The sequence below is a fragment of the Odocoileus virginianus genome, chromosome 14 (genome assembly GCF_023699985.2).
Source record: "Odocoileus virginianus isolate 20LAN1187 ecotype Illinois chromosome 14, Ovbor_1.2, whole genome shotgun sequence".
NCBI lineage: Eukaryota > Metazoa > Chordata > Mammalia > Artiodactyla > Cervidae > Odocoileus > Odocoileus virginianus.
In genome coordinates, this window is record NC_069687.1 from 30,435,029 (window position 1) to 30,723,386 (window position 288,358).

General features: G+C 41.7%; 2 protein-coding genes and 2 long non-coding RNA genes across 12 annotated transcripts; 2 read left to right on the forward strand and 2 right to left on the reverse strand.

Annotated features, from left to right (window-relative positions):
* Nucleotides 1-334: 334 nt before the first annotated feature.
* AGXT2 (alanine--glyoxylate aminotransferase 2) lies at nucleotides 335-41,415 on the reverse strand. 4 transcript variants are annotated; one of them, XM_020891522.2, is made up of 14 exons: nucleotides 41,239-41,413; nucleotides 34,651-34,739; nucleotides 33,473-33,657; nucleotides 30,137-30,260; nucleotides 28,289-28,383; nucleotides 24,448-24,541; nucleotides 23,685-23,778; nucleotides 19,090-19,190; nucleotides 18,429-18,521; nucleotides 15,339-15,471; nucleotides 13,810-13,901; nucleotides 11,904-12,053; nucleotides 6,640-6,738; nucleotides 335-679 (listed from the first exon to the last, which is right to left on the reverse strand). In XM_020891522.2, exons 1-14 carry the CDS (start codon nucleotides 41,324-41,326, stop codon nucleotides 572-574), a joined length of 1,545 nt encoding a protein of 514 aa, XP_020747181.2. In that variant the 5' UTR covers nucleotides 41,327-41,413; the 3' UTR covers nucleotides 335-571. The 4 variants fall into 4 exon arrangements, with proteins under 4 accessions (XP_020747181.2, XP_020747183.2, XP_070332665.1 ...); XM_020891524.2 differs by lacking the exon at nucleotides 18,429-18,521 and having other exon boundaries at nucleotides 41,239-41,415; XM_070476564.1 differs by lacking the exon at nucleotides 11,904-12,053 and having other exon boundaries at nucleotides 41,239-41,414.
* A 10,077-nt stretch (nucleotides 41,416-51,492) lies between these two features.
* On the reverse strand, nucleotides 51,493-197,352 carry PRLR (prolactin receptor). 6 transcript variants are annotated; one of them, XM_070476568.1, is made up of 11 exons: nucleotides 197,219-197,352; nucleotides 110,267-110,327; nucleotides 94,046-94,149; nucleotides 83,485-83,597; nucleotides 80,634-80,766; nucleotides 78,857-79,026; nucleotides 68,893-69,062; nucleotides 67,111-67,252; nucleotides 65,596-65,695; nucleotides 64,834-64,903; nucleotides 51,493-64,037 (listed from the first exon to the last, which is right to left on the reverse strand). In XM_070476568.1, the coding sequence occupies exons 4-11, from the start codon at nucleotides 83,552-83,554 to the stop codon at nucleotides 63,147-63,149; spliced, it is 1,746 nt and encodes a 581-aa protein (XP_070332669.1). In that variant the 5' UTR covers nucleotides 83,555-83,597; nucleotides 94,046-94,149; nucleotides 110,267-110,327; nucleotides 197,219-197,352; the 3' UTR covers nucleotides 51,493-63,146. The 6 variants fall into 6 exon arrangements, with proteins under 6 accessions (XP_070332669.1, XP_070332667.1, XP_070332666.1 ...); XM_070476566.1 differs by lacking the exon at nucleotides 94,046-94,149 and adding an exon at nucleotides 126,992-127,234; XM_070476565.1 differs by lacking the exon at nucleotides 94,046-94,149.
* On the forward strand, nucleotides 190,882-193,402 carry LOC139038246 (uncharacterized). The gene is made up of 3 exons (XR_011491187.1): nucleotides 190,882-190,991; nucleotides 191,509-191,575; nucleotides 193,285-193,402. It is a non-coding gene; the product is annotated as an uncharacterized lncRNA (long non-coding RNA).
* Nucleotides 197,353-212,165: 14,813 nt separating the features above from the next.
* Nucleotides 212,166-217,560, forward strand: LOC139038245 (uncharacterized). Its single transcript, XR_011491186.1, has 2 exons — nucleotides 212,166-212,356; nucleotides 214,630-217,560. It is a non-coding gene; the product is annotated as an uncharacterized lncRNA (long non-coding RNA).
* Nucleotides 217,561-288,358: the final 70,798 nt, after the last annotated feature.

Below are 288,358 nucleotides of genomic sequence, written 5' to 3' on the forward strand. Positions count from 1 at the left end.
TATTGGATTTATTTTCTCGTATAATAAGGAGCCCGAAGGTAAGGTGGCTCCAGGACAGGGTAAGTCAGTGGCCTGTTGACATCACTAAGAATTCAGCTTCTCTCTACCTTCCAACCTCAGCAAATAATCTTTGTTCTCAAGGCTACAAAGTGACTGTTGTGGTTGGAGCCATCCTACCCTGATATCTGATGCTTTGGTGCAAGAAGAAGACATCTCTTACGAAGATGAAGAGCAGAGGATGAAGAAACATTTCCCCAAAGGCGCCTCCACCAGAAGATTTTCCTGGAGGAATCATGTCACATATCAGGTATAAACACCACAGAGGGGAGTCAAGTTACCATAACTAACCCAGATTAATTAGGATTTATTTTCTGAGCTAGGGAGTCAGATCCTTTCCAGCAGGATGGCTTTCTCAAGGTAATAGGGGATAATAGGGACTCTGCTAACAAACATGATTGGTAGGCAGTCAACCACTAACAACCAAGACCAGTGGTTTTAGAATTTCTCAAATTAACTCCTGAAATTAAGTGGGGAGTTCTTTAGGCTTGTGGTGTTTTTATTCTTAAAATTTTTATTTAGCTCTTCTCTTCATGTGTTGAATTAAGGCAGAGCGAAACACTTCCACTGCAAAATCAGCTTCTGGTTTAGTGATGCACATTGAGGGCGCAATGCGGAAAGTCTGAGGAGACAAAGGAAAAATAGAGCAAAGGGTCATCATAGAATGAACTATGATTTCAAGGAAATGCACTAGACTGAGAATCCAACATCTTGCTTTCATAACAGTCCTTATATTTCCCTCAAGGGTTGGTCTCCTCCTGACCCAGTGCTGTATCCAGGCCATCCATCCTCTAGTCTCAACAATTCTGGTACCATCTTCTCTGCCTCTTTTCATTTTTGTCATCTGCTGACCTCCTGGCCCTTGCACAACCTCCACTGAGGTCTTAGGCCTCTATCCACCCTCCAATTCTGCCACCACCGAGGTTGACTTCTGTGTCCCTGTGTACAATCCAACAAACTAGCATCTCCATTTCTTTCTTTTTCTTTTTTTAAAAATTTTACTTATTTAGCTGTGCTGGGTCTTAGTTGCAGCATGTAGGGTCTAATTCCTTGACCAGGAATTGAACCTGGGCCCCCTGCATTAGGAGCATGGAGTCTTAACCACTGGACCACCAGGGAAGTCCCATTTCTCAGTTTCTTGATGGCCACATCTTCCAGAAACTTCATCTATGATCCTCCTCCACATTCCTGCACATCCCAGGCCAGACCCACAAGCCTCATCTTCACTAGGAATTCTTCAATTTCTGCTTCCCACTGCCTCTGCCTTTCTCACGGAAACTTCAGCAGTCTCCTCATGCCTCCATGATCTGTGGATCTGTCACTCTGCTTAGATCTCTGCCTCCCCTTCTTACCCAGCTCGGAGCACAGGATTAAGGATATAAGCCACTCTCTCACCTGCCCCCTTCTGCCCTTCTGCTGCTGTACCCACACAGCAAAGTCCCAGCCGCGATCAGAGCTATCACAGAACTTTTGCTCCAACAGACGCTGAGAAGCGGTAAAGAAACTCAAACCGCTGGTGGACTGACATACCAAGTAAAGCAGAGTCCTGCTTCTGCGGCTGCCCTAAGTGTTCAAGGCCTCGGTCATCCCTGGCTCAACTCCTACACCCCTTACTCTATTTCACAGACAGTCTTGACTCATGCTTCTCAGAGGCTGTCAGGCAAGAAGGCTCTGTAAATTTCCTCGCTCCCACACACATTCTTATATTCTTGCCTGCAGGTTCAGAGAATGAGCTGTCTCTAGTATTCAACTCCAAATTTTCCACCTGTGCCTTTGGCCCATAAAACACCATTCACCTCCCCTCCAGGAAACATCTCTGCATTCACTTGCATCTTCACCTCCTCCTCAACTTCCCCTCAGCCTATAAATAAGCTGCCTTAAAGCTCTTGTAAATCAAATCCAAGCCACACATGCATGCATGCATGCAAGCCAAGTCTCTTCAGTCATGTCTGACTCTTTGTGACCCTATGGACTGTAGTCTGCCAGGTTCCCCCATCCATGGGATTCTCCAGGCAACAGTTGTTGTTGTTTGGTTGCCCAGTTGTGTCCGACTGTTTCCAACCCCATGGACTGCAGCAAGCCAGGCCTCTACATCTCTCACCATCTCCCAGAGTCTGCCCAAGTTCATATTCATTGCATCAGTGATGCTGTCCAGCCATCTCATCCTCTGATGCCCTTCTCCTTCCCAACAACAGGGATTTTTCCAATGAGTCATCTGTTCGAATCAGATGACCAAAATACTGGAGCTTCAGCTTCAGCATCAGTCCTTCCAATGAATATTCAGGGTTGATCTCCCTTAAGAGTGACTAGTTTGATCTCTTTGCTGTCCAAGGGACTTTCAGGCGTCTTCTCCAGCACCACAGTTTGAAGGCATCAATTCTTTGGCATTCTGCCTTCTTTATGGTCCAGTTCTCACAGTCATATGTGACCACTGGGAAGACCATAGCCTTGAGTATAATGGACCTTTGTTGACAGAGTAATGTCTCTCAACACACTAGGGTTTGTCATCACTTTCCTGCCAAGAAGCAATCGTCTTCTGATTTCATGGCTGCAGTCACTGTTCTCTGTGATTTTGGAGTCAAAGAAGAGGAAATCTGTCACTACTTCCACCTTTTCCCCTTCTATTTGCCATGCAGTAATAAGGCCAAATGCCACTATCTAAAGTTTTAAAAAATATTTAGTCTAAAGCTGGCTCTTTCACGCTCCTCCTTCACCCTCATCAAGATGTTCTTTAGTTCCTCTCCGCCTTCTAACATTAGAGTGGTATCATCTGCATATCTGAGGTTGTTGATATTTCTCCCACCTATTCTGATTTCCAGCTTGTAACTCATCCAGCCCAGCATTTCTCAGGATGTACTCAGCGTATAGATTAAATAAACAGAGTGACAGTTGTGTGGTACCCCTTTCTCAATCTTGAAACAAGCAGTTGTTCCATGTGGGATTTTAACTGTTGCTTCTTGACCTGCATACAGGAGACGGGTAGGATGGTCTGGCATTCCCATCTCTCTAAGAGCTTTCTGCAGTTTGTCACAATCCGCACAGTCAAAGGCTTTAGCGTAGTCAATGAAACAGAGATAGATATTTTTCTGAAATTCCCTTGCTTTCTCTATAATACAGTGAATGTTGACAATTTGATCTCTAGCTCCTCCTCATTTTCTAAACCCAGTTCGGACATCTGGAAGCTCTTGGTTTGCATAACACTGAACCTCTGCTCTTCCCCAGTAGCATATTGGACAACGTCAGACCTGGGGGACTTATCTTTTGGTGTCATATCTTTTTGGCCTTTTATATAGTTCATGAGGTTCTCACAGCAAGTATACTGGGGTGATTTGCCATTCTCTCCTCCAGTGGATCACATTTTGTCAGAACTCTCTGCTATGACCCATCTGTCTTGGGTGGCCTCGCACAGCATGACTCATAGCTTCATTGAGTTCACAGGCCCCTTCACCATGACAAGGCAGTGACCCATGAAGGGGCCAGGCAAGAGTACTGGAGCCACAAATAAAACGTGTTGACCTTCCTGGTTCCTTCTAGCTACCATACAAATACTCTCCTTCCTTTTTTTATACTTAATAAATAAAAAGTCTGGTTGATGCTATTGGCCATTATCTTTCACTCTTCCTTCCCTCTATTCACATCTCAACTCAGTGCAGTCTGGTTTCTGTCCCACCAGCCTTCTGACTCCACTCTGACTAAAACTACTGGTCACTTGCTGAGTGTAGAATCCCAATGAGCACATTCCAGCCCTTATCCTTTCTGGTCTTCTCATCTGCATTTAGCATTCCAATCCCTCCCCCTTCCCAAGCCTCTCTACTCTTGCTTCTATGACTTCTTACTTGCCTCACAGCTCTCTGCCTGCTGTTGTTTTCTAAATATTTATTTCTGTGGTTGTGCCAGGCCTTCATTGTGGCATCTAGTTTCCTGACCAAGGATCGAACTCGGGCCCCCTGCACCAAGTTAGGAGTCTTAGCACTGGACCACCAGGGAAGCCCCTTTCTGCCATCTGGGTACCTCTTATTCCACCTGCCCTTTAAATGCTGACATGACCCCTGTGTCTCTCCTCACCTCTCTGCATTTCACATCCAGACTCCCTTCCGAGGAGATCTCCTCCGCTCCCCACTTCTATGTTGATGACCTCCAAATTGTGATCCTTACCTTGATTTTTTTCCTCTGATCTACAGACTTGTCTAAGAAGGAGAGGGACCAAGTCCGAAGCTGCACTCATCCTCACACTCCCTAATCCAAGTTAGACACGAGGGAGTCATCCTTGACGCTCCCCTTCCTTCATACCCAAGCCCCATGCCTTACTGCTCTCTCAGGGTCTCCTCTATCGCTACTGCTGCTGTTCAAGATCAGACAAAATCATCACTCCCACCTGCACTGCCTGCCTCCAGTGATGCCGCCTCAGCTTTACCTTCCTCAGAGGACAGAGTCAGAAATCAGGCTGCCTGAGTCTGGATCCTGTGTGACTTGGGCAACTTCCTAGCTGTGCAACGTGGGCAACTTACTTAACCTCTCTGTGCCTCCTTTTCTTCATCTGTAAAATAAGGGTAATAATACTTTTTTTTTTTTTTTAAGGATAATAATACTTATTTCATAGGTGTGCTGAAAGGATTAAATGAATCAACGTATGCAAAGTGTTTTCGAACAGTGTCTGAAAAGTAGTAAGGCTTCTCATCTTTACCACCCACAGCCTCCAGACTCCTGCTCCAGCCCCAAGATATGTGTGTGTCTGTGTGTGTAGCTCTTCACACACTGCCATATTTCTGTGTGTGCTTTGAGAGTTTATCACTGTTTAAGGCTCAGCCTAGCCAGAAAAGCTGACCCAGGAGTCTCTTCTCTTTCCTCCTATACTATCCCTTTGTATGGTTATGGCAAGCTTACTATATTGTATTATAATTTTCTGTTTGTGTCTTTCTCCTCCGCCAGCTCCATGGAGGGAAGGCTAGATCTTATTTATCGTTGTAGCTTTTGTATCCAGCCTACCAGTGGCTCCTCAGCACTTACGTGTATGCCAGGTAACTAAGGAATAACTAGGCAAGTAAACAATGAATTGTTTTCTATCTTCATAAGTAACCCATCTTGGGACTTTGAATTGTTAATTTGCTCTGTCTGATTCATATGGAAAAATATCTGGGACCAGGACTAGACAAAACAGCATTTCCCAGCAAAAGTGTTCCTCTGGTTTTGTTTGCTATGGTTTGGTTTGGGCTGGGAGAGCTTTTGGTCTCTTTGTTTACAAGCTGATGGGAAACTGAAGAAAAGCTGCAGAAATAAGAGGACCCAGACCTGTTTCCTTAAGTGGAGGGAGTGAGGGGGTCCAGAGCACAGGTGGCAGATCCAGATCTGAACAGGAGAGACGACTCGGTCTCCCTAATCTTTAGGAAAGGAGGTGGGAAATGGCTCCCAGACAGAGGAGCGTCTGCAGGGACCTTGCCTAATAGCTTCCATTTTCTCTAAGAAGCATCGGTCAAGAGTACTTGCTGAAATAGACTGAGGGGCAGCAACAGAGCAGAGAAACTAGGAAGGATGACCCCTGTTTGAAATGGGAAAGAAAGAGGCCAAAGGCCAAGGACAACTTAGGGGAGGACCAGGCGTGACCCTAAATTCTTAAATCTCTGTCCTGGAGCTAATTCCTGGAGACGGGCCTGGGATGTGAGAGATGGAGCGGGCAGCTCACTTTACAGCAGCAGCAGCCCCTGCCCCCAGCAGGGCCACACCAGGGGCCGGACTGCAGGGCTGCGCTTGGCTTTTGCAGGAGTCTGGGCCAGGGAGAGCTCACTCTGTGCCTTTCCCAGCCCGAGGGTGAAGGCACCAGGAGTGGCTGCTTTTGAGTTCTTCATCAGGGATGCAGCCACGGTGATCCCCCACCTCCTCCGAGGGTCACCTGGGCCTGCCAGCACTGTGACATTGCTTCTGGCCACAGCGGCCACTAAAGCTTGGTAGACGGGATTCACGGGGTTAGAGTCCAGCACTGAGTTCAAAACGACTAGGACTGCTCTTCCAGAGGTTAGAACTAATTCATACATGAGACAAGCTGTTTATGCACTATTGTGACACTATTATGCACCGTTATGACACTATTATAACCCATCCTGTAAGTCTGGTTCGTCAGCGCAGTCCGTTTCTGCCACCTTAGACTGTCCTCTGTGTCCATTCCCTGCAGAACCGCGGGAACCAAACCATTTAGCATGGCGCCCTCTAGTGGCCCAAAGGCATCACTGTCCCTTTCTTTTGAAAATATCTGAGCTGTGAAGGCTGGGCTTCCCTGGTAGCTCAGATGATAAAGAATCTGCCTGCAGTGTAGGAGACCTGGGTTCAATCCCTGGCTTGGGAAGATCCCCTAGAGGAGTGCATGGCAATCTACTCCAGTATTTTTGCCTGGAGAATTCCGTGGACAGAGGAGTCTGGTGGTCACAAAGAGTCAGACACAACCGAGTGACTAAACACAGCACCGAGCAGTGAAGCCTAGACGAAGTGGAACTGGGTTCCCCTCTCACAGGCGCCAAGGAAAGGGACCAGCACTGGGACATTAGGAGATGCCTACCTAAACTGACAGGTAAAGACCAGCCTTTTTCCTACCTGAGAGAAAAGGCCGCCTCTGCCAATCAGAAGCCCCATGCATTTGCAGTCGTGGTGGATTTGATTTACCTCTTCACGGGGAAGAGGCTGGTGGCTTACCTGTAAATACATTTAAAAAATATTTTATGTTTGACCTTTGAACAATTCAACACATTATTTCTAAGAGAAATTAAAAGCAACTCAAGCAATCAATGCTCTACTGTCCCTCTCAATCTCTCTCCCCCTGTAATTGAACAAAGCTGTTAATTTCTGGATCAGAATTATTTTTGGGGGGCAGCATTATTAAAAATATTTGTTTTTTTATCTCAATTCATCCCAGATTCCCAGAGACAAGATGAAGTTAAATGCAGATCGCCAGTGGATCTTAGCGCTGCAGGTGGTTACCCCAGGAGGCTGATTCTGTAATAGCTATATCTGGAGCCTGTTTTATTTGTGTGGAAATTGTCCTCAACTCTTCACTTGGTTTTGTCCCTGTAAAAAATTCATTTCAGAGTCCAGGAAATGGCTCAGAAGTTGCACAAGGGCACGAACAGCCCAAGCTCTCCCTGAGCCACAGAACAGCCTGGGCAGCTACAGTGGGGCCCTGTGTCCTGGTCTTCCCTCCTTGTGGAATTTGCTCTTTTACACCCAAGGCTTAATACTCCAGGGTCAGGAGAGGTAAGCTCTCTGGAGACCCAGAGGTTGTTTCAGGTCACATGGCATCTGAAGGTGGTGACTCCTTGTGGGCCAGGCGTGCCAGCACCAGTCTGATGACATTGGACTGGGGACTTCTGTTGTTAATGAACACCAACGCTCCGTCTATAGTCAAGTCTGGCTGCGCATCTGCATCATCTGGAAGCCATTTTGAACCACAGACATTTAGGCCTTAGGCCAGGCCTATTAGTTATTCGGGGCAGCGCTTTGTTTAGTTGTTAAGTCATGTCCAGCTCTTTTACCACCCCCTGGACTGTAGCCCGCCTGGCTCTACTGTCCATGAGGTTTCCCAGGCAAGAATACTAGAATGGGTTGCCATACCCTCCTCCAGGGGATCTTCCCAACCCAGGGATCAAATCCACATCTCTTAATGTCTTCTGCATTGGGAGGCGGGTTCTTTACCACTAGCGCTTCACCACGATCCCATCTGAACATCATGTGCTGTGTGCTTAGTCGCTTAGTCACGTCCGACTCTTGTGACTCCATGGACTGTAGCCCGCCAGGCTCCTCTGTCCGTGGGGATTCTCCAGGCAAGAATACTGGAGTGGGTTGGTGTTTCCCTCTCCAGGGGATCTTCCTGACTCGGGACTGAACCTGCATTGGCAGGTGGATTCTTTACCACTGAGCCGCCTGGGAAGCCTGTAGAGCTGGGCTTCGGCATCTGCGTTTGTAAATGCTCTTCAGATGCTGGGCTGTGCTCCCTCTGCTGTGAGCGCTGAGCACGGTCACCGCCGCTGGCCTCTCTTCTGTGGCACAGCCCTGAAAGCAGCAGCACTGGGTCTGGCTCTCTGGCTTCAAAGGCACTTGGGCATGATCCTGGCTCATGGGCCAACCCCTGGGATCCCTGTGAGGTGGAGGAGGGCTCCCTCCTGTGCTCCCAGCTTCATTTTTCTGCTCTGGGCTTCCCAACTGTCCTCCTCTAGGCTTGGGTATCCATCCCCTTGCCCCATCCAGCCTGATTCCTTTCCTGGTTAGGTGTCAGTGGCTGAGCATAGGCTCAGACTGTACCTTCCACAGAGGTCTGTATTCTCCATCTGTTGTGAAGCTTTAAGACTAGGAAAATATTATTCAAAATTCAGACAAGAAGATGACGCATGATGGGGTAAAAGACTAGGATCACCTCATTGATCCAAAATGTTATCCTGCTTGTCCCTGAGGCTCTCATGAGGGAAGACAAACACGGCAATATAATTTAAGGCTTCCTGGGTAGCTCAGCTGGTAAAGAATCCACTTGCAGTGTGAGAGACCTGGGTTCAATCCCTGGCATGGGAAGATCCCCTGAGGAGGGCATGGCAACCCACTCCACTACTCTTGCCTGGAGAATCCAGAGGAGCTACAGTCCATGGGATCACCAAGAGTCACACACGACTGAGCAACTAATCACAGAACAGCACAGACTGTGAAAACTAGAAAGAAGTCAAATATGGTTTAGGGGATGAGAGTTCAGAGGTCAGGAAGGATTCCTGAGGGGCAACTGGGTTGCGGGGTCTGGGTGGCCAGCAAGGGTCTGGGAAGGGACTTTAGTCTCACCCTGGTCTGAGCCAGCACCCTCTCTGCTCCTCTGTCCTTTTTTATCACTCCCTAGCCTCAACTGCCAAGACTAATTGACCATCTTGTAGGCATATGCAGAGAAAAGCACAGGTGAAGAAAATCTAACAAGGCAAAGCCACAGGACAGCCTGACCCGGCTCTGTGCTTGAACCTAAGTTCCAACAGCCCCATCATCAAATAGGCATGTTAGTAACTAGCCTCTTCTTGAGGGTATAATGTAGCTTCATGTTTATTTTGTTTTTGTTTTTCAACTTGTTTTGAGAGGGTAGGTTTTCATTTAAACAATTATAAAAGTAGTTCATGGTTATTGGGAAAAACTCCTTAAAGCAGTATGGAAATGCATTTAGTAAAAATTGGCAGTTTCTCTTCCTAAAATCCTACTCCTAGGGACACTGCCTGTTAGTAATTTGGTGTGGACAAGACAATTTTTTTAATGCATACAAATGCTTTTAAATGCACATTTTAAAAATAATTCATACTTTATAATGTTTTGCATTTGTTTTGAACAATCTACCATGTATCCGGAACATCTTTCCATGTCAGTGTATCTGGACCTAGTCTTTTTAAAGACTACCTAGTATTTTGTTGCTTGTTGATAGAGCAATTTGTTTAATCTCCTATTTTGGGACATGTATGTTGTTTTCTATTTTTGTTTATGATCATAAACAATATTGCAAACATCCTTGCTTATTTATATCTATACACATCTGTGAATATTTCTCTAGGACACATCTCTATAAGTGGAATGGCTAGGTCAAAATTTAATATTTTAATAGACACAGATGAATTTCTGTCCAAAGGGCTGTATCCAGTTCACATCCTTACCAATAGCACATGGGAGTTTTAAATCTGAGTTATATTGTACAGCATCAATACATCAATACAGCATCAAAGCCAAGCTCTGAACTGTTTCAATGACAAGAAAGTGGTCTGAAGTGTTGCAGGGGCCTGAAATCAGTCAACAAACACTGGTAAAGCGCTCATCATCTGTGTATTTCTGGGCCCCCAAAAACATAATTTACACAGGAAAAGAAGATATTGATACTTGAAAATCGAGTCAACAAGTACATGATTTGAAAGATCCTTTCAAAGGAGCTCTTTAGACAGTGAGTATGAGAGGGATTCTCTGAAGGCTGGAGCCCCTTTAGATGGGAGAAGCAAAGGCAAGCGTTGAGGAGGAGGAGATCTTGAAAAAGGCTAGGATTTCCAAAGCTAGAGACAGAGAAGAGAGTACCATATTCCATGACTGGGAAAAATTTGAGCGGTATTTGGACGTACTGTCATTGAGGGGACAATAGAGAAGTTCCTTCAGACCCCATGCTTACAACTACTGAAGGGCAGAGAAAAGAGGAAAAGGGCTCATTCTACATATCCTATTTTATAGCCTGCCTTATTTTTTCCATAATACAGTCTGCATGTCTTCCATGTCACATATATTTCTGTGCCACACAGTGTGGATTTACCATCACTTAGCTTGTTCGGTACCAATGGCCATTTGGGGGGATTCTGATGTTTTGCCATGACAACCCGAGCCCTGATGAATGGCTCTGTTCACATGTCTTGAAGGACACGGTAACTGGGGTTGGATTAGTAGGGAAGGCAGGAGTGCCTCCTCTCTCATACGGCTTTCCTCGGGGGAGTCTGGGCTTTAAGGAGCCTAGGTATCCTTGAGGGGGCTCCTGGGTTGGGAGAGGACTGGAATGGACTCGTCTGAACCTTACGACAGCCCTTGACAGGGCCCCAAGCTGAAGATAAGGAGGTCACAGCTTGTGAGCCAGAGGGCCTGCTCTCATATTACAGTACTCTTATTTTCCTATTGTCTTCTTATAGCTTTCAAATCTTATTTAAACATTCCAGCCTTGTACTGTCTCTGCTGTGTGGTGTTAAGGGAAAAGTCTTATATTCATGGTCTGGGCTGAATATTGAAAGAGTTGAGAATCAGTCCTTCTGAACTAGGATGGTATGGTGAGAGCAAACAGCAAGACATCTCCCGAGGATAAGAATCAGGGGGAGGGCATCGGTCTGGCTAATCCTTCCCGTCCCAGAACTCTCCTGCTGTCACTCCCCTCTGAGGATCTAGATTTTACTTTTATGGAGGATTAGGACAATTTCCTACCGACAAGGACCCCAGGGGTAGCAGGAGGGACTGTGGGAAAGATTTGAGAAACAAGGTGAAGAATCAATAGGACTTGACAGAGAGAAGGAGCCACAGATTATTTTGCAGTTTTGAGGCTGGGGAATTGGGAGAAGAGTGGAGATACAAAACAGAAATGGTGACCTTGGGGAGAATCACTGGCTTAAGGGAAAATACTAAATTCAATTATGCTCATATTGAGTTTGAGGTCACAGTGGGGTATGTCATCAGAAAGTCACATTCCACCTGGTTATTGAGAGATTTAAGTCCATTCACAGACAAATACAAAACCCTATAAATCTTTAACATCGTCACCCAAACCATCACCACAACCTTCTCCTGACCCTTTTTCTGCTACTAGCTTTCTGGGCTGCCTGCCCCTCCCCCAGTAATTCTTCCCTTCTTTGTATTTCTAATGCAAAATATTCAGTCATTGCTGATGCTCTTTGCCTACTATCAGCTTCCTTCTCCAGATTCTCTTCCTCACTGCTCTGGAACTCTCCATGACCTGCAATCAGGCTGTTTACACTCAATGCTCTCTCTCATGCTCAGTCGCTTCAGTCGTGTCTGGCTCTTTGCAACCCCATCGGCTGTAGCCAGCCAGGCTCCTCTGTCCATGGGACTCTCCAAGCAAGAATACCATGCTCTTCTCCAGAGTATCTTTCCAACCCAGGGATCAAACCGGTGTCTCCTGCATTGGCCGGCGGATTCTTTACCGCTGAGCCACAGGGGAAGCTCCAACACTCTACTCATTTCTAATGAGCTTCACTGAGTCTTGCAGTCCTTGCCTGCTCTCTCTCTGAATGAATGAGCTTGTAGCCGAGGCTTCCTGCCTTAACTCTTGCTGCTCCAAGAAGCTACAGAGAGACCAGTAGATCACCACCTACCTTATCCTTCACCATTTCTATTCCTATCATGAGACCTTTGCCTCGGACATCTCCTACAATTTCAAATTCATCCCGCAGCTTAGCCAACTTCAGCAACATATAGGTGCCAACTTCTTGGCTATTTTCTTGTAGATTTTCTTCTTTAATCACCTGTTGAGAGAAAGCCCCAAATGACTTTCCATTTAAACAGGTTTAAAAGGGACTGAGAAATAAATGTATATGACCTGTTTACAAAACTTGACCAGACAAATGGAACCCAAAGTCTTATGTGGCCATACCTCATCTCATAGAAGGATCTGCTGTAGGGAGAAAAGAAGGCTTGGTAGAAGGAACACTTCCCTTATGCCCTTCTCATCTTCAGGGATGGGTAAACATTTAGGGAAAAATAAGAGAGACATCTTAATGTTGGGCTCTGTGTGGGCCTAGAGTCAGGGCACCTGAGATATAAAAGGATTTTCACCTACTTTTGCTCACAGCAGAGATCTGTGATTCTTTTCTTTTTTGAACTTTTTATTTTGTACTAGAGCTGATTAACAATGTTATAATCGTTTCAGGAAAACAGCAAAGGGACTCAGACATACATATACATGTATCCATTCTCCCCCAAACTCCCCTCCCATCCAGGCTGCCACATAACATCAGGCAGAGTTCCCTGTGCTATATAGTAAGAGACCTGTGATTCTGGACCACATATGAGCAGTACACTATGTTTATAACCAGCCGACAGTAACTGCATGACTGCAGGCAGACTTGATGTTTTTAAGATCTCCTTGTTCACCTACATCCTACCTGCCAAATTGTTTGAGGTGACTCAGCACTTAAAGAACACTAGTTGGCATTTCTACAGAATGAAATAAATGTCACATTCTACCCACACTTTCTCTTTTTGAGATTTAATCATATTTGAATATACTTTTTAATTAGGGCAGCTTTTACTTATTTTTATTAAAAAATACTTTTAAATTTATTTTTTTGAATAAGTGAAACGTGTGCCTTGTTCAAACATCACAAAGTACAGAAGCAAAGAGCAGAATGAGCCTCACTGATCCCTGTCCTCCAGCCACTAAGTTTCCCTCCCCACAAACAACCACTGTTAATAATTTCTTGTGCAATCTTTCAGAAACTATGCTACACTTATTTAAGCACGCACTATTATGCATATAATACGTGCATGCTAAGCCCCTTCAGTCATGTCCGACTCTTTGTGATGCTATGGACTGCAGCTTGTCAGGCTCCTCTGTCCAAGGGATTTTCCAGGCAAGAGTACTGGAGCGGGTTGCCATGCTTCCTTCAGGGGATCTTCCTGATCCAAGGATTGAACCCACATCTTTTATGTCTCCTGCATTGGCAGGGGGAGTTCTTTACCACTAGCACCAAGTGCTATTATGCATATAATTATGCAAACTTTCTCAAACAGATGAGACCACAGGCAAAAATCAATGGGCTAGTGCTGAACCACAGCTGAATCACCTAGCTGGAATTGCATAGAACTCGTTTGCTCTTTTGTCTTTTCACTTATGACAGTACAACGAAGGTAAGGAAGCATATACAAGATAGGACCAAAATTCAACTGATATCAAAAATTGCCATTGGTCACCATCCATAAAACACCAATCAAATCACAAAAGAAATTTCAGTGCTACCAGCTAGCTAGGGGAATTCTTATGTTTCCCATGTGTGTGAGGTTTACTATATATGATTTCATATCCAATACTTGAAGCACTGATAGATCTCAAAAACTGGGAGAGGGAGCAGAATAATAACTGGAAATCTAAACAAATTCATGGACTAGGAATTAACTCTTCACTTTAATTATGTCATGTGATAGAGTCCTGATAATATGTGTGTAGTTTTGAAGTAGTTGATTGGTGAAATGAATGATGTTGACACAGCTGCTGGAACGTACCTCAAGCACGGCTGAACCAATGGCGCAGGCCACGGGGTTCCCTCCGAAGGTATTGAAGTGAAGCAGGCGCTTGGCTAAGGACTTGGCAATCTCTAGGGGGAGAAAATAAAAGGTGGATAAAGAGTGACACATCTATAATTTCTCATCGTGCCATTTGGATTATGTTTACTTTCATGTTGTAGAAAGGTGTTTATAATATATTTCATGGCATCCAATTCATTTGTCACTCACCAGATAGTGACATTATGGATGGAACTGTCTCTCTCCCCTCAGGCACCCCTAACTCATATGTTGAAGCCCTAACCCCTGGTGCAACTCCCTAGAGACAACTAAGGTAATAAGGGTGGAGCCCTAATCCAATAGGATTGGTGCCCTCATAAGAAGAAAGACCAGAGCCCTTTCTCACTGCAGAAAAGGACACAGCCAGAGGGTCATCTGCAAGAGAGATCTCACCAGAACTCAACTGGTCTCTTACCTTGACCTTGGACTTTAGCCTTTAGAACTGTGGGAAAATAAATGTCTGTTGTTTAAGTCACCCAGCCTGCCTTATCTTGTTATGGTAGACCAAACTGATGAATACAATAGGTAAGGAAAAATCACTTATTTACTCCATGAGAAGCTTACTAATAAAATTTTCAATGTGTTGTATGAAGTGAAAAGTACTTTAAAACTTGATTTATGGGAACTTACATGAATCCTCATTAATTAGCCTTTTTCCTGTATTCCACTCTTGGGACTAAGAAGGAAATAAATTCTCATAGCAAGGATTTCATAACAATCTCCAGATGGTTTAAGGATGAAAATATATATTTGGTTCATTATAGTTCACCTTCAACACCCATATTTTCATATCTTTCCTCATTTGATAAAAGCACTGAAATATTACAAGGCACTTAATTATCCTTTGGAGTTTCTCAAGTGTGCTTGCTATTGGTGGGAAAAATAAATGAAATAATCTTAAGATTTTCAATAATAAGTGGTTTGTAAAAGTATTTTCTGTAAAGTTTCACTAAAATGGGTAATACAATTAATGCTAATGTTCATTTTATAGATTGTTCTAGCTAAGTGAGATTGCATTGTATTTAGTTGTTGATAATCAGCAGAGAAAACTGTCACTCTGAAGGCTAAGTCTATAGCTTATTGGGGTGGCAAGACTAAGTCAGAGTGTTCTTCAAGAATATGATTCCTTGGACACTTTAGGACTGGCTTCAGGTTAGTTAACACAGATCTCTTGTGTTGATTTTGTTTTGGGGGCATATTTGCCTAGACCTTGTCAATGTAGTAGAACCCTACATCTCACTGCGAGCCTGGGAGAATTGGTCTTCCCTACAGCGAAGAGCAAAAAGGGCTGGTTTTCTTCCATCTCTTCCACAATCTGGAAGACAGACTGTTTCCCTTTAATATTGCTTGGGAAATGCATGTGTAGTTCCCATGACGGTCCCTAGCCCACATAAGGTACAATACACACGTTTTCTACAATTGGGATGCAAGGGGCCCAGAAGCAGACACAAACTGCCCGTGGTTCCTACCTGGAGTTGTTACAACTGCTGCCATGGGAAAGCCATTCCCAATCCCTTTAGCCATGGTGACAATATCTGGCAGGACATCATGTGTTTGGAAGCCCCAGAAGTGAGAGCCCAGCCTTCCAAATCCTGTCTGCACCTGATGGAAACAAATCCGAAATCACCAGGAACCTTCTGAGAAATGCTGGTTTTCCTCTCTCTGGTCTCTTTCCTTCTCTTCTGTCTTCTCCTCCTTAACATCATCATCATCATCATCATCCTTGTATTATGATGGAAAAAGCACTGTGCCTGAGCTTTTGGGCACCAAAAGCCATTTGCTAGCATTGTTTCACAACTCTAGACATGTTTCTTAACTCCTCTGGATCTATGTTAGCTCTGTTGAGTGGAAACATGTAATAGCAATACATCACAGGGTTGTGGTGAGGGCTATATAAATAATGCATGTGAAAAAGGTTGTTGTGATTAGCAATCCTTAATAAAGACCCTCTGTGGGAAGGCTGCGTCTGCCCCATGCTGGATGAAGCAGTAATTACAGCATGCAGATTGGCGCTGGTGTGTCTGTCATTTAGCCCAGAGTGTCCTCTTCCCTGTGGCATCCTTTTCTGAGAATCAGTCATGAGGAGGACTCAGTAAAGCCAGCTAACTCAGGATGGAACTAAATTGACCGCAGTTGTTGTGTTCACTGTTTCCTCTTCCTAGAAGACTTTCCCTGCTTCTGTCTCTGGCTAACTCCTCTTGTTCTTCAAAACATGGTTTCCTCACTATCTGGGCTAGGAAGACTTTCCTACAAGGCACCTAGGCTGCCATCAGAACCTCTCACCTTGGACTATTATCACCAGAATACATGTCTAATAGGGTTTCCCAGGTGGCGCTTGTGGTAAAGAACCCGCCTGCCAACGCAGAAGACACAGACATGGTTTAGATCCCTGGGTTGGGAAGAACCCCTGAAGAAGGAAATGGCAACCCACTCCAGTATTCTTGCCTGGATAATCCCATGGACAGAGGAGCCTGGCAGGCTACAGTCCAGAGAGTTGCAAAGAGTCAGACATGACTGAAGTGTTTAGCACGCATACACCCACATGTCTAATAACAGAGACTGTATCTCATTTTTCTCTTTATCCATAATATCTAGCAGAGTGCCTGATAAAAGTGGACACTAAGTGTTTGTAGAAAGAATAAAAATGTGGCAGAAGTGCCTAACTGAATAAAGGCACACAGATATTCCCATGCCAATTTCTGCCAGAGCCTTTTCTGGTGATTGTTCCTTGATTCCCTTCTGGTTCTCAATCTCTTGGACTCTCTCTCTCTCTCTCTCTCTCTCTCCACATACACACTGCACTTCTGGGATAGAGGTGTAGGCACTTGAAGCTGATTCTGAAATGCTCTTGAAAGAGTAAGGGTCCTTCTTGGACTTTTTAAAAAATTATTTTTCTGCTCTCTCCAAGGTGCTGTTGCAAAGGCAGATTTGGGGGTTACAATTAGATGAGAGTGAGCAACACGGGAGAAGAACTTAGATGTGAGAGTCAGACAGACCTGGGCTCAAACCCTGAGTCTCCTTGTTATGAGTCCCTGAACACAAGCTGATGAACTTGCCCAAAAGAGAGAACGTAAGAAGAGCTCATGGCAAATCCATCCAACTTGCCAGTCTATTTTCAATTTTTTATTTCCTCTAAGTACCATAAATAAATGGTAAAAAAAAAAATCAGGTTGCTTGGACAATACATGAAATTATGTAGGGCCATAAACCATGTGAGTTTATGGTTTATAAACCACCTAGGAAGTACCAGTTCTATAGACTCTTTTAGTTGAACAGAGATGACTCATTCTAAGGTTCATAAACTCAAATGTCGTAGGAGATAAGAAGCATATAGCCATGAGAGAAGCAGGCTAGGTCCACCTCTATGAATTGGAATGGGAACTATGTGTGCGGATGCCTTGCCTAAAAGCAGTCAATTTCAAATTTAGGTGCAGCCCACGCCAGACCAGGAGAGACTAATGGCCCAATATGGCCCCATGCTAAGTCGTTTCAGTCGTGTCTGACTCTTTGCAACCCCGTGGACTGTACCCCCTCCGCCCCCCCAGGTACCTCTGTCCATGGAATTCTCCAGGTAAGAATACTGGAGTGGGTTGCCATGCCCTCCTCCAGGGGATCTTCCCAACCCAGGGACTGAACCTGCATCTTTTATGTCTCCTGCATTGGCAGGCAGCTTCTTTACCGCTAGTGGCACCTTGGGAAGCCCTTATTGTAGATTCCAAATTCCTCATTTTATAGAAGGGAAAGCCACGGTTAGCTAATTAAGAAGGCATGTAAGATCCCTGGGTGCTGCACTGGCTCTGCCCTCAGGATCTTCTTCTGTTCCATCCTTTCCTGCCACCCTTCATCTTTCTACACCATTGAAAGGCAGGTTGCCCCGTGGTTAGTGTGGCCTTTGAGTCTGGGTGTGAGTTCTGGCTCTGTCCCTACTAACTACATGATCTTGACAGGCAAATGAACTATCTTGAACTTCAGTTCGCTTTTTTTTTTCCCAATTCAATTTTTTTTTGGCTGTACCACATGGCCCGTGGAATCTTAGCTCCTTGACCAGGGATCAATGCCTGTAATGGAGGTGGGATCCCCAACTTCTGGACTGCCAGGGGAGTCCCTGGAACTACTTTTCAAATATCTGTGATTATGGCCCTCTTCTTAGAGGCTGGACTTCTTTTTTTTTCTAAGTGTGATTTCCAAACAGATTTTATTATTAAGGTAAGATGAATGCTGCCAGACTGCTGATACTATTTTGGCAAAAGTTAAGATGAAAACTTGGTTGTGAGGTTAAACTAAGTTTAAGCTGAATTCAAATAGGAATTTTAAAAGTATGTTGAAGAATGGCAACGTCCTAGGCCTGTTAACTTATTTGATAGACTTCAGTTGGGACGTTGAAGTTCTAATCTAGTAACGAACTAGTCAGTCAATGAGTCAAAGATTCATTAACTTATACCCTCATCTTGGAATCTGCAAATAGATGCTTTCTGCCTGGACTGCAGAGCAGGATTTAGAGGTTTCTCCCTGCGCGTTTCCTGTCCTGGTTCCATCACACCTGCTCTGTAGCCACTCACTTCATCCGCAATGCATACGCCTCCCCGCTCACGCACCAGCTCGAAGGCGTCCTTTAGAAACCCCTTCGGGTACTGAACAAAGCCATTCACCCCCTGCAAAAGACCAAACCAAGAAGACCTAGAATAACAGCACAGGGCCTTGAAAGTATTAAAAAAAAAAAAAAAAAAAACTGAAGACAGATCATGATCAATATCAGCATTAGTGATACTAGCAATTTTTGAAAGTTTCTAGAAATGTTTCAACTATGGGTGAAAAGAAGAGCCATTCCTCTTAATGCCATGCCTTCTGGGAAATGGTTGCAAATGTAGTCTTTCCTGAGAGTAGAGAAAAATAGATTAAGGGGATTTAGTAAGATTACAGAATGGCTCACCCTGACAGTGTGGGTAATAAGCAAGTGAAAACTGCTGGGGTTTTTTATTTTTACAGATTTACGAATTCAATAGTTTCATCTATCTCTCTGTTCAGTCTGAGAGTACAGAAGATGGATTTTTAAAGGTCAGTTGAAAACCAGGGGCCTTCTTTTTTTCAAGGGGATGAAGAGAATGACATAGAGGGATATAACAGTGATTACTTAAATAATTTGGAAGTCACTAGAATGTATGAGTTAAAATTGATAATTTACAATAGAATTCAATCAATGTTTAAGGTTAACACACTTACTTGAATTGGCTCTGCAAAAAATCCAGCAATTGATTTGGCCACAGAAGTGCTCAGAGTATCTTTGAATTGTTCAATATACTGGTCTTTAGCTTGACAGCAGTCTGCAATAAACAAACAAACAAAACAAAACACAGCATTTGAAGATGTGAGAAAGGCATCCAGAAGAATGGGGGGAAAATGTAGAAAAAAAGAAACCAGGATAGCAAACTGACTAGAGTCCCTCAAGATATAGTAAAGCAGGATATGGGGATATAGGTTTCTGAAAGGGAAACATTGTCAGAACAACTTGGGCTTTGTTCTGAGCAGCAAGACTAGCCTAGCCACAAAGGTGTAAACAAACTACTTCAGTCATTTCCATCTGGGGAAGAAACACCCCAGAGCATCACTGAGTCTGGGATAGATGGCTGTTTCACCTAAGGAAGCCAATTCTCTCGACAGGGTAGATTTAATTCAGATGTAATTGCTCTGTGGATCTGATTTATTTGGAAATAACTGTTTACCTTGTATTGCCACTTAATCTGATGTATCATTTTAAAGCTACAAAGTATCTCAGTCTTTATGGTTAGTAAGTATGTTTATATACTAACTCCAATACTTTGGCCGCCTGATGCAAACAGCCAACTCATTGGAAAGGACCCTGATGCTGGGAAAGATTGAAGGCAGGAGGAAAAGGGGACGACAGAGGATGAGATGGTTGGATGGCATCACCAACTCGATGGACAAGAATTTGAGCAAACTCTGGGAGATGGTAAAGGACAGGGGAGCCTGGCATGCTGCTATCCATGGGGTCATAAAGGGTTGGACACGACTTGGTGACTTAACAACACCACCAACAAATATGTTTATAGAATGATGAGAATTCTAAAGAGGAAAGCACTACAGTCATGTAACTTTCATCCACCGTCTCAGGGGAGAAGAAGCATTCCCCTCTGGAATAGCAAATGTCCCAGAACTAGTGTGTCCACATATGAGAACCTTCAGAATTTTTATCCACACCTTTAATTTGGTGGATAGCGCCACATAATCTCTGAATCTAAACCCATATCCATGAATAGCAGAGGCGAGGCAGAGGGAGATATGAGTGTGATGGGAGTGTCTGGTGAAAGCAGTTACGGAGGCAAGTCACCATCTACCATCACGGTGCTTGCTTAGAGGCATGGACGTGGTCCTGTCTCCTGAAGGCTAGACATAAGGAACAGAAACCTTCAGTTATCACCATCAAAAGTGAAGCATAAATATAATTTATACTTCAGCTCTTAAAGAGCGAGAAAAATATGACCTGGCCCCAAACATACTTTGAGGCTATATGCAATGTTTGAAAAATCTTGCTCAACAGAGTTCCCTCATCTTTGGTGAACTGGAATCGAGGGCTCAGGATTTGAAGAAGGAATTAATGAAAGGTATATCAAAACCAGAAAGTACACTTATTAGCATCATTTATGTTGTTTGATGGGCAGGATATAGTAGACAAATGAATCTGTGCCCCTGGAGATTGAAATTTTCTATTTTTATTCAGAAAGGAAAAGAAAACAACCAAGGATGACCTTAGAGGATGAATTATACATATGTTCAAAGGATGAAATTTGGGAATTTAGCAAGACCATTTGTCACTTGAGAAATCGAAGTGTGGAGCAAAATCAATCCTAATGGCTTAAATTTGGACAAAACAAACCATGAAGAGGATTTTGCTTGAACCTGTGCTGCTGCTGCTGCTAAGTCGCTTCAGTCGTGTCCGACTCTGTGCGGCCCCATAGACAGCAGCCCACCAGGCTCTCCCGTCCCTGGGATTCTCCAGGCAAGAACACTGGAGTGGGTTGCCATTTCCTTCTCCAATGCATGAAAGTGAAAAGTGAATGTCAAGTCACTCAGTTGTGTCTGACTCTTCGAGACCCCATGGACTGCGGCCTACCAGGCTCCTCCATCCATGGGCTTTTCCAGGGAACCTGTGCTAGACATTTCATAAATTTTTCCTCCACTGTGTACAAGTTCAGCAATGTGAGTCATCAGTTGTCACTGGGTTTTTCCTTCATTGGCTCATCGCTGTACCTCCAGGTCAGGCCAAATCTGGAGAGAGACCTGGTGTAGTGGTGTCATCATGACAACATCAAGCAGGTGGATAGGGACTGCTCTCCTGGATGTTATCCAGGAAATGGCATAAAGAGGGAACTGTTTTCATTTTATCTGGTGGGATAGAAAGAGTTCGGCTTCCCAGGTGGCACTAGCAGTAAAGAATCTGCCTCCCAGTGCAGGAGACATAAGACATGCAGGACCATCCCTGGGTGGGGAAGATCCCCTGGAGGAGAGCATGGCAACCCACTCCAGTGTTCTTCCCTGGAGAATCCCATGGACAGAGAAGCCTGGAGGGCTACAGTCCATGGGGTCAAAAAGAGTTGGACACGACTGAAGTGACTTAGCATGCATGCACACAAAGAGTTAAGCGAGAGTGAGGAGCCAAGAAAGAACAATTTTTAAGGGAAAGGGAGCTTGTGTTGCAAAAGGAGAAAGAGAAATGATGTGATCAGTATGAGGTTAGGAACATTGTGTGGGCAGTGGGTTGAGATGTGCTTTTCATCGAAAGGTATATCTGACATTCTGGGACTTGAATGAACAGTTGGAAAGAAAACATCCTGAGGAGGCGGTGGAGGAGAGAATGAACTCTACCACACACATATTGGATTCTTGCCCAGGCCTATGAGGGGAGTGGTGACATCCTGCTGAGGTGAAAAAAAATGCCCCCTGTCAAACCTGGGACCTTTATGTGTTCAGTGAGTGAACTCTAAGAGGACCTAAGAACTGGAAACTTCTCTACTCCAAGTAATTTATATGTTGGGATGTATTTACAAAAATATATAAATATGCCTTTTTATAGCAAAGACCCAATGCTTCTCAAGCCTAATAGCACTAGAGGAGGCTGATGTCACTTCTTGTATGAAGATAGGGTATTAGTCTTGTCTCTTGAAGATATGAGTGAAGAAAACAGCTGACTTCAGATGTGCTGAAGACCACAGTTCCGAGAGGCAGAAATGTCTGTCTGTCACTATCACTTAGCCTCCCAAGACCACTAGAGAGATGACCCTGGGGTCCTCGTATTTTCAAGTTGGCCTGACAGAGACGAGAAGGCAGAAAAGAGGGAGGAGGCAGAGGATGAAGAGAGAGGGACACTGAGCCAGGAGGGAAGCAAAGGACTATGTCTGCTGCCTCCAAGGCTCTGCGCTGATGCACTTGCAGTTGGATGGACATCTGTGAGGTTCATCCAACTGATTTTAGTCTTTGATGCCACATGGCGGTGAGGTGCAGGCATAGTAGCCCTTGGCATTGCTACTGTCTGCCTGTCTCTACAAAAGCCCTCTTTCTGGGACCTTCTTGGTGCTCCGGTGGTTAAGACTCCATGCTGCCAATGCAGGGGCTGTGGGTTTGATCCCTGGTCAGGGAACTAAGATCCCACATGCTGTGTGGTACAGCCCAAAGATTTTTTAAAAAGGATCCCCATTAAAAAAAAAAATTCTAAAAGTTCTCTTCCTTGGTTTCATGGAGGCCTGGAATAAGGGGCCAAGGGAGCAGATATTGCTGTCTACATTTCACAGATGAGAAACAGGAGCTTCATCTTTCAGAAGGAGAGTTTGAGTGAAGTTTAAAACTTCCTCACAGTTTTATGTTCTGTGACTATAACATCTTGTTCTAAAGTTCACGCTTTCAGCCTCCCACCTCCAACACGATCCCATCTGAATTTTAAGGTGACGGTGAATTTTCTTACTTTCAAAGCTGATTTTTAAGGCTTCCATTTACCTTCTTCTTCTCAGCCCGGTGACTCACACTGTTTCATTAAAGATCTCTCGGCAGGAGAACTTTGTGCTTTCCTCCAGGGCTATTTGGAAGCAGCCACCCAAATAGGTCGCCTGTGACCTGAGCAGCAGGGCACAGGTCCTGCCCTGTGATGACAAGCATGGCGTGGAGCTTGCTGACAAATCAAGAACTCAGGCTGCTTCCAAGCCTCCTCTCCCTCATGTGAGGAAGAGGTAAAGAATGTAAATAACAATGCAGTTGATGAAGAACAGCTTTCCTGGTAAGGATGTCTTTACAGTTTCTGAGGACATGTCAGCAGCCTTCAGGAACCGCCTTCTGTTTTGACAAATACTCTCCTTGGCTGGTATTCTGAGTCGCTGGGGAACTTCTTGACTGGAGTTTCGAAATTTCTAAAAGTGTTCTTTCCCCTTCCTCCGTTGGGAATTGGTGACCTCCATTGGGAACTGGTGAATAATCCCCCCAACCTTGTTTTCCTATGAAATTGGTAGCAGAACCATTGCTAGGAGGGCTGAGAGGGCGCCTCTAATGAAGCACTGGGTGACAGTGTGTTTCTGGCTTAGGTCTGATAAGAGTGAGACGCTGAGATGTGTTTCCTAACGGGGGATGGATGCTCTGATGCTCTGAAGGTATTGCGGTCATTGGCTATAAGGAGCGTTGGCTCACTGAGGAGTGACTTCCTAGTTGTATCTGCCTTGAATTTTCCCTTTCCCACTTTTTCCAATTTGCCTTTCTCCTCATTCCTTCCCCCTCCGGACCCTCCCCCACATGCCTCTCTCCCCACTCAGCTGGACCTGGTGCACAGCTGCATTTCCTAATTGTTTGCACTGGAGAATCTCGGCAGTGGCTTCCTCCCCAAGGGCCACGGAAAACGTCTGGGCACATTGTCTGCAAATGACAAAAGAGGGGGTTTGGCAAGGCATGAACACAAGACAGTCAATTTGGGGCAACATATGGTACCAATCAAGGCAAGAGGACTTCTTAACTTTATACCAAGATTCCTTCCTTACTCTTCTCCCACTTAGGACAAAAACTTGATATTCTGCTTTGAAGAGATAATTTTTTTCTTGGAAATCAGTTATGAGGGCACTCTACAAAGGAAACTGATTTTTGTGTCTGCCTGGAAACAATTGGCTCAAGAGTCTGGTGGGTAAGGGCAACTGAAAAAATGAGAATAATGAGGTATCTGATTCTGATGCTGAAAAGGTGGGTACAGTGGATGAGAACAGAAGGTGAGAAGGATGAGTATATGGAAATTATATGCATTCAAGGCTCTGGGAACTTATTACAGTGCATTTATTTGTAATTGGCTAGATTTTACTTAAAAACAAAACAAAATGTAAAAACATCTCTAATGTTAAGTATTACTCAGACTCTGAAGGTCCTTCTAAGAAATGTCTCCTTTAAATGATCTTTCATTTGGTTAAGCCAAATTGAGGCCTTGATTAATCACAGGCTTCCTATTAGTTTTTAGTCCTAATGACTGGAAAAATCTGATCAATGATTCCATACACCTAGGAGTCTTTAGAGAAACATGGCAAAAATCTCAAAACTTACTGGTTGGCAGCCCATCCCATGAGGGAGGTCCATCTTATAGATGCCTACATTGGTCAAGCCAAGTGCATAAGGACTGCATCCATGGTAGGCACCTCTGCAGACAGAAAAAGAGTGGGAGGACTGGGTTAAGTGTGCTTTCATTTGATCACTGGCTTGTGGAACACTGGGTGGCACAAAAAACAAAATCCATGAAAGCTATGGAGAGGAAAAAGAACACCATTGACCTACAACCTCAATGATCTCAAAGAAATCATCTAAACCTGTGTCAAATGAATTTACCTCTTTATTTTTTCTACTAGCATCACAGATTTGAATTGTGAAAGGAATTTTGGAGGCCATTTGGCTGAGAGCTCTGATCTTAGACCTGGCCTACTCCATTCCTGTAAGCAATGAGATTCGTCTTTTACCAACATACCAGAAATTATATATTCAACGAGTCTGCAAAGTAGTCTCTTTGAGAATCTGAGTATCTGTTCCTGTGAGGTGGCTGTCACTTGACATTTCTGGGGACTTGTCTTCAAGTGCCCCATAAGCCATCCTAGTCAGCATAGGAGAAACACGGGCTTTATTTCTGGAAACTGAAACAGTCATATTTATTACAAATTATCCTAATCTCTCGGTTTCAAATAAGTTTGGACAACTTCCCAAATCAAAATCACCCTTCAAAAAGGATTTAGGACCATTGAGACTATTCGAAGGAATGGTTGTATATCCTGAAAGTGGAAACACAAACATGTATTGAACCCTAGTAGGACCAAGACTGCTCTGAATAGATCATTATTTATCTGGACATACATATTCTAGATGGTCAAGCTGGTTTTAGAAAAGGCAGAGGAACCAGAGATCAAATTGCCAACATCCTCTGGATCATCAAAAAAGCAAGAGAGTTCCAGAAAAACATCTATTTCTGCTTTATTGATTATGCCAAAGCCTTTGACTGTGTGGATCACAATAAACTGTGGAAAATTCTAAAAAAGATGGGAATACCAGACCACCTGACCTGCCTCTTGAGAAACGTATATGCAGATCAGGAAGCAACAGTTAGAACTGGACATGGGACAACAGACTGGTTCCAAATAGGAAAAGCAGTACATCAATGCTGTATATTGTTACCCTGCTTATTTAACTTATATGCAGTGTACATCATGAGAAATGCTGGGCTGGAGGAAGCACAAGCTGGAATCAACATTGCTGGGAGAAATATCAATAACCTCAGATATGCAGATGATACCACCCTTATGGCAGAAAGTGAAGAAGAACTAAAGAGCCTCTTGATGAAAGTGAAAGAAGAGACGGAAAAAGTTGGCTTAAAGCTCAACATTCAGAAAACTAAGATCATGGCATCCAGTCACATCACTTCATGGCAAATAGATGGAGAAACAGTGGAAACACTGGCTGACTTTATTTTTTGGGGCTCCAGAATCACTGCAGATGGTGACTGCAGCCATGAAATTAAAAGACGCTTACTCCTTGGAAGGAAAGTTATGACCAACCTAGACAGCATATTAAAAAGCAGGCACATTACTTTGCCAACAAAGGTCCATCTAGTCAAGGCTATGGTTTTTCCAGTGGTCATGTATGGATGTGAGAGTTGGACTATAAATAAAGAAAGTTGAGTGCAGAAGAATTGATGCTTTTGAACTGTGGTGTTGGAGAAGACTCTTGAGAGTCCCTTGGACTGCAAGGAGATCCAACCAGTCCATCCTAAAGGAGATCAGTCCTGGGTGTTCACTGGAAGGACTGATGTTGAAGTTGAAACTCCAATACTTTGGCCACCTGATGTGAAGAGCTGACACATTTGAAAAAGACCCTGATGCTGGGAAAGATTGAGAGCAGGAGAAGGGGATGACAGAGGATGAGATGCTTGGATGGCATCACTGACTCAACGGACATGAGTTTGGGTAGGCTCCAGGAGCTGGTAATGGACAGGGAGGCCTGGCGTGCTGAAGTTCATGGGGTCGCAAAGAGTTGGACACAGCTGAGCGACTGAACTGAACAGAGCTGAACATATTCTAGAATGTTTATTTAGGTATAAAAAAATCACAATTCTTTACCACTGTATTTCTTTGATAGCAAATGTTCATGCCTGTAGTCCCTGCATGCACGTTTTATCTGGAATGTGTAATATTAGATGCCCCTTGGTAATCAAATCTTCTAGAAATCAAATCTTCTCTTGGATTTAGACAGAAGTCATGGCCACAATAGTGGGAGAATGGGACTATTTCTTCACTCCACCCACTTTTACTATGTCATGCCTATCTTTTACATAAACATTATTATGAGTCTGTGTAAACATCCTATGTAAAATTATCCAATGGAGGCAAATGCAAACAAAATTGTTAGTTTTTTAATATCATTTTTAATACAAAGAAAGCCACCAAATGTTTCTAATTAATGTTGGGACTTCTCTGGTGGCTCAGTGGTAAAGAATCAGCCTGCCAATGCAGGAGACATGGGTTTAATCCCTAATCCAGGAAGATCCCATATGCTGCGGAGCAACAAAGTTTGTGTGCCTCAACTGTGGAGCCTGTGCTCTAGAGCCCAGGAGCCGCAACTATCAAGAGCCGAGCTTTTCAGCAAAAGAAGCCACTGCATTGAGAAGCCCACATACCACAACTAGAGAGTAGCCCCTGTTAACAACAACTAGGGAAAAGCCTGCACGGCAGCAAAGACGCAGCACCACCAAAGAAATAATTATAATTAACAGATTAAATTATTGATTCTAAAAAGTCATCCAAAGGAGCAGAAAGATACAGCGTTAGCTAGGGTACTGAAGAACTGATGCTTTTGAACTGTGGTGCTCGAGAAGACTCTTGAGAGTCCCTTGAACTGCAAGGAGATCCAACCAGTCCATCCTAAAGGAGATCAGTCCTGGATATTCATTGGAAGGACTGATGTTGAAGCTGAAACTCCAATACTTTGGCCACCTGATGGGAAGATCTGACTCACTGGAAAAGACCTGGATGCTGGGAAAGATTGAAGGCAGGAAAAGCCTAGCATGCTGCAGTCTATGGGGTTGCAAAGAGTCAGACACAACTGAGCAACTGAATTGAACTGAACTCTGAATTTAGAAAAAAAGGTGAAAATTTGTATAACTGGCACTGTGAAATAAGTATATGGCTTCTTATCATAAGCAGAGATGAAAGTGAGTCCAGTGTCACATGGCAAAGCTTCTGGGGGTGCAGACCAGTCTTTCACTATCTGGCATAGGGTGCAGTCAATACCATATGTCTTTTTACTTTTAATCTAGGTTTTTTTCTAATTTGTATTTTGTATTGGAACATACGGGGTGGTGATAGTAGTAAAGAGCACACCTGCCAATGCAAGAGACATAAGAGACATGAGTCCAATCCCTCTGGGTCAGGAAGATCCCCGAGAGGAAGGCATGGCAGCCCACTCCAGTATTCTTGCCTGGGACATCCCATGGACAGAGGAGCCTGGTGGGCTACAGTCCATTGGATTGCAAAAAGCCAGACACAGCAGAAGTGACTTAGCACACAGCACATAGTTGATTAACAATGTTGTGTTACTTTCTATATCATATCTTCAAAGTTAAAAAGCTGTCTTGTAGCCTTCTTTTTAATTCCATACAGAATCTATGACATAACTAGGCTTCCAAACTCTTTATTAGTTACCTCAGTCAGGGACCCCTACTTGGATCAGGCCAATTTTTATGGTGCTATCCAGTCATAAAATTCATTTTATGGATCTTACCCTAAAACCTGAAATTAGAAAAACACCCCTGTGTAAGTCTCTCTCCTGCTCTAGGCTATATTTTAGAGATTAACATTTAATATTGGGGTGAGTTGGTGTTAAAATGAATATTCCAAGATGTGATTACCTGAAAGAAATGATGTCTGTGCTGTTTGAGTGTGCTCTGGCCATCAGCACGGCTAGGTCATTGGCTTCTGAACCACTGTTCACTAAGAAAATGACCTGGAGGAAAAAAATACATGTGGTCATGAGATACAGATTATTCAATTCATTTGAAATTGTGAAAGAGTGTATCCCAGCCTCTGATTATTAAGAAGAGCTCCCTTCATACCAGTCAGTTCAGTCACTCAGTCGTGTCCAACTCTTTGTGACCCCATGGGGTCCCATCATTTAATTATTGATTCTAAAGCTGTTCATTGAGCAGCTGCTGAGCATTAGAGATACAACAATGGCTAAGGGATTGTCCAAATTGTGAAACATTTCAGGCTTCCATTAGAATTACTTGATGCTCTTCGAAGTGCTAAGATGGAGAGGCTTGCTGAGATGTACAGTGGTTAGCAGCCAAGGGAATCTGAGAACTTGGTCTCTTGGCTCTTGAAACTGAATCATCCTGCTTGACTCTGAAGTCTTGGCCCAGAGGCCTCCAGAGGGGCCAGAGGATATCCCGGCCTGTCTGTTCAGTGTTTGTGAATGTTAAAAAAAAAAGTGAGCAAACAAAAAGTGCAGCTCATCCCGATTGAAGGAAAGGGGAGCCCTGAAGGGCACTGGATCCTTCCTAACCCGATTTTAGGTTTTAGAGTAGGATCCATCAAATGAACTTTAAGGCTAGATAGCACCACCTATGAAGAAGGCAATGGCAACCTACTCCAGTATTTTTGCCTGGAGACTCCCCAGGACGGCAGAGCCTGGTGGGCTGCCCTCTACGGGGTCACACAGAATCAGACACAACTGAAGCGACTTGGCGGCAGCAGCACCATCTAAGGGGCTTTTTGGGTGGTGCAGTTGGTAAAGAATCTGCCTGCCAACGCAGGAGATGGAAGAGACACAGTTCGATCCCTGGGTTGGGAAGATCCCCTGGAGTAGGAAATGGCAACCCATTCCAATATTCTTGCCTGGAAAATTCCTTGGACAGAGGAGCCTGGTGGGCTGCAGTCCATGAGGTCGCAAAAAGTCAGACACAACTGAGCACGCACAAGCACACAACACCGTCCAAATTCACTGGATCCAATGTTGGGGTTCCTGACTGAGGTAACCAAGAGTTTGGAGTCCTGCCCTGAACTTAGGTTACAGCTATTTCAGATTTCTTCATCTCTTGTAGATCGTATAGGAAATAGGGTACTTAGATAATATGGTAAAATAATACTCATAGCTGACACCAGGTACAGTGCACTGTTTTATGTAGATATTAACTCACTGAATCCCGAAATGCAAATTTTGGCCAACATTTTAACTTCTCAATCCAGTTAAAAAAATTCAATCTTCAGATGCAGAAAAATATCCCATTTAGCAAAAATATCAAAGTGCATCTCAGACCAAATGAATTTAATGGTATATTAATTTTCTAAAAAAAATGGCTTCACTCTTTGTTAAAGAAGAAATGCCAGTGACTTGGCAGAGGGACTGTGGAGCCAAGAGATGAAAACTTCCTGAGTAACACAGAGGACAATGTCAGGAAGGCTGGGGCACCCCTTAAGTGATGTCTGCAAAAATATGGTAAGGAGAATGGTCAAGGAGAGGCAGCCACTTGGAGCTGATGAAGTGACTGTCAGCTGGTTTTAGCAGCAATTCAGCGATTTCTTTCTTCTCCTTGAGTGCTCAGGCATGGCTACTAGTGCATTCACTTTAATGTTCAGTTAATGTTCACTCACTTTAAATGTTCAGTGCACAGACCAGGTTCCCCGCCCACACTCTCATTTCCCCGTCTGGCTTCCCTGGGATCAGCAGATCCTGTCCCTTTGAGTTATGAGCATCAGACCTTCAGAGGCTCAGGAAGAAGTGCTGAAAGCTTCTCTGCATACTCGTGGATCAGAGGGTGGAAGAAGACGGAACTTGTATGCCACAGGCGGCCCAGCTGCCTTTGCGCAGCTGCGTTTACTTTCCTGGATAAACAGAAGAGCAGAGTTATCCACACTGCCACTGGCATGTCCCTCCCCACACAACACTGACCATCGAATTCACACCTATGGGTATTTATCAAAGAGCTTCAGGAGGCAGATTTCATCCAAACACAAGAAGAGCTTCTTTAGCTGCCAGAGGTATCTGGTAATGGAATGTATTGCCTCAAAAGGTAATGAATTCCTGACCAAGAGAAGTGTTCAAAAGCAGACTAAATGATTGACTGCTGAGGATTTTAAAAGATAAATTCCTAGAGAAGAAGGAATTTTGAAGTTATAATCTCTTCTAACTATATTTTCTTATTAACTACGCTTTAAAGAGTTTGGAAAATAGAGAAGACTACATGTAAGTCTGGGTGTCTTTCCATTTTATTCTAAGGAATTATAGCTCAATCAAACACATGTTTATAAGATCAACAACTTTTCCTTTAAAGAAGATTCCAAGATTTGGGTCTTAGTAGTGGTTGGTGTTGATGAACATTCCGTTATCACATTTTGTGAAGGATCCAGTCTCAGGTTGAGGGATAGTAGGAACTAAAAGTATATAAATATGTGAGCCCTGACTTGGAATGCCTTGAAAAGATAGGCCAAGGTGTTTGAACTTGATCCAAAGAAGAGAAACTGCTGAAGTCTGTTATCAATAATTGATACACACACAAAAAAAAAAAATCAGTTCAGGGATTAAACAATTTTGAGGAATACCAGATCAAATTCTTTACTGCAGGACTTATCGGTACCTTTAATAGGCTAATGTGCCCTGTGTCTCCCCAGGAGGGAGATGGAGTTTAAAGTGTTTCCCAACCTTATTTTCTAATAGAACCATTTAACAATGAACCTCTCCTGTGATCAGTGTCCCACAGAACTCACTTCAGAAAATTGTGGATTACTAATAAACTCTTAAGTGGAAGAGACACTTGACAAAAGCATTATTTAGCAGAATAAATCTGAGAGTCACATGAAGGTAGGAGGGAAGACTGGAACTGGTGAGGCCAGTTACGTGGAAGGCATGGTAGCCTTCCATGTGTGGGGGGAGCAGAACCAGGGCACTGGGAATTCCTGAGAGGGGCCTGTAGGGAAAGGCATTTCAGTGGAGGGAAACTAGATCTTGGTATCAGGTTGGTTATATAGAGTGAAAGGCAGAAAAGAGTCCAAGATGATTTTGGTATTCTTGCCTTTGATACTGGGGGAAACCCCAGGGTTGGTTGAGAAACACAACCAGTCTTAACTACCCAGCTCCTAGCAAGGACTTACCCAGAGGAGGTGGCTCATATGTGCTCCTTGAATAAATGAATATGTGACTAGAAACAGTTTTGTGGGAAGCACAGTGGATTTAGTCTTGGTAATGTCGATTTTCAACTGATGGTGGAGTATCACGGGCAGGGGGTATCCTGGAGGTTGAGGGCATCTTACTGCCCACGTTGGGTGTCTTAGACATGTTATCATAGCTTGGTGAGGAGCTGAGGCTGAACAGTTGGGTGAGGCTGCTGAAATGTAGCAACTAAGTGGGAAGAGGTGGGGAGATGGGGTGAGACCAACTCTATGGGGTAAATAACAAGAGAAGGGAGTATAGAGAGAAGAGGGGAGGGCTCAGGAAAGAGCCTGAAACACCCAGAGTCAGGAGATCAGAGGGACGAGGTGAATGGGCAGGGGGCAACCAGGAGAAGCATCAAGGTCTTGAGAGCCAGTGGGAGGAGTTCATTCACAGACACCATGTTGCATGTAATTGGGAGGATTCAATGTGACTGTTTAAAATGTTCTCTACTTCATTTGTTCTTTACTTCTTTCATGCATGTTTACGTTTTAAACTGTATCCGAAATTTATTTTTCACACTCCTCAGAACGTGGTATGAGACTGTGTGTATGTCCCATGTTGCTTCAGTCATGTCTGACTCTTTGCGACTCTATGGACCACAGCCCACCAGGCTCCTCCATCCATGGGATTCTGCAGGCAAGAAGACTGGAGTGGGTTGTCATTTCCTTCTTCAGGGGATCTTTCTGACCCAGGGATCGAACCTGCGTCTGTTTCATTTCCTGCATTGGCAGACGGGTTCTTTACCACTAGCACCACCTGGGAAGCCCTTCGTTTGGGACTAGTTCCTCCTGAAGATGCAGCAGCTGAGGGAGGAACAGGTGAGGGCTGGACCTGGGAGTATAACTCCCTCCTCATGGCCTGACAGGTGCTCATGGAAAAGACCTTTCACCCTCTCTTGCACAGAAGGGCCCACACCTTGTTTAGACTTGCTGCTTTATTTTTGCCCTATGTACTATGAGTTTTATTGATCAGATTATTAAAGGCAAGCCAGAATAAATCTTAAAATGAGATGGCTGCACTCAAACAAAAAGTCCCACAGAGGGACCTGCCCAGGGCATCCGCGTGTAGGCTGATGATCAAAATCACAGAAAATCTCAAGATTAACGCAGTCATCCATTTCTGGTGTAAATTTTCAGCTCTGGTTACATCGTCTTCTTATCATCCTTTCTTTCCTCCTCCATTGCATAAAGTTGATAAAGAAGAGCTGGATTAGAAGTGATTTCTCATCTCTCATCATCTCTTATCCCCCCCACACCTGCCCTGTGTACTCTGAGAATACGGGGAATTGCCTTCTTCTCTGCCTTCTCCTCTTCTGCCCTCCTTCTCTGGGCTTCCTTGGTGGCTCAGTGGTAAAGAATTTGCCTGTGATGCAGGAGACCCAGGTTCAATCCCTGGGTTGGGAAGATCTCTTGCAGAAGGGAATGGCTACCCACTCCAGTATTCTTGCCTGGAGAATTCGATGGACAGAGAAACCTGGCGGGCTATAGTCCAAGCGGTTGTACAGAGTCCGACACGACTGAGTGACTCACACTTTTACTTTCACTGCCCTTTCCTCAGTGCATGCCCTCTCTTTGAAAAGCTGTAGCTACTATTGAGGAGAAACACACACATAGCCATACCCCAATCACATGGTACACATCCTGTTGCATGTACCATGAGGATGACAAAATCTTGCATTGTTAAGAAAAGGCAAAGCATGGTGCAAAGATTTTTTGTTGTTGTTGTTTTGTTAGCTAGAAAATAGGAAGGAGCACATTAGCCACAAACTGCCATGCCTAAAGAGAGAGAGCTTTTCATCAAGGTTCTGAGTCACTCACATGATCGTCAGCCTGTTTCCCATATATTCTCTCGGAGTGAAAAATCCAGAAATTTTAAGGATACTCACGGGTGGCAGTGACCAACACTGACAGTGACAATCCCAGAAAAGAAATCCAGGTATCTGTTTCCCTCATGATCAAAGAGCCACTCCATGTGTCCCTGGTGGAGCAACAGGGGCTCCGGGAAATAGGCTGTGAGCACAGGAGAGAGATGTTGCTTATGGATCTCCAGGACTCGGCTATAGGCCAGGGACTGTAAGGAGACAAGAGTTAAGTGCTTAGCATCTTCCTTATTCCCACATTGCTTACAGATCAACAGCAGGTCCACACAGCACCTGGTCTCCCCACCAACCTCGCTTACCAGGGCGGTTATTTGCCCAGGGACCTCCTTGCAAGACACACCCAGAGCCTTCCTCTCAAGTGGAGGAAATTATTCATGTGACCCTTTGATCCTTTTCTACATCAAACATGAAGAAGGAGGCTGGAATTTTCTACCTCTCCATAGAAAGCCTTGGCTTTTAGTTGATTTTAGCTGTGAAAAAAGAGACTGAAATAAAAGTCTGAAGTATCATGTTTTTTTCTCTAATTATTTTTTTTTTTTTTGAGAATAGAAAAATGGAGTGCTTGTAGTGTTCAGGACTTTAATTATAAAGCTTCCGCCCTATCGTTCTCTTCTCCGTGACTTTATCAATTCTACAGTTTCTAACTTATGAATGTCATGTAGAATGAAGGGGGGGTTGGAGAGAGAGAGAAAAAAAGTGAGAGAGAAAGAGAGGAAAGGAGAGAGAACGAGTGCAATATTTATTGAGTGACTGCAAAATGAGAACTTGACACTTCCGGGGGCGGACTCAGGAAGGTCAGAGCAGGCATTGACAGATGAGGTGGAATGAAATGTGTGCCATCACTCGTGTGGTCTATGTATTTCTTCATGTGTGTACACGTATACCTGTATCCCTGGGATACCTGTGTGGTCACGCACAGTCGCTTCCTTACACTCTCTGTCTCCCTCTGCTTTGTCTCCCATGTCTGCCCCCACCCCGCCTCTCTCTCTCTCACACACACTTCATACAATACCGCTGAGGGAGTAAGAGAGTTCGGAGGCTCCCACTGACTTGAAGGCTGTGATATCTGAGATGGCTCAGTGGCAGGCAGGGCCGTCTTGTGGGTCTTTCTTGAGGAAACAGTTACCTTAGCCCTCCCTAGAAGAACCCCCTCACCGGAGTTCTCCTAAAACCTCGGTGCTTACCTGGTATCTTTCGGGTGTGAAGTCACATGGCGGCATGCTGGGCTTTGTGTGAAGACCGCGCCTGGTCACAGATGTCCAGAAAGCACCAGCTGAAAGCGGAATGGTTAGTGTCCTCAACTAAGCATCACACAGGCCTGTTCGTAAAAATGACCCATCGTCACCCAAGTCAAAGTCCTGAGGGCAATTTTATTTCTTAGTTTTGAGAAAGTCATTTAAATTTTAGTTTGGGTTTCAAACTGAGGTATCTTTTTTCTTTTTTTATTTTAACAGCTCAGAAAGACTTTATTACAAGGCAGCCAGGCAAAGAGAATTGAGGACCAGTCTCAGAACTGCCTCCCCAAAGGTGAAGGGATTGGGGTACTTATGGGAAAGCAGGGTGATCTTAGATGTGGGGGAAGGTAACTGGAGGTAGGGAAAGAGGTGAGGTGATGGGCGTTCTGCTTGGGTGCATCTCAGTTACAAATGCCTACATGTAATTGATTTACTTCATTGTCCAGCAGAAATTAATGCAACACTGTAAAGTAATTATATTCCAATAAAATAAATAAATAGCAAAAGAAAACAAAAAAACCCCAAAGTGGAGGTGCTGAGCATGATCAGAGGATGGAGTTTTCTGGCCTCCAATGTCACCAGGCCAGTGTCCAGACACCTGAACAGGCCACAGACTGAGGTATCTTAATAATTAATTTTTTCTTTTTTTGGCCATGCATTGAGGTTTGCAGGATCTCTTATTTCCCTGACCAGGAATTGACCCCAGGCCCTTAGCAGTGAAAAGGCAGAGTTCTAACCACTGCCTAGCCAGGGAATTCCCAATAATGAATTTTCTTAAACAACAAGGTCCTACTGTATAGTACAAGGAACTGTATTTAATATCCTATGATAAATCATAGTGGGAAAGAATATGAAAAAGAATGCATATGTATGTATGTATAACTGAATCACTTGCTGTATAGCAGAAATGAACACAAGATTGTAAATCAACTATACCTCAATAAAACTAAAAATAAAAAATAATGAATTTTCTGGAGAAAAAAAGAGTTCCTCTTGAATCTGAGGGAAGGATGGAAGTTACTGGGAAAAGTCATAGTTTCTCCCGCCTTGGTCCCTCACTAACTTGGGAGGCTCCTCCCTCTGCCGCCATGCTGTAAGGACGTCAATTCTCTGTTCAGCTCAAACTTCCCTCAGGGCCCGGGGGTTGCTGGATGGAGTACATCCTTTTTGTTAATGGAGGTGCTTTCTAAGCTGCCTGGTCCCTGAATCCCAGGGCCAATCCCAGTTTCTGGTACTGCGTTGGCTCTCAATAAACAAGGAATGAATGGCTGTTGACTGTTGTTGGGGAGGACGAAAAAGGGGCCATGGACTAATAATATGTACATGCAAGGAGACCTAGAAGACAAAACCTTCTTGTAAAACACAACTCAGAGTCCATGAAAACACAAGACCAGGACAAACACAAGATAAACTGGAGCCAGAGGAATCATTAAATATTTGGAGTGAGAAGGAAGCTTAGGTTTTTTTGTTTGTTTTTTGCTTTTGGTCAAGATGCTCATTTTATAGGTGTAGAAGCCAACTTATAAAGTGGTGAATTAATTTAAGATCACCAAGCCAGTTAACTACAGAGGAAGAACAAAACTTTGTGTTTCTGACTCCCAGCCTGGTACCATTTTGCTCATTCACTGGCCACCTCCACCCTCCTCTTCCATCACAGATTTTGATCCCTCTCTATAGCAGGGGATGGAATAATAGAATCAGAGAACACTGAAGCTGAAAGAGATGTCTAGAAACTTAAGTATTCTTGGAAAAGAATGCTGCTAATTTTGAGGTTCAAGGTCAGTACAGAGGTAATTTTATAGATGGGGAGAGCTTGGCAAATGATTTCTCTTGTTCAGCATGAAACTTTGAAACCATGGATGTAATGTTGGAGTTTTGTGTGGCTATGGAGTCACCATCTTGAGGAACAGAATGAACAATTGTGCTTTTAAATGAGCTGGAAAGTAATGACTCTGAATATGTTTTCTTTCTTTCATGAAAGAGTTCATTCACTTTTCTGCTCTAAATAATCATGAATGTCATTAATTTGCTCTTACTTTATGGCTTTGGCTATCCATACATAGAAATGACCCAAAAATAAAACTAAGTTTTCTGAGAATTTCACCCTTTGAAAAGCTTTTCATTGTGTCTCTCTACATTAGTTACTCTTCTGAGATGGGGAAAAAAAATTCTGAGTGTTTCTAAGAATTCAAATTCTCTTCCCTGCAGTCTCATTTTCCTACCTGTAAAATTGAAGTTACCCATTGAGGAAACTGAAAGGTCTCTTGACTCCAAAGTTAGAGTAAATTATGAAAGTGGTCTGGAGAGGAAATAAGGAGAGTTGGAAAAATTTGATAAAGAAAAACTCGAATTTTAAGTGGTCAAGGTAGGTATATTCAATTTGTTTATTCACCAAATTCATAGCAATATGATGGTGAAATGAGGGCTCAAAATGAAATTCATAAAATTCTGCTCTCAGAAAGGAAGAGGAAAGGAAGAAAGATTAGTTATCAAGTAGGAAAAATAATGTCAACAGTAAAATAAGTCTACTCACATTTATATGTGGAATCCAAAAAATAAAACAAGTGAATAACCATATTAGTAACAAAAAAGAAACCAACTCACAGATATAGAGAACAAACCAATGGTTACCAGTGGTGAGAAGGATGGGGGGAGGGGCAAGACATGGGTAAGAAATTAAAAGGTATAACTACTATGTATAAAATAACGCGTAAGAATATATTGTATAGCACAGGGCATATAGCTGATATGTTATAATTATTTAAATAGAATATAGTTTATAAAAATATTGAATCATTATTTGTATACATGAAACTAATCTGATTGTACTTTAACGAAAAAGAAAGAAATGTAGATAACATCTTAAAACAGCTGAAAATCTCTCTCACTAAACAACCCAAACTCAACAAAAATAGAAAATACAATAATTGATGGACAAAAAGAAGCAAAATGCTTCAGTTTTCATTATTTACTAGAAAAAAACCTAAATACATTGTTAATTGCCTGCATTCTCTATTCAAAATAACCTGTGTTTTGAGGATGCCATAGATTTGAAGTTTAACAAAATTTCTCTGAGACTCCTGGAAATTGTGTGTGTACACATGGGGATTTCCAGGTGAAAATTCTAGGGGAAATTCTCTTTGTAATGATAAAAAGTTTTCTAATATTCTCAACCAGGTTTCAACACAGAGTGGAAATTTATCAAGAGCTTGTGACTCTTTCAAATGAAAAAAAGGTTATAAAACATTTGAAAATATACAGTGCGCATACTTGGTAGAACATTAAAGAAATTTATTAAAGTGCTAATGATACCTTATTTCTGCATAGCATATTAAGACACTTTAAAAAAAGTTGTCGAGAGGGGGAACGGATTGGGAGATTGGGATTGACATATACACACTCTTATGTATAAAGCAGAAAACTAATGAGAACCTACTGTATGGTGCAGGGAATTGTACTCGGTGCTCTGTGGTGACCTAAATGTGAATGAAATCCAAAAAAGAGGGGATATATGTACATGTATCATTGATCCACTTTGCTGTACAGCAGAAACTAACATGATATTGTAAAGCAACTATACTCCAATAAAAAAACATAAACCAAAATAAATATATTTAATTAAAAGTTCAAAACCAAACCAAAACAAAAAAAACTTGTCACTTTGGGTGTCTCATTTGATACTTGGCATAGCCAATGGGTTCAGAAAGGAAGATATTATCACTCACCTTAGAGCTGAGGACATGATTAAAAGTGAGGTGTTTGCAGTTTTGAGCCACCCCTCACCATCCTGTTGATTCTTACAAACACCTCCCACCTTCCCTCCATATCCTTCCAATAAATGTTCTTTTGCTTAAAGTGAACCAGGGCCAGTTGACTTTGTTCACTAGCAAGAGCTCTGCCTGGTTCTGAGGCTGGTGACTCTTGTCCTTCCTTTTGGCACTTCTGGGAGTAAGCCTAGTCTGAGCCTCTCCTAGCCTTCTGTTGGGCTTAGATCAGTCTACAGATGGCAGAGAGGATGGTCTGGTGGTGCAGGTGGAACACCTACTTTTAGGCTTATTTGAATGTTTTTCTTAGGAAAGGCTTTGCAGGAGGCTTGGGAAGTTTCTCAGCTGGAAATGGGTGTTATTTGCAATTAATTTGCTCTTTTATGCACCCCTCCTTGTGGGAGAGAAGGCAGATAGTAGCAAATGGTATGTTTGAGTGTATACCCACCTGCCTGAACATGTTATACATTCAATAATCTTTTGTGTGTGTATGTGTGTGCTCAGTTGTGTTGGACTCTTTGTGACCCCATGGATTGTAGCTCACCAGGCTTCTCTGTTCATGGGATTCTCCAGGCAAGAATGCTGGAGTGGGTTGCCATTTCCTCCTCCAGGGGATCTTCCCGATCCAGGGATTGAACCTGAGTCTCCTGCATCTCCTGCACTGGCAAGTGAATTCTTTACCATGAGTGCCAATTTAGCTAATTAGTGAAAAAAGAAGGCACAGCTAAGATATTTTCTATATTCTTTCATCAAAAAAACAAATTGCTTCTGTAACTTTGTGGATATAGTTAGCCTAATGTGATTGTGCCTGTCAAACAGAGGCAGGGCTGAATATTGTGTGCACACATATATCACACAATATACATGTAGGTGTTACATAAGGATTGTGACACTTCTTTTTTTTGCATATCTGGCAATACTTACACCAGGTGATCTTCCTACCTAACATGGACCCTGTCTCGCCCTCCCCCCATTTTATTTTTCTATCCCCTCACCATAATTTATAGCCCATATCTCTACTGGATATTTTAAAAATATATTTATGCATTTTTCTGTTTATCCTCAGTCTCCCCCATTGAGACACATAAGGGCTAAGGTTTTGTTTTGCTCACTGTGGCTTGGTTTAAGCACAGAGACATGGTAAGTGCTCAATTACTTATTGACTAAATGTCTATTTGTAGAACCCAGCAGGTCCATAAGAAGGGTGTGTTCAATGAGTGTGTGCTTGGATGAACAAACAAGCAGGCAGGTATTTGAGACTAGTAGGTAAGAAAGTGGAAGTCAAGCACCAAACTTTTTTGAAAAGCCAGGTAGAGTAGGACACCCATGTCTACGAGTTGTGGGTTTTTGTAAGATGACTTCTCCCCCGCAGTGCCCTTGGGGGAAGAGTCCCCGGTGAGTTGATCAAGATCTCTAGGCACCGAGCCTCACCTGGTCCCACCCCCAGCCCAGCTCCACAACCCTCAGGGCTGGAGTAGGAAAGCGGAAGGGCCAGCAGAGACACTATGTTCTCTTGCTTTGTCAACAACCGGCACTTTTAGGATAGCGTCCTCTTTACCGAGCATGAGACTCTAGGCATAATTCTAGCTCCTTCTCAGAAAATGTTGGAGTTAAATAATATTCTGGCAAAAGACCGATGACTGAGGGAAAAGAGAAATCCAAACAGGACTGGAAGAAGAGTGGTTTAGAAAGGGCTTGGTGGAATCACTCTGACTTTGGAGTCAGACAGGCCTGGCTTTGAATCTCAAGTTGTCATGTCTACATTTCTGCCTTTGATCAAATTTTTAAATGATCCTTTATCCTTCTGTCTCATCTGTGAAATGGGATAATAGTACTCCCTAAGAAGCTTGGTTGAAGATGAGAGCACAAGATATATATTAAATTTCAAAGAATCACGGCTGTTGAGGGGGAAGAAAGCAGATGGAAGAGGAAGGCAGGAGAGAGGAAAAGGAAAGATGTGCAGAAAATGAAGATAAAATTGATCATCATGGGGCAATGGAAAAGGGTCCCCTTTGTTCAGGGCCTGTGGGGCATGGGGTCTTGCTATGTCTCATCAAAGAGATATATGATGCCTGCTTATGCTCATGTTTCATCAGGGAGATTAGTGAGAAGGTAGTGGGCTCCCATGAAACAAGATATATGTGAAAATCAGGAACACATAGGAAATATATATATATATATAAATATATATATATATATATATATATATATATAAACATGAAGCTGCCACCAGACCTGGCCACCCTAGGTCTGTTCCTGCTGGAGAAAAAGGAGAGTCTGCTTAGAAGAAGAGGCTCAAAGTCTAATCCTGGCTCAGGTGGCTTTGGGTAAATGACTGCACTTATCTGAGGTTCAGTTTCCTTGTTAGTAATTGAGGTCGGGGGTACCACCTCCTAGGGGCATGGCAGAAATTTGTGAGGATGCTTTATGTCTTTAAAGTAGCTATCCTCAAGCATCTGTATACTAGAGTTAACACTTCATTATTTGAATTGCTTTCTTTTATTTCTTCTTTATGTTTCTGCAGATATTTTTAGTTTGAAATTGTGTCTAGTCTGATTTTATTACCCATGAATTTCATTTTGGGATGAAAGTTTGCATTACAAAATATTGGACATGAGAAGGGGGCACGGGGTCTGACAAGGTGATGTCTAGCCCACAGGCCTTAGATGATCGGTCTGGAATTCCAGGATTCCAGGCAACAAGCTCCAGAACTCAGCCCTTCCCCTCTCACTGACCTCTTCCAGTGACCCACATCCCCCTGGTTTCCACTCACCACTCAGGGAAGAGCACGTCTTGGGGGTCCAGCGAGATAAGGTCTTCAGGTGCAAAGCTTTCAGCAAATGTCTCCAGGCTCGAGTCATCTCTCCCAGTCAGGAAGCAAGTCCCCACAGAAGCAGGTCGGAGCAAGGACTCCACGGTGCACTGACCAGCTGGACTTTGAGATCTGGAAGGAAGGGGAGGAGCTCCAGAGGGGAGTCATGGAGGGGTTACTGCCTTCACTTCCGGGGGCCGCCGAGCTTCCGTGGAGAGCAACAGTGCCTCAAAGGGAGAGAAAGGGCAAAGGAAAGAGGGAGAAGAAAGGAGAGAGGGAGGAAGAGAGGAAAGAGAAGGCAGGTAGGCAAAGCGAGAGTCTTCTGGATGTTTTTTAATTGAAGGATAATCTCTTTACAATATCGTATTGGTTTCTGCCATACATCAACGTGAATCAGCCATAGGTACACATATGTCCCCTCCATCTGGAACCTCCCTCCCACCTCCCACAGCATCCTACCCCTCTGGTTCTCCTGGACCATTTTGTTAGTTTTGTGTCCCATGAGGGTCTCATTGGATGAACGTTTCTCTGCCGAAGGGTGATGATGGGTGTGGGAGAAGGGTCAGGATATAGTTGCAAGGGTCAGAGACTGAGAAAGGAAAACTGAAAAGGAGAGAGAAGGAAGATACGCATGAAGTGAACAGGTAAAGACACCGCTGTTGCTGTTGGGGGTCTTAAGGAAGACAGGAGGGACTCATGGAAGAGAGTGGCTCATGGGAAAGGAGAGGGGTACCGAATAGCTAGGGAAGGCCCTGGACTGCTGCCTTAGGTATCAGAAGAGCGCAAGAAGTTGAGAGCTGAGGAGTTGGGGGCTTTATTTTTACTATGCTTTAATTTCTTAAATTCCCATTTGTCACTCCTGTCTCTCCTGCACCCTTATCCTCCACAAGTAACTCTTCCGTGGGTTTAATGTATACCTGTTTCTTGATATGTACTCCCATAAAGGGCTTCCCAGTGACTCAGCAGTAAATAACCCACCAGCAATGTAGGAGACCCTAGTTTGATCCCTGGGTCGGGAAGATCCCCTGGAGAAGGAAACGGCAACCCGTTCCAGAATTCGTGTCTGGAGAATCCTATGGACAGAAGAGCCTGGCGGGCTATAGTCCATGCGGTCACAGAGTCGGACATGATTAAGTGACCAAACAACAAATTCTTGTAAAATGTGTATTGTTCGGGGTGAATGTGTTTTTAATTTATGTAAATATGTGTACTTTTTTTTTTCTACTCAGAGCCATGCTTTTCAAATCCATCCAGGTTGCTGTGAATAGACCTCATCCAGCAGCTCTGGAGTGGGTGCCCATGTGCCTCTGTAGAGCAGTGCCTACGTGGGCAGAGTGACAGAGGCCGCTGGAGCTGGGAGGGTAAGGGGTGTTGGTTTGGAAAGTGAGTCCTGTTGACGGAAGGCAAGAAGAGACAGAAGAAAGAGGCAGGCCACTCCACAGCAGTAGGTGGCAGATTTAATTAGCAAGGGAACTTACTTATGAGGCTTGTCTTTGGAGAGTAGACCTTTGCACCCCACCCACCGGCATCACAAAATGATTTTTAAAAATAAGTTTATTTATTTAATTTCTGTTTGGCTGTGCTGGGTCTTTGTTGCTGCATGGACTTTCCTCTAGTTGCGGCAAGCAGGGGCTACTCTCTAGTTGCGGTGCACAGGCTTCTCATTGCAGTGGCTTTTCTTGTTGGGGAGCACAGGCTCTAGGGTGCTCAGGCTTCAGTAGCTGTAGCAAGTGAGCTCAGTAGTTGTGGTTCTCAGGCTCTAGAGCACAGGCTCAATAGTCATGGTGCACAGGTTTAGTTGCTCTGTGCATGCGGCATCTTCCCAGAACAGGGATTGAACCTGTGTCTCCTGCATTGGCAGGTGGATTCTTTAGCATAGTCACCAGGGAAGCCCCTTAAAATTTTATATAGATGCCTTAAGTGAGGTCAGTCAGGTACACTGCCCAGTAATGTACACGTTACTCTCTCAAGCCTGCATCCTTGGACCAGTTCCCAGTGTGTGAATGATGGGCAGAACGCACATGCCAAGGACAGAGGAGGAGGTGAGGAGCCTCTGAGTGCCTGGATCCAGCTCTTGGCTCAACCAGTGGTCACATCCTCTCCATCTCCTCCTTCAAGAAGGGTGGGGTTGGGGAAATGCCATATAGGGTAGATGTCTTGCGTTGCCTTTCACAGAGGACCAACTAGTTTGACCACGTTCTCCACAAACATCTGGGAAACAACCTTTTTATCCCAAATAAAAAGGAGAGGTGAGGAGAGGTAAGAGAGGTGAGGAGAGGTAAGAGAGGTGAGGAGAGGTGAGGAGAGAGGAGAGGGCACCAGGTAAGCACAGAAAGTGTTTTAAATTCAGTGTAAATTGCCCACTTTTGTGTGGGTTCCCAGCTCTCAGCCCATTCTGCTTTGGGAGCTTGTAGAAGATGATTATCCAGTCTGGCTTGTCAACTACCATGGGACTGACCCATGTCAGTGAGACCAGTGGCAACGCCACCTCTCCCAGGCTGCCTAAGCTGTCACACTGTTGGGCTGGGGTGAGAAAACATTGAGTTCCTGAAATCTAGCGCGTGACCTCAACTCCATTGGGCAGTGATCTATTTTGCTTACTGCAGACTGTAAGCTCCTTTGATCTGAAATTTTTCCTGGACTTTAAGTTTAAAGATTATTAAGGTGAGAGGTACCCATCTGGGGCTGCCTAGGGTGGAGAAGCAGAACATGGCACATGGAATAATTTCACAGTGAGCATTGTACCTTCATTATTTAAAAGGAAAAACATCTATTTTGATTACCACAATACAATATATGCACTCTGTGAAAACAGAAAAAATTTGTTCTCATGTGTGTACCTGTGTATACACAATTTTTTTCATAAACTGCTTATAGCCAACAATATAGCTTTTTGTTAAAAATAAAGATCTGAGTCATCATTCCTAATTCTTTTGAAGTATTCTGTGATATGCTTTGTTTAATTTTGGAAAATTCTTGGCTATTGTTACTTCAGTATTTCTTCCCTGTTCTCTCTTCTTCTGGTGTTTTAACTATCCACATGTTACGGCTTTTGAAATTGTCCCAAAGTTCTTGGAGGTTCTGTTATTTTCTCCCCCACTGTATTTTAATCTGGGAAATTTCCCTTATCCATCTTCAGAGTTCACTGATCATTTCCTCAGCTGTGTTCAGTCTACTGATGAGCCACTCAAAGACATTTTTAATTTTTGTTTGTTGTTGTTATGCATTTTTGATTTCTAGCATTTCCTTTCAATTCTTTCTTGCAGTTTATATCTCTCTGCTTCCTTTACCCATCCGATATTACATAATGTCTTCCTTTCCCATTAGGACATTGAACATATTAATCATAATTATTTTATAATTGTCTGATAACTCCAATATTTGCATCAGAGTTGAGTCTGATTCTGATGTTCAATTTGTCTCTTCAGATTATTTTTTTCCTTTATCATTTTAGCATCCCTGGAAACTTTTAAATGAAAGATGGATGTGATGTATTAGGTCACAGGACCTGAGGTAAATAAGTTTTTACTGTGAGGTTTTATGTTAATCTGGTAGAAGCTGGGATGTGTTTGTTTTCTGTAGCTATAAGTGCCAGAGGATTCAAATTCCTCTAGTGTCCTTGTTTTGTCCCCTGTGATTTGAGGGCTTCCTTAAGAAATTTTCTTTCAACAGAGCCAGGGCAGCTCTTTCAGCTATTATTATTATTATCTTATTATTATTATTATTACTGTTATTACATTTCTTGCTCAGTCGTGTCTGACTCTACCACCACACGGGCTGTAGCCCTCCAAGATCCCCCGGCCATAGAACTCTCCAGGAAAGGATACTAGAATGGGTAGCCATTCACTTCTCCAGCGGATCTTCCTGACCCAGGGATCAAACCCTGGTCTCCTGCATTGCAAGCAGATTCTTTACTATCTGAGCCACTAGGAAACTGGAGCCCTAAAATCTTATGATTGGATTCAGTTTTTTAGTGAACCTACGTCTCTGAACTGGGTGATCGTCACAAGTATTTATCTATGAATTTTCAGTAAGTATAAACTAAAAAAAAAACCAAAAACTGCCCTCTACTCCCTTCCCTGGCTTCAGTTTTCCCAGTCTGTTTCCTTGAAGCCCTTACTCCTTTAGACAATGTTCTTTATTTTCTCCCTTAGGTGAGGTAGGAAGCATAGAGGTGGCTGGAACACTTTGTCGGCTGATACAGGGTTCCGGCAAAGTCTGCCCTGGAGAACAGATCTGTGTTAAGGTGAAGTCTCTGTGCATATCTCGTGATGGTTACTCTTCTCCTTCCCCAGCCAAGGGCTTCCCTGGTGGCTCAGATAGAAAGAATCTGCCTGCACTGTGGGAGACCTGGGTTCAATCCCTGGATCAGGAATATCCCCTAGAGAAGGTCATGGCAATCCACTCCAGTATTCCTGCCTGGAGAATCCCATGGACAGAGGAGCCTGGTGAGATACAGTCCACGAGGTTGCAAAGAGTCAGACACGACTGAGAAACTAACATTTTCACTTTTTCCCCAGCCAAAGGGACTTTCACCCTGATAACCTGGTGGTGCGCCTGTACTGTAGATGATGCCCAGAAAATGAAGCATCCTCCTCAAGCTCTGGCAAACAGGGAATTTCTCATCCTCATGCTAGTCCACACTCAGCTTCTAGCAATTTTTCAACATTACTGTTATGTGTTTCTACCAGTTGTGGCTCCAGATTAAGAAAGTCTTGATTGTGACTTTGAAGACTTGCCTGTATTTCTAGATTTCAGAGTGACATTTCTCTCTGCAATCTCACATCTCCAATGGGTTCAAGAAAAGCCATTGGTTTTCAGTTTCTTCTTGTAAAAATGAAAGTGACATCTTCTAAGCCCTTTACATGTTGGAAGTCTCCAGATATTTGACTTAGTGAGTCCCTATAGATGGCCAGCTATATTTTCTCCAGCATCCTAGGACATAAAACTTTGTGCACTAGAATAACTGTTTTTTTTTTTTTTTTTTTTTTTTTTACTTTGGACAAATTCCTGAAGAGAAATTTCTAGGTCAAAATGTATATATATTTTAAATGCACTCCAGTGAGATGACATCAACTTGTCATTTAACTAAATTAATATGACACAAAACTCTTTTCCAAAATGTTGGGTCTTTCGAGTTTTATAGCTACAGTGATATCACTGAATCTGAAAACTAGGATGAGGAGGAAATATTAGGTTCCCTTCAGATCTAGGAGTGGCTCAGACAGGAAAGACTATGCCTGTAAAGCAGGAGACCCGGGTTGGATCCCTGGGTATTCAATCCTACTCCAGTATTCTTGTCTGGGGAAACCCGTGGGCAGAGGTGCCTGGTGGGCTACAGTCCTTGGGGTCACAAAGAGTTGGACATGACTACGTTTTCAGACGCAGGAGGCATTTAAAATAACACTCTAAGATCTTCTAGGTGCAGAGGTAAAATGAATATTATATAGAAATTATTGTTGAATTATAAAGGATGCTAAGAGACATTTGCTCTGGTTCTTTTCGTTCTCTCTTTAAGCAGATCAGGTGTAATTTTCTTCATTTTATATAAGACCAGAGAAGATGAGGAACTTCCCCATGACTGGTAAACAGGAGTGTCAGGATATCAGTCAAGGGACTTGCCATCTATAGTTCCCACATAGTGAATTACTTTTAAGATACAGAATATATTTCATCAGTTAGGAAAATATTGGAATTTCTTCTTGAAAAGATAATTGAGAAATGAGGAAACATGGAAATTCTGTTGTCATGTTAATAATTATAGAGGTTTTTATTTGCACACAGGTTTACTAATGATTTATCAGTTAAATCTTGAGTGAACGTTGCTCTTTGACCCCAATTCTTCTGCCAGTAACAGCAGGGTCTGTAATATAACAGCTTTTCCAAAGTGATCCTTTCCCTCTCCTCATTTAGGAGTGCCAGATTGAAGGAAAGGGAAACATTTTGGAAGAATTTCGGAAAAAACCCAGTTTACACGAAACCTCTAATGACAGGTATTCCGTTCACAGTGAATGGAGTCTGAATGAGGGTGTATGCAGGTGTTGAGCCGGAGGGGCAGAGTTGGCAGGTGTGTTGGGGAGAAGAACCGCATGGAAATGAGACTCAGACACGGTAACCCTTAGAGTTTCAGGCAGCATGGATTTTCTTGAAAAAAGTGCAAAGTCCTTTAATTTAATTATTAGGATGAACACTTTGAACAAGGCTCATCTGGAATTACTAGAGTTAATATTTTTAAAGTCAGTCTGGTAAGACTAGGGGACACAATACTTACCTCAGCCTCCCGACTAGATTATGATCCCCAGGAGAACAGAGAGCACATTTCTAATGCTTCCTAAATCCTAGCACTGTGCTTGGCACACAGGCTCATCATGTTCAACAATGCATATGGTCGAATGGCTGACAGACCACTTAATTGAGGGAGTGTTAAGACGAGGATGAAAGGTATAATTTGTTAGGAAGACTGAATATCTGAATGTATATATACCTAATAATATGGCCTCCAAATATATAAAGCAAAAAATGACAGAATTACAAGGGGAAAGAAGAATTTTCATAATCCTACAAGATTTTAACTTATTTACTAAATACCTCAGAAAATTATATCTTAAGCAGCACAGAAGATGACTCTCATAAATGCAAAATTCTTAAATAAAATGTTAGCAAACTGAGGCAGCAAAGTTTGCAAAAAAATGCATCATGATCAAGTAGAATTCATTCCAAGAATGTGAGGGTAATTTAACACTGAAGTGTGTTCTCTAAATAAATTCTCTAAAATAATTTGCATATTAGCTAACAGAGAAAAGAAAGTTATATCAATGAAATAACGTGAAGTGAAAGTCGCTCAGTTGTGTCCGACTCTTTGAGACCCCATATAATTAATGGAATTCTCCAGGCCAGAATACTGGAGTGGGTAGCCATTCCCTCCTCCAAGGGATCTTCCCAACCCAGGGATTGAACCCAGGTCTCCTGCATTGCAGGAGGATTCTTTACCAGCTAAAGCTTCCACCACGGAAGCCTTATGTAGAAAAAATTCTGAGAGCCTTAAGCAGCAATTTAAAATAAAAAAATATTATTAGCAAACAAGGAATAGAGAGGAGTTTCCTTAACATAGTCAAGAGTATCTGCAAAAATGGGCAGGAATTGGTGAACTTTTAGTAGCACTTTCTTTAGTGTCTGAATCAAGAAGGAATGTCCACTCTTCTCTTTCTATTCATTTCTGTACTGGGAATCCAACCCCAATAAACAGGTTAGGAAAAAGAAATACAATTTTTAAGGATCAGGAAAGAAGAAAACACAGTTGTTACATTCTGATGATATAGTTATAAACATGGAAAATCCAAGAAAACCTATAAATTGAAAGAATTAATACTTGGAGTTCAATAAGGTTTCAGGATATAGGATCAATATAAAAATTCAGTGGTTTGTATATATAAGCAATAAACACTTAGAATAAGATTAGTTTTAAAAAGATACCATTTACAAAAGCAACAAAAGTATTATGGTGCCTAGGAATGAATATAGTAAAACACATGTAGATGTTAATGAAGAATAGTGTAAAGCTTTATTAAATACAAAAGTAAATGAAGTGATATACTATGATCATGATTAAGAAGACACAGTGTTATAAAGATGTGACTTCTCCAAGAATACATAAATTTTACTAACAATAATTCAATTCCTAATGGAAGTGTTTTGGAAAGTTGATAGGCTTAAAATTCATATGATAAATAAATGTCCCAGAATTGCCAGAATAATTTTGAAGGAGATAGGGAGGTGTAGGAATTAATTTACTGAGTAAAAAGGCTGCATAAAACTAGGTCAACTGGAGCCCATTATACAGAGTGAAGTAAGTCAGAAAGAAAAAGACCATTACAGTATACTAACACATATATATGGAATTTAGAAAGATGGTAACAATAACCCTATATGCAAAACAGAAAAAGAGACACAGATGTACAGAACATACTTTTGGACTCTGTGGGAGAAGGCGAGGGTGGGATATTTCAAGAGAACAGCATCAAAACATGTATATTATCTAGGGTGAAACAGATCACCAGCCCAGGTTGGATGCATGAGACAAGTGCTCGGGCCTGGTGCACTGGGAAGACCCAGAGGGATCGGGTAGAGAGGGAGGTGGGAGGGGGGACCGGGATGGGGAACACATGTAAATCCATGGCTGATTCATGTCAATGTATGGCAAAAACCACTACAATATTGTAAAGTAATTAGCCTCCAACTAATAAAAATAAATGGAAAAAAAAGACAAAAAAAAAAAAAAAAAACTAGGCTATAACAGGGGGACACTAGGGCAGGAATAGATAAGCAGACCACTGGACTGGAAGAAGACACCCAGATGTAGGACTTAAGGCTTATGTAGAGACTCAGAAGATGACAAAGATGGCATACAAGCAAATCAGGGTTGAGTTATTCAGATCCAGAATGGATTCATTAGGACAATGAAAATGAAAACAGCAGTAACGAAGTACTTTATGATCATCAAATTGTCAAGAATTAGGTATCTGACAATACTCGGTAATCGTTAAGGAGGGGACTCCTACACTGCTGACTGGGGTAGACACTGGTAAAACTGCTTCGGAAAGAAATTTATAGATACTGAGAAAATACTAAGATACGTGTCTCATACGATCCAGTAATTTACCTCTGGACATACATCCTGGAGAAAGTCTTGAAAATACTTAAATATGAGACGTGTAAGAATGTTCATTACAAGTCATGTATAGTAGTGGAAATGGAAAGTTGATCAACACAGGGATTTACAAATAAATTTTACATATGTACACAACTGCATGCAGCAGAGAGAACTGAGTGAAGTAAGTCAGACAGAGGAGAGTCTAAAAGAAATGATACAAATGAGCTTACTTACAAAACAGAAAGAGACTCATAGACTTAGAGAACAAATCTACAGTTGCCGGGGGGGAAGAATGAGGGGAGGGGATAATTATGGAGTTTGGGAACATTGTTATACTTAAAACGTGTACACACTGCCATACTTAAAATGGATAACCAACAAGGTCCTACTGTATAGCACAGGAAACTTTGCTCAATGTTATGTGGCAGCCTGGATTGGAGGGGAGATTGGGGGAGAATGCATTCATGTATTTGTATGGCTGAGTCCCTTTGGTGTCTGCCTGAAACTATCATAATATTTTTAATCATCCATACTCTAATATAAAATAAAAAGTAGGAAAAAAGAACCAATCAGTTGAATCTATTTGGATCTCTATAACCCAATGCTGAATGAAAAAAAATCAAGGTGCATGATATATGTTATTATTTGTGTAAAATTAATAAATACCAGAATAACTGTACATGTTGTTTATAGATACATATGTATGAAGTAAAGGCATTTTTAAAATGGCCAGAAAGGATATCCAACTGCAGGATTATGGTTACCACTGAAGAAGGAAGATAGAGAATTTGGTTATTGAGGGATGTCATTTTCTGCATTCATTGTATTTCATTTATTAAAAAGAAAATGTCTGGTAAAGAGGTAATATTTGTGAAATTTGGGTGTTGGTAAGTGGAGATCTTTGTTATATCATCCTCTATAATTTTCATGTGTATGGTATATTTGGTGCAGAAGAGAAAAGATTATAAATGGAAGAGTCAATCGCAGCTGGAGTTTTAAGTGAAGACATGGGATAGAAAGAAGCAAACAAAAGAAAATGTGTATCACTGGCTTTGAGATTTGTGGCTTAAGCCTCACTTGGGAGAGCTGGTTTATTAGATTTGGAACCCTTCCTCTTCATTGGTCTCGGTTGTTCCCAGAAGGCCCAAGGAACTTCTGAGTGCTTCCAAACACGTTTGCATTTTTAAAATAAAGCTTGAGTCTGGCAAATGGCTAAAGACTGGGGGAACTTGAGGGCAGTGGAAAGAGAAGATGTAGAATTTAGCTGGGTTGAAAGCAAGATGTCAGTTTTGATTTAGAATTAATAGGAAAATAAAATCAGGGAGTATGTTGAAAGAGGAGCTCAAGAATGCATGCCTGGAAAAAAAGCCTTGGATGAATGTTCTAAGCCAAATATTTTACCATGTGTCTGCGTTTTTTATTTCCAGAGAGGCTTAGATTGCTGTTACTTTTCCTTCTTTTAAAAAATGTCTTAATAAAGTTTTTTTGAAACAAAGAAAAGACGTCCCAAACTTACATTATTCATTAAATATGTTTCACATACATAGTAAAAGACCCTCCAAAAATCATTGCTTAGGAAGAAATTTATTGATTCAATTTAAATTAAGCATTGCTACCATTGCAAAAGCAGTTGCTCTGAAAAAGTATTGAAAAATGTATCATGAGATTACATAGTTCAGTAACAATATCAATATTGATCACTTGAAGCAAAACTACTGCCAAATGTCATTGAAACTCATTTCATAATTTTTAATAATTTATGGAGCAAATGTGTATCACCTTAAAAATGTACCTGTGACATTTACAAATTCTTTCAAACACATTTATAAATACAGTAATAAAAATTCCTGAGCTCCCTTAGCTTATACCAGTGTTCCCCCAACTGACAACCTAAGTGGTATTTGACTAACATCCTCTAGATATACTTAAAAAATATTTTATCACATTCATAAAAGTACCTGTGTTTCAAGTTCATTGGTAAGTATAAGTTTTAGTGTGAACCTGATCATAAGACAAAATTGCTTAACACTTGTATAGGCAGCAGGAGTAGGTGAGGTTATGGGCAAAAAAATTCCAATTTAAGTGTCAAGACCTCCAAAGTAGACTATGCTTTACAATATCAAGAATGGGTTTAATCTCATCTGTACCCTTCAGAAGGATAGAACTGTGAGAATCTGCTTCCCTAATGGGTAAGGCCCTGTTGGAGGTTTTTCAATAAGCCCATCTCCTATGTGCTGTGCTGTGCTTAGTTGTTCAGTCATGTCCGACTCTCTGCGACCCCATGGACTGTAGCCTGCCGAGCTCCTCTGTCTGTGGGGATTCTCCAGGCCAGAATACTGGAGTGGATTGCCATGCCCTCCTTCAGGGGATCTTTCCAGCCAAGGGGTTGACCCCGGGTCTCCCGTATTGCAGGCGGATTGTTTATTGTCTGAGTTACCAGGGAAGCCCAAGAATACTAGAGTGGGTAGCCTATCCCTTCTCCAGGGGATCTTCCTGACCCAGGAATTGAACTGGGGTTTCCTGCATTGCAGACAAAGATTCTTTACCAGCTGAGCTACCAGGGAAGCCCCCATTTCCTATAGTCCTGCCCTATCTTCCAACTCCAAGACATCAAGATTCCTGCTAAATAGGTATTATATCTCGCAGTCCCTCAAAATAGGGGAGATTTAGAATGTGTGAAAGTTGATTAGTCAGTTGTAGAGTTTGGTGGGGTTAAGGTTTCAGATATGGTTCTGGAAAGATGTGGCAACATATAATTTCTGTTTCCTTTTAGGAAAGCATGTCATTTTGGAAAATTAGCTACACAGTACTTCTCCAACTCATGATTATTATGTGAACGCTATGTCTGGTGACTGACACTCCAATTTTTCCAGCTTCAAAGTAAACGTGTGTCCAATAATTAAAGGCAGATGGCACCAATGTAAGCATGGGGAGTCAGTCTTTGACAGAAGCCAAGTTTTAGGGAATGATACTCATGTAAGAAATATCTTATTCCCTGGTAAGACATGGCATTAGAGAATTTAGGAGTTAGAGAAGAATTTGTAAAGCAAACCCCACACCATCCCATAATTCTGCAACACAAGCATAAGCAGTAGGTAAAGATTTCTAGATCTAGATCCATTAAAAGATTGGCATTTTACACTTAATCCAATGCATTTGGTCAGAAGAGATGTTGTTAGTAATATTGATGAATCATACTGTTCAAAAGCATTCCATTTTTCAAATGGCTTGATTTTTCCTTTATTTTATAATACTTAAATGAGCTTTTCTGATCTATCCCTGGGTTCTTGGTTCCATCTCATTTTTATTTTTAGCAGCTTCTTGTGTGAAGGATGGGGTTAAAGGAGGGAAATTATACTTTGCAATCACACAGAAGGGTAAAGAGAAAGGAGGAAAATTGTTTTGGTCTAATTTATATAAATAGTTTCTGGATTACAGATTCTTTTGCAGCAAAAATCAATCAAGAAAATTGTTTCAGCCAGGCATGTGTTATTTTTTTCATTTACATATCAAATAAAAATAAATAGAGGAAGGGGAAGCAAGGAGAATAAACATTTATTGAGCCAGGCACTGAACTGGGTATTTTCAATAATATGAGTAGAAATATAATGATAATATTATACTGGGATGATTTTGTTTGGCAAGCATCGTTTGTGGAGTGGAGTAAAAAATGAAGATGTTCTGGTAATAGCAGTTAGTAGCATCTCCCATACTCTTGATATGGATTTAGCTATCCATGGTGTCCTCTCAAAATGGAAGGAGACAAATTAATAAATCCATGGGCAACAGAAAGCACAATGTGCAATATCTAAAGATTTACAGAAATAAAGATGCAAGATAAATCAAATGACTACAGTCTTCTATAATTTTTTAAGACTAAAATAAATAGACATTGTAATTAGTTCATGTAGATAAAAAAATCAAAACAAGGTTATTTCTGATATATGCCTGATTTTTCCCATACCACAGTATCTTTGATGGTTAAAACCAAATAAGGAAAAAATTTATTTCTAGGGGCTTTAGGGAAGTTAGATTGTGAGAAATATCCCCCTCATGGCTTTGAGTAACCACGTTGCAGTGACTCCTGGTTAGGGAAAAATCTGCATCTATAATTTTGCTGGCTTTTCACCTGGTGACTTACTATGTATTCTTTCTGGCCCTTATTCATCAGTCAGTTTTTCTAAAATGTAAAAATGGTTATTGAGAAAACCTAGCATAAACTTACAAACTGATGAATTTAGGAGTAGAATTGTACAAAAAAGATCTTCATGACCCAGATAATCACGATGGTGTGATCACTCACCTAGAGCCAGACATCCTGGAATGTGAAGTCAAGTGGGCCTTAGAAAGAATCACTACGAACAAAGCTAGGGAAGGTGATGGAATTCCAGTTGAGCTATTTCAAACCCTGAAAGATGATGCTGTGAAAGTGCTGTACTCAATATGCCAGCAAATTTGGAAAACTCAGCAGTGGCCACAGGACTGGGAAAGATCAGTTTTCATTCCAATCACAAAGAAAGGCAATGCCAAGGAATGCTCAAACTACTGCACAACTGCACTCATCTCACACGCCATTAAAGTAATGCTCAAAATTCCCCAAGCCAGGCTTCAGCAGTATGTGAACCCTGAACTTCCAGATGTTCAAACTAGTTTTAGAAAAGGCAGAGGAACCAGAGATCAAATTGCCAACATCTGATGGATCATTGAAAAAGCAAGAGAGTTCCAGAAAAACATCTATTTCTGCTTTATTGATTATGCCAAAGCCTTTCACTGTGTGGATCACAATAAACTGTGGAAAATTCTTCAAGAGATGGGAATACCAGACCACCTGACCTGCCTCTTGAGAAACCTATTTGCAGGTCAGGAAGCAACAGTTAGATCTGGACATGGAAAAACAGACTAGTTCCAAATAGGAAAAGGAGTACGTCAAGGCTGTATATTGTCACCCTTTTTATTTAACTTCTATTCAGAGTATGTCATGAGAAACGCTGGGCTGGAAGAAGCACAGGCTGGAATCAAGATTGCCGGGAGAAATATCAATCACCTCAGATATGCAGATGACACCACCCTTATGGCAGAAAGTGAAGAGGAACTAAAAAGCCTCTTGATAAAAGTGAAAGAGGAGAATGAAAAAGTTGGCTTAAAGCTCAACATTCAGAAAACTAAGATCATGGCATCTGGTCCCATCACTTCATGGGAAATAGATGGGGAAACTGGAAACAGTTTCAGACTTTATTTTTTGGGCTCCAGAATCACTGCAGATGGTGATTGCAGCCATGAAATTAAAAGATGCTTACTCCCTTGCACTGCAAGGAGATCCAACCAGTCCATCCTAAAGGAGATCAGTCCTGGGTGTTCATTGGAAGGACTGATGCTGAAGCTGAAACTCCAATACTTTGGCCACCTCATGCAAAGAGTTGACTCATTGGAAAAGACCCTGATGCTGGGAGGGATTGGGGGCAGGAGGAGAAGGGGACGACATGAGGATGAGATGGCTGGATGGCATCACCGACTCGATGGACATGAGTTTGGGTAAACTCCAGGAGTTGGTGATGGACAGGGAGGCCTTGTGATTCATGGAGTCGCAAAGAGTCGGAGACGACTGAGTGACTGAACTGAACTGAACTTCATGTAAAAAACAAAACAAGACCCCAGCAACTTGTAACAATCACTTCTAATTTCCTATGCGATGTTGAAGAATTTTGTTTGGCATTTTTTAGGAATAGGGAAAAAGCAGAGGTAGTGGTAGCTTTGAAAATATGGAACCTTTGGCTATCCCGTAGCCTTCACTTCAATATGGCTTTACAGAAGACACAGATCCCTAACAGCCGGTTCTAGGTTGCTTTGGTTTCTGCATGAGACATGAAAATTGTTTGAAATGACTTATCAAGCAGGAAAGCAAGCCTCATTATGCAAAAAACGCCCCAGAAGTATCAAAGGTCACATGTAGCAAAGTCGAGGGGCTGACTTGACTTTTAAACTATTGTTGGATTGTACCTTAAACACTCACCCCAGATCAGCTGTACAATGGCCACTCATGTTACTTCTAAACAAAGATTAAGAAAAAAATTAGCACATTCACGGTTTCAACAGAAAGATATGATTACATATTTTTTTCAGTCTTGTTTTCCAGATATAGAAACAATCACATTGAAATATATATGGGTAGATTCTAATTCATGAAATAATTATTTTTCTTTGTAGTACACAGTGAGTTTCACAATAGGATTATATATCTCAATGTGTCACACAGTTTTTGGACCACATAAAGCAACATAATATAAAATCTTATAACAGTTGAAAGTCAGGATTATCACATGGCAAATGCACAGCTATGCCACTGAAAATAGTCAAAGTGGGAGATGTGACATCATTTCTAAACAATAAGCAGCTTTGAAGGAATGACATTAGGATAAGAAGGGAAGTGGTTACTTTTAAAACTTCAAAATCATTTTATCAGGAATTTCATAAAACAAATTGTTGTTCAAGAGACTCTTTGCCATACAATTTTTCAATTTCCCGTAATATAACAAGATTTCCCCACCTCCTTAGGATACATGAAATTTGCATGGAAAAACTCAGATTAGATTTTGAAATGTATCCAGGTGAAGTGTGATTTGACCATAATATGAAACTACTGGTTTTTATATTACTACTTAAGTAGCTAAAGTTTTTAGAGTTGTTTTTTTCTTTTTATCAGCAGCAGGTAAAAAGTTAAGTACCAGACTGTGGTTAAAGGTCTCTCTTTTCATTGACCACAACCACATAAACAGAGTATGTTTTCCCACTTTACTCATCTCAGTGCTTCCTGACATGAAATTGGAGTGTAAATCAAAGGAATCAATGTGGACAAAACAGTCATGGGCATATGTATATCTCTTAGCCATAAACTCAGAACACTGAATAGAGTCACTATGTCCAAAAAAATCCAAGTTTAGCAGGTTACTTTTGGCATTCTATGTAATCCTGAGATGCCCAGACATTTAGAAACATCTTATTTTTCTTTCTTTTTAAAAAATATTTTATTTTTATTTATTTGGCTATGCCAGGTCTTAGCTGGGGCATGCAGAATTTCCAAGTGGCATACAGCTTAACTGCCCTGTGGCGTGTGGGATCTTAGTTCCCTGACCAGGGGTGGAACCCGGGCCCCCTGCATTGGAAGTGCTGAGTCCCAGCCACTGGACCACCAGGAAAGTCCCCCACACTCTATGTTTCTGTCTGTTTCCTTTTACTGAAATAGGTAACCATGTGAAGGTCTCAGAGCCAAAATCACCTTGAAATACACAAATCTAGGGAGAGAACTATTTGATTTGCAGATGATATGTACACTGGTCATGAAATAAGTCCAGGTCATACCTATAAATAGAATTTCTGGTTAGGTTATAAACTCTCGAGCAATCATTTTGCATTTTTAAGTTTCTGCTTAAGATCTCCAGAACAAAAACACAAAAAATTTAAGAAATATATATGAAGTTTGCTTTAAAAATAAGGTCTTTTTTTTTTTTTTGCAAGGTTATAGTGAAATGAAAATGAAAATTAAGGAGTAATAGAGGACTTTAAAAGAAAATAAAAGAAAAAAAAAGAAAAAAATTTTAATTAAAAAAATAGTAAAAATATATGAGAATGAAAATGAAAATTAAGGAGTAATAGAGGAGCAATAGAGGACTTTATCTGAAAGAGACATGTGTACCCCAATGTTCATCGCAGCACTGTTTATAATAGCCAGGACATGGAAGCAACCTAGATGCCCATCAGCAGACAAATGGATAAGGAAGCTGTAGTACATATACACTATGGAATATTACTCAGCCATTAAAAAGAATTCATTTGAATCAGTTCTAATCAGATGGATGAAACTGGAGTCCATAATACAGAGTGAAGTAAGCCAGAAAGATAAAGACCAATACAGTATACTAACGCATATTTACGGAATTTAAAAAGATGGTAAGGATAACCCTATATGCAAAACAGAAAAAGAGACACAGATATACAGAACAGACTTTTAGACTCTGTGGGAGAAGGCGAGGGTGGGATGATCTGAGAGAATAGCATTGAAACAAGTATACTATCAAGTGTGAAACGGATCACCAGCCCAGGTTGGATGCATGAGACAAGTGCTCGGGGCTGGTGCACTGGGAAGACCCAGAGGGATGGGATGGGGAGGGAGGCGGGAGGGGGGATCGGGATGGGGAACACATGTAGATCCATGGCTGATTCATGTCAATGTATGGCAAAAACCACTACAATATGTACAAAAATTAAAAAAAAAATGGATGAATGGATAAAGAAAATGTGGGGTGTGTGTGTGTGTGAAAATAAAAATAAAAATAAAACAAACAACAAAAAAAGACCTGCACAACAGAGTCTTCATTGTAGCTTGGATTTATTAGTGGCCTTTGAACAAATGAGTGAATGGATGAATTGAGCTAGAATCTCTAAGCCTGTGGCTCTGTAAATAAGGTAAGTTGTGACCTTCAACTTGGGCCTTGATATCCATATGGCCAAATTAATGTTTGAATCAGGCCAAAGTCACTGTTTATGAATAATTTAGTTTCTTGCAAATCCTACGGTTGCTACTGTACATAATGAACTCTCAGGAGAAATGGAGGCCCTAAGTGAGAGCATTAAAAGCCTACAAGGTAGACAGCTAAGAAGAGAAGGAGCAAAGGATGTTAAATGAAATCGATGGGACTTGCAGGAGTAGACCTGTTTTTCTCTTCAGCATTGTTAAAGCCACACTGTCCACTGCTTCAGGTTAAGGGATCATCAGCAGTATTTCCCTGAACTGTCCCTGGGCCATTTACTGAAACCCTGGATTTTACTCAGATCATGTGCATCAAAGACTGTTAGAGCCGGAAGAGGTCTTGGAAACTTAGGCCAAACCACTCATTTAACAGATGAGGGAACTAGTGATTAGCTTTTAAAGGACTTGTTAAGATCACACAGCCTGTTTACTGGCAACCAGAAATTGAGTGCTCAGCCCACTACCCTAGCGACTACATTAACGATGCATGGGCTGAAAAGGCAGAAAAACAAATTGGTTCACTAGAGGCTTTCATCAATGACAAATCTATATCAGCAATCCTGCGGACCATAATCCGGAGGCTTTTATGTCTTTCTGCACGTGTGCCAAGTTCCATGGTACACCCATTACCCTTTTCAGGCCCTGGTATGCAATTCAAAGCCATTTAAAAGTGCATTAGTGTGTTTTTAAATTGAGGGCCTCAAGCAACAGGGTGGCAGACTTATTCCAAAATCTTAGCCAGAATAAATTTCTTATCAAAATAAGTTACACTATTCACATCAGCTGTGTGTTAATTCAATTAAACAATAAATTAAAATCTACTCAATGGCTGCTGATTGGACCTTAGACCATTTAATGATTCCCTTTCTGGCTTTTTCATTCATTTACTTAAAATGTAAAACTTACTGTCTAATCAATACACTTTTCTTGTGAAAAGAAAACTTAAAAAAAAAAGGCACTTTGTAAAATGTGTACAAATCTGATTCTTTCATATCTACTCTAAAGAGATAATAAAATTATGACTGGCTGGATCACGTCTTTCTGCAAGTGATGGGCAGTGGCAGGCAGCCTGGAGAAAGTTGGGGGACAGACCTTCCCCAGCTAAGCTGCACACTGGAGCTCAGGTGCCTCTGCTTGCTCATCAGATTCTCTCTTTCAGTTGGGTCACTACAGGACAGAGTCAAATTCCTTCATCTTGTACAGATGGTAAGGGATTGACCAACTTTGGACCAAACCAGCTGGGATTGGCCTTAGGCACTTAGGAGAACGGAGAGTCAGTTACACAGCAGTGACGTGACTGATTATGACTTGTGCTCATCTGAGGTGACTTGTACCCATTTGCTAGAACTGACTAGAGAAGATTTTGCAGTTTGAGTTATAAGCTTCCATAAATCACCCACTGACTATCCTATTTCCATGTGCTTTGTAGCTTGACGTGTTTGCTTATAAAAAATATGACTTTTTATAAATCAGAGCTTGAGGCTTTTAACACCAACTGCAATGGTGGTTCATAATCCATAAGAAGACGACGACAACAACAACAAAAAAAGCACAAACCAGAATCAGCAACCTAGTATAAAAAAAGCATTTTGTCCCTAAAAGTCAGAGCCTCTTTCAATGCCTTAAAAAAAAAATCTCTGCTTCTCTCTATACACATATTTGCACATCATCTTAGACTATGATTCTATACCTACGTAATTTGTAAAATGCATGTACAGTATGTTAGGATTAGTTGGCATTGATGATTTAAACCTGTGGCTGATTCATGTTGATGTGTGGCAGAGGCCAACACAATATTATAGAGCAACTGTCCTCCAACTGAAAAAAAAAAAAAAAAAGAAAAAAAAGTGAAACAAAATGGGCACATCACTGAAGAGGACATGTGTCTATGATAAAGGGCAATTATTTGTAAGCTTAATTATGATACAAGGCATTGGTTAATCATCTTTGCTGGACACTACTGAGTGAATCATGGAATTAAGGATTCACAGTTTAAAAGGACATTATAGATTATTTGGCCTAGCATTTCATTCAGAGCAAACTGAGATCTAGAGAAGAGAGTTGAGTTAAGCTAACATAATTAGCACTAGAAGCTGGGTCTCCTGACTCTTAATCTGCACACTTCCACTCAACTAGAGGACTCCTTGGTAGAAAATAGGCTAGACCGTGGAAAAAAAACCAAAAAAACCGCAATTCATTAAAGAGTGCTAAGTGACCGAGAATTATAATCTTGGCTTTACTTAATGATTGACATAATCTACTTACTAACTGGTGTTTTTTAAAGAATTTAATTTGAGTCTTCAGCCACGACAGTTTTTTCCATATATGCCAAATTATACATCAGAAGACTATTTTTGAATTCTCATACTATCAGAGTGGTTCATGCGCATCTTGGAGGAGATGGGACTATATTGAGAAAGATTTGGTCTGTGCTGGCTTGAAGGGCCGAGTCTTTGGTCAATGCTTCTCAAGGTGGGATATATTCCCTGACCCTCTTAGAAGTTGTATGTGCTTTTGCAGATCATTCTCTTCCATTATGTGAATTCCAAACCACTAATAGATTTTTTAAAATGATACCTTTTTATGACAGTACTGTTCACTGCAAGTCAAACAGACTCGACCTGTACTTTCCAGGAAAGAACTGCTCCAGGCACTAAAATCAGCTTTAGTGGAAATGATCTGCTAGGGCAACGCTTCTCAAACTTCACTGTGCACTTGAATCATCGGGGGATCTTAGCAAAATGCAGATTCTGGTGGGTGGGGGTGGGGAGGGCAGAGATTCTGCATTTCCAAGCAGCGCCCATAGATGCGGTCCTCATAGGCTGGTCCTCAGACCTTATTTTGAGTAGCAAGGATCTAGGGGGCTAATAAACTTGGACAGTCTTCCCCAACAGCTCCCTGACTCTTAACTGGTTGTGTGTGTATTGGGAGAATAGAGCCTCAGATATGTTACTTTTGCATTTCTGGGAGCTCTGGCAGTGTGTTCACTTTCACACATCAGCCAACCTTGGAGTCCCATTCCTGTCAACATGGACTTATTGGGCTGGAATATCTAACTCACAGATCGAGCTCAGATTCTTTGTGTTCCAGCTTAAGAAGTAAATACACAAACGGATTTGCCCAAGATTGCTCAGAAAAACAAAACCAGAACCCTCTCTCTAAGGCAGTATGTTAGGTGTTCCCACTCTCCTTTTTCATCTTTATAAATTTTCACCCAGAGAAGCGAAAATTTCATCTTTATGAATTTTTACCCAGAGAAGTGAAAATTTCACAGAGAAGTGAAAATTTTCACCCAGAGAAGAGCAGAACCCCCAGAATGGCCCTAAATTATAAGAGAAGTAATTTTCAGTCTGTGGAGAGTCCTAAAACTCTAGTTTCTTGATTGCTGTTTAAAGTATCCTGGAGATAAAAAGAATCAGAAAAACTATACTACACTATGTTGGAAATCGAATTTTGTCATCCACTTCCTATTCCTCAATGGGCTTTGGCTTGGTATGGCATTTTATTCCACAAACAGGGACTGCATATATCACCGTGTACTGAAAATACTCATTATAACCTCATAGCAGAAAATACTGTACCCGCTGAATACGTAAACAGGCTGTACTGGGAAGATAGAAAATAGCCTTTTATTTTACTTAAGTGATAGAAAAATAGTCTTCAAAAATACATTGTTAAATTTATGGGTTTATATTAAAGTAGAATTTGTATATACAGTAAGGCAGCACTTCTGTTAGCATCCTGCTATGATTATATTTTAAATTAAATAGTCTTTTGGGACTTTTTTTTTTGCACTAACAGAAGACTAGGGTGTGTAATAAATTATATATCATGCTGAAATAAAAGAGGAAAACATTTGAGAAGGATTCACCACATGAAACTCATTTGCCTCCTGTGTAAGAAAATTTCACTTTCTAAAACCCTATTCTCTAGAAGTTTCAGAATGAAATACAATTTAGGGGTAAAATCCATGCTTAATGAATTCAAACTATTTTAAGAAAAAACTGGAGGCATCCTGTTTACTTGCGTATTGGCAATGTGTCATTAAGGTAAGAGGAACGGATGTAAACAATTTGTCAGGTGTTCTAGAATGAAACTTTTTAAGTGCACTGTATTTGGTTAATCCTAATAAAATGAAAGAGGAGTGCAAAGGTTAAGCAACCGGTCTTCAAGAGTGGTTATCATGGCATTTCTCTCCTATCTACCATCTTCCCATGGTAAACAATTTTGACTGACTTATACCCCTCTGTCACATACAAAACCATGAAGGCCTTTTCCAGAGAATATACCTGTTGGCACTGTCTCTCAAGAATACTAGGCAATGTGCTTCTATATCATTGAACACATAATCTGATAAGTAATAGTAAAAAGTAAATCTATAAATCACACAAGATGGAACAATTTGTTCTGGAATCAGCTGTTGGAAAAAGAGGCAACTGGTTGAAAATACAGAGAATGAAGAGTGAACTGGGAGTTGGGTAGTGTCATTCTAACCCTGCTCTTGAGCCCTCTCTGCTAGAGTGCATTTCACGTACTCTGTAGTGTTCCCTGAAGGAAAATCACAGTTCAACCCATCCTTCCATAACTCTCACTGCAAGAGTGCATAAAACCTGTGGGACCCAGTCCCCAACCCAACTGGAGTCTGCAGTTGCCTGGGGTTGCGGGGGAGACAGCCAGATCGGCCTCAGCTGGATTCTATGGCAGGGCTGGCGGGGCCTCCTTGGCTGGTTCTTCTAACAGAGTCAGGTTTTGCGCTTGAGGATCTGGCACCAACACCAGGATGTTGCTATCCGTCACCTGGGACACCTTCGAGTACTCCTTGCTGGTTTCAGGGGCGCCGACCTTCTCGTTTTGTTTTGGGAACAGAGCCAGCACTCCATCTTGGCTGACCTTGTGGATCTCCACATATTCCAAGGGTTTAGCAGAGATCAAGGGGGTTTTGTCTTGGGGCAGTGGCCATGCCGTGTCTTGGTCAGGCTTGGAACTGCAGCCTTCTGACTCCCTCTGCTTGGCTGCCTTTCCTTCCCCTCCAGTCTCAATGGTTTTCGAGGGCTTTAAAGCATGTTGGTCTGTTTGGTCCAGCAAAGTGGCTGCGGTGCCTGCCATGCCCAGGGCCAGCTCACACACGTCAGCAATGTTGTGGTAAGAATATCTGGGGTTGTGCAGGCTGGGTGGCTGCGGGAAAGGCCATGTGGAAGATTTGGGTCCGTTGGCATGAAAATAGGGGATTTTGCCTTCCGTGTTCATGCTCTGAGGGGCCTGGAGACATGTAAGGTTTGTTTCGGGATTCTCCAGTTTCTCAGGGCCCTCAGGAGTATGGAACTTGAAGGGATGGGCCTGAGGTTCATCACATTTTTCAGAAAAGAGCGAAGGGCTGTCGCAGCTGCCCCGGCCAGAGTCACTGTCAGGATCCATGTGCATGGGCTTCACGCCTTGCTCCATGTGTTCTTTGGAGGGGTGTGGCATCAGCTGCTGGTCTTCACTGTCATCCACCTCTATGAACTCCATCAGCAAGTCCTCACAGTCGGAAGTGGGAGGGAAGTCTTGGCTTTCCAGAGCTCTCAGGAGTTCCTCGGACTTGCCCTTCTATTAAAACATAGACACAAGGCGAGAAGGCTGTGATATCTGCAATCAAAGTGAACGCCATCAGAACAAATTCCCTGGGGCTGACTTTTCACAGTTTTGTGCTTTTGGCCTCACAGTGGCTGATGTCAAGTGACATAATGAGTAGGTAACTGCTTTTATATACCTCCATGTTAAGCTGAAGGTCAAATAGAAACTATTAATATGTACTTCAACCTGCAGAGAAATGTAAAATGTTCTAACCCCTCTTTTCATTTGAAACACTTACATTTAATTCCCACTTGAATCTGTCTAAATGGGCTCTGGCAAATACCAGCTCCCCTGTACTGAGCCAGTGTTAGCTGAGCACTCAAACTGAGCAAAAATTGCAGTAAGATATTCTGTTACTATGGCCTTATGTAGAGAACACTCAAGTGAAAGCTTACACCAAAGTCTGATGGAGGAGGGGCTGGTGGAAGGTCACTCTTTTGTATTCATCAAATATTCACCCACTTTCTCAACTGAGTATTCGTATAAAATGTTTATGACAGGGCTTATGAACAGATCTGATAAACCTAACAAGCATTCCTATGTGTGCTGATGTTTTCTTGGCTTTCTTCATTGCCCTCTGACACTTCCTGACAGTAACTACCCTCATGCCCCTCACATCTTTCTGTGAACACCCCTGCTGAAGGGAAGGGACAACCAGCCATGGATGGCCAAGCTAGCCAGACTACACTGATGGGGATGGTGTGCACATGCGTAAAGATGACAATTACACAGCAGCAAGTCACAATACAGTCTCCACCTGAGCACTTACCTCCAGCAGATGAATATCAAATCCTTTTATTTTGGGCCCTGGAACTGGTGGGAGGATGCAGGTCATCATGCTATAAAATGATTCGTGAGATAAGACAAATGGTACATATTTTCACTTTGTAATTTTTGAAAGATTAGCCTTATCTCCAAATGGCTGCTACATGGACTATGGTAGGTAGAAGTTAGGAGTTCTGAGGCTACATGAAACTACTAAATCAGCAGTGACAACAATGAATAACTATAGAGTGTTAAGTGTTTGACAAAGAGTTGTGTCTGACTCTTTGCGACCCCATGGACTGTAGCCTGCCAGGCTCTTCTGTTCGTGGAATTCTCCAGGTAAGAACACTGGAGTGGGTGGCCACTCCCTTCTCCAGGGTATCTTCCCAACCGTGGGACTGAACCTGGGTCTCCTGCAGGGCAGGCAGATTCTTTTACCATCTGAGCCATAAAGGCCAACATTAAAATGTACTCTGGCTAGTTAACTCTGACTGATTCTGAAATGATTAGTGGGTTGTTTGCTGCTTTTGCCAGATTTTTACTATTTCACAACTGTCAGCCTCCATTTGATGGAAAGAACATCAGCTGCAAATGAGTCTATTCTACTTTTGCTAGCATTGATAAAAGCTTTTTCATAGTGAACACACTGCCACTAATGGCTAAAATGAGGTGCTTGAATTATCTGTAGGTTTCCATCATTTCTGTATTGTCTTTTTTGGCCATTATCCCTGACAACCATGCCTGAAAGGAGGGTAGACTGAAGTACCTATAGCCCTTCAAAGCCACTGCCCAGACCATAATCAAACAGATGACAGCAGAAAGGACGGCCACAAAGATCCACATGGTTGTATCCTTCACTGGGAAGTCTAAAAACAAACAGCCAGAAAGCTTTGATCACATACAGCATTGTTTAAAACAAACAAAGAAATGAGACTTTTGAACATAAGTCCCCTGACCCTCTATACCCTTTTTGATTTGAACAGCAATCCAAACAGAGTAGCGTTAATGATGGATTTACTTTTTTTCCCAATATTATTAAATTTTAATATGCAGCATATATTTTACAGTACTCTAAAATTTTCAAAGTGCTTTAAAATATTATTTTATGTGATACTAACAGAGGAAATCCATGAGGACATGATCAGTTACAGTAATAATAACAAGCTAACGTTATATTAAGTTCCTAGTAAAAGCCATATGATGATAAGCTCTTTACATACATTGTTGTATGTGAAGATGAGGAACTGACACTCAAGGAGTGGTGGATTCAGAGGCCTGTGTGTCTGTGAAGTTGCTCAGTCGTGTCTGACTCTTTGAGACCCCATGGACTGTAGCCTACCAGGCTCCTCAGTCCATGGAATTTTCCAGGCAAGAGTACTGGAGTGGGTTACCATTTCCTTCTCCAGGGTATTCCGAGGCAGGTAGCCATAAAGTTGCCATCTGTGATTTGAACCCAGGCCTTCCGCTTCTAGACCCTGTGCTTTTATTTAGTAAGAGCTAGGGCTGGACACACAGTCTTATGGCCTGTAGTTCAGTGCTATGTCCACTATGCCAGTGCAAGCCCTGATATTTTGGTCAGGCCAGTAGTCACAAGAGTCAGGCTTTGCCATGTGGTTCTGGGCAAGACTTCTAACTCCACTGAGCTTCAGTTTCCTCTCTTTCCGTTGCTAATGGCAATTCTATTCTCTCTGAATACCTGAGATGGTTGGAAGGACCAAACAAGGTAAAGACTGTGTAAAGTACTTTAGAAATGCAAGATGAACCATTCCCTTGTAGAAAACCAGCCACTACATTTAATGGCACTTGAAGAATTGGGTGCCTTCTACATACTGTTCCTTGAATGAGATCAACATGTAATTGTCATCAAGGACTGAAAATCAGTACATGCCTTTCAGGTGGGATAGCACCTTGCAAATTCTAGGTGATGACCTTGAATGACAGGGATTGGGCAGATGTGGAGGGCAGAATAAGTGACCATCAAGCCCTCGGAGACACTCCAAGCTCATGTCTGCAGATGTATCCTATCCTATTAATAGAAACTGATCCTCACTGCCAGTGGCCCAGGGAAAGATGCTATACTTCCAGATGTCTCTGTATTGAATGGAGAGATGATAAATCCACCTCTACTCATTCTTCTGCTTAAGCTTCAAAATAGTTTCTCTGTTAGTAGTTACAATATAAAAATTTACTAAGCCTATTCTGTTTAAAAATATTTAGTAATAATACAAAGGCAGATTACAGTCAGAATCCCCTCTTCCTTGGGGAATTTCAAGACACTTACCATTAGGTATCTGGATAGAGCTCTCTGGGCTCCACTCACTCCAGTATCCATGGTCTGGCTTGCAGCGAACCTGCACAAGGTATTTCTGTCCTGGATATAAGCTGAAAATCTTAAGCTGAGTCTGCTTCGCAGCAAAATGAATCTAGGGAGGGCCAAGGAAAACAGAAGTCACTCTGACTTGTGTTATGAAGAAACTTTTCTTTAGGTGATAAACTAGCAGAGAAGTCAGGACAGATGATCACACTTTATATCCTGTTCATGCCATTTCATCCTCTCAGCCCACCCCTTCCTCCTGTTAAACACTGTTCACACAAAAACAAGTTTTCTACCTCTCCATTTGGAACACTATTTCAGAAAGACAAATATACCACTCCCTACACCTTACCTTCTGAATTCTACATTATAGAAGGTGACTACTTAACAAAATTGGAAATTTGTTATTTTCTAAACCTAATAAAATTATTGATTCAAGGATTATTCATGGGTGTGAAGCCTCTAGGTGAAAAAGAACTGGGCATTTATGAACACTGAAGCAGTCGTGCACAAATCAAACATGACTTTACAATCAAGGGATCAGGATGTGATCTCCCCAGTCCAGCATCCAGTTTTAGCATCATTTATGGTAGGTTGACCAGAATGGCTTTTTCTCCTGATATGATGCAATGTGAAGCATATAGCATCACCTCTGAAATTTCCTTGCCAAAAATTGTTCAACTGGAATCTAAACAAGTCTTTAGATCTAATGTCTGGTTACAAGAAATGTGGGGACAGAGAAACTGGCTAAATGACCTTATAAAGAACTAGTCAGACAGATGCAGAAGGTGGGACATTCTTTGAGATAAGTGGCTTGGTCTCCTTAGCATGTTGAGATTGAAGGGATACATGAGTCAGCCAGTATGTGATCCTGAAGTGGATTCTGGTTAAGACAAACTAGCTACTGAGATATTTTCGAAGTAGTTTGGGGAATTAAAATATGGACTAATTTAAATGATATTAAAGAATTTAAAAAAGATGATATTAGGGATTTAAATTAATTTTCTACATGTGATCATATTATTGTGGCTATGTTTGGAAATATTCCTTGTTTAAAAGAGACATATAATAAAGTCTTTAGGGCTTCCCTGGTGGTTTAGTGGTAAAGAATATGCCTGCCAATGCAGGAGATGTGGGTTCAATCCCTAGGTTGGGAAGATCTCCTGGAGAAAGAAATGGCAACACACTCCAGTATTCTTGCCTGGAAAATACCATGGACAGAGGAGCCCGGTAGGTTACAGTCCATGGGGTTGCAAAAGAGTCAGACACAACTTAGTGACTAAATAACAACAACAATTAAAATATTTAAGAATAGATTATTATAACGCCTATAATTTATTGTACTATTTATTTACAATGAAGAATTTTAAAGTAAATAAAATGCCATTAACCATGGACTGATTACATTGAGATTTTTTTCCTCCAACTTAGTGCCACTTAAGAACTCTCATAGATATTTTGATCTAAGATATCCTGAGAGAGGTGGGTTGGAAATCTGGCAGAAAAGGCTGTTCAATTACAAGGATCTAGTCCTGGGAGAGCTGTGATGATGAGTCCCCATCCATCCCAGGAGATGCAGAGAGATGGATGGATACAAGGGAGAAGGCCTTTCCACATGTGCAAGGGTCACATCAGTATCAGGAAGAAAACATGGCGGCCTAATAATTAGGAAGCATGACCAGTTCTCGGTTGGGGTCTTCATCTTTGCCAAAGGACACAGTTCCTTCCAAAAGCTTCCAACTGACTCACCTCCCAATCAGTTGCTTTCTCAGGTTTTAATCGAATTTCGTACTGGATCATGAACCAACCAGATTTTATATCAGTCAGGGTGGGTGGAAACCATCTTATCCATAGATACGGTTTTCTATCTTCTGGATGTTTTAATTCTAAAGTCAGGTTTGCAGGAGGCTCTGGTTCAACTGCAGATATGAAAGAAACTCCATCGTTAGTCAAATAGGGATATTTGAATCCAGAACTATAAGACTTAGAGGCAGATCTCTCTACCTTTTCCCTCCATGTTTATGAGCCACTTCATATTTGATGTCAGGTGTTGGTTAGCAGAGTTGGGATTAGGCTGAAGCAAGTGAGTCACATAGGGTGCAACATTTAAGGTGGAATAAATAGCCAACAAGCACCATTGGTGCTCAAAGTCATTAGTCTTTCAGGAAATGCAAATCAAAACCACAATGGCATATCACTTCATACCCACTAGAATGGCTAGGATTGAAAAAATGAAAACTAACAAGTATTGGCAAGAATGTTGGAGACTTTGGAACCTTCATACATTGCTGGTAGAAATGTAAAATGGCGTAGCCACTGTGGAAAAGTCTGACAGGTGCTCAAAAAGTTAAACATGAAATTATCATGTCAACCAGCAATGTCACTCCTAAATATATACCCAGAAAAACTGATAGCAGGTGTTAGAACAAGAACTCATTTATGAATGTTCATAGCAGCACTATTCACAAGAGCCAGTAGGTGAAACAACCCAAATGTCCATCAACTGATGAATGGATAAACAATATCCTTATAATGGAACATTCAGCCAAAAGGAAGAAAGTTGTGATACAGCTACATCATGGATGAACCTTGAGAACATAACGCTTAGTGAAAGAAGCCAGACACAAAGGGCCAAATACTATATGATTCCATGTATATGATATATTCAGAATAGGCAAATTAAGAGAGACATAAAGCAGGTTAGTACTTGCTCTGGGGCTGGGGCCATGGAGGGGAATCCAGAGAAACTGTTGAATGGTAGGAAGCTTTTATTTTGAGTGATGAAAAAGTTCTGGAATTAGATTGAGGTGATTGTTGCATAACGTTGTGAATGAACTAATACCACTGAAGGGTACACTTTAAAATGGTTAAAATACTGAGCTCTATGTTATCGGTATTTTACCACAATAAAATAAAAAACTAAGGAGACACTTACTGTCTGGTTTATTCAAGTACAGGTCTGTGAGTTCCTCCTTAAGAGTGAGGTGCCTAGGCCACACTACCCAAAGCAATCTACAGATTTAACGTAAGCCCTATCAAATTACCCATGAGACTTTTCACATAAGTAGAACAAATAATCCTAAAATTTATATAGAACTATAAAAGACCCAGAATTGCCAAAGCAATTCTGAGGAAAAGGAAAAAAGGTGGAGGCATGACCCTCCCAGACTTCAGACAATACTACAGAGCTACAGCAATCAAACCAGCATTGTCTTGGCACAAAAACAGACATACGTATCAATGGAACAGAAGAGAGAGCCCAGAAATAAATCCACACACCCATGATCAATTAATTTTTGACAAGGGAGGCAAGAATGAACAATGGAGAAAAAACAATTTCTGCAGCAAGTGGTATTGGAAAAGCTGGACAACTGCATGTAAATCAGTGAAGTTAGAACACTCCCTTGCACCATACACAAAACTAAACTCAAAATGGCTTAAAGACTTAAATATAAGATAGACACCATAAAACTCTTAGAAGAGAACATAGGCAAAACATTCTCTGATGTAAATCACATCGATGCTTTCTTAGGTCAGTCTGTATGCATGCATGCTAAGTTGCTTCAGTTGTGTCCGACTCTGTGAGACCCTGTGGACTGCAGCCCTCTAGGCTTCTCTGTCCATTGAATTCTCCTGGTACGAATACTGGAGTGGGTTGCCATGCCCTCATTCAGGGGATTTTCCTGACCCAGTGATTGAAACCGAGTCTCTTACATCTAACCTGCATTGGTAGGTGGGTTCTTTACCACTAGTGTGTGCCAATAAAATAAAAATAAAAGCAAAACTAAACAAATGGGACCTAATTAAACTTACAAGCTTTTGTATAGCAAAGGGAACCATAAACAAAATGAAAATACAACCTACAGAATGGGAGAAAATATTTGTAAATGATGTAACCAACAAGAGCTTAATTTCTATACTATAAAGACAACTAATACAACTTAATAAGAAAAAACAAAAACAAAAACAAAAAAATTGACAAATGGGCAAAAGATCCAAATAGACATTTCTCTGAAGAAGACATACAGATAACCAACAGGCACATGAAAGGATGCTCAACATCACTAACTATTAGAGAAATGCAAATCAAACTACAATGAGGTATCACCTCACACCAGTCAGAATGGCCATGATTTAAAAAATTTATAAGTAACAAATGCTGGAGAGAGTGTGGAAAAAAAGGGAACCCTCCTACACTGTTGGTGGGAACACAAATTGGTGCAAGTCACTATGGAAAACAGCATGGAGGTACCTCAAAAATCTAAAAATAGAACTGTCATATGATTCAGCAATTCCACTCTGGGCATACATCCAGATAAAACTATAATTCAAAAAGAGACATACACTTCTATGTTCATAGCAGCAGTATTCACAATAGCCAAGACATAGAAACAATCTAAATGTCCATTGACAGATAAATGGATAAAGAAGATGTGATTATATACATATAAATTTACATACATATATATATAAAATATAAAGATATAATAATATAAACATAAATTTATATAAAATATAAACACAAAATAAATATGTATAAATTTATATAAATACATTATATGTATATATATATATATATATATATAGAGAGAGAGAGAGAGAGAGAGAAGGAAATGGCAACCCACACCATGGAGAAGCCCATGGACAGAGGAGCTGTCCCAGAGGAGCCCATGGACTCCAGAGGAGCTGGTTGGTACAGTTCATGGGGTTGCAAAGAGTTGGACATGACTGAGCGACTAAGCACAGCATACACACACACACCCCCACACACATATACAACAGAATACTACTCACCCATTAAAAAGAATGAAATAATGCCATTTGTAGCAACATGAATGGACCTAAAGATTATCATACTAACTGAAGTAAGTTAGAAAGAAAAAGACAAACACCATTTAATATCACTTGTATGTGGATTCTAAAATATGACACAAATGAACTTATCTACAAAACAGAATCATAGACATAGAGAATAGACTTGTGGTTGGCAAGGGGAAAGAAGAATGAGGGATGGATGGATTGGGAGTTTGGGATTAGCAGATGCAAACTCATATTGAATGGATAAGCAGCAAGGTCCTAGTGTATAGCACAGGGAGCTATATTTAATATCCTGTGATAAACTATAATGGAAAAGAATATTAAAAAATAGTGTGTGTGTGTATATATATATGTGTATATATATATCTGAATCACTTTGATGTACAGCAGAAATGAACACAAAACTCTAAACCAACTATACTTGACTAATTTAAATTTAAAAGAGTGACGGGCCTAGGGTGCTGGTTTGCCTTACCCTAATTTCAGTCTTGCTGGCCAGTCACATTTTCTCCATTCATTTCTTACCTCCTCAAATCAATCTCAATTTCAGGTGAGAAAAGAGTGAGTATAACTCTACTGGACTTGACATTATAATCTGTCTAAAAAAACGAACTTGAGAAAATTTGCCACTAATCCTAATGCTTGTAGGTTACTAAGTAAATACCTAAGAAAGATGGTTTTATATGGAATTACTAAATAAACATCAATTATTATAAGTTTTAAGTTGAACACAAGACTGAGAAATGCCTCTGATCAAAACATCTTTGTATAAAAGTGCAAGTAAAATGTTCAAGATGAATCCTTGAAAGCAAACTTTCTCAACCTCAGCAGTATGTGTATTTTGGACAAGAAAATTCTCTGTGGTGGGGGCTGTTCTGAACACTGTAGGATGTTAGCATCATCCCTAGGTTCTCCCCCATTAGATGTCTTCCCTCTCTGTTGCAACAATCAAAAATATTTCCTGCTATTGCCAAAAATCCTGTGGGAGGCAAAAGAGCACGTGGTTGAGAATCATTGCTTTCAAGTGTTTTCAGCAGAGTTAAATATTTCTGAGCTATGTACCAATATTCTGTATTGAAGGTAATCACTTGATGAGGTTCAAGCTTATAGACTTCACTGTGGTTAAACATAAGTTGTCAATGAACTTCTGTGGCCCCTCACCAATACTGTAAGCTGCAGGGTTAATGAGAATTCTAAGAACACTTCTTTAATAATTTTGAAAAGATATACTTCTGCTTCACTGACTATGTTAAAGCCTTTGACCATGTGAATCACAACAAACTGTGGAAAATTCTTAAAGAGATGGGAATACCAGACCACTTTATGCCTCCTGAGAAACCTGTATGCAGGTCAAAAAGCAACAGTTAGAACTGGACATGGAACAACAGACTGGTTCCAAATTGGGAAAGGAGTACATCAAGGCTGTATATTGTTACCCTGGTTATTTAACTTAAATGTAGAGTTCAGTTCAGTTTCAGTTAGTCACTCAGTCGTGTCTGACTCTTTGTGACCCCATGAACTGCATGCAGCATGCTAGGCCTCCCTGTCCATCACCAACTCCGGGAGTTTACCCAAACTCATGTCCACTGAGTCAGTGATGCCATCCAGCCATCTCATCCTCTGTCATCCCCTTCTCCTCCTGCCCTCAGTCTTCCCCAGCATCAGGGTCTTTTCAAATGAACACATTATGTGAAATGCTGGGCTGGATGAAGCTTAAGCTGGAATCAAGATTGCTGGGAGAAATATCAATGACCTCAAATATGTAGATGACACTATCCTAATGGCATAAAGAGAAGAGGAACTAAAGAGCCTCTTGATGAAGGTGAAAGAGGAGTGTGAAAAGCTGGCTTAAAACTCAACATTCAAAAAATGAAGATCATGGAATCTGATCCCATCACTTCACAGCAAATAGATGGGGAACAATGGAAACAGTGAGAGACTTCACTTTCTTGGGCTCCAAAATCACTGCAGATGGTGACTTCAGCCAGGAAATTAAAAGATGTTTGCTCCTTGGAAGACAAGCTATGCCAAATTAGACAGCATATTAAAAAGCAGAGACGTCACTTTGCCAACAAAGGTCTTTACAGTCAAAGCTATGGTTTTTCTAGTAGTCATGTCTGGATGTGAGAAGAAGGCTGAGTGCTGAAGAATTGATGCTGTTGAACTGTGGTTCTAAAGAAGACTCTTGAGATTCCCTTGGACAGTACAGAGATCAAATCAGCCAATCCTAAGGGAAATCAACCCTTAATATTCCCATGAACAGTGTGAAAAGTCAAAAAGACATGACACGGAAAGACGAACTCCCCAGGTTGGTAGGTGCCCAATATGCTACCGGAGAAGAGCAGAGAAGTAGCTCCAGAAGGAATGAAGAGGCTGAGCCAAAGTGGAAACGATGACTAGCTGTAGGCGTGTCTGTGGTGAAAGTAACGTTCAATGCTGTGAAGAGCAATATTGCACAGGAACCTGGAATGTTAGGTCCATGAGTCAAAGTAAATTGGAAGGTCAAACAGAAGATGGCAAGCGTGAACATCAACACTTTAAGAGTGGGTTGGAATGGGCGAATTTAATTCAGATGACCATTACATCTGCTACTGCGGGTAAGAATCTCTTAGAAGAAATGGAGTAACCCTCATAGTCAACAAAAGAGTCTGAAATGCAATCTCAAAAATGACGGAATGAGCTCTGTTCATTTCCAAGGCAAACCATTCAATATCACAGTAATCCAAGTCTATGCCCCAAATACTAGTGCTGAAGAAGCTGAAGTTGAATGACTCTATGAAGACCTACAAGAGCTTCCAGAACTAACATCCCCAAAAGATGTCCTTTTCATCATAGGAGACTGGAATGCAAAAGTAGGAAGTCAAGAAATACCTGGAATAACAGGCAAGTTTGGCCTTGGAGTACAAAATGAAGCAGGGCAAAGGCTAACAGTTTTGTCAAGAGAACATACTCGTCAGGGCAAACACCCTCTTCCAACAACACAGGAGAAGACTCTACACATGGACATCACCAGATGGTCAACACCAAAATCAGATTGATTACATTCTTTGAAGCAGAAGATGGAGAAGCTCTATATAGTCAGCAAAAACAAGACCGGGAGCTGACTGTGGCTCAGATTATGAACTCCTATTAGCAAAATTCAGACTTAAATTGAAGAAAGTAGGGAAAACCACTAAGCAATTCAGTTACATCCTAAATAAAATCCTTTACAATTAAACAGTGGAAGTGAGAAATAGATTCAAGGGATTAGCTCTGATAGACCAAGAACCTGAAGAACTATGGACAGTGATTTGTAACACTGTACAGGAGGTGGTGATTAAAACCATCCCCAAGAAAAAGAAGGGTAAAAAGGCAAAGTGGTTGTCTGAGGAGGCCTTACAAATAGTTGAGAAAAGAAGAGAAGTGAAAGGCAAAGGAGAAAAGGAAAGATATACCCATCTGACCCTGATGCTGGGAAAGATTGAAGGCAGGAGGAGAAGGGGATGAGAAAGGATGAGATGGTTGGATGGCGTCATGGACACAACGGACATGAGTTTGAGTAAACTTTGGGAGTTGGTGATGGACAGGGAGGTCTGGCGTGTTGCAGTCCATGGGGTCCTAAAGAGTCAGACACAACAGAGCAACTGAATTGAACTGAACCCATCTCAATGCAGAGTTCCAAAGAATAGCAAGGAGAGATGTGAAAGATCTTAATGACCCAGATAACCATGATGGTGTAAACACTCACCTAGAGCCAGACATCCTGGAATGTGAAGATGGGCCTTAGGCAGCATCATTACAAACAAAGTTAGTGGAGGTGATGGAATTCCAGCTGAGCTATTTCAAATCCTGAAAAACGGTACTGTGAAAGTGCTTCACTCAACATGCCAACAAATTGGGAAAACTCAGCAGTGGCCACAGCACTAGAAAAAGTTTTTCTAGTAGTCATGTGTGGATGTGAGTGTTGGACCATAGAAAGGCTGAGTGGTAAGAATTGATGCTTTGAACTGTGGTGTTGGAGAAGATTCTTGAGAATCCCTTGGACTGCAAGGAAATCAAACCTTTAATTCTAAAGGAAATCAATCTTGGATACTCATTGGGAGGATGATGTTGACACTGAAGCTCTAATTCTTTGACTATGTGATGAGAAGAACTGACTCACTGGAAAAGACCCTGAGGCTGGGAAAGATTGAAGGAGGGAGGAGAAGGGGATGACAGACGATGAGATGGTTAGATGGCATCATGGACTCAATGGAGAAGAGTTTGATCAAGCTCCAGGAGATGGTGAAGGACAGAGCAGCCAGACAGGCTACAGTTCATGGGGTTGCAAAGATTTGGACACTACTGAGCAACTGAGCAACAACAAATTTATTGGAAGACTGATGCTAAGCTGAGTCTCCAATATTGTAGCCACATAATGTGAAGAGGAGACTAATTGGAAGACTTTGACGTTGGGAAAGAATGAGGACAGGAGGAGAAGGGGGCGACAGAGAATGAGATGGCTGGATGGCATCACCTACTCAATGGATATGAGTTTGAGCAAACTCTGGGAGATAATGAAGGGAGATAGTGAAGGAAACCTGGTATACTGCAGTTCACAGAGTCACAAAGAGTCAGACATGACTGAGCATGCATACAAATTTCCTTATAGCAGTTGCCTCAGTACATTACAGAACTTCTCTTGCTCACTGTTTTGACCTCAAATATTAAATATTTTAACACTTGAGGACAGAGTATTTGAGGGCAAGGCAATTTAAAAAAGAGCCTGTGAAAAAAAATTAAAAATAGAGCTAGTGTATGACTGAGCAAATCCACTACCAGGCATATACCCTGAGAAAACCATAATTCAAAAAGGTACATGTACCCCAAGGTTCACGGCAACCAGGACATGGAAGCAACATAAGTGCTCATCAACAGATGAATGGATAAAGATGTTATACATATTTACAATGGAATATTACTCAGCCATGAAAAAGAATGAAATTGTGTCACTTGTAGTGATGTGGGTGAATCTAGAATCTGTAGAGAAAAGAAAAGCAAATACTGAACATTAATGCAAATATATGGAATCTAGAAAAATGGTGCTGGTGAACCTCTTTTCAGGGCAGGAATAGAGATGCAGACATAGAGAACAGACTTGTGAACACAGCGGGGTAAGGAGAGGCTGGGATGAACTGAGAGAGTAGCACTGACATATACACACTACCACGTGTAAAACAGCTAGCGGGAGAGCTCGGCTCGGCGCTCAATGATGATGCAGAGAGGTGGGGTGGGGGTGGGAGGGAGGCTCAGGATGGGGGAGATACATGTATAATTATTGCTGATTCACTGTGTGAATCAGCAGAAACTAGCACACCACTGTAAAGCAATTACACTCCAACAAAAAAAAGAAAGAGCTTACGAAAATGGAAACATTTGGCATTTAGCATTTTAAAGGCTTCATGTATTAAGTCTATTTATATGAATGGAATTAATTTTATTCCTATTTGTAAGTGGTGTTACTTTCTGATTTTCTTAAGCTAAGATTAAATTCTGTTTCCACCCCCACACTCATTGTAATCATTTGCTGGGTGGGGGGAAGAGATAGAATTGAAATGTGTACTAGCTGATGTTGGAAGCTTTTCTAGTTTTTAAGAATCAACCACTGATAACATGCCAATGGGATGATATATAGCCCAATACTTGAGAGCCTTAGCCTGATTTTCTTTGTCAGTTGGTGCTAGGTAAGTCAGGAAGACTTCGGTGACCTTGAACCTAATTAGCTACTTCTTAGGTAACCTAATAGGAAGGATGAATCCAGTCCTGGCCAAGCCATCTCTTGTCCTAAGATTCCCTTCGTCATCGCTACTCAACCAAAAGCTGAAGAACTGATGCTTTTGAATTTTGGTACTAGATAAGACTGTTGAGAGTCCCTTGGAATGCCAAGAGATCAAATCAGTCAATCCTAAAGGAAGTCAACCCTGAATATTCATTGGAAGGACTGATGCTGAAGCTGAAGCTCCAATGCTTTGGCTACCTGATGTGAAGAGCCAACTCATCGGAAAAGATCCTGATGCTGTGAAAGACTGAGGGCAGGAGCAGAAGTGGGCAACAGACGATGAGATGGTTGGATGGTATCACCAACTCAATGGACATGAGTCTGAGCAAACTCCAGGAGGTAGTGAAGGACAGGGAAACCTGGTGTGATACAGTCCACGGGGTCACAAAGAGTCAGACACAATTGAGAGACTCAACAACAACAACCAAACCACAGAGGCCACTGCAGTTATGCCTCATCGCCCTGAAGCTCAGTGTTGATCATGCAAAGCAAGAAACAGCTCTTAGACAGATTTTTGTTTTACTTTACTCATGAGTTCTCCAAACCTCATGATTGTGAACTTGCACTTCAGCCTTCTGTTCAAGTAGCACTATTTACTCCCCAAGTAGTTTATTTTGAGAAGAATAGCTCCAGTTGCTGAGGAACATGTGCATATTGAGAACTGAATTTGGGGCAAAGCAGTTGGAGAAATTCCTGTGGGTGGAGAAGCAGACGAATGTCTTCTAAGAGTTGCTACTCCATGAAGCAGTGTGTTTCAGGGACAGAAATCTCAGAAAGGAAACCCCAGCTTGCCAAGGGGGAAGGGGACATTGGTTGCAGGGGGAGGGCTGGAGAGAAGGACTGACAAGGGAAGCTAAATAGAACATCACTGCTGGGTGCAAGGGAGTGGGAAGAAGGGTCAAGGGAAGGCACAAGGATCTTTACTGTCTGTCAGGAATACAAAGGGGTTTAAAACACTCAGTTGGTGATGATATTGTGAATTTTTTCATCTTTCCGTTTGGGGATCCATTCCTAAGACAAGGAGACTCAAACTGAGTTTAACTCTCAGTAGATTCACATCAGAACAACACATTCCTCACCCGTCATGCTTCCCCTTACCTATGTAAGTCACATCCACATAAAGTGGATCCGAGGAACTGACTCCCATCTGGTTGATGGCGTTTACTGTGATGATGTATATCTTCCATATGGAGGTGTGCTTCTTGCTAAAGTAGCAGGTGTTGGGGCCCCCAGTTTTGTAGTCTGGACATTCATGGATGAGTGTCTCTCTGCAACAAGTATATTAGGAGTCAGTAAGAAAGTGGTATGGAGCTTCCTCGCTGGCTCAGTGGTAAAGAATCTGCCTGCAATGTAGGAGACATGGGTTCGATCCCTGGGTTGGGAAGATCCCCTGGAGAAGGAAATGGCAACCCACTCCAGTATTCTTGCCTGGAGAATCCCATGGACAGAGGAGCCTGGTGGGTTATAGCCTATGGAGTCGCAAGAGTTGGACATGACTTAGCAACTAAACCACCACCACCAAGAAGGTGGTATAAAGAGCCTAGTTTTTTTAAAGTGGTATAGAGAACGTCAATATCACTGAATTTGGAGGGACAAGCAAAAAACAGAGCTGGAGAAGGGTTTCTCAAGCTTCTCGAGCCTGTCCATGTCTGCAAGGGGTGACTCAGGAAAGAAGTGCTGGAGAAGGGGTGGAGGAGTCACGTCAGAGCCCCAGTGACCCCGTTTCTCACCAACCCTTCCTGTCTACAGGTTGGTGTGGACTTCATGCTATACACCCCCTGCCAATAAACGCTTGAGCTTTCCATGGCCAAGGCACAGCCACCCTCAGGAACCTACCGTTGAGTCGTCTCAGGACTTTCTCTTGCATCATACAAACCAGGGTGGGGCAGAGGCGGGCATGCCCAAGGCTGCAGCTACTGCACAAATGTGCTGAATTACATGTCACTAAAAAATCTGAAAGGGGATACAAACTGCAGTATATTTCCAATTACACTCAGGCAGCCACAGAGGAGAGTGATTCTGAAAGGAGGTACTTTAGGTCCCAGAGGCTCCTCAGGCTGCTCACATTTAGACCCGGGGGCTCCACGCAAGGCTCGTCACACAGGTGAGCAGGCTTGTTTCACCGGGATGCCACTTCGAGCTCCTGAGGGCTGTGTGCCTGACAACCCTTTGGGTCTTACAGGGGATATCAACTTTGTGTACCACTAAGCGCAGTCACTGGGAGGCAGGCCAGCTCTCCCTCCAGTAAATGGTTTCTTCACTGGGAAGGATATACAGCCATCCCTGAATTTCCAGGAGGGGCTCACTGTAACTGTGATGAACTCCATGCCCAGAGATGACCCTGTTGAGTTTGCAATTTTTTCGCTCCCAATACCCGCTCCAGGAGATCATGGGTCCATGGATTTCCTAAGGAAAAACCTCATCTTCCTTTCCTTGTAGGGCTGGTTATTTTCTTGCACGTGAAACAAGTTCAAACGGCTAATGTACCACAGTAGTCAAGGATTACATAATAATACTCTTAGGTTGCAAAAGCAATGTTTATAAAAAAACAACGACAAATGGCACAAGGTTGATAGCTAAGCATCTAAGGAAACACACGTGACTTTGGGGTACAACTCGAGCTCACGACAGGTAACGCTACCACGGATGGACTGGTGTCACCTCACTGGTGGTGGAGTTTCTGGACACGAGGGAGCTCGGCTGGGACGTTAGAAGGAGGATGTGGATGTGGCCATTAGAGTCCCTGCCCCCAGTTGTGGGAGGTTATCAGTGTCCATTCAGGGAAGTACGGCAATTAACCCAGGGTCAGTGGTCCTATGGCCTGGAGGGTGAGGACACCCATGTGGGGCTTGCTAGGAGAGAAGAAAACGTTTACCCTTCCTTGTGGTAAGTCAGCGTGTAATTGGTAGGAAGTCCTCCATCTGCCCCCGGCTCCCACCAGCAGGTGAACGTTTCCTTTCCAGGAGAACGACATTTAATGATCTTGGGTTTTCCAGGAGGTGACTGTCCTAGAAAATGTCAGAAAGCACCAAGGTCAATATCAAGGTCCATTCAACTCTGTGACCATTCTGTTGGTGATAGAAGCAGGTAGATGGGGCCAGGCCAGTGATGAGGTCTCAGGGAGAATAGGTCTAGGGGTGGGAGGTGGGACTCAGAAGCCAGAATCCTGCAACTTTCTTCTGCGGGCTGCCCTGAAGGTGGCAGGATTCAGAGAGAGAGAGCTTTGTGGTGGGGTGTGTGTGTGTGTGTGTGTGTGTGTGTGTGTGAATGTGTGCGTGTACTGTGAGATGGAGACACCAGCAACCTAGGATTGAACTGTAGCAGTTCACGAATGGTGAGCAGCAAGGGTGCAAGGGGTACACATGGATTGAGCCGGATCTGGCCCTTCCAGAATCCCACGGTGTCTATGGAGTGGATATGTGCCCACAGTACCAGAGTGATCATTTAAAAAGAATTCGCCTTCAGACACAAGCATCCTGTGATCATTTGCTGATCCGATGCTCTCTAGACCTCTCCCCTCGGCTCAATGACCCCCATCCTTCTGCCACTCCCACATAGTGAACCCAATTCTCTGCTCTTTTCCTCTTTCACTGTGTCACCCAGGCTCCCCCTCTGGCTGCTTCTCCCCCCATCTTCTTCATCCCTTCCTTTCCTGCTTCACTCTTCCTTGATTCCGTTCAGCTTTGACCTATGATTCAGTCTCACAGTGTGGCTCCCATCCTCCCCATCTCCACTTCTGAAGCTGGGTTTTCAGTCCCCTTTTTCTATGTATTTTCCCCTCTCTCCCTGGGCCTTTATGTGGTGAAATGGCAAAAGGCTCTTTTGTAATTCTTGGCTCTTTTTGGGGGTAGGAGGCATGGGAACTCCTAGAGGTGGCTGAGTGGGTAGCTGTTCTCCCAGTTAGGAGCTACCATCATTAGCTCATTCCAGCTGGAAGCTAGCGGGGCTGAAAGAGGTGATGTGGAAAACCCAATGTAGATGGAGTTTTCGAGTTGCCTAGCCCCCGAAGCTTTTGGTGAGCTGGCACCCTCTTCTGTTCCTTATCTGACAGGTCCATGGAGGGAAAGAGTCCCTCTATCCCCAGCCACGTAACCCCAGGTGGCGTTTCATTCAGGAAATCGGGAGCAGAGAGGGGCGCTTCCAGGAGGCGATCCTCGAACCTCGGGGGCTTGTGTGTTTTCTGCCACCCTTGTCCTTCATCCCTCAGGCTGGCTCCTGAGCTAGAACTGCTAGCAAAGCAGCATCAGGGAGAACGAGTTCAGAGGAGGACGCGGGTGGGAAGGAGGGCATTAGGCAAAGCCAGCCAGAGAGAAGAACTGATGGAACGGGATGATGGGAGACAAGGCTGGGCCGAGGTCCCCGGGCTGAGTCATCTGGAGCCCGGCCAGCTCCTAGATTCCCCTGAAAACCGTCCACGCCAGCCAGTCTGGGCTCAGCTCTGCCCATTTTGGAACGTTGCTCGACCTCTAGGGAATATTTCTTGAGGACAATTTCACAGGGTGAAGTGATTTTTTGTTTGTTTTTTCTTGTGGCTAGGGAGGAGTGTGTGAGGTGGAAGGAAAAGCTTATATTTTAAAAACACACAAAGTTTACAGCTCAATAATGAGCATATTTAGAAGCCAATTAAGGCAACTGTTGATTATTTGGGTCTTATTTGAATTCTTAAAGTCTCCATATGGATTGTACCAATCTCCACGTTCCTTTTTCTCTTCCTGAAAGCTTCTCTCTCTCACATTTCACTGGTTATTAACAGTACCTTGAGAAAACTCAAGAGAGGAGGGTAAAGCTGTGAAAACTGTGATTAGTCAAATGTTTCTTTCACCCACTTTAGAAGAGATGGTTACAATGAATGGACGGTCTCACTTTCCCTGTAAAATGCGTACAAACACCACAGGGACAACCACAGAGGTACCCCCTACCCCCAACACACACGCTCAAACAGAAGAGCTCATATCAGAAACACACCCACAGATCACAGAGGAACTATACACACAGCTGCATACCTACAGAAGTAGGTACTGGTCCACACATAGGTACATATGCAGAAATACGCACCCACAAATGGGTATGCATATAGGTACACACAGAGAAGCATTTTCAATCAGGTATGGACAGAGAAGCTAATAGATACAGAGATATACACAAGTATACACACTTACAAATAGACTGGGGTGGATACACTGAAATGTACACACACAGGCTCACATGTGCTAGTCTAGTTGTGAATTTCATTTCCCGCATAACAGAGTTGGGTGTTCCTGTTTTCCACCAGGTAACAGCAATTCCCTTAGATCTCTTAACAGGTTTTCAAAGATTTTTCTCACACAACTGTTCATCTGAGGTGGAGGAAACATCATTATCTTCACATTGAAAGTGTCTAAATTCAGAGAACTTGGTTAACTGGCTTAAGATTGCACAGCCAGTAAGGGACAGAACCTGGACTGAAATTCTGATATGTCCCTGGCAGAGTTGTTTCTCTGCACTCCCAGAATGAGGATGGAAGTCAGAGCATGGTGACTGGATGTGGCATTAACTGCATCCAGTCTTTTGCATTAATTTTTGCCTTCATTTTAATCCCCAGAATATTGTAAATAATTGAAGAGAAGCAAATGGCATGGACATTTTCATTTCCTGTAACTGTGCTGCAAAAGGACTGTGATGGATTCTCCCCTCCTCTGTACAAATACCCCAGGAAGTGAAAGAGAACAGGACAGTCTCTTACTTACCATTCAGAAGGCTGGCGTTGAGAAAAAGTAGCAAAATGTAAACCACTCTAGATGCCGCATTTTCCTTCATGTTGGCTCCTTCCTCTTTCCACAGGAAATATATCAGAGGCTCACTGAAAGAGAAGGCATAGGCAACTGTTTGAAACGGCAAAAGTCTGGTGAGGCACATGCGCCCCTTTATTCTGAGTGTTTGCAACTGATTCTTGCTCCTTGCTGAATGTGAATAACAAAACAGGAGGAAAGGAATGTAGGAAAATGTAACAAGGATAGCTTGGCTCAGAAGCATCGCTGTGCACACGGTGGGAAAAATTCCACCACCAGAGGTCATCCGAAGACAACGTTCAAGGTCAGCCGAACGCAAACGGTTCCTTTGCACACACCCTAAGGAAAAATTGTTCTCTTTGCACCCCACTGTGTTAGTTGCTCAGTCATATCTGACTCTTTGGACTGTAGCTTGCCAGGCTCCTCTGTTCATGAGATTTCCCAGGCAAGAATGCTGGAGTGGGTAGCCATTCCCTTCTCCAGGGGATCTTCCTGACCCAGGGCTGGAACCTGGTCTCCTGCACTGCAGGAGGATTCTTTACTGTCTGAGGCACCTGGTAAGCCACCCAATAATAGATCACCTGTTTTATATGACACAGATTGTATGCCCTAAAATAGAATTGTTCTGGGAGGGCTTTGATCTACTAGCCAAAAATAAGGCAGGCTGAAAAGTTGATGCTTTCAGTTTAACTCCCACCTGGCCCCTTGGATGCCACCAGGAAAGAGGGGGAAGGCTCTCCTGAAGGTTCTGCTTTGGAACACTCTGGAAGTGCCCTGGGTCATGGGCAATGCTGTGAGCCATGCAGTGAACTCTAGTGGACTTCCACATGATGATTCTTACCCCTTTGGAAAAGCCCCATAAACAAGAAATGACAAATCCCAGTAATAATTCAAAGTCCCTTGCATTTGAAGAATTAAGCAAATTTTGAACCTGCAGGGGTTGAGAGTTTTGAGAAATTTATTATTAATATTATTATTTTTACCCTTTGAACAATTTTCAAAGCCTCTAAATGTCCTTCTAAGAAGAAAGGATTTTGAAAGACATTTGGAAAAGACTCATTAGACTTTTTGGACTCCAAACAACTCTAGGAAAACAATAGATTTGATGAAGTAAGTATAAATTCTTGGAAGCCCATGACTTACATTTTCCCTTTAAATTTTACATTTTTTTTTTTTAATTGGGGGAAGGACATGAAGGAGCAAGGCTGCCCATCCAGGGATGTTGGAAAATACTGCATGCTGTTTGATGAGCCTTGAAAAGACTAGGCTTCACCAACTCCTCCTGGTCAGAGGGTGGATCTCCATCTGCCAGCCAGACACCACCTAACTAACAACTTCCTGAAGTTCTTTCCACCTGCTATCATGCCCCTTGAGACATACTGGGAAATAGAATTCTCAGTGACAACACAGGTTCCGGGTTTTACGTTGGGGATTGGAACTGCAAAATGGAACAGGAGAAAGAAAGCAGCAGAAAGGGTAGAAGTTGAGAAATGATGAAGCAGAGAGACAGGAGAGTGGCCATGCCTGCCCCCAAGGATCTTAAACACTGTTGTTCTCCCTAATCCAGCTTCACTGGGTCCACTGAAACCTGAGAAGGTTCTTTTCCCTGCACATCTGGTGATCTCAGCTTGGCCTGGGGATGGGTGTGCTACCCACTGACTGAAAAAGTTCTAAAATAAACTTGAAACTCTCCTAAATAACATTTTCCAATAAAAGTGCTTTCAGGAAGCATTTTATTCCTAAAATATCCTGGAATCTGGTGAGTAGCCATGTGCACCTTCTGCTTCCTTGAAACCCCCATGTCTGGGAACTGGACACTCTCATTGTGGTCCCATTACTGTGTTTCAGTAATGATTCCCATTTTACCCTGAATCTTACTCTCCAACAGGGCAAACGCACTGCTGGGGTAGGTAAACCTTCAGAGAGAAAGATAATCCCAACTGCCCACTTCTAAGGGTGCTATGCTGAAAGTTAACCTGATCACTGTGGTCTCTTCCTGCACTAGGCACATCTCCCATTGTGCATGGACCATTTTTTAATGACTAGTGAACACTAGGCTGGGGTTAAATTTTCTCTCCTACTAAAAACAGAGTTACCATATGATTCAGCAATCTCAGTCCTTGGCATTTATCTAAGATACATATACCTGAATGTCACTGTAACACTATATTCAATTGACAATACGTGCAAGCAATCTAAGTGTCCATGGACAGATGAATAGATAAAGAAGATCTGGTATATATACACAATGGAATATTACTCAGCCATAAAAATGACTGAAATAATGCCATTTGCAATAACATGGATGGACCTAGAGATTATCATACTAAGTGAAATAAGTCAGAGAAAGAAAGACAAATAGCATAATCATATTTACATTTGGAATTTACAAATTTACAAATGTGTAAACCCACATTTACCTGTGGAATCTAAAAAATGATACAAATGAACATATTTATGGAACAGAAATAGGCTCACAGACATAGAAAACAAACTTGCGATTACCGAAGGGGAAAGTGAGTGGGCAAGGGATAAATTAGAAGTTTGGGATAAACAGATATACACTCCTATATATAAAATAAACAACAAGGTCCTACTAGACAGTACAGGGAACTATATTCAATATCTTATAATAACCTGTAATGGAAGAGAACCTCCCCCAAAATATTTGAATGTTTGGATCAGATACTATATTCAGATCTAAAATCTGAATCACTTTGCTGGTTAGTGTCACCAGAAACTAACACATTTGTAAACCAACTATACTTCAATGAAAAAGTGTAAGTAACTTAAATAAAACTTTTTTGTTTGAGTTCACTTCCCCATTGCAAGCAGGACCTTGATCAAGATTATTCATTCCAGCTTGGGCTGGAACATCCAAAGAGTGTCCACAGACTGCTTGCAGTGATGATTACAGTGATAAATGGCTCCAAATGTTGGCGGTCCAACTAGGAAAAAGTGAACCTTACACCGCCACCAGAGGACAATGATCTTGGCTTCATTCCTCAATAGCTCTCTGAGTGTGACTGTGGTTTAAAAATTCAAGAATGAAAACTGAAAGGCAGGTCTGTAGCAAGTCAGCACCCTCATGCCTTGCCCATGACAAACTGCCTTGGCTTCCTTGCTTCCAAATCCTCAAAGAGTCTACTGTCTTTATGTTCCACCCGTTATTTTACTCGAGTCTCCCTTGTCACAGTGCTATGTCCCACTGTGGTAGAACCACACCCTCCCCGGTCTTCCTCATTCTGTGCATCAATGCTGAGCCTGGAAAGCTTCCCTTCTTCACCTTTCCCATTAAGCCAAGTCTCATCTACATACGGCAAAACTTGAGAAAGCAGTCTGGCAGTTTTTTCTTCCTTAATGTTTAATTTATTTGGGTGCATGGGCTGAGTTGCCCTGCAGCACAAGGGATCTTAGTTCCCTAACCAGGGATGGAACCTTTGTCCTCTGCACTAGAAGGCAGATTCTTAACCACTGGACCAACTGGGAAGTCCCCAGTCTGGCAATTTTTGCCCTGGCCACTTGTTCTTCTGAGAAACAAGACCCACTCTCCCTGACGCAAAATCAGAGCCACAGTCCTATAGCCTGGGCAGATTCCACTCTCCACAGCAGGGAGAGAATGTCATAGGAGAGAAGGCTGGGGGAAGAGGGTCTCCTGAGAGTTAAAAATAACAGACCTGAGCTTTCACTGTCTACTCTAGGTAGACTCGATCTTCACATTCTAGCTTATCCAGCCCCTGAACCAACCCAAATGCCAGAAATCTCAGTGCTATACTTTTGTGGGACTTGCTCCTGATGTCAGGTGGTCCTGAAGCAAACACAGTTCTCACCTTGTCTTGCCTCATTTGTCACTGTTACTCTGATGTTCTACTCGGAGTTTTGGCTGAGCTCCCCTGACTCTAGAAATGGGCCTAGCATGGAGGGCAGGGGTTCAGAGGACCGACCTAGCTCTTGCAAGCCTAATTACCATGGACAAGCAGGGCCCCATCCAAGATCTGAATTTCTTGAAGGACAGTCACAAATGTGAAATGCACAAATCATAAGTATTCTTTTTTAAAAAAAAATAAGTATATTTATTTTAATTGGAGGCTAATTACTTTACAATATTGTAGTGGTTTTGCCATACATTGACATGAATCCGCCATGGGTGTACATGTGTTCCCCATCCTGAACCTCCCTCCCACCTCCCTCCCCATCCCATTCCTCTGGGTCATCCCAGTGCACCAGCCCCGAGCACCCTGTCTCATGTATCAAACCTGGACTGGTGATTTGTTTCACATATAATAATATACATGTTTCAATGCCATTCTCCCAAATCATCCCACCCTCGCCCTCTCCCACAGAGTCCAAAATACTATTCTATACATCTGTGTCTCTTTTGCTATCTTGCATGCAGGGTTATCATTACCATCATAAGTATTCTGCTCAATGAATTATCACAAGATGGACATGTCTATGTTACAACCAGGTCAAGAAACAGAACACTAATAGCATCCTAGAAATTCCCCCGCCTCCTCCCAGTCTCTACCCAACCCTTTCTAACAGGAACCAGTTTTCTGACTTCTAACACTGAAGATGAGTTCTGCTTACTTTTGGACTTTAGGGAAACAGAATCATACAATATGCATATTTTGACTGTGTGTGTCTGGCGTCTTTCATTTCACATTATTGTATGATTCATCCTTGTTGTTACATGGAGTTTTACAAAATTCATTTTTAGTTCACGTCATTCATCTTCATATTACACTGAAAGAAAGACCATAATTTATTTCCTCATTCTACTCTTGATGGACATTTGAGGTTTCCAGTTTTTGATAAACTTTGAATTTTGCTAAGACTTATCAAGACTCTGATGGCAGACGAGACCCACATACCTTATACCTGCTTTGTGCTCCTTCCCAGCTTTCTGTTCTCTACCATTAATGGTTAGGATACTGCCTGCCACACATCTTGATTATAAATACAAATTAAGTTTCAAATTCCTGTCTTGTCCTAAAAACGCAAACCATCTCATTTCTTGCAACAAATTTTTAAATACATCCATTCATGGTCTGAAATGTTAGGAACTGTGTTTGCTGCTTCCTTTGGGGTCTGCTGAGTCAGGTCATCTACACTCTGGGTCTCCTTACCTGCCTGCAGCTCTACCTGTTTGATGGCCTGAGGCTAACAGAACATGGTGAGAACCCCACAGTACTTTTTGATTTCTAGGAATCTGGCTTTTGTTTCTAATACGGAATGCTAACATTTAGTTTGGAAAACAGAGGAGATAATCTGCTCAGGGTGGGGGGAGCAAGCAGCAGGAGGGATTAGCTATTGCATACCAGGCTCAAGATTAGGGCCATTATACAAGCTCTGTTGTTGCTGCTGTTGTTGCTAAGTTGTACCTGACTCTTTGCAACCCCATGGGTTGACGGCAGCACACCAGGCTTCCCTGTCCTTCACTATCTCCCAGAGTTTGTTCAAATTCACATCCATTGAGTCAGTGATGCTATCTAACTATCTCATCCTCTGTTGCCCCCTTCTCCTGCCTTCAATCTTTCCCAGCATCAGGGTCTTTTCCAATGAGTCATCTCTTTGCATCAGGCAGCCAAAATATTGGAGCTTCAGCTTCAAAAACAGTCCTTCTAATGAATATACAGGGTTGATTTTCTTTAGGATTGACAGGTTTGATCTCCTTGTTGTCCAAGGGACTCTCAAGAGTCTTCTTCAGCCCTACAACTTGAAAGCATCAATTTATTGGCACTAAGCCTTCTTTATGGTCCTACTCTCACATCCATACATGACTACTGGAAAAACCATAGCTTTGGCTATATGGACATTCACCAGCAAAGTGATATCTTTGCTTTTTAATATGTCATCTAAGTTCCTCATGGCTTCCCTTGCAAGGAGCAAGCACTTTTAATTTCATGGGTGCAGTCACTGTCAGCAGTAATTTTGGAACTGAAGAAAGTAAAATGTGAACACATCAACAGTCAATGTCTGTAGAATAAGTGAATCACTGAAGTCTTAAAGTTGGAAAAGTAGAACAAGAATCTAAGATAGAGAAGGAAATTCTGCATACAGATGAACTGGTCCTGTGGTAGTATTAACAAACTTTGGACTTGGAGAGAGTTTAGTATCCTCTCTTTGACAGGGGAACCTGAAGAGGTTTCCAGAACCACATGGCAGCTGCTCTTGAATGCAGACACTGAGTGCTGGGGATGCAGTGCTAGGAGAACCCTGGCCCAAGGGTGTGAGGATATGAAGGTTCCAGCTCTCCCTGGGTTGCATGCAAACATGTGCTCACAACAACGAAGGGTTCATCAGTCCATAGTCCAGAAATCAGTTACACATTGGTCTGTGAACTTTCCAAGCTGGACTCTTGCTCATATGTCACCCATTATTGTTATTATTTTTTAATCTCTGCAATGATCAAGTTTCCATTTTATTGCTTCTCAAACAGGTGGCCATCTCATCCCTTGTCCTGAGATACCTTTGGTGGGGAACATCTGGCACCTTCCATAAGGGAATCACTTCTATATAAAATGACCATCCCAGTTGAACTCAGCAGTTTAGTCAGAATATCATGGTGGTGTAGACATTACTAGAAACAGTAGAGAGACTAGTCAAAAATGTCCACCTCTGATTCCAGCCACTCCCTCCCTCCTCTCTTGTGAATCTCAGAACATTTTGAAGACTGTCTGTAAAGAGGCATCTAAGCAGACGGGGTGTGTGGGGCATGGCCATGCCCATGTGCTGAAAGAGGTGCAAACTGGAGCTGAGTTAAGGGTCCCCACACCTGGGGACTCACATAGAAAGACCTGCTGACCCTTAACCTAATCGGGTAAGTGGCCACATGGTGATGCATATGCATTTGTACAGGAGTCACTTTAATAAAACAGAATACTGAATGCTTCCCATGGCTGGAGGCACGGCTTCCAAATCCAATTAAACCAACACCACTCACTGGCCCCAACATCCCAGCAGGATCTTTGATCTGAGAGAGGCTTGTTTTCGTTTAGCCTCCTTGGCTTGAAGGCAAGAACATGAACCGGGTGAGTTTCAATTCTCCCCAGTCAGAGCAGACTTCAGACAGATGGTGGAAAATGCCCTTTGGCCTGACTTTCAGAGGAACTAGTTCCTCACAAGATCTTCAACTAACAACAATAAAAAAAAAATCCACAAATTGTACATTATGTTTTGCAGTTTACAGAGTTGTTCCACAGATTTCAGTAGTTTTCAATCCAGGACTCATATTACAACCATGTAGGGAGCCATTAGATTCACATTAGAACCATGAAGCCATTTATGGATGTGAGAGTTGGACCTTAAAGAAGACTGAGCCCCGAAGAATTGATGCTTTTTAACTGTGGTGCTGGAGAAGACTCTTGAGAGTCCCTTGGACTGCGAGGTCGTCAAATCAGTCAATCCTAAAGGAAATCAACCTTAAATATTCATTGGAGGGACTGATGCTGAAGCTGAAGCTCTGATACTTTGGCTACCTGATGTGAAGAGCTGACTCATTGGAAAAGACGCTGATGCTGGGAGAGACCAAGGGCAGAAGAAGGGGACAACAGAGGATGAGATGGTTGGATGGCATCATTGACTCAATGGATGTGAGTTTGAGCAAACTCCAGCAGGTGGTGAAGGACAGGGAAGCCTGGTGTGCTGCAGTCAATGAAGTCACAGAGTCGGACATGACTTAGCAACTGAACAACGAAGGGAGCTTATTAAAAGGACCGACTTCTACGTCTTATCCCAAGAAATTCTGATTGATTCAGAACTGGATGCACAAGCATGTGGACATTTTAACAAAGCCCGCCAGAGGATTCTAATATAAAGTCAGGGCCAGGAACCACTGATGCCACCTAACATATATTATGCCTCTGCTGGGAGGCTCCCCTGGACGGGAGAGGAAACCAATGCTCAGAGAGGCTCTGCCACCATCACATAGTGCAGGCAGCACAGCAGAAGTGGGAACTCAGTCTGTAGATTAGGAGTCCTGCCTCAAATTAACAACCTCAAAGACAAAAATGACAAAACATTTACATGGTGATCTATAGATCTTAAAGCACTTTCACCTCACAGTCTTAGCTTATCCTTAGAATAATCCTGTGCCATGGGCAGGAAAGCTATTATTGTTCCCACCACTACATCACTGCTCTCAAGTTAAAGGTGAGGAAACAGAAGCTCATGGGGGTAAGTGGTTTAAACCACCAACCTTATCTTAAAAGCCCCCAGTGTGCTCAGAACTGCGTGGTGATAAAATTGACAAACCCTCATGTAGGATGCACTACATGCCAGACACTGAGGTATAAGTACTATGAATACATCCAGTTCACAGATGAGGACCTGGGGCCCAGAGAGGCTCCACGAGTTCCGAGGTCACGCAGCCAGCAAGCAGCGTATGGAGGGAAAGGAATTCTGTAGTTGGGCTCCACGATCTGGGGTTGTTAAGCTTTTCACTTCTCATGGCTACAAAGGAGCAGTGGACCCTACCATCAAGAGGCTCCAGTGCACAGAACCCAACCGGCAATGGCTTGGTGGATAGGTCAGAGGACTTTGGGACCACGGGTTCTGAGCCATCTAAGGCATTTCTCTTTCTAGTAAAGGGTGCTCTCAGCAACTCCCCCTTCCCAAACCCTGCTCTGATTCAGGGTGCTGCTGGAATCTAGGGCTGGTCCCTCAAGAGCAGTAGATGTTCTTGGGTACTGCTTCCAGAGTCTCTCCTGGGCACCACTGCCCATCCCAGGTATAATGGGTTGACATTTTTTGGAGGGTGAGACCTAGGAAGGGGTACTTTCGTAAATTAAAAAATTGTATTGGAATATAATTGTGTAGCAGGCTTCCTAGGTGGCACTAGTGGTAAAGAACCTGCCTGCCAAGGCAGAAGAAGTAAGGACGCGGGTTCGATTCCTGGGTTGGGAAGAGTCCGTAGAGGAGGGCACAGCAACCCACTCCAGTACTCTTGCCTGGAGAATCCCAAGGTCAGAGGAGCCTGGCAGGTTGCAGCCCATGGGGTCACAGAGTTGGAAATGACTGAAGAGACTTAGTAGGGCATGGGATAATCGTGCAGCCTTAGCTAAAACCTCTATCAAGTCACATACCAATCATTTCTTTGCTGTTATGGGAACAATTACAATCTAGTCTCTTAGGAACTCTGAACTTTATAATACATGGTTGTCTATAATCACTACTCTGTGCATGAGATCTCCAGGGATTATTTATCTGATTGCCAGTTGGTACCAGAACTGGCATTTAAATAAACATTTAGATGATTCTTACGAAGCCTCAGTTCTAGCAAAAAGGACTAGGGAAGGCAGATACTGGTTAGGAGATAGGATTGCATCTTCCTCCATCCTTTGGGCCCGGAAAGGGCACTTTCCTAAAAGGACTGCATTGAGCTGAGTGTTTCTTATGAGAAGGGCTGTGAGGTCTAAGGGACTCTCCCTCAGGTGTGGAGGTTCACACCAGGGAGCAACTGTTACATTTTCAGGAATGCTGTGAGCCAGTGGGCTTCAGGTTGGTAGCTTGAAATCAGTCAGAGCACCCACCATACCCACACTTATATGAAGGGAACTGGCAAAATCAGAATTTTGTTCCTTCTTGTTTTCTTCTCTTGGGAGAGCAGTTAAGCATTGAAGCAGCACACCCCTAACTCCACCTCCCCAGGCTCGGAATCCCCACAAGTAAGAGGAGGGCTTAGGATTCATCAAAACTTTCAGGCCAACTTAATGCAGGTTTGCAGAGAGCTTTTTGACTGGGGGAGACGTCATGGATCCCAGCTCCCTTCCTTTTTCCCTTTCCTCTCATCTGCCTTCCTGTCTGTGCTGACTGAACCCTGCTCTCCTCAGAGCCCTGGTCAGACTCCCCTCATTGCTGCCCCTGACGGTTGAGGCTGTGGGATTATTATTTTCCTGCTTCCTGTTGACGTTTGCAATCAGCGGTTAGCGAGCCCTCCAACTGCTTAACAGATTAGCTTTCCTACTATGGTACAGAAACCAAAATCAAATCAAAGAAAGAAACAAAAAAAAACCCTGGAACCATAGCCTAAGAACTTAGCTCACCTTGACCCTTGTATGTGTACCTCTTAGGGTTGCCTGGGGTTCTCTGCTAGAACCTTTTCAGCCTGTGTCTATTCACTCAGCCTGGAGCATGCCCTGACCTGCCCGGGCACCCTGCCCATGGCTCTCCACAGCAGGGGCCACTTGAGCTCTACCAGGAAGTTCTGGGATGAAAGTCCATCTGTAAGAGAAGCCCAGGGAAGGCTTGCATTGTGTCCTGGTCCATTCCTGGTGCTGGGATCCTGCCTGGTCAATGGTCAAGACCCTAGTTCTCCCATAACCAGGCCCTTCAGACTGATTCTCTGCCCAATGCCCAGATCAGTGGGCACAGAGAGTCACAGATAATGGACCAGTGACTCCTAGGGCTGGCCTGCATCCTACATTCTGCTGGCCCCAGTATCCACAGTGTGTAGCCAGACCATCTTTCTGGCAGAATTCCCACATACTGCCTCCTGGCAGCTCAGCTGGTCACCTACCTGCCTTCTGGCTGTCCTTTTCACTGTCCGCCCACTCTCCTGTTCTTCTTGGAGGGCTGATTAGTTTCAAGGTCCAGGTTTCTCTTGTCTGATCGCTCTCATTCCTAGAGAGCAGGAAAACACCCCTCTGCATTCTTGATATCAGTTAGAATTAATCTCTGCACACTTCCAAAAGTTTCACACTTTCCCATTTCCTCCATTCTCTCATTTCTCATTAAATCTATTAGCTGTTTTCACATCTGGCTCACTTTCCTGTCAAAATACGCTCAGTCCTGTGTAAAGTGCATGTGCAAGCACATAGACTAGTGCGCGCGTGTGTGCTCAGTCAGTCGTGTCTGCAGAGTCGTGTCTGACTCTTTGTGACTTTATGGATTGTAACCCAAAACGCTCCTCTGTCCTTGGGATCCCCCAGACAAGAATACTGGAGTGGGTTACCATGCCTTGTCCAGGGGATCTTCCTGACTCAGGGATTGAACTGGTGTCTCCTGCATGGCAGGCAGATTCATTACCCACTGAGCCACCCTGGGAAGGCCCACACAGATTAGTAATAACAGCCCAAATCAGCCCTCTTCCTCCCACTCCCAGCCCAGAATAGGTGAGCATTTACTACCACATGACCCCTGCATATTCCCAGAAAAAAACCCCTAAACCCTTCAGTCATTTAAAGAGAAAATCGTGCATGTATCCTCTCCGACCCTGAAGCAGATTCATTGGCGGAGCCGGAAGTAGCAGCAACCACCTGATAGGAAGAGGTGTGGGATTCAACCGGAAGATCAGTTTGAATTATGTCAGGGAGCCGGCAGCCTGGCTAAGGCCGAGTAATAAGATAACATGTTTGATGTCTCACTGGGAAGACTAAATATGCTTGAATATTCATTCATTCATTCATCAAATATTTATCTTCCTCACCTCCTTCAGGCTATTGCTTGCTGACACCTTATCAGCAAGACATTTGCTGACTAGTCTTCAAGTCATCTTCATAACTGCTCCACTTTGCTCATTCCCTGGCTTGCTTCACTGTTCTCTAAGGCATATACCATCATCTGACCTATGATATTTTTCCTTATTATTATTATTTCTTGTTGCTCTTTTGATGGTGTGTGTCTCTCCACTAGGCTGTAAGATCTGCGAGAGAAGAGATTACGCAGGATAGTGCTTAGGACAGTGGCTTAAATCCCAGTGATCTCAGAATGTTCAGTTCTGTGTTCAGTTCTGTGTAGGTGTATATTTTTATATATAATTATAAAAATTATATTATATATTTATATATATATCTTATATATATATATAAATAAAGAAATGTAATAACCTCAGGTATGCAGATGACACCACCCTTATGAAAGAAAGCTAAGAGAAACTAAAGAGCCTCTTGATGAAAGTGAAAGAGGAGAGTGAAAAAGCTGGCTTAAAACTCAACATTCAAAAAATGAAGATCATGGCATCCAGTCCCATCACGTCATGGAAAATAGCTGGGGAAACAGTAGAAACAGTGACAACCTAGACAGCACATTGGAAAGTAGAGACATTACTGTGCCAACAAAGGTCCATCTAGTCAAAGCTATGGTTTTTCCAGTAGTCATATATGGATGTGAGAGTTGGACTATAAAGAAAGCTGAGCACCAAAGAATCTATGCTTTTGAACTGTGGTGTTGGAGGAGACTCTTCAGAGTCCCTTGGACTGCAAGGAGATCAAACCAATCAATCCAAAAGGAAATCAGTCCTGAATATTCATTGGAAGGACTGATGCTGAAGCTGAAACTCAAATACTCTGGCCACCTGATTCGAAGAGCTAACTCACTAGGAAAGACCCTGATGCTGGGAAAGATCGAAGGCAAGAGGAGAAGGGGACGGCAGAGGATGAGATGGTTGGATGGCATCACCGACTCAATGGACATGAGTTTGAACAAGCTCCAAGAGACAGTGAAGGACAGGGAAGCCTGGTGTGCTGCAGTCCACGGGGTCACAAAGAGTTGGACATGACTAAGTGACTGAACAATATATATATTCTTATCTAGATTCTTTTTCATTATAGGTAATTACAAGATGTTGAGTAGAGTTCCCTGTGCTATACTGTAGGTCTTGTTAGTTATCTGTTTTATACATAGCAGTGTGTGTATTTCAGCAGTAATATTTTGCAAGCTGTATGCTGAATTGCATATATTTTTCCCAGCCAAAAATCATATGTAAACTTTCTCCTCCTTTATGTCTTCAGAAGAGCTCTCTCCCTGAGAGGTTGTCTCCTGGGTTATAGTCCTCAGCAAGGTCCTTGAAGAAAATCTAAACTCACAATTCTTCCATTGTGAGTCATTCTTTAAGGCATGACCTGCACCCTGTGTGTGTGTGTGGGTGGAGTTGCACTTCTCATCTCTATGACTTTGGACTTGACCACATGAAAAGCTCTGGTCAAGGAGAGGGAAGGGTTGTGATTGTTTTTGTTGTATCCGAACAGAAGCCTTAAATACAACTGCAAGCTATTGTATTTGTTGACGGAGGCCTGCCTGCTCCTGTTCTCAGATTGTCCCACATGGCGCCGCCTCCCTCCATCTGAGTTTCAGAATGATAAAACGGGTGGAGCCCAGATAAGCCAGCTCAGTCCAGCCCATCCCAGCAGAGCCATGGCCAACCTACAGCTAAGCCACAGTCCTTATGTAAAGTGAGCGAAAAAGAAACGTGTTGTAAGCTACTGAGGGAACACCATTTTGTTATCATTGCAGAACTGACTAATCAAGGGCAAGAGCTGTAGGAGGAGAACATATGCTTTGTAAGACTGTTCAAGCAAGATTATTTTTTCACAGAGGGATCTCTGTATGTGTTACATATGTGTCTGTGAATATACTGTTCATCAAAACACGAAACAACATTGCCACAAATATAATCACTCATATTGGTAATAACCTTGTCTACTATGTGTATTTTAATTTCTAGAAAGGTGGCCTTGGGGATTGAGAAGTTAAAATAAAATAAAAAATACACTGTTGATCAACTAGCATTACCTCTCTGGCACCCTGTTTATTTGTCTCAGGAGGAAATGGACAGCAAGGGTTCTAGAAGCACTGCATTTTGGATACAAAAGAGGCCAAAAGACTTGAAAGGATTCTGATCCAATGTCTCGCTTTTACACGCTGGGCAACTAAGTCCTGGAGAGATGAAGTGTTTTGGCCTAGTGCTTGATGGGAGACTCTTTAGGGCACTGACAGCAGGCTGTGTACACATCTGAGGAAGTTGCAGTGCCTAAGAAGAAATTCTTAAGAATGTGGCAAAAGCATTTTTCCTCTCTAATTCCTGCTTTTTTCTGCACCTCAGTTAGTTAGAATGCTGGGAGACTACAGGAGTAGCAAAAGCTTCTAATATTCACCAGAATTTGGTTCTCCTTTTCCTTTGGGCAGAGAGTTAAAGTTTGTTTCATTGACTCCCCTGTAGTTAGAGTCAAGTGAAGGAGTTGGGGCCTCTGAAATGGGCAGATGTACTTCTCATCTAGTCCTGGTCTCTTAAGATATTCACATATTCTCTCTCTCTGATCCATTATTGTCCATAGGAAAATGAAATTGGAGACTTCAGTCTTAAGGGCTTAGTACAGCCCACAGATAGAGGAATCCTGCCTCTTCTGACGCCCATTGGACTGGGACTTGGGTGTGAAACAAACTTCTGGTCATTAAGCTTCTGAGATAAAGAGAGGTTGGGTGTTAAATGACTAGTCTGACATAGCATTACTAATCCAGGCATAATCCAAAGACAATAAGTGCAACTTAGTTTAGATGGTAATTACCATATTTAACTGAGGAGAAGAGCTGTAAATAAGAAAGATGCTTCTGACCTCTGGCCCACAGTCACTGCTGTATCTCGAACATCATCATCAAAGTCTCGGACTAACCTCTGCATTGCTTCCTCTGCATTTTCAACCCCCACCCACTACACTGTCACTTTCATATGTGTCCACAGGTGTTCAGCACCACTTGTTGGAAGGCTGACTACTTTTACAAAGCCATACATAATTTATTATTTTGATTCACAGATCCACTGAAAGAGCACTTGACCTTGAGCTCTGTAACACATTCTTCCCACTAATTAACAGGCTTTCCCTATCATTGAGGGATATGTTCTGACGCCTTATGGATTCCTCCAAAAAAAGTTGTTCAGATTCGTCAATTTGAAATGCAGGAGAGATGAGTGACAAAGTCAGTGGGTGGGGTAGCTGCTGGATAAGTGAGCTTGAATAGTGATACACTTCTGTAGTGCAAACTCAGGCCATTGCACTTAGAAAAAAACAGATAAAATATGCTTAATATCTTAAAAAAGAAAGTGCTATTGTCAATTATAAAAGAATCCCTTCATAGATTTCTTAATAAGTCCACCACCCCATTAGTGTGCACTGACAAACAGTAGACCTAGCTCCCAACTGGTTGCTAGGTTTCTGTGCAATGTATTTGCACATGGAAATAGAGTGGGCTTATATAAATATGACAGAAAGTGAAGAACTAAAAAGCTTCTTGATGGAAGTGAAAGAGGAGAGTGAAAAAGTTGGCTTAAAACGCAACATTCAGAAAACTAAGATCATGGCATCTGGTCCCATCACTTCATAGTAAATAGATGGGGAAATAAAGGAAACAGTGAGAGACTTTATTTTGGGGGGCTCTAAAATCACTGCAGATGGTGACTGCAGCCATGAAATTAAAAGAAACTTGCTCCTTGGAAGAAAAGTTATGATCAACCTAGACAGCATTCTAAAAAGCAGAGATATTACTTTGCCAACAAAGGTTCGTCTAGTCAAAGCTATGGCTTTTCCAGTAGTCATGTATAGATGTGAGAGTTGGACTGTGAAGAAAGCTGAGGGCTGAAGAATTGATGCTTTTGAACTGTGGTGTTGGAGAAGACTCTTGAGAGTCCCATGGACTGCAGGGAGATCAAACCAGTCTATCCTAAAGGAAATTAGTCCTGAATATTCACTGGAAGGACTGATGCTGAAGCTGAAACTCCAATACTTTGGCCACAGGATGTGAAGAATTGACTCATTGGAAAAGACCCTGATGCTGGGAAAGATTGAAGGCAGTAGAAGAAGGGGAAGACAGAGGATGAGATGGTTGGATGGCATCACCAACTCAATGGACATGAGTTTGAGCAAGCTCTGGGAGTTGGTGATGGACAGGTAAGTCTGGCATGCTGCAGTCCACGGGGTCGCAAAGAGTTGGACCTGACTGAGTGACTGAACTGAACTGGTGCAAATATCTGCATATTTGGCTGCCATGACATTGGCCTGGCAGAACCTAGTATATCACTGTTGACTCACTGCTTTATAATAATAACATCGCCTTTTTGTACAACATGTAGTTGGTGTGTCTTCCAGACAACTCTCTCTGAGACTACCAAGGGAAAAAAAAAAAAGATTAGGAAGTCAGCATCTAAAAGCTTAGTTAATTTCTCCTTATCTGTGTAAACACTCTTCTTGGAATATTACCCATAATGATTTTTTTTTTTTTCATCCCTGGTCAGGCAGACGTCCCTTCCTAGGCTTCTCAACTCAGCTTCAGAGACAGAGATTAATTTTAATACTATGACAAGAACAATATCATTTGGAAGGGAACTTTGTTGGTTTGCTAATGCCTCCAGTTTTGTCAATTACCAACTTATTTACAAGTCAAAATATAAGTGGTGAGGGATGCTTTTCATGGGAGTGCCTCAGCAGAGGGTCTGATGTGAGCCTGGATGTCTGGAATGCCTTTCTGAATCTCCTTGATTGCTCAGAAATCCATTATAATCCCCACCTTTGCCTTCAAGCTCTGTGCCGGTGCCAGGCACATGGAGCTCAAGTGGGGCCAGTGAGTCAGTCTGGGAATAGCAGCAGATAATGTTCATTTTAATATCTGGTGGAGTTCAGAAGACAAGTTTCCTGCTTAGGAGCAGTCTTCAGGAGCACTTATATGCTGACCAAATGAAGGATGAGTAAACCAAGGGTCGAAGCCTCCACCATGCCATCTTCCTTCTCCCTCTTTACCCTTCTGGACATCACATTTAGCTCCATGTCACTTCACAGGTTAATGGGAGCAAGGATTCTGTGGGCAGACAGGAATCATATTCCATGGTCCAGACAGTTGGCCAAATCCCTTAGGAAGCATTTCTGTCTTCCTCTCCAGAGTTCCTCTCCCTGTCAGCTGCCTTGACTTGCCCCTTCATCTTCCTTATACTCTGCTTTAAACCCCAAGCCATCTTGTTCTTCCTCAGCTTGTATGTCTCATTGAGTAAAGTACCAGGATGATTTCTAGAGAAATTGTAACTGTCATGTGTTCCTCAAAGTATGCCCCGTGGAAGTAGGGGGTCTCAGCCTTTCCATCACATGGCTTGTTAGAATCTTCCCCCCACTGAAGTGGCTCCCTTTATATGTAGGCATAGGGCTGCGGGGAAAATGTGATTTCTCCATGCTGTTTCAGAAGAAATAAAGATTGATACATGGCCGCCCACTTGAAAGCCCAGCTGCCTTCTCATCTTCAATTTCAGTTTTCCTATCTTGAGGCAGGGACTTCCTTGGATCTCCCCAAAGTGGGAGATGCACAGTCCACAGAGCATCAGGACTGGACTCCATCAAGAATTGATTATGGATCTTGATTTATCATTCTTCCTGAACCCACCCAGACCAGTATTTCATGGGTGTCAAGAACTGTGTTTATTTTTTTTTCCTATATTCCTCATATTTAATACAAAGCTCAATGCATAAAAGGTACTCGATAAATGGGTTTGAATGAAATGAAACGTATTCGGTGTTGGGTGCATTTAGAGGGAATTTGGGAAGGATTTTACTCTCTAATGGGCTACAAGTCATTGGCATATGTCATTGAAAGAGGTTATGCTTTGTCTTTCTTGGGTGGTCTAAAAAATTGATAATTATAACAATGTGTGTTTTAATTGGATTTAAAATTTTCAAAGTATTCTCTTATAAAATATTTTATCATTTTCCCAACCCCATGAGATTTCAAGATGGATCACTAAGTTTGCAAGTGCTTCTGGCTGTTCAACAGTAGAGGCAGAACTGGTGCCTTGCTTTTTGGGAGTAAACTGGTGTAATTTTTCTGGTAATACATGTTAAAAGCCTTAAGAATGTAGATACACTTTGACTTACAAAATATACTTCTAGAAATTCATCACAAATGAACAGAGATATGAAAAAATAATTTTGTATACACACACACAAATCCTCCCGTGCTATTTATAAAAAAGAATATTGGGAAATGTCTAAATATAAAATCATAAAGGCTTATTTAACTAGATCCTGGGTGGTGTTAGTTGCTCAGTCGTGCCAAGTCTTCTGCGACACTGTAGCCTGCCAGGTTCCTTTATCTCTGGGATTTTCCAGGCAAGAATGCTAGAGTGGCTTGCCATTTCCTCCTGCAGGAGATTTTCCTGACCAAGCGATCGAACCCAGGTTCTCCTGCATTGCAGGCAGATTCTTTACCATCTGAGCCACCAGAAAAAATCATGGTATATATACATAGCAAAATATTATTTAATCTTTAAAATAATGTGACAGAACTTTAATCATATGCAAATAAGTGGAAGAAAGAAGATAACTGGGTATAGAAACTGGATGCATTTGACCTTAATTCTAACAATATGTGCTTCCACATGTGCACAGAAGAAAAACTGGGAATATACTTAAATATATGCACCTAATATATCTGCAGGGGTCATCTCTGGGAGGATGATTCTAAAATTGATAAATATTATTTCAGTAATAAAATATTACTAAAATAAAATAAAAAGTTACTACTTTCATAATTGAGGGAGAAAATCTCAATAAAACTGTTAACACACCATAAAAAAAAAAACCTCTTCATGAAAATCTGGCATTTTAGGCTGTAAATACATGGATGAGGTCCCCTCGAGGTTGAGGTACAAAAACTGCTTCTCTGTGCTGTGGCAAAATTTTCAGCTGTTGACAGCCAGCTTCCCAGTGTTAATCAGTGTGTGAGTCTGAGCACATGACCCATCTCTTGGGCAATAAAGATGTGTTTCAATAGTTTTTGAGGTCCTGCTCACATTTTTTTAAAGAACTTGCTCTGTTTCTCAGAACTCCATAACTATGTCCATCTTAGAGTTATTTAAAATCCCCAGGGGCAACCAGCCATTATTTGCCATTAAACTTCTAACAAGTGGATGAGAGGCAGTTTCATGGAAAAGCTCCTTTTGCAGAGCCTCAAAGAAGGGTGGGGTCATCTTATTAAAATAGAGTTCAAGAAGATCATTTGGGTTCTCTGTGGAAAACTGGGTACGTGTTTTACCCTGGCCCTTCAGCTCTTGATCATCCTTGGTATGCAAAGCAAGAGGAATTGGAATGTTGAAGTGTGGAAAAGAGGGAAAGAAGGTGAAAAAAAGGGGGAGAATCTGAAAGTCCAAAGGGTGGTTAGGAAGAAGGGCAGCTGAAGGGCTCCAGGGTTAAGTCTGCAGCCAGACATCTGAGCATCTCAGCCATATCCTGAAACTATTCCCGGTGCCGTCTCTCGCTCCCCTCACCTTGCTCCATCTTGTACCAGCACATCTTGTCCCTACATGATTTAATCACATGTTCTCACTGTACAATACATTCTTTCAAACTTCTTCATTGAAAGCATCAAGGATACTAACCCAGCAGGATAATTACTTGTCTCTCTTACTGCTTGTATTTACTCTGTTTTATTCTTTTCCTTTTACTCATCTTCCCTCAGGAGCCCTCTCTTGACAAAAAAAGCCACCTGTCCAATCAAAGATGTAAGAGCTAGGGACCTGAGCTGGCTGAATCTTCAGGGAAAGCGAAAAGTACTCCCAGAAAAGACTCATTGAGAGAAAAAGGGAGGAGAATGGGAACCAGGATTCATCCTCTTCTAACGCATTTTCAGAAAACTTCAAGGTGAACCTAGTTTAGTGACTGGAACAACAATCCATTCATCCATCGAACTATCAATCCATCCATCCATCCATCCATTCATCTACCCATCCATCCACCTTCAAATGTCCACTGAGCATCTCTGATGCATCAGGCATGGGCAGGGTCCTGAGAATATAACCTGTGCTAAAGCAACCCTCCTAGTGCTCAGGCTGGTAGAGAAGAGAAAAGCTAGTAAAACATTTTAGTGTAAATGACACAAGTATTAAGAAGGACTCCACAGGGGCCACGAGAGCCAACGGTGAGCAGATTTAACCTTCTCAAGAAGGCTGGGGCTTCCCTGGGGCGGCGCCTGGGGGATGAGAAGGAGAAAGCCCCTCTTGCTTATCTATTCATAGCCCTGCGTATAACTGGGCACGGCGGATGCTCTTGGTTGCTTCTCTAGCAACCATTTCCCCTTCATTTTCACACACAGAGCTCAGTTTTGTCAGCTAATAGCTGTCCAGTTCCAGAGAAAGAAGAGGTATCAGTCTACAGTAACCATGGTAATCTCACCTTCCATTTGTCTGTGATTGGTTTAGGAGTGGTTATCCCACCCAGTTCTGGCCACTGAGACATGGCAGAAATCTTCTGGGATCTGCTGGGGAAGATGTTCCTCCCTGGTCCAAAGAGACAGTGGGGAGAAAAAGTGTCTCCAGATGGAAAGAGTCTGGGTCCTTGATGTTACTGTGAGCCGCTGAAGCAAAGCTGGGACTGGTTTTCTCAGGACTTCTTTGGTAAGTGTTATACGCCCATTATTTAGCCCGGTTTTAGCCAGGCATCTGGCCTTCGGGGGAAAATTTCATCAAAGGTTGGCACGGACAGCTCAGTGGTCTAATTGGTGAAATGGCTATGTTTTCAACACTAGTGGCTTACAGGTGGAAAAGGCAGACATTGGCTGAGAACTATCAGGGAAGAGACAAAGTAGCATGTGGCCAGGAGTACTGTGTTATTTGGGCACATCTAAAGGAATCCTTTCTTCACTGTTGCTTTATTTGTTTGATTATCATTTTGATTTTTTCTTTTCAGTTCTCTGGACAATGGCATATTTAGTGCTGGAACTCATTAGAAATAAAAATCCAGTAATTATTCTGTCATCTGGTCTGTCTTTTGAGTGTGTATGCTCTGGCAAAGGAAATACAGAATCTCACTGGTCATTTAGCCAGGTATATGAATGATTCCCACGTCATGAGACATTTCTTCAAATTTGAGAAAAATCATAAATATTTGGTACCAACTATTGTAAGTCCTATAAATAAACCCATCTGGTTCAATTTTCTGGATCCTTCTCTAGTAAACAAAAGCCACTTGCATGTTTCAGGGTCTCCCACCATAGACTCAAAGTTTCAGGATCCAAAAGAACTGTATCTTCCTGTGTCTCAGGCACAGGAAAACAGAGTCAACAGCTCTGGTGCCTGGGCTACCTTGAGCACCATTTCCTCTGATACGGTCTGGGAGGGTCTTCTAGGAAAAGTTCCTTTGGTGTTCTCAGTCTAGCCCTTAGTTTGGCTGTTCTCAAGGATTAGTTGATAAAGAATCTGCCTGCCAATGTAGAAGATGGGGGTTTTATTCCTGGGTCAGGAAAATTCCCCTGTGATAGGAAATGGCAACCCACTCCAGTATTCTTACCTGGAGAATCCCCACAGACAGAGGAGCCTGGCGGGCTACAGACCACAGGGTCACAAAGAGTCAGACATGATGGAGCACACACTCATGCATGGAGAGTTATTTGGTAACAAAGAGTCCATGAGATGGTTGGGGCTTGGGACTAGATGTGAACTGAGGACACAGCATGATCTGGGTGGAGATCATGCCATTTGGAGCTGACACTCTTACAGATCTGGACAGGTACAAAGTGACCCTCATCACCTGAGATGTGACGCAAGTAGCAGAAAGTGGTGTCTAGAGCTGGTTCTGCTCTTTCTCAGTCAGATTGATTTTGGCCCATCTCTTCCTCTTTCTGAGATGAATTTCTTCTAATAGAGAGGGTTCAGAGGCTCCCATCTGTCTGGCTTTCCTCAGTCCATTATTGTGAGGATGAGATGAATGGAGATTATGAAAGTGGTCCACGGGACTTTCAGTGCCATTTATATATAGGCAAAACAACCAATCAGATTCCATATTTCCTTTGCCAGTGCATGCACATGTCCAAAGACAGCTACACAGAGTAATTACTGGATTTTCACTTTTAATAAGGAGTGGATGCTCCCCGGATCCTCCATGTCCCTCAGAGTCTATAAGCAGAGGTCTAAGTCTGGATGGAGAAGGTGCTCCTTTCTTCCTGAATGTCTTGATTTAGGAACCCTCAAACATCCTTGCTTTAGGACTCTTGGATACCGAGGGGTTGCTGTGTGCTACCTGATGATGATCTCCCTTTGGCTGGGAGCCCAGTGACTCCTGCGACCCTCTCAGTTCAGGATTCATGACAGGGTCTCTTGGTTCGCAAGGAACCACAGATTCCAGGGGCCCATACAGTAGAGGAAATAGGGTCCAAAGCCCATGCCAGTCAGTCCATTATTTGCTGGTGTCAACACCAAGAGCTTTGTGGTGGGGTGGATGCATGTGTGCTCAGGGCTGGACCCTTGGCAAAGCAAACACAGTTGGCCTTTGGTGAATTTTTGCTTTATCTTTGACATTCTGTTCTCCCTCTGACTCTTTTTTGTCCTTCCCTACACTGCTGGTGATTAATTCTACACTGGCAGTACTAGCAAATTTGAGAGGAATGTGGCACAAGACTTTCTACAATGATGGAAAAGATACAAGTCTTCTCTTTCCAATATGGCGGCCACAGCCATATGTGATTGTTCCATGTTTGAAAGGTGGCCAGTGTGACTAAGGAACTGAATTTTTAATATTATTTAATTTTAATAAACTTACATTAAAATTGCCACATGAAGCCAGTGGCTAGTGTATTGAACTGTGCAGGTCTGGAGCGCAATACCTCAATCATTTCAGTCCTTCCACTCTCATCACAATTAATATGTTCTGCAGATGACAGATAAACAAGATGGAGTCCAGGACTTCCCTGGTGGTCCAGTAGTAAAGAATCTACCTGCCAAGGCTGGGGATGTGGGCTCATACTCTAGTCCAGGAAGATCCCACAATGCCCGCGGGGTAGCTAATAAGCCTATGTGCCACAACTACCGAGTCTGAGCTCTAGAGCCTGTGTTCCATAGCAAGAGAAGCCACTGCAATGAGAAGCCTGCACACTGCAACAGAGAGTAGCCCCCACTCACCGCACTAGAGAAAGCCTGCATGTAGAAACAAAGACCCGGAACAGCCAAAAATAAGTAAGTAAAGAAATAAATAAAAAGAAAATTTTACATGTGATTCATGTCAATGTATGGCAAAAACCACTACAATATTGTTAAGTAATTAGCCTCCAACTAATAAAAATAAATGAAAAAAAGCTTAATGATAAGAAAACTTAAAAAAAAAGAAAAATTTAAAACCATATAACACAAATATACAATGGACTGCTACTCAGTCACTAAAAAGAATGAAATAACGCCATTTGCAGTAACACGGATGCAACTAGAGATGATCATACTAAGTAAGTCAGAAATGAAGTAAGTCAGAAAGAGATATAATTTATATGTGGAATCTAAAATATGATACAAATGAACCTATCAACCAACCAGAAACAGCCTCCTGGACACAGAAAACAGACTTGTGGTTGCCAGGGGAGAGGGGGTTGGGGGAAGGATGGAGTGGAAGATTGGGGTTAGCGGATGTAAGCTATTATATAGAGAATGGATAAACAACAAGGTTCTACTGTATAGCACATGGCACTATAGTTAACATCCTATGATAAGCCTTAATGAAAAAGGATATAAAAAGAATATATATATATATACGTATATCTAAATCACTTTGCTCAACAGCAGAAATTAACACAACATTTTAAATCAACTACGCTTTAATTAAAAAACAAAGAAAATTAACCTGTCCTGGGTCCCAACTCCAAAGCCCTTTTCTTAAGAGATGTACCAACAAGCTAATCTGACAAATTCCTACCAGTAAATTAAAATCTTACTCCTCTTAGGTAAATGCGTAGGTTTTGCACAATGCCATACTTTAGTCAATGCAGAGGTTCAAATGACAGGCATCTGAAGGACTCTGGCAGGCAAGCACAGTAGGTGAAAAGATCATAGGCTTAGAGCTTTAGACTCACTTCAAAGCATGTGCTATGGATGGGCACATCCTCCCTGGTGCCCTGGGCTGCTCTGCAGTTCCTGCCAGTCTCTTAAAGCCTGGAGAGAGTTAAGGTTAAAGCTGTGTAGATGCGAGCCTGGGAAAGAACTGGAGGTGGGAGGGTTGGAATGGGCAGAGCCCAAAGAATGCCAAGATCTTGCAAAAGAACCTGGCATGCCCTTCAGAGTGGCATTCTGTTCCACCCTGGGTGGGGGAGGTGTCAGGTAAAGGTTGTTAGGGAGAGATCACTGCCATGGGGACAGGATTGAAGGGTTAATAGTTCAAAGAGACCAGAAACCATACTGAAGGCCACAAAACGGACTGCGGCCCTTGCAGTGGGGTCACAGACAGAAATTGGAATTCTTCTCTTAATTCTAATCCCCCCTTTTATTTTCTTATGAATTCTTTTATGAACATTGCTTTTTTGGATGTTCCTTTCACCCTGAACCTGAGCAGCATTTCTGTTTCTCTTGGACAACCATGGGACAGCTCTCAAGTTCTTGCCTGTGTTTTCAGATGCCTACTGGCATCAGAAGCCGACACTTTCACGTCAAATACTAGGTTAGGTAAAGGGTGAGGATAATGAGGGGTGGATGCACTTTATAAGTATATTTATAAACGGGCTTCCCAGGTGGCTCAGTGGTAAAGAATTTCCAACTCAGGAGATTTAAGAGATTTGTGTTTGATCCCTGGGTCAGGAAGATCCCCTGGAGGAGGGCATGGCAACCCTCTCCAGTATTCTTATCTGCAGAATACCGTGGACAAAGGAGCCTGCTGAGCTACAGTCCATACAGTTGCAAAGAGTCAGACGTGACTGAAGTGACTTAGCACGCACGCACATACATATAAACAAAAAAGAGTCACTGATGGCCCCCCCCCCACCCCAGATCACGCTGTACTTTTTTGGACCTCCCGAAGGTAAGGGTTGCTCAAGTGTTCAGTGTTACCCTTCCCTCTCTCGTTTGTCTTTTACTCAACCAAATCTCACGAGGCATTTGGCATCAAGGAGCAGAAGCCTTGGAAGAAGAAACTCTGAGAAGCCTGCAGTCTGGCTGGGTTGACTCACCAGTTGCAATGTTACCAAGTATTCCTGGACTTTCAGCCAGCCACAGGGTCTTGTTGTGCAGAAGCATTTTGACAACTCACGGCATCCCCTTCTCCAAGTCCTTGCTGATATCTACTCTCTGAACACTATTGATTTCAGTATACTTGCATGAAAAATACAAATTCTTGCTGGGCCAAGGTAACTAAGAGCAGGGGTTTTCCACTGGCGGGCGGAGGGGGGTGGGTAGTGTGGATTTTGCTTTCTCCAACCCCGGGGACATTTGGCAATGTCTGGAAATATAATTTTATAGTCATTACTTGAGGGGGGGGATTTGTCCTCTCTGGAACTTTAGTCAACATCTGAAGACATGGTTGATCGTTACAAGTGGGGTGAAGGGAAGAATACTGCCATTTGGTGGGTGGAATCTAGGGGTGCTGCTAAGCACGCTACAATGCACAAAAGAGCTCCCACAACAAATAATTATCTGTTCTAGAACATCAACAGTGTTAAAGGTAAGAAACTCTGACCCAGAGGGAAAGCCCAGGCTGGATTCTTGACACTGAAGCATCAGAAAGTGAAAGTCACTCAGTTGTGTCCGACTCTTTGCCATCTCATGGACTATACAGTCCATGGGATCTCCAGGCCAGAATACTGGAGTGGGTAGCCTTTCCCTTCTCCAGGGCATCTTCCCAACGCAGGGATTAAACCCAGGTATCCCACATTGCAGGCAGATTCTTTACCAGCTGAGCCACAAAGGAAGCCCAAGAATACTGGAGTGGGTAGCCTGTCTCTTCTCCCAGTGGATCTTCCTAACCCAGGAATCAAACCGGGGTCTCTTGCATTGCAGGAAGATTCTTTACCAAATGAGCTGTCAGGGAAGCATCAGATGGTCCTAAAAAGATCATCATTTTCAATGTTGGAAGACTAGTAAGTACCCTGGGGTAAATTTAGGAAACCGTAGGATAGTTTTGACCAGAATTCTCATCTATTCATGACCTAGTCAGTTTCATATTTTCATGAGTCCTTAGCTTCCTCTGAAAGAGAGAGTGTATCCTCAGAGTGACTCATGTCAAGCTGGTCTCCAAGGGTCCAGATCCCATTTTACTATAGTACATACAGACGGAGACTTGGCTCTTCCATCTGTCAAATGGACTCATAATACTTCATAATACTATCAGCTGGGCCTGGTATCCTAGGGAGATGGAACTGGAGCATGCTATGTGAGTTGGTATGAAGAGGGAATGTGTGAGTTAAGTAGTTCTATCTGACTCCAACTCCAGAATGGATATTGTAGGTGGGGAGAGGGAACCAGTAACTTGTGAGATCCAAGTCAGCAGATTGTGCCTGGCACTCAGTGGGTCGTGGGGCCATGAAGTGACTTTCCTTGTTGATAGTAGATGGGGGGGTTGCAGAGCCCAGCATGTATCAATCTTTCCGTAAGGACTGTCAGTGGGTTGGGAGGGAGAGGACATGCAGCTGTGACAATATTCAGGGGCTGAAAGGGGGACAGAAAGCCATGGCAAGAATTTATGCAAAGGGGCTTCCCTGGTGGTCCAGTGGCTAAGACTCTGTGCTCCCAACACAGGATACCTGGGTTTGATCCCTGGACGGGGAACTAGATCCCACATGCCGCAGCTAAGAATTCACATGCTGCAACAAGAACCAGGTGCAGCCAAATAAATAAATATTAAAAAAAAAAAGAATTTATGCAGAGCTTCTTGGGAAAATAAAAGCAAACATGATACTTCTTTTTTCTGATTTTATAAGAATAACACAGTCATTGTTGAAATTCTCTCAAGTGCAGAAAACTATGCAGAGAAAATTAAAATCTCCCATAACTGTACCCCGAGGAGATAACATCTGTTAACAGGTATGGTATTTTCTTTGAGAAAAACAGAGAAGGGTTTTCTGGGCAGGACAGGGTAGGGAGATGAAAAAGGTCTTTTGAGAACAGCAGAATGCAACAACATGGATATTGACAGCTTTGGAATTATTCTGTGAGCCCAGAGAGAAGAGTCCTTGCTTGAGCCTGGATGAAGCGACCTCAGGACAGATGGGCGGTGTGACAGAGGGGCATGTGTCAAGTTCCCCTTACCTCAGGGTTCACGTGGAAAGCATCCTCAGCGTTTGCTTCCATGAACAGAAGCGTTCTTTAGCTGAAAGAGGAAATGACTCATTTTACCTCAAAGATGATGAAACAGGAGATGCCATTTCTGACTCACTTTGCAGCAATAGCAAGACTGAAATTACTGCACTTAAATGATGGCATAAGCCAACTCTGGCTTAGTTTTTTTAAAAAAAATTAGTTTTCTAGCCACCTTAGTGTTAGTCGGTCAGTCGTGTCCAACTCTTTTCAACCCCCTGGACTGTAGTCCACAAGGCTCCTCTATCCATGGAGGATCCTCCAGGCAAGAACACTGGAGTGGGTGGCCATTCCCTTTTCCAGGGGATCTTCCAGACCCAGGGCTCGAACCCAGGTCTCCTGCATTGCAGGCAGATTCTTTACCATCTGAGGCTCTAAGGAAGCCCTCTAGCAACCTTGGTGGTGGTGGTTTAGTCACTGTGTCATGTCCGATTCTTGCGACCCCATGGACTGTGGCTAGCCAGGCTCCTCTGCCCATGGGATTCTCCAGGCAAGAATACTGGAATGGGTTGCCATTTCCTTCTCCTTATTATGAAGTAATTTAGAAACTTACAGATAACTTGCAAAAATACTAAAAAAATTTTATATACCCTTTACCCAGATCCCCTAATTGTTAATATTTTGCCACATTTGATTTGTTCTTTTATGTATACACAAATGATTATTTTTACTGAATCATTTGAGAATAAGTCATGATGTCTCTTTACCCTTCAATATTTCAGTAGGTTTTCCTAAGAGCAGGGGCATTCTCTTACATAACTGTAGTGTAATTAATTAAAATCAGAAAATTAACACTGATATTAACAGTACATGCATGCTTAGTTATGTCTGACTCTTTGTGATCCCATGGACTGTAGTCTGCCAAACTCCTCTGTCCAAGGAATTTTCAAGGCAAGAATATGGGAGTGTGTTGCCATTTCCTCCTCCAGGAGATCTTCCTGACCCAGGGATCAAATCCACATCTCCTGTGTCTCCTGCATTGGCAGGCAGATTCTCAACCAAATAGTAAAAATCACTGATATAGTACCATTACCTAATCTGCAGATCTTTGTCACATGTTGTCAGTTATCCTAATTGGGATTCGATTTTGTAAATCTGGTCCTAGAGATCCTAAATGAAATTTATTGACATATCCTGTCATAGACATGACTGAACTGGGAACCTGGCCACTCCAACTCAGAGCTCAAGTTGGATTCTGTCTTATGGGTTCATATGAGCATTGGCAGAAGCCTGCTTTTCGAAATGTGAATAATTTTTGGTTGTGACCATGTTGTTCCCTGGGCTGTTGGGTGTGGGCTTCTATCAGCTGGGCTGCAACCATCCAGAATTGTGATTCCTATCTCATTCCTTCCAGTATATCTGGCTCTAGATTTTGTCTAAGATGTTTTAAACTCTGGGGACTAATTGGCCGGGCTCCGTGAGGCATAAGGTGACACCTGCTAATTGTGGGGATCTGAGGGAGTTCCCTGGTGGTCCAGTGGCTAAGACTCTGCCTGTGCCTTGGCTCAATCCCTGGTTGTGGAACTAGATCTCACATGCTGCAATTAAGACCGAGTGTGGTCAAACAGATAAATAAAAATAAATAGTAAAAAATAGTATAGATATGATTTAGCAAAAAAAAAAAAAAAAAAAGGATTTCAGGGCTTGAATACAAAATAGGCTCCTAAATGCATATAGCTATCTTTTAAAATTTGCTTTGAAATATAGATAACAATGCCCCTTCCCATATGGCGCGGTGGTAAAGAATCCATCTGCCAATGCAGGAGACTCAAGAGACTCAAGTTCATCCCAGGACTGGGAAGAACCCCCAACTCCAGTATTCTTGCCTGGAGAATTCCATGGACAGGGGAGCCTGGTGGGCTACAGTCCATGGGGTCGCAAAGAGCCAGACATGACTGAGCACATGCATGTGCACACACACACACACAATTCCTAATTTAGTGCTCAATTTTCCCTTGCACACTCCATGCAAAAACAATCTAACCAGAGTAGCAGAATAAATAATACTTAAAAATAATTTCTATGTCTTAAAAATCCAGACTTCTGGGGATTATTGTTTGAGGAATCCAGTGCTGAGTATTCTCCACGTTGACTCAACCCCTGGAGGAGGAAGTGGACAGTCGGCAGCTGTGGATTCCTACCAGCAACTTGATGCATCTTGAATCTCTCTTAGATTCCCTACTCTCTCAACATCACCACTACTGGCATAATGAATGGAGAGACCAGACATCCTTTGTTAAAAACATTTATGTTGAAGTGTAGTTGATTTACAATGTTGTTTCGTTTCAGGTGTATAGCAAAGCGAATCAGTTACACACACATTGTTGTTTAGTCGCTGAGTTGTATCTGACTCTTTAGCAACCCTATGAACTGTAGCCTGCCAGGTTCCTCTGTCCATGGGATTTCCCAGGCAAGAATACTGGAGTGGGTAGCCATTCCCTACTCACAGGATTTTTCTGACCCAGGGATAAACTACATGTCTCCTGCATTGGCAGGCAGGTTCTTTATCATTGAGCCACCAGGGAAGCCCTATACATATATTACATCCACTCTTTTTTAGATTCTTTTTCCATATAGGCCTTTACAGAGTATTGAGTAGTGTTCTGCCTGCTATACAGTAGGCCCCTATTAGTTATCTGTTTTATATATATTAGTGTATATACATCAATCCCAATCTTCCAATTTATCCCTCACTCCTATTTACCCACTGGTAACCGTAAGTTGAAGCACATTACACAAAGACAGATAGAATATGATATCACTTATATGTGGAATATAAATAAAGAGGTACAAATGAACTTATCTATAAAACAGAAATAGAGGAACAGACAGAGAATCCAGACATCTTTGCAATAAAAGCCTATGAAGTGATGAGGCATCTGAGCATAAAATGGCCAGTCCCAAGGCATCTGAAAATGAGTTCTCATCATACAACTGTCTGGGGCAGCTTTCTCAGAAGCCGTCCATTTTTCTTCATTGGATACAGTGATACTGAATTTTTAATTTTAAAATTCTGAACATTCTAGAGTGTATTTTAGGTTCTGGGGATGATTTCAGGACTTAAGGCCCTCTCCTTGATAATGCTGTAACTCTGTTTAGAACAACTGCTGCTCTGCTCTGTTACCTCCCAAATTAAATCCAAACTCTTTGTACCCTTTGGCAGGAAGCCCCGAGGGGTCAGCAGGGGCTGGGGAGGGTGCAGGAGTGGAGCCCAGGAGGGCTGCACTGGGGGTGGAAATTCAGTCAGGATTCCGGGGAAAGAGAATATAAAGGATAGTGTCTTTTCACTCATTTTTGCAGTTCAACAATCACTGATTGAGTACTAGGTCTTGGACTCACTTCATTCATTCATCTACTTATTCACTCAGAATGAAAAAATGCCTGGCACACCATTTCCTGGAGAAGGGCATGGCAACCCACTCCAGTATTCTTGCCTGGAAAATCCCATGGACAGAGGAGTCTAGCCTGCTACAGTCCATGGAGTTGCAGAGAGTCAGACACGACTGAAGCGACTTAGCATGCATGCACGCACACCACTGAGCCCTTGAGTCACTCTTTGCCCTCATGCCCACACCTCCTCCTGCTTCTGCTCTGTGCCCCGTGGGCCGGCTCCTCTCCTGTGACTCTTGTCATTCAGCTCTGTTTGGTGCCCACCCACAGCAGGCAGAGAATGGGAGAAGAACACATCAGGGTACCTATCTCCCAGCACCCCTGCCTTCTTCCTAGCCTGGTTCCAGCAGTGTCTCTGTCTCCGTGGCCACAGTTCTAGGTGGGCATCCCCTCTCCATGGTTCCATCTCTCATTGGGTCCTGGAAAGACCTCTCCCTGCCCGTTCCCCTCGAGGCAGAGGCTGGTGACAAATTCCCTTATTAGTTTTCTCAACTCTGCCCACCAGTATGTAAATTATAACATTCTATTAAAAATCTTAGCACAATATGTCATCTTTTTCCTTTCTGACCCTGACTGCTACAGCCCTTGAATATATGCTGAATTATTTTCTGAATATTTTGGACAGACTGGAAAGATTAAAGTTTTGTTAATAGTGTTCAACGTTAGGCTTCACCAGTGCAGGGTGGGGAGGCATGACTTAACAGAAGCTCCTGGGGCAGAAATCTCAGAGATTTAGTCCTTTATAGACTCCAGTATTGTGTGTCAGTCAAAGACTGACCTGATCTCTGACCACATAATTGGAAGTATGGTGACCAGAAGAAAGGTGATAGCGCCACTTAATTCTGTCTCCATTTATAGTTCTAGGCTCAGTTCTGGGCTTCCCACTTTAAGAGGAGTCATGTTAGTTGTCTCTAGGCACTTGACGTCTGTCATATAGAGCAGAAGTTGAACAATTTTTTCTTTAAGGACCAAATAGTAAATATTTTTGGCCTAGATGGCCATACAATCTCTGTTGTGATCGTATTATTGTTCAAAAGCAGTTGTGGACAATATGTGAGTGAATAGGCTTGACTGTGTTATAATAAAACTTTATTTACAAAAATAATTGGTGGGCTGAATTTGGCCTGTAGGCATTATTCTGCTGACTTCTGATATGAAGAGAAATATTAGATTTATTATGGTTGTTTCCAGAAGTCAGGAATTAGATCAATGTGTAAAAATTGTAGGGGGTGCAAGCTTTCAGACAAAGAGCAGGGTTCCGGGGGAAAGCTCGCTAACTTTTTTCTAGTTGATGTTTAGGTCATTTGGGTCAAAATGACTTGAAGGTTCTGGGTTTTAGTTACACTTCATTTTTTTTTTTTCAGAGTTCCTATGCTAACTGTTGCAAAGCATAATGATTCTCTCATATTTAAAATATTAAGTTTTTCAGGACTGAGTTATTCATAGATTGTTTAGACATGTATTGTGTGTTTTGAATTATTAACCCAGAATAAAATTCATTCTATTAGGGAAAAAAAATTGTAGGGGGGTAGATTTGTGCCATGAAATAAAAAGATGCTTGCTTCTTTGAAGGAAGCTATGACAAACCTAGACAGCATATTAAAAAGCAAAGACGTCATTTTGCCATCAAAGGTCTGTCTAGTCAAAGCTATGGTTTTTCCAGTAGTCATGTACAGGTGTGGGAGCTGGACCATAAAGAAGGCTGATCATCAACGAATTGATGCTTTCAAACTGTGGTGCTTTAAAAGAGTCCCTTGGACTGCAAGGAGATCAAACAAGTCAGTCCTAAAGGAATCAGTCCTGAATATTCACTGGAAGGATTGATGCTGAAGCTTAAGCTCCAATACTTTGGCACCTGATGTGAAGAGCTAAGTCATCGGAAAAGACCTTGATACTGGGAAAAATTGAAAGCAAAGGAGAAGAGGGCAGTGGAGGATGAGATGGTTAGAAAGCATCATGGACATGAGTTTGAGTAAACTCTGGGAGATAGTGAAGGACAGGGAAGCCTAGCATGCTGCAGTCTCTGGGGTTGCAAAGAGTCAGACATGATTGAGTGACTGAATGACAATAGATTTGTGCTAATTTTCAGGAAGCTCTTTCTAAAGATGATGACTGTTCCCAAATAGGATGAACTGGCTCAAGAGGCAGTAGGTTTCTTGTCACTGAAAGTATTCAAAGGAGAAGCTGAGTGTCAAGGAATAATTTCTGCAAAGTACCGAGAGGAACTCAGATGATGTGGGTGGTAGAAATACCTCATATATATGTATACTCAGCATGGTACCACACACCAGTGAGTCTTCTAGATTTTATATTCTTGAGAAGAGAGGCTGTGCCATATATATCTCCACACTCCTCCCACTCCCCAAAGCCTAGGATACTACTTTAAAACACAGTGGGTGTGACCAATACATATTTTGTCAACCTGGCTCTTTAAGTAAAATCTGGCTGACAGATGAATTAAACTAATTTGTCTTTAGTACAGTCATCAGTACTAGTCATGTTAAATTAGTTCAATTACCTCTAATAAGCTTCACCACTCAAGATTTTCACTGAAAAGAGCAGGCATAACAGTTAACATTTATCAAGTTCTGAAAATATGCCAGCTACTGCGCTAAGAGCTTTATATGCATTATCTTGTTTAATTCTCCTCAAACCGATGAGGTAGAGATATCATCATCCCATTTTATTGATGAAGAAACTGAAATTCAGAGAGGTCTCAAAGATGGTAAGTGGCATAACCAAAAATCGAGCTGAGATGATGTCAAAGGCTGTGGTTCAACCACAAGGCTATCCTGCTTCTCATTCATTCTTTCAGTATTCAGCAAACACTGATTGGCTGCCTGCTGTTTGCCAAACACTTTAGATGCTGAAGACAGAGCTGTGATTATAAACAGATCAAATCCAGGTGACGAAGGAACTTACATTCTGGGATATAAAGGGGATGGATGTATCACTGACAAAGGAGAGGATGTTAAATGATAATCCATCACAAGACACAGAGATTAAACAGATAATATTTCTGTCCATATCAGAGCTTCAGGTATAGTCCGAGCCGATGAGTTTATCCAAGTTCTTTTTTTGTACTGACATTGGCTGAAGTTTAGTCTTTTTGTCAAATCCTCAGATGCATTCAGATTTTCAGAAGGAAGTTTCAAGCATTTTGGCAACTTAATAGAGATCACTATGACAATTTGTAGATCTGTGAATGAAGCCCTGAAAGGGAAAATAACCCCATGAAGCACTCAGGAATCACTCTTCCAGGGTAGGTTGAATCTGAGCATCATCAAGCTGGGAGACAAGAGGCAACTGATGAAAAGAGGTAGAAAGAGCCAGTTTGGTTAACATAAAAATAAATTTAAAAAATAACCCTTGGCAACATTTTTTCCCTTTCCTAAAACGCAGAAATGTAAAGAACCTAAAATTCTCTCAGTTCTCAGTATATATAAAAAAAAAAAATCAGTATTAGTAACAAATGCTACAATGTGGAGAGAACCTGATCCCATACAGCAGTCCCCAATGTTTTTGGCATCAGGAGCGGAAGGTAAATTTTTGATGGACAGGGGTGTTGCAGAGGGATGGTTTTGGAATGATTCAAGGACATTACATTTATTGTGCACTTTATTTCTTTTCTTATTACATCAGCTCCACCTCCGAGCATTAGATCATGGAGGCATTAGATCATCGGGCATTAGATCCTGGAGGCTGGGGAGTCCAGCTTATGGAGAGGAAAACACATCAATTTGGGTCAAAGGGACCTTGTTTAGGAGGAGGAGAACTACTGGGGTGCCCAGGAGTGGACCGTACCAAAGGGAAATTCCAAAACCTTGACTTAGGTTGATAATGGAAAGAGACAGAGAGCAAGAATGCAAAGGACCACACAGTGCAAAGCCAAATAAATTGTCAGGTCCAACTGGCAAGTGCTGGCTGGAATGGGAGACAGAGCCCGAAGGCCAGTGGCTGAATAAACACAAGCTCAGAGGTGGAAGTGAAAGAATGCAGCACTTTGTGTCTTTCTGGGTGCTAAACACAAGGGGTGGGCATGGATAGCCAAGTTAAAAGAACAGGATAAGAACTGACCAACAGTAGTAATACTTTTGCAATTCCAAAATTCCTTTTGTTAGTAGATTGCAGTGATTTTCAGATTGGTGAGTCCTTACCAGTGTCAGCATAATCTTACTTAGAAAATGGCTAGAAAGCAGAGGATGATAACAATGACTTAACATTTATTGACTGTCAGAAACAGCTTTTCAGCACTCTAATGCATTGTCTCATTTAACTTTCACAAGCGCATTTTGATAACCAAGCTCCTTAATAGACACCTACTTAAAAACTGATTAAAAACATAAGCACCTTTGGAGGAAATGATAAAATGTCCTCAGAAACAAGTACTAGTCATTTACTCATTCATTCGTTTCCTGGACTATTTCTTCAGCCACCAGCAATCAAGCACCTAATACGTGCTGGGTACTGTTTAGGGTCTGTGCATGGGTGATTTCACGATTTCCCTCACTGTTCAACAGAGGGGCAGTAGAGATAGCAAGAGGCTGTGAGTGACAAAACATGGGTTCTGTTTTAGCCCTGCCCCCCTAAAGGTTCCTGCAGTCCGTGGATAGATCAGTTTTCTTCTCTGTTTAATGTCTTCTAGTGTAAAACGAAGATCTGGGACTACATGATGCTTGAGGTCTTTTTGAATTTAATGTTAAAGTCTTCAGGGCCTTTAATATACATTGCAATTTATAACGAACACTCGTTTATATTCTATCATGATACTCTTCCCATCCCATCAGCTAAATAATAACATTTAGAGCTTTAGGGAAATTTGCCAGGCTCAAAGAAAGTTCCTTTGCTCTTGCCACTAGAAGTCTCTGTCTTCTGCTTTGAGTTCATGATTAGACTCCAGAAGAATCATGAGAGTTGGGTGCAGATATCAGAGGAAAGGAAGAGATACAGGAGACATAGATGAGGAGAAGCTGTGAGTAGGAAAATGTGCCAATACTCAGGGGCTTTGTGTGTTATTTGGGAAACCATTTAGGGCTGCTGTGATCATTGAGCAAGTGTATTCAAAGGCACAAGAAGAGAAATCCTCTAATGGGAGGAAATTACGTAGCAGTAGATTCAAATTCCCAAATCACTGCTCGCTGTGGATGGTGACTGCAGCCATGAAATTAAAAGATGCTTGTTCCTTGGAAGGAAAGTTATGACATATCTAGACAGTGCATTAAAAAGCAAAGACATCACTTTGCTTACAAAGGTCTGTCTAGTCAAAGCTATGGTTTTTCCAGAATTTGGAAATTTCCAGAGTTGGATCATAAAGGTTGAGCAATGAAGAATTGATTATTTTGAACTTTGGTGTTGGAGAAGACTCTTGAGAGTCCCTTGGAAAGCAAGGAGATCAAACCAGCCAATCCTAAAGGAAATCAGTCCTGAATATTCATTGGAAGGACTGATGCTGAAGCTCCAATACTTTGACTACCAGATATGAAGAGCCAATTCATTAGAAAAGACCCTGATGCTGGGAAAGATTGAAGGCAAAAGGAGAAAAGGGTGGCAGAGGATGAGAGGGTTAAATATCACCTCCGACTCAAGGGACATGAGTTTGAGCAAACTCCAAGAGATAGTGAAAGACAGGGGAGCTCGGCATGCTGCAGTCCATGGGCATGCCTATGGGGTCACAAAGTCTGATATGACTTAGCAACTGAACAACAGATTCAAGTTCATTAAATGGATCATATTATAAGGCAGAAGCCCTGGGATAAAAAAATGCATTCTAAATGATGATTATTATGCTCCAAAGATGAAATGAGCCCCTGTGGTAGGAGACCAATTCCTTGTCACTGTGGATGCTTAAGCAGAGACCATATGAAACTCTAGAGAAGTTAATGGCTTGGATTAGACCCAGAAGATGAGTAAAGGAACTTCCAACTATGCTATGGTTCTGGAGACTGAGGTCTTACCATTTAAGCTGTAATCTATCATCCCTGGGCTTCCCTGGTGGCACAGCTGGTAAAGAATCTGCCTGCAATGTGGGAGACCTGGGTTTGACCTCTGGGTTGGGAAGATCCCCAAGAGAAGGGAATGGCTACCCACTCCAGTATCTGGCCTAGAGAATTACATGGACTGTATCTGCAAAGAGTTAGATACAACTGAGCAACTTTCAATTCACTGTCATCCCTACTCTAGACTTTAGATATTACTGCAATCATCTTTTGGGAATATTCAAAGACCTTTCCCAGCTACTCATATTTAGGACAATTTCCTCAATTCATTTCATTCCAAGAAGTTTCCTGTATGGATCCTTGGCAGGATATCCACCCTGACCTCCTTGTCTTGATATTTCCAATCTCCTATTCTTAAAAAATATCCAGGATGAGGGCTTCTCTGGAGGTCAGAGTTAAAACCAAACCTCACTGTGTTGAACCAACACATTGAAACTCTCAGTTAGGGGAATATTTGTACACCTATGGCAGATTCATGTCAATGTATGGCAAAACCACTACAATATTATAAAGTAATTAGCCTCCAATTAAAATAAATTAATAAAAAAAAAAGAAACTCTCAGTTCAGTTCAGTCACTCAGTCATGTCTGACTCTTTGTGACCCCATGGACTGCAGCACGCCAGGCTTCCATGTCCATCACTGACTCTCAGAGCTTACTCAAACTCATGTCCATCAAGTCAGTGATGCCATCCAACCATCTCATCCTCTACCATCCCCTTCTCCTCCTGCCTTCAATCTTTCCCAGCATCAGGGTCTTTTCTAATGAGTCAGTTCTTTGCATCAGGTGATCAAAGTATTAGAGTTTCAGCTTCAGCATCAGTCCTTCCAGTGAATATTCAGGACTGATTCCCTTTAGGATGGACTGGTTGGATCTCCTTGCAGTCCATGGGACTCTCAAGAGTCTTCTCCAACACCACAGTTCAAAAGCATCAATTCTTTTTGTAGTCCAACTCTCACATCCATATATAACTACTGGAAAAACCATAGTTTTAACTAGACAGACATTTGTTGGCAAAGTCGTGTTTCTGCTTTTTAATATGCTGTCTAGGTTGGTCATAGATTTTCTTCCAAGGAGCAAGTGTCTTTTAATTTCATGGCTGTAGTCACCATCTGCAGTGATTTTGGAGCCCAAGAAAATAAAGTCTGCCACTGTTTCCCTATCTATTTGCCATGAAGTGATGGTACTGGATACCAAGATCTTAGTTTTCTGAATGTTGAGTTTTAAGCCAACTTTTTCACTCTCCTCTTTCACTTTTATCAAGAGGCTCTTTAGTTCTTTGTTTTCTGCCATAAGGGGTGTCATCTGCATATTTGAGGTTATTGATATTTCTCCCGGCAATCTTAGTTCCAGCTTGTGCTTCATCCAGCCTGGCATTTTTCATGATCTACTCTGCATTTAAGTTAAATAAGCAGGATGACAATATGCAGCCTTGACATACCCCTGTCCCGATTTGGAACCAGTTTGTTGTTTCATGTCCAATTCTAATTGTTGTTTCTTGACCTGCATACAGATTTCTCAGGATGCAGGTCAGGTGGTCTGGTATTCCCATCTCTTTCAGAATTTTCCACAGTTTGTTGTGATCCACACAGTCAAAGGCTTTGGCATAGTCAATAAAGCAGAAATAGCTGTTTTTCTGGAACTCTCTTGCTTTTTTGATAATCCATTGGATGTTGGCAATTTGACCTCTGGTTCCTCTGCCTTTCCTAAATCCAGCTTGAACATCTGGAAGTTCATGGTTCACATACTGTTGAAGCCTGTCTTGGAGAATTTTGAGTATTACTTTGCTAGCGTGTGAAGTGATTGCAACTGTGCGGTAGTTTGAGCATTCTTTGGTATTGCCTTTCTTTGGGATTGGAATGAAAACTGACCTTTTCCAGTCAAGTGCCCACAGCTGAGCTTTCCAGATTTGCTGGCATATTGATTGCAGCACTTTAACAGAATCGTCTTTTAGGATTTGAAACAGCTCAACTGGAATTCCATCACCTCCACTAGCTTTGTTCATAGGGATGCTTCCTGAGGCCCACTTAACTTCGCATTCCACGATGTCTGGCTTTAGGTGAATGATCACACCATCATGGTTATCTGGTCATGATGATCTTTTTTGTACAGTTCTTCTGTGTATTCTTGCCACCTCTTCTCAATATCTTCTGCTTCTTTTAGGTCCATACTGTTTCTGTCCTTTATTGTGCCCATCTGTGCATGAAATATTCCCTTGGTATCTCTAATTTTCTTGAAAAGATCTCTAGTCTTTCCCATTCTATTGTTTTCCTCTGTTTCTTGGCATTGATCACTGAGGAAGGCTTTCTCATCTCTCCTTGCTGTTCTTTGGAACTATACATTGAAACTCTAGTCCACTGACTAACAGGGTGACCCTTGCATTTGTCCAGTGCCCTTATTTCCCAAGCTATTTTCCATCTTCCAGTTTTACCAGAAGCAGAAAGTCAATTTGTATCTTGAGGGTAATCACTTTCTCAAGAGAAGGTTCATGAAATGCCTGCAACACTGTGAAAGGTGAGAACTTTCATTATTGTTATAACATGCCCCAGGTCACAGGACAGCAGAGCCATATCTAACCAAGATTCTTTTAAATCCTTTTGGGAGTAAGTGTAGAGTAAATAAAGAGACCCTGATGCTGGGAAAGACAGAAGGAAAAAGAAGAGGGCTGCTGCTGCTGAGATGGATAGATGACATCACCGACTTAACGGACATGAACATAAACAAACTGAGAGAGAGTGGAGGACGGGGAAGCCTGGCATGGTGCTGCAGTCCCTGGGGTCACAAAGAGTCGGACACGACTTAGCAACTGAACAACAACAGCAAATAAAGAGAGCTATTGATAGTTTACAAAGAACCAAAGTCCAGATCGCCTTGATAGACTAGCAGGGAAGGGCAGAGTTTACAGCTGGATTTTACAAGCCTGATAGCACCAAATGACAATTGCCGAAAAGTAGGCTGGCTGTTCTAGTCCGATGATTAGCCATGGCCCGAATGTGAATCTGCATAAATCTACCAGTGGTCATCCTGACTGGGGCAACCATGGGTTGAATGAGGTGGACACCAGCAGTGTACCTGAACCAAACGGCCTTCTGCTTTTTTTTTAGCTCAGAGACCACATGTGTAAATCTGCCCTCCCAGAAAAATTTATAGCATCTACAAGCCAGGGTTACATTCCTAATTAAAAGGACAATTAAAAAAAAAACTCCCAATGATGAAAAGGCTTTAGCCAGAATTCTCAAGAAATTGGTTTAGAAAATAATCCCCAATTGATTGCAACATAAGAACATTCTTAAAATGTTACCTTTGCCCTAATGTCTAAACCCTCATGAATTGGTTTACAAAAAGGTTCATTATGCATTTGAAGCCACTAATACTATAAGTGGGGGAAAGAACACACTCTTTTAATTAAAAGAGCAGATTGCTATAATTGTGGTAATCTGAATTGAGAACATCTTTTTACCTAAAAACATGAGAGAATAAATATTTCCAAAGCTTGGGATTATTTAGGATTAGTATCCAAATCTGTTCTTATTTTACACTGTGTAATCAGGAAGGCTGTTTAGAAGGGAATGTTAGAAGGAAAGTCTGTTTTAGGTTTCCTGTTGTCCCAGCTAGTTGTGGACCATCTAAATACCATTTGTGTCTGACCCTTGAACTGTCTTCTCCTGGACTCCTGGGCAACACAGTTAATAACCCTCATGGAGCTGTAAATGTGTCAATGCTGTGTCAATGCTGACACTTCTGCTTTGCAGTCTAGTTGTTTGCTTGACTATCAGATATTGCCTTTTTTAGATAGTTGAACTTGACAGAATGATAAACTGTGCTTCTATTTACTCTTTTGCTCTCAAGGCTAATTTAAAAGTGCTGCTGGTGGGTGAGTGGTGATGTCAATGGAAACACCTTAAACAATTAAGTTGACAACTGGAATATTAACATAGGCACGAGAGACTACTAATTCCCTAGCTAATGGAAATGAGTCAGTTACCTTCTTTAACCCAAATACCACATGCAATGTTCTTTTAATTCCCATAAACCACAGGGTCTAGTTCCCCTGAGTTGAGAGGATATAGCATCTCGCCAGATGCTATGTCTTACTTTGAGGTCCTTTAAGCCCCATGTTTGTTCTAACAGCTTCGTCTTAGTCTTTTACTGCTGTTTTCTCCCCCTGGGTTTTGGTCACATTATTTTCCAAAGTGGCCCAACTGCATTTATTATTTATTTTTATTAAAACAAATGTGTATGTTATTACAGCTATATTCCAGTTAGCAGCATACTGGCTAGCATGATTCATTGCATATAAGCACCCTGGTCTAATGGACACGTAAAGAATCTGAATCAGACCAAAAGGTATATAAAAGTGACTTTTTGCCATTTTTAAACCAACTGACCTTGAGGAAGATATATTTACACTTCCTTAAATCTCAATTTCTTCATCTGCAAGGTGGGAATACCCTTCACTACCTTTTTGGATTGCTGTGAAGATTCCATGCACAGTGTCCAGGAAATAGCAAGTAGTGAATACATGCTAGCAATATTCATGGTTAACAGTTTTCTATGTGCCAGGAATCATGGGAATCCTCAAAGCATCTTGAGAACTAAGAACCATTATTATCTTTACTTTGCTGATGAGAACAAGAAAGACAGATTAAGTACCTGCCCAACATCACAAAGATATGAAATGGCCACGCCTAGATTCCAGAGCCTGCAGTCTGGCCACTACTCCTCATGTAAGAAGAGTTTTGACATCTTGAGAAAGACTGCTTGAATATGAATCCCAGGCAACCTTCCAGATATGTGGAACCTTATTTGCTCCCTCTTGCTCCTCTTTCCCATGCTTCCTCATTCACACCTGAGTCAGAAGCAGAGAAAAGACAAAAACTAGTACAATAGGACAGTACAACCAGTAGATTCCTGGCAGACCAGCTATGGAGCTTGGCTTCAAACTCAGCTGTGCACTTGCTGGCTGAACACAAAGGCAGGTGCTGTGTTTCATGTGGATGTAGCATTCTAAAGTTATTTCATTAGAAGGAAGGAGTGGACACTTCTCTATACAGATCTACTCTGCTGAGATAACTGAAAAACACAAATGCAAATATCATGACCTTATTACGCTAATATCATTCGGTTATCTTGCAAACATCTACTTACCACAAACCTGAATGTAAATCATTTTTTTGCTACTAAAACTAAATCTTAAATCCCTTAGTAATCTTATCTCTTAAATCTAACATATTAAGATCAGGAGTTGTTTTATTAACTCCTACCTTCAGCAAAAAGCTGTTCAACTCAGATTGTTGAGACTCTGGCAATTTGCTGTTTTAAGTAAAACACAAGTGTGTTGTCCATCAGCTGATAAATGGACAAGTAAAATGTGGTATATCTCCAATGGAATTTTATTCAACAGAAAGGAATGAAGTACTGTCATATGCTACAACTTGGACAAACCTCAAAATCACTATCCTGACTGAGAGAAGCCAGTCTCAAAAGGCCACATATAGCATGATTCCATTTATATGAACCGTCCAGAAAAAGCCAATCCACAGCAACTGAAAATAGATTAGTGGTTGCCAGGGGTAGGGCAAAAAGGGAAAATGGGAATAACTGCTAATGTGTACTAAGTTCCTTCTGTGGTTGATGAAACGTTTTAAAACTAGGTTATAATGAGGGTTGCACAACTCTGTAAATATACTGAAAACCACTAAGTTGTAGGCTTTAAAGGGATAAACTTGATGGTATGTAAATTATATAATAAAAATATTTAAAAGAAATGTTAGTGTGTAATTTCCCCTACTTACTTGCAAAACTGCTAATAGATATCCTTTCATGTTCAGCAACCTTCGTTATTAGTGACACTCTGTTTGAGTAAACAGTGACGAACATGAAAGCATTTATCCCCTTCCTCCTCTCCCCACTCCCCACCAAGAGCCTTGATAATTAGTCTTGTCTTTACTTTTAACTTGTCTGTCAAGTGATGGCTAGGAAGTCAGAGTTCTAGATATAACTGGTTCTCTAAGCATAACTTTCAGGCTAAACCTTCAAATGTGGCTCCACCTTTGGTCCCTTCTCCATGCTCTCTTTCTTTCTCTTAAGCTCACTGCCAAGGACCCAGTGTTCCAAATCACAGGTGACCTGGAACAGGGCCTCTAGACTGCAAAGGGAACAGAGCCAATTGTTAATGAATACAAAGCCCTATAGACAGAAACTGGTAGGGTAAAAAAATAGATGATGCCTCATGTTTTTGGATGTTGGTAGTGGAAATGTAGGCAGCTTTTATTTCAATACATGTGTATTATAACAACAGTTAGAAGAGGGTGGGATGCCAATTACGAGAACTCCGAACAATTGTGATTGGCACCTAGGCATCAAGAAAAAAAGTTCTCTCCTTAGTGTTCTTGATTTGCTCCACTGGCCATACAAACTGGCTTCCCAGGTGGTGTCAGTGGTAAAGAACCTGTCTGCCAATGCAGGAGATGTTAAGAGGTGCAGGTTCATACCCTGGGTCAGGAAGATCCCCTGGAGGAGGGCATGGCAACCCACTCCAGTACTCTTGCCTGGAGAATCCCCATGGACAGAGGAACATGGTAGGCTACAGTTCATTGGGCTGCAAAGAATCAGACATGACCGAAGCAACTTAACGCATGCACTGTACAAACCACAAAGGCGATGGCACATTGTATCCTCTGGATAGGAATCCTAGTCCAGTTTCTAAATAGTGAGAGTCCTGTTCTCCACTGAGCTTTCCTGTCAGGAGATGAGCCATGTGGATTCATGCAGCTCTGACAAAGTCCTTCCTTTCTATTTCAGGCCTCTCATCCAATGACGTCAGGGAGGATTTCCACAAAGGTCAAGGGATTAACCATGACAAGTGTGGAGCTGGGGCTCAAGACAGGAGGAGGCCCTGAAATCTGGAAAGATCCTAGTATCTGGGCCAAATCCACTCTCTCTATCATTCAGAGATCATTACATCATAAAATGATGTCTTGGTCATTTTACCCACTGCTAATTTTTTACCCCTTTGAAACATAGTTACCTTTTCTTTTCTTTTTGTTCCCTCACCTTCTGTCCTCTGTCAGTAACAGATATGGTTTAACTCCTTGACCTACCTCAGAAGGCAGGTAGAATGTCAAGTAGTGGGGTGAGCGTGAGGGACAGATTCTGCAAACGCATTTTCACTTTCTCATCACTCCCAGAGAACCTGATCCTCACCGAGAGAGAGAGAGAGAGAGAGAGAGAGAGAGAGAGAGAAGAGAGCCTGTGGCACCAAAAATCCGCCAAGAAGCCCAGTGACTTACTGTAGGCAGGCTACAAGTCAGGTGAAGGTTGGACCTTTGCTTCAGAATGCAGAAGGCAGGGAACTTGTTAGATTCACCGAGAGTTCCTGGGAGGGTTTATTCCGGGCTCTGACCTCCTCAGAGACTAGTCTGTGCAGCTCTGATGAGCACCAACCCGTTTGCTGATTACCCCTTGGCAAGCTGATTCAGGCAAATTAGCATTTGCCTTATGATATATAAGGGCTTTACTGCCTTTTGCCCTCACTGCAAAAAAAAAAAAAAAAAGCAATAATTGGACAACTTGCTTGTGACAATCATTGGATTTGCTTCGTTTCGCTTAATCTGGTTTACAGTTCACTTGCCACCAAATCAAAGTGGCTAGATTCAAAGCAGCTGTTGTTTCCCAGCAAAGCAGGGAGGATGAGCAAGGTGGAGGGGGGAAGAACTGAGAGGGGTAAGCGCCAGGGTGGCCAGGGCAAGCTACAGGAGGTGAGTCATGAATTCTGAGTGACCCTGCCCACTGCAAGCTACAGTCTACCCTTCAATCATTACCTCATTGGCATCCCATCACTTGGGAGCACGTCACACAGGAGGGGACATGTGCTTCTGAAGGGGCAGGCACTGGCCATGGAGTCTGGGCTGTCCTCTCCACCCTTCTTGCCAAACATCACTTTTCAGACAGAAGTGGATTTTTAGCTCTAATATTGTGTAAAGTCAGGAGCCTGGTCACAACGTGCATTGTGCATGCTAAGTTGCTTCAGTCATGTCTAACTCTTTGTCACCCCTTGCTGTACCCCACCAGGCCCCTCGGTCCATGGGGTTCTCCAGGCCAGAACACTGGAGTGGGTTGCCATGCCTTCCTCCAGGGGATCTTTCTGACCCAGGGATTGAACCTGAATCTCTTACGTTTCCTGCATTGGCAGGTGGGTTCTTTACCTCAAGGGCCACATGGGAAGCCCAGTTACAACATTAGATGCAAATGGAACCTTCTCACAGTGTCATTTGTTTGGATGGTATACTGGGTTGAATCATGTCCCCTCAAAAGAGATGTTAAAGTCCCCCAATACCTCAAAATGTGCACTGATTTGAAAACTGGGTCATGGGTGATGTAATTAGTTAATCACTTCTCACACTGGTAAGAAGCAGAGATGTACAAGGGAAATGACCTGTGATTAGCAAGGCAGAGACAGAAGGGATGCAGCTATAAGTCGAGAGACATCAGGACCAGCCAGTCACCATTGGAAGTCGGGAAGAGGCAACATAAGCATCTCCTGAGTCTCAGAGGGAGCAAGACTGCGGGGAAATCTTTGTTCCCAACTTACAGCCTCCCTAACTTGTGAGAAAATACATTTCTGTTCTTTTAAGCCAGCTGGTTGTGATACTTTGTAACAGTAGCCCTGACAAACTAATCCAGGTGGTTTGTATCCACGTGATCTGGTGTGCTCACTTAAACACCTTTTCTGTGACCAATTCATACTTCTTTTCTGCACCCATATAAAGTCTGATTGCATTTTTGATCAGTGAAAATACTTGAAATGGACAGGATTTTGTCCCCTGGACTGATGTGGGCCCAGCACATGTCCTGTTCTAGGTCAGCACCTCTGCCCCTTCCAGTGGGAAAGTTGCAATGTCCCGTAAGAAGCCAGTGATGCTTTTCTGAGTTCACTGCTATGAAGTCTTGTTAATTTTTATTTAAAGGAGAGTTCCAACCACCCAGTTCAATTCAGTTGCTCAGTCGTGTCCAACTCTTTGCTACCCCATGGACAAGCACACCAGGCTTCCCTGTCCAACACCAACTCCCAGAGCTTGCTCAAACTCATGTCCATTGAGTCAGTGATGCCATCCAACCATTTCATCCTCTGTCATCCCCTTCTCCTCCTGCCCTCAATCTTTCCCAGCATCAGGGTCTTTTCCAAGGAGTCAGTTCTCATCAGGTGGCCAAAATACTGGAGTTTCAGTTTCAGCATCAGTCCTTCCAATGAACATTCAGGACTGATTTCCTTTAGGATTGACTGGTTTGATCTCCTTGCAGTCCAAGGGACCCTCAAGAGTCTTCTCCAACACCACAGTTCAAAAGCATCAATTCTTCTGTGCTCAGCTTTCTTTACAGTCCAATTCTCATATCCATACATGACTACTGGACAAACCATTGCTTTGACTAGACAGTACTTTGTTGGTAAAGTAATGTCTCTGCTTCCAATATGCTGTCTAGGTTGGTCATAGCTTTTCTTCCAAGGAGCAAGTGTCTTTAATTTTATGGCTGCAGTTACCATCTGCAGTGATTTTGGAGCCCAAGAAAATAAAGTCTCTGTTTCCCCATCTATATGCCTTGAAGTGATGAGATCAGATGCCATGATCCTAGTTTTTTGAATGTTGAGTTTTAAGCCAGTTTTTTCACTCTCCTCTTTCACTTTCATCAAGAGGCTCTTTAGTTCTTCTTCACTTTCTGCCATAAGGGTGGTAACCACTAGAAGGAGCTTTAAGAACGATTAAGGAGACTTGGATACTGGACAGACTGAAACAAATCCCACAGGACCAAAGGTACCAAAACATCTGTACTTTATGCATTTATACTTTTGGAACTTCCCCAGCAGAAGTGGAAGGAAGTCGGAAGACAGATAGTCATGGAATCTCACCCTTCAATCCTCATTCTGGCTTTGATGCTGCCATTAGTATGTGCTCCTGGCAAAATCACTAAAACCTCTCAGGGATTCTTTATTTCTCAGCGGAAATGGCTTTCTGCTTACCATCCTATCCATATAACATGGAAGGAAAAGGTAATTAATCAACCTTCATCTTCCAGATTTTCAGGAAAAGCTTTGTGCAGCCTCTAAAACATAAAGTCTCTTGGCTCTGTATCTGCAACACTCAAGAGCACCAACATCTGCTTACTCCAGCCTCTTGAATTCTTTTTCTAGAATATAGATTCCATACCCAGAAGAGTTGTCAGCTCAAAAGAGATCTTCATATATTACTGGACATATTACTTTACTATTTTTTTAAAAAAGCAAAACTCAGGCATCATGTTATTTTACCCCTACTTAGTCCAGTATGCATGTCTAACAATTACAACCACATTCTTATTCAACCATAGTGTTATTTTAGTTATCTAACAGGATTAATACTAATTCCTTGATATCACCTAATATAGTCCCGATCATATCTTTGCAATCTAAAATAAGAAACAAAGTGGCCAATCAGTCTGTAAATTCTTGAGTTGGAAGGAATCTGAGATAATCAGCATCTATTAATATCTACTTAGGACAGAAGCCTCCTTGTAATGTTTTCAAGTGTCCCAGAGGGCTAGTGCATTAGGAGGGGCTTAGGGCAATCACCCAGCTCAACTTCTCACTTGACTGATGAGGACACCGAGGCCCTGAAGAGACACGTAGCATGCAGGGTCATATAGCAAGTTAGAAGTCAAGGTTGGACTGTGACCCATTCCTCCAACCCATATTGCACAGCAGACTCAGTTTAGTTCAGTCGCTCAGCTGTGTCCAACTCTTTGCGACCCCATGGACTGCACAGCAGACTATTTAGCAATAAATACTACAAGTTTCTTCCAGTAGTCAGATCTATTATTTAATACAGAAGTTATCATCTCAGGCTCACTAAACTGCCAATTCACTGTGCTTTAAGCTTGTTTCTTCTGTGGAAATAGCCACCGACTAGTCTGAATTTTCTTTCTGTTCATCTGTCATGCTTTTGGACACCATTATCAGGTTGTGTTTTAGGCTCTTCCTACAAGACTGAACAGCCCTAAGTCTGCTCTCATCTTCACTCACTGAGTTTGCTTTCTCTCCTTGAACTAAAGGACACTGTTGCTAGGAGCCTGTAAGAGATCTCACTCGAATGAGGTCACGCTCTCATTTTTGCCAAGTGGTCACGAGACTATGCCATCAAAATAGCATGCACTTAGAAACAGGCCCTGGAGTCTTTTCAGCTATGTTTATTTGAAAACAAACAGGTCAGATGAAATAGGAACCAGGAAGCTAGCTGAGACAGAGTTGGAACCGGGTAAGCTCTTGAAATATTTGCTGTAATGGTCAGGTGTGCTTGAGGGAGTCTGATGGCTGTGTTCTCCTTAGCTTATCACATAAAGATCTGGTGCCCTGGAGACCAGAATGGCTCTCTACTGATTCTGGAGAACAGGGTGGTGAATAAGTTAGAAAATACCCTGGGTCCAAAATTACGTCTGCATAAATTAAAACGCCAAGTTACAAAGCTGAAGAGTAAACAACCCCAGATCTGTGAAATTGACTATTTTGATTACAGGACGCCAAAATGCTAGTCTGCTATTTGGAGTGATGCAAGCAATTTAGCCAGCTGGTTTTCTTCTGGCAATAAACTAGCACACAACCTCAGTTAACTGGGATTTAACTCAATTAGCTGAAAAAAGCTTCTGTTGTAGCTCAGTCAGTAAGGAATCCACCTGCAACGTAGGAGACCAGGGTTTGATTCCCAAGTCAGGAAGATCCCCTGGAGAAGGAAATGGCAACCCACACCAGTATTCTTGCCTGGGAAATCCCATGGAGCAGAAGAGCCTAGCAGGCTACAGTCCATGGGGTTGTAAGAGTCAAACATGAGGCAGCAACTCAACCACCACCACCATGTTTTCTATCATATTCCACTCTTTAGGTAAAAAGTAACAAGATAGCAATCCAGTATCAGTGCTTTATTAAAATATCCTCTATAAAGCGGCTTCCAAAATCTGTTGCACATTGAAATCACCAGGAAACCTTAGAAAATACTGATTCTTGGCTCCCTCACCAACAAACATGTTGATTTAATGGTGTGGGGTGCCACCTGAACCTCAGAATTCTAATGCATGACAAAGTCTGAACTACTGTTTAAAGGTATTTTAGGGGTTTGACATAATGCATCCCTATCACCTAAACCATGTATATAACATTGGATATAACATTTATGTAACATTGGATGGGGCCTTCCCTGGTAGCTCAGACAGTAAAGAATCTACCTGCAATGTGGGAGACCCATATTTGATCCCTGGGTTGGGAAGATTCCCTTGAGAAGGGAATGGCTACCCATTCCAGTATTCTTGACTGGAGAATTTCATGGACAGAAGGGCTTGGTGGGCTATAGTCCATGGAGTTGCAATGGATCAAACACGACTGAGTGACTAACATTTTCACTTCAACACTGGATGGAGTAAGATAATTTTTTCTTCCTTTGGATCTACTGACTCAAAAAACAACAATCCATTCAAGGCTATGTAAATACAAATACAATTTATTTAGGGTTTTGTGTTACTTTTCCTTAGAAAGTTATGTTGCTTTTAAAATTAAAAATTAGGAAATAAATACTTCTTCAGTATTGAGTCACACAGAAACAATTCTGTCCTCCTGAAACCAGTTAAGAGTAAAGTGAGGAGGCAGAGATGGGCCAGAGAGAGAAGGAGCAAGAGGCACAAAGGACCAATCCATTGGCCCCTTGACTTCCTCAGCAAATGTGACTTTTCTGGCTGCCTTGTCTTACAAGCCTCTTGACCGACTTGTTATGGGATGAGTCAAGACACCAAGGTGGGCTTTCCAGGTGGCGCTAGTGGTAAGGAACCCGTCTGCCAATGCAGGAGACCTAAGGGATGCGGGTTTGATCCTTGGGTCAGGAAGATGCCCTGGAGGAGGGCGTGGCAACCCACTCCAGTATTCTTGCTGGAGAATCCCATGCACAGAGGAGCCTGGCGGGCTACAGTCCATAGGGTTGCACAGAGTTGGACACAACCAGAGCAACCGTAGCACACAATGAGATCAGCTTCGTACACACAATAACACCAAGGGAGACATGAGTGCCTTGATTTTGATGTCCATTTGATTTTATTGGTTTGTTTCTGCATTTGAGTTTATTCTCCCTTGATTACTGGACCCACTGAACCCTAAGCCTCCTTGCTTGACCCTGAATTGCCTTCCCCGCCCAACTCCACAAGCCCTCAGCACAGGTTCCTGATCTGCTTATCTTGCTGTGCCCTGTGTACTGTTTAAGATTGGCTCCACACTCTTCCTGCTTCTTTAGACAATCCAGGGGTTTCTCCACAGAGAGCTCAAGCACTGGATTTTCTTCTCATCACCTTAGTTAGACACAATCATCCTGGAGTCCCAACCAGTGCCTGTTCTGAGGGTACGTGCCGAGGGTAGTCACGTATGGACTGGCTGACACTGCTCCCCTCTGGCCTTGCACAGCTCATGAGGGAGCTGGCCAGCTGTTGCACTAGATTGTCAGGGGTCCACTGGGACATTTAGTTTGAAAAGCTCTGCCCAAAAAAGGGAGAGCTGGGACAATCAGACATTTTATGTTGAGAACTGGAGCTGGAAAATGGAACAGGGAAAAAGAAAGCAGCAGTCAGGGTAGCCGTTGAGAAGTTAGGAAGGAGAGAGACAGCAGAGTGGCCATGATTCCAGAAGGAGCTGAAACCACCAGAAAACTGGGATGGAGCAGAACTCTGGGGCAGAGAAAAAACACATGGAATTAACATAGAAAAAGTCTTTTGATAATATGATAAAAGCCATGTACTGCCCCTTTCCCAAACCTTGTTACACACATAAATAAATAAAATGACAATATTTTGGAAGCATTTGTGGGAGTTTATGGACTCTCTGTTTATGGGCTTCCCAGATGGTGCCATTGGTAAAGAACCCACTTGCCATTGTAGGAGACATAAGAGATGTGGGTTCGATCCCTGGGTTGGGAAGATCCCCTGGAGAAGGAAATGGCCACCCACTGCAGTATTCTTGCCTGGAAAGTCCCATGGACAGAGGAGCCTGGTGGGCTACAGTTTATGGGGCTGCAAAGAGTCAGACATGACTGAGCACACACGCACACACACGGACTCTCTGAGGCCCATCCATGGACCCCTGCAGGATTCACAGAAGTCAGTTTAAAAGTCTTAGGGTATAGGATAAAGAAGTTAGTGGTTGGTTTTGGGAAGAGAGGCAAGTGGATCAGGAGGAAGAACTTTAGAGCAGGATTTCTTAACTTGGATTCTACTGACATTTGGGGCTGGACAGTTTTCCATTGTAGGGCTTTCCTGCGCCTTGTGGGATGCTCAGCAGCATCCCTGGATGGTGCTCACTAGATGCGGGTACTAACGCTCCAGTCATGACAGCAAAAATGTCTCCAGATATTGCCAACTACCTTTGGGAAAGCAAAGCTGCCCCCTGTTGAGAATTATCACCCAAGATGTTGACTGGTTCACAGGAAAGTCAGCATCAGGATAAAGACCTATCATCGACAGTTTCTGAGGTCCAGGGAACTGAACTTGGGTCTGGTTTCCAGCCCTTGAATCTGGTTTCCAGCCCAGTCACTATCAGTCTCCTATCACTTCTATGGGCTGGCCAACCCCATGCATTTCCTGCTTCCACTTGAGCCATCCAAGTGAATCAATTGTTTTCAGTGTTTTTCAAACTAACAGTGCAAATCAGAATCTCTTGGAAGGTTTATTGAAATGAAGGTTGCTAAAAATCCACCCCCAGAGTTTATGATTCATAGGTTTGGGCTGAGGCCTAAGATTTTACAATTCTAATAAATTCACAGATCATGCTCAGGGTGCTGGCCCGAAGGCCACACCTTACAGGAAAAATAAAAAAAAAGTGCCTATCTAGAACTCTTTCTGGAGCTCCTACAGTAGAAGCAGATGGGTAGGAGGCAGACTGAAAAAAAAAGTGCCATCACATCAGTGACTGTGAAGCCATGATGTTCAGAACCCTGCAATTTCTGCAGAGTTCCAGATTTCTGCAGGTTCCAGATGCAGATTACCACTGGCAATCATTCACCGAGGACATGAACATCTTCTGAGACATACTTAATGCTCTATTTTATAATCTTAGTGACTTTAGAGATAACAATAGCTAATATTGTACTTAGAAAGAAAATGAGGCTTGGAGGTTAGTGACTGGTCTAAAGACTGCACAGGTTTTAAGAGACTGGGCTATAATTTGAACCTAGATCTGTTTTTGTTAGTATGAAATTTCTCCACTTTTCAAGACTACTCTCTAAAGCAGCACAACCTTCTCTTTCCTTTATGTAAAATCTACATGGGATCTCAGACTGTAAAACCAATAGGAATAGTTGAAAGGGGAAAAGAAACCTGCCCCATCCATCTGGCCTCCTGTCTGTACCCTGTGGCCACTCTGAAGGCACTAGCATAGAGGTCCAGGGCTCCTAGAAACCTAGCAGGAAAACTGCTGTCTTAGCCAATTCGGTGTTTCCATTAATTAATATATTTCACAACAATCTCTTTCAACAAAGATCCAGTTATCTAATTCATTCACCGATTTGAATGCACACACTGAAATGCTATTCTCTGACTCAGAAGTACCATGCTGTCATCAAATAACGTAACACAAGACAAGAGATGTGGTAACAATTACTATAAAATGTCAGCTCTTTGATGGAGGGACATTCCTTTTTGGTGGGAACTAACCAGTAGGAACCATTTTAAAGTATGAAAGTGTTAAAATATGAAAATGTTGAATTTTATTTTATAGACCAAAAGAGCCATTTAAGTGTACACACACATATTTAAAGAGAGTAAAATGTGAAAAAAGAAAGTTTAAAAGTTTAATCCGCAAAAGTCTATAAGCAATAAATGCTGGAGAGGGTGTGGAGAAAAGGGAACCCTCTTACACTGTTGGTGGGAATGCAAACTAGTACAGCTGCTATGGAAAACAGTGTGGAGATATCTTAAAAAACTGGAAATAGAACTGCCATATGACCCAGCAATCCCACTTCTGGGCATACACACTGAGGAAACCAGATCTGAAAGAGACACGTGCACCCCAGTGTTCATTGCAGCACTGTTTATAATAGCCAGGACATGGAAGCAAGCTAGATGCCCATCAGCAGACGAATGGATAAGGAAGCTGTGGTACATATACACCATGGAATATTACTCAGCCATTAAAAAGAATTCATTTGAATCAGTTCTAATGAGATGGATGAAACTGGAGCCCATTATACAGAGTGAAGTAAGCCAGAAAGATAAAGACCACTACAGTATACTAACACATATATATGGAATTTAGAAAGATGGTAACGATAACCCTATATGCAAAACAGAAAAGGAGACACAGATGTGCAGAACAGACTTTTGGACTCTGTGGGAGAAGGCGAGGGTGGGATGTTTCAAGAGAACAGCATTGAAACATGTATATTATCTAGGGTGAAACAGATCACCAGCCCAGGTTGGATGCATGAGACAAGTGCTCAGACCTGGTGCACTGGGAAGACCCAGAGGGATCGGGTGGAGAGGGAGGTGGGAGGCGGGATCGGGATGGGGAATACATGTATATCCATGGCTGATTCATGTCAATGTATGACAAAAACCACTACAATATTGTGAAGTAATTAGCCTCCAACTAAAAAAAAAAAAAAAAGTTTGATCCGGGTTGGGCTAGAGCTAACCCTCTTGGCTTGAGGCTTGGAACTATTTGAAGAGTTCTGCAAGAGATGTGTAGCTAAAAGATTAGAGCACTGCCTTTTAAAGGCTATCTCAGTGGTTCCAGTTTTGCCAGATGAAAAGAGATCTGGAGATTGGTTGAACAACAATGAATGCACTTAACACTGTTGAATTATACTCTTAAAAATAGTTAAGATGGTAAATTTTATGTGTATTTTACCAGAAATTCAAACAGAAGACATCATAATAAATACAACATTCTCACTGAGTAGCGAGGTGGCCAAGAAGTTCCTTATTTAGTGATTTGTTTGCTGTTTTGGTGGAGAGGAGTGGAAGGAAGATTGGAAATTTATAGAAAACAGGGCAGTACTTTAACACAGATGCATACTTTTGTTTTGTGAGTCATTTGCAAGGCATAAGTTGATGAGATCCAAAAACTGTAGTTGCAAAAAGCATCCTATGTAGAGAATCAAAAGGAAGAGTATAAACTAACTCTTATTTCCTATTTTCAAAGACATAAACTGCATTCTAGTTAGGATATAAGATGGCACAAGTCAGGAGCAATTGTGTGGCTCAGAGCAAATTCCTGGATCATTCAGAAATTCTTAAAAGTGCAGTTACTACTAGAGGTCATTTCAATACATGAGAAGTCATCAGTTGTTTTATTTGCTATTGTTATTTTGTTTACTGCCAAGAAAAGAAAACTTCCAGTTAAATCATGATATGCCGAAAGCTTAAAGATGTATGTCAGTTTCAAAGCTAATAAAATATATGTAAAAAGACTCATCTTGGAATTGAAAAATGTATGGTATAAAGAAGAAAACCCACCACACGTTATTGATAAAGTTAGCCTGGCAGAAACATAAAAATAGATTTCCCTACAGGACCAAAAAAATATATAAGTATCAGTCAGTCAGTCATATCTGACTCTGCGACCCCATGGACTGCAGAATGCCAGGCTTCCCTGTCCTTCACCAACTTCCGGAGCTTGCTCAAGCTCATGGCCATTGAGTCAGTGATTCCATCCAGCCATCTCATCCTCTATCATCCCCTTCTCCTCCTGCCCTCAATCTTTCCCAGCATCAGGGTCTTTTCCAAGGAGTCAGCTGTTGGCATCAGATGACCAAAATCCTGAGATTTAAGCTTCAGCATCTTCTAATGAATATTCAGGACTGATTTCCTTTAGGATTGGTTGGTTTGATCTCCTTGCAGTCCAAGGGACTCTCAAGAGTCTTCTCCAACACCACAGTTCAAAAGCATCAATTCTTCTGTGCTCAGCTTTCTTTATAGTCCAATTCTCACATCCATACATGACTATTGGTAAAACCATAGCCTTGACTAGAAGGACCACTGTTGGCAAAGTAATGTCTCTGCTTTCTAATATGCTGTCTAGTTGGTCATAGATTTTCTTCCAAGGAGCAAGTGTCTTTAATTTCATGGCTGTGGTCACCATCTGCAGTGATTTTGGAGCCCAAGAAAATAAACTCTTACTCTTGCCATTGTTTCCCCATCTATATGCCATGAAGTGATGGGGCCGGATGCCATGATCTTAGTTTTCTGAATGTTGAATTTTAAGCCAACTTTTTCATTCTCTTCTTTCACTTTCATCAAGAGGCTCTTTAGTTCTTCACTTTCTGCCATAAGGGTGGTGTCATCTGTTTATATGAGGTTATTGATATTTCTCCTGGAAATCTTGATCCAAGCTTGTGCTTCATCAAGCCTGACATTTTGCCTGATGTACTCTGCATATAAGTTAAATAAGCAGGGTGACAATATACAGCCTTGAGGTACTCCTTTTCCTATCTGGAACCAGTTGGCTGTCCCATCTCCGATTCTAGCTGTTGTTTCTTGACCTGCGTACAGATTTCTCAGGAGGCAGGTCAAGTGGTCTGGTATTCCTATCACTTGAAGAATTTTCCACAGTTTGTTGTGATCCACACAGCCAAAGGCTTTGGTGTAATCAATAAAGCAGAAATAGATGTTTTTCTGGAAGTCTCTGGCTTTTTCCATGATCCAGTGGATGTTAGCAATTTGATCTCTCGTTCCTCTGCCTTTTCTAAATCCAGCTTGAACATCTGGAAGTTCAAGGTTCATGTACTGTTGAAGCCTGGCTTGCAGAATTTAGAGCATTCCTTTGCTAGTGTGTGAGATGAGTGCAATTGTGAGGTAGTTTGAAGATTCTTTGGTATTACCTTTCTTTGGGATTGGATAGAAAACTGACCTTTTCCAGTCCTGTGGCCACTTCTGAGTTTTTCAAATTTCCTGGCATGTTGAGTGCAGTACTTTCACAACATCATCATTTAGGGTTTGAAACAGCTCAACTGGAATTCCATCACCTCCACTAGCTTTGTTCTGAGTGAGCTTCCTAAGGCTCACTTGACTTCTCATTCCAGGATGTCTGGCTCTAGGTGAGTGATCACACCATCGTGATTATCTGGGTCATGAAGATCTTTTTTGTACAGTTCTTCTGTGTATTCTTGCCACCTCTTCTCAATAGCTTCTGCTTCTGTTAGGTTCATACCATTTCTGTCCTTTATTGAGCCCATCTTTGCATGAAATATTCCCTTGGTATCTCTGATTTTCTTGAAGAGATCTCTAGTCTTTCCCATTCTATTGTTTTCCTTTATTTCTTTGCATTGATCACTTAGGAAGACTTTCTTATCTCTCCTTGCTATTCTTTGGAACTCTGCATTCAAATGGGTATATCTTTCCTTTTCTCCTTTGCCTTTTGGTTCTCTTCTTTTCTCAGCTATTTGTAAGGCCTCCTCTAGACAAACATTTTGCTTTTTTGCATTTCTTTTTCTTGGGAATGGTCTTGATCACTGCCTCCTGTACAATGTCATGAACCTCTGTCCATAGTTCTTCAGGTACTCTGTCTATCAGAGCTAATCCTTTGAATCGGTTTCTCACTTCCACTGTATAATCATAAGGGATTTGATTTAGGTCATACCTTAATGGTCTAGTAGTTTTCCATACTTTCTTCAATTTAAGTCTGAATTTTGCAAAAAGGAGAAGCTCTATACAGTCAGCAAAAACAAGACCAGGAGCTGACTGTGGCTTAGATCATGAATTCCTTATTGTAAAATTCAGATATACATACATATCTCAAATATTAAGAAGAGTTGAAGCAACAGACTAATGATAAAGTAATGGAAAAAGGAATCCACTATATTCCAACCTTTATTTCTCTGTGGAATCAATTTTATTTGAGAGATGCTTTAATGGAAATGGTGATTCAAAGATAGGTCTTGCCAAAGGCAATTTGGAACTGGATACAGCATATTAATTCTTCAAACAGGTTTGGATAAACTTGTATTACATTTCAAGAAACACACAAAATGAAGAATAAACTGGAGAAGTAGAGCAAATGAAAAAAGTGTAGTAGAAACTGAAATACTTTAAAATTATTAAAGCAAAGGAAATAAAGGCATTTGAAAAAATTTAATTGACTAAAAAGAACCAAAAATTTAAAAAACATCTTTTTTAAAAAAAAAAAAAACAATAAGGACTGAAACACGATTTTCTGAGTTAATTTTAAGTTTAAGAAATAAGAAAATTAAATTAAGTAAAATGCTCCATTCCAACCTCTAAGCATTATGGTTGCTCAAAATTTTAGTAAAAAGAAACAATACACAAATGGGTTTATTACAGGCTGAACTAGATGCAACTCTTTAAGGAACTGGTTTTTAAAAAATTCTTTATACTAATAGGGTGGGGGTGGCTCCTTATTAATTCTATTCAACCTAATAAATGAAGGGAAAGTTCTCCTGAACCTCTATTTTGCCTGGAATTTTCACTTCAGGCAACACATCTTTATCTTTTTTAAAGCCTATAATAATCCTTCTGAATAGCTGTAAGTGAGCTGAACAACCTTCAAAGCCCATATCTATCTGCCAGTCTTATAATCTACTGTACTGTGGCATTTAGGATATACAGTCACCACTCATAGGAGGTATTCATTCCTGAAAAAACAGAATTCTTCTTTGCTTGGTTGTCTCATCCGTAGATTATAATATGAATAATTCAATTCCTTTCAACAAAAGTGAACGCTTATTCTATGTAAATGTCACTTTCCTGGAGAATGGAAAGCATATACATAAAATATACTCCTGTCCTTGATGGACTTAGGCTTTATTATGTGAGGGGAGGCAGGCAGATAATGGTATTCAATGTCAGTAATGCCAAGCAGAAAAACGTGAGGGCAGCTATTCAGCTAGTATGTACTAACACAAGGTACTGGCCAGCATCTGTTCTGATTGATCAGTGGCAATGCCAGACCTGTTTTAAAATATTTTGAATATTGCATCTGAATAACCTTCATCAACCCCGAATTTTCATTGGAAGGACTGTTGCTGAAGCTGAAGCTCCGAGACTTTGGCCACCTGATGTGAAGAGCTGATTCACTGGAAAAGACCCTGATGCTGGGAAAGATTGAAGGGCAGAGGAGAAGGGGGGTGACAGACTATGAGATGGTTGTACGGCATCACCGACGCGATGGACATGAGTTTGAGCAAACTCTAAGAGATAGTGAAGGACAGAGGATAGAGGAGTCTGGCATGCTGCAGCCATGGGGTTGCAAAGAGTTGGACAATGACCTCATGACTGAATGACAACAACTACCCCCTTCAGCAATGACGCAAGCTGCCTATCTAGTATCTCTTCTCCTTTTCTTCCTTATTAACACAGCCTCATTCTATTTAGTGCATCAGTGTGTCTAACCGAAGGAAAGAGGATTTCCAAGACTCCCTAGCACCTGGGGTGGCCATTTGACACAGTTTTGACTAATGAGATTTTAAGCAACTGCCACTAAGGCAAGTTCTTTCAAAGAAAGCTGCTCCAGTCAGCCCTTGACTTGCCCTTCTTGATAGCTCTTCTTGCCTGGAGCCCAGATTTGAAGCTTAAAGAAGGAGGAGCTTTCTTGGAACCATGGATGTCTAAGAAAAATGTCTGAAGTAGCCTTTGTCCCCGATGCCCTGGTTTGGCTACTTCATCAAGCATAGGCTGCCTACCTCTGGATTCCTTAATAACCGAGAAAAATAAAATCCTTAATTGCTTCAGTTCCTCATGTGATTTGGTATGACACATACTGTAATACAATTCTAATGGATATACTATCCTAGGGTTCAAAACAGGGAAATTTCACACGAAGCCAAGGAGATTAGAAAAGCATTTTGAAAAGGACAGGACTTAAAATAGTAGAGTTTTAGGGGTGGAAGGAACCAAAAAAAATTATTTTGTTCAGTATCTTCAGGAAGGTGAGAAGACCTGAGCCAAGCAAAGTTCAGCTTGGATTTTGTCCAAAACCCCACAGTTGGTTACTAGCAAAGTGAGACTGGATTGATTCTCTTGATATATTGAAACACAATAGCATCTATGAAACATTGCAGAAGGTGTGTGAATCTGAAGGGATGAGTATTGATTTTGGAAGTGTGTAGAAATACATACTGAGAGAAGGCTAATAATTCAACAAAATGCTGGTGATAAAACCAGATGTCATTCATGACTCCTTAATTTCCAGTACTCTCCCTTCCACATTCAGTTCTGACAAATTTTACCCTCTAAATTTTATCTTTTAGGGAGCCTTCCTTGACCATGTATGCCTTCTGCCCTCAACTCCTTGTTGGGTGCCATGACTTTGAACTATGCTATCATCCTATACTTTGTCTACCATAACACTCACTACATTGTCTATTCATTTTCTCTTTGCTGATCCTATCTCCACCATTCCATAAGGATGAACATCATGGCATCTATGTGACAAGGTACTGTTCAGCACTACGTGGTTACTCAGTAACTATTCACAGCCCAGACTCGGACTTGGAGAAAATGTCAATTTGCTAAGTAAGTAAGTAAGTGTTAGTCGCTCAGTTGTGCCCGACTCTTTGCGACCCCACGGACTGCAGCCCACCAGGCTCCTGTCCATGAGATTTTCCAGGCAAGGATACTGGAGTGGGTTGCCATTTCCTTCTCCCACTGAACTATAAAGGAAGCCCCTATCAATTCGCTAAAGTTTAGTGTTTTCATCAGGTGTGTATGTGTTTCAGTTCAAGCGAGTTTTAGAAGCTTATATGAACTTATGGGAAATCTCTTCAGAAGTAAATAGGCTGTCAACAAAATCATACAGAGACACAGACATCTTTCACAGAGATTAGCACATAGAGATTCAGGGGTATGGCTGCTAGCCTAGGTTGAACTGAACATCACAAAATTTGGGCTTTCTGATATAGCTTTCGAGAGGAGTTCACACATGGCTGTACTAAGGATGTGTAGGATTCTAGTGGAAGTCACCCAGAAATCCAGGGAGGGGATGCTCAAGTTACATTGGATTCTTAGGAGATGGGGAGAAAAGGAAAGTGACAATAGCTCTAAGGGTGCCTCTTACAGCCAAATCAAGAGAGAAAGTTGCAGAATTACCTGGTACATTGAGTCATGAGCATAATTGGGTAATTAAAGAAATAGTCTGGATTTCCAGTACAGGCATTCCTAAAAGAATTATTTACTCAATGCTTCTCAATGAAGCTTGAAAGGAAATCACTTAGAAACCTTCTTTACATTCTGAATGGTAAGCAAGGAATAGCTGTAAAACCTGGCTCTAAAGCAAGTTCTGAATTCTTTGGAGCAAGATGTTGGCTTACTTGTGCAAATTAGGGATTGACAGTTTTAAGCCATGGGGTTTGTTATGGTGGTGCAGTTGCAGGATGTTAAGTCACAAACATGGGTTAGGACAGGGTTTACCACCCAGGCTGTCTGGTTTTGAATTTTGATGCCACTGCTTAATTGCTGTGTGATATCAAGTGATTCACTTAACTTCTCTGTGTCTCAGTTGCCTTTCCTATAACCTGGAGTGAATATCATACTCACCACGTAGGGCTGTTGTGAGCGTTAACTGTAATGCAATTCGCACAGAGTACTTAAAACAATGCCTGGGGTGTAATTTCACTCAATAAAGGTCAACTGTCCTTACTAGGTGCATTTTAACAGGGTTTCTGTAAACTGCTGGTCTAATCTCATAGAGTTAAAGACAATAGAATTTTTAAAAGATCAAAAATGTAATGATTATTAAAACTGGTGTATAAGATCAATTAAGTTCTTCTCTAAAGAGGCAGATAAATATTTTTGGCTTTGTGGGCCATGGGGTTTTTCTGCAATGATAAAGTTCCTCTGTTGTACGAAAAGGATCATAGACAATACATAAAAGAGTAGGCACGACCGTGTTCTCAAAACACCTTATTTACAAAAACAAGACTAAATTTTTTTAAAAGAAACAGATGACAGGTGAGATTTGGCAATCCTTGATTTAGATAATTGTATAGATAGAGCCTTTTTTGTAAACAGCGGGTAAATATTCTGTTTTCTGCTTGAAATTCTTTTCCTTCCGTTTACATGACTGGCTTAAACACTTTATGTAAAGTACCCATCTAAACAGGCTTCCCTGGTGGCTCAGAGGGTAAAGTGTCTGCCTGCAATGTAAGAGACCTGGGTTCAGTCCCTGGGTTGGGAAGAATCCCCTGGAGAAGGAAATGGCAACCCACTCCAGTACTCTTGCCTGAAAAATCCCATGGACAGAGAAACCTGGTAGGCTACAGTCCATGGGGTGCTGAGTCAGACACAATTGAGCAATTTCACTTTTACTTTCACCCTTCTAAACACACTCACATTAACATACCATTTGTTTTCTTTATAGCACATGCTGTAAGTTTCTAATATCTGGCATATTTTTAGTCAATTTATTTGTTTTCATTTTTTTTTTTTTTCATCCAATATAAACTTGAGGATGAAAGTGAGTGAAAGACAAAGTGTTAGTCGTGTATGACTCTTTGTGACTCCATGGACTATAGCCCCTCCAGGTTCCTCCATCCATGGAATTCTCTAGGTAAGAATACTGGAGTGGGTTGCCATTCCCTTCTCCAGAGGATCTTCCTGACCGAGGGATCGAACCTGGGTCTCCTGCACTGCAGGCATATTCTTTACTCTCTGAGCCACTAGGGAAGCCCACAGGGCCCTTTATTCCTAGTGCTTAGAACAACTAACTTATCCACAGTAGCAAATCAATATTTGTTAAGTAAATAAATAAAAGAATTAGTGACCATAAAGAACTAAAACATTTTGACAGTTTAAATACACATAAATTAAGTGCTACTCTCAGTAAAATGATCTATGTATCTACTTTCAATATTCCAGGTTTATAAATGGGGCTTTCTTCCCCCAATCCATGGGCCCAATGATGATCTGATTCCAGCTTATCAGTTTACTCAAGGCTGTTGATTGAAATATGTGTTCTGGAGAGCTTTTGAGTTCTCTCATTCACTATTAATCCACTTCTATTTAAGGCATCTATTTCATGTTTGCTTTTATCATGAAGACACAGTTTTGGAAAAGCTTGAAAAAAGATAAAAATAGTCCCTGATTCTGTGAAGAATACCTTTGGTAGCTTGATAGGGATTGCATTGAATCTACAGATTGCTTTGGGTAGTATACTCACTTTCACAATATTGATTCTTCCAATCCATGAACACGGTATATTTCTCCATCTATTTGTGTCCTCTTTGATTTCTTTAATCAGTGTTTTATAGTTTTCTATGTATAGGTCTTTTGTTTCTTTAGGTAGATATACTCCTAAGTATTTTATTCTTTTTGTTGTAATGGTGAATGGTATTGTTTCCTTAATTTCTCTTTCTGACCCAATCAAAAAATGGGCCAAAGATCTAAACAGACATTTCTCCAAAGAAGACATACAGATGGCTAACAAACACATGAAAAGATACTCAACATCACTCATTATCAGAGAAATGCAAATCAAAACCACAATGAGGTACCTACATGCCAGTCAGAATGGCTGCTATCCAAAAGTCTACAAGCAATAAATGCAGGAGAGGGTGTGGAGAAAAGGGAACCCTCTTACACTGTTGGTGGGAATGCAAACTAGTACAGCCACTATGGAGAACAGTGTGGAGATTCCTTAAAAAACTGGAAGCAGAACTGCCATATGACCCAGCAATCCCACTCCTGGGCATACACACCGAGGAAACCAGATATGAAAGAGACACGTGTACCCCAATGTTCATTGTAGCACTGTTTATAATAGCCAGGACATGGAAGCAACCTAGATGCCCATCAGCAGACGAATGGATAAGAAAACTGTGGTACATATACACAATGGAATATTACTCAGCCATTAAAAAGCATTTATTTGAATCAGTTCTAATGAGGTGGATGAAACTGGAGCCCATTATACAGAGTGAAGTAAGCCAGAAAGAAAAACACCAATACAGTATACTAACACATATATATGGAATTTAGAAAGATGGTAATGATAACCCTATAGATGTATGGAACAGACTTTTGGACTCTATGGGAGAAGGCGAGGGTGGGATGATCTGAGAGAACAGCATCGAAACATGTATGTTATCAAGTGTGAAACAGATTGCCAGTCCAGGTTGGATGCATGAGACAAGTGCTTGGGGCTGGTGCACTGGGATGACCCAGAGGGATGGGATGGGGAGGGAGGTGGGAGGGGGGTTCAGGATGGGCAACACATGTAAATCCATGGCTGATTCATGTCAATGTATGGGAAAAACCACTACAATATTGTAAAGTAATTAGCCTCCAACTAATAAAAATAATTGGGAAAAAATAAAAAAAACAAAAATAAAAAAACCTTTTTACATTAAAAAAAATGATAATAAAGGCAATAGGGCATGTTCCATTCATTCCAATGGGACATTCAAATTCTGATAGAATAATACAGTTAGTTCAGCTTTCCATGTATAAATCCTTATGTGGGTGTAAAACATACTTTGGATTTTATACCCCCTATTGTACAGAATGTATTCTTCTATTAAACATAAAATCAGAAACTGAAAAAAAAAAAAAACCCAGCCCCTGAATCAGATGTTTCCATCTTTTTCATTGTTCTTTGTTTAAGACCTAGTATAGTGTCAGGCACACAGTGGACACTTAGCATGTGTGTTGGTCGCTCAGTTGTGTCCAATTCTTTGTGGCCGCATGGGCTGTAGCCCATCAGGCTCTTCTTTCCATGAAATTCTCTGAGCAAGAATACTGAAGGGGTTGCCATTCCCTTCTCCAGGGGATCTTCCCAACCCAGAGATTGAATCCAGGTCTTCTACATTGCAGGTGAATTCTTTACTGTTTGAGCCACCAGGAAAGTCCAGGTACTTAACATATGTATTTGTAAATCAACAAATGAATGAGTCTTCATTGAGTTATTCTGAAACATTCTACAGACTATTAACAGAAGAGGTTGCGTGGTCTAAAACCACCAGTCAAAACAGAAAAGAATGTACGCTAGGGGTTGTGTGGGCACCAGAAACTGAGAAGAGGAGGAATGTAAAATTCAATTTTGAAATAATCTTGCCTTTGATTTTTTTGCAGTGTTTGCAAAAGACAGAAATTTCTGAGAATAAAAAAGAGCAATGGGAACACTGTGTTTCTCAAATTACCATATGCATATTATTTACCAGCATGATGAGGCAAGTAATGAATATATTAGGAGAATAGCACTCAATCTCTTTGTATTCCTGATAAAATATCAGCCCTATCAAATCACCCAGGAACAAACAGGATAGGTTATGAAAAGCTAGTTCTCACATTAACATGATCCGGCAGGTAAAGAAAATTGATTTTGTAAACATTATGCTGATATCAGAGCACAGACTGTCTGATTGCAACGAAATACCTATCTTTTTTTTTTTTTTAATCTGACCTCTATTGCTGGAGCATCCAGTTGCCTGGAGAATGACGATGAAAAAAAGCAAAAACTAGGAATGTTACTCTTCAGTGTCTGCTTCTCTGATAGATTCATGCCAAGAAAAAGTGGACAATACCTAATATATGTCACCCGCACACTAAATAGCTGCCGTCCTTTCTGATTCAGAGAAGCCCCCACTTTACAAAGCTCTTAGAACCCCAGGGATGAACACATCTTTGGCAGTTGCCTGTTCCTAATAAATGCACCCTGTAAGTGCCTTTTTTTTTTGTGGTACACCATATAATAGAGGGTTTTCTTAACTCTGCTTGAGTAATTGCATCACTTCATCTATGCATCTACTCTACTTTGTATATACCATTATTACTGCATTATTGCAACTCAAAACAAGTTTGCCTTGACCATTATGAACATCTGAGAGACAGAGGTCTCACTTCACTTTTGTGTCTCCAAAACTTTGCTGAGTGCCTGGCTCATGGCAGCCTCACAACAAATATTTTCTGACTGAATAAAATAATAAATAAAAGCTTAATATGTCAAACAAAATTAATTTCTCTGCTTAGAAACTTCTACTTTCTAAGACAGTATAAAAAATACAAGAAACAGCCTGTAGTATCACTATAGCATGTATGTGTATATGTGCTTAGTTGCTCAGTTGTGTCTGATTCTTGGCGACCTTATAGACTGTAACCTGCCAGGCTCCTCTCTAGAATACTGGAGTGGGTTGCCATGCCCTCCTCCAGAGGCTCTTCCTAACCCAGGGATTGAATCCACATTTCCCACAGTGTGTCTATTCAAATCATTAGCCCATTTTTAATTATTAGTTTTTTGTTGTTTGTTTTGTTTTTTTGCTATTGAATTGTAAGAGCTCCTTCCAAATTTTGGATATTAATTCCTTATCAGATATGAGAATATTTTCTTCCAATCCATAGTTTCCTTTTTCATTGTGTTGTTTCTTTTGCTGTGCAGAAGCATTTAGTTTGATATACAGTATCATTGGTTTATTTTTATTTTTGCTGTCTTGCTTCTGGTGTCATATTCATGAAATTATTGAAGAGACCAATGTCATGAAGCTTTCCCTCTATGTGTTCTTCTGGGAGTTTTACAGTTTCAGGCCTTACATTTAAGTTTTTAATCCATTTTAAATCAATTTTTGTGTATGCTGTAAGATAAGGGCTCAACTTCATTCTTTGGCATGTTAATATCCAGATATCCCAGAACTATTTGTTGAAGAGAATATCCTTTCCCCATTGTGTATTCTTGGAAGCCTTGTTAAAGACCAGCTGACCACATATGTGTGAATTTGTTTCTGGGCTTTCTATTCAGTGTCATTGGTATATATGCCTGTCTTTATACTGTACTTTTGTAATATAATTTGAAGTCAACAAGTGTGGTGTCTTCAGATTTTTTCTTCTTTCTCAAGATTTATCTGGATATTCATGGTCTTTTTGTGGTCCCATGTGAATCACATAACTTTTTTTCTATTTTTCTAAACAATGCTATTGGGATTTTTATAGGGATTGCATTGATTTGGGTAGTATGGACACTTTAACAATATTAAATCTCCCAACCCAGTCCATAAACATGGGCGGTCTTTCCATTTGTTTGTGTGTTCTTTAATTTCTTTCATCAGTCTTTTGTAGTTTTCTGTATATGAGTCTTTCACCTTCTTGCTTAAGTTTATTCCTAAGTATTTTATTCTTTTTAGTGCTACTGTGAATGGGGCTGTTTCCCTGATGTCTTTTTTAGGTAGTTTGTTGTTTTTCTTGCCTAACTGCTCCACCTAGAATCTCCAATACTAGCTTAAACAGAAGTGGTGAGAAATGGGCATTCCTGCCTTCTCTCTTGATCTTAAAAGAAAAGCTTTCAGTTTTTCACCTCTGACTATGATGTTAGCTATGGACTTTTCATACATGGTTTGTTTTATGCTGATGTACTTTCCTACTTTTCTTGTTTGTTGAGGGTATTTATCATGAAGAGAGTTAAATTTTGTCAAATGCTTTTATGATATTTATTGAGACAATCATGATTTTTATCCTTTATTCTGTTAATGTGATGTATCACATTAAATTATTTACATATATTGAACCATTACTGCATCCCAGTGATCAATTCCATTTGGTCATGGTGGATGATCCTTTTAAAGTGCTGTTGGATTCCTGGGCCACACTGGCATGATAAGTCTGAGTTTTCTTCCATCTCTACCTTATTAGTTTAAGATTTATTCACTTGTAATTCATGAATGAAAGAGAAAAGGCATTGCAAGGACTGACTTCATGGTCTTCACAATGTTTTTGAACATAATTATTTTATTCACAATACATCTCTGCAATGTGCATACTATTTTAATATATTGGAGATTAAGTTTCTCCCATAAAGGTCTTTACATTCCTAAAGCCATTTCAATTTTGAAAGCAAAGTTGGTTATATTCCATGTCTAGTGAGGTTAATTCATCAGTAAGGCATCTAGAGAGCCCAGATACTGTAAGTTTTATATTGAATAGTTAAAGCTATCAGTTGAGATCTAAATCACTTTGGAATCTGATTGGCACTTTTGCTGGTTGAGGAAAATGCTCACAGTGAAATAGAACAACTAGAATGGAGAAGGAAACAGTAGTTGCCCTGGGATGGTTACTTCATCATTCACTTTCCCCAACTTTAATTAGTCCTAAGTACTACACATGTTGACCAAACATCTTACAGTGATAATTATCAGAAAGAGAAGCCCCGAGGAGAAGTCATGTAGAAACCAGCATGCTCAGTGAGAGTTAGAAAGGCTGGATTCCATCCTGAAATGTTTTTTGAAATATAGCCAATGCAGATGGTATTTGAAGGCTGTTGAGTAGAGAAAGATTTTCCTCCCAATTAATTAGGTGTTAATAATTGCTTCAAGAATGGCTGTTTACAATAGACCTCATAAAATTCCCTTAAGTCATTGGTGGTATAAACAAGTTAACAGAGAACCTCCACAAACCCTTCATCTTCAAATCTAAGATTATGGAATTCTTACAAAGCTAGACTCACCAAATCACTGCCAGAGTGTGGTTCTATCAACAAACCAATTAGTGAACTGATATGAGCTGCTGGCTGGGGAATACAATAAGATATAATACATTTTATCACCTATATAGATGTAATATCACAAGCTGGAATCAACATTGCCAGGAGAAATATCAACAATGTAAGATATGCAGATGACATCACCCTAATGACCAGAAAGCAAAAGCAAAATAAAGATCCTCTTGATGAAGGTGAAAGAGGAGAGTGAAAAAGCTGGCTTAAAACAATATTCAAAAAATGAAGATCATGGCATCCGGTCCCATCACTTCATGGCAAATAGATAGGGAAAAAATGGAAATGGTGACAGACTTTATTATCTTGGGCTCCAAAAATCACTGCAGAAGGTGACTGCAGCCATGAAATTAAAAGACGCTTGCTTCTTGGAAGAAAAGCTATGACAAACCTAGACAGTGTATTAAAAAGCAGAGACATCACTTTGCTGACAAAGGTCTGTAGAGTCAAAGCTGAGGTTTTTCTAGTAGTCATGTATGGATGTGAGAGTTGGACCATAAAGAAGGCTGAGCATCAAAGAATTAATGCTTTTGAATTGCATTGCAGAAGAAAACTCTGGAGAGATCTTTGGACAGCAAGGAGATCAAACCAATCAATCCAGGAGAGTGGATACCCATGAGGGGAAAGTGACTGGAAGAAAACATGAGAAGGATCTAGGGTATTAGGATTTCTCAGTATCTTGATCCGGATGCTATTTCATGGGTGTACACAGTGTGAAAATTCATCAAGCTATATATTTATAGCATGTTAGGGTTAGGTTATACTTTTCTCATGTATACTGTAACTCAATAAGAAGTTTCATAAAACTTATCAGCATCAATAAATTATGAGGCAAAGTTTTTGTCAAAAAAAGAAAAAAGAAATCAACCCTGAACATTCATTAGAAGGACTGATGCTGAAGTTGAAGCTGCAATACTTTGGCCACATGATGTTAAGAGCTGACTTAATGGAAACGAACCTGATACTGGGAAAGACTGAGGGCAGGAGGAGAAGGAGGTGACAGAGAATGAGATGGTTTGATGGCATCATCGACTCAATGGACAGGAGTTTGAGCAAACTCTGGGAGATAGTGAATGACAGGGAAGCCTGGCATGCTGCAGTCTACGGGGTCGCAAAGAGTTGGACACGAATGAGCAACTGAACAACAACAATACATCTTATCACATATACAGATATAATAAATGTGAGGCCAGCCTTTAAGAAACCTACAGTGTAGTGGGAAACAGACATGCAAACGAATTATTTGCAATATGTTTGTAACTGTGTTTTTGAGTATAGTTACTTTCTTCATAACATACATCCCCTTGCCATGTGCACACTGTTTTACCACACTGGAAATTAAGTCCCCCCCACAAAGGCCTTTGCATTCCCAAGAAGACACACACTTTAACAGAGCTCTTTTCTTAAACACTGTTGTAATCAGAATGTGGGTGGCAACCTTATTTCCTAATTGAGGTTTAGGAAACAACTCGGTGTCTTCTCCACGAATGTGGGGATTATAACTTCTCCTGAGATCATAAAGTCAAGTACATATGCCCAGGGTGGGGCATCACACATGCTGTCAGTAGTTTAGAAAGGTGGAAATTTAATTCCTCTCTCTGTAGGGAAGGATGGAGGCTCAGAATATAAAGGCTGAGAGCGAGGAAGGGCAATCCCAGTGCTTGTCTGAGAGTACTGCTCTGGCCAGAGCAACTATTAGATTAACCAGGGAAATTAAAGGTAGGTTTAAAAAAGGCAGATCCAGGTTCTGCACTAGACTTTTCTGAAGCAAGATTTCTCTTACTCTTTTGGAAAAGAGTTGGAGAAGAAGAAGGAAAGGGAGTTATCCAACTGGCTTGTGAATAGAAAAGGACCTCCAATCACGTCACCACTCCCACCTCCCATCTCCTGCATTTGTCCCTAATTTCTTACATCACCCCAGGTAGAAAGCATAGTAGAGATTTAATGCAGCAAAGCAGAGGGACAGCCAGAGCTGGGAAAATGACCAACTGGGTTTGTGATTGGACCTGCTCCCACGAGACCCACTTTCCTGCTGCCAGTTGCTGTTTTGCTCAGCTCTCTGAGATTTACTGCTCACACTTAGTTGCACTGCCTCCAGCTGTGCCTAAGGAGCATTGTTGCTTCATTTCTGTCCTCATTTCTGGAAGATGAAATGGTTCCTCAGGTTCACATGAATCTGCTATCATTCCCATTTCTGAAATTATGAAGCCATGGCTTTAAAAAGCAGATTTCTTTCCTGTGTTGAAATGAAATGCAGAGATAGTTCCAACCATTTTTCACTCAGAGTAGATGTTGACAATCAGAATGTATGTCTTGGGAGGCAGAGTTTAGCTAAGGCTGAATGGTAATGGCATTCGATGATAGCTAAAAGCTGTGACTGTCTGACATGTGTACTCAGGGTTTGTTGAGAAAAATGCTTTTGTAAAAATCAGAGCCAAAATAAAAGACAAATTCCAAACCAGAAGAGGCAAACTTAGAACAACCACAATGTAAAAGAATCAGAATACAGACAAAATTCAAAGCACTACTGACTTTGTGAAAAGAAGTCTTGGTTTGTACTTAGACAACTATATTTTAATGCTCAAAAAAGAATGACAATAAAATGTGTTAAAAAAAATGACTTGTCAGATATATACGATGCTTCTTTTGGAAACAATTGGATAACAAGACTTTTATCGGTGGCATATGTCAATGCATTTATTATGGTAGAACTGGAGGAAAACTGATTTTTAAAACTTTATGAAAGCATGTTAAATATATCTATGTTTATAATACAGATAGGGAAACAATAGAGAATTCATCACAGGTTTAATTCTTTTTCTCATCTTTAAAGGAATGAACTTGGAAAGGTGTTCATTCTCTAACTATTCTTTATATATTTAGAGAATTTAGCTAAAATTCTCTAAATACATGGCACTAACATAAGTTGGACAATTTTACAACCCACTTTTTGAAATATTTCAAATTGTTTCCTTAATACAGTTACTTTGACCTAAATGTTTAGAAAATTATTTCAATCTCCAGTTCACTTTGTGGAATCAATCTTTAGACATGGATCTACTACCCTCTGGGGCTTCCCAAATGGTTCAGTGGTAAAGAATCTGCCTTCCAATCCAGGAGCCACAGGGGACGTGGGTTCGCTCCCTGGCTTGGGAAGATCCCTGGAGGAGGAAATGGCAATACACTCTAGCATTTTTGCCTGGAAAATTCCACAGACAGAGGAACCTAGCAGGCTACAGTCCATGGGGTCACAGAGTCAGACACGACTGAGTGTCTACTACTTTCTACATATTAATACTAATGATATTCCAACTATCCCATTTAAGCTGACCTTCCAGAGTATGGGCCTTTTGAGAATTAGTGATACTTTTTGTGATGCTAATAAAGGAAGCCTCTCTAGAGAAAAAAAAACAATATTTTAGGTGTGAGTAGTCACTGCTTACTGCAAATTCCCATGTGAGCCAAGGAGGAGTAAGGAGGGAGAGAGTAGGCTTTGATGCTAGATAGATTTGGGGTGGAATTCTAGCTTTACAGGATCACTAATAAGCTTTTTTTTTTTTTTTTTAACTTCGAGGCTTGCAGGATTCGCCCTGACCGGGGATTGAACCCTGGCCATGGCAGTGAAAGTGCCAGTCCTAACCAATGGACCACCCAGGGAATTCTCTGAACAAACTTTAATATTTAGGAGGTCTGGGTTTTTCACTAGTAAGAGAAGAATATCTACACTTACCTTATGGGGTTGCTGTGAGCATTGGGTACATAGTATAAGCCCAGTAAATACTAGTTTCTTTTTTCTCAGAGAAGGGAGAAATCCTAGAAGCTAAACCTTGATTTTAAAAGAGACAATTTTTAAAATTAACATTTTACAGGAATTTGATATTGCCAACAAGAGAGATCTAGCTTCAGATTTTAAAATACCCATTACTTGCACTTAAGTAGGGAAAAGAAGTAAATTGTAGGTAGTGTCTATGTTTGGGATTTTTTTTAAAGTATGCATACATGTAGAGTTTTAAAGATGTGAGACATATACATCAAATAAATACATACATACAGTTTCTTTAATTTTTTGAGAACTAGTAAGCTGACTGTGGCTCAGATCATGAACTCCTTATTGCCAAATTCAGCCTTAAAGTGAAGAAAGTAGGGAAAACCACTAGACCATTAGGTATGAGCTAAATCAAATCCCTTATGATTATACAGTGGAAGTGACAAATAGATTTAAGGGACTAGATCTGATAGACAGAGTGCCTGATGAATTATGGACGGAGATTCGTGACATTGTACAGGAGACAGGGATCAAGACCATCCCCATGGAAAAGAAATGCAAAAAAGCAAAATGGCTGTCTGAGGAGGCCTTACAAATAGCTATGAAAAGAAGAGAAGTGAAAAGCAAAGGAGAAGAGGAAAGATATTCCCACTTGAATGCAGGGTTCCAAAGAATAGCCAGGAGAGATAAGAAAGCCTTCCTCAGTGATCAATGCAAAGAAATAGAGGAAGACAACAAAATGGGAAAGACTAGAGATCTCTTCAAGAAAATTAGAGATACCAAGGGGACATTTCATGCAAAGATGGGCTCAATAAAGGACAGAAATGGTATGGACCTAACAGAAGCAGAAGCTATTGAGAAGAGGTGGCAAGAATACACAGAAGAACTGTACAAAAAAGATCTTAATGACCCAGATAATCACGAAGGTGTGATCATTCACCTAGAGCCAGACATCCTGGAATGTGAAGTCAAGTGGGCTTTAGAAAGCATCACAAGAACAAAGCTAGTGGATGTGATGGAATTCCAGTTGAGCTATTTCAAATCCTGAAAGATGATGCTGTGAAAGTGCTGTAGTCAATAGGCCAGCAAATTTTGAAAACTCAGTGGTGGCCACAGGACTGGAAAAGGTCAGTTTTCATTCCAGTCCCAAAGAAAGACAATGCCAAAGAATGCTCAAACTACTACACAATTGTACTTATCTCACATGCTAGTAAAGTAATGCTCAAAATTCTCCAAGCCAGGCTTCAGTAATATGTGAACCGAGAACTTCCAGATGTTCAAGCTGGTTTTAGAAAAGGCAGAGGAACCAGAGATCAAATTGCCAACATCTGCTGGATCATCGAAAAAGCAAGAAGTTTCCAGAAAAACATCTATTTCTGCTTTATTGACTATGCCAAAGCCTTTGACTGTGTGGATCACAATAAACTGTGGAAAATTCTGAAAAAGATAGGAATACCAGACCACCTGACCTGCCTCTTGAGAAACCTATATGCAGGTCAGGAAGCAACAGTTAGAACTGGACATGGAACAACAGACTGGTTCCAAATAAGAAAAGGAGTACGTCAGGCTGTATGTTGTCATCCTGCTTATTTAACTTCTATGCAGGGTACATCATGAGAAACAGTGGGCTGGAGAAAGCACAAGCTGGAATCAAGATTGCTGGGAGAAATATCAATAACCTTAGATATTGCAGATGACACCACCCTTATGGCAGAAAGTGAAGAGGAACTAAAGCCTCTTATGAAAGTGAAAGAGGAGAATGAAAAAGTTGGCTTAAAGCTCAACATTTAGAAAACTAAGATCATGGCATCTGGTCCCATCACTTCATGGGAAATAGATGGGGAAACAGTGGAAACAGTGTCAGACTTTATTTTTGGGGGGCTCCAAAATCACTGCAGATGGTGATTGCAGCCATGAAATTAAAAGACGCTTACTCCTTGGAAGGAAGTTATGACCAACCTAGATAGCATATTAAAAAGAAGAGACATTACTTTGCCAACAAATGTCTGTCTGGTCAAGGCTATGGTTTTTCCAGTGGTCATGTATGGATGTGAGAGTTGGACAGTGAAGAAAGCTGAGCCCTGAAGAATTGATGCTTTTGAAAGGTGGTGTTGGAGAAGACTCTTGAGAGTCCCTTGGACTGCAAGGAGATCTAACCAGTCCATCCTAAAGGAGATCAGTCCTGGGTGTTCATTGGAAGGACTGATGCTGCAGCTGAAACTCCAATACTTTGGCCACTTCATGCGAAGAGTTGACTCATTGGAAAAGACCCTGATGCTGGAAGGGATTGGGGGCAGGAGGAGAAGGGGATGACAAAGGATGAGATGGCTGGATGGCATCACCGACTCGATGGACATGAGTTTGAGGAATCTCCAGGAGTTGGTGATGGACAGGGAGGTCTGGCGTGCTGCCATGGGTTCTCACAGAGTCGGACATGACTGAGCAACTGAACTGAACTGAACTGACACCTTCACAAGTTTTAGAAGAGTGCAGGAAGGTGACCCTTAAAATATAGCTTTGTTCTATACATCTGTATATGTATGTACAGATATATACATTTTGGACTCTATGGGAGAAGGCGAGGGTGGGATGATCTGAGAGAATAGCATTGAAACATGTATGTTATCAAGTGTGAAACAGATGATCAGTCCAGGTTGGATGCATGAGACAAGTGCTCAAGGCTGGTGCACTAGGATGACCCAGAGGGATGGGATGGGGAGGGAGGTGGGAGGGGGGTTCAGGATGGGGAACACATGTAAATCCATGGCTGATTCATGTCAATGTATGGCAAAAACCACTACAATATTGTAAAGTAATTAGCCTCCAACTAATAAAAATAAATGGAAAAAAAACCCAAAAAGTATAGCTTTGGGTTGTAAAACTGTTTTGAACTCCAATGCACTAAATAAGTGAAACTGGCAATCTTTATCTGCCAATCTTTGTCTAATGTAACTAAAATTCTTAGAATTCAAAATGTTGAGCTGCTTGGTAATTTCCTTTTAGTATAATCATCTTCATCTAGCTCAGTTTACATTTGACTGACCTTAAAAGACCTGAAGTTTCATTAAAAGGTAAAGTCATTATCAGAATACCCATTGTCAGTTTTGTTTGTGGTTTTGATAATATCTCTGTTTATTCCTTTCGGCTTAATCAAATATTATATGTTAAATCTTGGGGCTAAATGGTTGACCTAGTTTGGAAGACCTAAGGAAGCCATATAGTTTTAGCAAATTAAAACCTATGTTAATTAATTAGTAACCCTATAAATAACCAGCTTTCACCCAGCTCACATGTAAAATACTAGCAGACAACTAAGTTTCTCATACAATTTCTACCAAGGTTGAATTGTGGGTGTACTTCAAAAGTTAGGGATCTCTGCTGAAGACTTTTAGCAATCATAATTTTAATTTTACCATCTACACATTTATATGGGCTCTCCTGGTGGCTCAGATGGTAAAGAATCTGACTGCAATCTGGAAGACCCAGGTTTGATCCCTGTGTTGGGAAGGTCCCCTGGAGGAGGGTGTGGGCAACCCACTCCAGTATTTTCACCTGCAGAATCCCCATGGATAGAGGAGCTTGGTGGGCTACAGTCCAACGGGTTGCAAAGAGTCGGACATGACTGAGCAACTAAGCACACACATTTATATAAAAAATCTTGAAGGTATTTTTAATGTGCATCTCTAATCATTTTAATTGTTTGTAATTCATATTATTTGCTTTTAAGTAAGACCTTTCCTAAGTTCTCAAAAAATTAGAAAACTTCAGTGTGAAATTCCATAGTATGCTTTGCTGTATGGATCAACCAAGTTTCAGAGTATTTTCCACCAACCCAAAGTCACTCAGGAAGACAGTCATCGAGGCAAAAACACAATACTCTTATTTCAGTCTATTACAGAGCTCATTTCTTCCTTTTTAGTTTTTCTTACCAAAGCCGGAGGACTATTCTAGAGTTTTCCACTAAAAACAGACACTTTCTAACGGAGGACAAGCTGGCCCCAAACAGAGCTCCTGCTGTTTTTTGTTCCTTTCATTGTTGAAATGTAGCCTATGATCTCTGTGTTTGGAAGGCAGGGGACTTCTGGCCAAACGTATCCACTGTTTACAGCCTTGAAATGTAAATCTCCTATAAAACAACAACAAATGGAATCATGCTGTCTGACTAATGATGTGTGATAACTCCAAACTGGATTTAAGCCATTTATCATACAGTTTATTGCCATGGCAGGGTCTGATTAATAGTCACCATCTTCATTTTCTGGAAATACACTTACACCCTCAGTAGTCTGTTATGAAATTAAAACTTGCAAAGAGGGAAATACAGGATGAATATTGAAAAGGGCTCTGACTGCAATAGTATGAAAATGATAAAATAATCAATGTGGGAGGTAAGGAGAAAGAAGTTTTATTTTCATATGCCTTTGAGAGGAAAGGATAGTGTAGGATCTGAAAGAGACATCCTTTTACCTCCACAGGAGTCAATGACAAAGAAACTGAAATTTCCTTTGTTTTTCTGAAGTAAAATTACATGCTTCTGGGGGGCAGTTGACTTCCCTCCAGGAACTAGCTACTGATGTATTGTGTGTAGTAGGCATCTAAAACACATTTGTTAGATGGATGAAGGGATGAATGAAATGATTTAACAAAAACTTGTACAGAATAGAATCACAAGGTTTCACTGCTCAGGCAACATCTTTGAGGCTGTAATAAACACTATTGCCACTTACAATATTTCTAGCTCTGTTTTCTTTCTGGGCACGTGGGAAGGCCACACTTGCTTGCTCCCCTGAATTTAGGCATGGCCATGAGGGCCATGAAATAGGAGTAGAAGTGACTTCTGTGTTTTCCAGGCGGTTGTATCTAAGAGCTGGTGTGTGATGCTTCAGGCTGCTCTTACCCTGCAGCAGTGAAATCATGAGCTGATATGGAGAGGCTGCAAGAATTGAAGCAGCAGGTTGGAAGGTTAAGTCAACAGGAGGACATCTGCTCTGGAGAACTGCCTCGATCCACAGCAGACTTTGTTGGAGCAAGAAGTAAACCCTTGTTTTTGTAAGCCAATGAATAGCAGCTGGGATATTCCAAAGATGATCAATTGGCCCATAATATCTCCCATCCAACATGCTCTTCCAAAATCACTGCAGATGGTGACTGTGGCCATGAAATTAAAAGAAGCTTGCTCCTTGGAAGAAAACCTATAACAAACCTAGACAGCATATTAAAAAGCAATGACATTACTTTGCCGACAAAAGTCTGTAGAGTCAAAACTAAGGTTTTTCCAGTAGTTGCGTATGGATGTGAGAGTTGGACCATAAAGAAGGCTGAGCATTGAAGAATTGATGCTTTTGAATTGTGTTGGAGAAGATTCTTGAGAGTCTCTTGGACTGCAAGGAGATCATACCAGTCAATCCTAAAGGAAATCAGTCCTGAGGATTCACTGGAAGGACTGATGCTGATGCTGAAACTCCAATACTCTCTGGCCACCTGATGCGAAGAGCTGACTCATTAGAAAAGACCCTGATGCTGGGAAAGATTGAAGGAAGGAGAAGAAGGGAAAAACAGAGGATAAGATGGTTGGATGGCATCACCGACTCAATGGACATGAGTCTGAGCAAGCTCCAGGAGACGGGGAAAGACAGGGGAGCCTGGCATGCTTCAGTCCATAAGGAGTTGAATATGACTTAGTGACTGAACAACAACAAAGGTCTGTTCCATAGCTTCTTAATTAAACTTCATGGGCTGATTTTCACGATTCATAACATGTTGGGAGCTATGTGTCCCAGAGAAAATATAAAATGTACATTGGTAGTTTGTAGAGAAGACAAAATAAATATTCCAACAAAGCAGCAAGCCAATACAGAGCAAGGAACCAACTACACATAGATGACATTGATACACCTGACGACTTCATATCATTCATGTCTCACTCAGAGCAGCAGGATGGGCAGAATGGAGAGAGGATGTAGGGCCATGTACACACTCACAAAGTTTCACACAGTTTAACGGAGGCAAGCTAGGGAATTGGAAAGGCCATGGGGCTTGCCATTCACCAGACCTGGAATTAAATTGCAGCTCCTCTGTAACTTGCTGTTTGAACTTCAGCAGGTAACTTTTCCATGTCTCAATTTCTGTGGGGATAATAATTTCCATCATGCAGGGTTGAGGACAGAAAATCATGTATATAAATAAAATGCCTGGTATATTGTGATCATTAATAAAGGGTAGTTATCATTGTCATATTTTAGTAAGAAAGATAACTAGTAGCAATCTCTCCAACAAAAGGTGTTTTGTAAACCATTGGATTACAAAATCCAGCAGTTGGTTTGCGTCTTGGTGGTTTGCTGAGAGAGCTGCCATTTGGATTTAGGCCAAAGTGTTGACTGTCCTCTTGTTCTGCCCTTTCATTGTGTTGCCAAGGCAAATTCATCTGGGACCTCCTCTCTCAAAAAGCTATTGTAGTGACCAGTCTCAAGTCTGCCTGGTTCAGGTCTGTGGGCCAGAAATATAGGTCTCCACGTGTGAGGACTTATTCCACACAAAAGCCATATGCAAAAGTAGCCAGTAAGCCATGATCCCTTCTGTGTTTTCAGCAATAACACTAAAATGATTGTTATTATATAACAAAAAGAGGGAGGAAGTGATTTGCAACCCAATTATTCACATACAGCCAGTGTTGCATTCTAAGAAATTCTTTGATTTACTCAAGCTGGGTTGCTGTTTTTACAATTGTATTTCATTTCCCCCTTTTTTCCTCATCTCTCTGTCAGCTGTCCCGCCCACCGCATCCCTTTATCCCATCACACACACACATTCACACACATACACATCATTATTTCTCCAGTACTATGGGAAGCCAACCGCCTTGCCCCTGTGTCATCATCTGGACCCAAGGGCAATGATTACACATTTGGTTACATCTGCAATAGTATCCAAATCCCTGGTGCCAGCCTAGGTTGCTTTATTTACTGCTAAGTCTGCTGATCATGAGGTTCCTTGCCTCCAGAGAGAGCCCTGCTGATAGATTTCAAAATCAATCACACAAACTTGATGACTCCTTTCACTAGGCTTGGTAATTTTCTCAGATCCCTGAGGATTTGTTGACAAATTACTGTAGTTTGCCAACACTGGATTCTAACATTTAGGATCAAATAAAATATATATGTGAAGATATTTTCTATACCAAATGCAATGAATAGCTTCCAGATAGAAGGCTCATAGAATTATGGATCTCTTATGCTGGAAGACCCCTTCCATCTAAAGGAGTCCAAATTCTTGGGGGGAAGCAATGAGTCTGACAGACAGCACTGAAAGCTCAAATAATTTAAGGTGTAGAAACTCTTGGAGGTCATGAAAAGAATGTCAGAACCATTTCTGCACGTAAATACTTCATGACACGTTTTCAGTTTTATACAGTTATTCAGTCTCACGCTGTCCTTTCTCTAACTCATTTTATAATGTTTTTCTTTATCCACTGCCATCATTGCAAAGCATTCAAGGTTGTGTCCTTCCAATATGAAGAAATAGTACTCTCAGCAGGGACACTTTTTTTTTAAACTGTTTGCTCAATGGTTGTGCTGGATTTACACTCTCTTGTCTGATTCATGTTGTAATCAATTTCACTCATTTGTGAAACTGAGTGAGGTGTGTGACCAGGAAACAGAGTAAAGCTAATTTGTGAGACAATAACCAATTGAGCTGGTGGCACTAGTGGTAAAGAACTCTCCTGCCAATGCAGGAGACATAAGAGACGAGGGTTCAATCCCTGGGTTGGGAAGATCCTCTGGAGAAGGGGCTAGCAACCCATTCCAGTATTCTTGCTTGGAGAATCCTATGGACAGAGGAGCCTGGAAGGACACAGTCCACGGGGTCACAAAGAGTCAGACATGACTGAAGTGACATTCAAAGATGGCTTCCCATCTTGCACAAAGTAGAAATTGAAGCTACTATAACGACCCATAAGACTCCTTAGGATCTGGTCTCTGGGTATGTCAGAAATCACCTCCTTTTATTCACCACTCCTCCACTTGTGCCACTTCAGTCACTCTGGTCTCCTTGATGCTCCTGGAGCATACCAAGCATGCACCTACTTCAGGGTTCTTGCATTTGCCATTTCTGCTGACTACTTCTTCAAATATATCTTCATGGTCTGCTCTCTCAATTTTGGGCGGGGGGTGTCTTTGCCCTAAATTACTGTGTGTCAGTGACTTCCTCACCAGTTTTGCCCTTTGACCTGGGTAAGAAAGCCCTGTTTGGGCTTTCCCACTTTAAAGTACCTAGCTCTGATTCGCCCCTCCCCAGGCGGCAAAGGGTATGTGGGGCTAAGTTGTGTTGCCTGATTAGAGCCCACTCCTCTCTGCCCACTTATAGAAAATGTTCCGAGTACCCACAGTTTCCTGACCCAAAGGCCCTGAGCCCGTATCCAAGGCAGTGCTGTCAGTGGGCACACTCCTGGGCCTGAGAAGAGGGCCAAGAAGCAGCTGTTTATGGGGTATGTGATTAGAACCTACACCTATGGGCTCAAGAGTCCACATGCACGTGTTTGGTGCAGGCCTTGCTGTAGGCAGGGAAAGAGCAAGTGAACTCTTTACTTTCTAGCACAGCACTCGAAGGGGTCTGAGAAAGTCAAATTTGAATATGACCTTCTAAGATGTAATGAATGAATATTTATGGTTAAGGTAGAGTATGGTCCATATCTGATTTCAGAGATTATCAAATATTTGGACGTTTGACATGAAGACCTTCATTTTTGTCCTTTCATTAGGGGCGTTTCTGACTCTCAATGATTACTTTTTCTGTAATTGCTTCCCCTCTCATGGACACTCCACATCACTCCACTCTTCTTTTTATTTCTCTCTCTTAGCACTTATCACCATCTGACATGCTATTTATTCAGTTCATCTCCTACACAGAGCATGTAAGCCCCACTGAGGGCAGGAGTTATTTTCTGTTTTGTTCATTGCTATTTCCCTAGTACCAAGAATAACCCTTAGCATGTGGTGAAAAGTGGAAGTGTTAGTTGCTCAGTCCTGTCCAACTCTTTGCAACTGTAGTCCACCAGGCTCCTCTGTCCATGGAATTTCCCAGGGAAGAATACTAGAGTGGTTGCCAATCCCTTCTCCAGGGGATAGACACTCTCAAACATTAATTGAATGAATGAATGGTTGATGGCTATCCTCTATTAAGCACATACCATTTACATGAATTATGTCATTTAACTAATCCTGTGGGTCTTCTATAATAAACCCAATTATTATCTCCATTTTACAGTACAATCTTAGAGGGTTGAAATAACTTCCCTGAGGTCACACAGCTTCCGAATAGGAGAGCTACAATTTGATCACAGTTCTCTCCATCTCCAAAGCCCATGTTCTTTCCACCATATTGCCTTTGGATAGGCCAAGATCCAAACAGATTTAGAGGATGTGTGATACAAGGATTTCTATCCCATTTGCCTGGTTGGCTGACTCTTTAAACCTAAGACAGCACTGAATTGACAAGAGAACTTGAAAATGGTAAGCACTTTTCTTTAAACAATTTGAATTTATTTCCTTTGTTTAGCCAGGCAAAGGTAGTGATGATATATATTTGTTGGGGAAACTTCACATCAACAAGGTGCTTGGACTGAAAATATTTGGAAGGAGAATCAATATTTTCCATTAGTCAGATGTGTTCAAGATGGGTGACTTACACAGTGATTTAGGGTGGGAGTAGACAATTAGGACAGAGGAGCCTGGCATGCTGCAGTTCACGGAGTCACAAAGAGTCAGACAAGACTGAGCCACTGAACAACAACAAGAGCAATTATCAGTTGTCCACAAAACAGCCTGCACTTCAGAACAAAGGCAGAAATTGGAGGAAAAAGAGGACTTCAGCACTATTTTTCTCAGCGTTAGGTTTATTCATGCCTGTTTTCATTTAGTTAGGACTATGAACATTTTGGCGATAGCGTCGCCACTCAATGGACATGAGTTTGAGCAAACTCTGGGAGACAGAGGAGGATGGGGTTGCAAAGAGTCAGACATGACTTAGCAACTGAGCAGCAAAAACATGAGCATTTCATTCTCATGTAGACTGTGGGTTGAGATGGAAAAATTACCAATGCCTCAGAGGGGCTGCTTCTCACTCAGGCTTCCTCAGGGTCTTCCGATTTGCTTACTGCTGACGAAAACCACACTCTTACTAAATATAGAGTAATTTGATAGCATAGCATACAACTTCCAGTTTTGTGTCTCTCCCACATTAGTTCATTTTCAGAACTTCCTCCTGCTCACTCCACATGATTCTAGTAAGACCAAACAGGTGTGCATGTGGTCCATGCAAGTGAGTCACCTGCCTTTTCAACTCATGGGTAAGTCCAAAGGTTAGCATATGACTCAAGCAGGGACACTGCGGTCTCTTCACAGAGACAGGAAGAGAAGCAGAGAGAGATGCTCTCTCATTTGGAGACGGTGAGCTGCAAGGACCTATGAGTCTGGTAAGGCTGATGCCTATCTTCCCTTTCACATGGAGAGTTTGTCGGAGCACAAAACCAACCCAGATGGAAGGAGAGAGGAGAGAAAGAAAGGGAAGGAGAGATGATGTGTGCTCTTTGGATCCTGGTACAATTGTCTGAGGGTCAACCTATAGTTTTTTTCAGACTTTGGAGCTGATGATATTTATTTATTTTTTAAATGGATTTGATTTTTTCTGGGTCAATTTGAATTAGGCTCTATCACTTGCAACCAAGAAAGTCTTGAAACTATAAACATTATGATAGAAAACACTGTACCAAAATAAGTGATTGTAGTCAGAGAGCACTTGTGACAATATCACAGGAGCAGTGTGAGTTAGTGTTCCTCAGTGCCTGGTACCCAAGGGAAGGAGAGGTGATGTTTGCAGATTGGGTCTGTTGTTTTTTAGTCCTTAAGTAGTGCTTAAGTTGCCTCTTTTGCAACCCCATGGACAGTAGCCCACCAGGCTCCTCTGTCCATGGGATTTCCCAGGTAAGAATACTAGAGTGGGTTGCCATTTCCTCCTCCAGGGTATCTTCCTAACCCAGGGATCGAACCTGCATCTCCTGCTTTGGCAGGGGGGTTCTTTACCACTGAGCCACCTGGGAAGCCTGTAGCCAGGATCAGAGTCCCATTAACAGCCTGCTTCCTCCCAGCTTGGCCAGAGGGTCCCGAGTTACTAAGGTGCCTCAACTGAGCATTTTTCCAGCCTCTGCCCAGACACATTCACTCTTAACTCACATCCTGTCAGCCCCAGCTTCCTGTTCTGTGGGGCTAGGAACCATGAGGCTAGAAAGACTTCCTGGGGAGATGGCGAAAGTCCTGATTCTGAAAGCAGAATATTGACAGATCTCTCAAGCAGGCCCTGGAGGACCCAGGGAGAGCAGCAAAATGAGTCTAGACCAGTGAGTTCCAATGGGCATGTATGGAAGTCACTGGTGAATGGGAAAGGCTTCCTGAGAGCAATGGTGGTTCACCAAAGGCTTAGCAGAGAAGGCTGCAAATGGGGGCGACTTGGATAGATGCAATTATGTCTGAAGATCAGCCTGTAGTACTCACCTCTAGTCCCATCATTCGCTGCTGGCTCTAGCCAGAAGTTACTACTATAGCAACCTTCTCTTGGCTTCTAGAACACCTTCATGCCCTGCTCTTTTCCTCTGAGGGCAATCCAGTCAAGAAAGGAAAAAGAGCACAAAGCTTTCTTCCCTGAGTTCAGACCTAGTGCCCACATCCAAGTCAGAAAGGCCACAGACCAACAACTGCTTCTTCTCAACCCAGAAAAAACTAGAACCTGTTCCCAGAGGGCAGTCCATCCTATTGATACAAATAGTGTCAGCAGGACAGACAGAAGCCCCTGGGTTTCAAGGGGATGTTTGGCTGTTAAGTTGAATGAGTAAACAAATGAGCCCTGTCTAGGGACCGGGCCACCAGGGTTCTTACCCAAGGAATGTGGCAAATTTCTGAGGCTGTTATTTACTTATAAACTCAAATATTTCCTTTCATGGTAAACAGGTAGTTAGCGATCTTAGCAAGGAGTATGGAACGTTTTCTCTATTTTTCACTAAAGTCATCCTAACAAGCAAGATTAAAATTCTCTTTTGCTCCATGTTATTCAGTGCAACCCAAGTCACTGATGCCCACTGAGGATGTATCTGGCATTTGTGGCTGGATCTGGGTCAGAAGGAATTCTTCCCCTCAGTCCTACTTCTAAGTCAGCCCTGTGACTTTGGTCTTACCTACAATGACTTTTATTAAATAAGGCACTTGAGAGACAAAACGCAAAAGCGACCTCACTTCAGTGTCTAAAGTGACAGCACCCAAACAGAGGAAAAGTGAATGGGATCTGAGATTCTGGGGTGTGGGAGGGAGCCAGCGAGGGTGACTACTACCCAGGATGTAGGTTCTCTCCTGGGCTGGCATGTGTTACTGTATAATACAGAGAGCCGAGCACTGCCCTTGGGCCAATTTAGGCCCACCATGACCTAAGAATGCTTTCACATCTTTAAATAGGTGGAAAAACTCCAAAATGAAATCATGAATCATATTTTGGGATATGTGAAAAGGATACTGAGGTCATATTTCAGCGTTCATTAATAAAGTTTTCTGAGAACACAGCCACGCCTGTTTTATTACATACTGTCCATGGCTGCCTTTATGCCACAGTGACAAGAGTTTTGTCATTGCAAAAGAGACCATGTGACATGCAAAACCCCAAAGTTTACTCTCTGGCCCATTATGAAGATTGTTTGCCTACCCCTCTCTGCAAAGATCTTTCTTCCAAGGCTGTGGGTTATATTGCTCTCCTTTGCCAGCAGAAGACAGACACAATGACACAGCAAAAGAGCAACCGGAATTCCCTTCCTGGCTTCATGACCATCTATCTACCTGTGTAATCCTGAACTCATGGAGGGCCTGTTTCCCCCACCTCATCCCTTACGACTGAGCTGATCCCAGCTCTAAACTTATATGCTCCCATGAAGGGCTGATGATGGTTGCAAAGCGTGGGACTGGACTGCGCATCACGGCCACAGATCGGTGCTCAGGAAGGGACCTCTGCATGACCATCATTCTACAAAAGAAGGCAGTACTGCATCCTTAAGAGGCATTCTGAGGCCTAAACTTCACAACTCTACTCACAGGACTTTATTTTCAAAACCGTGGCTGTTATCATGGAAGCAAAGTGAAGGAGAAAATTGAAGGAACTAGCTGAATGGTTTCCAGCTTGCCAAATGCTTTGTCCTGAAAATATCTGCTTGTGCTGTGAGTCATAGAAGATGTATTAAATCTGTCTCATCGTGGAAGCTCCTTGCTGCAACAGGCAAGTTCCTTTTAGTTTGAAGCGAGTAGCTGATGTGGGATTATCTGGATAAAATGCCTGACTGTCCTTTCGAATTGGCTAAAGAAGATCTCACTAGAACCTGTGCCCCTGCCAGCCCAGATCCATGCTGGAAAATCCAGCTGGCACAGAGGGTAATTTTGCGAGTGACAGATTCTTTTCCTTGGAAGTTTTTAAACACTGTTGACCCTGGTTCTGCTCCAAAAGTCTTGTGAGAAAGGGAAAGCCTGATGTTTGCCAGATAATACTTTCTAAAGCCAATTTTCCAGTGCTTTATAGCCCTTGAGCCACTGTGGTTAGCACCGAATCATATTCTGTGGATGAGATGAATGGTCACAATAAACGGCTGTCACTCACCCAGTGAGTCTTCTGTATAAAGAAAAATTCTGGGCATCTAATTCTAACACTGATCCAACCTTTTAAATTTCCCCAAAACAAAGGCTTGTTAGTGATTGTGGTTTAAAAAAAAAAAGTTTCAGTTACAACTTAAATGTAGTACAAAATAAAATCTATCACAGCATCAGTGTTTCATAAACTTCAACCTCATTTGACATGTCTGGTAGATCACAAGAGATCTCAAATTCAAGCTTAGGCCCTCCAACCTGAAACCAACCACATAGCTTAAATAGCCCACATTTATTGGCCCCAACCTTGTCTTCAACCAAAGGAGCCTGTTGGCCTCTAGGTTCATTTTTCCTCCGGCTTTCCTCCATGTATTGAGCAAGTGTATACAGGATTTTTCCATTCAAAATAAACAGGAAGATGAAAGCAGCATAAATATGAATTTCACTGGATGCCTGTCTTATGAAACTCTGTGAGAATAGTAAGTATGTAATGATATATTCAACCTTTTGAGGAGATTCTTGATTGGGACTGAAGTTTCAGAAGACAATGCTCCTCAGATCAAAGCTGCTCAGAGTTGGGAGGGATCTCAGAGATTTTGATCTCAGAGTGGTCCAGATGTTCCAGATCTTGAAAAGGAGCAGAGAGAGGGGAGTGATGTACCTATGGTGAGCAGCGCACTAACAGTGACTGTAGGATAGGGGGGGTTCCACTTTTCTGTGCTTAGTCTGTGGGTACACCGGACCACTTTCTCTACCCTACTTCCAGTTTGACAGCTGGGAACTGACATGCCTGTTTTTAAGACTTATAGCCATGTGAAGGTGAAGAGGGTGCATGATATTATTTCAATGGACAACTTAAGTGACCATGTTTATATTTTCTACCAGTGGGTCCTGTTGGATTAGACTTTCCTCTGCAGCTAGGAGTCCCCTGGACTTATTTGCATTGCCCAGGCAGCAAAGTCTTGAGCCTTCTGGAAAGCCTGCCAGAGTGATGTGGAATCTGTTTTGCCCAAAGAGGGGAACTCAACAGATCCAGACGAATACCACTTCCTAAGGAGGAGCCAGGATGGGAGATGAAGATGAAGTGAACTGTGCTTGAGGCCACATAAGAGAAGGGCTTCTGTGAACATGAATATGAGCTGAAGGCATGAGTCTGGGCCTCCTTTTAGTCCTGTTCAAGGTTTCACTCAGAGTGGAATTTGCAAGGCAAAGGGTCAGAAACATGGTAAATGCAACCTGGGGATGTATTTGCCTACATGAAGCATATGTATTTCTGAAATCTTACATGTACTTTGAATCACAGATATCCATTATAATATCAGAGCAGGTTTATATTAATTTCCTAATACTTTTCAAATACCAAAGTTTCCAAATATTTTTAAGTTAGTTTATTTTTTATTGAAGGATAATTGCTTTATAGAATTTTGCTGTTTTTTGTCAAATGTCAATATGAATCAGCTATAGGTATACATACATCCCCTCCCTTTTGAAACTCCCTCGCACCTCCCTTCCCATCCCACCCCTCTAGGTTGATACAGAGCCGTACAGAAAATTCACATTGGCTACCTTTAAAAGTTCTGGTTTCTTTGGCCCTTACTTCCTGAGAATTTTCTTCATTCATGCCTGAAGCAAATATTTACTGCTTGCTTACTATGTAGAAGTACTATACTGGAACCATTGTGATAGAATTACGTTAGGAGTTAAGATAGAAAACCCTCAAATGTCTGTAAATTAAATATTTATTTTTAAGAGGAAATTACACAAACCCCAATGTTTATAGCAGCACTGTTTATAATAACCAGGACCCAGAAGCAACCTAAATGTCCATCAACAGAGGAATGGATAAAGATGTGGTACATATACACAATGGAATATTACTCAGCCATAGAAAGAAACAAAACTGGGTCATTTGTAGAGACCTGGATGGACCTAGAGAATGTTATATAGAATGAAATAAGTCAGAAAGGGAAAAGCAAATATTGTATGTTAATGCATATATGTGGAATCTAGAAGAGTGGTATAGATGATCTTATGTGCAAAGCAGAAATAGAGACACAGATGTAGAGAACAAACATATGGACACCAAGGGGGAAAAGAGGATGGGAGAAACTAGGACACTGAGATTGGCACTATGCATAAAATAGATAACTAACGAGAACAAACTGTATAGCACAGGGAACTCTACTTAATGCACTGTGGTGACCTAAACAGGAAGGAAGTTCAAAAGGGAGCGGAATATGTATATACGTGTGCCCGATTCACCTTGCTGTACAATGGAAACTAACATAACAGTGGAAAGCAGCCATGCTACAGTAAAAATTAATTTAAAAAATTACAATGGAAATGAGATAATAGTTTAAACTGAAAATAATGGAAATATTTCATTCCGGGAGAAGCAATTAAAAGGCTGAACAATGGCTGTCCTTTCTGAAAAAAAAAAAAAAAAAAAAAAATGGCAGAATTAAGTAGCCCTGGGACTTTGGAGGATTGGTTTATTGATGCTGTGACTACATCATGAATTGTATACACAGCAAATTTGACAGTGTGATGCTACAGGTTCCAATTTGACATTTCATTTATTCACTTGATATATAATGTTGATATAGGAGTTCAGAGTTAGCCTACAAGTTTGTCCTTTGTTCATATCTTAGTAAGAGTGCCAATGAATAAGGATCTCACACCTCAAATCCTGGAAGGCAGGATCTTCATGAAGTGCTGGATGATTGCAGAGTAGAGCAAATTCTTTTTCTCAAGTGCTTAACTGAAAACCCTTCCTATAATGATGACTAAGAAACCAGTTCCAGTGGGTGGTGAGAAATCAATAGTCAGTTACAGGTCTCCTACCAAGGATGATTTCCTACAGTAGTGTTGTAGCTAACTGGTACTAAGATTTGTAGACTTTTCTTCCAGGAAGAACAGTGAAGAATTGAATGACCCAAGGAACAGTGTAGATCCTTGTCAAACATAGATGGAGAGTATATCAGAGTTTCCACCTGACCATGTAGCTCTATTATCCATAATCTATGTAGAAAGATATTTTATTAGATAGTCAAGTTGTTCTTTATTAGCTTATCACTAAGGCATAAAGGCATTTTATGCTTAAAAGTATCTTGTGATAATTAGGTCAATATAAAAATATTAATTTCTGTACACCAGCTTCTCATTCCTAAGAATGGTCTAGGATATCTCAAGACAATGACTTTGGAACAGCAGGTGTCCTAATGACATAGTTTAATAATGAAGACATGAATTCACAGTAGTGTGAAATGGATCCCTACCAAAAGCTTAACCACCAAGGAGCCATACCATACATTTCCCCATGACGTTAACAGTATGTCTTATTTGACAACTGCCAGCTTGGAGAGCTGTGTGGTCTCTGAAACAATTTTACCAATGACCTTTATGAGGCAACACTGTGGACAATCTCTAATCAATGATGGATTTACCACTACCCACTAGAATTGGCTTCCAGCTTGTTTCTTGCCCTAGACTTTCTGAATTATCACACAACTCTTGGACATTATTTAGTACTCACATGTCATCAGGTGATATCGAATGTTCTCTAGTTCTATACACCGTGCTCTCTCACGGTGGCCACTTGGCTTGCATAGTCAGCATTTCAGTTCAGTCGCTCAGTTGTGTCTGACTCTTTGTGACTCCATGGACTGCAGCATGCCAGGCTTCCCTGTCCATCACCAACTCCTGGAGCTTGCTCAAACTCATGTCCACCGAGTTGGTGATGTCATCCAATCATCTCATTCTCTGTCACCCCCTTCTCCTCCTGCCTTCAATCTTTCCCAGCATCAGGGTCTTTTCCAATGAGTCAGCTTTTCGCATCAGGTGGCCAAAGTACTGGAGTTTCAGCTTCAGCATCAGTCCTTTCAATGAATATTCAGGATTAATTTCCTTTAGGATAGACTGGTTGGATCTCCTTGCAGTCCAAGGGAATCTCAGGAGTCTTCTCCACCACCACAGTTCAAAGGCATCAATTCTTCTGCACTCAGCTTTCTTTATGGTCCAACTCTCATATCCATACATGACTACTGGAAAAACCATAGCTTTGACTAGACAGACCTTTGTCAGCAAAGTGATTTTTCTGCTTTTTAATATGCTGTCTAGGTTGGTCATAGTCTTTCTTCCAAGGAGCAAGCATCTTTTAATTTCATGGCTGCAGTCACCATCTGCAGTGCATTTAGCACTCCTAAATGCAAGCGGCCTGCGGCATGTGTCTGAATTCATCTGTGGCATGAGTTTCCTGTTGCTACCTTTTGTTTTAGTCTGAAGCTACCATAGCGAGAGTGTCTCTTTCAGACGCTGCCCCTAAATTTCCTAAGACCTAGTGGTACAGGATATCACTAAGGAAAATGGATTCATGGAAGTTTATAAAATGTAAAAGTTTGTCTCAGTAAAGAGGTTCTGTTGAGAACACACAGTTGTGATTCCATAATCGACCATTTAAGAAATCACCCACAGTGAAGTGATAGGATGGATGTGCTGCAATACAAGCTATGTGCTATGTGCTGCAATACAAGCAACAGTGTGTGTGCTATGGATTTAGACTGAAAATTTGAATCTGAGGGAAATAACATGTTGATGAGAATAAGCTTCAAATATTATTAGAATTTCATTGCATGTGTTAGGTGAAGGGGCCTTCCTTAAAATGTCTTCCTTAGGGACCATCACTGTTTCTAAATAAGTCCTTGATTCCATTCACTCTGGGAGATACCTTTTAGAGAAATTTAATTTTGATGAAGTAAAGATTTATTGTTTCTGGTGTAAATAATCTCATCCACATGTGTATTTTGAAACACCAGGGCCTTTTAAACCGGAGCAAATCTGTACTACATATTCAGTAAGTTATGTCAATATAAAAAAAAAAAAATACTTTTCTTCCCTAACCATAGCCATCAAGTTTAACAAGAGGGACTGGGGCAGCTGAGAGGAGCATGCTTCTAGAATAGCTAAAGCCAAGCTTCCTGCCCTGGGCTATCTGGACTGCTTCGAGGCTCTCTTGTCCTCTGACTTCCAGGATGAATTTGGCTCCAGGGAGACCAGGCAGGAGACAGAAGGAGGGAAGGCATGTGGTTGGGGTGGATGGGGCATTTCTTCCCCCTGTGGCTCTGCTGCGAGGTCACCCGGGGCTGCTGAAGGTCACTGCTTCCTTCTGCCCTTTAGCACTGTTCTCATCCTGATAACTCCATCTACGGTGGTTCTGAACAGTCTCCTTGCACCATCGAGCTCTCCTCAAACTTCCCTGTTCCTACAGGGCCCCTGTCCATGGGGACCACTCCACTCTCCCCACAGTTCCCTCTGTAGCAAGAGGTCCTTTCTCATACCAGGTGGGTCCTGCTGGCCCCGACCCACAGTGAGGCTGGTGTCTGCTTTCACTGCCGGAAGCTCTTTCTCCTCCAAGGTGACAGGCAAGATTTGATTCGTTGCGAGGAAAATGTTAATATTTTTATTGAAGCAGAAATGACTTCTGATTCAGGAATGGTCTATGAAAAATGTAATAATTGCACTGTTGCTTTACCTTTGTGGATAAGAAGAAAGTTTCTGATACTTCGGCCGCGGGGTTTAGAATTTCTTTTATCTTTCTTTGTTGCCTTAGGTGGTCTGTTTTTTCTTTCAGTTTTAATGTATTGTAATTGAACTACAGTTGATTTATAATGTGCTAATTCCTGCTGTGCAGCAAAGTGGTTCAGTGACATATATACACACACACATTCTTTTTTTAAATATTCTTTCCCTTTATGGTTTACCACAGGATATTGAATGTAGTCCTCTGTGCTACAGAGCAGGACTTTGTTGTTGATACATTTTACATATAAAAACTTACATCTGCTACCTCAACCTTCCACTCCATCCATTCCCTAACCTCTTTCCTCTTGGCAACCATAAGTCTGTTCTCTATATCTGTGAGTCTGTTTCTGTTTCATAGATAGGTTCACTTGTGTCATATGTTACATTACACATATAAGTGATATCATATGGTATTTGTCTTTCTCTTTCTGACTTCCTTCACTTATATGATAATCTCTAGCTGCATCCATGTTGCTGCAAATGGCACTATTTTGTTCTTTTTTATGGCTGCATAGTATTCCACTGCATAAAGGTACCACATTTTCTTTATCCATTCATCTGTTGATGGATATTTAGGTTGCATCCATGTCTTGGCTATTGTGAAGAGTACTGCCATGAACATAGGGGTGCATCTGGTTCTTTGAATTATAGTTTTGTCTGTATATATGCCCAGGGATTGCTGGATCAGATGGTAATTCTATTTTTAGTTTTCTGAGGAACCTCCATACTGTTTCCCACAGTGGCTGCACCAACTTACACTTGACTTGGCTGTTTTTGTTCATTGCTGCCATTGTTCTTAAAATGGTCTCAGAAAAATGAGCCTTGACACAAGTTGACTGGTGGTAAAGCACACCTTATTCCCACTCTTTGCCCACACACTTGGTGCCCTTTTTGTCCTTATTCTGTTTCCTATCCTTCTCCCATCCTCACCCTCCATCCCATCTGTGGTTTATTTATCAAGGTCTTGATCTCTAGGGATGTCTACATAGATGTTAGCTGATAAAATTCCGCATCTTCCAGGGGTGGGTTCATCTTTATGAGGGTCTCTTACAATCTAGAAATCCTTCACTGTGGTGGTGGGGTGGCAGGCAGACAAAACACAATTATTATTTTAGCCACAGGATCCATTCATCACCTGCCTTTTCTTCTCCTTAGCTTTGATGTGGTTCCCTAGGGAGAGTCATGCCAGGGAAGGAGAAACAGCCCAAGCAGGTCTGCTGGACCCTGCACAATGCAATTCTAAGGGATCTGCAGAATCATTTGAGAACTCAAAGGGCAAGACAGGCCTGAAGTCCATGACCATTTATTTAAGGAAAAAAATTGGAAAACAAAATGCAGAACCTTGCCTTCCTCAAAGGTCACCGCTAGCAAGAGTGACCTTCTAGTTCAGAAGTTAAATTGTTCCCAGTTTCTCTTTTATTTTTGGCAACTGAAACTTTTCTGCCTCTTACCTCTACAAAAAGACATGTCACATTCAACTGAAAGACACGTCAACTGATTTATCAGCAAACAAATAATGAGAGAAATGGGAAAGAAAGAAATGATTGTTACCATGCGTTCCTTTTAAGGGCAGTTTTTTGCTGTTCTTCATTTCTTTTTTCTTTTTTTTTTAAATGCTGTTTTCTTTCTAAATAGGTTTTTTGGGAAGCTATGAAGGTTCCTTGTTGGCAGAGTGCTGTTTTTGCTGACTTGCTATAGGGCTGTCTGCTGGATAAAGAATGACAGTGACGTATTTGCAAAGTTCTATTCCTTTTTTCATATGTGCCAATACAGATCACTAACTTATAGGAAGGAAAGTTGTATCGCTTTGAACAGAGGGGCAGTATTGCAGCCAGCGCCCGCCTCCCTGTCGCTCCACGTCTCACCCGTTTAGCCAAGAATGGGCTCTTGGTGCTCATTTGCAGTATTTGGGATAAGGATGCGTGGTTCTGGACTGTGGGTGTTGATACATGCTGTTCTGGTTTTATTCATTATCCATGATGATTTGAACACCCTTCCCTCCTTCACCCCAGTTAACTTGTTAATTCCTGTTGATGCGTGTTTCCCTCATTTTTTTTTTCTTACAGTGCTGTAGTGAACCTTCTCTAGCTCAAAGCCAGGCAGAAATGCAGAGATGTGGCCATTTTGTCCCAATCACTGTCATTCTCTGTCATCCACATCCTTTTCCAGGGAGCCCTATTCCTCCACCCCATATTCAAGCCACTTTGTCTGGGCTCCATCTCTTTGTTCCTATTGTCTGACCAGGCCCTTGTTTCCACAACCGCTGTTTTGGGATTTGCCAACTTGACTTTCCCCTTGGGAGCTCCTCCAAGATGAGGCTTTTGTTTCTGCCTTCCAGCTTCAGACAGGAGAGAATAGATAAGAGCCTCACCCTGAGCTCCACAAAGCCTGAGGGGCATGCCATACCTGGACCAGCTCTCTCCTGAGAGAGAGCTTGCCTGACTAGGCTGCAAGCCCAGAGATGCAAGAAGGGGCCTGGCTTAGTCAGATCAGATATTGTGCCTGATATATGCTCAACTCAGGCACAAGGATGATTGTAAAGTTATTTTACGACTTAGTAAGTTAATTTCCATTACTTTTAGGTGTTAACTGCCTTGTAGAAATAATAAAGATTAGACAGATAAATAGATAGGGCCATCATAAGCCCAATATCTAGTTATTGATGCAGAATACACACACAGGTGCCTCAACCCACGGGACAATCTGTGAATCAAGGAGAAAAAGCCTTTTGTATGCTTTGCCTCCAGAATTTCTAAGAAGCCTTTTAAGCATCAGCATTTCAGAGGCCATACCATGCCAAAATTTTCTGCAGTGTTGCATGCCTTACTCTTTTTTCTCCCAACAGGAAGACATGTCTTCTCAGTGCGAACATTATTTGTCAGTAAGACTTCAAAAACTGCCCCTAATTTCCTGGTCTGATCAGAGAGTATACTTTCTCAAACAACATTCTTCCACACTCACTTTTTTGTTCTTCCTATTTAACTGTTTCTCTGTGAGCATGTACACAAAGTAAGAGAATGCTGAGAAGCAAAAGGAAGAAAAGGATTTAAATCACCTGAAATCCCACTAAACAGGGGCAACTCCTGTTTACATTTGGTGGTATATTATTTGAGAATTTCCCCCATGTGAATATAAATATAAATTATATACTATTATATCTAGTGTATAATATTATATATGTACATATATATTACAAATACACACACATACGCCCTCTTCATGTAATCTGATTGTTTTCATAAACCTCAACTTAGTCTCCCCGTGTACCATCTCTTGTTATCATAGAATTCTTTCTCAGTCTTCTTTGATGAAACCACTTCTTTGTTTACAACTTCTCACAAGTACATCTTTTTGTGGCTTTCCCCCAAACCAAGAATTTTAATAAATGCTCATCTGCTTCAAAAACCATCACTTTCAAATTTCATATTTTTTAACCCTCTTTTTCAATTTTTTAAATGAAGAAGTAATTTACATATCACAAAATTCTCCTTTTTGAAGTACACAAGTCATTTTTTTTTTGGTATGTTTGCAAGGTTCAGCATTCATCACTATGATTAATTTCAGGACATTTTTGTCACAACCAAAAGAAACCCTGAAATATCAACAGTCACTCCCCATTACCCTTTCCCACCAGCTCCTGGCAACCAGTTTTCTACTTTTTGTCTCTATTTACGTATTCTGGACATTTTATACAAATAGAATCAGTAAATACATGGTATTTTGTGATGGGATCCTTTCACTTTGCATAATATCTTTGAGGTTCGCCAAGTCATAGTGCGTGCATGCATGCTAAGTTGCTTTAGTTGTATCCAACTCTTTGAGACCCTATAGACTGTAGCCCACCAGGCTCCTCTATCCATGGGATTCTCCAGGCAATAATACTGAAGTGGATTGCCATGCCCTTCTCCAAGGGATCATCCCAACCCTGGGTTTGAACCCATGTCTCTTGCAGCTCCTGTATTGTAGGGATATTCTTGACCACTGAGCCACAGGGGAAGCCTCTATGTCATAGTATATACTATTTCATTCCTTTCTATGGCTGAATATTATTTCGCTGTTTGGATCACTACATTTGTTAACTCTTTTATCCACCAGTGGATATTTGAGTTGTTTTTCCCTTTTGGATACTGTGAATTGTGCTGCCACGAACATTCATGTACAAACATTTGTGTGTCTGTTTTCAATTTTGGGGGTACATATTTAGTAGTGGAATTGCTGGATCATATAACTTAATGCTTAACTTTTTGAGGAAATACCAAATTCTTTTCTGAAGTTGCTGCACCATTTTGTACATCCATCAGCAGAATATGAGGGTTTTATTCTCTCCACAGCCTCACTAACACTTGCTATAACCTGTCATTTTGATCACAGCCATCCTAGTAAGTACAAAATAGTATCATATTATGGTTCTGATTTATATCTCTCAAGCAAATAATAATGCTGAATATCTTTTGATTTGCTTATGGGCCATCTGGATATCTTTTTTGGAGAAATATCTATTCAGATCTTTGCCTGTTTTTAAAATTGAGTTATTTGTCTCTGTATTGTTCTAAGTTTAACCTTTAAAATTTTTTTTAAACTTTTTAAATTATGAAAGTATGACAGCACATTTACAGGGGACTTGGAAAATACAGAACAAAGTTACATATAGTTCCACTATGTATTATAATTATTTTTTAAGTAGATAAATTAAGATTTTTAGCTGGAGTTTCAATATCAAACTCTCAAAAATTATTACAATGAATAGACAGAAAAGCAGAAAGCTACAGTAGACCTGAAAAGGACTATGAACCAATTCAACATATTTAAGATTTATATAATTTTCACACAAAAGCAGGGTACAAATCCTAATCAAATTCTCATAGACTATAAACCAGGAGATACTGTAACATATCCAGGGACATAAAACAGGGTATAAGACAAACAAAGAAAATTCATGGTCTAAAAGTACAGAAATCATACAGAGTCTGTTCTCTTATCACTATGGAATTATGGTAGAAATCAATATTAAAAGATATTTGAAAATAACCCACATATTTTCAAGTGTAATGTGAGACATTTACCTAGAGAGATCTTTGACTTAGCCATTGAAAGCCTCAAGAAGGTTAAAAGACTGAAAAAATACAGAGGGTGATTGCAGAAAAGAAAGTATTTAAATGAGAAGTGAAGTGTCAGTTGCTCAGTCATGTCTGACTCTTTGTGATCCTGCGGACTGTAGCTCACCAGGTTCCTCTGTCCATGGAATTCTCCAGTCAAGAATACTGGAGTAGGTAGCCATTCCCTTCCCCAGGGGATCTTCCTGACCCAGGGATCGAACTCGTCTCCTGCATTGCAGGCAGATTCTTTACCATTTAAATGAGAAATTAATGTGAAGGATACTTTAAAAACTCCATGTATTTGGAAATTAAATGCCCACTTTTAAATGAGGAGTGTATCTAAGAAGCATATGAAAATATGATAATTAGAAAATATTTGTAATAATAAAAATGAAAAGAGAATTTATCAGAATTTGTTGCATGCAGCTGAAGCTGCTCAATGCAAGTAAATACAATGTGGGATCTTGAATAAGTTATGAAAACAAATAATGGACTAGCATAAAATTTTGTGAAACTTGAACAAATCTGTACTTTAGTTAATAACACTGTATCACATGTTAATTTCTTTTCTTTTTTTTTTTTTTTACAACATAATACTTCTTTATATTTTCAGAATTGGATTAGAAATTTCGAGCCTCATTCAAATTTTTTTTAAAAAGATCACTAAAATAATAAGCTTTCTAGACTTTCAGCAGTAATATTAGATGTAAGCTTTTTTGAAACCAGATATTTGCTGCTCAGTTGCAAACTAAGCCTTCAGGAAAGATGATATGAAGGAACATTTCTACATTAGATCTTCATCTTACCACTTGCCCTTAGAAACCAAATATACTTGGCTCTTACATACCATAGACACCAAGAGTCGGCCATCTGTACCATCAGCTACAGTTTTCATGATTTATGGGGGTTGAAGATAGTTATGTGGCTTGTGAAGGAACTAGCTTGCAACCAGGATATACATTGCTAAAATCTGGTTGCCTATACAAAATGCAAAATGTTCAATGTATGTTCCATAGAAAACAGCACAGGGAAGAGGTGGTTTAGTTACTGATGTTGGTTGTTACAAAGTCTGACTTTACTTACATAAAGGCAAAGGAGCAGATGAATCCTAGCAAAGTTTGCTCTATGATGAAAGTTTCATTATCCCATTAAATCATATTATGAAATGGAAGTATGGTCTGTTGGAAAAGACTTTTGTCTATGAATATATTAAAACCACATTTTAACAATGTACCAAATCTTCTTAGAAATATCATATTTAAAGAAATAAGCTATATTTGTGAAAACATTAGCAATCACTGTTAATATACTGGTTAAGTAAAAATGAAATAAAAAGTGCAAATATTATCCAGCCCTGAAAATTCTGACTGTGTGAATAAACATCTCACTGAAAGTTCGAGATAGCACTTCTTAAAGTGTGTGCATCCTGGCTAAAGCTTCCATCAGTGACAAACTACCTCTTAACAAGGATGTCATAAGAATTCCTGGGACACTTCCAATGACCTTTCAGTCCTTCTTAGTTTAAAACTGGTTGCTGGCTTTCACTGGTCTCAGGACAAAGACCTCAAGGCTCATTTCATCTGTGAAGTCTACTCCTTGGAGCACTGTTTCTCCCAGTCAGCCCCGGCCCACCTCACACCACCCAGGCTGGTCTAAAAAAATCTCTCCTCTGTCCACAGGAATGGTTTATTCTTCCCCTTGGTACCCATACTACCCACTCAGTATCTATCTAGCACACAGTGAGGGAGCTGCAAAGGTTTGCTGAGAAAATGACAGGCTATATTCGCCATGCTAATCCTTGCTTCCTGATTTGGCTCATAAGTTCATCCTGCCATTAAAGTTTCATGTGCGTTAAAATTTGGCCCATCTCTCAATATTTACTTCTCTGTGGAGCTTCAGCCATGCAACAGTCTTTTACTGATTGCTAGTTATAGGCCAGGTGAATAGAACAGATGTGATAATAGTAGAGATATGGGCCTTGCTCGCATAGAGCTTCCAGTCCAGCATGGTGGTATAATTACATGCAAATGAACAGATGAAGAACCATACATCATTGTAAATGCTTAGGGAGCACTGGGGGCCACACAGTGACTTAATATGGCACTCCTCTATGCTTCTCATTTGGACATTTACTGCACATATGTGCAATAGAGTTAATATTGTTACTGTACAGTTAATTTTTAAAAGAAAGTATTTCTCTTCTACCTCCTTCATTCAAGACTGAAGGTGTTTCTGAGAGCAGCAGCATATGGTGGGTATTTAAGAATATGTCATTAATTACCATGTCCTTGGGCAAAAGCACTGAGAAGCATATTCAATAAAATCCTAAAATGTTTAATTCTTGAAGTGAAGTGAAGTGAAATCGCTCAGTCGTGTCCAACTCTTAGAGACCCCATGGACTGTAGCCTACCACCCTCCTCCATCCATAGGATTTTCCAGCCAAGAGTACTGGAATGGGTTGCCATTTCCTTCTCCAGAGATCCTCCCGACCCAGGGATCGAACCCGGGTCTCCTGCATTGTAGGCAGATGCTTTACCATTTAGGCCACCAAGTCCGTTTAATTCTTGAGGTTCCATAAATATGACAATTTGTCCTAATATTTGTACTGGTATATGCAGTTGAAGGTCCAATGACCAGCCAGCTAACGTCTGTTGACAAATTTTACAATGGAATGCCACTGGCCATGAGTGATCTCTTTAGAGACTAGGATTTATCAAAGTCATGATTAATAAATCTGGCATTAACTAGTCAGGCATTTGTTATTGTTGTTTAGTCACTCAGTTGTATCTGACTCTTTGTGACTCCATGCACTGCAGCACGCCAGGCTTCCCTGTCTTTCACTATCTCCTGGAGTTTACTCAAACTCATCTCCAATGAGTTGATGGTGTCATCCAACCATTTCGTTCTCTGTCGTCCTCTCTTCCTCCTGCCCTCAATATTTCCCAGTATCAGGGTCTTTTCCAATGAGTCGGCTCTTCACATCAGGTGGTCAATATATTGAAGCTTCAGTTTTAGCATCAGCCCTTTCAATGAATATTCAGGGTTGATCTCCTTTAGAATTGACTAATTTTGTCTTCTTACTGTCCAAGGGACTCTCAAGAGTCTTATCCAGCACCACAATTCAAAAGCATCAATTCTTTGGCAATCGGCCTTCTCTATGGTCCAACTCACATCCATACATGACTACTGGAAAAACCATAGCTTCAACTAGATGGGACTTTGTTGGCAAAGTGATGTCTTTGCTTTTTAATACACTCTCTAGGTTGGTCATAGCTTTTCTTCTAAGGAGCAAGCATCTTTTAATTTCATGGCTGCAGTCACTGCCTGCCACCAAGAAAATAGCCTGTCACTGTTTACATTTTTCGTCTCTATTTGCCATGAAGTGATGGGACCAGATGCCATGATCTTCATTTTTTGAATGCTGAGTTTAAGCCAGCTTTTTCACTCTTCTCTTTCACCTTCATCAAGAGGCTTTTTTGTTCCTCTTTACTTTCTGCCATTAGGGTAGTATCATCTGCATATCTGAATCAGACTTTAGGTCTACCTATTAGTTTAATACAAGTTAATCTGGTGTAACACAAGGGTTAGATATACCCTTTAATACAAGTCAGGTTGGTCTAATACAAGGGTGAGATATACCATCCAGCTGGTGAAGTAACAGCAAGAAGGATGATTTGGCACACTTAATTTTAGTAAGTTTGTGGGGGAGGGATGCTGTGTGCTTATATTAGTTTTGAATTGTTTAATGGAACCATTAAATTCAGAAACATCTCTAAGCAGAAAATTTCTTAATGGGTATCTCTATGCCTATAAGCAAGAGATGCTGCTCAGACTGTATTATTCTTTTAAAAGAGAGTCTTTCCCTCTCTCTTAATATGCTTAATACTACCAATCTACAATATTCAGTTTTCATAACATCAGAACTCATTTATAGATTAAGTGCAATTCTCTGTGAAGTAAGGAACAAAATGGAGGCTAAAATAACTTGACCCGGTAAATTTCTTTTTTATGATTAAGGGGAATAGATCCAAAAAGCTTCCTAAGTGGGAAAGGCTCTTAGGAGGGAGACAGCACCATGGCAACTCCAGGTTCTGAGTGCGCGAGACCTTGGCTCTGATGCTGTCTTCCTCTGCCCACACTCACTGAAATATTTCTGTAGGTTCTTCTTTCTGGATCTTTTCCATGGAGTCCTTTTAAGGTCTTCAACTCTTGTCAGGTGGAGTTAACAAGTGATCGCATGTGGTTGAGATGGGGGGCACTTCGAGGATGTCACACAACATCTGACCCATGTTCACTGAATGTTTTCATGAAATATTTTCTACCTTGGAGAGCATTACATGCTGGTTCACAGTCTCATGCCAACAGGCTTTGTGGGCATTCTTTACACAGAGTATGTAGAATCTTCCAGACTAATAAAACCTTTGTGAACAAAAATCTGCCAGGTTTAACCATCATCTTTTTACATGCTAGGTCAAATAAAGAACTAAGTGAAGTAAGCCACAGCAAAAGACAAATACTGCATGATACATCACTTATATGTTGTATTAAAAAATACATCAAACTAGTGAATATAACAAAAAAGAAGCAGACTCACAGATATAGAGAAAAACTCATGGTTGCCAGTAAGGAGAGGGAAGGGGCAGGGGCAGTATAGCGATACGGGACTAAGAGGTACAAACTATTAGGTATAAGACAAGCTATAAGGGGGTAGTGCAAAGAGATTAGATCAGTCAATCCTAAAGGAAATCAACCCTGAATATTCATTGGAAGGACTCATGCTGAAGCTCAATACTCTGGCCACTTGATGTGAATTTGATGTGAAGAACTGACTCATTGGAAAAGACCCTGATGCTGGGGAAGGTTTAAGGCAAAAGGAGAGGCGGGCAGCAGAGGATGAAATGGTTGGATGGCATCACCAACTGAAAGGACATGAATCTGAACAAACTCCAGGAGATAGTCAGCCTGGCATGAGGAACCTGGCATGCTGCAGTCCATGGGATCTTAAGGACTCAGACACGACTTAGCGATTGAACAATAACAACAACAAGAAGGAAATATTGTACAACACAGGGAAAATACTCAATATTTTATAATAATTATAAATGGAGCATAACCTGTAAAAATTGTGACTCTATTGTACATCTCTAACATATAATATTGTACATCAGCTATACTTCAATTAAAAATAAGAAAACAAAGAAACAAAAATCAACAACAGACAAAAAGAACAAACAATAATTGTTGACCTAAAGAAACCTATTCTGCCTAAGGCAGTTAGTTAGCTGGCCCAAAACAATGCCTTCTTCAAGTGAAATGTTACTATTGCCAGAAATACTTTTTCTGTCTGTGAATTAAGTGATTGCATGTTCTATGCAGTAGATAGATTTCCACGCAGATAGATTTTAATAGTCATAAGCAATAAAAGAAAGAAAATAACAAAGCAATCACAAGAAACAACTTTCGTCTTCATTTGACTCTCACTCACGTTTCATCCCCACTCAAAATTTGAGGATAGGAAGGAATCGACAAGTTGGAAGAGTCCTAGGAGATGCACATATGTGGGAAAATGTTGTCATCTTACATAATCACTGAATTGTGATTCAGGAGCACACTAATGAAGCGTAATAGTTCTCAGCATTTTGTAATAATGTTGGTTTTATAGACAACCCAAGGAGAAAGGAACCAATTTACATGGTCATTCTAGACACCATTCAGATTCCAAAGAGACTCTCTGGAGTTGTCTGTGGTCTCCCTGTCATATTTACTGGGAGTGTGAAAAATAAGCTCGCCCTACGGTATGTGATGGGTCATTTAACGTTAGGAGAGAACTGCCTTAATTCACAGAGAAACGATGTAACTCTCAGGACTGGAAAACATTTTGCTCAACAGCAGACCTCTGCTGTTTCCCCAGAGATCCATTTCATTTGGATAAATGAGCCAGCAGAACCCCAAGAGCTGCCTGATATGTCCTGAGAGGGACGTTTGAAATCTTTCTTCCCTTCCTTTCTTCAGTTGCCAGTCTAATAAAGTGATGAGAGTATGAGAAATTCAAAGGATCAAAGCAGGAATGAATGGCTCCTAAACCTCAACAAGCCCTCTCAGCTTAAAACGAGGTAATTATCAAGGTAAGAAATTAAACCCTCTTTCCTGTTTTTCCTCCTCTTTTCCCCTGGTGATGTAGGTGCTCTTAAGATAAGAAAAAAATTTAGGGTAGATATAATTAAGTTGTCAACCAGATGTTACTGCACTTTCAACATGGGAGCAGATGAACAATCTGGATGAAGCCTTGATTTTTATTTCTCTTGGGGAACCTCGGAGCCAAAACACAGCCACAGGAAACAGTGGAAATCCCAGGGACTTGGCTATACTTCCATTTTCTTTGGGCTCCACTACTTAAAAAAAAAAAGTCACTGGACTCTGGTTTTTCCACTGCTTCATGGGACTCAGCTGTCATTCACCCCCACTTACAGGATTCATCACTCCTGAATGGGCCCCTAAAATGTTCATTATTACCAAAGACACATCCATGTTTAACTTCTCTGTTTCACGGTATCACAAACCAAAAAAAGCATACCTGTTTTTATTGTAAGCTGATACCATGTTGTTTAAATCCTTTCATGGACTTAAGAAATAATAATGATTACTCCTTGTCTAATAAGCACTAACCTTTACTGCATGCTCACTATGTACCTGGCACAGTTCTCATGTTTTAGGTACGTTCACTGACTTCAGGCTCACAATGGGAGTGGAAGGCAAGGGTTAAACTTTTCACCTTACAGCTGCAGGAGTGAAGGCATACGTCAAGGGAGCCCATCCAAGTTCATGGAGTATAATGAGGGCAAAGGCAGGGTTTGAACACTTGTGGGCTCTGCTTTTATAGGCCAGGCCCTAACCCACACTGGGCACTGACTTCTGTGATCTGATGGCCTTCGAGAGAGGATTTTAAAAATACCCTGTGAACTTCTGAGCTTTCCTGTTTCTCAGACTTTCCAGGCATGAAATAGTTCATATGAGAAAGTGAATTATTTACTTTGTGGAATACAGAAAACTCACCTTTATTGCTCATCACTTAAAAGCATCATACAACTATTCTCTTTACAACTAGCAACAACCCGGGCTTCCCAAGTGGCGCTAGTGGTCAAGAACCCACCTACTAATACAGGAGACATAAGGGACGTGGGTTCAATCCGTGGGTTGGGAAGATCCCCTGGAGCAGGGCATGGCGACCCACTCCAGTATTCTTGACTGGAGAATTCCATGAACAGAGGAGCCTGGTGGGCTACAGTCCACCGGGTTGCAAAGAGTATGACTGAAGTGACTTAGTGTAAGTAAATCTCTAGTCCAATCTCCCATTGAAGGGAAATCATCCCGCTTTAGCCTCCACTACTCATGTCTCCTCCTTCAGCCACAGAATCAACACATGAAGCACCAAGAATGGCACCAACCTGTAGTGTTTGGGCACTGAAGACAGCTCCAATTGCTAGAAAAACCTGGGTATCCTATAGTCTTCTTCCACTGGTACTACTTTTCACATTTGGAACAAAGAAAAATGCCCCTTCTTCCTCTTCTATATGAACACATTAAAGAGCAGACAGCCACCCCATTCCTCTGGGGCTTTCTCTTCTACAGAAAACAAAATCTCATTTTTTTTCTCACATTTCTCTGGTTCACCAATCTGCTTCCTTGTTGCCTCCTACTGGACACGCTCTGAGTTGCCAATGCCCCGAGTCAAAGGCCCATCAGAGAATTAGGTGCAGGGATCTCAGATGTCCTACCTTTAAGCCTTAAGTCCTATATTAAAGCTGGCAGGTCTATGGCATGCCTTCCACAGCCAGAAAGTGTGACCTGATCCCAGGTCCTGTGTCTCTCTCCCATGGAGCTCATCACATTTGCTTCATTTAGGCCAATAGTGTTCAGGACACAGAAAAGACTTAAGACTCCTAACCCTTAGACTCCATGCATTTTCCCTTTCATTTTACACACGGAAAAGGACTATGAGCTCAAATGAAACCCTGGCCCTTGGTTAGTCCATTTGTGATTAACTGTAGACACACATGCGGGCATGTGACCATTTCATTTTAGAGAGCCTGGAACTGACTGGAGTGTTGAAATCTCAGGGTTATAGACTGATAAGTCTCTGAGAAAAACAAAACAAGTATGCTATTTGGAGGACCCTGCCATCTGCTTTTAGCAAGTCATTCATTCAGGGTTACATGAGAGTTTTCAAAATATTTTTCCCACCTGAAAGAAGGCAACCCAAGAAGACCTGAATTTATTCTCAGAGAGAAAGTCACTCTGGAGTGGTTAAGCTAATGTCAAACAACCATCTCTTACAGCATGAATTCTCAGGCATCAAGGGCTTGACCTCTTCTTGTGCCTTTACTTATATAATCTTGTTCTTTCAGATTCTGGGAAAGATGGAAAAGAAGTTCTAATGATGGTTGACTGATTCAAAGCTTACTTCTTAGAAGAGTATTTGCTTTTAACAGAGGCACCGTTAAATGCTCAGATGGAAAAAAAAAGTAGAACCGGGTGGACTAGAATCAATTAGACATGGACTTGGGGGCCATCACACCACAGAGCCCCTCACCCACAGGGGTCTACCTGTAAGGTCAACCCTGCCTGCACACGACCTCCTTCCCTTCCTCACAGGAGGTGGTTCTACTTGGCCAAAGCAGGGACACACTGAGGCTGTAGGTGAGATGGGGTGGTGGAATGCCAAGCACTTTGTATGTGTTTATTCAATCTTCCAAATAACACAAGTATCTGTGAGGCACCGGTGGGGTAAGCCACCCAACTATCATGGCTCAGTTTAGCACAGTGCTACATATATAGTAAGTGCTCAGCAATATAGTTGCTATTATGAGTTCAGAATGATAATATTTTGGTATGAGTTAAGCCAAGGTCCACTTTTGTATTTTATCAATAAAGGAAACTTTTGTTTTGCATAAAAAAGTTCAAGGGACTGCTTGAAGGACTTTAGAGAAACAACTATTACATAAGTCATTCTAAAGCTCCCTTGGCTTTCAGATCCCCTTGGACAGGAAGCAAACTGACCTATGAGCCATTAGTCTTACTCTCTAGACTTGAACTTCCTTTTATTTCACACATCTCATCCATGTACTGAGAAAAGACAAAATGAGTTCCCACACCCCTTCCAACCAAAATTCTAGGACATGTTCATTTCATGGTGAGTATAGTAGCCAAGGAATCTCCTGAGGGCTTACCATCATTTAGAATTATCTTGACCTATGAATGAAGTTCTCTTTAGGTACTCCCCAAATCAGGCCAGACTACCGCAGTTCTTTCTAAGGTAGTGTGATTTTATTCTCCCAACACAGTCCAGGTGACTCAAGTGGTAAAGAATCCACCTGCCAATGCAGGAGAGGCAGGAGACATGGGTTTGATCCCTAGATCAGGAAGGTACCCTGGAGAAGAAAATGGCAACCTACTCCAGTATTCTTGCCTGGAGAATTCCATGAACAGAGGAGCCTGGCAGGCTATAGTCCATGGGGTTGCAAAGAGTCGGACATGACTGAAATGACTGAGCACACAGCATATTCTCCCAAAACACCTGTTTCATTGAGATGTCAAATCAAAAAGTTGCTTTCCTAGAAAAATCTTCCAAGTGAGTTCCCCGAGGTTTTAGGCTTGGGCCTTCTAACTAAACTGATAGGGCCCAATGTTTGTCTGTCTGTCTGTCCTGGAGCCTGAGGAGGAATCCTATAGGGGCAAAATCTTCATGGAAATGTGCTTCTAGAAAACACATAAGTCCTGGCTCATTGTAAATCTCTTTGGCTGTCAATAATTAACTCTGGGACTCCTAACTGCAGCAGTCACACTGGTAGAGGGCGGAAATTCTGTTATACATACACACTGCTGAGAACTAGAGGTGAAGGCTTATCACAGCTGAAAAACTGTCTCCACTTAGATCAGGTGTCTTTGCAGGGCTAAGACCAGCCTGTCGGCCCTTCTGAGAGCCTAGGCAGGGAAGTTGAAAACATGCTGCAGCATGTTTTGCAGCATCTGTGTCTGTTCGGAACACTGGGAACACGAGGAATTTTTTCCCAACCAGATTAGTGCATTATATGATGACCAGGTGGTGCTGGTGTAATGGGTCCAAATAACTCACAAGGAGTCAGAAACGACTTAGCGACCGAACAACAACAAGCCGCCAAACATCAAGACTAAACTTCATCTAGACTCGCCAGGGAGAGATCTTAGAGGTCTTAGTGATCTCAGAGGGTGTCTCTTCTCTACCCAGAGGAAGCGCTGATACTCCATGGAGGCTGAAGTTTACTCAGAGGGAGAGGCTCTCCCTGAGACTCCAAGGGGTGCTGGCACTCCTTGGAACACCTGCTCTGGTGCAGCTGGCCCTTTAGGTCAGGGATGATAGGGTGCCGTCAAGACAGTCAGTATAAAAACCTCACTGAAGCAGACAGCCTAGGGTGGACCTGGCTAATTCCTTTTGCTCCATTTTGATCAAACAGCTTATTTCAAATATCACATATGGAATATTTTTGTAAAATCTCATCTATCCATTGCCAACTGCTTCACACTGGGAAGATGGCTATGACTTCTCTGCTGCTTTGAGAACAAGTATTCTTGCTTGCTTGGTCCCACTCCTGGGACCGACCTGGCAGCTCTCAAGAATCAGCCCCCTGCTCTTGCTGGGGTTGGTGCCAGGGCACCCAAGGTGGCCTGTGGCAGGGCACCAAACCAGAGTCCCAGCTTTACTCCTCAGTAGCTGGGGATCTTGGTCAAGTCAGTTTCCTTACCTATAAAATGGGTATAAGAATTTCTATCTCAGAAGGTTGTTCTACAAGGTAAATATAAGCAGTCTGACACTTTATAGACAGAGGATGGATCACTGCCATTAATGAGATGGGTCCCAGGTGGGGGTCATGATACCAGAGTCCTAGGTTCCTGTCCCTCATTAATTCAATGACCATGAGCTGCTCACTTCTCAGCCTTCTCTACCTTCTCTATGGGATTTCCAAGATCTTTTTTTTTTTGCCTGAAGAGTCCATGACTCCAAGCCCCTCAAATAACAGAAAAGGAAACTCAGCCCAGAAAGGTGAAACCACTTGTCCAAGGTCACAGAGCCTGGGGGGCCACAGAACCAGCAGGTGTCCTCCCCTCCCAGTCTAGGGTTTTCCTACTGGAAGGCAGAAGTTTTCCTGTTTACCTAGTGAAAAGAGACACGAATTCGAAGGTCAAGAAGGAGAGAGGGACCTTGCCTTGGCCTTGGAGGTCAGTGTACATGTTTCTAAGATGAGGGTTGTAGGACGTCACAGTCAACGGCAAGGTCCATCCTCTCAAAACCTCTCTGTGGACAACCACCCTTCTGGTATCGCCTGCCACTGAAACTCTATATCCCAGTCTTTTTTCTCAGCAGCTACATTTGACTTTTGCCCATGTCAGTTATCCTCTCTCCCAGGCCCATGCCATCTCCTTAATCCCTGGCTGGGGCAGTCATGGGGCAGTCTCCCACAGAGGTGAAGGCACCTGCTAAGAAGAAGAACCTGGCGATGCCCAGAAAGCTCTACAGAGAGACCACTGGGTCCTTAAGGCCCAGCTCTGGCAGATTTCAGCAGCTTCTTTACCTGGAATTCATTTGGGGCCACCAGATTTGTTTAACCATCCACACAAAAGATCAACATAACTTATTTATTTTTTAAAGGGCTGATTCTTAGGTGAACTCAAGTGAGCAAACACTTTACTCAGGTCAGCAGCTCCCTTAGGCGGCCTGGAGTCGGCCCATGTAGATCACCCTTCAACAACCTTCATCTCCAAGGCTGGTAAGCTGGCCTGGTCCTGGCCCCCAGGGCTGCATCACTGGCAATGGGAAATTTCCTTCCATGGGTTCATCAGGAAGACAGTGCCTTCCCTGGTTCCTTTCTAAAAGAAATGGGAATTGCTTTATTCACCCTCTGGGCTAGTTGCATCGTCCAGTATGCACAGCTTGGAGAACAGGGAAGAAAAAGCACAGACCTCATTGAGCCTACACATTCTCATCTTGTACCTGTTAGCCAGAAGGATTATCCAAAACTCTAACCTGGTGGGTTAGAAGCCCTGACTGACAAAAAAGACACAAGCCGTGAATCACTGGTAAGGCCACACTGGTGCAAACCAGCTGAATTTCAACCCTGCCATCCACTCACCTGGGAGGTTTAAATTTATACCTGGCATAATCTAGCATTATTGAGAGCCTCTAGGTGCCAGGCACTGTTCTACAGGCACTAGTTCATTTAATTTTCATTGAAGAATCTATTTAGGTGGGGTTATGGGTTAAATTGTCTCCCCATCAAATTCATATGTTGAAACCCCAGTAACTCAGTAAGTGACCATATTTAGCTGCTGCTGCTAAGTCACTTCAGTCGTGTCTGACTCTGTGCAACCCCACAGATGGCAGCCCACCAGGCTCCTCTGTCCCTGGGATTCTCCAGGCAAGAATGCTGGAGTGGGCTGCCATTTCCTTCTCCAGGCCATATTTAGATACAGCTTCATTAGAGAGGCAATGACATCAAAATGAGGTCATTAGGCAGACTTTAACCCATTATGACATGTCCTTGTAAAAAGGGGAAATCTGGATGTAGACAGTCATTTGGAGTGGACGTCATGTGAAGATGAAGGCAGAGATTGGAGTGATGCATCTACAAGCTAAGGACACACCAAACACTGCCAGCAAATCACCAGAAAGTAGGTGACAGTGAGGAAGCAGAATTGTTTTCATGGCTGTCTGAAGGAACCAACCTTGATCTCGCATTACTAGGCTCCAGAACCTGTGAGACAATACGGTTATACCATTAAAGCCTCTCAGTTAGTGGTACTTTGTTATGACAACCCTAGCAAGCCAATACAGTTGAGAAACAGAATGATCTCATGTTACATGTGGACACTGAGGCATAGAGGAGTCAAATGCCTCCCTAAAGCCACACAGCTCACAAGGGGCAGGCAGTTTATTCCAGAATTTGTCTCCTTAGTTACATTAGAAGGGGGTGTTTGCCCATTGCCAGGCTCAGAGACTCGGCTGCCCAGTATATCTTCATAGCCTTTTTGGGGGGTATGTTTTCTCTTGGATTCCAAGTAGGGACACAACTGTCAAGACACTTGCTCTACCACAAGATGGCAGACCCATGTGGGCTGGACTATGGCTTCACTAGGGAGAGACCATGGACTGTCAAGGAGTTCATCTGCTTCTTTCTCTTTACAATAGGACTATGGCCGCCTGATGTGAAAAACTGACTTATTGGAAAAGACTCTGATACTGGGAAAGATTGAAGGTGGGAGGAGAAGGGGACGACACAGGATGAGATGGTTGGATGGCATCACTGACTCGATGGACATGAGTTTGAGCAAGCTCTGGGAGTTGGTGATGGACAGGGAAGCCTGGCAAGGTGCATTCCATGGGGTTGCAAAGAGTCAGACATGACTGAGTAACTGAACTGAACTGAACTGATGCCCAAATTAAGCTTCATTTCAAAGGACGAGCATTCAACTGTTTAAGACCAAGACAGAATTATTTTTAAACACTGCAGCTGTGAAGATAGATGCTGGAACAACCTGCTTGCCACTGCTTAGCTGTGTTGCCCTGGGGAAACACTGACTCTCTATGCCTCAGTTTCCACAGGTAACATAAGATCATTATAATATACTGCCCACGTGTATAGGCTGCCGGGCTGCCACACCAAAGCCCCACACACTGAGTGGCTTGCACAACAGAAATTTATTTCTAATCTCATGGTTCTGGAGGCTAGCTTTTATCAGGAGGAAACACTTACATGATGTTGATTTTACATGACAGAGACTGTAAAAGAAAGCAATAGAGTCACAGACAGCACCAGAACAAATAACAAACGAGCTATTTTTCTGAAAGCCTGCTGTGCCAGCTTGCCTTCCCCTGACAGGAAGCCCGAGGTGGACAGTGAGGAGCAGGGCTTCCGAGGAACACCATTTGCAGGTGATTTTATTGCAACAGCCTCCTCAGTGTTCCCTGGGCCTCTGGGCTTGCTCCTTCCGAACTGATCACCACATTTCAGCCAGGACTGCCCTTCCGTAAATGGGAATCTGATCGCACATCTCTTCTGTAATCTTCTGCAGCCTCAGCCTTCTTGCTGGCCTCAAAGTCCATCCTGAGCTGCTCTGCCTTCTGGCCTCAGGTCTCCCCCAGACTCCAGGCCACACACTCAGGGTTCTGACCACTTCACATCCTAGTTTCCTTGATACCACCTGCCCTATAGGTGCCTCTGCTCCCACACAGGGGTCCTCTGGCCAGGAGCATGCCATCTGGGGCCCTCCTCCTCCACATTTTACCCTCAAGACTCAGGTCAGGCATTAAGTCCTAGCAAATTCTTTCCACAGCAGCTCAGATGGGTCCCCGGCCATCTCATGCATACCCACTGCCCTGGGGTCTTTCAGGACTACCAACTTCTTCACACTTGTTATCCCCATTACTGGTTCATGTGCCTGTGTCACCAACTAGTTTCTTAGGGACAAGGACTTTCATTTATCTCTTTATCTTTAAGACCTACCTTGTTATATAAATGGTGCTCAATAAACATTTATTGAGAGAATAAATAATTTGTTGAGAAGTGAATAAATGAATCAATCATAGTTTAATATTATAGCCAGGGCAAGGATCTGGACTCTGTCATGAGTATCTCTCCTGTCATGTTCCCAGATATTCAGGGTCTCTTGTGAAGGATCTAGTGCCACTCTCAGCTCTGTGCCCTGCTCTTCCCGACTCTGTTTTCTGGGAAGCCCGGACCTCTTGCTGAGGTTTTACCTTTGTTGTGGGTGGATATTTAAATATGCTCCAATGCGGGTGGCTGAGAAATACAGGGTAAGTGGGAAGAAAGGGCCTAGACTAAGATAGAAGGAGGTTAAGTCTAAAGAGTGTTCTGGAAAGCTGGGGAGAAAAAGTATGAGGGGGAGGAGGACAGCAGGGAGTCCCAGTTCCAGGACAGAGTAACAAGCCTCTTAATACTTCCAGGCACAGTCCCTCTGATGAAGGCAAACACATATAAACAAGAAAATGAAATGAAAATGTCATGTTGGTGAGCACCCAAATGGTAGATGCCCTCAAAGAAGAGATGGATCATGGTGAGACACAGGTACTATCTTTCTCGTAGAAATATTTGGAATCAGAGAACTAACTTGGTGGTAGTTCTCTGGGAGCGTGTGTGTGTGTGTGTGTGTGTGTGTGTCTGTGTGTGTGTGTGTGTCTGTTAGTCGCTCAGTTGTGTCTGACTCTTTGCGACCCCATGGGCTGTAGCCCACCAGTCTCCTCTGTCATGGAATTTTCCAGGCAAGAATACTGGAGTGGGTAGCCATTCCCTTCTCCAGGGGATCTTCCTGGCCCAGGGATCGAACCCGGGTCTCCTGCACTGCAGGCAGATTCTTTACTGCTTGAGTCACCAGGGAAGGCCCCATGCGCAAGAAATGCCCTGGAGACCAGCCAGGCTCAGCAGACGGGACCAGCTGCCCCGCCACTGACAGACATCTGGCTCTCCCCTGCCTGCTGTGTTTCTGGCTACATGGAGGTGCTGGGGCCACTTCTGCTGCCCCGTGGTTGAAGGGGCTTCAAGGCTGGTGCCTTGGAAACATACAGAATCAATGCTGGGCCACCCTCTCATGGGTACGTCCCCTTTCTTCAGGGACTGTCATTTAGGGGGCTTCAAGGTGGGAAGGCAGTTACTCCTCACCCCACTCACTGCCCCTACCTCAACCCTCTGCATCTGATTAACTGTCCACTCTCACCCTCAGCTCCCCAACAGACAGGGAGCAAAATGTGTGTCTCCAGATGAGCCCCACTGTTCAAAACAGGCTTCGGGCCAAGTGGCCCACATTCCTTCCCCCAGATAAGAAATTCTCTGGATTTCCAGTGGTTATGACTCCATGCTTCCACTGCAGGGGCATGGGTTTGGTCCCTGGTTGGGGAACTGAGAGCCCACATGCCACACAGTGCAGCATAAATAAATAAAACAACTAGTTCTTAAACATTAAAAAAGAAAGAAAGAAGGAAGGAAGAAGAGAAATTTTCAAGCGTTCTCTACCCTGGTCCTGACTGTCTGAGTCAGGTGAGCATGAACAGGATATGGACAGATCCCAAGCAAAATACCCTCACTGTCTTACTGGATTCATTCACCCCTTTCATCACAAGGAGAGAAAGTGATACAGGTATCAAGGAATGCAAGTATCACACCCTGCAGAGGATCTTATTTTAAGCAGTGACCTTGCCCAAGACAAAGGTCTGCTTGGTGAACTCTTTTGCCTGGGGACCAGTACCCATGTGATGAATTTTGACTGGTGAATGGCTACTGACCCTGCAGTTTCTGAGCTGACTTTTCAGTTCCCTTGGAGAACCATCCCTTCCACCCAGACTCTAAGCTGCACTCCCAGGGCTGGGCTCCAACAGCGCCCACACATGAGCTGCTACTGTGTGGCACGGACCTTCTCTCCCCTCAAATATGAACATTTGGAGGGTTTGGCTCATCTCCTCTCACAGCTGTTTGTGAGCACCTGAATCCTCTGCTTGCTCTTCCTGTTTCCATAGCGATTATTTGGGCTAATTCTGCTGCATTGTGATTGGGCTGAAAAATGAATGCTTGGAAAGTTGGATTCTGATCCCTTGGTGAGAGTGCCTTTTTTTAACCTGGGATGTGAGGTTAGCTTGAAGCTCCCTTGGTTTTCCTGGTTCCCTACAGCTTGCCTCTGGTTCTGTACATGGAACATCTCACAAGAGAAATGGGTTCTTGGTTGAGGAGGGGAACATCCCAGGCAAGTTTTGCCCCACTGCAATTAAAAAAAAAAAAAAAGGCTCAGCAGAGTGAGCAGTGAAGACCTGCTTGAGATGACCTCAGGAGCTTCAGATCTCCTGGTGTCTGGGCAAATTTTCTCTTTAGGAAAGATCTTGGAAGGTTGAAAGTGTTCAACAAATATTTATTGGATGTCTGCATTGTACTGGGCTGATGGATGATGTGGTCACTGTTCCTGCCTTCACAAACTTTCTGTCTATAAGAACAGGAAACCTGCCTTCACAAACTTGCTGTCTATAAGAACAGGAAAGGCCTAGTGGGGGTAAATGGGGAGCTGGCTTCTCCTACCAAGTATTGGTCTCGAAAACCTACCTTAGGTCTCTGCACTAATGTTTATTTTCCCACTTCAAACCTTCCTCCTTCTTCTTTCTATGACATCCCATGGACCTCGCTGCTTTCTGGCCATCCACCCTTTCCATTGTTTCTGCCTTTTATCTCCCCAAATGAATAAAAGTCCTGTGGTATATCCATACAGTGTGAGATTACTCAGCACTAAGTAAAAATGCTTCCCTGGCGGCTCAGCACTAAAGAATCTGCCTGCCAATGGAGGAAACATGGGTTCAATCCTTGTGCTGGGAAGATCCTCTGGAGAAGGAAATGGCAACCCACTCCAGGATTCTTGCCTGGAGAATTCCATAGACAGAGGAGCCTAGCAGACTGCAGTCCATGGGGTCACAAAGAGTCAGAAACAATTTAGCAACTGAACAACAACAAAAAGAAATGAGCTATTGCGCTATGAAAAGACATGCAGGAAATAAAAGACAGGCAGCATATAAACTAGGTGAAAGAAGCCAGTCTGAAAACACTACAGCCTGTAGAGTTCCAACTATATGAGGAAATTCTATGTGGAAACACAGAACTATAGAGAGAGTAAAAAAGATCACTGGTTGCCAGGGGCTTGGGGGAAAGGAGTGGGGATGACGTGGTGAAGCACAGGGGATTTTTAGGGCAGTGAAACTATTCTCTATGACATTGTATCGGGGGATACATGACATTATGCATTTGTCAAAATCATGGACCTGCGCAATACAAAGAGTGAACCCTAATGTAAACTATGGACTTTAGTTAATACTCATGTATCCATGCTGGTTCATCACTATAATAATTGCATCATACTAATGCAAGACTTTTGAACTGTAGTGTTGGAGAAGACTCCTGAGAGTCCCTTGGACTGCAAGGAGATCCAACCAGTCCATCCTACAGGAGATCAATTCTGGGTGTTCATTGGAAGGACTGATGCTGAGGCTGAAACTCCAGTACTTTGGTCACCTCATGCGAAGAGCTGATTCACTGGAAAAGACCCTGATGCTGGGAGGGATTGGGGGCAGGAGGAGAAGGGGGTGACAGAGGATGAGATGGCTGGATGGCATCATCCACTCAATGGACATGAGTTTGAATAAACTCCAGGAGTTGGTGATGGACAGGGAGGCCTGGCATGCTGCAATTCATGGGGTCGAAAAGAGTCGGACACGACTGAGCAACTGAACTGAACGCAAGATGTTAATAACAGAGGAATCCATGTGTCAAGGAAGGAGGGATGTGAGAATTCACTGTATTTTCTGTGCGATTTTTTTATGTAAACCTAAGATAGATCTAAAAATGAAGTCTGTTAAAGACAAGTAAAACCCCAAAACTTCAGCCCAAATCACCCAGATTTCTCTTGATTCACTTGTATGGGCTCCACTGGGTCTTCACAGTTCACTGCCTGGCCTCCCTCTGCCCCCCAGTGGTCTGGAGATGTTTCCAACTTGCCATCAATGCAATGCATCCTGACTTCATCATCTTTTGCTCCCCCTTCCCACATCCCCAGGCCTGATCTGTCAAGTGACCAAGCAGCTGTATACTCATACTGTCCTTTTGATCTTCGCCCCCACGCCAGCCCACACTCTCTCCCTGGAACAGCCAGGGTCTAGAGGGGGCCTTCATGTTGGTCTTTATATTCACTTGCCGCTTTCTTGCTTGTCTCTCCTCAAAACAAGACTCTTCCTTAAGAACTTTGTGCAGTCATTGACACCCTAATCCTATTGCATGCCTCCCGCCCATTCGCAAATGCAGAAGAGAAAAATGAAAAAGATTCAAAACTGACAAAGAGAGCTGAAAGTCTCTCACCTGTGGCCTTCCTGTCGTCTGTCACCTGGCTCCCACTCTGGGCTGGAGCCTGCTGCATCTTTGTTTTGTATCTCAGAGGCCAGTGGCCTCAGATGACATTCCCTCTACATTTCCTCCCCCAACAAATAGAACGTTGGGACTCTAACCAGTCACCTTTTTACAACCTGGGAAAAGGCACAGCCCACTGTTAATAATTTATCTGTGTATTAAAGTACGCAGGGTTGTTAATCATTGTTCAATTATGGGGACAGGGCAGGCAAGACAATCTCTTGCTGAAAAACATGAAGGCACACTTTGTCTCTGCAGGTTCCAAGGGTCAAGAGCATGGGGTCAGGGGAAGGCTTGCTTATGTGTTTCTACTGAGTTGAGATGGGGGTGGGGAGTGGGAGAGAGGATCTCAGTCTTTAACAGGTTCTAAGCAAAAAGTCAAAGTTGATTTTGAAAGGAAATATTAATCCTCAAGTTTCCAGAAAAAGCAGTTCATCAACTCCTGTGAAACAAAGGCAAAAGAATGGCTCACTCTCATGCCACATTCGGCGGTCTCATACTGAGCCTACACCCCACAGAAGGCCATGTTGAGGAGTTTGGGCTCAATCCTACAGGCAGCAAAAAGCCTATTCGTATCCTGGGAGGTGACAAGAGTGTGGCAGGATGATGAAAGGGCAGGAAGTGAAGAGAGGAAACTCAATGGAGAAAAAACAAAGGGAATGAGAGAATAGTTTGACTTTCTTAAAGGTTCTCTTTCACATACTGTCTGCCTGCCCAGAAACTTAACACGCACAGACAACGAGGACAAACACATTTTGGGATGTCTAAGGAGAACTGAGACCCTTGAAGGGATTCTCCAAAGACTGCCCCCCCCCCCCGCCCCCGCCCACTGCTGCCCTGGAGAGGAATACCTCCTCATACCCTCATTTCTCATATACTATCTCTTCCTCCCACCAGGGGAAGTCAGCAAGGTGAGCAGTCCACCCACATTTCGGGCTGGTGGTGGAGCTAGACAAGGCTAGGGAACACCTGCCCTGAGCATGTTTGCAAAAAGACTAACAGACCACCTGTCAAGAATAGGTCATGGAGTCCAAGGGTTGGGTGTTTAAGTCCTTGGGAACACCTTCCTCTGACCTCAATGTTTTGTTTTTCTTTTGTCCAAGATAGATGCACTGAAGAACTTCAGCCACGATGAGAAAGAAAATGTCACAAGAGGGAAAGGAAGAGGGTGAGGCTTGTTCTACTCGTGAGCTTTGCTATAGGACCTGGGGGGATTCACAGGCTCAATGGGAGTGTTTTTGAAGCTACAGTCATTTTTAGTTTTCTTTTTTCTTGCTTTGAACTCAATCATCCTCAAAGGCCAATTCCTCCCCTTCTGGCTGTGTCCCCAGGTCAATCAACTGCTGGGCTTCCCCCTGGTCCCCCCGGAAGGGTTCCTTCATGGCTCCGAACTGGAAGCAACTGACTCAGGTGAATGACTAGGGCCCTGGTGAATGATTATGACTGCCCAATTCTTCTGCCCTTGCTGAGTCTGCACAGGCGCCATGGCTCAGCAGCTTGGCTTCTTCTGTCACTAGTGACCACAACCACTCGGCCCCTCATCACACCTTTCAGTTTCTGAGGCTGGAGAGATGGACCTATGGGATCTAAGTGTGGGTGGAGGTTGATGGTAAGCCAGTCAACTAACCTGGCACCATCTCTGAGCCTCCTGGGCCAGTGGCAGAGATCCACCTGCTTCGGGAATCCTCTGTCATGAGCGAGCGCTGATCAGAGCCTTAGTCCATTTGTGAACTGGAGCAAAGATCCCTGAAGGGAAGATTCAGGGTTCCCTTCCCACTTGGGTTTTCCGACTGACACTTGCATCTGGCCCTGCAGATGCTTCTTGGGCAGGCCAGGGCATGAGGACAGAGGCTGGAGAACCAAAGGAATGCTGCCTGCCCTGGTGAGAGGGAAAACCAGCTTCAGAGACCTGCCTCAATGATGGTGGAGCAGAGTCCAGGGTGCTGCACTGTAGATGACATTGGGCCCACTTCTCTAGCCAGCCCTTCAATCCTATCAACAATCTTCACTCTCCCCTCGGACCCCCCAGTGACAGAGCAGTATTTTAGGTAGCTCAGCTCTACTTCAGGAACTGACCAAGGATGCTGACAAATTTTACATTCCTGCTGTGGACATCTCAAGGCCCCTCTGAGAGCAGGAAGGTTGAGAAAACATTGTCCAAGAGAAAGACTACATTTTCCTGCTCAAAGGGTGCTGGCCCCAGGCCCTATCAGGGTATCACTTAGTAAAGTTGTCTCACACCTGCCAGAGTAAGCAAACAGAACACTATTATACCATGCCCTGGACTTTATGGAGTATTCCTCCAGGCTGTAGGGAGATGCAAAGCTGATAACCTTCGAAAAGTTTTTGGCATCAGACAAAAGGCATGTTTCTGAGGGATGCTTATTGAAGTCTGTTTTTATTTCAGCAAACAAACACTGACATTTTCAACTTCTTCTCTTTGCCTCTTTCCTTTCTCAAGATAAGAGCCTGAGTCCCTGATTCTGATTCCCTTGCCCCTGCTAGCCTTTTAATCTTATTTAATTTTATTTTTTGTTATTTGTAGTTAAGTAGGGAGACACTCATTCTCTAAACAGGAAAATATTTTGACTGCTGAAAAAAAAATCTTTTGGGGTGCCTGCTTTGTTTTTATTCCTAAATTCTACCATATGGTCCTTTTTCTCTCTTTCCTCCTTGTCCTTTCTTTGCCACTGGATAGTATCCAATGCATACCTGGTTTAGATTATAAAATGGGTCAACAGATTCCCAGGTAGCTCAGTGGTAAAGAATCTGCCTGCCAATTCAGGAGATGCAGGAGACGTGGGTTCGATCCCTGGGCTGGGAAGATCCTCTGGAGGAGGAAATGGCAATCTACTCCAGTATTCTTGCCTGGAAAATCCCATGGACAGAGAAGCCTGGCAGGCTACAGTCTAGAGGGTCACAAAGAATCAGACATGATTTCACAACTAAATAACAACAACTGAGCTCTGACTGTGGTGTCCTCAGTGAACTGTAGACACTCTATAGGTAATCTGTTAGCGAGGTGATTAGCTTATGCCAAGAAGCCTGAAACCATCCCTGCAGCCAGATGATCTGTCCTCCTTGAAGTCTTTGCTCCTAAATCACAATCACCATCACATTAACAGCAGCAAAGTTTGAATGAACTGAGTATGTGTTGTCTGCCCGTGCCTTGGCTGTTCCCTCCAGGCTGGGATTCCGGTCCTCTCCAGAACTGGCTGCAGAGAAACTGGGGTCCATTAGCAGAAAGTTCCAGCATAGGAATAGAGTTTCTTTTACTCAGAAGCAGGAAAAGTAAGAGAAAATGCAAAGAAATATGACCGTAAGCCTCCCAACTTCACTAAAATGTTCAGAGGGTTCATGCAATTCATAGCAATGAGCTTTTTCTTCAGTGTAAAGAAACTCTACAGGAGAAACACACAATCAGCCAAGGGTCAGAATTTGATGCAGATCCTCTTTCCCCCCTTAAGCCAGGCTGTGTCATTTGTGGACTTTTTCAATTTAAGATATGCCAGATATGAAAGTGGTTATGATGGTGAGACATAACAGTAGCTGGTTGAAAAATGTCACTTTCTGAAAGGAAGAGCTGTGATCTATTTTGTAGTACCAAATAGTTAGGAAAAATAATAATCCCCAATAATCTGCTGTGATTAGGATTACGAAAGAAAGGTTTTCATGGTGTCATTTTTTATAGCTATAAATCTACCCTTAAAGGAGATGAAATTTCAGGAAATAATAAAGAAGTTTTCTAAAATCTTTTTTTCAAAAATTGAAAAAAAAACCTCATTTAAAATATGTTCTCCCTCTTTACATTTTACCTTTATCATTCTCTAAATAAAATCTGGTTATTTACATGAGCAATGCATGTAAACTATCTTGATGTTCTAAAATCAGGTGAGTATAAACCTGTAAATGAGACTGAAAATTAAGATTTTGTGTATTTTCAATTCCCGCTGTATTTTGCAGCTGCCGTATCCTCCATAAATTCCAAATTTGTACTCTAAGGCAGAAAAATTTCCAAAAAAATCTATCTATCATAACTACACATGAGAAATCCAGGACTGAATGCACAAAAGTAAAGCAAAGACTCTGATAAACTGTCAACAACAACAACAAAGCAGAGGTAGGAGGTGGTCATAGTCCAGACCCCGCTCAAATCGTGAGTATGAATTTTAGAAAATGCAGGTTTTCTTTCCTTCCAGCACGGGCCTCCAAGCCCTGAGAAGATCAGCAAGAAAGGAATGGTAAGATTGGATGAGGAAAGGAGGGAACTTTGAGGATGACTGTTTGTTTAGGTGATATAGAACGGAAGACACAGGAGGAAGACTGGTGGGAAACTGACAAGCTCTGAGGTTCTGAGCAATTTCCGAAGAGTCTTCTCCTCTAAAAAATGGGAGTAAGAGAACTTCATGTGGCTATGGTGAGGTTCAGAAATAATATGTTTAGGGCATGTGTCCAACTGGACACTCGGTAAGTGGTAGCTCTCATGAGAGTCAATGACCCTAAACACAAGAACAAATCAATTCTGTCTTAGCCACAAGTTGCCCCAGGACCTTCCCTCTGAAAGTCCTGTTTACTCTAGGGCAGAGGAGGTTGCAGATCATTCTCAGAAAATAAAATCTCTCAGGGCAGTGATTCTACCCACTTAGTTTATTAACAGTTGCTTTTCCCAGCAGCCAATGAGAGGGTGCTCAAAAATATACTCTTTGTAAATGGCAGCTAAATTTCACTTAATGAGCTTTTATACTATAAGGAAAAGGAGTTACTCTTATGGACACATTCTATATGAACAAAACTTGTTTGTTTGTTTTAAATAACCAATCTGGTCTGGCAGCTACGGAGAGAATATGGGATTGAAGGAAGAGCCCAGATTTTTTGGGCATTGCCATCAGCTGTTAAGATACTAGGGTGGTGGTTTCCATTCTAACACAAAGACTGATGCTTTGCCATTGTACCATTCTCTTTAGTTTAGTCAGATCCTGAGCATGTCTGACGTGATGGAGCCTCCTACGTGATATATTAGGTCAAATAATACTGATAGGGATAGAGTAGGATAATCAAATAGTCCATTCAGAAATCCCAGTAAGGGATTTAGGACAGCAAGGGAATTTTAAGGGAGTTTGGGAGACTGTTTCATGTTAATGATCACTCAAAAAGAATCTAGTAACCAAGCAACAATCTATACTACCTTGAAGGAAGATGGGGTGCATTCAAGCACCAGACATACTCAAGCCACAAACCCTGATAGTTAATACACAAGACAGTAAGTATGGGGTCTGACTCTTGTTACAGGAATTCAGAGTGTTAATTCAGTCCTTGAAGAGTAGCATTTCTGCATGTAGCCAAGAAAGAAATAAAAATTTGTTTATTTCAATTCCCACTACAGTTTGCGGCTGCCTTATCCCCATAAATTCCAAATTTACACTTCAAGGCATCAACATTTCCATAAATATATCTATTGCCATAACTAAATATGGGAAAACCAGGACTGAATTTACATAAGAAAAGCAAATGCCTTGATAAAAAATCAAAAATAAAAGAAAAAAAAAAAGGTGAAAGGGGACACTAGGTAAAAAACTAGGTAAAAGGGGACATTATCCCCAAATCCCCAAAGGGGTAATAGTTCCAAGATAAATTATCACATTTTTGTATATACTACCACACTTTTGCTGATACACATATGATTTAAATAGCACCATAACAGTTTCAGTTAAATGATATAGGGCTAAAGAAGAGACTAATAATGTAAGCCTTGACATCTGCCCAAGAACGAGGAAGAAGGTGGTCTTCCCCCTTCCCCATCACCCTGCCAGCCAGCTTGTATCTCTCACAAGCATCCTAAGCTAACAAACTCACTCTTTGCTTGCCACTTTGCCTCACTTGAATTCTTTCTGCAAAGAGACAAAAGAGCCCAAGGTTCAGTAACAGGTAAGCAGTGTGGACGGGTTCAAGTCCTAGCCTGTGGATTCAAAATTGAGTCTGAGTTTTGGCTGCATTTGAGTCCTAGCCAGGGAGGAGTGTGGTTTCAGGACCAGCCCCATTTTATAACAATAAGCCAAGAGTCCAAAGGATTAACACAATCTCCCAGGATCATACTGCAAACAGACATAGAATTAGACCTCAAATTCACATCCTTATCCTTCACAAGACCCTGCTCTTTCTCTCAGATTTTAGCTATATGGTACTAGTTAATTCCACAGCTCAACACCCAAATCTAGAGATAGATTCAGTCTCTACCAATCTGTATCTTTATGCAAATCACTTATGTTCTCTGAAACCCAGTTTCTCCTTTCAGTGGGGATAAATGATAGCCTCAAAAATTATGAAGAGCAGAAGCAATAATGCATATGAAGCAATTAGTGCAATATCTAACACACACGCATGCTCAGTTGCTCAGTTTTACCCAACTCTTTTTGATCCCATGGACTGTAGCCCGCCATGGGATTTCCCAGGCAAGAATACTGGAGTTGTTGCTATGGTTCAGTTGCTCACTCCTGTCCAACTCTTTGCAACCCCACAGACTGAAGCACGCCAGGCTTCCCGGTCCTTCACTATCTCCCAGAGCCTGCTCAAACTCATATCCATTAAGTTGGTGATGTCATTTCCTCCTCCAGGAGATATTCCTGACCCAGGGATAGAACCTGTGTCTCCTGCATTAGCAGGCAGATTCTTTACCACTGCACTACCTGGGAAACCCTATCTAGCACAGAGCAAATGCTAAAAATTCAGTTATTAATTTTACTATCATTCTTGTTCGAGGCTTTGATTCCCTTCCCAGAACGACAAAGGCAGTGTGGAGTAGAAGACAGCGCACAGTACATGGCATGTGTCACGAGACCAGAGTCTGAGTCCTGGCCTGCCTGCTTCTCAGTCACGTGACCATGGACATGCCATTTACTGCTGTGGCTTGGTCTCCTCATTTCTGAAAAATGAAGCTATTAATATATACCTCCTGGAGTCGCTGTGGGAATGGAATGAAAAATAGCAATATATAATCTTCAGAAGAACTCTGCAAAGGAAAGGCTGTGTGTAGCAGTAAGAAATAATTCAACTACTGCAAACCTTCTCTACTTTTTCTCCATATTATAACAAAGAAATATGTTGCTGAAGAGTAGCTAAGAACTTGGATCCATCTTCTGTGATTCAAGAAAGCGGCATAAAACAAAAGATGTTGAGTTTGATCATTTACTCTCCTGGTACCATCTTGAAAATCTATAATGAGAGTGGCAAAGTATATCAAGCATTGATTTGGAACAATGGAGTAAGGTAAAAGAGAAGAAGTGATAATTACCTGAAACAAAAAAAAAGGCAGAATTTTAAGCAGAGTTGGCACAGGCTAATTTTGAGGGGGTCACCTCAGCAGTTAAAGAGAAGGGCAGCTAGCACTGATGTATGCTTGCCTAAGTTATTAAAAATAGCTGGAGAATGACTGACAAGTATTACAAATGAATCTTTATGGCAAGATATAAGACTGCCTAGAACACAGAAAGGCCCTAGGGAGTGGGCTTACTTCATTTAATTTCTATCAAGATGCGTGGGAACTCTGGACGTTTTAAGAAGACACTCAGTTCTCTCTTTGGGAGAACATGGCCCATTCTCTTGTAAAACTATGACCCCCCCCCCCCCAAAATATGTAGCCAATCCTTGTGTGAGATTTCTTGTATAAGAAAAGCCAAAGCAAAAAGAAATTGATTCTTCATTTGAGTTCATGCCCAAGTAGACGACTTCATATTTTGTTTTTCATTTTGGCTCTCCAGCAGGATGAGGCAAATCATTATCACTATTTTTGAACATGGTGAAAAGAAAACAAACTCTTTTCCATCAGGCAGCTATCTGGGCTTTATTCAGCTTCCCTAAGGTGATAAGCACTGGATCCAGTTTGGCAAATGCTTCTGATAAATATATCATCTGACTGAGACAAGAATTGATTTATGGAGGGAAACTTGGTTTAGTCACCTATCCACATTTATCTTGTTACTTCTCTCACGGTAATATTAGTAGTATCAGATTTGTCTTGCTATCAGGACACTTTGACTTGCAGCAGCTTCACCAAATGTAAATTGTGTGTCTCCTTTTGCTCTGACCCAAGAGATTGGGAAAGTCCTTGTAAACCAACTCAGTCTACCCTGAGCTTTTTGTTGGACTGTAGCACACCAAGCTTCCCTGTCCTTAACTATCTCCTGCAGTTTGCCCAAACTCACATCCAATGAGTTGGTGATGCCTTCTAAACACCTCATCCTCTGTCGTTCCCTTTTCCTCCTGCCCTCGATTGTTCCCAGCATCAGGGTCTTTTCCAATTAAGTTGGATCTTCGCATCAGGAGGCCAAAAGCATTGGAGCTTCAGCTTCAGTATCAGTCCATCCCATGAATATTTAGGGTTGATTTCCTTTAGGATGGACTGGTTTGATCTCCTTGCTGTTCAAGTGACTCTCAAGAGTCTTCTCCAGCACAACAGTTCGAAAGCATCAATTCTTCTGCATTCAGCCTTCTTTATGGTCCAACTCTCATATCCATAAATGACTACTAGAAAAACCATAGCTTTGACTAGACGAACCTTTGTTGGCAAAGTAATGTCTCTGCTTTTAAATCTGCTGTCTAGATTTATCATAGCTTTTCTTTCAAGGAGCAAATGTCTTTTGATTTCATGGCTATAGATATAGATATACCTATATCTACATATAATTAAAAGTATATGAAAATGTTGGGTATATAAAAATGAACACGAAGATGACAACTCTCCAAAAAGTGGACTAAATATTATTTTCCATGTAGGATGGGTGACCATGATAAACAGAATACTAAGGTCTTGGTACAGGGCAGTGCTTGTAGATTATTTCACAGTTTCAAGCTATAGGAACCTTCTAAGACCAGTCTTGTACGGCCTCAGACATCATGCTCTTACTCTTCGCTAGCACCAACCTTCGATAGTTATTCAGTGTCTGCTAAAACATTTCAGGGGAAAAGGAAGTGAATACTGCACATAGGAGATGCAGTGTATCACAGTCCTAAACTGGAAAGCTTTCCTTTATAATGCTAGATATGTCCTGCTGTAACAATTACCATTGTTCTAGTTCTAACTCTAAAGCAACTCTACCTTCTCCCACACAATAAATCTTTGATGTTGAACTTCCAGCGAATACTGATTCCTAGTAAGGTATTGAGAGCTGGAGAAATTCGAAACACAGTAGCTGATTTGTAAAACTCACAAAATTTGAGTCATGTGGTAAGGTATACTTAACACTTGGGCTTCCAAGGAAAATGATATCCTACTTTTTTGGTAAGGGCAAAGTAAGAAGACAGCCCTAAGGCCTGTTTGGATGTTATTAATATCAACTCACAAACAGAAGCACTTGCAGGGCCTGTCTGTCTGGTTTTGACTTCAGCTTATAGCCCAATGTCTTTTTTATTCTTAAAACCAAACAACCATTATTTATCATGCACATGATATTCCTATTCGATTTTTAGTTTTTACCTTTCAGTGTCTTGGGTAGTTAATGCAATTGCAGTGTTTGTAGCATCTCAGAGGTCTCATCAAATCTGTTAATATCCCCTTGAGAGCTTTCCAGTACTTCTGTGCCCTTAACAGGACAAGGATGCCCAGTTCCACATATCTGGTTTCCTAGAGCCACAAAAGGGTAAAGGAAAAGATATCTGGAGACATGATTAGGGATTATCTTTCATTCTTTGACCCTGAGACCTATATTATTACATACATTAATCTTTTCAGTTAAAATTGACCAATTATCAAAACTGATATAGAAGGTTGCCTTTATTTGCCAACTCAAGTATTAGCAGAACACAGATAAATGCATAAAGATCTCTAGATCAAGAGAAGATAAAGTATGGTTAAAACTACAGACTCTGTAGTCAGACTGTCTGGGATCACCTAACTGGCTGTGTGACCTTGGACACATTACATAACTTCTTTATGCTTTAGTTTCCTAATCAGTAAGATGGAGATAATAGTAAGAGTAGTCACCTGTTGCTTCTAATAGGTAATTTATATATTTCCATTAGGTGAAGTGAGTGAGTCACTCAGTTGTGTCCAACTCTTTGAGACCCCATGGATTGTAGCCTGCCAGGCTCCTCTGTTTGTGGGATTCTCCAGGCAAGAATACTGGAATGGGTAGCATTTCCCTTCTTCAGGGGATCTTCCTGACCCAGAGATTGAACTTGGATCTCCTGCAATGCAGGCAGATTCTTTACTATCTGAGTCACCAGGGAGACCCCTTCCACTGGGTGATCATTAGTCAAATCCAGTGTGGTGGCCACTAGTGTTTGGAGGCATAAGTGCAATCCAGCAGAGAAAACCACGCCTCTGAATCAAGAGACCCGACCCCAAATCTGCTACTAACTGTGGCTCCCCCAAAGCACAGATCAAACCACTTAGTGCAGTATTCAAAGCCCTTTGCCATCTGACCCCAACCTACTTTTTTAGCCATACTTACTGTCAATTTCTACTTCTTTGTATGTTCTTCCCATCAGACTATTTGCAATTGCCCCAAATATTAGGGAAATGAGAATCACTATAAGTTGTGCATGCCATTTCCTCTGTAAATCTCCTCCTTATTCTCTTCCTGCTTCTTCAGTAACTGCCCCACTTCCACCTGTGACTGTACTCAGCTCTCTCCTCCACTAGACTATGTGCTTCTGGAAGGTAGAGAGTGGTCACCTTTTCCTCATGGTGCCTAGCATAGCATCCAACATGGTGGGCAGACAAGAACTGACTGTAAGTGATTGAAAAAAATGAATGAATATATTTTATGTTAGTCTTTTAAGAATGGTCATCATAATGTGGCTCCTTTCTTCATTAGAAAAATACACAAGGACATCTGTTTGAATATAAACTAGTAATACAAGCTATATTGACAAGGCAACTTTGACTAATGACATGAATGCAATACAGCCTCAGGTCATTCCTACACTTCTTTGAAAGCCTGAAAAAAACATTCAAGTGGCAATTATTTTATGAGTCCCTGGAAATGTCAGTGGAAATTCCTCTGTTAATGGAGCATCTGTCCTCTGACAATCAAATGGGGGATGTTGCATAACAACCCCATTCTTGGTTTTGTTCTTAAACCCATTATAAATCCTCTGATGACTTCTCATTGTTAGCTGTGTCCTGGATAGATCCTGCCTTAAAGGGACAACTAAGTCAACTGCATCTTCCATCTGGTTCTGGAAGGAGCACCAGTCATCAGGTCACCTTGTTGACATGTTGCCTTATATGTCCCTTGTTTGCGAACAATCCTTTTAGAAAGACTGAGATGTCCTTTTCTACAGGCAATAGAAAACTAACACAAAATAGATTCCTGTGGGAATAGAGGTTGGGCTTTTGGCAAAATATGGTTTAAAATATCTTTGGGCATCATCAAATAACTGATTATGCCAGAGGTGATTATGGCCACAGAAGATGCCCTGCTCAGCAGAACATGCTGAGGGCATCACCAGCAAAACCCACTAAGTTAGAGAGGGAACCAAGATTTCTTGAGCTCCTATCATGGGAAAGAGTCCTTAGGTTACATCTGAAATCATCACAAGGAGTAGGCAGCATCCCAGTGGGCCAAAAACTTTGGGTCATTCTGCCCATTTGTGGTCTGAGGTACTGACTACCACTCACGGTGTAGAGGGAAGCAGATGCCTACTAAATGATGGCTGGAGGTGTTAATGTAGATCTGATGGGGGCTTTGTGCTAATCTAACAGTTTTGCTAGTAACTTGTCAAACATTTGAGTCAATAGAGCAATAACTTATATAGAGTATTAGTGGTGAAGGAGGAAACAGACAGAACAGGCTCCATCTTGAAAGCAGGCTTTATCTTGGGCTGGGCTGTGGACTTTGAGCTATACCCCCAGTATCTATGGAAATAACTTACCAACTGGAAAACCAAACCCCTCGGATGGAAGAGCCCCAGGGCTTGTACCTAGACTCTCCATTGCCTAAAAGAATATCCCAATTATCTGTGTAACTGAATAGAATCATAAATTCTATTATGCTTATTGGGGTATGACCACAGGCCTATTAATAACTGTTCACTGTTAACTACCTAGGCTAAGGCATACAAATCACGGGTTAACTTTGATTGTATCTTTCTTTTCCTTTGTTCAGACTAGTTTCAGAGAATTTGGGGAGGTGGGTTTGAGCATGTACACTCAGGGTATATAAGGTTTTCACAAAAACTGGTCGGGGTCCTTGGCTAAGAGGAGACTCTGCCTTGGGCCCGCTGGTGTAATAAACTGCACTCCACTATCTGCATTGTCCTTCTGAGTGAGTTTGTTTCCCAGAACACATGGCTACAACATTTGGTGCATTGGCCAGGTAACTCCTCACTTTGAGGAGACAAGTCCCATTTGGGACTACTCCAAGGCCTTCCAGCTTGAATCTTCCAGAGTGGGGAAGGCACCTTGCCTTTCTGGAAGGATTCTGCTTCTCAATGCCTGGAACTTTCACGTTAGAAGGTAATGGACGGCAGCAGGGGAACTGAGCACTTAGGTGAGGAGGAACTCACCCGGTAGGGTGGAAAAGGGGGCCTGATCACCCCCCTGGGGGGGATTAGAAGGGGCACAGACCCACAGGAGCCTGGAATAGGCAGGTGGCAGCGATTGCTTGGTACACAGGTTGACGAGCATGTTAGGGCTTAGGAAGGAAATTTGTGAAGGTCATTTAGGAGGTGGTGTCCACACCTTCTTGGGAAAAATTATTACGAAGCATTTGCCAGGGGATTTTTAGGAGAAGAAACTTGGTCTTTGTGTGCTCATAATCTGCCCTCCCCAAGGAGGTATCCCATCTGCTATGAAATTTTTGACCTCCTTGGAACTGTCAGGCTAGAAGGAGGGGGATACATAAGTGAGTACGAATTGGCTTTTCCAGAGACAGCCTGGGACATGGGATATTTAACCCATCTGTGTTTTCATCCGCACCTGATCAAGCCCACCAAGGCAGAATGGACTTTAAAAGTTAAGGGAGATAGCAAACGAAGCAACAGACAAAGGATTAATCTCAAAAATATACAAGCAACTCCTCCAGCTCAACTCCAGAAAAATAAATGACCCAATCAAAAAATGGGCCAAAGAACTCAACAGACATTTCTCCAAGGAAGACATACAGATGGCTAACAAACACATGAAAAGATGCTCAACATCACTCATTATCAGAGAAATGCAAATCAAAACCACAATGAGGTACCATTACACGCCAGTCAGGATGGCTGCTATCCAAAAGTTTACAAGCAATAAATGCTGGACAGGGTGTGGAGAAAAGGGAACCCTCTTACACTGTTGGTGGGAATGCAAACTAGTACAGCCACTATGGAAAACAGCGTGGAGATTTCTTAAAAAGCTGGAAATAGAACTGCCATATGACCCAGCAATCCCACTTCTGGGCATACACACCAAGGAAACCAGATCTGAAAGAGACACGTGCACCCCAATGTTCATCGCAGCACTGTTTATAATAGCCAGGACATGGAAGCAACCCAGATGCCCATCAGCAGACGAATGGATGAGGAAACTGTGGTACGTATACACCATGGAATATTACTCAGCCATTAAAAAGAATTCATTTGAATCAGTTCTAATGAGATGGATGAAACTGGAGCCCATTATACAGAGTGAAGTAAACCAGAAAGATAAAGACCATTACAGTATACTAACACATATATATGGAATTTAGAAAGATGGTAACGATAACCCTATATGCAAAACAGAAAAAGAGACTCAGATGTATAGAACAGACTTGTGGACTCTGGGAAAGGCGAGGGTGGGATGTTTCAAGAGAACAGCATTGAAACATGTATATTATCTAGGGTGAAACAGATCACCAGCCCAGGTTGGGTGCATGAGACAAGTGCTTGGGCCTGGTGCACTGGGAAGACCCAGAGGGATCGGGTGGAGAGGGAGGTGGGAGGGGGGACCGGGATGGGGAATACATGTAAATCCATGGCTAATTCATTTCAATGTATGACAAAAACTACTGTAATGATGTAAAGTAATTAGCCTCCAACTAATAAAAATAAATGGAAAAAAAAAAAAAAAAAAAACAAAAACAAAAACAAAAAGAGGACATTGCAGAAGAACCAAAGTAGGTCTATAAGGAGCCACACATGAGGTGGCACACATATTTATGCTGTCAGGGTCACTTGCATCTTACGATATCACTGTGAAAACATCACTAATGCATCCATTTGTTTTATTGAAAAAATTTAAAAAAAAAAGTTAAGGGAGAAACAGTCTTGGACCACCTGGTGTTCTGGTTCAGCCATGCTGACCAGCAGGTGAAGACACGCCGATCCCCCTTCTCCCTCTGGGATCTGGCAGGTAAGGCTCTTCTCACCCCAATTAGGAAGGAGGCAGAATGGCAAATTTAAGTGTCATTGAGTGGAAACATCAGAAGTACATAGGGTACTGAGAACTTCGTAGACAGAACGAAAAGGAAAAGTAGAAGAAGGTCCAAGAAGTTGAGCAAGATGGGGGGAAGTGAATCTAAGGCAACTGTATTGGAGTGCATGATTAAAAATTTAAAGAAGGGATCTGGCGGAGACTATGGGGTGAAGATGAAGCCTAACTGCTTCCACATACACTGTGAGGTCGAGTGGCCCCCTATGGGAGTAGGCTGGCCACCAGAGAACACCATGAACTTAAAAATTGTGGAAGCAGTCTACACAGGAGTCACAGGAGAGCCAGGACACCTGGATCAATATCCATATATTGACTCATGGCTAGGGTTAGCGCAAGACCCTCCTACTTGGACAAGGTTCTGGATCCAGAAGGGAAAGGGAAAAATATTAATGGCACAAAAATTGACTGATGATAAAAAAAGGAAATTCTACAGGATTTGGACGGGAATGACCTGACTCCTCCCCCATACTGGATAATGACGCGCCTGCCTCCCAGGGCCAGCATGACTGGAGGCCGCCTTAATGCCGGATGCAGGGCCGGGCGAAGTTCCGGCAGCAGCCGTGGCTCTTCCACCAGCTCTCCCCGAGTTCGTAGAGTCACCGTTTTGGCAGGCTCTGATCCCAGAGATGGAGACCTCTGGTCAACGCTCCCAGAATTCCACCTCAGCTGGACCTCCTAGACTGTATCCACCTCTCCCGGTGAGTACTGATGGGAAGGGGGAAGAAAACACAGCAATTAGACAGAGGCTGCACTCTGCCAAGGGACGGGGGAAAGAACCCCACTACAGATGCCCCTCAGAGAGCTACAACAGCGTCTGGTTCAGGAGGCATGTGGGCACTACCATCAGCCTCCTGTAGCCTATTATTACCAGCCATTTTCCTCTACGGATACATTAAATTGGCAGAGACACACTCCACCATACTCGGGGGAGCCACAAGCCATGATTAGGCTAATGGAGAGTATTTTTCAAACCCACTGCCTTACATGGGATGACATAATCCAGCTACTAGTCTCCCTTTGCAGCACTGAGGAAAGACATAGGATCCTAACTGAGGCAAGAAAATGGTTCAGAGAAATGGCACCCGAGGGGACTGCAAACCTGTAGCAGTGGGCAGATCCAGCCGCCCCAGATGAGGGCCCGATTGGGACTGTGACCCAGAGGAAGGGAGGGCCCCCTGGAGAGATATCAGGCAGCTATTTTTACAAGGTCTCAAGAGGGGGGCCCGAAAACCTATGAGTGTGTGGCAAAACCCTCCGAAGTGATTCAAAGGGAAAGCGAATCACCCTCTGAGCTCTACAAAAGACTGTGTGAGGCCTATAGACTTTATACGCCAATAGATCCAGAGGCTACTGGGTCTCAGATGGTGATAAACGCAGCCTTTGTGTCTCAAGCCTATCCTGAAAACGTCAGATGGGGGGACACCAAGTGACTCATGGATTTTTATACATCCCTGAATGCCCAGTACCTTTGTTGGGAAGAGACTTGCTGTCTAAACTGGGGACACAAGTGACCTTTTCCTCCATGAAAGACCCACTCTTTGAGTGGACTCAACCACCTATTTACTCTTCCTCTTGGTAACCCCTCAAGATGAATGGAAGTTGCACAATCTCCTGGAAGGGAAACTGGATGGGCTAAACAGTGGGGAGAGAGAGTTAACAATTCCCTGAGGTTTGGGAGGAAGACAACCCCCCCCCCCCAAGCTTGCAAAACAAGTCCCACTGGTAGCAGAACTCAAACCCAGTACAATTACGTCAGCACCCGCCTTGGGCCTGCCAGACCTTGCTAAGCCGTTTACTCTTTATGTGACCAAAAAGGACAAGGTGGCTATGGGAGTGTTGTCCCAGATGATGGGGACATGGGACAGACCCGTGGCTTATCTCCCGAAACCACTGGACAATGTTGCCACTGGGTGGCTGGGATGCTTACAGGCAGTTGCTACAATTGCCTTACTGGTCCGGGAGGCAACCAAGCTGACTTTGGGCCAAGATTTGTTCGTAAAAGTCCCTCATAAGGTCAACACTCTCCTGAGAGGGGACCCCCACAAATGGCTGTCAACATCCCAGATTACTCAATACCAGGGACTGTTATGTGAGAACCCCCATGTTACTACTGAGCCTTGTCAGGCTCTGAATCTGGCCACTGTCTTTCCTGTGGGAGAAGGTGGGCCCTCACATGATTGCAAGGAAATATGGCAGCAGACCTGACTTGAGAGACCAACCAATCCCGGACCCAGATTTGGTCCTGTACACCAATGGCACCAGACTCATGAAACGAGGACAATGACTGTTGGGATACGCAGTGGTCATGGAAGAAACCATCGTTGAGGCTAGCTCTCTGCCCTCACACTGGTCCACTCAACGGGCCAAACTATATGCTCTAATCCAAGCCCTCCAGCTCTCAAAAGGTAAGAAGACAAACATTTACACAGATTCCAGGTATGCTTTTGCCACACTACAGGGCTCTGTATCAGGAGAGAGGCCTTTTGACAACTAGTGAAAAAGATAATAAAAATAAGGAAGAAATTAAGACCCTATTAGACGCTACCTGGAAACCAGAAAGGGTTGCAGTCATACACCGCTGAGGACCTCAAAAAGAGGATGCCCCCCCCCCCCCACCGTCCCCGCCCCGGTCAGGGAACAGACTGGCAGATAAGACCGCTAAACAAGCAGCCGAGGGCTTCGGGGTGACAAGTTAAGCCCCTATTAAAGCTCTCATATTGGCAGAGCTACCTGAGCTAACACTGGACTCCCCAAAATACAATGAAACCCAAAACCAACTAGCCAAAGCGGAAGGGGCCATCAAGACTGAAAAGGGATGGTGGGCATTGCCAAGTGGCAAATTATTGGTACCAGAGGAGCTGGCACCCACTCTGGTAAGAAAAACACACCAAGTGACCCATCTAGGCCATGATAAATTGGAAGAGCTAATTTGAAAATATTTCTTGGTTCCCCTCCTCTCTTCCCTATGCAGGACAAAATCTCAGAACTGCACTGCCTGCTCACAGGTCAATGTAGCCTCTCAACACAGACAGAAACCTCCAGGGATTCAGCTAAAAGGCACGCTGCCCTTTGAACACCTGGAAATAGACTTCACTGAAATGAAACCTCACCAACACTACCATTACCTGCTGGTCATAGTATGTATGTTCTCGGGATGGGTAGGAGCTTTTCCTACCTGGACTGAAAGAACATCAAAAGTAGCCTGGTGCCTGCTTAGGGAGATAGTTCCCAGATTTGGATTTCGTACCAGCATTGGATTGGACAATGGCCAGGCTTTTGTGGCTGGTTTAGTATAACAAGTAAGGAAAACTTTAAACATCAAGTGGAAATTACATCCAGCATATAGGCCCCAGAGTTCTGGGACGGTGGAAAGAACCAACCGGACACTTAGAGACACTCTCCAAGTGGATCTTAGACATTGAGTGCTCCTGGGTAGGCTTATTTCCAACGGCTCTGCTCAGACTCAGGATGACCCCACCATCCCATGGCTATTCTCCGTATGAAATTATGTATGGGAGGCCCCCTCCCATAATAAAACAGATGTCAACAAATTTGCCTCAGGTAAGGGGAGATGAGATTTCACAGCAGATGGAACAACTGGGTAAGGTAATAAATCAGGTAACTAAGTTTGTACAAGAAAGGGTGCCATTTCCCCCTTGGGGAACAGATTCATGAATTTGTGCCCAGGGACAGGTGTGGGTCAAGGACTGGAAACACGACTCCTTGGCCCCACATTGGAAAGGTTCGTATACTGTTGTTCTAATCACCCCTACAGCAGTTTAAGTTGCAGGTGTCACTCCCTGGATCCGCCACATGAGGATGAAGAGAACATACCACACAGACCCAGAAAACGCTGAGTGGACTGTGCAGAGGGATCCCACTGACCCTCGAGAGACTAAGATCATCCTTAAGAAGAAGAAGGAAAAGAAGATCCCAGATAAGCACCTTCAGGATGAAGCCACATAATCAACTCCTGCTGCTTGGCCTCATCAACATGGTTTTGAATTTAACTTCCATTTCAACTCAGGACAATGTTTTCATCTCAAAGGCACATTCCTAAGTGGACTTCCACAACACCTTTAACTGCTGGGTATGTGGGGCTATGCATCTGTCTGTGACAGATGGACTTCCTTGGTGGGTGTCACTGCTCCACCAAGGAGATTTTAAACCACTCTGCTCTTTTCTGGGACAACAAAAAGAGACTTTCTTTTCTCTTGTCAATCATAATATCTCCCTGCTCTCTTGGTGTAAGCCAGACCTACAGTCAACAGACTCAGGTCATGGGGTTACATTTGATGTAAACCCCAGTTTCATAGGAGTAACAAAAGCCTATACCTCATATTTAAAGAACAAAAGGGGAAAAGCTCCCTGACCTGCAAGGGAGGACAGGCCTCTAGGTATGTTGAACAATTCTACCAAGTCTGGGATGAATATTTCTGGATGACCCCAGGAAAGGGTCAATTAATTAATCCCACTGCTATATGCTGGTAACAAAAAGAACAAAGGGTAGAGTTTGGTGACCTCCATTAGACCCAAAAGAACTAAAACATATGGGGTACCCATCCCCTGAACAGTGTAAATGAACATTCGAGGTCACATACCACCCCGACCAGTCCATCCATTGGCCAGGCTCTGATTGGAAATATAACCCTGGAATCCATTGGATGGTGCCCAATGGAACCCAATGGCTTTGTGGGCCTAAACTTTGGCCTTGGTTACCAATCGGCCGCTGCACACTGGGATTCACTTTTGCCCATGGCAGCATAAAGCCTAACCTACAACAAGCCCTGGTAAAACCTTATTTACATGTTAGTTGGACAAGGTCTGTGTTTCAATGGTATGAGTATATTGCTGCCTTATTTGTACCTTCTATAGGGACAACAGATATTATGATTAAAATAGAGGCCTTGACTAATTTCACAAAACAGGCCCTCCTAGACGGTGCTAAAGCCATCCAAGCTTTAGATGAAAATCCAAAGGAGAAAAGCAGTAATTCAAAATAGAATGTCTTCGGACATGCTCACAGCTGCTCAAGGAGGGACCTGTGCTATAATTAAGGTTGAATGTTGTGTTGCTGTGTATAAATTCCTGATTTATCTGGCAATGTATCAGCTGCTTTAGATGACATGAAAAACCAGGTAAAAGCAATGTCAAATGAAAACATTCCTTTCTGGACTTTGGTCCTATCTTGGGTGAAGGGTAATTGGTGGAAAACTGTATTTACCATTGTCACAGTTGCCTTGGTAGTTCTGCTTCGTGGAAAATGCATTTTACAATGTATTATGAACTTTGTAACCCAAAGGTTGGTGTCGTTCTTCCAAATTGGTGGTTGGAGAGTCAGGGTACAATATATCCCTATGAGTGATGCTCATACTATGAGTTAAGAGCATCAAGAGTGGGGAATGAAGGAGGAAACAGACAAAACAGGCCCCATCTTGAAAGGACTCCGTCTTGGGCCAGACTGTGGACTTTGAGCTATATGCCCAGTATCTATGGAAACGACATACCAACTGGAAAATCAGTCCTCCCGATGGAAGAGCCCCAGGTCTTGTACCTAGACTCTCCATTGCCTAAAAGAATACCCTAATTATCTGTGTAACCAAATAGAATCATAAATTCTATTATGCTTATTGGGGTATGACCACAGGCCTATTGATAACTGTCCACTGTTAACTACCTAGGCTTAAGGCATACGAATCATGGGTTTAAGCATATGAATCATGGGTTAACTTTGATTTTATCTTTCTTTTCCTTTGTTCAGACTGTTTCAGAGAATTTGGAGAGGTGGTTTGAGCATGTACACTTAGGGTATATAAGGTTTTCCCCAAAACTGGTCGGGGTCCTTGGCTAAGAGGAGACTCTGCCTTGGGCCCACTGGTGTAATAAACTGCACTCCACTATCTGCATTGTCCTTCTGAGTGAGTTTGTTTTCTGGAACACGTGGCTAAAACAGTGGGACTAACATCTTGAATATTGTTTCCTAATAAGAAAGATTCTCTTTTCATCTAGTGGACAAACATGGGAATTTTGAACCTTTACCAAGAGCTCAGAATGGTTATAGTAACTATTTTGGGCAGGTAGTTAATGTTTCTCTCCTTGGACTGTTTTTATTTGTTTGGTATCCTTAGTGTTGTGACCCAATATTGAGAAAGCTGAGATTGATTTTTTTGAGGGTCATATAGAGAACAACACAGCTCTTATTTTTTACTAGTCGTGATAAGAAAGAACATCAAGATGAGGACATAGGACTTTCTTAGAAACACTTTTATGAAACAAAGTTTTCATGGTACTACAGGGAATATACATTTCAAAGGCTAATTGTGTGAAACTTTTCTCTCAAAAGAAGGTTGGAAATCAACCTTTGTTGATTGTTGTCTTACTTCTGGATAAGAAAGTATCCTGGGCTGAGAGTATATAATACATATACTCATAAGCATGATGATGAAACACTTAGCAACACTTTCAATCTTATGACTAGGGTTAATCTATTTCCTGAGGGAGCAGGTTTTGGGGATTTTTTATTGTACACAGCGAGGGTACCTATAAAATGCCCATAGAGCTGTGCTGTTTTAGTCTTAAGTTTCTGAGCTTTTAACTTCTTAAGATTCTGAGCAGAAGTGGGTGGTAGCTCAGAGGGTAAAAGTCTGCCTGCGAGGTGGGAGAGTGGGGTTTGATCCCTGGGTTGGGAAGATCTCCTGGATAAGGGATTGGCTACCCACCCCAGTATTCCGGCATGGAGAATTCCATAGACAGAGGAGCCTGGTAGGCTATAGTCCATGGGGTTGCAAAGAGTCAGACATGACTGAGCAACTAAGCACATGTGTATAAAATAGAGAAAACATTAGTTGTTCATACAAACTTGGATTTAATTAAACTGAGGAGTTTAGTCAAGATTCATGGGGGAAATATATAGAATGATAAACTCTTAAAACTGGGTAGAACTTAAAAGGACACATTAGATTTCTGGAAAGATGTCCCTATTTTTGATTACTTATAAAGACATGAAGTGGAGAAGGGGAGTGAAGGAAAACTAAAAAACACTCCAAACCAAAATGTACAGTCAGACTATAGCCAGAAACTTGAAAGAAATATCAGGATTAACATAATCCATGGAACTGAATTGAGAATCATGATTATTAAGCCACATGTGATTTGCTGCTAGAAACAAAGCCAAACTGTTGCTACAAATCAGGTAGGGAGAGTGTTCACTCCCTTCCTGAAACTGCCCGTGGGTTCTTTTCCACTAGTGCCACCTGAGAAGCCAGTGATAGAGCTAGGTGTATTGAATTAGGACCACTGGATTAGATGATGCACAAAAATGCCTCATCTTTAGAAGGTCCTTCTTCCATGGACTCTTCCTTTCTCCCCACCTAGACTTTTCTTGCTGGATGTGTGTTCCAGGATTCATTGTGCCACTATTCAGTTTTATAACATTCAACTTCATTGTTTTCTGGGTATTGAGACTTTTATACAGATATGGAAGGGACACCCTAATGAACTGAAGATGGTTCTGTTTAGCAGAGGGGTAGCTAAACGGTTCTATTTAGCAGAGGGGTTGCACAAAGTTGGACATAACAGAAGTGACTTAGCACACACACCATCAGTGGCATTCTTGTCAGGAGCTGATCTTGAACTAGGACACGTCATCCAGTCCTCCAGCTGTGGACCAGAAAACTTACAGTTCAGTACCCATTGAGCAGGTCCTGGAACACACTGTACATGTTCTGTGTTCACAAATATTGGGTCTAAGATTGAGTTTCACTCCTGGATGAGTTAACATGAAAAATAAATAGCCTAGCTAGTGGAAAAAGGGCATAACCAGGGAAGTGAAACATCACTTCAAAGACAATTTTAGAACTGTTTCTCACCCTCAGTGTATGTGGAAAAAGGACAGTGTAGAAAAAGACGGGCAACCATTGTGAGATAAAGAGATGGAAGAAAAAAAGGTGCTGGGTGAGATAAGGAGGGATTACAGGGAAGCAAAAAATAGTAATAATATTGGGCTGACCAAAAAGTTTGCTTGGATTTTTCCCTAAGATGATAAATTGCAGATGAACTTTATGGCCAACCAAATAGTATTAATAGATCCACTGAAGGCAATAAGAGGTGAATCAAACACTGTCTAAAGTATAGAAGCTGTACATTGTACTCCCTCCAAGGAATAAATGAGGTAAGAGATATCCCTAAACTGGGGAACAAATCAAATTAGTGTTAATTTGTACTCATGAAAAAGAGAAGAGCTATCACAATGAGATACCACTACACACCTCCTAGGACAACTATAATGAGAGTAACAACACCGTATGCTAAGTGGTATTCAGGATAGCTGAAACTCACATGGTATTCAGGATAGCTGAAACTCACATGGTTGGTAGCAATGTTTTACACAGCTACTTTGGAAAATTGCTAGTAGCTTCTTAACAGTTAAAACTATGGCCATCTTTTGACTTCAAAATTCCAGTCTAGGTAGTTAATTATCCAAAAGAAGTGAAAAATAAGTCCACAACAACACTTACAAAAATATTATAGCTGCTTTATTCATAGTAGCCCCAAACTGGGTAGCCTTTCCCTTCTCCAGGGGATCGTCCCAACCCAGGGATTGAATCCAGGTCTCCCGCATTGCAGGTGAATTCTTTACCAGCTGAGTCACAAGGGAAGCCCGGAAATAGCTCAGATATCCACAAATAGGAAAATCAATAAACATATGGCAGTGTATTCATAAAATAAAATTCTATTCAGCAATAAGTGAAATGAATTACTGATATAAGCAATAACATGGACAAATCTCAAAACAAAGAAGTCTTATACATAATACTGTAAGATTCCATTTATATGATATTCAGAATAGAAAAACTAATCCAAGTTGATAGAAATCAGAACAGCGGTTACTTTTGGTCATGGGGTTGCCTTGGAAGGAACATGAAGGAATTTTCTGGAATGATGGAAATGTTCTGCATCTTACAGGGATTGGTTTACTTAGATATACGCATTTGGCAAAACCACTAAAACTATACACTTCAGAGTGCTTGTATTTTATCAGATGTAAATTACCTATCTAAAAAAAGCATTAAAAATTTAAAAGTATATTTTAAAAAGAGAATAAAGATTCTTTTCCATTATAGGTTATTACAAAATATTGAATATGGTTCCCTGTGCTATACAATGGGTCATTGTTGTTTATCTATTTTATATATTGTAATGTGTATCTGTTAATCCATACTCCTAATGTTAGTCCTCACTCCCCTTTCCACTTCGGTAACCATAAATTTGTTTTCTATGTCTATAAGTCTATTTGTAAATAAGTTCATTTGCATAATTTTTTAGACACAACACTGTAAATCAACTATGCCTCAATTTTAAAAAAGCAAAAAAAGAATAAAGAAAATATAATCAAAAGAATATTCAGAATTACTTTAAAAATTAAAACAACCTCCCCAATACTTATGCAAGATCTGACTCTGGAAACTTAATTGATTCAGCAAGTACTTTGCAAAATTAGTAAAAAGACCTCATACCTAGATACATCATAATAAAATATTTGAATTACAATGTAAAAGCCATAAAAATCCAGGAAGGAAAACAGATGAATAAGAAACAATAACATGGAAGAGCTCAGATTTTTCTACTACATGACTAAATATGAAAGGCAAGAAAGATGGTTAGATAAGAATTTTATACCCAGACAAATCATTATGTTGAAACCTGACAGAATTTGTTCAAGTTAAGCAAAGGATCGATAAAAATATGTATATAATGTACTTGCCCTGCTTACAATAATTCTTGCAGACATTTCAGCTGCCTACGAGATGAATTAAAATAAGTCAAAAGTAAGAAATTTGGCAAAAGGACAAGAGCTATGGATACAGATGTCAAGTAACCATAGAACTGTCCAGTAATGTACCATAAATATGATTGCTTGCTGAGTAGGTAAAATAATTTACAAAAGAGAAATCATGTAATATAAAATACTGGCAGTAACTTGAATAAAAATGCTAAATTATTCTTATAAATACTGAGAAAAAGGCTGGAAGGATGTAAAAATGGATTAAATTTCTCATCTGTTGGGGGGTTATTCAAACACACCATTTCATTCTGAACTTGATTAGAAAAGTAGGTGTTCATATCTTTGACTTTGGTAAGTATACAGTATAAGTAGAAGTGTGAAAAATTTCAAGTGCAATCACTTGTAGAAATAAAGAGGATGACTATCTTCTAAATTATTGGAAAAAATTATTAGCAAAACCAAACCATAGTGCCCATGGCAAAAGATAGAGACAAGGATGAACAAAATATTGAAAAAAGTAAGATCAAATTAATATAATTTTGATTGCCATAACTGATGTAAATTTCCAAATGAGAGAATAATACTTCTATGGGCAAATGAATTTACGAAATGCTCAAACTCAGGGGAATATTTCTTTACTGCAGATCTCAGAATTTTAATACATTAATACAAATTATGAACCCCTGGGGGACAGGATTTCATTTGGAAGAGTAGATAAAACAAGCTTATTTTATTAGCTCTCACAGAATATACTTTAAAATATGTTAAACAAAGAAGCAGTCTTTTTTAAAATTGGTATTAAGACAGAATGCTCACTATTATCTTTTAGTTACCAGAAGTTACAATCAGTATTGTAAGACATCAAATAGAAATCAATGGCAACTATTAGAAGGAGGAAAATTATCATTATTTATAGACACTATGATTACAAACTCTTATAATCAACTAAAACCTCATAATTAATTATAATGAGTTAAATAGATGGAAAAAATACACATATATTTCAGCTGTATCAGACAGAAGATATTTTTAAAAGATCCATTCATAATGAGAAACTAAACTTATAAAATATGTAAGAATAACCCTAATAAGAAATGTGAGGACCTATATGAAAAAACCGTAAGGTTTTGAAAAGAAATATAAAATATAAAATAAGCTCAACGCTTCTTGATGGGCTGACTCAATACTAAAATGAATGCCATTTATTCCACAGCTGACCTCTAGGTTCATCATGTGCGTGCGTGGTAAGTTGCTTCAGTTGTGTCCCAGTCTGTGTGAGCCTATGGACTGTAGCCTGTCAGGCTCCTCTGTCCATGCGATTCTCCAGGCAAGAATACTGGAGTGGGTTGCCACGCCCTCCTCCTGGGGATCTTCCCGACCTCAGGACTGAACACGCATCTCTATGTCTCCTGCATTGGCAGGTGAGTTCTTTACCACTAGTGCCACCTGGGAAGCCCAGGTTTACCATATTCCCAGTCAAATTACCAATGGGATATTTTATGTGTGCATGTGTGTGTGTACACAAATGTGTATCATGCTGGTGGTTTAGTTGCTAAGTCGTGTCTGACTCTTGCAACCCCATGGACTGTAGCCTGCCAGGCTTCTCTGTTCATGGGGTTCTCCAGGCAAGAATACTGGAGTGGGTTGCCATTTCCTTCTCCAGTGTGTGTGTGTATGCGTGCACACATATATACATATGTATTTACACAGATGATATAAATGTATATACTCTTATACTTTTCAAAATCATTTTGGAGTTTATCTAAGAGAACACATTGGCAAGAGCAGATAAAGCAATTTTGAAAGTAAAAGGTGATCAGAGGGTACATGCCTTACTCGTTTAAATGTTTCATAAAACTCAAAACCAGCATGATGCTGGCCCAAGAACTGACATGACATAAACCTAAGTAAAACATACTGTAATAATATGACGTGTGTAAGAACTTAATATATATAATTAAAGCACTACTTATTGAATGAAAAGGCATGAATTATACAGTACATTCCCTGCCCATGGTTACCTGTCTCCTGGACCTCAGCAACAACCTCCCCAAGTGTCCTCTGCTCAACCTATTGACAACTGCGCCCCTCACCCCATTGCGCATGCATGTGCCTTCCGGGCACTCTGGGCTGTAGTCAATATCTAGCATTTAAGTGACTGAACCTGCACACATACTGTTTCCTCTGCCCCAATGCACACTGCCCTTCTCTTCATTCTCAGCTAGGAAGCTGCTTTCTTCTAGAGGCCTTCCCATATCCCCAAGGTAGACTAATGTCTCACACCACTCTGTACTTCCTCTTGCACAGCTTATAATAAGCTACATTTTAATGGCCTGGGTTTTGTTTGTATGTCTCCCTTATTAGGCTGTAAGCTCTGAGGAGGTGAAGTCATCTCTGTCTTTTCTGTTTTATCCCTAGTATCTTGCTTGGTGGGCTTCCCTAGTGTCTGGATGGTAACGAATCTGCCTGCCAAGGCATGAGGTGCAAGAGATGAAGGTTCAGTCCCTGGGTTGGGAAGATCCCTTGGGAAAAGGAAATGGCAACCCACCCTAGTATTCTTGCCTGGGAAATGTCACTTAAATGCTAGATATTGACTACAGCACAGAGTGCCCCACGCACATATGCAATAGGGTGAGGGGCACAGCTGTCAATAGGTTGAGCAGAGGACCCTTGGGAAGGTTGTTGCTGAGGTCCAGGAGAGGGTAACCATGGACAGAGAAGCCTGGTGAGCTGCAGTCCATGCGGTCGCAAAGAGTTAGACGCGACTGAGCAACTGAGCACACACGGATGCATCTTGCTCAGTGCCTAATCACGTTACGCTGTTAGTTACTTGCTGAGTGAACCGCTAAAAAGTAATCACAAAGGAAACATCTGATAGACTTCAAGCCACAAAACTTTACAAATTTGTTTGTAAAAATATTTTCATCAGAATTAAAAGACAATCACAAGATTGGAGAAATATTTATAACAAATATTATAGAAAACAGATTGATACCCTCCAAATATAAAGGATTCCGTTTTTTAGAGTTAAGAAATACTAAGAAAAATGAAGAAAATATTGAGTCAAATACAAATAATAAATCAACTTGAAAGCATAAGAAACAAAGTAAGAAATATGGAGGGTATTAAATGTATGAAAAATTAATTATACCTGCTAATTGAAGAAATAGGATTAATATTATTTTAGACTCATTAGATTGGAAAAAAGAGTACATTCATATGACAGAACATTATGTGAACTTAAAAATCATGCTTTCAGAAACTATTGACATAAGACTATCATAAAATATTGTTTCAAAATGAGGTTTTAAAAAAGATATGCATACAAAGAATGAAACAGGAAAAATTTTCATCATATATAAACGTTTTTTTGGGGGAGTAGTTGAATTATGGGTGCTACCAATTTTCTTTATCCTATTTCATAATGCCAGAAAAAAGGTAAAAAATTTCAAGCCCATATAAAAATCCCTGTTTCTAACCCTTTATCAGCTTCAGGAACTCACTCTATAGTATGAGAACAGTTTTCATATTCTCATGCAAAATTACTTTATCTCCTTGTGCTGTGTCGCTCAGTCGTGTCCAACTCTTTGGGACCCCATGGACTGTATCCCACCAGGCTCCTCTGTCCTTGGGATTCTCCAGGCAAGAATACTGGAGTGGGTCACCTATCCCTTCTGCAGGGGAACTTCCTGACCCAGGAGTCAACCCGGGGTCTTCTGCATTGCAGGTGGATTCTTTACCTGCTGAGCTACCAGGGAAACAAACAACGTACCAAATAAAATTAAACTTTCTTAGAATTCATTGATGGAGAAAAGATGCTTATCCTTGGGCAAAATGAGTGCTGAGAGGCAGGTCAATATAAAACAAACAAACCCTCAAACATCAACAGGGTACTTAACACCCATGATTCAGAATTGACCAGACTTGAGGGGTAAACCAGTTAGTTGGTTTACTGCTGGAAACAATTCACAGAGATGGAAATCCAAAGAAGACATTAAGAAAAATTACATCATGCCTGAGATCTTGAAGAATTAACACTCATGGAGGGTGTCAATCAAGCTGAGTGGTACAACAACAGTCATTTGCACCTCTTCTCAAAGGAAAACATCTTAACTAACTGTGTGACAGTACCCAGGCTTGGGCCACCTGCCAGTCTATAATTTAAAAATCATACTAGGCAAGCCAGTATCTTACCAATTGCCTTAACTTCTAAGTCCACAGATATTTACTCTTGCCTCCCACAACAGTCTCCACAGAGTAGCCTGCATGGTTCTTGCTATTTATCTCTTATTTTTTAAGTTTATTTTTATTTTAAAATTATTTTTAGTTGAAGTATGGTTGATTTACAATGTTTCAGGTGTATAGAAAAGTGATTCAGTTATATATATTCATATATATATATATATACATACACACACAATATGTGTGTGTGTGTGTGTGTGTGTGTGTGTGTGTATTCTTTCTCAGATTCTTTTCCACTATAGGTTGTTACAAGATACTGAATATAGTTCCCTGTACTATACAGTAGGTCCTTGTTGTTTCTCTATTTTATATATAGTGGTGTGTATCTGTTGGGACTTCCCTGGTGGTTCACACGGTAATGAATGCAGGAGACTCAGGTTCGATCCCTGGGTTGGGAAGATCCCTGGAGAAGGGAATGGCAGCCCACTCCAGTATTCTGGCCTGGAGAATCCCATGGACAGAGGAGCCTGGCAGGCTACAGTCCACAGGGTCTCAAAAGAGCTGGACACAACTGAGCGACTAACACTGTTACTACTACTACTAGTACTGTGTATTTGTTAATCACAAATTCCTAATTTATCTCTCCCTACCCCAGTTGCTTTTAAAAATACCTATTGGGTCATGCTATACTTTTTCTTGAAACACCCCAAAGACTTCCTGTTCCTTGAGATTCTGTGTGGTCTGGCTTCTCTCTTTTTTTCCTCGTATTTTGTTTCATCTTGGTTCAGTCACATGGTATTTTTTCTGTACCCCCACATTTGACACGCTCTCACTTACACCTTTGCAGGTGTGGTTCCTTTTACTGAGAAAGCTCTTCCTTCCCATTTTGATTTTAGGTCAATTATCACTTTCTCAGGGTTGCTCTCTTAAAGAGTGTAAGTCCCCTCCTTTCCTGTCCTTACCATACTCACAAATGTTCAGGAATTTGATTGACATCTGCTTCCTTGTCACATTATAAGCTCCATACGAGCAGAGACCATTATGTACACTATGATTTCTCTGGCACCTAGCACAGTTTCTAAGGGCCTTGATAAATGTTTGTAGGATCACTTCCAATGCTGATTATGATTGATTTTAACCTGAACGTTTGCACAGGACTTTCAATGATGACACAGTCCCTCTACAACTGATCTTGCTAAATTCAGGTTAACTTCCCCCACTGGATCAGGATGGTAGAGGTGAGAATTTCAATGCCAAGGCAGAACTTTCCAGATTAGCAGTGCAGTCCTGTCTGGGCAGCAGAGCTCATTTCATGGTGTTAAGGGAGATCCCAGATTTTCTCATCCCACATCAGAAGTGTGGTTTGTGAAAACTCTGCATGATTAGTATCCAAGAAAGACGAATTTTCACCAGAGCTCTTCACTCTAAATTACAACAGGAACATTCCTAGGCAAAGCAGGATGCTGGTTTTGTTCTTACTCTTTTCAACACTCCAGAAAGCTTAACTGTGGTCACAATGACGATTAAAGGAATTATGGAATGCTTTAGTAGCCAGTTCAGAGTGTTTTGCAAGAGGCAATGATTTCCTTTCATGGAGTCCCTTTGCTCTTCCGCAAATCCCCTGGGCTTTCTCAATTTCTTCCCTGCTTTCACGCTTCTTTGTTTATTGCTTGCTGCAGTCAAAAGGTACAGCTGGGCATCATTAGGGACGAGCTGATGTGACCGACCTGGAACACTGTGTTCCAGTCTAGTCACTGAACTTGAAGGCTTCACAAAACCTGAAGAGACTCAATGATGGAGGCATAAAAAATGATTGAGGAGCCAAGGGAGGGGGATTATCTAAGGATATATCATGAAGATCAGAACTACTCAATCTGGGAAGATAAAAGCTATGGCAAGACATGGGTAATAGCAAGGAAGGGATAGGATAAATAGACTTCTTCCCAATTCTGTAATTATGTAAAATTCCTTTGTGTCAGAAAAAGCTTAGGGGTGAGCAAAGGATTTGCTATATTATCCAACAGATAGTGAACTGAAAATACTCTTTACCTCAAGATGTGTTTATTGTTGACTACAAATATTGATAAAGAAAAGTTAAAAATAAATTTACATAGGACAGGACAACAAATTCATGATGTAATAACATAATGTCTAAATATTAATAGATCAAATCAATATTTAGATGAATTCCTATGTGGTATGACAATAGATAGGGCTTCCAAGGTGGCTCAGTCTTAAAAGAATCCACCTGCAATGTGGGAGACACAGGAAACACACGTTTGATCTCTGGGTTGGGAAGATCCTCTAAAGGAGGAAATAGCAACCCACTCCAGTATTCTTGCCTGGAGAATTTCATGGACAGAGAAGCCTGGTGGGCTACAGTCCATAGGGTAGCAAAGAGTAGGACATGATTAAGCACAGCACAGTAGCAGCATGACAACAGGTTCAGAAGGTATTACATAAAATATTACATAACATGGACTAAAATATGACTAGGTTAAACAAAATTTAGGATAAATTAAATGCATAAATTAAATCTATGTTAGGGCTTCCCAGGAGGTGTTAGTGGTAAAGAACCCTCCAGCCAATGCAGGAGACATAAGAGACTTGGGTTCAATCCCTGGGTTGGGAAGATCCCCTGGAGGAGGGCATGGCAACCCACTCCAGTGTTTTTGCCCAGAGAACCTTATGGACAGAGGAGCCTGGCGGACTATGGACCATAGTGTTGCAAAGAGTCAGACATGACTGAAGCGACTTAGCCTAGCCTGTGTTAAGACAGAGGATGGATACTGTGGCATTAAAAGACTATAGATTAAGGGTTAGCCAAATATAGTCCATGGGCTAAATCTGACTCATTGACTATTTTTGGTGATAAAGGTTTGTTGGAACAATGTCACACATTCATTCGTGCATTGGCTATGGCTGTTTTTGTGATAAAGACAAGAGTTGAATAATTGTGACTGAGAGTGTGTGACTTGCAAATTCTAAAATACTGACACTCTGTACCTTTACAGAAAAAATGTTTTCTGAATACACTCTAGGACATACTAGCAGCATTCTAATATTCTTCATATCTGAGGCCCACATTAAGCAGGATGAAAAAGATCTTGTAGATAACACCCTCTGGTAGGTGCAGAATATTGGCTAGGGAAGAAATTACTGACAATCACATGATGAGTCTGAAAAATGCATATTTACTAGTCATTTAATCATCACATCTTTGGGGGTTTGGTAATGAAGTTAAAGAGGCTTCCTGGATTTGAGGAATATGGTGAGAAAATGGGCTTCTGACTATGTCTACCTGTTTTTGATGTTTCTCAATTTTGTGCTCCTCATCTACAAAGAATCATGGAACTTTGGGAAAACAAAGTTCAGAAGTATGAAGTAATGTCACAAATTAGCTGGAACTAATTTTAGGGCTTCTGATTTTTAGATAAAAATATTGTACTTTCCTATACACTAAATGCTGAAGCTGAAACTCCGATACTTTGACCACCTCATGCGAAGAGTTGACTCATTGGAAAAGACCCTGATGCTGGGAGGGACTGGGGGCAGGAGAAGAAGGGGACAACAGAGGATGAGATGGCTGGATGGCATCACCAACTTGATGGACATGAGTCTGAGTAAACTCCGGGAGTTGGTGATGGACAGGGAGGCCTGGCGTGCTGCGATTCATGGGGTCGCAAAGAGTCGGACATGACTGAGTGACTGAACTGAACTGAACTGATAGACCAAATACATTAGCAGCATTTTACTCACAAAAAAACAAAACTCATAGTCTTCAGAATAGTGGCTTCCTTTTTTTCCTAATGAAGTTCCCTGGTATGAAATCAATTTGTATACATGCATTAGAACATGACTTTGGTAATCCCAGTAGTTCTTCTGCACCAAAATGTTTACATGAGAACAACCTAGGAAAATGATTTTATCGTTCTGGCTCTTTTGTTCCCACTATGCATAATGAAATACATTCTGGGACAGATTTCCACTCATGTATCCCTCTTCTGATAACAGTGCTTAGAATACAGAGACTACGGATAAAGGAGGAGTTCACAGTTGAATCTAGTTCATACTTGACAAACTGGTATCAATTAGAAGGCAGGGAGTTGCTATTTTTGGAGTTGCATAATTAAGATCCTTTTTATTGTCTAAAACGTTGAATCCCTTAGAGAATTTAAATTTTCTATCAAAACAGAGGGGAGGAAAGCTTCATCAGTCAATGATCAGATCTAAATTTTGAGATACCAAAAGCTCTTTAAGAACAAGGATAAGCTCTTCAAGAACAAGCTCTTCAGTTATCCAGTTCAAGTATGAGATTCATTATTTCATTTTCAACCTGTCATCCATAATAATCAGTGTCATTCTCCCATTCCCACTGGATGTTTGCCATTTGCTAGGCAAAATAAACCACAAAAAAAGGAAATCTTGATAGCAGCCATCTACCTACACAGAAAAAAAGATTCCCAGAGAGGCTTAATGCTTTGCCACTGTTTAATGCCCTAGCTGCTCAGATAATCTGAGCTACCCACAGCATTGTCAATAATCCTGTCCCATCTGAAATTCATTAATCTGTTTCCAAAGAAGTATCAGTAAGAAGGTCACAATCATTGGCCACTTTGTAAAGTAGGCCTTCATTACCACTGTAGGGAAAGCTGTTTTACCCTTGAACATGTATTTGTCAAGTTCTTACATAACACAGTCTCCTGATGACTCTGGTGAGAGATCACAAACATTGCTTATGCTCCTGTTGAAGATTTCACTAAGCTACATGTGATTTCTGTTTTAAAAGGAATCTACGACCTTTAAATTATTACATTTTGATCATGCCTGAGATTTCAAAGTATTCCCCGTGTACATTATTGATGCTCACCTTAACAACTTAATACAGGATATTTGAGCCCACGTTATGCAGTTCCCACATCTGTTTTAGTCTCTTACAGATTTTTGCTATTGAATTCTCACTACACACTTTGTTCACAAATGAATGTTTCCTTTTTACACCACCAATTACAATTATGTTCAAGAAATTAGAAAGAGGACTTCCTTGGTGGAGCAGTGGATAGGAATCCGCCTGCCAATGCAGGGGACATGGGTTCAATCCCTGATGTGGGAGGACTCCATATGCCCTGTATCCAACTAAGTCCATGTGCCACAACTATTGAGCCTGTGTTCCAGAGCCCAGGAACCACAACTACTAAACCCATGTGCCACAACTACCGAAGCCCACACACCCTAGAGCCTGTGGTCTGTAACAAGAGAAGCCACCATAATGAGAAGCCCTCACACCACAACAAAGGGTCTCCCCACAGGCCACAACCAGAGAAAGCCCACCCACAGCAATGAAGACCCAGCACAGCCAAGAATAAATGCATACACAACATTTTTAAAAATGAAATTCGAAATACTTGGAAAGAACCAAAATTAAACAGCAAATAATAATAATAAGCATCTAAACCTGACAGCTCCTTCTGGTGCACACACAGCCATCCCAGTCTGAGGCCTCCTCCATGTGGCTGAAAGAAGCCAAGCACTTTGCTTTTGTAATTGTTTGGCCCTCCAGGTGTGTCAGTGAGTCACAAACCGCATATCATTTCATCGCGCACAAATGGAAATGGGCCTGCTTTGTTAGGCTGATGTTTAATGCTCGGTGCCTAGGGCCCAGATCTTGCAGAGCCCAGCCCTTGACCATTCAGGGCCTTGTCCAGTCTAACAGGCTTTCCAGCATCAGTGCTTTCCCCAGCAATATGCAATATGAGTTTTTGCTGCCTTCCCCATTGTGCTTGCCAGTGGTGCTGATATATTTCTGAGCTTTCCCAAAATTTGCCTTTCAGAGGAAGAACAGGTACTTCTGCCTTCTGCCCGTTTCTCAGAATTGCGCACTGCCCAACCAGCTCTGATTTGCCTGTGGCATCAAATGTAGGGCAAATGCAGACAGTATATTTAGCTAATCATCTAGCTTCATCTCTCTTGAGAAGTTTTCCTAAATGCTTATCAGATCTGGGTCCCAAAGGCTCATAACCTAGTTCTCTAGTTAAATATTTGGCAAAAACAGTGGCCTTGAAAGAGTGCCGTTTGTGGTTGGGTGTACACAGCACAAAATCAACAAACTATTTGTTACCATTCCAGAGCTTTCCCTCCACATGTGATGCAATGTTAATCAACCACATCCATGGGGTCACGGGAGTAGGGAATGATCTTATTTTGAAGGCAAACTATAGACGAGGTGCTTCTAACCCATTATCTTATGCCATCCTCAAAATCCTGGAATAAAGGCATTAACTTCACTATCATGTTTTTACAAGTAAGGACACTGAGGCTCAAAAAAGTTAAGCAAACTTTCCACGCGTCACACACCAGCTCCAAGGCACAGCCTTGAAGCAGATTCAGCAGAGAGAAGGAATATTGTGCTTCTGTATTCAGAGAAGGTAACTTCTTTATAAGGGCTGCCAACCAGAAGTTGATCTGCTAGAGCAAGAAGGAAGGGGAATTGCTGAACTGAGGGGCTCACACGAGGATTTCTGAGGACCTTACAGGCTTCTGAATTCATACTAAGCTCACACTCAACATTTCCTCCGTGTCCTTGGAATTTTGCCTCCTGGACTGTGCATCTCTTGGTCTCCCAGTAAACCATGAAGTCTCTGATGAAGGAGACCCTAGCTCCCGTGAACTGAGTGAGTCCTTGCTGCCAAGGAAGTTTTACATACTCGACCTTGCCTTATTCTCCCAGCAACCCTGGGATGTATGTTTTACTCTCCCCACCTCACAGATGAGAAAGTGAGGTGAAGCCTTGCCCTTGAAGAGGCAGAGTTGAGATCTGTGCTGAGTCTGTCTGATTCCAGTGAATGCTCTCATTGGCAAGACACAAACAAGACTAACCAAGAGGGCAAGTTCCAGGTTCTTAAAAGGGCCTAGTTCATTGATGTATTAAGGGCTCTGGCACTTAGGACTTACCTTTTTTTCATAGCTGTACACTCTTTTTTTTTTATTGCAGTATAATTGCTTTACTATAATGGCTGTGTTAGTTTCTGCTGCACAACAAAGTGAGCTATTTGTGTACATATATCCCCTCCCTCTTGAGCCTCTCTCCCTCCCGTCCCCGCCTCATCTCGCTCCTCCAGGTCATCAGAGCAAGGAGTTGAGCTCTTTGTGTTACACAGCAGCTTCCTACTAGCTATCTATTTTACACATGGTGGTGTATATATTACCAATCCTAATCTCCCAATTTATCCCTTCCTCTTCTCCCCACTCTTGTCTACATGTCTGTGTCTCTATTTCTGCCCTGCAAAGAAGTTCATCTGTACTATTTATCTATATTCCACATATATGTGTGTGTATATACAGACACAGACAATGGAATATTGAAAGTGTTAATTGCTTAGTCGTGTTTAACTCTTAGCAACCCCATGCACTGTAGCCTGCTAGGCTCCTCTGTCCATGGAATTTTTCAGGCAAGAACACTGGAGTGGGTTGCTATTTCCTCCTCTAGGGTCCTGACCCAGGGATTGAATCCGGGAGTCCTGAACTGCAGGCACATTCTTTACTGTCTGAGCCACTGGGGAAATCTCTGTGGTATATATATATATATATTCATATAACTACATATATAACACACACACACACACACACACTGGAATAGCACTCGGCCATAAAAAGGAAAGGAATTGGGTCATGTGTAGAGATGCGGGTGGACCTAGACTCTGTCAAGCAGAGTGAAGCAAGTCAGAAAGAGAAAAACAAATATTGCTTACTAAGGCATACATGTGGAATCTAGGAAAATGAGGGCTTACTTTTAATTCAGGTGGATACCAACGAGCCTTCTCATAATTGTAATATTACATGTCAGCAGCAGAGGCAGTTACATGTGACTGGAGGTCTTCATCTGCCCCAAATATGTTTCCCCCACTTCTTGTTAGTGGTTTCCACCAGTGGGGATGTTAGGTTCAACCATTGCTATTAAAATGCCAATGCTGCTATTAAAATGCCAGTGCTGGGAGTGTTCATTTCCTGAACTATGGGAGCCTGAACTGTTGACCAAGTTCTTTAACACAGTCTTAGGGACATCCAGTTCAGAGGAGGAAGGTGTTTGACAGAGGAAAGCAGACCACAGGGTGGGAGTGGGGACAAAAAATTGAGGGGCTTAATACGTGAGGGCATCTTAGTGTGGTAAGTGGAGGCAAAAGGGAATTCTTTCTGGAACAAATTAAGATGATAGTGGAAGAGACATGAAATAAGGAACTGAACTTATTTCTTAGCCCTTCCATGCTCCCCTATGTGATTCCTTAGAGGTGATATGTGCATCACTGTCATTAATGAGTGATGACTATGGATAAGCTGTGACCTAAGTCAACACAAAAGATGCTGGGAGGAACTTATACTTCCAGCCCCTCTTAAAGTGGGTATATGTAGCAGCTTTGCAGGCCCAACATCCTTATTTGTAAAATCACCACTGAAAACACATGCCCACCAATAGCCAGGGTGCACATCTCACGTAATTTCACCTTCTCTATACTTGGAGCTTCCCAGGTGGTGCTAGTGATCAAGAATCTGCCTGCCAATGCAGGAGACATAAGAGACGTGGGTTTGATCCCTGGGTCAGGAAGATCCCCTGGAGGAGGAAATGGCGATCCACCCCAGTATCTTTGCCTGGAAACTCCGATGGACAGAGGAGCATGGCAGGCTATACAGTCCATGGGGTCGCAAAGAGTAGGACACGACTGAAGTGACTTAGCACTAATACTCTATACTTAGGAGATGAGACCTCCTCTGAAACTACTGCTTTCAGCCTCTAGTAAAAAAAAAATTTAAGCTGAGATAGGAAGCTGCAGGCCCAATTAGGAATTAATGCTGGAAGAATTGGGAGGTCAATAATACAGTACAAGTTCCGACTTCTCAGAGTCCAGCATCTCAGATGGGAAACTACTAAAAAAAAATCTAACCAATATTTATATACATAGTATCTCTTTGTAAAGTACAGGATGTTTTTTATAATAATCTAAGAGTGATTGCCTTTGGGGGCAATGGATGACTGGGACAGGAGAGAGAGAGTCTATTTTTCTGTCTATTTTTTGACGATTCTGTCATATTTTGAAGTTTAAAGCATGTACAAAAATAAATAAAAATTTAAAAGTCACAGATATGAACAATGCTATGGGTTCAGTGATGTCCTCTGAAAAGTAAAATCAGAAAGGTTTGCTAAAGAGAAGTTAAACTCTTCTGGTCAAACTCTGGGTGAAGCCATGGAGTCACCTCTGTGATCACATAGTTGCCACTGCATTGCTCTGATCTTTGAATGACTTGGTTTTAGGGTGTGTCTACATGTGATACATAGTCACTCTCACTTTCTGCTGAGTATTTAATCCAAACCATCCAACAAGGGAAGAGTTTACCTTATTGATTTGAAGATATATTTTTTTAATTTAAACTATTTGTAAGATTCTGATCTATTTGAAGGATATTCAAAGACCTGAAATGTCTTTCAAGCTTTCTTTAATGAACTGATGTTGCACAGCAATCCTCTTAACTTCAGTAAGATGATAGTCTAATACAACTGTAACTATATTTGTTTCCTTTGTAGTTTTGAATTTGGGAGTTAATATAACCATAGGAAACATCTGTCATGTATAACATTTAAACATAACACTTATATTGAAAATCAGTTGAATGAGCACACGTGATGTGATTAGATAAATTCAACAATTCCCATGAACGCACACCACTCTCCACAGAAAATTACCCTGTGACAACTGGAGCAAAAGAAAAAGAAGTGTCTTCTGTTTAGTTAAAATATATAACAAGTTAAAACTTATAGCACAGAAGATGAATCACCACAATTATTGCCTTTATAGTCACTGCTGGAGAATTCATTAATGGAATTAAAGAAACAGTAATGAATTTCTTTGTATAAACTTCCACTCTGTTAAATTCATTGTCATTACCTCCACGAAGAAGAGGTTGTTTTCACATTGATTATTGGAAAACCAAGTCATTTGTGAGAAGGCTTTTCTGGAGCAGTTATGCAGTAGAAGGTGCAGAAGACAGAATGATCTTCTTGGCTGCCCAGACTCATGCTACTTCTAATAATACAACTCTGGGGAGACTCTATGACATGTTTAAAGCAAAAATGTGATAACTAAATTAAGGACTCTTTCGTGATTAGTTTCTGAAGGACAGTCTCAGATGACTCTGGAGAACAATTTTCTGCACAGCTATTTGAGAAACTCTAATATTTTCCATCCTTTGGGAGGGGAGAGGTAGGTGGGTACCACTACAGGAACTATGCAAAGTGGACAGAAGACAGGGTGAGAAGAGGGAGCATTTCCTTGAATGTCCTCTGGTGTTGGCATCTTTGTCCAGCCAGCTCCCTAGGTGGGGATTTATCCTTTCACCTTGGCAGATGGCAGGAGGTTCATATGTGAGCCCTTCCTGGAGGATTCTGGATCATTCAGCTGCAGAATTATGCCATTTCCCCAGCAGTCCGGCTCCTGAAAGCCTTGCTCAGTTGAAGCGCCTCCTAGTGGTACCTTGAGGTTTTTGTATGAGTTGTTCAACAGTCAAGCCGTGTCTGACTTTGTGACTCCATAAACCGCAGCATGTTAGGCTTCCCTGCTCTTTCCTATCTCCTCGAATTTGCTCAAACTCACGTCCATTGCATCTGTGATGCCGACCAACTGTCTCATCCTCTGTCATCCCCTTCTCCTCCCGCCCTCAATCTTACCTAGCATCAGAGTCTTTTCCAATGAAGTCGACTCTTCACATCAGGTGGACAAAGTATTGAAGCTTTAGCCTCAGTCCCTCCAGTGAATATTCAGGGTTGATTTTTTTTTTTTTTTGCAGGAAAAACAAGTTTAATTTTGAAGTCTCAGCTTCAGGGATATAGGAAAGAGTGAAAAGGAGATCCGTGGAAAGTGGTACAGCCAAGCTTGGCAACCAGACTCTTTTCAAAGCCTAGCTTTGCTACTTTTATCAGCTCTGTGATCTTGACAAACGACTTAGACTCTTTTTTTTTCTTGCCTCAATTTCTTCTTTTATAAAATGGTAATAATAAGGATACTCACTAACCAGAGGCTGGGAGGAACAAAGCAATTAAAACACATAAAATTCTTAAAACAATGCCTTGGCATACAGTAAGTGCTCAGTAAATGCTTGCTATTATAATGTTAGCATTTATATGGAGAAATTGACCAACTGCAGAAGGTCATGTATAACTGCTGGGCAGCATGAAGGGCTCAGTTAATACAGCCCAAGTGTCAAAATAAACTAGCAATGTGAATGTCACATTTCTAGCACTTATGAAAAGCAGAGTAATCAGAAACATCAACTACCAAAGGGAAAAGAGGGAGGGGTGGGAGGAATTGGGAGATTGGAATTGACACATATACACTACTGATACTATGTATAAAACAGATAACTAATGAGTATCTGTTGTGTAGCACAGGGAATTCTATTTTTATTTATTTATTTTTTTGGAATTCTACTTTTAATGTACTGAGGTGACCTGAATAGGAAGGAAATCCAAAAGGGAGAGGATACATGTATTTGTAGAGCTGATTCATTTTGCTACATAGTAGATGTCAATACAACATTGTAAACCAACTCTAATAAAAGTTAATTAAAAAAAGAAAAGAAAAAAAAAACACCTCATCAGAAAAATCTTACCAGACAGGATGAAATTTTTATGGTTAGTAGGTAAAAAATCAACACACAGATTTCTCCTTGGACAGGAACTTGTTTTTCTCCCTTTGTAAATAAGTCAGGGTCAAAATCCCCAAAGTTTTCAAATAACACTAGCTGTTTTTCCACTTTGGTTCAAAATCAGTGGCCCCAGTCGAGATAGGGGAGGGGCAATGATCTCAGACAGGAGGGCTGGCCTCACTTTCACTGCCCTTATGCATCTAGAAGCCTCGCTGGCCCTAACTTCACATTCACTCCTGAATCTAACAATTCTTCTACCCACTGTTACCCCTCAGCTGACGAATCGTCACCTCTTGCCAAACTCCTGGTCAACTTCTCAATCTTTCCTTCTGCTCTTAGTCTACAATGCACTCTACACACAGGAGCCAGGAGAGCTCTAAAATGCAATGGAAGACACATTACTTCCTTACTTAAACACTCGCAGTGATTCCTTTAGAGCATTTAACCCTAATTCCACTCAAGACCTCAGACTCTCTGGGCTACTTTCCTGTTTGACTCCACTCCTTCCTTCCTAAGTGTCCAGGCACACTGGTCTTCTTTCCATTTTCAGAATATGCAAAACCTTTTTCAACCTCAGGGCTTTTGCTCTTGCTGATCCCTCTGCCAGGTTTTTTTTTTTTCTCCCCGATCTCTGTGTGGCTTTCTCTTTACACGTGCTAGCTCAAATGTCACCTCTTCAGAGATAGTGACTCTTGTAAGCCTATTGAAAGCAGCCCTTGTCAGTCTGACCCCTTTATCTCACTTCGTTATTCTTCATAGCACCAACTAACTGATTTTATTTATCTTAGTATTATTCTTAGTACGGATATCTGTTTCCTCTCACTGCAATGTAAACTCCACATGAACAAGAACACCATCTCTTCAACTCCAGGTCCTTGAAGGATCCCTGGCACAAAACGGACACTCCATAAATATTCGTTGAGTGAATAACAATCGCCAGTGCCCACGATGCTTGGACAACAGCAGACCTTTGCTCATCCTTCTTGCAATCTCCTTGGCAACTTCTTATCTCCGAATCCTGCCATCTCAGCACTCAAGAAAAGTAGAGTGGTCCATCCTTTCAATCCCTGCCAAATCTAACACAAAATCTTGGTTACTTTTTGGTATTTGTGCAACTTTTTGAGAAGGGCTGCCATCTTAGATTTAACTGGACCCCGGATAATTATTCTCAGACTGATGCTAGAATCCTTTTCCATACTCTAGGTTATTCTTGATTTGGTATGACTTGCAATTGGTTCTTTCCACACCCACATTCATGGCTCTCCTAGCCCAGCCTCTTGCTGGTAGCCTCTGCAACCCAAATGATCTCCTGAGCCTGGGAGAGTTTTACACAACCTAGTTAGTTCTTGGCCAATTCACCTCATAAAGTCTACCCAATGACAGAGAACACTGCTATAATTATATTTTTAATAAGGGTGTGGACAGGAACGGAGTTAATTGGCTTTAAAATGGCTGAGACAGGAAAGCAAGGGTTGGCTGACTAATGATCAACATAGCAATTGGGAAATTTAACACATGGATGGCAGGGAGGCTTAACCTTTATCTTCCAATCTCATGATTATCAAGCCTCTGGCAACTTGATTTCCAAATTGCACATACAAGAAATTTTAGTCATAAGTTTATACAGGGTCACTCTGAAGATGGAGTTCGTTTACATATAGATAGAAACCTCAATTTTATGCTAGAATCCTGCTCCCCAAAGAGTAGACTGATGAAGTTGCTACCCAATGAAAATACGATTTGGATGGTTCTCTGGGGTCCATGACCCCTAGAACAAGGCAGAAGAAGAAACAGAAATAAATCATGAAGATTTGTACCTTCGCTGAAAAGTAAGGTCCATTTTTAGTGAAGATCACCTGGAGAATTGTAAATAAATGTGATATGGAGCCTCCACACCCAGAATCTTGACTTAATGGGTTTATGGATAGGGCCTGGGCAGCTGTACATTTTAAAGCTTCTAAGCAGATTTTCATGTACAGTCAGTGTTGAGGACCACTGTTTCAGAGGCTTGCTTTTTGCTATAGTTAAAGATACTAGAAATTGTTTTTTAAATCAGTAATGGATTTCAAGACAGAGAAAAAGAAAAGAACCATTTTGGAATGGCACAAAAGTGACCTATCCTCATATCCTAAAGAGGCTGTAGTGCTAAGACTCTAGCCTTTTCCCATTATCCCTCATAAAGACCTCCCAGCTTCACCACTGGCAATAAACCCAGACATTCTTGAGACATAACAAGGAATTCTTTAAAAATGCAGCTGTAAAAATTGCTCGACTTTCTTCTTCTTTTTTTTTTTTTTTTAAGAAGTGTAACAAAAGCCATTATCTTTTCAGCGAACAGAAGCTTCAGAGACGAGAAATCAGAACAGCTTGAAAGCTCTGAGACTAGGGAGTCTTTGCTTCCCACAGGTAGGAGTGCATGAGCTATAAGTGTGCATGGCCACGCTTTTACTTGAACTCCAAGAAGCTAGGGATGGGGCTCCTGGGACCACCCCTGCTTGCCTCCGAGCTGCTGACACTTAAACTCACAGCGTTGCCAGTTCGGGCAATCTAGTCACCTTTTACCTATTGATCTGTAACATTAATTCATTCATGGAAGTGGTAACAGGACTAGGTACAGATTATTCAACAGGAGATGGGGTACCACAAGCTTTAAGAGCCAAATAAATATGAGGAATTCAGTGGCTGAGAATCCTAATTTCATTCTATCAATCCTAATTTCATTCACTCAGTAAAGCCTCAAGGCCCAAGGCCAGGAATTAAACTCCATTTTCTAATTTGTAAAGTTGGAGAGGTGAGGCAAGGTTACAGACTGTCATAAAATAGATACTCTGGCATGATAATGAAGCCCTCTGCAATGATCACACAAAGCAGTGAATACAAAAAGCCATGAGACACCCAGCACCCGACACTCAGCCCGGGTTGACGACAGGGCACCCCCAAAGTACACAGAATACAGGAATGGGAAGCTGGCTACACTTTTTAGCCACAACATCCAAGTCAACAGAATGACTGCACACAACAACTGTGAATGAAAACAACTGAGTAGAAATATCCAGGTACATAAATCTTCTACAAAATAAAGACCATGCACCTTAATTGTCCATTTCTTTCCCTTAAAAACATTACCCTTCTAATTTTATTGCCCATGATGATAAGACAAAGACTCAGTGTGTTTACTCAATGACTTTTAACTTGACTTCAGGTAGAATGTCCTGGGGAATCACAAACAACAAAGAATAACAAGAGCACTGGCACCGACACCCCATTCTTAAATGAAAATTCTAGAACAAGGTGGTGGCCTCACTAATGTTTAAAAGCATCCCTAGTTATTCTACATGTTCTTCTTCATACTGCCAAATACTCCATGCACATTTCCATATGCAGGCCAACTGTGTATGCATCCTTACTTGGAGTGCCTTCCTCTCCAACTCCCACCTCCACTCCCATGCCTGTTTCCACTGGTCTATAGCTTGGCCGGTGAAAGTGTTACACTCAACATGCCAACTAATTTGGAAAACTCAGCATTGGCCACAAGACTGGAAAAGGTCAGTTTTCATTCCAATCCCAAAGAAAGGCAATGCCAAATAATGCTCAAACTACCGCACAGGTGCACTCATCACACATTCTAGCAAAGTAATGATCAAAATTCTCCAAGCGAGGCTTCAACAGTACGTGAACCCAGAACTTCCAGATGTTCAAACTGGAATTAGAAAAGGCAGGGGAACCAGAGATAAAATTGCCAACATCCATTGGATAATCGAAAAAGAAAGAGAGTTCCAGAAAAACATCTACTTCTGCTTCATTGACTATGCTAAAGCTTTTGACTGTGTGGATCACAACAAACTGGAAAATTCTTTAAGATATGGGAATACCAGACCAGCTTACCTGCCTCCTGAGAAATCTGTATGCAGGTCAAGAAGCAACAGTTAGAACCAAACATAACAATTTCAAAATTGGCAAAGAAGTAGGTCAAGCCTGTATATTGTCACCCTGCTTATTAACTTATATGCAGAGTACATCATGTGAAATGCTGGGCTTGATGAAGCACAAACTGGAATCAAGATTGCAGGTAGAAATATCAATAACCTCAGATATGAAGATGACATTACCCTTATGGCAGAAAGTGAAGAGGAACCAAAGAGCCTCTTGATGGAAGTGAAAGAGGAGAGTGAAAAAGCTGGCTTAAAACTCAACATTCAAAAATGAAGATCATGGCATCTGGTCCCATCACTTTTTGGCAAATAGACGGGGAAACAATGGAAATAGTGAGAGACCTTATTTTCTTGGTTTCTACAATCACTGTAGATGGTGATTGCAGCCATGGAATTAAAAGATGCTTGGTCCTTGGAAGAAAAGTTATGACCAAACTAGACAGCATATTAAAAAGCAGAGACATTACTTGTCCAACAAAGGTCCATCTAGTCAAAGCTATGGTTTTACCAGTAGTCATGTATGGATGTGACAGTTGGAACATCACGAAAGCTGAGCACTGAAGAACGATGCTTTTGAACTGTGGTGTTGGAGAAGACTCTTGAGAATCTCTTGAACTGCAAGATCAAACTAGTCAATCCTAAAGGAAATCAGTCCTGAACATTCATTGGAAGGACTGAAACTGAAGCTGAAGCTCCAATACTTTGGCCACCTGATGGGAAGAACTGACTCATTAGAAAAGACCCTGATGTTGGGAAAGATTGAAGGCTAGAGGAGAAGGGGATGACAGAGAAGGAGATGGTTGGATGGCATCACTGACTCAGTGGACATAAATTTGAGCAAGCTCTGGAAGTTGGTGATGGACAGGAAAGCCTGGCATGCTGCAGTCCATGGGTTGTAAAGAGTTGGACATGACTGAGTGATTGAACTAAACCAATAGCCTGGACTTACATCCTTCAATGTCCTCTCTTTTTCTTTTTTAAGACTTTTTTTTAATGTGGACCAATTTTAAACTATTGAATTTGTTGCAATACTGCTTCTGTTTTAAGTTTTGTTTTTTTGGTCCCAAGGCATGTGGGATCTTAGTTCCCAGACCAGGGATAGAACTGGTATCCCTTGCATTGGAAGGCAAAGTCAACCACTGGACTGCCAGGGAAGTCCCTCAATGCCCATCTCTTACCCTGTATTGTCAATGTACTTTAGGGTTATGGGCATAATGCCCTCGGGAATCCCCAACTCTAACTGTCCGCTTCATGGAGCACTTAGAGGAAGTCATCTTACACTGCTCTTGGCATTTTATGTTTGTGCCCATCTTCCCTGGTAGATAATATGCTCCTCTAGAGCAAGGACCTTGTTTCAAGATTTTTTTTGTTTTTTAATTTTCCCCACGGATTCTGGCACAGACTTCTTGGCTTAGAAGATGTTGAAGAATAGGTATTATTGTTGAGGTAGATACACTAAAATTCACTCCTGTCAGCTTCTTACTGACATTTCCCTGCAAGATGGAGATTTTGAGTGGAAATGAATAAATGCTATTTGTATATCTCAAAGAGCATCTGGTACAGGCACACCTCATCTTACTGCTCTTCATTTCATTGTACTCTGTAGGTAGTTTGGTTTTTTCTTTCTTTCTTTCTTTTTTACAAACAGTGTTGTCAGATGGTAGTTAGCATTTTTTAACAATAAAATATTTTTCAAATTAAGATATGCACATTGTGTTTTAGACATAATGCTTTGTTATTGTTTAGTCAATAAGTTGTGCCTGACCCTTTTGTGACCCTAGGGACTGTAGCCCACCAGGCTCCTCCATCCACAGGATTTCCCAGGAAAGAACACTGGACTGGGTAGTCATTTCCTTCTCCAGGGGATCTTCCTGACCCAAGGATCAAACCTAGTGGACTATAGTGTAGGGTAAATTACTTTTATATGGACTAGAAAACCAAAAACATTTGTGACTCATTTTATTGCAGTATTTGCTTTATCGCAATGGTCTGGAACTGAACCAACAATATCTCTGAAGTCTGTCTTTATATCCTGTTCAAGCTACAGAAAAGAAACTCTTCACTGTAGGCAAACATCTACAGTCCATGACCAGCCATTTTCTAGAATATTTCTCCATTAGCCTGTTATGTGGCATTATCTCACCAATGCTGACCTTTCCTAGAGGATTTTTGAGGGAAGGAGGGTAAGGGTAACACACAAACTTGTAGAGAAACTCAAATGCAGGTCTGTGATACTCCAGGCTAGAGACTTCCTCTAACAACAGCAGAATCTGAATGTCCTTCCCTTTGGCATATGTCAAACCAATTGTATTTGTATTTCATTGACATAGTCAAGGACCAGTTTAGCTAGTGCACAACAGAAGCCAAAATGGCCTTCTGTGATGTCCTTGAAACAGCCCTTCTGGAAACTTGGATTGCATCTTGTTCAAGCTGTTATAAGCAAAAGGACAGGGAAGGAAAAACATTTATCACCACAAGAAGATGATTCATTTCATGATCTTTGCGACACAAAACCCTGGCTGTCTCCTAGGCTGATTTACAAAGTCCCAGAATGTCAAAGACACTGTCCTAGGAAATGATTTTTTGGTGAAAGCATATCTGAGTTTAAAATGACCCTTTGGCAATAGGATGCTTGAAAGCTTGACGTTTGTCCGGGTGAGGGAATGGGTCCTGGTGATGAAAGTAACCACTGAGTCTATTTCATATAACGGCATGATGTAGTGGGCTTTAAATGATCACCCACTCAGCAGAAAAATGAGGGTGGAGGAGGACACAGAGCGACCACTTTTTCCTTGTTTACTGCTTCACTGAGTAACTGAGTTAGGAGACACTCCTGAGAAGGAGTCTGAGCCAAGAATACAGGAAAAGTTATATTAAGAAGAAGGAGGAACAATTCTCCATTCTATCTCTGTCAACTAATTAGTCTACAGAAGTGCTATTTGAAGGAAATACAATTCAAGTCACATATGTGATTCTAAGTTTTCTGCTGATCACATGAAAACAAATTTAAAAAGAAAGATAAAATTAATTTTAATAATGTACTTCAGCTAAACCACTATGTCTAAAATACTATCATTCTAACGTACAGTCAATATAAAAACTCAAGAGATAGATATGTATTTTTTGGTATTAGGTTTTTGAAATCTGGGGTGTACTTTACGCTTACAGTGCATCTCAATTTGCACATTTCTAGTGCTCAGTAGCCACATGGGGTGAATGCTACTGCACTCTGCATGCAGGTTTAGACATGCTAACTGGAAATTGGGACATCAGACAGAAATCATTGCCAGCATTGAGCTACTTAATAAACGCTGGATATTTCTTGCTGCTAGCTCTTTCACTATCCCCGAGAAGAGATGATCTCAAAGGCCACATGCTGTGTTAGCAAAAAGTTTTGGGTTTTGGTGCAGGATAGACTGTGGGATTCAAATACCAGCTTTATAACCTTAGTCTGGTTGGTTACTCTCTGCAAGTCTTGGTTTCTTTAATTATCAAATCAAGACAGAAAAGCTAACTCACCAGATTGCTGAGAAGATTAAAAATTAAGATAGGTATAAAATACACAGAACAGGCTAGACTAGTACAATAGGCATTCAAACAATGATTTCCCCTTTATAAACCTCAACTTGATACCTTAGGGGCCATCTCATTCTATCTGGGGCCATACTGCTTTATTTATTCACTTTCAGAACTTTCCCTTGAGGTTTCTTCTGCTAAGGCAATTCTTTCCCCAGATTTTCATAGGGCTGGTTTCTTCTTATTAGGCAGGTTTAAGTTTAAGGGTGACCTTCTTAAGGAGATCTTCTCTGTTGTCTTACTTAAATGTGCCCCCAAGCCCTGTTACCCTTGAGGCCCCCAGCCTCTCTTTACTTTCTTTCTAATGTTTATGTACAGATGTGAGAGTTGGATCATAAAGAAGGCTGAGCACAGAATTGATACTTTCTAATTGTGGTGCTGGAGTAGATTCTTTGGAGTTCTTTGGACAGCAAGGAGATCAAACCAGTCAATCCTAAAGGAAATCAGTCCTGAATATTCACTGGAAGGACTGATGCTGAAGCTGAAGCTCCAATACTTTGGCCACCTGATGTGAAGAGCCAACTCATTGAAAAAGACTCTGATGCTGGGAAAGATTGAGGGCAATAAGAGAAGGAATGACAGAGGATGAGATGGCTGGATGGCATCACTGACTCAATGGATATGAGTTTCAAAAAACTCCGAGAGACAGTTGAAGGACAGGGAAGCCTGTGTCCTGGTGTGCTGCAGACCATGGGGTCACAAAGAGTAGGACACGACTTAGCAAATGAAGAACAATAACAAAACATTTATCAATATCTGAAATGATCTGATTTATATATGTGTTCACCTGCCTCTTATACATCTCTGTAGCATAGAAGCTTCACAAGGGCCGAGGCCTTGTCTGTCATATTCAGAGCTCAGCAAGTATTCATGGAATGAATGAATGTTTAACACAGGAAGGCAAATGGCAAGGTGTCCTGATTCTAAAGGTAACGAAGACTAAGAATTTCAGAGCTCTTTCTGACATAAACGAATTGCTCAGGAAATCAGTGGCCCAGAGCCAGCGTCGCCTGCTGTAGGTAACTATTGACTTCACAGCTGGATTTGGGAAAGGGTGGGAAAATCGCTCTCCATAGGTGATTTCACTGTTGTTGCCTATTGATGTGTTCACACACAAAGTGTATGTTCATGCCACTGAAATCACCTAGTGGATTTGGTGATTCCTGCCCTTCAAAAGAACTAGGTTGGGACCCAATTAGCATGATGCAACTTTCTGACCCCAAGGAGCTTGGCAGCATGCGTTAGTGGAACAAGAGTGGGTATCAAGATCAGACAGACCTGGGCCTATGTCCCAGTTCAGTTCTACCTTTTACTTGCTGTGGAGACTGGGCAAGTCATGTAAATTTCCTTAATCCTCAGTCTCCTTATCTGTAAAGCTTTGTTTGATAATCCATACCCTGCAGTGAGAAAATTAATTGAAGAGAGAATTCATTGAATTACCATGAGAATTAACAGAAGGAACATAGGCAAGTGCTTAGTATATCTTGAAGGCTCAGTGACTAGTAGGTATCAACACCATCATCTTCGCATTCAAGAATGCCTTGCCAGAATATACTCATCAGTCTTGGAATGGATACTTAGAGGGAATCCAATTTCCTTTTAAGATTCTCCTATTTCTTTCCCTTACATCTATGTCATTCAATTTCTTGCAACGGAGGGGCCAGGACTGCAGACAGAGGTGGGGGGGGAGTACTTGCTGAGTTTATTAAATCTATTCCAAGCTGTGAAAGATGGAAATGAAGACATTTCTCTTTACAGAGACAGTTTGGGTTGTACCTGAAGATAGATGCAGCCATCAGCCCTCTCCAGTTTCTATACCGAGATTCATGCAGCTACAGGCAAGATCTAGCTGTTTTCTATTCAAGATTATAGGCCAAAAGAGAACTCAGAGAAAGGGTCAAGACTTCATGCTAGTCTGGACACATTTCACTTTCTGGCAACACAGAAAACTGCTTGACAAAGGTGAAGCAATAAACCCAACATTGTATTCTGAACCCACCATTCATCTTCTAGAATAATTAGATCAGGGCTGACTGTACTCATTCTTTTGCTGACATAAGCCCCATAAGAGAGTAAACTGCTCTAAAAAAAGTAGGAGACTATTTAACACTGACTTATAAACTCACATTCATATCAATAATAGCAGTTTATTATAGACTAGGCATTTCATTTTCCTAATAACCGTGCAAGAAAGCAGTATTGTTCCCCATTTCACAACAGGAAAAGTGAGACTCAGAGAAGTTCAGTGACTTGCCTGAAGCAAGGGAGCCAAGATTTGAAGCCTGGCTTGTTGGGCTTCAAAGCTCCCTGTGTCCCCTGCTACACCTTGCTGGCACTGCCAATGGAAGACCCAGGTCCTCCAAGGCACGGGAACCTAGTGCTTTAAAGGAAAAGTGCAGACGTGCACAAGAAGACTCTTACTATTCCTACTCAGCACTGGGGAGCAAACAGCACTTCATTTCGAAACCAGACCTCGGTCCCAGTGTCTGACATCCAACTGTGGGACCCGAAGAGCTCTTCTTAAGACAGTGACCCTCTGCAGGTGTTCTCCAATGCTGTCTGTAAGACTGAAAAATCCCAGGGCTGAGGATGGTCACCTTAGGAAAGCCATTGCAAGGGCTTGTGAAGAGGGTTTCCCACAAGGCAGAGACCGGCGAAGCTCCTGGGAAACAGTGTCCCAGGACCTCACTCACGAAAGCCAGGCTCTCTCCTTTGGCAGGGCTGACACCAGACCCCCAGAGAAGGCTGCAGATGGCTCCCACAGCCCACCCATCAGCCACAGAGGTTTGGCTGGGTCGTTGATGCAGACCCTAGAGGGGAAGGTAAGGGATGTTCACTAGGGCCTCAGGCAAGGACTTCAGGGCATGTCCACAACCTTCTGGGACTGCTTGCAAAACTTTATGAACATTCCATAAAAATGCTTTCCCCACTTGGGAGAGGACTCACAGCTCATTCTCAAAAGGTCTTAATGAGCACCAATTTTTAAGAACCACTGAAATACACAATTTCATCAGTTTCTTTCTTACATGATTCAGCAGCACTTTTACTCCATTAGTCTTAAATATATTCATATACAAGTAGTAATCTAAATATATATATATATGTATGTATATGTATTTATATATAGCATATGTGTATGTATATACACATATGTACACATTTAGGGAAGAATATATACACACACATATATTCAAACATATATATACACACAATACATATGTCCTTAAACGTTGCACACACACATGTACACACATGCAAAGTGCAACATGTGCAAAGAAAATCGAGGCCCACGGACCCCAAGAGTCTTGCCCAAGTTTGCACAGCAGGGTGGAATGAGCCACACTCCACTGACCAAGAAGCATGAAACTCAGGTGGGAAATCCTAACCAACCAACTTGATGAAAGAAAACAAGCGAATCCCTATAGTGTCATAATAATGTTTTGCAATCATTTTCAAGTCCAGTTACCGAAAATCCTAAAACGCTTGTTATTAGGGTAAGGTGGGCTGCTTCCGCAGAACACAGGGAGAGGCCATTACAAGGATGTTCTCCCACCCAAAGTGCTGCAACTCTGGCTCCGGTAGCGCCCTGGCTCCCGCCGTTACCTGTTTGCCCGACTTCCCCCTCCTCTCCTCGGCTCTCTCGTCCTCTCTCCTCCAGCGGTTCCCAAAGCTGCCTCTCCAGCTGGAATTCCTTCGCTGAGTTCAGGCTGCCTCCCTTCGGCTGAGCTCCGGGTGACAGCAGGAGGCTGCTTACCTGTCACTATCCCCACGGCCTCTGAGGGGGCGGGGAGCCACACCTTTCGGGTCGGCCCGGCGACCGCTCAACTTTCCGCCGGATACCCCGAGGCGGCCGTGGCAGACGCTGGGAGAATCCTCAAGCCCGCCGTCCGCACATCACCTGTCTGAGCTCCTTCCCCTCCCCGCTAGTTTTTCTTTTCAATTTGACGTGAATAATGTATCTTCTGAGAATCCCCTAGTCACGCCGAAACTCATTCTCAAGATGCTTTTTATAAAGACTGATGTGTGCCGTAGTAAAAGCGGCGAGAGTGGGGGCGGATAGAGTCTTTTTAGTTCCTTTGGGAGGGGACCTCCGTGCAGTCAGAGTCCCGGCTCTGCCCCAGGCTGCCGCCCGGCGGCTCCGGCGGGTTTCTGGCGTCTTCCGGAGCAGCCCGAGCCCAGCCGCCGGTGCGCGTCTGCCCGCACTTGGCCTCGAACCCGCGGCCCCGGCGCCGCCCCCGCGCCCTCGGCTCCGCCCGCGGTGGGTACTCACTCTTCCGGGGGAGCGAGGTCTGCCATCTCAGTCCGTGAGCACTTCCCGCGCGAGGATGTGGACCTCCATCGTGCGTAAAGCTGTTTCAGGAACAGCCGGTGGAAGCCAGAAGGAGGGAGAGGGGGGAGTTAGACTTAAAGAGAAAGGGGGCGGGGGGGGCGGGGGTGGGAAGCCCAAGAGGGGAGGCTGGTGTCTGGGTATCCCAACCTGGACTCCAGCAGCCGGGCGGCTCTGGGACAAGAAGCCCAGTAAGTGCACTTGTTCACTCTTTTCTTTGTGGGAGGAGGAGTCCAGGTTGCAACATTGGTGTTCCTCGCCCGAGGCGAAACAGTGATTTTCTTAAGCCTGCAAAATGTCCAGAGCCGGCCAGCTTCACCAGGTGAAGGAAGGAGCTGCGGAAGCCGGAATGCAGCAAAGAAGTGGAGAAGGAAGAACGGATTCACCCTAGATGGGTTTTGCACGATAGATGGGGACCACAGGTCTCCCGATGAGACTGCATCACAAAACAGATTGGCAAAACAACAATAATAATAAACATAGCTTCATAAATGGAACGACCTCAAAGCTGGTATTTCTCCTGGCAGCCAAGACGTGGAGTGTCTCCGTGTCAAATTTCTTTCCTTATTTCCGAACAACAGCTTGAACAGAAGCTTAACAGCCCTGGAGTGAGGCTCCGGGGAATTGAATCTCACCTTCCCTTAGAAGAAGGAGGGGTCGGAGTGAAAGGGGCAAAAACAGTCAGTGACCCGAGAGAGCAGAGAGAGCGAGAGAGCTGGTTTTGCTTTCTTTTTAGATACCTCTCTGCCTGTCTATTCTCTGCCGCATGAGTGCGACACAGAAGCATTGGTGGTGCTGAAATAATCCATACTTTTGTTCTTTTCCACAAATATACAATTCATGTTTTCTATTGTCTTTTCTGTATGGGGGGGGGGATCTGACTTTTTTTTTTCTCTTTTTCTGGCAATAACAAAACCATGCATAACCACCACCTTTTCTCTCTGGCAAAAGTACTGAAACAAAAGTAGTAGCTGCCTGAATGAAAGGAAATACTTATCCCTCAATTAGTAAGTTGTTAGTGTCTGTTTGCTGCTATTAATTAATATCTTATCTGCTTATTTAATTACCCAGAGGGGCACCATGGAGAATATTTTAAACAAAGACTATACATTCTCAACAAAGTATTGTTGGAATTCTAGGTGTATTCCCTTTTGAGTGATTGACTCTGGAATTACTGGCAAATGACATTCAGTGGTAGCTGCTTGCTGAGTCTCCAGAAGCCACTGAATATTCTAAGATGGTTTGGTGATCTTTTTGGACTGGAAGCCCAGAGACACCTATATAGGCATGACCACCTGATGCTTCGTGTTCAGTAAGGTGATTTTGTACAATTAAACTGTAACCCCATCTGGCTGTCTTTGCTGTTGTTCAGTGGCACAGTTGTGTCTGACTCTTTGCGACCCAGTGGATTGTAGCACGCCAGGCTTTCCTGTCCTTCACCATCCCCCAGAGTTCTCTTAGCTGATGGGAGAAGCTTCTTTCTTGCACACTTACCTTGCTCATGGGGGTGCCGTAAAGGTATGCAACCCCTGTTTATTTTCAAAACCACTGGGTGACCTGGTATCGTCAATGGCAGAATGTTTCTACATTGCAAAGCAAGGCATCATCATTTTTTTTTTTTTAATGTTCTAATCAGATGATTTTAATAGTTGGTGGCAAAAACCTCACCCAAGTAACCCTAGACTGTCAGGTCTTGGAAGGTAGGGCCCTTGTTCTTCCTCTTTGGGGTTCCCAGTTAGCTACAGACAGCTTAATTCATCAATGCTCCTGGTTGCCAGATGGACAGACGGGTTGTTGAGTGACTAACCCACATCTCATTGGAAGGGAAGGGCGAGACTGCCTTTCCACTCTGTTGTGTAGCGCGCAGGCACCATCCATGAACCACCAGCATCAGCTCTCATGGAATTAATGACTCTGCCCCAGCTCTACTGAGATGATGTAGGAAGTCAACTGTGAACCCCAACCCCATTCCAAACTGTCTCCCTTTTGTTTACAGACTCACAAGCCCTGCCCCTTTACCTGTGTTCCCTTCTTACTTGTCTCTGTCTTGTTTCACCGGGTGTGTTCCTCCTTTTTCCTAAGCTGCTCCTCCAACTGAATCCTAGACCCCAGCCCTACCCGCTGCCTCCAAGATTTTACTGTACAGCCGATACAGAGGAAACAGCCCAGTTCTTTGTTGGCTTGGATTTGGATCTTCAGTATTTACTTGGCTTCCCTAAACCTCACTTGCCACATTGTAAATCCGACGCAGTAATATAGGCCTCAAAAATAACAATAGTGATTATTAATTATCAGCAAAAGGAGCCATAATGGTGATAACATAAGTAAAATGCCTGACAAATAACATTCAGTTCCCCTCCTCCACCGCCCCCTTCCTTTTCTCCCTACCTTCAACTCACAGTTAATGTTTTCTGCCTTATCAGCTTCTTTTTCAGCCTACAATATCCTCGCATCTTCCTTGACCGTGCTAACTTGGGGCTTTATGATTTAATTCACTTCTTTCTTCATCTGTCAAGTTTGATGAAAGAATGATCTATACGTCTCAGTTGTCCCTGACTCAGTAAGCTCTCAACACCTTCTCTCAGTGGTTCTTAACCCTGGCTGTACCCTGGTCATCTGAGGACGGTTTCAAACACACTGTATCTGGGTGTCACTTGCAGAGCTTCTGATTCAGACAGTTTGGGGGGAGGGCCCCGATTTGTCTGTTTCTATGAAGATGCCCCAGCAGAGTGGACAAAAACTGCCTCAATCCCGCTACACCCTGGCTTCCACCACTACCACTCAGCTGCGTTCTTTCTCAGGGCTGCGCCTGCCCAGGGCTCACAGCACCCCTTCACTCCCTGCCCTTGAGACCCTCATTGCGTTGCTCTCAGGCCCTGCCCGCCTCCCCTGACTGTCCTCAGTCTGTCAATGGCCGTCCTCTGTTGCCTCATGCCATGGCCCCTCTTCTTTCTCCTCCCCCCTGAACGGGAACAGTTTTATCTTTGGCCCATTACACACGCTCCCTCTTTCATCTGATCCCACCTCCAGAGGTGACCACCATTAACTTATTGGTGTGTAACTAGCCTTGGCTTCCCAGGTGGTGCTAGTGGTGAAGAATCTGCCTGCCAATGCAGGTGACATAAGAGATGCAGGTTTGACCTCTTGAGTCGGGAAGATCCCCTGGAGGAGGGCATGGCAACCCACTCCAGTATTCTTGCCTGGAGAATCCCGTCTACAGAGGAGCCTGGCAGACTACAGTCCATAGAGTTGCGCAGAGTTGGACACAACTGAAGGGACTTAGCCTGCACAACTCTCCTTATCCTACATGTATGTAGCCACATCTCCATATGTACATGCTTTTGTTTTTTTAAACTAAGAACTAAATAATTTCTGTAACTTGTCTTTTGTATCATGCAATTATATATTTTAGGTTACAAGCTATAGAATTAGCCCATTCTTTTTAATGGCTGCCTCTTCTGTAATTTATTCTACCATTCTTCCCATTGTTAGATATTTGATCATTTTAATTTTTTATTGTTAAAAGTGCTCTCATGATTATCTTTGCCTGTACCTTAGGATGCGTGCATGCATATGAAGTTGCTTTAGTTATGTCCGACTCTTTGCAACCCTATGAACTATAGCCTGCCAGGCTCCTCTGTCCATGGGGTTCTCCAGTCAAGAACACTGAAGTAGGTAGCCGTTCCCTTCTCCAGGGGATCTTCTTGACCTAGGGATCGAACCCGGGTCTCCTGCACTGCAGGTAGATTCTTTATTGCTGAGCCACCAGGGAAGCCCTGTACCTCAGGATAGATACTTAGAAATGGTATTGTTAGGTCAAAGGGAATGAGAACTGAAATTTTGTAAGATCACTGCCAGATTGCTCTCCAAAAAATGTTGTAGAAAAGAGTCCTAGAAATGAGAGCCCTGAGTAGGAGCATTAAAAATTCTCATATGTATTGATAACTTTAAATTCTTCCCCAATACTTATCAATACAGATGTGTACCAGTATACACTCCTACCAAGAGTGTTTGCTCACATCCTTGCGAGGACTAAATTTTATCAAAATAATTTTTTTCAGTTCAGTAAGCAAACTATTGTGTCTTAGAATTGTTCTAATTCATAGTCCCTCAAATACTTGTGTGGGAAGACATAATTCATATGTTTATTATCCTTTGAGATTTTATCTCTTAGGCTTTTTATTTTCAATCCTATGCCTATTTTTTTTTCTGGTATATTTGTTTTCCTAAAAAAATGATTTTTCTTTACTATTGTATATACATTAACATTTTTTAAAATATATTGCAAATGTTTCTTAATATTTGTTGCATTTCCTTTGATTTTATTTATGGGCTGTTTTATTGTACAAAAGTTTTATATTTTCACCTAGATGAATCTGTCAATTATATTCTATTAAGTCTCTGAGTTTTCTCTACTGTTTCTTTGCTTCTAATATTGTTAAAATTTTTATAAAGTTTTTAATTATCCTAGAAGTGGTTTTTAAATGTTACATGAGATAGAGGATTAAATCAGTTTTCTTCTGAATCCATAATCAATTATCCTATTAGCTTTTATTGAAAAAATCCACAATTTTCCCACTGATTTCTAGTGTCAAATATTATACGTTTCCATATATTTATATCCGTTCTGGACAATACTGTGCTTTGTTTGGCATGAGTATTTACATGCCAGTAATGAACAATTTTGAGGAACTTCCATACTGTTTTCCACAGCAGCTGCACTGTTTTACATTCCTACCAATAGCACTTGAATGTTCCACTTTCTTCACATCTTCACCAACACTTTTTAAAAATAATTACCACCCTCGAAGGTGTGAGGTGCTACCTGGTTGTGGTTTTGATTCATATTTCCCTGATATTAATGATGTCAGGTACCTTTTCTTCTACCTGTTGTCCATTTGTGTGTCTTTTGAGAAAAGGAATTTAATCCCTCTGGCCATTTTTAAATCAGATTATTTATGTTGTTATTTTTGTTATTGTTTGCTTTTGAGTTGTAGGAGTTCCTTATATATTTTGGACATTAACTTCTTATTAGATATGTAGTCTGCAAATATTTTCTGGCATTCCATAGATTATCTTTTCACTTTGATGATTGTTCCTTTGCAGGCAGAAACTTTTTAGTTTGAGGTAATTGTACTTGTTTATTTTGTTGTTGTTGCCTATTCCTTTGTTGTCATATCCAAAAAGTCATTTCATGACCAATGTTAAGATGTTTTCCGCTCAGCATCTCCTAGAAGTTTTACAGTTTCAAGTCAATTTAAGTCTTTAATTTGTTTTGAGTAGATCTTTGTGTATCTGTAAGATAAGGGTCCAGTTTAATTTTTTGCATGTGGATATACAATTTTCCCATCACCATTTGTTGAGAGACTCTTCTTTCCCCATTTTGTATTCTTGGCACCCTTCTCAAAGATCAATTGATAGTAAATGTATGAATGTATTTCTGGTCTCTCAATTCTGCTCTGTTGGTCTATATATCTGTTTTAGTGACAATACTATAACGGTTTTATTCTTGTAGCTTTGTCATATAGTTTAAAATCTGAAAGTATGTCTCTACCTTTGTTCTTATTCCTCAAAACTGATTGATTATTCAAAATCTTTTGTGGTTCCATATGATTTGTAGAACTCTTTTCTTATTCTATAAAAAATGCCATTGAGATTTTGATAGAGATAGCATCAAATTTTGAATATTGTTTTGGGTAGTGTGGATATTTTAACAGTAGTGAGTCTTTCTATCCACAAACATGAGATATGTTTCCATTTATTTGTGTTTTTTAAACTTCTTTCAGCACTGTTTTATAGTTTTCAGTGGACAAGTCTTTCACCTTCTTAGTTAAGTTTATTCCTGAATATTTTATTCTCTTGATGCTACTGTAAATAAGATTATCTTAATTTCATTTTGTATAATTGTTAGTGTATATTGTTAGCATATATAAATGCAACTGTTTTTGTATGTTGATTTTGTATCCTGTAATTTTACTGAATTTGTTCATTAGTTCTAATAGTTAGTGTGTGTGTGTGTGGTGTGTGTGTGTGGAGTCTTTAAGATTTTCTACATACATGATTATGTCATTTGCAAACATAATTGTGTTTCTTTCTCTCTGATTTAGATGCCTTTTATTTCTTTTTGTTGCCTAATTTCTCTGTTAAGGACTTCCAGTACTATGCTTGATAGAAGTGGTGAGAGTGGATGTCCTTGTCTTCATTTTTCATTCTTTCTTTCTTTCTTTTTTCATTCATTCACTTGTCAAAAATGCCAGGTTCATTTTTACATGAGCCTGTGCTGGTTTACAGCAGGAAAAACATAATTAGACTCAGTCTGAGATCTGGTACTATATTCTGGAGTTTGGAGGAGGAAAGGTTAAAAACAAACAAAGAAACAAATTGTATATTAGGTGATGATAAATGCTAAGAAGTAAAACAAAGCAGAGAGGAGATGTGGATTAAGTCATAGGGTCAATATTGGGCCTCTTTGATAATATAACTTGAGTTGAATCTTGAATAAGGACAATGAAGAACTTTTTTGGAATAAAGCTCCACCTGGGAAGGAAGAAGGAAGGCATTGGAGTATTGAGCAGAGTGCCAGGAGCTGACTTTTATTTTAAATGGGTCACCGTACCTGATGCCATGGAATGCTATTGACAATTGTCATCCCTGCCTCCATCCTCTGTTTCTTTCTGAGATTTTTGCTGTATGAACTTGTCCTGAAAGTTTACTTTCTTGATGAAATCTTTCAGCTTTGTAAGCTGAAGTTATCCCTTCCTCCGAATGCCTCCTCTCAACTCCCTGGGGAAGAAGGAAAATACTATACAAAGAAGCTTTCTCTAGTGAGCTTTCACCATCTAAACAGCCTTTGGTGACAAGAACCTGTGGCTGGAGGCTACTGCTTCCTTCCTGGTTCAGAGTTAAGACTTCCTTGAACGTTGTCTTCCCTGATGCCTAAATTGTGGGAACTAGGGCAAGTTTTAGGGTCACAAAGAGTCAGACACAACAGGGCAAGTCTTAAGAGTCTTTTGTCAAGCAAGACTGCCTTTCTGTCTTTGCCAAAGTTCATATTCCTGACTCAATTGAGAAATGGGAAAGGTGCTTTTCTACTTTGGGTAACATAAGTGAAAGTTCTATTGATAAACAGTTCTCCCGGGGATTTGGAATTGGGAATTTTATACTCTAGTTCTCCTTCCTCAAACTCCCCCTACCTTCTCCTCTAGGCAATCCGTCCACACTCAGGATAAGGTGACATGGTAGAAAGAGCATTGAACTAGGGGCCAGAAGGCCTGAGTCTTAGTCTGAATTCACACTGAACTGGCCATGAGTTTTTTTAGTGGAAATCTTTGGACTTTAATTCAAAATAATGGAGAACTTTTGATAGAAATAAAAATTTCCTGTCTTCCACTCTGGGATGTAATATTTGATAGTCCCTAACGGATCTTATTTCAGAGACTAGGAGATTAGAGCCCAGAGAAATAAAGACTTTCATTAAGTTCACAAGATGTGACAGATGTGGGTTTGATCCCTGGGTCAGAAAGATCCCCTGGAGAAGGGCCTGGCAACCCGCTCCAGTATTCTTGCCTGGAGAATCATATGGACAGAGGGGCCTGGAGGGCTACAGTCCATAGGGTCACAAAGAGTCAGACACAACTGAAGTGACTTAGTATGCACGCACGACAGAGTAAAGTGGTATGAATAGCATAATCTCCAGAGTCAGACTTGCTAATCAGAGTGTCTGGCTCTACCACTTATTGGTTATGTATCTTGGACAAATTGCTTAAAGTTTTATGTTTTCAACTGTCCTCATCTATAAAATAGGAATAAAAATTGTACCTATCTTGCCAGACTGCTTGAGTATTAAAAGAGATTACTGAAGTAAATGAACTTAGAACAGTATCAGGCATGTAGCAAACTTTATGGTTAGTATGATTGTTGACAAGACAATCATCAAAGTTATGTCTAAGTGCTAGAAATTGCATCATATGTGCAAAGTCCTGTAGACCTGATGATGTTTGGCTGAGTAGAAGGAAGGCAAATCAGTTAGTTTTCTTTAGTCATATAAAGGGTCGTCACCTGAAAGAGGTACTTCTTTGAAATTTCTTAGAAAGATCTTTGGACTTTAATTCAAAATAATGGAGAACTTTTGATGTAAACAACAGTTTCCTATCTTCCACTCCGCGTTGCAATATTTGACAGTCGCTGGTGGATTTTCTTATTTTAGAGACTAGGAGATTAGAGCCCAGAGAAGTAAAGACTTTCCTAAGTTCACAAAATTGGGCCCAGGCAAAGTGGCCTGTGACCTCATGGTACCTCATGAGTCCAGCGACTATTGTTGTTCGTCGTCAAGTTGTATTCAACTCTTTTGCGACTCTATGGACTGTGGCCCACCAGGCTCCTCTGTCCATGGGATTTCCCAGACAAGAGTACTGGAGTGGGTTGCTCTTTCCTTCTACAAGGGATCTTCCCAATCCAGGGACTGAACTTGGGTCTTCTACATTGCCAGGCAGATTCTTTACCCCTGAGCCATCAGGGAAGCCCTTAGAAACTATTAGATGTTGGGAATTTAGTTTATGGGATGGAGGTTGCCAGCCTCCGGTCTCCTTCTGAGCCAAAAGAAAGCAGATCCTTTGTAAACATCTGGAGAGCCAAGTTGCATACTCTGAGGACCTGGAGTTCTATAGGTGGCTGAAAGCCTGGCTGGGCTACCAGATGGCTTCAGAAATGGCAACCATCTGCCAAATCATGTGTTCTCCATACAGTAGGATTAGCTGGCTTTGCTGTCTGTATCTCATCATGAACCAGTCTCCCCAAGATTGCCTGGTCTGCCAGGACCCTTCAACACAGTCATAAAAAATATTAACACCAGGAAGTCCTGTTAAAAATAGATTTTCTTAAACATTATCTTGATTTAATTGTCTTTTTTTTCCATCTTGGAAGCGAGAACTTTCTCTGAGCCTGCCTTCTCCTCGCCTGTCCTTTTCTCTCTTCTTTTGTACTTCCTACATGGAACGGAATAAATGGAGGGCACCTTTCCAGCATCAGCATTTCAGGGCTGGGGTTCTAGGAGAACAAGCCTTCCAATGGTTGTCATCTAGAAGGTGTTACGCAGATTTCCTGCATAACGTTGAGTTCTTTGCCGGAGTCAGAGAAAGAGCTGCCGGCAAGGGGGAATAAAGGACTGGGCTGGCACACCAGGGCTTCGCTCTCTGCCACCTTCCTTTAACCTCAGGTCACAAAGAAACATTTGGGAATCTGGATTCCCAACCAGGACTGTAGGCAGAGTGCCTGCCATGTAATTGCATCTCAAGGCACAGTGTGGCTATGAGCAGGGTCTGATTTAAGGGGGAAAAAAGAATCACAAATATGCAGGGACCAGAGGGGTCAGGATGGGGCCACTGGGGAATGAAAGCACACTCTTCAAATGCTGTTTTTTGGGTTTTTTTTTTTCAGATGTTATAAACCCACTCATCTTCAATGTTCTTGAGTGAGGAAAGGAGAGAGAGAGGTGGTGGGGAGAGAGATGGGGATAGAGAAATAGAGAAATTGAAGGAGACTGATAGGGAAAGAGAGAGAGAGACAGAAGTGGCAGGGAGGGGAGGAAAGGGGAAATCCAGAGAAGGAAGAACCTATATATACGTATTTGTCTTGCCTGTTGCCCTTGCTCCTTGCTCCTTCTCAGCTGGCTTTTTCAGACTGGGAACACAGATCTGCTTTGTCACATATGTGAATGCTCAGTCCCAGCTTATTTACACTATGGCTATCTAACCAGATGGAGTCAGGTCTCCCCTCTGCCAAGGCTTGTCTTCGGGGTGAGAGATGGGGCAGTGGGAGCGGAGTCAGGAAGGGGAATAGAAATGGTTTCAGAGGCTTTGAAATCTTGTCACTCATATGCTGAATTGATCACCAGCCTCACTGGCCACTTAGCTGGAAAGTGAGGGAAGAGATAGGAAATTCTCCTGTTACCTTCTGGTTACCTTCCCCTCCACCTTTCTTTCTCTTCTTAATTTTATAGGGAATGTGGATTCTCTGTCCAGCGTATGGTGCATGGGACCAGCTGCTTCCTTGTGGAGTGAAAAAAGCCACCCGCCAGGCTGAGGCCCAGCTGGGACACTTGGCAGGCTGGATGCCTCACCAGTTCCTGCCAAAGAAACCACGGCCAATAGCTTCTCCTACCATTCTGGGTCCCTCTCCCACACCTGTGGGGTTCTTGTGTTGGCTAAAGGCATAAAACCAACTCTTGCTGCATGTGGGATTCATATCTCAGGATTCACCGCTAGAGAAAAGGATCAGAGGGGCTAGAGTCAGTGTGGCATGCCATTGTCCCCTTCGCCCTGTCTCCTGCTGCCTGTTGACTAACAGTGCAAGGGCAGGTCAGGCAATTCACAGAAATCCTATGTGCTAGCGCTCCTTTCGTGGGCAGGACGTGGCTGCCAAGGCAAACACATCCCACTCTACTTCAGCTGAAAGGCAAACAACATCAGTCATTGTTTATGTGGTAAGGCAGACCTTAGCACCATCCATGGAAAGCATGGCACCATCCTAAACTGTGTCAAGTGATTTGTTGTTTTCATAGTTGGACCATCTGCCCTCCATCAGGCAGTGTTTCAACCAGTAGACATGGGTCGGTGCTCAGGCCAGGTGGAAACAGCTCCCTTGCTTGACTCAATTGGCTTATTCTCTTCTGGAGTTAAAAAGCCCACGGGACCTAGATCGCTATGAGATCTTACACTTTTACTGGGAAGTGAGACTGCTCCAAAAATTGTCCTGATGTTTACTCTTCTCATAAATACCTCTCTGGAAAAATACCTCTTCTCATAAATATGGACCTTTTCATCAACCGCACAATGCTACTGGGAAATAATGCATTTCGTAATGTTAAATCTCTAATACTGCCATTGAAATTTTAGCCAACCACGTCCTCAGGTTTCAAAGTCTTACACCATATCATTTCATTCATATATGAAACAGGTCATGCATAGCAGCCTTAGCTTTGAAATTAAATGTAGCTCATTGGCTTTTATAGCCAAAAATCGTGAAATATTACCATAAAATCCATATGTGCAGCATTTCTTGAAAAACACTCTCTGTCCCCATGGGACATGCATCCCACCTGTCATTAGCCCACTGTCACTGTGCGTAGCCTCCCTCTTCCGTGGGACCTCCTCTCTGCCTTATCCAGTCTCCTCAACTTCCTCCGTCTCCTATTGACCCTGAAGCCACCTGTCAGTTACTATGTATTATTTCACGTGCATTGTTTTTCTTATACTAGAAATATAGTTTTTAAATGCCAGGTAGTTATTAAAAGTGAGAGAACAAAATTTGAACTGATGAAGGCTCATGTTTCTAGGGGAGTGTATGGGAAGATGACAGTTGTTATCTGGAAGAGAAGTTTTTTGTACCTAGGCTTGTTTCGTTCATTCCTGCTGTCTCCTGGCTGCTGTGAGAATTCATCTTTGTGACTCCTGTTTCCAACACCATCTCCACACATTTTGAAAAGTTAGCTCATTCACTGAAAAGTTAGCTCATTCACTACAGCTTGTCTTTGGTCTTCCCTCCATCCACTATCTCATTCCTTTTATAGAACCTCCAAGAAATGAATGTCAAATGATTTGAGACAATAAGAGATCAGTGGATCAAAGGTAAGAGTAGAATGCCCCATGATCATCAGCAAAGGACGAAAGTAAAATTCAGAGATAATAGGAAATGTGGGTTTTTTAGTTTTGCAGGTTGGTTGGAGAAAGACTATGTTTTGAAAAATCACTGTTGAGGCTCATAAAGAACATATTTTTCATCATGCATAGGTATAATTTGCGTTAATTTTCTTCAAAATACCCATAGAAGATTCTGCAAAGTTTCCCAATATGGTAACTATAATAACCTTCATTTCTACAAAAGTTTTTCCTTAGAGATTTTAGTAAAGTGCTTTGAGGCAAAACACAGTTTTCAAAACAAAGCCACAGTATATCAATTTCTTCCTATTAGTGAAAAACCAATAGAAGATGAGTGACCAGAACACAGATATGGTATTGAAAAAGGAGGATCTCCATTAAATGTCTATTCAGTGTCTACTGAAGCTCCAGAAGAATGTTGTAAATCCCCAAAGAAGTGAATCTCAGGGATCTATGATCCCTTCTTACCACTCATCCCAATAAATAGCACCTGAGAGAGTAGAGCCCAGCAAAAGTAGGAAAACCTTTCTGTATCAGAAAGGTGTGATTCAGCCAGAATGAAAATGAAAAAAATATATAGTTTTTAAGACAGAGAAGCTGTGAGAAAATGAACTGTGGAGGCAGTAGGTCTGGAAAGAAGGGAGTTTAGAACCTAGAGGAAGGGATTAATCTGTTTGGGATTTAAAATGAGAGTTATTTTGTAAGAATATATATACAACTTGGTGTATGAGGAAAAGAGGGGCCAGGGAAAGATTGGGAGGTAAATAACTGAATGGGGAATGCTTTCTAGATTACAGAGAAAGAAAGAAACCTACACACACATACATACACAATTACTTGACATTTGCAGTATTTTCTTTATCTCCCATTCTTTGTAAGTATAAAAATTGTCCCCAAATGTCCTGTATAGCTGTGCCTGTATATTTTCCTCAGACCAGAATTCATTGATGTTTTGCATCTGATTTTCCTGTTTCCTTAATCTCTATTCTACGACCATCACCCTGTCTTCCATGGCACTGGTATTTGTGATGAGTTTATGTCAGTAATCTTGGGTCTTCTTGTATTTTTCAACTTATATCTGTGTGTGTGTGTGTGTGTGTGTGTGTGTGTGTATGTGTGTGTGTGTGTTTGCTTGCATTAATAGGCAGATCTCATTGTTTAAAAGCACAGACTCAGGAGCCAGGTGGACCTTTGTTGTAACCATAGATCCATTAATGAGCTATGGGATCTTAGGCAAGTTACTTAACCTCTCTGTGCCTCAATGACATCTAGACAATGACTATAATAGTTAATGGGGCTTTGTAGGTGGCTCAGTGGTAAAGAATCTGCTTGCCAATATAGGAGAAGTGGGATCAATCCCTGGGTTGGGAAGATTCCCTAGAGAAGGAAATGGCAACTCACTCCAGTATTCTTGCTGGGAAATCCCATGGACAAGAGTCTGGTGGGTTACAGTCCACAGGGTCTCAAAAGAGTCAGACATGACCTAGTGACTAAACAATGGCAACAACACCTTAAGTAGTTACATGGATATTTGTCTAGTATTGTTTTTGTTGTTATTATTAGAGAATACACTCCAATTCAATCTTATAGCAGATGGGAGAGTTTTATATGATTCCTGATATTCTTTGGTTGCAAATGAGTTGAGAGTAACTTATTCTTAATTTATAATAATAACAATAATTGTATAATAATAGCTGTAGTAACATATACTGACTTCTCAAGATAAAATTATGTGGCCTCTAATTACTGTATCTAAAAGTCCAGATTTAAGATAATGTCAGCATTATATATCTAATTATGGCACTGGCACACTTCATGATCCATATCTAAAAATTGCATTTGTTAATACCATGAAGGCTTCAAGTTCTGGTGGTACTGTCAGGCTCACAATGACGATTTTTCTAAATTTCTAATTTTTCTCTGAAAAGCTCAGATTTTATCATTGGCAACAAAACTGTCAGTTGATTTCCTTGATGTGACAGGTGTACTTTGTTTCATTCCTGAAATGTCTGTCAAATACCTGAGTCTGAATAGCCATAGTTTGTCATTCATTTTTTCTTACAAGTAAAACTGAAGGAAACAAGAAAAGAAGAAGCAGCATCTGGGCTAGGTTCCAAGTCCATCACCTGATTTTTTTCCCTCTTACAACCCTTACACTTGGGTATGAGGAAAGGCATTTCGGTGAACTTCCCTTTTCTCCACACAGTATAAAAGATTTGTACTCAAGGTTTGTGATCTTATAAAATTAGTACACTTTACTGCTTCATTAAAGAAGCTGTTAGGTGAAATTGGCATCTTTGAATTTTCCCAGTGAATGTGTGTCCGTTAAAAAATATATGTAGTGACTGTTAACACAGTGTGAGCCCCGTCCCGATCTATACTCATGCAATTTTACCCACTGTGTCTTGCACCAAAGTAAACATGAGCACAATTTAAAAAAAAAAAGAGCAAATAACTCTCATTATTAACCTAATATTATTATGAAAGTAGTTTCACCTTGTACCCCCAGCTCTGAAAGGGTATTAGGTGTCCCTGGCAGTCTGTGAGCTATAATTTGAGAATCATTGTGTTGAAGGATATGGGTCAATTGAGTTTTGATTCTGCTGGTATTCTTTCTGCTAGCCTTCAGGGAGGAAAGTAAATTATCTGAAACCTGGCCTTGGGGAGCTAAAAATCTGGTGGATAAGGTAGACATACATACCACTAGGTAAAAAACATTGCAAACATTGGGTTTTATGATGATGAGAAGGAAGTAATTCTTTTGATTTGAAGAGGTTGGGTATGTCTTTGCAAGTAAATCATGTATCCTGGGACTTGCAAGCCCTGTAGATTTCCACGTTTCAAGCACAGACATTAGCCCATACATATACGTGTCTGAACACTTAGGGAATGGCAAGGGTCCTGAGTTGGCTGGATAATAGGGTGCCTCAGAGTGGTCCTATAAAACTGGAAAGGTGGGGGGACTAGTTGGAGGAGACATTGAAGGCTTTGAGGACACATAATTTTTCAAGTTACACTGAGCAGTCACATTAATTTGGCCTGGAGTAGTAGTTCACAAGGTGTTGTCCCAGACCAGTATCATTGGTATCACCTGGGAACCTGCTAGAAATGCAGATTCTCAGGCCCCACCAAGGCCTATTGAACCAGAAGCTCAGGGTAGGGCCAGCCATTGATGTCTTAGTAAGGTCTCATTAAGATTCTGATGCCTGCTAAATTGGGAGCACCACAGGCCTAGAGCCTAGAGTATGATTCTTTCCAGAGAAATCCCACCTGCATCAGAATCACCTGGGGGCAGGGGGTGTGACACCTGAATGTCCCCAGGCCCTACTTCAGGGTTACAGAATCAGAACGTCTGAAACAAAACCCAGGAACCTGGAAGCTGGCAAGTCTGGTTGAAGTACAAGCATCACTGACCTAGCAGAGATAAGGCTGAAGGAAAACTGCTTAATTTTTACCAGAAATTTTATTTTGATAGAAGGAATTTCAGAGGAAGGAATACAAATATGCATTTCACCCAATTTCCATTGCAAGTCTCTGTCTATGTGCATTTTGCCGGTCATAAGAGAACCTTGAATTCTCTGCAGGATCACCAACATTACTGATCTTTACAACTTATGTGTGGAGTTGGAAGGTGGGAGCAAAGTAGGTGACTAATTGCATAAGTCGCAAAGCACAGTAAGATCTGGTGGAAGATCTGCTGGAATGAAGGCACACACATTATAATTATCTAACAAAAGTCTTACCTCCATGTGGCTTACTAAAAGCACCTAGATATCAAGTTTAGTTTTCCTTCCAGCTAAGTGACTAATACACATACACATACACACAAGCTTATATTAAGACTTCTGGACACTCACAACTTAATTCCTTCAAAGTACTCTAATCAGATGTGTTATTTTCTCAATCTCTATAGAAAACTTGAGTTAAATATAATGTGGCTGGATGTTTAATGGACAGTAATTTGCTAGGCACTTTAAAATTATAGGGTATCCCACTTAGGTCTGTGGGAGAGGAGGGAAAATACATTGAGGGGTTTAGTTGATGTGTGTGAGCCTAGAAAGTAAACACTAGTCCAGGATTTTAACCAACAAGTGCTCTTAGAGAAACCCCATGTAACCCTGTGTGAATGGGACTGGATGGGGGAGAGGGCAGAATCAGAAGAAGGGTGGAGTTTAAGGAGACGCTATTTGAATTTTGCAGCTCGTTTTTTGTTTTCTTCTGCCAAAAGGAAAATTAAAAGCCATTTAATGTGCTTTTATGTATAAACCTTATAAATGAAATAAGAAAAGAAAAGATTTTAAAAAAGAATTTGTATAACAATCCTGTGTACAGCAGAAATTAACACAATACTGTAAATCAACTATACTTCACACACACACACAAAACCACAAATGACTAGTTATTCTGCAGTGATTGGCTAGTGTCTTTACTTTGAAAGTGGCTGGAGTTTTATTTTCTGTGTTTCATAATGTACTCTGAGACAAAAATTACCTTGAAATCAGAAAAAAAAAAAAAAAAAGATAGGACATACTATGTACTCAGTCTTTCTCCCTCCTCTATTTGCCAGAGATCATCTACATAAAAAGTTTCTTGTGATTAGATAAACTTAAAAGCGCTTCCCAGGTGGCACAGTGGTAAAGAATACACCTGGCAACGCAGGAGGTTCAAGAGATATGGGTTCAATCCCTGGGTGGGGAAGATCCCTTGGAGGAGGAAATGGCAACCCTCTCCAGTCTTCTTGCCTGGAGAATCCCATGGATAGAGGAGCCTGGCAGGCTACAGTCCACGGGGCCCCAGAGTCGTACGTGACTGAGTGAGCACACAAATGCACATAAACTTAAAAGAAATCCACTTTGCACTGGAGGGAAATGTACCATACCCAGAAAGTCTTTTAAAAGTTCCAACAAGTTGACTTTAATTTAAGAGAAAAGGTGTTGTGGGCTTACAGATAGAGGATGTGGATTCTCAGACCCCTCCTCAAGGCACTTTGATCAGAAGTCTATGCTTCTTATAGATACTCTCTGATCCCACTTGTGTGGGGACATTAGTTTTTTAGGTGCTTGAAAAAAAAATGAAACTCCCCCGCTCTGTGCTGTAACTGATCCACAGGTGGGCAGGGCACCGGGAGCTGGCCCCTGAGCACGGGGATGCTACCTAAAAGGACTACAACAGGTCCAAGTGCAGAGCTGGGTCCGAAAACCTAGTTCTTGGCTCTAATCTAAAGGAAAAGTCTGCCTGTGACCATTTAGAGACACACACCCTTTTAAGAAATCATTTGAGAAGAACTTGCCTGTGTATTAATTGAGGAAATAAAGTTCCAGTCTGTTGGGTCTCTGCGGTCTTCTAGGCTATAGAACTGTCCATGTTGGTAATATTAGCTGTGTTCCCCAGTAGGGAGAAAAACTATTTCTGGTGATAGACAATCGCAATCTAACTGATCTTACTGTCTGTTTGGAAGGAGCAGGTTAGGGAAGCATATACCTGAGGTATCTTCTTGCCCAAACCTGCAGGGTTGAATATCACCTTAATATTTCATATCATTATGAATGCTTTCTCTCAAATTAAGCTAAACTTTACTTTGAGCTTTCCATATGCAAAGCACTCTATGTAATCAATCCAGTGGAAGGCTCCTCTAAAAAGATCTCTGGCTCCCATCTCTTGAGAATCTCTGATTTAGAGGAGGATAAAAAAGTCTGTAAACACTATTCCTACAAAGCAGGTTCTGATAGGTACAGTAATGGAAGTAGAGAAATAGTAGATCCCAAAACATAAACACTTGGAAACTATGCATACACACCCATTCACGTGTACACTGAATGGGTTGTATATTTCTAAAGCAAGTCTTGTTAATTCATATTGTGTATCTTCAGTATCTTTATCACTACTTAACCAAATGAGAGAGAAGCACATTCTTCTGTTAATAGTTGCTTATGAAGGTTAATTATAACATATTCAAGAGATTTATGTATTATTCAGCTACAGTAGAGAATAAATTTTGAACAAATTTTATCATACAAGCTTATCATCATTTAGAAATATTATTCCCCCAATCCAGATGGGAACTCTTTTTGTCTGCACAGAGGAGAAAAATACATAACACAAATGGAATTAAGTAATGTGAAGCATTCAATGAAATGTAAAGTACTGGTGAAACCTAACAAGGTCAGCCTTGAGGTGGGAGTGAGATGAACAGGGAAGATGTGCCAGGAGGCAGAGACATTCCCAATGACAACACAGAGCATCACTATCTACTCACAGAAGCCCCTCCCCCCCATTATTGTTGTTCAGTCACTAAGTTGTGTCTGATTCTTTGTGGCCCCATGGACTACAGCATGGCAGGCTCCTCTGTCTTCCACTATCTCCCAGTTTGCTCAAATTCATGTCCATTGACTCAGTGATGCCTAACCATCTCATCCTCTCCTGCCCTCTTCTTTTGCCTTCAGTCTTTCCCAACATTGACGACTTTTCCAATGAGTTGGTTCTTCACATCTGGTGACCAAATTATTGGAGCTTCAGCTTCAGCATCAGTACTTCCAATGAATATTTAAGGCTGATTTCCTTTAGGATTGACTGGTTTGATCTCCTTGCAATCCAAAGGATTCTCAAGTGTCTTCTCCACACCACAATTCGAAAGCATCAATTCTTCAACATTCAGCCTTTTTTCTTTGCGGTCCATCTCTCACATCCATACATGACTACTGGAAAAACCACAGCTTTGACTATACGGACATTTGTGGGCATAGTGATGTCTTTGCTTTTTAATATGCAGTCTAGGTTAGTCATAGTTTTCCTTCCAAGGACAAACGTCTTTTAATTTCATGCCAGGAAACTGGGACATTCTCAGTGACAACAAACAGCATCACCATCTACTCATGGAAGGCCTTCCATTAGAGTATATATATTGGGAATACAAACGCAACAAGATATGAAGGGCACATTCCTTCCTGGATTTCCCAATATATTGGGGAAGCATCAAAATGTGACAAAGGACAGATGAATGAGGTAGATAAGAAAAGCCTCAGGAGTCCAAAGTAGGAGAACTTCCCAAGGGCAGGGAGAGGTGAGAGATGTGGTGACTGTGTTACTATTTCTAGAAGAAGGTGGGATATGAGTTGAGCTTTCAGGGCCAGGTGGGAGAGAGGAGGCCCCCTTTCCAGGCAGAGAAATACTCCAAGCACTTCTCTTCGTGCATGCACATTAGGGCCATATTTTGCCTAACGCTTCAGGGGAGGTTATCACCCGCATAATGTCCCATGGACCTTATGGGAGTCTGCAGACCTGAAGCAAAGATATCCTGCTCTAATGCTTATGAAATTGCACTATAGTGTGCTAGTTGTGCCAAATAACATTCCTTTTTTTTTTTTTTTCCCACAGTTATAGTACGAAGCAGCAGACAATACTTGGAGATCGGGTGGCACTCCTGCCACCCAGATTCCTCAGCTGTAAAAAATGATTACTCAAAAGCAAACAAAAAACCCTGTGTGTGCGCCCCGTTTCTGTTCAGTACTCTTTGCTTCTGAATATTCAATTTTGTGTATTTAAAAGCAATGATTGTGATTTGCAAAGCAAATGTAGAGACACAGGTGTAGAGAACATAGAGACACCAAGGGGGGAAACGGCGGGTGGGATGGATTGGGAGATTGAGATTGATGTATGTATAATGTTGATACTATGGATAAAATAGATAACTAATGAGAACCTATTGTAAAGTAATTAGCCTCCAACTAATAAAAAAAAGAATAAGTAAAAAAAAAAAACCTTAAAAAAAGGGAAGTCTTAAAAAAATAGATAACTAATGAGAACCTATTATAAATCACAAGGAACTCAACTCAATATTCTGTGGTGACCTAAATGGAAAGGAAATTCAAAAAAAGAGGGGATATATGCATATGTACAGCTGATTCACTTTGCTGTACAGAAGAAATTAACACAACATTGTAAAGCTACTACACTCCAATAAAACTTAATTAAAAAATAAAATAAAGCAATGATTGTGGTTTCACTTCTTGTTATCAGACATCTCTATGTGTTTTTCTTTCTCCTCCTCAACAAATGCAATTACAGGCATTAATAATTAAATTGCAGTATTTTGAAATAAGATATGGTTCAGAGTGAAAGTGAAAGTTGCTCAGTCATGTCCAGACTCTGTGCAACTCCTTGGACTGTAGACTGCCAGGCTCTGCTGTCCATGGGATGTTCCAGGCAAGAATGCTGGAGTGGGTTGCCGTGCTCTCCTCCAAGGGATCTTCCTGACACAGAGATTGAACCCAGGTCTTCCACACTGCAGGCAGACTCTTTACTGTCTAAGCCATCAGGGAATTTTTAAAAAAATTATAGTGTTTCAAACACCTTTACCTAATACTGAGTATTAATAAAAGAATGAAATGAAATTAAGAGATTCTTATCCATATAGAACTATTTTTCTTATAGGTTTAATGTTGGAGTGTTTTTGAAGAGCAAATATCTATATTCTACTTCTCTAAGGTGGCACTAGTGGTAAAGAATCTGTCTGCCAATGCAGTAGACATAAAAGATGAGGGTTTGATCCCTGGGTTGGGAGGATCCCCTGGAGGAGGCCATAGCAACTCACTTCAGTATTCTTGCCCAGAAAATTCCATAGACACAGGAGCCTGGTGGACTGTAGTCTATGGGGTCACAAAGAGTCAGACACAACCGAGCATGCATGCACAACAACAAACAACATACTCTTTTGCCTTCTAGTGGAGGATTATTATTTATTTTTTTGCTAAATAATTTTTCTTCAGTGATATTCTGGAACACATATTAGCTTAGCTATCGTGAACTTGTATTCACTGAGGTAAAGAAAGCATCATATCTTCATCATTTGTCTAAGGTTATATCAGTTTCATGTTTGCAATGTGAGTTGATTTAGGACATACCATACAATATCATGCAATATAACAATTAGCAGATACAGGATTCACCAATATGACAGAATCTCCACAATGGGACCCCACATCTCCACTGAAGGAGAATCTGCATTTGAGAATCAGGGACATCACTTGTTTGGAATCAAAAGGAAATCTGTGTCTTAGATGCATAGCCGTCACCTAGAGAAGGGCAAATTCTAGGAACACATTAACATGATGGCAAATGATGCAGTGCAGTAAGAACCAAACCGTTCTCCCCCACCCCTAAATCTTTGAATTATGTAAGAGATAGATAATCACACATTCATCAAATAACTCTTCCAGAACAGAGAAAGTTCAGAGTGTATACAAGACTAGCTACTTAATTTGCCAACCTAGTAAAAAGTGAAAATGCAGGGCCTCTTGTTCAAAAATTATTGAGAATTTCAAGAGGACAGGAACCAAGCATTAACCCAAAAAGCCTGGAGCCCTTTTAAGTGCAAAGTCTTGTGTGACTGCCTTGTCTGTGTCTGTAAAACAGTGCAATTGTTAACTAACCAATCTCTAGGGGTTTCCCAGGTGGTGCTAGTGGTAAAGAACCCTTTTGTCAATGCAAGAGACATAAGAGGCGTGGGTTTGATCCCTGGGTTGGGAAGATCTCCTGGAGAAGGAAATGGCAATCCACTCCAGTACTCTTGCCTGGAGAAGCCCATGGACAGAGGAGCCTGGAGGGCTACAGTCTGTGTGATCACAAAGAGGTGGACACAACTTAGCAACGAAACAACAGATTTATGTATTTATTTGGCTGCACCCTGCTGCATGTGAAATCGTAGTTCCCCAACTGGGGATCGAACTTGCACCCATTGCATTGGAAGGCAAGAGTCTTAACCACTGGACCACCAGGGAAGTCCCAGGATGTGTTTTCTGGATGTCTCATTCATGTGGCTGGATGCTGACTGTAAGTTAGAGCTCGCATTGTACTCCCCACATGGGCTTCTCCATAGAGCAGCTTGAACATCAACAAGATATTGAAGCTTATTTCTCCAAAGTTAAGGATTCAATCTTCAGGCTGAAACTACACTTTGAATCATCTAACTTCAGAAGTCACACACTATTCTTTTTTTTACCATATTTTATTTGTTTGAAGTGAGTCATTTAATTTGAGCCACATTCAAGGAAGGCAGGATTAGGCTCTACATTAAAGAAAGTAGTGATGAAAATTTTACAAACATGTTTGTAAACCATCATATCATCCTTTTCTCTACCTGCTGTAAGCCACCTTATATGTTCCTTCCATACCTACCTTCCTAAATCAAGGCTTTAATTGATTCCATTCCCTGATCAGAAAATATAAGTGACTTTAAAGTATCAAAGACCAAGTAAGAACATCCCTTATTGTTCTCCTCAACACATCTGTCATCCATTATACTTCTGGACCTTGTCATCCTTTCCATCCACGCCTCTCACTCACCAACCTCAAACACAGCTGGATCCTTCCAGCTGTGGACATCTCACCCCTCCTCCCAGTTCCAATGGCTTCCGCTTCAGCATTTTCTAGTTTCAGAATAAAACCCATTCCAATTTTCTATTGAAAGTCTTTCAGAATTAAGAAACACACAGTGGTTTTCCCTATACTTTCATTTTTTAAGCCTTTCACTGGGGGTTTATTGGACATCTAAAATAAACTGTGCTAAGAGGTGATGATATAAAGGTGGAATTGTTCTAAAGTTTGAAGTATTCCTATATAGTGCTCATCAAATTTCCTTTTGGAAGAGATCTTAGGAGTCCTTGTCAGTGAGCCTAGCTTGGTGCTAGGGATCTTCTGGTTGTTCATTAAATATTCAGCGATTGAAGAAGCATATACAGGTTATAATAGGTAAGGCTCTATCCATAGGTGAGGCTAATTCTCTCTATCAAGAAGTAGTATCTTGCTTTTTTCCCCTTAAAAAAAGAGAGCTATTTTGAAGTTTTTGAGAGAATTAAACCTATTTTTGCCTTAAGCTGGAATTACAGCATGTATGTATGTGCTTGCCTGCTTAGTGGCTCAGTTGTGTGCCCGACTCTTTGCAACCCTATGGACTATAGCCTGCCAGGCTTCTCTGTCCATGAAATGTTCCAGGCAAGAATACTGGTGTGTGTGTGTGTGAGACTCAGTTGTGTCAGACTCTTTGCTGATTCTTTACCATTTGAGCTACCTGGGAAGCCTCAAGAATACTGGAATTTGGGTTGCCATTTCGTACTCCAGGGTATTTTCCCATCCCAGGGATCGAACCCTTGTCCCTTGTAGTCTCCTGCATTGGCAGGGAGATTCTGTACCACTGAGCCATTTGAGAAGCCCAAGACTGAGTACGGGGTTTTCCTGATGGCTCAGTGGTAAAGTATCCACTTGTCCATGCAGAACACATGCGTTCAATCCCTGATCTGGGAGGATCCCACACGTGGAGCAACTAAACCTATGCACCACAACTATTGAACCGACTCAAATGTTAATCAGATTATAACAGCAAAAAAGGTAACAGCTGCTTGATGTTCTGCTACCTTGTTCAGCCCACCCTCTAATCATATATCTGGTTAGAAAACTGTCATCCTGACAATTTATTTTTTATATCTACGTCAGTTCTTTGTGAATTCTGAGTTGTCACACAATACAGTCAACATGCCAGTATTCTTGGGCTTCCCCAGTGGCTCAGATGGTAAAAGAATCCGCCTGAAATGCAGGAGACCTGGGTTCGATCCCTGGTTGGGAAGATCCCCTGGAGGAGGGCATGGGAACCAATTCTAGTATTCTTTCCTGGAGAATCCCCATGGACAGAGGAGCCTGCCAGGCTCCAGTCCATGGGGTCGCAAAGAGTTAGACACAGCTGAGCGACTAAACACAGTACATACACACAGTAAGCACAGTCAATATGATAAGCTTTCAGAAGGGGCTCCTGGAAAGCTTTGTGGGACCCTACCACAACCCTCGATCCAAACACTCCTACTGTCAGATGCCCTAAATGCATCTTGTTTTGATTCTCTGTAGATACCTGGTGAGACAAAGGAGCAAATCTTTAGAGTGAAACATTTTAGCTACCAGAGCTCTGCCCGCGTAAATGTTCCCTAAAAGCTTAGAAGCTAGTCATCAGTCTGACTCCAAGAAAACCTTCGGCCACATGGGTCTGAATCACTTCTCCTAAGAGACAAAACAAAGTGCCAAACAAAAATTGCCTGGGGCAGAAGGAATGCAATCTGTGATATCATGCCTCACAAACACAAGGGATCTGCTGTTGGGTAGACTTGGATTTTGCTTTTTAAAATCATACCTAAGATGAGCATCAATAAGTAGGGGAACTTACGTTATTTGACCTAAGGGAAGAAAGAAAACTAGAATCAGGTCTAGATTTCAGGCAACTGTAGAAGGAATCCTGTTTGACTCATTAGATGAGCGGCTAGATTAACTATTTGAATCCTTATTTCTAAGATAGAGAAATGTAGAGATCAGGATCATAGATACTTCTGAAATTAAAGTTTGTCCACCAGAGCCAAAGACAACAGCTTATTGTCGCATTTCCTCACTGGGAAGTGTTGTGTGGCTGGCTCATCTATACGAAGCTTTATCTTGTTAAGAAATCAACCGTCTAAGAAATGACTTATTGCTCTCTTCATATTCTGCCTCCACAAAGACTGTGTAGTTGAGTTGCTTGGTTTTCAAATGCATAGTTTCAAGCTTAAGCAGCCTTAGAATTGGGTACAGAGTAAACTTCTTGGTTGTATATGAGCTGAATATTGGAAAAATTGGAAAATTGGGTTTTAAAGATCTTAAAACTAATAAACTATAATGGAAAAGTTTAGGAAGAAAGGATATAGATAGATATCTATGTATGTTTAGACATGTGTATATATAACCGAATCACTTTGCTGTATACCTGAAACTGACATGATATTGTAAATCAACTATTCTATGAAGATAAAAAAAAATCTTAAAAATGAAACAATATAGGGAAGCACTTCATTAAATGGTGAAGGTTACCAGATGGTTCTTTCTGGAGGTTGTGGGAGGCACTCAAAACTTCTTTCAAAATATGCAGAGCATCTGAAAAGTGACCAGCCTTGCTCCATTTGTAAGAATATGTCATAATCCCCATGGATTTTCTTTTTATCCAGAGATGGATTGTCACATGCTCGTTATTTTCTGAGTTGTCTAAATGTTCCAATGATCAGATGATCAACTTTAGCTCATGCTACAGAACTACAGCAAGCACCCTTGCAGCCGTCATATAACCAATCTTGTAACCCAAGGACAGCAGAACATTCTAGGCAGCCCTTCCATTCACAGCTAGAGGGGCAGGAGCTGGGCTCTTAGAAGGGTATTGCCCACAGTACCTCTGGGGGACTGGGAAGCTCCAACTTCTTATCTTGGGCTCCAGTCATGGGCTCCGCCTCCCCCCACAATGTTTGACCAGAGAGACAATATTCCCTATGGACACAAGGTGAAGTGCTCAAAACTTTTTCAAACTTTTTCAAACTTTTTTGAACTAATGGATGAAGGGAAAAATCACCTGGGGATTCACAGCTAGAATAGATCTATTTTTAGTTGGTTGTAGCCCCGATAGAGTTTGTGAGAAAATGGAGGTGTGGTGTAGCTATTACTTCATTCTTCTTCCTCCCACTGATCTGGGTCACAATCACCTTCTCGAGAATCCTCACTAAGGAATACATCAAGATTTATGTCAAGATCCCAGAGACCTGGGGTGACCTGGGGTGATGCAATGAAGTGGGGTTTTGTGGTTCCCTTGAAACTAATAATCATTAAATACTCATTCACTATAATAATCTTGAAAGGAGTAGTAAAAGAATATTGTAAGAGAAATACACTATGGCCTGCACATCCTGGGGAAGAGATGTCTACTCCCAACTCTGGCATCCACAGTTTGACACTGGGTCTAATTTAATCTGTGGCTCATTTTCCTCCTTCTTAAAATGAGGGAATGGGCAAGATGACCTCAAAGTCCTTCTCCTATAATCTTATAAATTTTTAAATTCACATAAAGAGTTTTTACTTTTATAGCCTTTGTGTTTCATGATTATTAAAATAATTTTTCAATAAAGGAACTTCCCAATATTAAATTTTACAATCTTGTAATTTTATCATAAAGCATTCTAACCATTACTTTTCAGAAAGGCTAAAGTGAAAATAAAATGAATCCCATCCTGGTGGAATAAAAGAGGATTAAATAAGGGAATACACATAAAGTGTTTCACACAGTCTCAAGTGCTTAGTAAATTCTCAATAAGTGGAAATAGTTCTTAGTGTTAGTATTATATAAGCATTTATTCATTCAAAAATCATAGCGTGTATACCAGCTCATGGTGACAGATAAATGTTGAACAAGACAGACAAGTTTATAGTCTTCACTTTCACTATTTGCTGAGCCTTATTGATTCCTAAGTTGATCCAAGCCATTTTAGAACTTGACGAACAAATGTTCATGCCAGGAATTTGGTCCTATTCTGTTAATGACTAGGGATGGGGTAGGTCTGGGGGACTACATCAAGAGAAAGAACCCTTTCTTGCTCTAACCTGCCAATTGTTCACACAGATAGTTTCCCATGTTTCTAACTTCACGAAGTCCACTCCAAGCTTACGTCTTTGGTCTTCTTCCCATTACAAGGTTCAACAGCACTGTATCATCTAAAGTCATGTGACTACCTTCCCATCGAATCATTTATTTGTGTTTTTAAATTCTCTTTAAGAACTAAGCAATAATCAAGATGCAGCAAATATTGCTGGGAAGTCTTGTGGATTCATCCTGGTTAATCATTCTGTAATTCCTGGATGCAAGTTATATACAAAGTGATGTCTCCACCCTCCTCCCCCAGTAAAACAAACAAACAAGCAAAAAACTTTAATTTGGTTACCTCAGGAACTGAAAGTTTCACAGGGGCCAGTTATAAATGCTCTTAGTGACAAAGTTGCCTAGGTTAGCCTGGTTCTCCTGTCTTTGTTCAGTTTTCCATGTAGGTCTTTGAAAGCTCAAAGCAGCAAATTTATCCTTTCTTTCCTGGTGAGATATTTATTAAAATTTTTCTTATCATTTAAAATGTATTGACTAACATGCAATAAAACATTATTTTTCAACTTTCCTCCCTTCAACATAGACATATATTTGGCCACATATGATGGAATTCAGTTCCTGTGTGCATGCTAAGTCACTCAGTCATGTCTGACTCTTGCAACCCCAGAACCATAGCCTGACAAGCTCCTCTGTCCACGGAATTCTACTGGCAAGAATACTGGAGTGGGTTGCCATGCCCTCCTCCATGGGATCTTCCCATCCCAGGGATCGAACCCGAGTGTCCTGTGGCTCCTACAATGCAGGCAGATTCTTTACCTCTGAGTCATCAGGGAAGCCCATTGAGTTCCTAAGAGCAGCCTAATCCAGTTAGAAGACTTTGTGGCTGCATACATGGGCTCCAAGTCATATTGAACATGGTTGTTTTTCTATTCTTTCAAGTTATAAACCTGGGAAGAATGGGAAACTGGCAAGGGAGAGCAAGAATTTTTTCCCTCTTTGCTGCAAATAATGCCAGTGCGAGGTAAGAAAGCCTCTGTGAATGACATTAAGTGATTTTATTAACAGAAAGAAAACAGGAAAAGTTTCTTTTTGTTGTACACAGATACCCACTGGGAATTTAAATATCTTTCTTTAAAAAGGACAAACATATTAGGTGAATTATGACCATTCTAGAAAAAGTATAAAAATCAGGCTTTTTTATTAGCATGTCCTGACCCCCATCAAAGTATCCTCAGTTACTCAGTCAAAGCTGCATCACACATCACACATCTTACTACAATTGAGTCAAGCCATTCTCACCATTTAGGCTCTGCCCATCTCCCAGACCCCAATATTAATTAACTCTGCTGTTTACTGGACTTACCTTTTAATACTTTTTCATATAGATTAGTCTTATTAATTTCAAGGAGCAAGGAGGAGTTACGCTCTTGGGGAAATGATAGAAGAAAAAAAATAAATTCAAAAGATGCAGAGACAAAGGTCCTTGAAGCTGGGCAAATGGTGCTTCTTTTTGTGCCCACTTCACTACTATTTTGCCATTGATCATTCATTTATTGAACTTGTGGTTTGCCATAAGCTGTGAAAGATGAAGAAAATTAATCAAGGAGGGTAGATAAAAATGTAAATAATAATATAACATTATTTCAATCACATATTTATTTACAAACTTCTACTGAATTCTTATTATAAGCTATTTTCTCTGCTAAGTGCTGGCAATATAAAGATGAAAGACATTGTCTTAACTTTCTATCATTAAAAGTATTAAAAATAATACAAAGTGCCCTGGAATCTTAGGAAGAAAGAAGAGTATACATATCAGGGGAAAAAAATTAAAGGCAGGCTGCATACTGATAAGGGAAATAAAATTGTAAAGAGGCCAGTGCAAAGATTATATCCAAGCCATACTAGACATAACATAAATATTTACTGAAAAGAAAAGCAGGAATCATCTTTTTTATGGAAAAATAATTTCACTTATACTTTTTCCTCAGAAGAAGATGGAATTATTTTAAAAATTTACCAGCTATAGAGCAGCTATGGATAATAGCTAAGTGTCCCTAAGTAAACAAAGGACATAATATGCAGAAAGGAGAAGGCAACAGAAATACTTGCAAATCTTAACAAATCTCTGTGAAGTATTAAAATATTAAAATAAATTTACATCATGGTTACAAACAGGGGCTTAGTGATGGGAGAAAAAACAACAACTATATTTGCCTATAATTTAGTCAAATAAACATCCTTCTCTTTTAAACAAATTGTTAATTTAAATGATTAAACCTTTTCTATAGGGGTTGGATATAAAGAAAACCAAGTAATACACTCAAAGAATACTGAGAGAAGAGACTCTGAAAACTCTCCCAAATTCCCCATCCCACTCTGCCCTGCATGGAACAACTAGCTCCATTGGACCTATCACAATCTGATCTACTCAATACTAGAAAAAGTCTAATCCTAACACTTTTAGAAAAGATAATTACTTTCTGGTACAATTGTAGCTTTGTTTATGACTGTCCAAAGATGGACACCAGTCCCACAAGCCTGGTCTTGCCCAGCAGGTTGCATGCTGCGTCTCTGTAAATCCCTTGTCCTCTATAAATGGGAAACTGAGATCCAGCAGACCTCATGGCTCTTGGCCTCTTACTGTCTGGACAATGAGATTTTTTGGCATCAGCAATGGGAAAAGCTAATTAAGTCATTATCCAACTCTCAGGTGAGAATGGAATTACTCTTTTTGATTATAGCACTGTTATGTGCATTATTACCTCTTTGCACTAGAGAAATAACATTACGATTACTTTGTTCTAAATCCAGGGTCTCTGTATTTCTCAAGCATAGGATATATATGTAGGATACATATGTATAACTTAGTTGTAGAAGTTATATATATGTAATTTATGTATGATTTAAAGCATGCTTATAAGCTCTCTTGCTCCTGGTGTCCTTTTTTCTTTTTTCTCATGATGAGGAAGAAATGGTTCAAGTGACCACAGGAAGTAAAAAGGAGAGGGAATGAAGAAAAGATGATGGACAAATTGGTATCTGACCCCTGAAACTGTATTTTGACTTTGAAAAATGAATGGAACAATATTCCATCCAGTTGGTTTGCAACTCATAGGCTTAACGTGGAACTTAAAGCACATATAAGATGGTCTTCCTACCATACACCCAGGATATTTTGGTCACTGTGACATTTATAGATTTACATTTGGAAAGATCTTAACTGACCTTTAACAGTGTATAAGTATGGTCTTTGGAATTGACTTTAAATGGGAATTAAGAAGGATCACACTTTTTGTTAAAATTAAATCTTAAAAATATTCAAACTTAAGTATGGGCCCCACTCTCTACTTGTTGTGATAATTTTTTTCTATTAAGGTGATGCATCTAAGAGTGTTCCAGAAAACTCTTGAAGCTAACCAATTTAGTAGTTATTTTGATATATCTCACTTAAAGCAGGTGCTGTTTCTGGATTAAAAAATCATAAATAAAAAGATTATACATTTTGCAGATGTTCCCACTAAATTATCTTATTAAATACATAAACTCCTCTTATGTGTTATGAAGACTATTCAGACTTTTAGGATAAATCTCTAGTTTAAAACAAGTCTGAAACCAACTAATTAAAACTTCAATTAAATTCTTTATTTTCTCTCTATAGTCTACGTTTATAACAAAGAGTCAAATCACAAGAAAAACCCCCCACTGATTTCAGGGCTTTATTTTTGCACACAGTCATTCACATTTACACATTTCTTTACCAGAGCAGATGGTATACGGTCAGTCTTCTTCCTTCTTCTGCTTTCCTTCTTCCCTTCCTCTTCTGAGCTCACAAATATTTACTGAATACCAACTGTGTCCCAACCTTTGCCAACTGCCAGAAAAACAATGATGAGCAACAACAATAATGGGCCAGGTTCCAGGCCTGATGGAAGTTACAGTCAGCTGGTAGCATAAAAAAGCAAGCAAGGAATTCCAGTAGAGACCTGTGATGGGAAAGCCCTGAGTGCTTGGGAACCAGAAGGGAGAGATACTTTGATCCAATTTGGAGGTTAGAGCAGCGACATCCACGCTGAGATCTGAGGGGTCAGTAGCGGTTGCCAGCCAAGGAGGTAGAGCAGTCTTCTACCTGGAGGGTGCAGCGTGTGTGCAGGCTCAGGTGTAAGCCAGAGAATAGTCAGGGGCCTCCTAGGTGGCTCGGTAAAGGACCCACCTGCTAACGCAGAGCATGCAGATTCAGTCTCTGGGCCAGGAGGATCCCCTGCAGAAAGAGATGGCAACCCACTTCAGTATTCTTGCCTGGAAAAGTCCCATGGACAGAGGAGCCTGGCAGGCTATAGTCCATACGGTCGCAAAGAGTGGGGCATGGCTTAGTGACTTAACAACCACAATCAGTGGTGGTGGGAATGGAGCATAGTAGGTAATTTCCAAAGCTATTTGGAAGGTAGGATCAATAGGTGGCTTTGAAGAGGTGTGTGTGTGTGTGTGTGTGTGTGTGTGTGTGTGTGTGTGTGTGGTGGGGCTATGCAGGAAGAAGAAGAGGAAGTAAAGGATGGCCACAGAATTTCTGGTTTTGGCAATTGCAACAGTATGATGATACCTCAGATACAGAACACAAAGAAGAAAGAGAGAATGTGAATTTAATTTAGTGAGGAATTAGAGTCAAAGTGGAGTTTTCCTGGTGGTTCAGATGGTAAAGAATCAGCCTGCAATGCAAGAGACCTGGGTTTGATCCCTGGGTTGGGAAGATCTTCTGGAGAAAGAAATGGCAACTCACTCCAGTATTCTTGCCTGGAGAGTTCCACGGACAGAGGAGCCTGGCAGACTGCAGTCCATGGGATAGCAAAGAGTTGGACATGACTGAGCAACTAACACTAGGGTCAGAATGACTTACAGACAGCTGGCTATACCATTCTGAGAATGAGAAGAGATCTCACAGTTGTGGATGCAGAACTAGCAACATAAACATGATTATTAAAGCCATGAGAGCAAGTGAGGCCACACAAGAAACATATCAGAGAATAAGACTAGAATTTAGATGGATATCCATTCTGCTCACAAGTGAACTACCATCTCAGATACAATGAACAATTAATATTTTCTCATGGCGGGGGTTAGGAGTGTCTCTTTTCATCTGTAGAGATTTCGGATTATGACTCCTCTCAGGACCTCCTATGAGGTATGGTAGGGAGAGTTGCTTGGAAGAACCAGTTTCTGGGTGCCACAGAGGAGAAGATAGTTGTGGGAGAAGTCAAACTACTTGGATTCAAGCTTTTTTAAAAGCTGCCACTTTTCCTATGCATGGTTATACCAGTCACTTTCAGGTATCTAGTTTTAAACTAGGGAGAGAAGGTAGGATTACATCTGCCTCCAATCCATGTAGAACAGTCCATCCTTTTCTATTTCCCTCTCATGGTCTGTGAACCTTTAGTACAGAGTACCAGACTTTTCATCTAAAAGTAGACATCAAATTGCTCTTGACAAAACCCCAGTGGCAAAGTTGTATGTGTATGATGGTGGGTCTCTGTGTTTAAGAAGATGCAAAAAGGGAATGGCACTTGCTAAGTATAAAATTAAGCAAGTTATACAGAATAATAAGTAAGATTCAGCTCAATTCAGTTCAGTTGCTCAGTTGTGTCCGACTCTTTGTGACTGCATGGAATGCAGCACGCCAGGCTTCCCTGTCCATCACCAACTCCCAGAGCTTGCTCAAACTCATGTCCATTGAGTAGGTGATGCCATCCAACCATCTCACCCTCTGTTGTCCCCTTCTCCCCCAGCCTTCAATCTTTCCCAGCATCACAGTCTTTTCCTGTGAGTCAGTTCTTCACATCAGGTGGCCAAAGGATTGGAGTTTCAGCTTCAGCATCAGTCCTTCCAATGAATTGGCTTCCCTTGTAACTCAGATGGTAAAGTGTTGGCCTACAATGTGGGAGGCCCCGGTTCGATCCCTGGGCTGGGAAGATCCACTGGAGAAGGAAATGGCAACCCACTCCAGTACTCTTGCCTGGAAAAATCCCATGGATGGAGGAGCCCAGTAGGCTACAGTTCATAGGGTTGCAAAGAGTTGAATAGTCAGGACTGATTTCCTTTAGGATTAACTGGTTTGATCTCCTTGCAGTCCAAGGGACTCTCAAGAGTCTTCTTCAACATCACAGTTCAAAATCATGAATTCTTTGGCAGTCAGCTTTCTTTATAGCCCAACTCTCACATCCATACACGACTGCTGGAAAAACCAGAACTTTGACTAGACAGAACTTTGTTGGCAAAGTAATGTCTCTGCTTTTTAACATACTGTCTAGGTTTATCATAGCTTTTCTTCCAAGGAGCAATCGTCTTTGAATTTCATGGCTGCATTCACCATCTGCAGTGATTTTGGAGCCCAAGAAAATTAAGTCTCTCACTGTTTTCATTGTTTCCCCATCTATTTTCCATGCAGTGATGGGACCAGATGACATGATCTTAGTTTTCTGAATGTTGAGTTTTAAGCCAACTTTTTCACTATCCTCTTTCACTTTCATCAAGAGGCTCTTTAGTTCTTCTTTGCTTTCTGCCATAAGGCTGATGTTATCTGCATATCTGAGGTTATTGATATTTCTCCCAACAATCTTGATTCCAGCTTGTGCTTCATCCAGCCTGGCATTTCATATGATGTACTCTGCATATAAGTTAAATAAGCAGGGTGACAATATACAGCCTTGATATACTCCTTTCCTGATTTGGAACACCACATTTATTTCTTGAAAAACCTATGTGCTTTTGGAGAATACTCTATTGAAAGGAAGAGAAAGTTTCATCAGAAACACAGCTGAAAATGTCAATCAAAAGAAAGTGTGGTCATCGACATTTCATAAACTTTCTAGACAAATCCCAGGTGAATGTTTGTTTCTCTTAGGACTTTTGTTCAAACTAGAGTTTATAAATTCGTTTTGGGGGAAACTGCTTGAAAATAATGTGAGCACTATAGCAAAACTGTGTAATTAAGGTTGGTAAAATAAGTACTCAGAAAGATACATAGTTAAATAAGTTGAAAGTACATGCATGTGATGAAATTCTCTCAGGACAGCTAAAAGCAAAGGAAAAAAAACCTCAGAAAAACTGATCATGTCAGAAAATGGCCAGAAAACTGGGATTCTGCTTGCATGATAGTGAACATCAATATTTGCATTACCTTGCCTATCGACTTCCTGTCTAAGGAGGAAAGAAGTTCACACATACAATAAAACTCCGTGAGGATTACCGAGCGTGTGTTTAAAGCCTTGCAAAGAATCCAGATGAAAGGCATTATACACAAACAAAACATTTATATAGTTTCATCTAACCATGGCTAAAAGCCCAGCAATAGCATAAAAAAGCATCTTTCCAGGTAAAGGAACTTGAACTTCAAAGAAAGGGAGAAAAGTGCTCAGTATCACTGACATATCCTAAATTTTCCTCCTCCCAGATTTTCTTGATGGTTGTGATTTTTCTCTTTTATAATTCCCGAATTCCAAACAATGAAGAATGTGTTTTTTTCTTACTGCACTGGTTTCTTCTAAAGTCAGAACAGGGTTCAACTTTCCCCTTCACGTCTATGTGATGCAACAGGACACTCATTAGGAACCATGGAGGGAGTTCAGGGTATTGCCTAGACCATCCTCAGGCATATCTAAAGCACTCAGATTCTTATGTAGTGATTATTAAGAGTAAAATACAAAACAGAAGAGTTCAGGGCACCTTAGCATAGACATAGAACACTAGTGTTATAATAACCAAAAGTTTCAGCATTTTAATTTATAATTTGTCCAAGGTAGGATTTTTTTCATTGTTTAAAATATCTGTTTGTTTTTAATTGGGGGATCATTGTTTTAAAATATTGTGTTGGTTTCTGCCATATAGCAACATGAATCAGCATGGGCATACATATGTCCCCTCCCTCTTAACTTCCTTCCCAGCTCCCACACCATCCCACCCCTCTAGGTAGTCACAGAGCGCCAAGGTAGGATTATAATGTGGGATTGATTCCACATTACAATTCCATCCACTTGCTACTTGGGCATAGAGTGATTTATCAGTAATAACATTGACCATTACTGGAACATGTTTATAATACTCTCTAATTCAGTTCAGTCGCTCAATCGTGTCCAACTGTTCACGACCCCGTGAATCGCAGCACACCAGGCCTCCCTGTCCATCACCAACTCCCAGAGTTTACTCAAACTCATGTCCATTGAGTTGGTGATGCCATCCAGCCATCTCATCCTCTGTCGTCCCCTTCTCCTCCTGCCCCCAATCCCTCCCAGCATCAGGGTCTTTTCCAAGGGCAGGTATGAGCGCCGGCTAATGTTCTCAGTTCAGGTTCCAAATAGAAAGGGACTCCTTCTAAGTGTAGTTTACCCAGACTAGTGGAGAAATCAAAGATAATATATGGCCAAAAAGAACATGCCTCCAGAAAGGGTGTAGGTAGAAAACATTTAGGCTAGAGAGAGACACAGACTGAAGAATTATGGATGACTTTAAGATCTCTGAATCAGAAGAGTATGCCCCCACAAGATGGGCTGGTAAACCTTGAGGGAGGTTGAGAATGTCCAAAGGACATATAAGAACTGTGATACAGAGGAGAAGAGGCTTTACTAGATTCTTGGGGGAAAGAAGAAAAAACTGATATAAAACTCCCTTTAAACTTTAAAAATGATCATTTTTAAGTTTAGATCTTGACAGAGAGTGTGGTCCAGATATTCTCATGCACCTATTAAGATTTTTAAAAAAGATACTTTTTAAATACAAGGACACATGAACTAGGTGGTCACTCCTCAATTATTTAAAGATTGTGGTGGCCAGTGGAAAGACGTTCAGGTGAGAAACACCCTTATGATATACTGTTTAGTGAGGTATTATTATTGTTTAGTCACTAAGTTGTGTTCCACTCTTTGCGACCCCATGGACTGCAGCACACCAGGCTCCTCTGTCTTTCACTATCTCCTGGAGTTTGTTCAAATTCATCTCCACTGAGTCAGTGATGTTGTCTAACCATCTCATCCTCTGCTACCTGCTTCTCTTGCCCTTAATCTTTCTCAGTATCAGGGTCTTTTCCAATGAGTTGACTCTTCACAGCAGGTGGTTTAAGTATTCATATTAGAGCTTAAGCTTCAGCATCAGTCCTTCCAATGAATATTCAGGGATTTCCTTTAAGATTGATTGGTTTGATCCCCTTGTAGTCCAAGGGACTCTCAAGAGTCTTTTCCAGCACCACAGTTCGAAAACATCAGTTCTTCTGTGCTCAATCTTCTTTACGGTCCAACACTCACATCCAAACATGACTACTAGAAAAAGCAGAGCTTTGAGTGTAAAGACATTTGTTGGCAAAGTAATGTCTCGGCTTTTTAATATGCTGTCTAGGTTTCATGTAGCTTGTCTTCCAAGGAACAAGTGTCTTTTAATTTCATGGTTGCAGTCACCATCTACAGTGGTTTTGGAGCCCAAGAAAATAAAATTTGTCACTGTTTCCACTTACTCCTCTTCTGTTTGGCATGAAGTGATGGGACTGGATGCCATGATCTTAGTAGTCTGAATGTTGAGTTTCAAGCCAGCTTTTCACTCTAGTTCTTTCACCTTCATCAAGAGGCTCTTTAGTTCCTCTTCCCTTTCTACCATTAGAGTGGTATTACCTGCATATTTGAGGTTGTTAATATTTCTCCTCGTAATATTGATTCCAGCTAGTGAATCATCCAGCCTGGCATTTCACATGATGTGCTCTGCATAGAAGTTAAATAAGTAGGCTGACGTTATACAGCTTTGTTGTACTCCTTTCCCAAACTTGAACCAGGCAGTTGTTCCATATTCTTCTAACTAATGCTTCTTTACTTACGTACAAGTTTCTCAGGATACAGGTAAGGTGGTCTGATATTCCCATCTCTTTAATAATTTTCTACAGTTTGTTGTGATCCACACAGTCAAAGGCTTTAGCATAGTCAATGAAGCAGAATTAAATGTTTTTCTGGAATTCCCTTGCTTTCTCTATCATCCAACAAATGTTGGCAATTTGATCTCTGATTCCTCTGCCTTTTCTAAATCCAGCTTGTACATCTGGTTCACATACCACTGAGGCCTAGCTTGAAGGATTTTGAGCATAAGTTTGCTAGCATGTAAAATAAGTGCATTGGACAGCAGTTTGAACATTTTTTTGACATTGTCCTTTTTGGAATTGGACTGAAAAGCCACCTCTTCCAGTTCTGTGTCCTCTGCTGAGTTTTCCAAATTTGCTGATATGTTGAGTGGAGTACTTTAGCAGCAGCATTTTTCAGGATTTGAAATAGCTCAGCTGGAATTCTATCACCTCCACTGGCTTTGTTTGTAGTAATGCTTCCTAAGACCCGCTTGACTTTATACTCCAGGATATCTGGCTCTAGGTTAGTGACCACACCATTGTGATCATCCAGGTCATTAAGACCATTTTTATATATTTCTTCTGTGTATTCTTGCCACCTCTTCTTAATATCTTCTACTTCTGTTAGGTCCATACCATTTCTGTCCTTTATTGTGCCCATCCTTGCATGAAATATTCCGTTGATATCTCCAGTTTTCCTGAAGAGATCTCTAGTCTTTCCCATTCTATTTTCTTCTTCTTTATTTATTTATTTTTTTGCATTGTTCATTTAAGAAGGCCTTCTTACCTCTCCTGGTTTATTCTCTGGAACTCTGAATTCTGTTGAGTATATCTTTCCTTTTCTCCCTTGCCTTTCACTTCTCTTCTTTCCCCAACTATTTGTAAAGCCTCCTCAGATAACCACTTTGCCTTCTTGCATTTCTTTTTCTTTGGGATGGTTTTGAATCAAGAGGGAAGAGGTGAGGGCACAACTTTTAAAAGAATGGCATAACCTAAGGACACAACCTAAACCTATTAGAATCAAATGGGTCCAAGATGGTAGACAAATCAACTTTGACTAGACCTTGATCCTCAGTCAGCAAGCTAAATGGCACACTCAGAAGCGCCATGACAGTTCCAAGGCACCATCAAAGTGGTGGTGGCCCAATTGCTGGGAATCTCCACCCCTTCCCCCAAATAGTTAGAATAATTCTCCCACCCATTAGCCTATGAAATTACCCAGTCCATAAAAGCTAACCATGCCACATTTTGAGGCTGTACTTGCCCTCTGTGATGGCCCACACTCTCTGTGAGGTGTTTCTCTTTGAATAAATTCACTTTTCACCTATCACTTTATCTCTCACTGGATTCTTTCTGAGATGAGACATCAAGAACCTAAGCTCCATTAGGTCCTGAAGCCATGTCTGTGATTTTCAGTTGGAAGACTGTGGGTTTTGACTGGGACTGAGTCCCAGCACACAGGTTCAAGTCCCAATCTGAGATAAATGGTTTCCGTTTTGGTCACTGCCTAATAATGTGGTATGCTTATGACCAAAAGACCTCATGTTTCAGAAAGGCTCCACTTCACTTCTCTTTTCTTATTTGTAAAATAGTCCTCACATTGTATAAGGATCGTGAAGAACAAAAGAGAAAATACATATTAAGCCTACCAAAAGGTGAATGCTTAATATATCATTATTCACTGTCACTTCTCACACACAGGAGTGTCTGTGTGCACCCCTCTTCATAGATGCACAAACTCTCACTAGTTTTTAAAAACAAGAGTCCTGAAAAAGAAAACAGAGATCAAAATGAAAGTATACTTTTTTTGAAAGAAGAGAACATTTTTATTCTCCCAACATACAACATACTGCATTCAGCGAAAAAGGAATACTTCAGAAATATTGTGGGTTTGTTCTAGACCACTGCAATAAAATGAATGTCACAAAAAATTGAGTCACATGAATTTTTGGTTTCTCAATGCATATAAATGTTATAGTTATACTATAATATAGTCTATTAAATACACAATATCACTATGCCTAAAATAATTAGGTACATACCTTAATTAAAGGCTTCCTTGGTGGCTTAGAGGTAAAGAATCTGCTTGCAATGCGGGAGATCTGGGTGCGATCTCTGGGTTGGGAAGATCCCCTGGAGAAGGGCATGGCAACCCACTCCAGTATTCTTGCCTGGAGAATCCCCATGGACATAGTTGCCTGATGGGCTACAGTCCATGGGGTCACAAAAAGTCAGACACGAATGAGTGACTAAGCACAGCACACATTAGTTAAATATAATTTGTTGCAAAAAACTGTTATCTCTCATCTGAGCCTTTAGTTAATTGTCATCTTTTTGCTGCTGGAGGGTCTTGCCTGGATGTTGCTGTCTGCTGATTGATGAGCGTGATGGTTGCTGAAGATTACAGTGTTGTTCAGTTGCTCAGTCGTGTCCGACTCTTTGCGACCCCATGGACTGCAGCACATCAGGCTTCCGTATCCTCACTATCTCCCAGAGTTAGCTCAAATTCATGTCCACTGAGTCGGTGTTGCCATCCATCCATCTCATCCTCTGTCACCCCCTTTTCCTCCTGCCTTCAGTATTTCCCAGCATCAGGGTCTTTTCCAGTGAGTCGACTCTTTGCATCAGATGGCCAAAGTATTGGAACTTTAGCTTCAGCATCAGTCCCTCCAATGAATATTCAGGGTTGATTTCCTTTAGAATGGACTGGTTTGATCTCCTTGCAGTTCAAGGGACTCTCAAGAGTCTTCTCCAACACCACAGTTCAAAAGCATCAATTCTTTGGTACTCAGCCTTCTTTATGGTCCAACTCTCACATCCATACATGACTACTGGAAAAACCATGGCTTTGACTAGATGGACCTTTGTTGACAAAGTAATGTCTCTGCCTTTTAATATGCTGTCTTTTTTAATCTAGCTTTTTCACTCTCCTCTTCACTTGTATCAAGAGGCTCTTTAGGTCCTCTTAGCTTTCTTCCATTAAGGTGGTATCATCTGCAGTGAGTTTTTTTTTTTTTTAATTTTGAAGAAAAATTTTCTGCCTTTGAATAATCTCTGACTAAGTTGTGAATAAAAGCATTATTATTTATGTATTTTTCATTTATAGTGAGTCTATCTCTTGGCAAACCTTATAAAGAAGTTAGTAAACATTCCTATAAGACAAATCAAGTCTAAGATTTATATGCTGGTGATGTTAGCAGTAATAATACATTTTCCAGAATGTGTTACTCACATCAGACATAACTCTTAAAAGCTTATGCCCAG

Coding starts and splice junctions, on each gene's coding strand:
- AGXT2 (XM_020891522.2), bottom strand. CDS start 41,326: ATGACTCGAGCCTGGAGACATTTGCTGAAAGCTTTGCACCTGAAGACC. Junction 30,261..33,472: donor AGTGTTGGTCACTGCCACCC/GTGAGTATCCTT, acceptor CTGTTTATCCAG/GAAAGTAAACGCAGCTGCGC. Junction 12,054..13,809: donor TTGGTTCAGCCGTGCTTGAG/GTACGTTCCAGC, acceptor TTCTCTCAACAG/GTGATTAAAGAAGAAAATCT.
- PRLR (XM_070476569.1), bottom strand. CDS start 83,554: ATGAAGGAAAATGCGGCATCTAGAGTGGTTTACATTTTGCTACTTTTT. Junction 79,027..80,633: donor CTGACTTACCACAAGGAAGG/GTAAACGTTTTC, acceptor TACTTGTTGCAG/AGAGACACTCATCCATGAAT. Junction 67,253..68,892: donor AGAAAGCAACTGATTGGGAG/GTGAGTCAGTTG, acceptor GGCCCTCCCTAG/ATTCATTTTGCTGCGAAGCA.